Source organism: Meleagris gallopavo, chromosome 1 (assembly GCF_905368555.1).
Source record: "Meleagris gallopavo chromosome 1, MGAL_WU_HG_1.1, whole genome shotgun sequence".
NCBI lineage: Eukaryota > Metazoa > Chordata > Aves > Galliformes > Phasianidae > Meleagris > Meleagris gallopavo.
Genome location: NC_139404.1, coordinates 58038760 through 58282552, shown reverse-complemented (window position 1 = coordinate 58282552; position 243793 = coordinate 58038760). Strand labels below are relative to the sequence as shown.

The window sequence follows — 243793 nt, the reverse complement described above, 5'->3', positions numbered from 1 at the left end:
AAATTTCAGATGAAGAGATGAGCTGACTCACAGCACAAACAAAAATACTCACACACACACACACACACACACAAAAGAGCAAATAGAAGAAATGTAACATCTTTAAAACTGCCCATTGCAGTTCTTGGTATGTGAAGAGGATTAGGAAAATATTCCTTCTGCATATTTTAGAGGAGCTGACCTTCTGTTGTCTTTTTCCTCCCCTTCAGTTGATGCTTTTTCTCTTTTCCCATCAGCATTGTTTTTCCTGCTCGCTTGGCTCTATGAGGTGGGCTGCTGACTGACTCGGTCGTTTGCCATTGGGCACCTTGTTGAATTCGGGCACGTGTTGGGCACGTGTTCCTGCTTTTTGAGGGTTTTCACGGATCTTCTAGAGAGAATCCAGTGGAAGTCCACAAAGATGATGTGGGCCTGGAGGATCTCAGCTGTATGAGGGAAGGTGGAGAGCCATGGAACAGTTCAGCTTGGGGAAGAGATGGTTGAAGGAAGTTCTCATCACTGTTCATGACTATCTAAAGGACAGGTGTCCAGGGGTTGGGGCCAAGCTCTTTTTGGTGGTGCCCACTGACATATCAAGAGGGAATGGATGCAAATGGGAACACAGGAAGTTCCATGTGAACACATGGAAAAGCTTCTTTTCTGTGAGGCTGATGGAGCACTGGAACAGGCTACCCAGAGAATCTGTGGTCTGGTCTCCTTCTCTGGAGACATTCAAAACCTGCCTGGACGCTTTCCTGTGTAACAAACTGTAGGGAACCTGCTTTAGTACGGGGTTGGACTAGGTGATCCCCAGAAGTCCCTTCTGATCACTACGACTCTGCGGTTCAAAGCCGAGTGCCCTGAATGAACATGGTGGGTGTGCTGCTTGCTGAGAACTGCCTCCAGTGGGCTGCGGCAGGGCCTCGGCCCGCGGGCCACATGGCTGCTGGTGACGAGAATCAGCGTTATTGCACGAAAAGATTAAAATCCTAGCCTGAGCTGCGACGCGAGACCACAGCGAACCCGCTGGGCAACCCGCAAAGGCCTTCGACCCCGGTCAGGCGATCCGAGCGCTCTCCCTCTCGCACTACAACTCCCGTGATGCCCTGCGGCGCTCAGCCCGCACTGCCCGCTGGGGGCCGCGCCGTGCGCGGGGGCCGGCGCCAATGGCGGCAGGCGGAGGAGGCGGCTGACGGGAGCCGCTGCCCGTCGCGCCCATTCATCGCCGACGCCTTCTCCGGCTTTCTCTCTTCCCCCGGCCCCGCCGGGCTGCCCGCCGCCGCCGCCATGGAAGCGCTGATCCCGGTGATCAACAAGCTGCAAGACGTCTTCAACACGGTGGGGGCCGACATCATCCAGCTGCCGCAGATCGTGGTGGTGGGCACGCAGGTGAGGCGGGGGAGGGACGGGACGGCGGGCGCGGCCGGGTCTCACCGCCCCGGGCTGCGGTCGGGGCGTCCCCCGTTCCTCCGGGGCCGCCGACCCGCGGTCTCCGTTTCCAAGGGCACGGGGGGACGAGGGCGGCCGGGACGCCCTCAGCTGTGCCCGCGGCCCCCCCCCGTTCCGCTGGGAGTGCCTCTGCCGCCGCCCTCCTTCCCCGCCGCTCCCCGGGAGCGGTTCTAACGGCCGCGGCTCTCTCCGGGTCTTCCCCCCTGCCCTAAGGGCCGCCGAGCGCAGGGATGGAGAGCGGAGGGACGGCACCTGCGGGCGTCAGCCCTGCTGCGAGGTCGCTGAGCTGTTCTTCCGCCTTTGGGACCTCTTTGTCTCGGCTAACGGTTGGCAGCGAAAGCGGCTTGCCTTGGCGTTACAGCCCGTGTGTCCCAGCCTGCTAACGCTGCGAGGCTGAACGAGCAGCTCCGGATCCTTCAGATGTGTCCGAACGGGACGCTGTTCCTCAACAGAACTTCTGGCAACACAGCGTGCTGGATGGGAGCGGTGGCAGCCATGGGAGAAGTGAAAATGAAACATTAAACATGCCCAAAACTTGGCGTTAATACATCATTTTTTAATTTATTGAATGTATGCCATTACTCGACAATAATAGGCTGATGTCAGGTGAATTGTGCTAGCTGCTCTGCAGCCAGATATCGTTACATTTGAAAGGCACTGACTGCAAGCTTAAAGCTGAAGCATGGCACACTTTCCTTAAAGCCAGTCATGGTGCAGGACTGGTTGTAAGGCAGTGAGCTCTTCCTTTGCTTAACCAACCTCAGTTGGGTGGTTCAGAGACTCTGTGTCAGCTGCCTTAAAAAAGAGGTCCAGAACACTGGTACTGAGAAGGAGACTTTGCGCTAGTCGGTTATATCAGGTCCTTTGCTTTTGGAGAGCCCAGGAGCCCGCCACGTTATAGAAACTTCCAATCTAATTTACATTAACAGTGATGTCAGTAAGTTGCTTTTGTTGTTGTCAGTGCTGTTTTTGTTTATTTCTCTATCAGAAAGGTGTGAGACAGAGGTGTGACAATTTTATATGTGGAATTCATAGAAGTATTCTTTTCTGTTCTATTCTGATGTGCTGAAGTCTCTTGTAACGACCTTATTCTAGTTAACTTTTCAAAAGTACATGGAGTACATAAGACTGTGTTCACATACGAAGGCTACTTTGAAAGTAATGCCTCCTGTTTTATTATGTTGGCCCACAGTGTCAGAGGTGGATGTAAGTAAGATGGCAGTAGAGGTTGAACCTTCTCACCAATATTCCATTCATTACATTTTGTTGCGGTGTGACAGATGGCAGCAGAGGGGCAGTCCGACTAAATGGTGTTTCATATGAAACAAACATGGAGAACTGAATTCCTTTGCAGAAAAATGGCACCCATTGTCATTTATTGATACTTGTTGAATGTTTATGGAGCCCAAACAGTGGATGTGAGCACAGTAAGGCAGTGGATGGTACGTTTCAGCAGGGGTGACAGCAATGTGAAAGGCAAGCCATGTTCCATACATCCATGTACAGCTGTCACATCATGAAATGAAGACCGTCTCAATCAGCTCATCCACACAAATCAGCAGATTACAAGCAGGGAACTGTATGCAGAGCTGAATATCGATTTCATTGCATTGGAAATGTTGATGGCAACATTGGAATATCACAAATTTTCTACCAGGTGGGTCCTATGAGTTCACAGCAACAGAAAGAACAGCATATGCAAGTTTGTCAGGACCTTTTGAACCAGTATGAGGTGACTGTTTCCTGTATCGAATCATTATCACTGATGGGACATGGTGTCAACACTAGGAACCAAAATTAAAATGGCAGACCATGGAGTGGTGACATGAACTTTTTCAATGGGAATTTAACAGGACACAGCCCTTAGTGGGTAAAGTGATGCGCATTGTCTTTTTGGATGGGAAGAGGTTAATCCTTCTGGATCTCCTGAAACCCAGACAAACCATCAACTCTGACCACTTCATCACAACACTAAGCTGAAGCTTCAAACTTGCAGTCAGGCCAGGAAAGAAGACAACCTTTCTCTTGCAACACCATAACATCCAGCCTCATACCAGTTGGAAGATCGTGGAGCTCATTGCCATTCTGTCTCAAACTGTCCTACAGTACCCACAGTCTAGTCTGGATATGGCTTCTTCTGGCTTCTATCTGTTCAGGCCAATGAAAGATGGACTGTATGGGCAACATTTTCCTAGCAACTACACTGTCATAGCAGCTGTGAAACAGAGGGTCACTTCCACTGGTACAGATTTTCATGAGTGTGGCATGCAGGCTCTATTTATTGCCAGCAAAAATGTGTCGCTCATGGTAGTGCCTGTGTTGAAAAGTAGTATTTTGTACTGAGAATTTGCTCTATCATATAGTGTTCTTGTCTCTTTGTTTTTGTTGTAGTTTCCATGGAAACAAATGGGAGGTATTATTTTCATGGAGACCTATGTATGTTTGACTTGAGTAATCTACCCTTCAGTATTAATACCCCTTTGGTGTTGAGACTGGTAAGGTATACTGGTACTGTATATTTTTAGGAGACCAGCTTGAATGCTTTTATATATCTCAGGAAAATATGTAGCAAAATGTATGGGAAATCGTATCCTAATTTTGTTCTTCTGTTTTAGTCAGGGTTCCTGGAAAATGTAATTGTCTTCATGGACGTAGGGATTCTGTAGTTATTTTATGCAGTTATTTTATACTTAAGATTGTATTGTTTTAGTCATTTCAATCTAGTTTATGGTAGACCAGATTTCTGGAGATGTCTCACATATGTCCTTAGAGCTGACAGTTTTGCTGCAGGGAGTTGGCTTCCATGTGTTTTTGAAACCTGCCTTTTAACAATGTTGTTCCTTATGATATTTTTGGTTAAGTGCTGTGTGACTCAAAGCTTTTCCCATAGTTGATTTCTTTGTAGCTTCAGGCATATGCAGTCTTTACTTTTTCTCCTTTTTATAACACTCACAGTTTTGGATTTCACTCCTCCGTTTTCCTTTGTGGAAACAAGTGCAGTTGGTTAAGATTTCTATTGCTCTCTGATTTCTCCTACTGTTTTTCCTTGTTTGCCTGTTGCTTTTCTTGAATGACCTCTCTACATATTCAGCAAAGAAAAGTAAAATGTAGATTTTTGTTGTTCCTTATTCTTAGCTATGTTCTGTACCTCTATACTGTACTTCTGTTGTGTTTTGTGCTTACTCTGCCTTCAGTTCTCATCGAAGTATCCCAGTTTAATTCTTCCTTTTCTAGCCATTGTAGAGTTAGTAACCATGTATAATCCTTCCTTTCCTTGAGAGGTTTCTTTCCTATGTCAGCTTCCCGCTATGACTTATTTTGTACAGTCCCTCTGTTTTGAATGAATGACGTATCCTAGTTTTTCCTTTTTCTGGATAGGTTTGGATGCTGATTACAAAGCATTCCCCCACAAATGTTAGACGTTTAATGACCTCTCGTCCTTTTTTGAGTGGTGTTCCTATGGCTCGGTCACCTGAGAATTCCATCTTGTTTTCCACACAAAAATTGTAAAAGTCATCTTTGTACCCTGATATGGAACCTGTTAAGAAAACTGTGGACTGCTGCTGATAGGACTTGCAGGGTATCCTTACACTTCCAACTTTTTATTGCTATTGTAGAGTTTTGCTGTCCTTCCCAGATGTGTGCTATTTTTCCTGATTCAGTGTTTCACTTGCCACCTTACAGCTGTGTTGTTGAAATGCAAAACCGTGTACAGCTGGGAGTAGTACACAAATGGTATTGTGACCTTCTGATGTGCTTTATACCAATACTTTGCTTTGTGATCCATGTAAGGGTTAAGGAGGTTGTGTTGAGGTGCCTCAACCAAACACATGAATACTAAAGTTAAAATGAGATGCAGGGAAGCACAACTGAGTATGGCCTTTTATGTGTTAAGGTTGTGTAGGTATTATAATAGAAATAGCTACATTACAGAAGAGAGTATGACTTTTAGAATAAACATCAACAGAATGTGTGCCTTGAGATGTGTAGAAGTGAATTCCCTTTTTTTTTTTTTTTTTCTTCCAGATCTTTAATTCTTGGCATCTCTTTTGGGTTTCTAGAAGTCATTGACCTAGATATGTACTAACATTAGTGCTAGTTCTGTGACAAAGGATTCTCCTAATAACTGTGTTATTTTAGAAAGGAAAAAGTGCTTTGCAGTGTTGATTATAATAGAGACCTCATGATGAAATTGCTTGAATAACCAGCTGCAATTCAGAAAGGGATTTTGAAAAGACCTTTCAAGTGGACATTTATGTGTAACTGAAGACTGAGTGACAGTAAATGCTATTTTGGGACTTCCAATGTTGAAGTGTATCTTACGGCACTCAATGTAGTTTGGTCTGTTGGATGCTGACGTCCAAAGGAGCTGTTTCTTAAGGCTCTATGATTGTCTCATAGATGAGCGTTACATTTTTATTTTGCACAGTTTTAATTTTTTACATTTTTATTTTTGCATTTTACTTTATGCTGCACAGAGCTTAAGTGCCCTTCCCTGTAGAGGGAACTTGGGCACTTGGTTCATCCAACAGCACATCCTAATCCGTGTTAGCAAAAAGACAGTTCTAAGTGAAGGAAACTCGAGGTTGTGCCAAGCAACTGGGAAAGCTCTGTGCAAACCCATGTCAGGAATGGGCATCCTCCCTCCATTTCTTTGGACGTGCAATATTTCTTGGGTTTTCAGCGTAGTTGTCTTTAGATCCCTTTTACCTTTGTGATGGGGTGGATGGATCTAGAACATAACTTTAGTGCTGGCTCTACTGCCTGGGGAGAACTTGTTTTTGCTCCTGGGTTTTGCAAGCTTTCTGTGTTACTTAATTTAATTTTTGAGTGTTTTTGTTTTTCGATATAATTCCCTGTATCTAGTTACAGGCATAACTGTTTTCCCCTTTGCCATCCCTTCCTTCTGTCAGATCATGCCCTGACTGTTCTGGTGAGTGTTTCAAACGAGCAGCAAAATGAAGCTGACATTAATTGGGTGTTTTCTTATGCCAGGAATAAACAACTTTGCTGCTAAAGTGAAATAGTGCAATAGTTTTGTGTGCTTGATGCCAGGGTTCTCTTCTTAGGATTGGTAATAGTTTTTCTTTGAAAAACTGTATTGTAATTAAAATGGACGGATCCTATATGTTGCCCTCAGGGGATAGCACAAGGAAAACATGTTTTCAGGAAAACTAAGAGAATCTGTAATGAAAGGAACAAGCCTTGGCAAGTGTGTTTTGGGATCTGGAGAGAAAACAGCTGTGTAGGTCTTGGAGAAGATTTCCTTGTATGGTAGCCAGGAGGTTCACCGGCTTCCTCTCAAAAAGTCAAAAAGTATCTCAGTTGTTTAGGGCTTCTTACATTTGAAAATACAACTTGGCTTTGTTTTGCTTTTCTTGATTGAAAAGTAATAAGAATGATATAAGTGATAATATGTAAGGGCAATCTTTCATGCTTTGAAATGTGGATCATTAAACATCACATTTCCGTGAAATAACCAGTACTGGTTGATTCTAATTAAATGAGGTATTTTTGTCTCAAGTGAAGTATCAGAGGACCTTGGGAATTGATGTATTAAGAAAGGATACAACTGCAAATCTTCTGTGTATTTGTTAGAGTTTGGCGTGCATTTCTCTTTAAGTGTGGTATGAATATAGGATTTCTGAGCAACTTGGAGGGAGCTCTGTAAGGTCTGGCTTTCCTCGCTGCTCATACATAAGCTGTCTTTTGTGAAGAGACTCCCCATGGATAGCAGTTTCTTCCTGACTGAGGTACCCACATAAGTGCTAAGAAGGTAATGTTCCTGTGGACGATGCCTCAGTGAAAATGCATCAGCTTATATTTCCCAGTAATAAAATCGGAGTTGAGTAAGCCGTACACATATTCATTGCTAGGAGCATGATTTAGCTAGCAGGGCCTTCCTCATCATTTCCTGTGTGACAGAAGTTGCAGGATTTCCGCCATTTTGTCTCAGATGTCAAAGTAGACACACTGCTTACCTGAAGAAAATCGTTTAGGAGCTGTGTCATGGAGAAGCAAAACCTCTCCTACTTTGCCATTCCGATCACTCTCAAATGTTTCTGATCATTATTATTATTGCATTCTTATTTTCTTACTTTCTTCTGCTGTCCTGTAGTAAGTCTATGTTCCGTTGTAGAAGTTCTTTACAATTATGGTGGTTTTTTTTTTTGTTTTGTTTTTTTTGCTATTTGATTAGATAATTAAACATTTATTTGGCCCACTTGAAAGGAATGGGGATAGAACAAGGGGAAATGCCTTCAAGCTCAGAGTGGGTAGATTTAGGTTTGATATAAGGAAAAAATCTTCTACAGTGAGGGTAGTGAGGCACTGGAACAGCTTACCTAGTGATGTGGATGATGCTCCGTCCCTGGTGGCTTTCAAGGTGAGGCTGGATCAGGCTCTGAGTAACCTGATCTAGCTGTGGTGTCCCTGTTCATTGCAGGGGAGTTGGACTAGATGCCCCTCAAAGGTCCCTTCCAATTTTAAGGATTCTGTGATTCTATAATGAAGAGAGCTTACCCCCATTTGAACCAGTTTTTGTTGGAAATTCCCCAGGACATCTTTCCCAAACATTAGGAAGGCAACGGATTCTTATAAGATGACTTAAAACGTGCACAGCTAAGCCCATTATTGTTTTAATCACACTTGAAACATGCAACAGCCTACGACTGTAAATTCTAATGGTGCTTGCACATCAGTGAGTCTCATGGTGGGTCTGCGTGTTGCCTTCTTGCAGCATGAGCTCCCTAGGAGCAGGCTGGTTTATCCCCTGAGCTGCTTGTTGAGGTCCTGTGAGACACAGGGCAGTGAAGCTCAAAAGAGTTGGCATGACCTTAAGGACAGCCTCCTCTTAGCATGTTGCGAATGGCGACTAGTGATTTAGTGACACAGGCGCAGGCAAGACTGAGGTATGCGTTGTCTTCTTTGGCTTTATCTTCACCAGCAGAGTGTTGTAGGCCTTTCTACCTGTAACTGGGACTGAAAGAGGAGAGGAAATATCAATAGCAGGAGAGAGTTGAGTCAGTGTTCTTTTGGACATGGAGAATGCACTCTGTAAATGGGGAGCAAGTCTTCTAAAACTGGGACTGCTAATTAGGTCACTGTGGACTTGGAAATAGAATAAGAAAGCTGCAGAGGTGAATGTTGGGATAAGTTGTATTTATACACTTGTTTGGTTGTTTGTAGCACTTCTTCAAAATTTTCAGTGAAGAATCTTTTCCATTTGCCATGTCAGCAACCCTGAAGTGTTTCTGAAAATAAAGTCTTGTTGTGAAGGAAGCTGGGCAAAGTCATGTCCTATCCACCACTTCAGAATTCCTGAGAAGTGTGGCTGGTAATACAGCTGGTTGCAAAGGAAATTTTTCTCATAAGAATTAGTGTAATGGATGGGAGCGTATGTGTACTGATACTTAGAAGTGCACACAGGTGAAATAAGCAGGGGCATGTAAATATGGAAGGTAGAATGAGGAGGTAGAAGCAGGGTCATGAAGATGTTTAATGAGTAGAAATGCTGGGTTTTTTTTTTTGTTTGTTTTTTTGTCACAGTCTTGACAGATCTCAGCTTTGTAATTTGTGAGAGAAGTGCCCCACTGTTTCCCTGTTACTGTCCTTCATCCTTGATTCTTTTAGATTAATCTGAAAAAGATGTTGACAGTGACGAAAATGTAACTGTTTATGCAGCAATAAGAAACTAGTAAGATTTACATCATACGTGCTGTGTATTGAAATAAAACATTTAAGTTCAGTCCCTGTGCGTATCTTCCCTTTTTTTTTTTAGTACTTCTATTTGTACTCCTAAAATTGTTTTGCAGTCCACTGAACTTGGTGAGACAGATGGGTAACAGAGAAGAGCATTAAACACTTATTTCTGAACAGTTTATAAGAAGTTCCTGTGGTCATTACGGCTTGCAGATATGTCAAATTAGGATCAGGGTCCAGAGGAAAATCTGACTGATTTGCCACAGAAGATTAGAATGTGTTGATGCTTTTCTGGAATTGGTATTTCAGTCCTTGCTTCAAATCATGACAGTAGTTCCAAGGAGATGATAAAATAAGCATGATGCTGCTGCAAATTTAACCCCTCAAATTCTCTGGTACTCTTACTCCAAAGTATTAGTTAGTCCCTGCCTACAATGGTATGAAAAGTTGTCTGAACTGAATTTGTATTCTGAACAGACTCCATGTCTTTCACTTTTCCCCCTTGGCAGAGAAAGATCAGCTTTGTTTTTACTGCTCTTCTTGCTGTGCTTCCAGATAATTGTTGGTAATGGATGTATATGGGACTCAGATTAAGGAGTGCATTATTAGATACTGTATCATGTTCCAAAAGCAGATTGCTTCAGTAAGGAAACCTAATGCAATTAGAAACAAATTTCCTGATGTGTGGAGTATTGTAATGTCTCATCAAATGTATGACTTCACATTTGCCATTTATTAAACCACTGCAAAGGATTCAGATAATTCCTTTTACGTCTGAAAATAACTGGGCTGTGGGAGTGATGTAGGATATAGTGTTCTAGTTCCAGTGTAATTTAGTATAGAATCATAGAATGATTTGTGTTGGAAGAGTCATTTGCAAATCATCTAGTTCAAGTCTGCCTGTCATGCATAGTGACATCTCTAGATCATGTTCCCCAGAGCCCCAGTCATCCTGGCCTTGGACACCTCCAGGGCTGGGGCTACAGTCTGCTGTAGTACCTCACAGCCTTCATTGTGAACAATTTCTACCTTACATGTAATCTAAACCTACCCTCTTTAATCTTAAAACTATAATCCTTTATCCTGTGGCTACATAATCTTATAAAAAATTGTTCTCCATCTTGTGTATAGGCTCCCCTCCAGTTCTGGAAGGGTGTAATGAGGTAATGGGCAACCTGGTCTAGTATTGTATGGGGAGCTTGGTGGCCCTGCATGTGTCAGGGGAGTTGGAGATTCATGATGGTTGAGGTCCCTTCCAACCCTGGCCATTCTGTGATTCTCTGGAGCCCTCTCTTGTCCAGTGTAAACAAGCCCAGCTCCCTCAGCCTTTCTTCATAGGAAAGGTGCTCCAGCCTTCTGAGCATCTTCATCCATTCCAACAGCTCCACATCTTTCTTGCCCTAGGGGACCCAGGCCTGCATGCAGTACTGCAGATGGGGCCTCATGAGGGCAGAACAGAGGTGGACAATCTCCTCCTTCATCCTGCTGGCCACCCCTCTGTAGATACAGCCGAGGATGCAGTTGGCCTTCTCACTCACACGCTGCTGGCTCGTATTCAGATTTTCATCTGCTGATATACCTAAGGCCTTCCCTTCAGGGCTGTTCTCAATTCCCTCAGACTGTATTTGTGTCAGGGATTGCCCTGACCCAGGTGTAACACCTTGCACTTGGCCTTGTTGAACCTCATTATGTTCACCTGGGCCTACTTTTCAAGCCTGTCTATGTGCCTGGGGTTGCATATCTTCCTTTCAATTCACTACCATGGAATTTGATGTAGATTTATTTGGAAAAATACAATCTGTGTTGTTTTGCTATTCATCCATTAAAACAAATGATGTTGATAAATAATTGGTAAGAGGATTCATATAGTAGCAACACCTAACTGACTACTGTGATTGTCAGGGCAAGTTTTCTTATGACGTGCCCATGTTGACTTATTAACTACAGAAAACAGGAAGAATTGAATTCAGTCCTATTAAAAACAAAACACCACCCTCAGAATCTTAATGGTCAAATTTTCGAACTACTGTGTTGATGTAAATGTGTCAATTGTTAATTGTTTGTTTTAATGTGATAGTAATCTTGAACCACTCCTACAATCCACGTGTTCACATTTCGTTATTGGACCATGTAGCCTAATTTGATGTTTTATGAGGAATTTTACAGAATGCTTTGAATGTAGATGCTTAAAGAGAACTTAGAATTTCCCAACCTGTTAGCATTTCACAGCTTCTTACAGATTGTTATTATGCGGATAGATGTTTGCAGCCGTTCAGTAGTAAATACGCGTGTGTATACAGACGCACACGTGCAGAGGAGGAAAAACAATATAAAACAATTTCTGTTCATATATTTAGATTATAAAACATCATTTGTACTAATGAAGCCAATGTAATATAGTATCTATGAATAATAATAAAAAACTAGTACAAGTACAGGATTGACATGGCTTGATAGACTCAATTGTACATAGTTACTGTTTTCTATTTGATGCTTCTGCTTTTATTAGTGTTGGACTACAGAGTTAAGTGTTACTGCAAGATGTTAGAAAATGACATAGATCTTATTTTTACTTGATTAATTTAGCTTTAAAAAATAGAAGATGCATCTATCACCATGGCTTTTAAATGTCAAGGTCAAGTTTAGAAATTTACTGTTTTATAGCAGATTTGTCCTTTATTGCCTATGTGGTGTGATGTCCATGTTCGATACAGCAAGTCTGTCGAATGCTCCATATAACTCTGTATAGCAGAGGATAGCTGAACACTGTTTAAAGGAGTGGTGAAAGCAAACTAAAACTGATATATTGGTAGCATTTTGTTGTTCAAGAAGGTCATGTAACTGTATTCCAATTTTCAGAGCAGTGGAAAGAGTTCTGTGTTGGAAAGCCTTGTGGGGAGGGATCTGCTTCCACGAGGTACCGGAGTTGTGACCCGAAGACCCCTCATTCTGCAGCTGGTGCATGTTTCCCCAGAGGATGGTCGGAAAACAGCTGGAGATGAAAATGGTAAGTGTGATCCAAGAGCGTGTTTGTTCTAGCAGGAAATGGACTTTTAATTTTCTGGTGTATTTTACTGAAAAATCAGTTGTTTAAGCTTAAAACACTTTTTTTTTTTAATAATAAGTTTCCTTGGAAGAAAAGATTGCCAATGTCACAGCTGTGATGTCCGTAAAGCAAATGTCACGACATCAAAAGCTTTTGGGTATTCAGAATATCTTTAATGTTTTAAGCATTCCTGTTTGTTCTTAGCAAATGCCTTTGAGAAAATCAGGCTAAAGGAAGCATTTCTCTTTCGATAACGATTGTCAATTTCAGTAATGAAGCATCAAGAACGTGATTTCCTTGTGTGTGCTTTTCTCCCCCTTGTCTTTTGCTGCTTAAATAAGACCTTTCCTTGAAGTTATGTGATTCTTTAGAAGGAGGTGAAGAGATGAATAAACTGGACTAAGCAGTAGGAGAAACAAAACCAAAGAAAGCTGTAGCAGATGTGAGGAGAATTGCATGTGTTCTTGTAGCTTACAGATACTAACTGATTGAGCTACTCTGAGAGATTTTAAGCACATCAAGAACACTGCTTTAAGTTGTCTGAAGGTGTACTTTGAAGCTTTTGTCTTCTGTAGTACTTCATTATTATCTTGCTACCAATGAAAAAAATAATCTCAGCGGTCCCTTGGAAGTTTGAACACTCCTGTTGCTCTTGCTCTTTCACGAGAACACCAGTGGCATATCCACTTATTGATGGTCAGACACACACACGCACATTTAACTTAGATAGTAAAGGTACGTGGAGTTTTGATGGTGTGATAATCTTGGGCTTATAATTATTATTTCTCATTGTGTCTAAATTATTCAGAACTGATTTCTAAAAATAGTAAGTTAAGGTATCAACTTCTTTGCAGTGTAACATTTGTTAATTGTTGGTCTGTTCAGCCTGAGGAAAAGGAGACTGAGAGGGGAACTGATTAATGTTTGTAAGTATCTCAAGTAGGGTGGGAGGCAAATGCATGAGGCCTGGCTCTTCTCGGTGGTGCGTAGCAATAGGACAAGGAGCAGTTGCCTAAAGCCTGAACACGAGAAGTTCCATACAAACGTGCAGAAGGACTTCTTTACATAAGGGTGATGGAGCACTGGAACAGGTTGCCCAGAGAGGTCGTGGACTCTCCTTCTATGGAGATATTCAAGACTTGTCTGGATGCCTACCTGTGCTACCTGTTATAGGGAACCTGCTTTGGCAGTGCAGTTGGACTCGATCTGTTGAGGACCCTTCCAACCCCTGTGATTCTGAAAAACACTTACTGAAGTTTGGCAGTTGAAAGGTTAAAGCTTCCATTTTCAATATTGCTGCAAGCAGAAAACACAATTCTGATTCGTAACAATTAAGTGTTTTTAGCATGCAGGACTCTGTGTACAGTCCAGGCAATGCTTGATTGTGAAGAGATCATAGGATAATTCAGAATGGAAATGATCTCAGGGAGGTCTCAAGTCCAGCATTCTGCTCAAAATAGGGCCAGATTGCTCAGGTCTTTATCCATTTGGGCCTTGAAATCCTTCAAAAATAGGGAATGCATAGACTCCCTTGCCTGCTATTTAAGAATGGCACATTGGATTTCTTTCTGAATGGCTTCATGCTAATTGATTTGCACAGTACATGAGTTTTGGTACTTAAAACAAAAAAAAAAACAAAAACATTTGATTCTGGGTTGCTGTATAAAACAGGATTTTATTCTTCTCTGTGACTTTACAGGAATACAAGATAATTTTGTAATGAAGGGAATTATGAGTCAAGGCAGAGGTTTTCTGCTGTAGGTTGCATTTGATCCAGGGATTTGAATTTTAAATTGGAAATGGGATCATTATATTATTGCACTAGGATGTTGGGCTGAATTAATATTTATAAGGCCCATTTAGACTTTCAGAGGAAAAGATCAATATCTAAGATGTAATTTCTTCTGGATGTTCCTTTGAGAGAAATGTGGGCTTGTTTGTTAAGAACAGACAAACTTCTATAACTTTCACCAGTTGCATTTGATTTGCCTCTCTTCTCCCTCAAAAATTCAGGCAAATCAGTGATTTTGTCATTGATGTGGTTTAGCTTATGCATTGATTATCTTGTTTCATCTGAAAACGTGGAATCAAGCTTGGAAAAAAAACAGATGGCAGACTCTTCTGTCTGAAATTGTAATAAGTCATAATACTATTACAGATGTTACCTTTATTATGACTTGCATGTTGAGGTACAGCTTGAATACAGTTATATACAGTTATGAATTTCGTAGAGAGAAAACTTGTGGGAAAGACCTTGTTGGCGTGAATGGTTTATCCACGAAATCTTGGACAAGAGAACATCAACCTTAGCGTGTTGCTTTCTGAGTGTGCTTGTGAACTCTTTGCATGACCAGATACTTCAGTGCAACTGCTTATTGCTTTGTGATTCCTCGTGATTTGTAATTTCTGTTTTGTCACATTTATCAATCCTTTCCTCCTTGCCTTGAGAATCCTTACTTTCAGAGTCCTGATGCAAATCCTTCCTCCTTTCCTAAAAACTCCAATGCATTAAATTAAAGCCATTGGGATTTTTTTTTTTAAATGTCAAAGGTGTGTGTATCATTGTAGACTTCAGGTGAGTGAGGTGAAAGATTCCCACTATATAAAATGAAACTTCTAGGATGAATTAAACTTACATTTGCGCCAATGAGACTTGCTGTACATCTTGGGACGTTGCATTTATTCTTTTTTTTTTTTTCTCCTCCATGTGCTCTGAGGCTGAGGTTAAGCCATTTATCACGGGTTCAATCTTCTCTTGTGTTATATATAGCAAGGAAAACTTGTATCTTGTTAAAGCTTAAAAAATACCCCTCTCATTAGATCCATGGATGTTAACAGGTTAAAATGTAATACCTCGTAATAAACTGTGTTGGTTTTTTTTTTTTGTATCTATTTTTAAAATCTGTTGGTTGATACAAAAAAAAAAAAAAAAAATAAGCATAGGACTAAATCTAGCAGCAAATTTCTGTGCTGCCAGAAAACCAGTAATTTAAGACTGAAACAGTATGTCCTACATCATCTCCCTGAGAAGAAGATAACAAAGGAGTGCTTGCTCTGTTTCTTTCAAATTGTGGTGGTGGCAATATCTTGCTGTATCTTTTGGTTCTGTGCCCATCATCCTTTTCTCAATTCTTAAGAGGGAATGAGTAATACAACTTCGAAAGAAATATAGTTTTTTTTCCTTAATCTGCTTTTTGCGGTAGTTCCTCTGTACAGTAGATAAGTTAAACCTGTTTAATGATGTGAAATTAATAAGCCCTTTCATTTTATACTTTTTTTGAGGTAGAGGCTGGTATGTGATTTTGTTGATTTATTTTTTTGTTGATAAAAAAAATAGCTGCCTCCTAACAATGATTTTCCTGTATGCCTGTGGTTGTTCATTAACTCTAATAAAGCATTGAGGACAGAAGTATATTTAATAATTTTGTTTTTTTTAATAGAGCCAGTTCATCTAAATCCATGTATTTCAATTGACAAAGTTCTGACTTATCCACAAGTGCAAGACATCAGAATTAACTCCCCAGATCTAGCAAGCTTTCCAAAATGATGAGCCAGTTGTTGCTGTGCTCCTTGCATTTTGTGCCAAACAGGCACAGCATGCAACAAAAAAAGGTCTTCCCTGGTTTGTTTTGTTCTTGCACTTCCATGAGGCTCTACTGGTGTCACAGAAAAATATAGTCGTAAACTCATTAACCCTTCAATGAACTTTCCATTTGTTTTTGTAATGGGGTTTATATAAGTGAGAAACTCACAAAGTGGAGAATGGTGATAGCTAATGTTGTCTCTTCTTAAATCTGTCTCAGAATTGCTGTGATTAGTTCTCTTAATCTGCATGAATTCATTTTCATCAAAAAGGTGGATACAAAACTCAGGTTTCTTTCCTTTGCAGTAATATTATCTCCAGTGATACTAAATACATGCCTGACTTTTTCTCATTCTTGCCACGAGTAAATGATGACAAACATATTTCGCCAAAGAAGTTCAGCTTTGCAGAACCAACTGTTGCTTTTCTCTGTGCTCAGACAAAAATATTGTAAAGCGTTGGAATTCGATGAGCAGCAATAGTAAAGAGATCATCAAGTAAACTTTGTGATATGGAATATCTGATTAATACTCATCATTTATCGGTGTTAAGATCTTACTGCTGTGCATATTGTTAATGTTACACATTCTCATCAGTAGTGGACTAGCATGCACATCTGTCTGCATGCACTTGTGATCTTTGTAATATAATCTCATGATGAAGGTTAATAAAATGCTAAATATGTTAAATATGATGAAAAATTTTAAACATCATTCACTGCTGTTTCTCTTTAACTGCAGACCCTGCTACATGGAAAAATCCAAGACACCTTTCTAAAGGTTGCCTTTCTCCGTTTGCTTTTTCTCCCTACACATGAAGTGCATGCCTGTATACACTAACCACATACATTTCATGCCACGTTATTGGTGATCACTCTTTTACACACTGGCTACTATGTTGATTATTTTGCTAAGTCTTGTGATTTAGTTTTTTTTTTTTTTTTTAGCTTTCTGACCTTGTTGCTTTAGAATGAGATGACTTTTGCTTTTCTATGTGGGTGCTGCCTCATAGAACTTTCTGCACTTTTAATTCCCAAATCCTTTAAAACATCTCTGTTGATTAAAGTACCTTGAAATTCACTTTGAGTGAAAAAATGTTTTGAATGCTGACTTAATGCTAGGTAAGCATTGTGTTTGTTTGTTAAGCTGTTTCTTGTAGGCTCTTTTTCTAGAGCAGATTGCTTGTTGAATAGCAGAAGGGAAAGGATCACAAACTGAAAAATTCGATGTGGAACTCTTGGTATTTGGAAACCCAGTTGTGGAACTGTGAGCTTCTTGCAGCATGACTCTGCCTGCTGCCTACACCACAGAGCAGGAGTTGACCAAATGTTTTGCTGTTTCTGGGACTGCTCTTGAAGAGCCCCCAACTAATTTCAGGCATCTGTGGTGACAGACGGTGATTAAGATGTTTGGTCCATGACAGATTTGGGAAGAGACATGCTTTCCTAAGACTTCATTGTTGTGTAGAATACTTATGTATTTTCTGTTTGTTTGTTTTGGTTCTACAGGTTTTTCTAACTTTTTCTTTCAGCTGCAATTTGATCTCATTTGCATGGTAAAAGAAAAGTTGCTATAAGCTGGTGAATATTTTTTTCAGGTTTTTTTTTTAAGCTGTTGCTAATAATTATTTTGTTTTCTGTTGCAAGCTGATTTTTTTTTTTAATGGACTCAGACCTTTTCCGAAGAATGGTAGGACAGCTGATTGGCTCAGTTCACAATTATGAAGGCAGAGGTTGTGTAAGAGAGACAAAGAGTAATGAGATGCTGTGCTTAAATAAGCAGAATCATAAATGTATTTGTACTGAGCCATTTAATGTCTAATAGCAGAAAGTGAACTAATTCTTGCTGCTTGAAAAAAAAATCACATTCTAGTCTTCAACAAACAGACTCAGAAAAACGTGATTGGAATATCCTTCTTCTTCCTCATGTACCAATTCTTTGTTTTCAGAGATAGATGCTGAAGAATGGGGTAAATTTCTTCACACCAAAAATAAGGTATGTTTGCTCTGGTTACGGAGCAGCCTTTCCCAAAAAAGAGAACCATTCTGCTATATTGCATGCCAGAGTATTCAGGTTTTTCTGTTTCTAAGAGTAGAAGATTAACCAAAGCCTTAGTTACTTACCAATAACTCTGTTTGTGGATCATTGATTCTGCCGAGTTACTTATCTTGACCCTAAAAATGTTGTTTTGCTGCTTTTTTTTTTTCTTTTTGTGCATGAATTAAATGGCAAAGACAATTGTATACTATCACAAGTCATTTCAGTTCACTGAAGAATTGACTACTTTAGAGGTATATTACAAAGCTGTGAAAAGGAAGAGTCAAATACTTAGCAAGGAGAGAGAAACAGAGATGGCTGAGGATTTCAAGTTAAGATTTAGACTTTGATTGTCTTTGCCAGCAGCAAAACTCCTTGTTGGCAGATGTTTTACTAGTTTAAACTGATTTCCTCACTTTGTAGGCAGTACTGAAAGTTGAAGGAATCTTAAAGAGGAACACAGAGGAAACATGTGGATGGGGTAGCTTGGTGGTGGCTTCCTTTCATTGATGGAAAGAGGATACAGTAAACAAGAATGTGAAAAGGAAATGATATGCTGTGTTCTTTGTCTCTTCCCAGGATGTGAAGGAGTAGAAGCTTGATGTTGTTCATCAACTTCAAAAGCTTGTAACTAGATTAGCAGTAGAATTAAATGTGTGAAATTCTCTTTAGGTGAATGCAGTTTGTTTTCTACCTTGTCTGATACTGTTGTAAGCTCTAGTAACTGCCATAAGATTCTGATTCCTTTAATTTTGAGCCATGATGGTTGCTGTTACAGCAGTAGCTTAATAGCTATTAGTCAGTCTTCCTTTTTTCCCCCTCACCTTCTGTATACATAGATAATTTTTCACTGTCTCTTGGAGAAGGAGGCACTATTTCACAATTAGATGTTTGTGGATAAATGGCTATTTACGTAATCTTTCTTTTTTGTACTTCAGATCTACACAGATTTTGATGAAATTCGTCAGGAAATAGAAAATGAAACAGAAAGGATTTCAGGAAATAACAAGGTAAATACTGAACTGTCCATCTTTGTCTAGGTGTAGATTCTCTTGCTACTGAAAGCTTTCTTAGCCTGTTCTGACATCTAGAAGTGAAAAGCACTGAACTGTTCTAAAGAAGAGATAGCAAGCAGCATTACTGTGTTTAATGATTTCTCACTGTATTCATGAGTCAAGTCACTCAAGCTAAAAGAAAACACAGAGAATTGTTGTTGCTTTACTTCAAAACTTCCACAGTAATCCTGCAAAAAAAACAGTTAAACTTGCTTCCACTGTTTCCATATGCATACCTTCATGTGTGATTATAAAATCAAGTATTGTGTTACTGAATATCTATGTAATTACTTAGGGCAATCCCAGGTATTTATACAAACTGGGAGAAGAACCCCTTGAGAGCAGCCCTGTGGAGAAGGACTGAGTGGATACAACTGTTTATGAGGGTGGATAGTGAAAGGCAAAGGGGGAAATGGTTTTAAACTGAGACAGGGGAGATTTAGGTAGATATTAGGAGGAAGTTTTTCACGCAGAGGGTGGTGACGCACTGGAACAGGTTGCCCAAGGAGGCTGTGGATGCCCCATCCCTGGAGGCATTCAAGGCCAGGCTGGACGTGGCTCTGGGCAGCCTGGTCTGGTGGTTGGTGACCCTGCACATGGCAGGGGGTTGAAAGTAGGTGATCATTGTGGTCCTTCTCAACCCAGACCATTTGATGATTCTATGAAATAAAGTCTTTTATGGATTATGTTGAGGGGATAACAAGGCAACTGCTGAATACAAAAAAATTGGTTGGCAGATGTTGCTTTTTTTTTTTCTTCCACCAAACAGATAAGATGCATGATGGAAGAAATGTGTTCTTTTATTTATGTATTATTACAAAACTTCAGATTTGACTTTCCAAAGTGTCATTTAAATAATTTGGTACAGTGATTAACTTTATTGTACTATGAATACATTTCTAGGGTATCAGTCCTGAACCAATTCATCTTAAGATTTTTTCATCTAATGTTGTGAATCTGACTCTTGTGGATTTACCAGGAATGACAAAGGTAAGATATGGAATGCTCTCCTTCTGAAAGCACTGTGTTTTGAACAGGGAGCTTATGTTCGATCTTAAGTGTTATTTTGTATTGTTAGATTGGTGTTTCAGTTCTTAAAAGTTGTTTACATTTTCCTTCAGATAAAGTACTTGGCTATATACGTTTGAGATGTCACATCTTCTGATGTAGGATTAAGGTTTCTGGTGCTATTCACTGTTACAGTGACCTTTTGTCATTCTTTTCATTCTGTTTTTTCTTTTTTCCTTTCTTTTCCTCTCTCTTTTCTTTTCCTCTTTCTCTCACTTTTTCTTTTCTCCCCAGAGGGAAAGGGAAGGGCTGAAAACTTTACAGTATTCAGTTAGTGGCCTAACATGGGAATAAATGTACAGTTTTGAGTAGTTTTGCACTGTATTTTTTTCCCCTAGGTGCCTGTTGGTGATCAGCCCAAGGATATTGAACTTCAAATAAGAGAACTAATCCTTCAATTCATCAGCAACCCAAATTCAATTATTCTGGCAGTCACAGCAGCTAACACAGACATGGCCACTTCAGAAGCACTTAAAATTGCACGGGAAGTGGATCCAGATGGTAAGCAGCAAGAAAAACTAGATCGTGTAATTCAGCTTCAACTTTATTTTAGGATTTAATTAAAAAACAAACAAACAGACTAAAAACAAAACAGAAATTGTTTGAGCAAAAAGAAGTAAGGAAAATGTTACTTAATTTCCTGGAAAATACAATTATTACATTTGCTTAAAGATTTCCAGTTTCAGTCTCTGCAATTCAGAAAATATTGTGATCAATTAATATCTTAAGAGCTTTCTGACTTACAAACAGATCAGAAAACTATTTTAATAGTCCTACAAGCCACATCTGTTTTCAGAGCAACAAAATGGCATTACAGAATATTAGTGGTTTTGAGATTGTTAGTAGTTTAATCTGTTAGGATGACTTCATGCTTTGTTGTCAAATATTTTCTCTTTTTAAAAAACACGTCATCCTGCAGCAGTAATTATCTGTTTAGATGTTACTTTAGTGACTTCTGGTAAGAATACAATTAATATGTCTTCTTAGTATCCATTTTAGTGTTCCACATTTGTATGACAGAACCGACTGCTTTGTTTTAATCTAAAAAGGATAACTTTTATATTTGCCTAATGACTTTGAAACAAAGCTGAAGCTGCTATTTACTAATAAATGGTACTATGTAATTTGAAAGACTATGAAAGTGTATACTCTGAACATAGGTATATTGAAATCAGGGAAAAATTTTGTGTTGGTATGCTTTCCCATCAAATCCTTCTCATAGAAGTAGTATTTCTTACGTGCTTTCAAACTACAAGTCTGCTTTGTGTCCACAGCTTCGAGGGAGAATCTCTTCCTTTGGTTTTCTTTTAGTCAGATTGTCCTGGTTCCAGCCAGCAGAGCTTTTCCTTTTCATTTACTCCTGTAAAAGTGATCAGCTGTGGTTTTTGGATCACTTCCCAAAATTCTAAACTTTAAAGGTCTGGAGTTTCAGGACGTGTTGCAGGCTTTTTATAGGCACAGTGGTATGCAAAGAGAATTTGAGTGACTGTTTCTTCCACAGTATCTAATGCAAAGTTGTTTTCACTCTGAAAACATTAAGTTACATATTTGACAAAAATCTGTTTCGTTAATCCCATGCTGCTTCTTCAGACTCTTGGTACTTTTGGCAATGTATTTGATGCACAATGCCTGAAGTGGTCCTGTTACTTCCCCTGGCAGCTTCTCCAGTAGTAGAGGTGCTTCAAAAATAGTTTCATTATTTGAATTGGCATGATGTGTAGTGTTACATATATCCTAGAAATGTGTTCAGTTTGCTCACACTTGCAGGTCCCCTGCCCATTTGCCTTAGTCTTCTCCATAAATACTTAATAGCAACCTCATGTACTATGCAAAAATATTTATTACATTTAGCAATTGTATAATTTCAAACTGCATGTTTCCTAAATCTTTCCCCACTTACGCATGGGGAGCAATACATGCTAAATAGTTATTTTTCTACGCTTTTGTTGATAAAAGGCTCCAGGTAGACAAGCACCACACATTCTTGTGCCAGTCTCTGCTGGTTTGATCTATTATATTTTATGCAATTGTATGAGGAACTTTGTGAATGCTGTCTTTTGATGAAGACAAAACATCCCTGTGAGTGAGTTGTCCTTTTGATAGGTCGAAGAACCCTGGCTGTTATCACAAAGCTGGATCTCATGGATGCAGGCACTGATGCTATGGATGTGCTCATGGGAAGAGTGATTCCAGTAAAACTTGGCATCATTGGAGTAGTGAACAGGTCTGTCTGGGCACATTTGCACACTTTTTGACTTGCTTAGCCATGGGTATGAATTTAAGAGTAAGGTGACTTGACATTGAAATAAACTATCAACAAACCTGTTGCTTACTTTTCCAAAATCCCTGTTCTTCTTGTCAATCAACTGCTAATTTAGAAGAAATGTCTTTATTCTTTCTAGAAGAACTGTAGCGTTATTTCTTCCCTGTATTGATTTTTTTTTTTTTTTTTAGCTTGAGTGATGTTTCTGATCAGCTGTTCACATTATTGCTAATTCAGCACTAATAGATACTATATATTAGGTCTAAGCACTGCTAACAGCATAGTACTGGCTGTAGTACTTGTTCACTCTTATCTTTTGCATCAGCTAGATCTAATCTCATGTAGTAGAAAGTTGTTTGCTTAGTCCGTGCATGACTGCTACCTGTACTGATTTACTACCTGTGCTCCATGGAACAACAGATGAACCCCTTCTTTATTGTCCAAGCAATAGGAACAATTGTCTTTTTTGTTGTCTAAAGCAAAACTCTGCTGTTCAGTTGTCCTGTCAGGTAAAAAAAGAAGTGTGAATTGTTTTTTGCATGTTAACTAGCGTGAAATTGTGTCTTTTAACTTCAGGAGTCAGCTGGATATTAACAATAAGAAGAGTGTAGCCGATTCTATTCGTGATGAATATGGTTTTCTTCAAAAGAAGTATCCCTCCCTAGCCAATCGAAATGGAACTAAGTATCTTGCTAGAACACTGAACAGGTATTATATTAAAAAAAAACACAATTGTGTGTGCTTTTCAAGGTATGTTGAAATGTAAATTGATGTATGATATATGTAATTATTTGTATTTACCTTTCCTTTTTACTTTGGTGTTGTACAGTGAAACAATAAGGAAAGCTCTGTTCGGCTCCAAATTCAATTTCTGAATTTACTGTAATTTCCCTGAGCAAATGTTTTCCTTTGTTGGTTATTTTCTGTCTCATCTCTCTTTTGATGGAGATGTTAACTCTGAAATTCCTTCCCTCTCATGAAGGTCTGTTTTTTATTTTTAGACTACTCATGCATCATATCAGGGACTGCTTGCCAGAACTGAAAACCAGAATCAATGTTTTAGCTGCTCAGTACCAGTCTCTGCTTAACAGTTATGGGGAACCTGTTGAGGACAAAAGTGCCACTTTATTGCAGCTTATTACCAAATTTGCTACAGAATATTGCAATACTATTGAAGGAACAGCAAAATACATAGAGACTTCTGAGCTGTGAGTACTGAACGATTTTCTGGAATTTTGACTATGTGTTTAGATTGAGCCTTGTAGCTCTTGCTGACTTACACTGGCAATACTAGTACACTAGAGCATAATATAGTAAAAAAAAAAAAAAAAATAAAGTTTGAATGTAAGTAATTATAAAAAAGGTTCATAATGAGAGCTTTTTTCCTTCTTTATTAATTTCAGTTACTTTGTTGTTTCAGATGTGGTGGAGCCAGAATCTGCTACATCTTTCATGAGACCTTTGGACGGACCTTAGAATCTGTTGACCCTCTAGGTGGCCTTAACACAATTGATATCCTGACTGCCATTAGAAATGCTACCGTGAGTGTTACTCTGTATTTCTAAGTGCTGTTCCTGTATATATTGGATTCGAAATAAGATCTCAACTAATTTGTGCTACTTCAGGACTGTGAATTAACAACAGCTGAATGAGTTTGCGTGGATACGCTGAATCCTCCTTTTTGTTATTTCAAGAGAAAAATACAACATTTAGATTTGCAGCCTTTTTCAGATATGGAATGAGTTTAAGGGAAGTGCTTGCTTGTTTCTGTTGTGAATAGGCTGAAATTAAGCTTAGACCCAACTTTGGCAACCCAGTGCTGTTATTTGTGTGAGAAAGTGTGATGAAGGACTGCTTGTGCACTTGTTTTGCATGAAGCACTTCTGTGTTAGCATGAAGACTGTGTGATCTGCAGGTTAGGACATGTTCATATATTTTTATTTTCTGTAACGGATGCGACTCTTCAGTAGTATAGTATTTACATGATTGGTTTTGTTGTGAATGTGGGAATTGATGTTGCTAAGAATTCACTGTAAGTTCACTTTTAAATGTTGCAGTACAGGGAATATTCACTCCTTAGAACACTCCTTGACATTACAAACAAGTCAGCTTTTGCATTGAGTTCTGATTGGTGCAGTCGGACGGATGTGTTTCTGTGGTCAGTAATTATTGAGACTTGGGATACATCAGATACTTGCAGCAATGAAATGTGTGTGTGCTGTTGTCCTTCTGTAAATCTAACACAGGATTTAGTGGCTGATAAATTGCATTGATCTGCAAGGTCAGTTTTTGGGATAATTTAATTTATGCCACAGTGACACTGCACCCAAGTATATTTAACAGCAAACCCAGCTGTTGTCCAGTGAGAATTGTGTGGCTCCTAAATAGTGGTACCTCTTCTGTCTGCTGAAAACTAGGAAAAAAATGTTTTAGTCTTTCTTATAAATTTTATTTAAACTTGTATCCATAAACCTGAAAATAATTATTCATGGTTATCAGATCAGGTAGAAATGCTCAAGATTTGATAAGGGTGCTGGTTAATCGTTATTTAACACTGAATCAGTCTTTTAGGCATTTTCTGTATTTCTTTAGTCTGTAAACCTTTTTTTTATTTCAGTATTCTTATAACAGGTATTACTCTTACATTGGCAAGGCCTGTTCTGAGCGTTCTTCTGGGTGTGAACACCATGACCTGATTAGTTATAGGCTTCACCAGAAACTCCTGAATACAAATACCTTGTTTTAATATAAAATTTCACAACTTTTACCTTTAAACAAGGGTCCCCGTCCTGCCTTGTTTGTTCCTGAAGTTTCATTTGAATTGCTGGTTAAAAGGCAAATCAAACGTTTAGAAGAGCCCAGCCTTCGCTGTGTGGAGCTGGTTCATGAAGAAATGCAAAGAATTATACAACATTGTAGTAATTACAGTACACAGGTAAAAATAATGGGTTTGAATTATGTTCTCAATTATTGGGCATTTCCCACCCTTCTTTCCCTCCCCTCCCCACCCCCAACCCAAAAAAAACAATGTCTTATCAGTAAATGTTTGTTTTTAGGAGTTGCTGAGGTTTCCCAAGTTACACGATGCCATAGTTGAAGTAGTAACCTGTCTTCTGCGTAGGAGGCTTCCTGTCACAAATGAAATGGTAATTTTTCATGTTTTATAATGTTGCTGGAAAAAGTATGTGTTTTCTGGACTTTTCTTTGATGCTTCTGTCTGCTTTGTAATGTCTGGAACCCAAATTTTTAAAAGAATCACAACTCATAATGGTGAACTATTTAATAGCTACGTTGTTTGAAGCTTGTACTATAGAAGAAGATAGATGAAAAAAGGATCATGGTAGGGTTATGTTTCAGTTTTTCAAGAAGGTCAAGGTGAAGTGTTGTTTTCACTTTTAATAGCTTTTAGCTAATGAGAACTGATAATTAAATTTCTGTCTTTGGGTAAACGTTCTGATATACTAGTATCTTTTGTGCGTGCTTATTGGAGATAAAGATACTTTGTACGTATGTGTGTATGCTTGATGTGAAAAGCAGATGAAAGTTTTATGTGCAAATAGTGCAGTGTTTCTCACTGTGGCTTGTGACTATATTGTTTACACTCCTTAAATTGCTGAGTTTGTTTATTTCTTGCTGGAGGGTGGTTAGCTTAATAAAGCTAACAAGTTAAACTGATACATGTTTCAAAAAAAGCTGAATATCTGAGTGTATTGCAGTGATAGACCAAATTCCTTTCTTGCTTTGCTCAAGGTCAGAACTTCATGTCTTTGGGGCAGTAAGAACAGTCTTTGGCTAAGGACAGTTACAATGTATTGTAGTCTAGGCAATTAGACTAGCAGTGTACCTCATTTCTGTTTGCTACTATTAGACTCACTGAATTTCTGTGAATGTCATTTCATTGCAGGTTCACAATTTAGTGGCTATTGAGTTAGCCTATATCAATACCAAGCATCCAGATTTTGCTGATGCCTGTGGGTTAATGAATAACAACATAGAGGTAAGAAAATACATCTTCATCAAAAATAAGTTCAGTATGCTTAGTAAGAGTGGATAAGTTGAAGGATCGTCTATGATCATGGGTTATATCTTGCTTCAATCTGTCTTATCTTTTGACTTTTCAAATGAGAATCTAAATAACAAGTGACAGAACAGACTTGTCAGTTTTTTTATGAAGCATAGTTGAATATTTTGAAGTATGGAGGTTTGATTATATTAGAATAATGGTGTACACTTACTTTGTGATCAGTTGATGTATTTGATTTATACTGCATATTACGTTCAGAACCAGTGGTTGATATTTTACTGAAAACAGTTCTGCTTCTGTGTCTTTCTGAAAAATAAGATAGGCATCAGAGAAGTAGCTATTAAATGAAATGTTTGGAGGAGAGACTTCAAAGAAATATAGTTTTACTCTTACGATTTCTGTAGCCTTTCTGTTTTGCACACTCAATATTGATTGATAATCTCTGTTGCTATCATAATCTTACAGAAGCAGTTGCGGTACAAGTGTGGTATATGGAATTCTTTCTCAAAGTCCTATTTTTATTGCAGTATTTCATCCATCTGCCTGAGAGCATGCTAATATTCTTGTGTTCGCTTGTTAATCCAACACATTTTTTCATAGTTACGTTCTTTTTTTAAATTGTCATTTCTGTTGGTTAGTTCTAACCTCTTGCTTTCTATTATATATTTTGTATTGACTGGTTATGCAATTGATTGAAGAGCAGTCTACCAAGGTAAATTCTAGTTCAGGTACAATGTCTGCACAAATTGCTGTGAGTATGAGAATTAGGACTCTGTCAAGTTGAACATAAGAAATAATTGTTTTATTGTGTGTTACCTAAATTAGTTCTTTTTCCAACATCTTCCTGAACAGGACATTGAACGTTTTGAAGAAACAGAGCATGTAAAACATCTTATCTTTATTCAGTGGAGAATCAATTACTGATTTCAAGAAAAACCAAATTTTAGTTTGATCTGATCGCTTCAAATCCTGTTTTGTTGTGAAGTAATTTTTCCTTTTGGGCTAATCAGAGTAAACTATGCTGGATGTGAAATCAAATCCTCCGGATTATTTTGAAGATTTAATGCTTACTGAGGGTCGTAGGGAATCTATGCTGAGCCAAACTGCTTAGCTTTGATCCTGTTTTTTAAAGGCTCTGGTCTTGATTATGAAGAGTGTTGCAAAAAGTTTTGCAGAAGCTTTTTATGTTGAAAATTTACTTCTGACCTGACAATCGGAGTAGTTTCATGCAAAGAATTGAGGCTTTTATAGGATCGTAGTATAGTTACAAAGCACTAGCTGAAATTCAAGTAGTAGCGTTTGTTTGTCTTTAAAATTTGAAGTCATCTGTAACATATGAATATTGGATGTGTATTGAGACAGAGTGATGCATAATTGAAGTCTTGCTGGATTATTTTTAAAGGAACAACGGCGTAACAGGTTAGCCCGGGAATTGCCTTCTTCTGTGCCACGAGACAAGGTGAGTAAATGTTGATTTTTTGTTTATTTTCAGTGTAATGCATTCTCCTTTGATCTAATCTAAATGCTGGAAGCTTTGATGTGCAGCCCTAGTAACACTCTGGGAAGCTTCCAAGTATTGACTTTTTTTCTTTTGATTTCCTGAGGTTGAAGTAGAATGCTTTTTCGTCTTCCAACGATGCAGATTTTTGGGTTTTAAATCAAGGGTTTCTGAGGACTTACCTATAAATCTATATTAATATTACACACATTACTTGAATGCCATTTCAGATGAGGCTTAAAATGTTTGCAGATAGTAAAGAAGTCAGAACATGAATGCTTACATTTAGGGCTGTGACACTGATATAAAAAGATAAACAAATATTTATATAAACAGATATTTATTGTGCCAGCACAGTGACTTGTTTTCTAAAGTCACTCTTAAGACTGCAATTTTAGTGCAGCCTTATTTTCTTTGGGAACAGATAGAGGAAATAAAGTTGTTAGTTGATTGTCGTAATCCAGTTGTGTGCTATCTTTGGAGCTTGGATACCAAGCATCATGAAAATGTTGCCTTGTAGAAATGAAGAGTCTGACAATCACATAGGATTTCAGACAGTTGTGTATTTAGTATTATGTGAAGTATTTCAAATTTGAATGCACAGAATATGGTTTAAGCTTATCATTATAATAAGTATTAGTACAGCAGATAGAAATCAATTCTTTCAGTTCTTTAGCTTAATAAGTATGACGAAGTCAGAGCGGACTTCAATATTACTGTCTCAAGTCTGTAGAAGGCAGCTGATGGATTAACCAAGAAGCTTAAGGCAGCTGTCTAGAAATTGCTTTCAGTACTGTTCTTCTTTTAGTTGACTTCATATTTAAATTATCAGTGTAGGAGCTGAAATGAAATTGAAGAACAAGATAAACCAGAAGTCCCTTACCTGTCTTGAACATGCTTTTTTCTCCATTTATATTACTGTGTTGCTTGCAAATCCAAATTATTTTCTTTTCTGGATTAAAAAAAAACAAAAAAACAAAAAACTACATAAAAATATATTAGAAGCTAAAAGTGCATGAATTTGCTAGGTAGATTTGGTGGTCTTCAGTTGAATTTTTTTTTTTCCCTGCATTTTTTTTTACCTTCTTTAGTCTACTAAAGCTCCAGGTGCATTGCCACCTGCTTCCCAGGAGACTGTTACTGCTGCTTCTGCTGAGGCTGATGGCAAGGTCTGTCTTGATTTTTTCCTATAAGCACTGCATGCCAATTGATGTTGTGGTGCACTTCAGGTACTACAGGAAGCAGTCTGTGTTTAGTGCTCTGTCCCTAGTAACCAAGTGGGTGTAGACTACATTACAATTCACGACTTCAGTATGCACAACGGTGGGTAAAGATGTGCAACTAGTTGGCAAAGCCACTGCTTTCTGTTTAAACCCTTGGTTGTAATATGTTGTCGTCAATTGCTTGTTTGGTGCAATGGTACTGTAATCCAAGTTTTTCAGCATGGTTGTTAAACTGCATGTTTTTGATGTGTTGACAGTTAAAGAAGAACAGAAGATAAACTAAAAATGTGAGTTTCCTGCTTTCTGCAGGGAATCCTTACAGGCTTTGTTACAACTTGAGCCCCCTTGTTGTCTGACCTTAACTGTTCACTACTGTGTGTGAAATGTACTCTGCAGTGGCTTTTTGCACTTCAGACCTGTAAAATAACAGCTAAGTGCTGTAAAGACTTCCTTGCTAATTGTTTTCATTGGAGTCACAGAAGATGGAGTGTCACAAATTTGTGTAGTAGGAGTAACTAAGGAGACTCAGGCTTTCTGCTTTACTGTGTATCTATGTTCTGCTTCTAGTGCAAAGCTGTCATTTCTGTCCTCAGCAAAGTGGTTAAAAGTCAAAATCTGATCATCAGTAGAACTTTGATTTTGGTCAGTTTTATTGGTTCTGATAGGCTGCAAACAACTAAAAAGAAATCAGGATCTATAATGAAGATAGTGTTATGACTGCAGAAGTTGCAGGAAACTGCCAAATTTGGTTTGTGTTTCCCACAAAGCTTGTTCTTTATTAAGTGGTGTATACTCTGGTGCTTTGTTTCTTATGAAAGAGTGTAGCTTTCTGAAACTGCTTTGGAGATAAAGCATGCTCCACAGTAATACTGGATGGGAGAGGTATAGGGATTTTTGCCACTTTAAATAACTATTTTAAAATCAGAAAAAAAGGAATGGAGCTTTCCTTATCAATGGCTATCTGTTATTAATAAAGGTTCACTTGAATTCTTATAATCTATTTTGTATTTCTCTGAAGAGCAGTGCAATTTTATTAAGACTACTTACGTGCACATTTCAGTTGGTTTTTTTCCTTATGTGTATTCATTTGCCATTTCCTCACTCTTTAGACCCACGATCAGCCTGTAGGGTGGTTTAGTTGTAAACACGATAGATGGTTCTACCTCAATTCCTCCTATTTCTGAAGGAAGAAATAAGTAGTAGGTTCAGAGCCTTTAACGACCAGCACTGAGATTACCTTGTTTGTTTTTTTTTACTGTATGTAGTAAATAGAAAAGCTGCTAGGCTTATGGGAAGGTACAAAACAAAAATTAACACTGTTCCACATGAAAATAATTTTTTTTTAATACTGATCTAATGTGTACAATCTACTAATATTTTGTCCCATGTTTCTAATATGTAAGAGCTGGGTATTACGTGCTCTTCTCAGAAGAACAAAGTCATTGTTTCTCTGGAATGGAAACTTTACTTCCCAGACAGTGCTATCTTTGCTTCCAGAAGATGGAGATTTTTCTTTTTTTCATTTGGTACTAAAAAGCTTTCTGTAACACAAGGTCTGGCCACACAAATACATTCATAGCTTTGGTATCTGGAAACATAAACATGCATATATTTCATTTATTTCACGAGCTGTTATTGTAAAGAACTTTTGTTTCTATACAAAGACTTTAAATACACTGAGATCTTTCAAGACCTTGTGGTGAATCTTGAATCTTAATATGTGTTGTCTGAATGATCCTGATAGTGTAGGCTATATTACTTTAAGGATATGTGGTAAAAGCCAATAGATTTAGGAAAAATGTGTTTCAGCAGTGATCTGTAAATGGTGAAGCTTGTTTGTACAACAGATTTCATACCATTTTTAGGAAGAATGCAAGTTTAAAAAGCTTTCATTTTAGTGATATTTTACTCTCATTAACGGCTAGAAAGTATCCTTCTAATTGGTCTCCTACAGGGAAAACAAAAGTGAGGGCTGAGAAGAGCAGAATAGAAATAAAAATACACACATGAAAATCTTTTGAGTCTTTCTTACCAGTAGCTTACTAATAACAAATTTCATCTTGTTTGTGCTCTGACGTTCTTCTCTGATGTGTTGTTTGTGCAGGCTGCTGCTGGAGCAGGAGATGTATCTCAGGAGTCTGGAACGGGCAACTGGAGAGGAATGCTGAAAACCTCAAAAGCAGAGGAGGGATCAGCAGAGGAAAAACCAAAACCTGCTGCAGCTCTTCCTGCTAGTCCTCAAAAAGGACATGCTGTAAACCTATTAGATGTGGTGAGTGTGATGGAAAGACGCATACTTCCTCTTCGCAGTTAAGACTCAGGAAATAAAATATATGAATGCTCTATGTTGTGACTGTGCTACTAATATGAATCTTCATGAATAATGACCACTATAGATACAGGGAGCTCTGGCCTCTCTCTTCTCCCTTTGGTTAACCTTTCTAGTATCAGCCTACAACTTGGGATAATTGGCTTTCTTTCACGGAAATTTCAATTTCTATGAAGTGAAATCCTTATCTAGATCACTTCTAAAACAGAAGAAAATCTCAGCTCATCTCAATTCAACTGCCTGTTCATTTTTGCTGAAGTTGGAATTTTTCATACCATAGGAAAATTTAATAATTTAAATTAAAAATAGATGAAGATTCTTAAAGTCTTGGCAGAACTTACTTCCTTTAGTGAGCTTTAAAAACTAAATTGGTTGGTGCCATCTGACCTTTCAGTTTCAGAGATCTGGATTTTGACATCTCTGGGTCGATAGTAGAGTAGCGTTGCAAGACAGATGACGTGTATCAAATTATCAGACTAAAAGAGCAATAGTTGTTTTGGTCTCCCCCAGTGTGAGTTTTATTTATCTAAACAAATAAGCAGAATTTAACGTGAGGTTTCTTTTTTTTTTTTTTTCTTTTTTTTTTTTTACATAGCCTGTACCTGTTGCACGCAAACTTTCTGCCCGTGAGCAGCGAGATTGTGAAGTGATTGAACGACTCATTAAATCTTATTCCTTATTGTCAGAAAGAATATTCAGGACAGGTAAAACAAAACCTAGATGTGTTTAAACCATACAAATGTTGTGATATCTCAAGCGTCATATATATATAATTTTGCTTTTTTTAATAAAACTCACTCCTCACAGAATTAAGAAGGCTGAAGTAGTACTTGTTTTTTCTGACAGTTTTAATTCTCTATTACATTGATGTATGAGGTTCAATGAGTTCAATTTAGGAGGTGGCAGTTTTTCTAAAGAATGATGAAGAATTCAGGTGGATGATTTTGAGCAAATAACTGGAATAAACTCTGTGTGTGTTATGTAGCCATGGCAGAACGTAGCTTTGCTGTCCTTTTTGTTTCAAATAGGACTGCTGTGGTTAACCCTTTACATTCTTTGCAGTAAATATGCAGCAAAAATGCTATCCCAAGTATTGCAATTTTGATTCATTAAAACATCCTGACCTATTTCAGAAATATTTTTAAGAAATATATTTTAAAGACTGCACTCATGTCCATCCCACATTGTACTTGCAAAGCTGATTCATTCTCTTATTTGGAAGATTCAAAGCTGTGCTGGGATAGATACCAGAGTCTTGTTCTCACTCTTAGCCAGGTGACTCCCAAAATATTTTAGACTTCTTAAGTTCTTCTTTTGGTAAAATTTGAAATGCATCAGCTTGAAAAGTAATGTAAAGAAATGTAAAATTAATTATTTTACTATTAATAGACTTATGTAGTCTCATCATGATTTCCCAGAAGTCACTCCACAGCCAGCAGTAAAAAACCTTAAAGCAGTAGAGCATAGTGAGGAAAATTCCCAACCAAATGTGGGAGTATGATTCCAAAAGTTGACATGTGTTGGATGGATCTAGGTTCGTCTTGGATCTAACTGTTCAGACTTGCATGATACTTTGAATTAAGTGCATTCTTTTGAGCAAAACCTTTTGATCTGCCCAGGATAATGGTTTTGATTTGGATTTAGCACTGTGGGCACATGAGATCACATGGAATTACTGCTCAGTGAGTCAGTACTGACTGTATGTCAGATCCCAGTCTACTCTCGTTGTAAAATATTACTTACAGTGTTACATCAACAAAGTGGTTGTTTAAACTGATATTTTTTTATTTATAGTTGGGAAGGACGATTGATATTTTCATTGTCAGCTGCTGCTATTCTGATGAAATAACCCAAGGGGCAGTAATTTGACTTTTGATACTCCATTTATATCGTTAGATTCTGGTACTGTTCTAGTATAGTGATTTTATTTTCACCTTTTCAGAAAAGTATTCCTACACATACCTTAAGTCCCCAAGAAGATCAGGTTCCAGTAGTTTCAGTACTTGTATTTATTTTTTTCCCAGGAATTTTAGCAGTATGGAAATCTGAGCTAAAACATGGTTTCATTGGGGGGTATTGTAGCCTAATATAGAACTGAAAAATGTTGCTTTACAGATTCTGTAGTCTTTTTCTGAAGGATTGTTCTTGAATTGGCATTGATTGTACCTTGCTTCCATTTTAAACAAGACATTTTGCACATTTCAAATCCATTTGCTGTTGTAAATTGCCTTTATGCCTGTGTTGCCTTATTTTAGAGATTATTCAGGCTGGTATTTGAACAGGAATCCTGCTTTCAGTATTGGATTAAGATTAGATATATCAATCCTTTCCTTGACTCTTCCTTTTGCATTTGCACATACGGTTGATTCTAGGGTGACATAGCCTTTTTGTCATGCCTAGCATAGTGGAGATTTGGTCTCTGGTCCTTAGTGGTAAAAAAAATAATTTATTTTTCATGTACTTTTCACAGTATATATTCACATCCTTTACAATACAACCATCTCATGTGGAAGACATTCATCTTTTAAATTGCACAGGATACTTTATTTACTTGAGATAGAAAGCTTTTTATATATGTCAGTGGTAGATTCCTGGTAGTTTGAGCCAAGGTTCTGTTGCTGTTTGTTTGTTGTGAATTCTTTGATGTAGGCCTGGTTTTATTATGTCCTGAAGAAACAATCTTTATGTGCTTGCAGTGTGCCAAAGGCAGTGATGCATTTTCTGGTGAACCACGTGAAAGACACTCTTCAGAGTGAGCTGGTGGGCCAGCTGTATAAATCCTTGCTGTTGGATGACCTTCTGACAGAATCTGAAGACATGGCACAGCGCAGAAAAGAGGCAGCTGACATGCTAAAGGTATTCAAAAAAGAAAAAAAGACAGAAAAAGATCGGAGCCTTATGGGAATAGTTGATGAAGCTGAAACCATGTAAATGGTAGATTTTGTTTCTGATCACTTGCTCTTACTTATTTGCTCTATTGTGTTCCGTAGTTCTTTTCTGGGAAATAGATTACAGTCTTTTAACTATTGTTCCCATCTTCACACAGTCTACAGGCCAGTGGCTAGTGGATCTAGAGTTCCTTATAGTATAAGCAGAGGAAATGTTGAGACTCAGTTATCGTGACTGCCGTGTACGTCTGTATCAATGAATGTGGGACATACTGATGTTTAAAAAAAAAAACCTCATTTCTTCATTATTTAGTTATGTGACGTATCAGTCTGCTACAGCTGAAATGCTCCTTAGGATTGACCTATTTAGAAAAGAATGCCTCTGAAATAACAGTGCAGCTTCACTAAAGAAGTATAAACAGGTGCTTCTCTCTTGTGAACAGCACAATCTGTTCCAACAGTGCACGTTTGAGAGATTAGATGCCCTGAGATACTGCTTACCCAAGATGCCTGTAGCAAGTTCAGTCTTTGCAACTGTATGATAAAAGTACATGAGGAGGGAAAGTGTATTAACTCTAAGCTTCATTGGAATAAAATTATTATCAGTATTAGTTGGTATTCTGAGCGTAAACCAAAACAGTTTAAACTTCTGAAGTTTAGCAGGCTAGACTGTAGAGACTGCACCTAAATACAGAAATAATAGAAGTGCAGTTTCCCCTTCCGTTTTATGGGGGATATTCAAAGCATTAAAATTGTGTATGGTGAAAAGATCTGCTCTTCTTGAGAATTTATGTATATACACATATGAAACATTAAGATAAGCATGTTGCTCAGAATGGCAGCGAGTTCTTTTCGCTTATAACCAGAAATGCAGTTTTAAAGTAACTCAATTCTCTTATCTCTAGAGAGACAATTTAATTGTACCTTTGCTAAAGTCTTAGCACTATCTTCTGTTTCGTAGTAGTTCTCACTTGCATGATCTTTTGCAGATGCAAGCTTCTATAGTTGTTTATCAATGTCCTTCCTGGTTATTACCACTAATGAAAACGACTGGCTTCGATTTAAATACTAACATCACGCTTTCTGACTGCCATCCTTGCTTCCTTCAGAAATCTTTTCAGAAATACCAGTTAACACTGGTGGTTTTGTTTCTCTTTGCACAGGCCTTGCAGCGAGCCAGTCAAATCATTGCAGAGATTCGGGAGACACATCTTTGGTGAAGACTGTACCAGCCACGCTATTTATATGCGTTGGAGGTTACATTGACTTCAAAATTGCTAGGCATGGTATACGGAGTAGAATTTTTATTTATGAACTCTTATCTGTGTACTGCAACTGTGTAAATCTGCTCATGTAAAGACAGTTGGTTTGATTTGCAAACAGAAAAATATGCTGTATTTTGCAAAATAAGTCGTATTTAATCCACATAATAAATGGCTCTAAATGTTTCCTTACCAGCTTTCTGGTGCAAATTAAAGCAGACCAAGTCTACTGTCTCAGTGACAGGCTCATTTGAACTTGGGGAAAAACACTGAAGTTCCAGTGCCTGATTTGCTAAACAGGTTGCCTGTGGTTAAGATGGACAGTGTAGTCTTGTGGCATAGTTTTAAGCTGCTTTTACAATAGAAGTTTAAATACTGTGAAGAGAAGAGAGCACCAAGTATTTTCTTTCATGACTATATTGCATGCACTATGACAGATGGAGGTGTCAATTTTATAGCACAGTAGAGATGTCTACCGTATTGCTACATGTGTGTCCCCATTTCTTTCCAAATGTTAAAAACTGCAGACAAAATTCTGAACTTCATCTAATGGAGGAGTATCATGTAGGATGAATCAGCCTGGAGCTTGTGAACAAGTAATGGCCTACTGACAAGTGGGTGCCAAGTTGTTGATGTGCACTGGAGCTTGCGTAAACATGTTGGGGGTTATAATCAGGTACAAGAACACCTTCCCCTTTCTTCCCCTTGGGACCAAGCCCCTGGACCATCCAATAGTAAATTTGTTCTGGCACAACTGAAAAAAAAAAATAAAAATGGATTTCAAAACTGTTACGGGATAACAAGTGTTTTTTTCAAAAACAGATCAAGTTGGCCAGGGAGAAGGGGATCCCCACAACTTACTACCAAACTTTGGAAGATAGGACAGTATGAAAGAAAGCCTGCGAGATTGGAATATTTATACTAGAGATCACAGTTACTTTTAAGGAAAATTGTACTGTAAGTAGTTCTTTTTTTCTTTTTTTTTCTTTTTTTTTTTTTTTTAAGGACAATCACATTAGGAAATCTTAAGTTGGAAGTTGAGTTATTTTCTTCTGATTGTAATTCATGCAGTCAAACACTGTTCACACTAACCTTTAAAGGATAAGCATTTTAATTTTTATGAATAAAAAAATTATTTAAATTCCAACAAGCACACTTGCATGTACTTTTCAAACAGATCTACTTTTTTGTATAAAGTAAAAAATGTGTACTGTGGTGTTGCTGATATTTTATCTTTAACACGACTTGCATGTGAAAAATGAGACACAGCTGTTAACAGCCACAGTCTTCTTTTAGTATGTTGGGCCAGTACTGTGAGGTTTTTATTCCCCTATTCAGTTCCTCTCTCATTTCATCAGTTAACAGAAACTGAATTCCTGTTGTAAGCTGCTAAAGATTAAAAATTAAAAAACTGTTAAGGTCTCAGTTTCCGACAAGGTCTGTTTTAAAAATTTGTTCTTTCACATAATAATTTTGAGTTTGGCACCACTGCAAACACAAGGAGTTAAGTCTCACGTGCAATTCTCGTTATTTTATGTGTTATCTGAAGTAATTCACACAGGACACAGAAATGTAATCTGTATTTTTTAAACAGCCTAAAAAGTCACGACGTTTATGTTACGTATAACGAATATAAAGGAAGTAATTGTATCTTATAACTTCTTATTCAGGGATGGTAGTTCTCAGATGTAAGAAATGCAAATGTAATGAAGTGCAAGCCACTTCTCAAGTGAATTTTAGTCAACAGTGAAAGCTTTTAAGAATTTGGTCAAAAGCATTACATTTGTAGTTGGAATTCCCCTGGCATCTCCTTCCCTTGTACTTTTGGCATCTAAGAAATGTTTTCGACAAAACAGAACTGTCCCTAAGTGAACAGCTACCCATGCTTTTACTCCCAAATGTCAATCAGCAGTCTGTTGTCAAGGGATATTCTGAATTACAAAGTTTTCAAGTGCTACGTAAAGCAGATGAATTCTATTTATTTAAGAATGTCTTGCAAGTGATAACTGGCTCTGTAATGTCATGTGAAGTCTCCAAAGTGTTTATCTGTGGCTTTTTTTTTTTTTTTAATGTTCCAATTTTTTATTTTTTTGCTTTATAAACATTTTTAATTTGGGAATGTTTGAGTGCCAAGAAATGAACTTGTCAACCTCAATGCAAATCTTGAAAACTCCATGCTGTAACAGCCCTGTTATTAAATAAACAGATACTATACAAAATGAATGATCCCAGAAATAAAGTTTTGAACTCACTTTTAGTTCAGGTGGCAAGACTGTATACCCTTACAAGTTTGGAGGATAGCTAAGAATACTTGTACAGCCTTAAGTTTGCAGTTGCCCTCCTGCAATTCATCATTTTTATTTCTTGTAACAGTTGCTGCAGTTATTTAAGTAATAGGGTTGATAGGCAACTGGTGGCCATTAATTGTTTTCAAACAATGGATTGCCTGAAACAGAACTAAGTGCTATTGTTGCTGCCACCATTAGAAGAAATACTGGGCAGACTGGTGAGAAGTCTCACTAGATTAGGTTATACATCTCTTACAGTCAACCTCACTTAATTTAAACCTGAAATATTTCTGTCATCAATGATCAACTTTCAGTTTAGTTAAAAAACAAAAAACAAAAGCAAACAACTTCCCTCCTGTGAAATAGTCACAGAGAGAACAATGTCTGTAGCCAGTTTAGACTAGTAAATGTTTGACATTAATACCTGACCTGTGTGTGGTAGTACTGTAAATAAAACACAGTATCTGTGTGAAAAGTTTGTCAATAAATTTTGTGAGTCTTTTAGTAGTCAGTTTCGAACTTCACTTGGTGGGTAACGGGAGTGTCTGTCTGCTTCAAACTGTGTTCTGAAGTAAAATGTAACAAACTGAAGTGAAACTCATTTTTAACCTCTGTGGTATGGAGGACTAAATACGAGAGATGCTAAATGGAACATGCTGCAAACTCAGGTCCCTGCTTTATGGAACTGCAGCAGGGGGAAAAAACTTACCAGTCTGCTGTTTCTGTTTCAAAATTGCATAATTTTGAGTCTTTTTTTTCCCCTTCAGTTAAATCCTTCAGTTATGCAAGCAGTGTTTTCTGCAGATACTGAAGTTCTCAAATGCATCTGTTTTTTTTTAACTTGTTGCCAGTCAAACTCTACATTTGGAGGTGAGAGAATTAGATGATTAATTCCTTGAAGTTAAAAAAGAGTAGACCAACTGTGTACTGTTTTATGTCCATACAGCTACATCTTTTAAACTGCTGAAGGTGTTTTTATGTTCAAATAGCTCCTTTTTTATCTGCTGCAAGCCCTCTCACCTCCTACTTTGTTAACACCTTTAGAAATGTAAGTGCTTCTTGAAAGCAGCCACCACTTACTGCTGGCTGCCACAGCATTCGAGTCCTTTGGTTTGTGTTGTCTCCTGCTGCTGAGCAAATGTGGTCTTTTTTTTTTTCCCCCACGTTGTTGTTCTTTTTAAATCTCTGACCCAAAAATACTGCTTTTCTTCCTATACTTGCAAACTGCACATTTGCACATGCAGTAAATACTTCAGTACTCTATTTCCACTTGTTCACCTCTGGATGAGTACCGTCTCTGAATGATCACCTGAACATGCCTGATTTTGGTATCTGAGGAATAAGAACAGCCCAAGAAAGAATACTGGGTTTTTAAGTTGTCTTTGATTCTTGGCCTAACTGTTGTAACACGCAGGTGCAACACCCTGTACGGGCTGTGTGTGATATGTAGTGGTTGCATCCAGCCGCCTCTTAAAAAGAATCAGGGAAGGGTTTGGATTGTTAGGAGCTGGTTAGAAAGAAGCACACAATAAAGCTCTTGGAGTTGATGGATCTCATTATAAATCTTGTATACAGAGAATTTAACTTTTTCAATTTTGTATTTGTAAAAACAAATAAAATCCTTTTAATACTTCATGAAAGTGGGTGCTAATGCTTTAAAAAAAAAAATTGAAATTTGAGACTATATAAGGATCTGTGGATACAGAGGGAAAAAAAGCAGGAGGAGATTAGGTATGAAAAATGACTTAATCTACTCCTAGGAGTTCTATCTGTAAGCAGAAAGTAGCTGTTAACTCCTATTTGTGTTTATTTGGAGGTTAATATGGATGTGCACTGGTGTATTTTGTTCTCAGGTGCATGTTTTTAGATTGCTGCAATGCTTCTGCCACGTAAGAAACAAGGTAAATGCAAAAGCACACAAAGTAGATGATCTTCTAGGAAAGCAAATTTTTAAAAACTGCTTAGCTTCTCTCCCCGCTCCTCTATCATTTTCCCATCAGAACTGTGTTTGGATTTTTTTCTTTGTATGTTAGGATAGCTCTGACCATTATTGCAGCATAAGGCATATTGCAAGAAACACAAACTGGTCTTGAGAACTGACAGGATGTATATATTTTTTTTCTTTGCAAGGTAGGAATAACTTAAGTACTTTTTTGTCTTCATATAGCTATAGAATATACACAATATTGTTATATACTATTGTATATTACAGATAGTAAAATAATATATAGGATGTGGATATATCATTAAGCGAATAAGTGGGATCTTACACTGAAAATAACACTATTAACTCTATGTAGTGAAGCACCATCATGTTACAGCTTAATCTGAAAGATAAACCCTGGTGTACAAGCAATAAGTCACCATAACTTGTTATTACTGAAATCTTGGTTGACTGCAGATAAAACCATCACTGAGCTGATTAAGTAAAAAACACCACTCCCCTCCTCCCCTTTCCTGAAAGATAGACAATGTAGGGGTCCTTGAGAAGTGTTAGAATTTCTTGTAGTTATTTCCCAATTCTTACATATTAGATGGTTTTGAAGCAGCTGAAAATGACTTATTCCAACAATGAGAGATGATGATAAATACCACTGTCTATACAGCTGAGTTTAGGGTCTCTCTCCTTGCAGCTGCTATGACTGTGAGACTGTAAGATGATACAGTTTGACAGACTAGAAAGCATTTCCCTCCAACAAGGATTAACCTAATCCTTGCAAACTATACTGCAGTCAGTGCCCAAAACAATCACTTTATAAATCCAAGAGGATTTCACACTTGTTTACACTGGGGAAGGAAGGAAGGGTCCCTTCAGAAACAAACAAAAACAACAAAAAACACAAGAGTTTGAGCTTGTCTGCTAAGTTACTGTAGTTCGCAGTCAGTTATCCAGTTCTATGTCATTTATATCAACTTTTACTACTAATATTTTTGGTAACCATGTGTAGCTTTGCGTTGTTTAGGTGACAGGACTGTAAATAATGTGGGGCTGATGTTCCATAAGCAACATCAATGCAGGAAGGGAAAAGTTTGAAGATAGCAAGGCACTGTACAAATTTCAGGTGTGTAAGCAGTATCAGTGGCTAGCAGTGAAGGTGTTTTTTTTTCCAGAACAGTGAATAAAACACCACTGCCTTTAAATGTAATGTGTTTCTATCTACTCCCTGAAGTATGTCCTCACCTTCGTGCTGGCCTTACAAGGGAATGGGAAGCTGTGATCCCAAATGTTAGCAAGGCCATAAGCACTAGGATGATTTTGTGTTCTGTAATGAAAAGGTGCTGCTTTTGCATGTTGCCCTATCTGAAGGGTTGGATTTTAGTTGCAAAAACACTTATCTATCTCCCCTCCCTTTTCAAGAAGTGAATCTGTTCCGTATTACCACAATAAAGCTGCAAAGCTCATATGCATTATGCTCCCATATGTAACCAATAATAAGCTTACTTATCAGGACTTAACTGTTTCACTTATTTATTGTGAATCTTCTACAGCTTTAAACCAAACCTGCTAAGAAAAAAAAAAATACAAAAAACTGTTGGTAGTAGGTTGTTTGTCCTTACCCACTTATCCTGATTTTCTATGTTAGGATGAAGTCAAAAGTCAACAGCAGCATCCATCCTGTTAGGACAGGTTTCAAGTATCCCACTGCACATCTTGTTGTGAATTATTCTGTAGCTTATCTGGTGACAGTTGCCCCTCCCACCTACAATTCAGTAGTTGGAAGAGAGTTTCCATCTTGGTTCCTTGAAATGCATCTTTACATCTTCTCATGCATATTTTGTGAATGGTGCTTGAAATCTCTCTTCATCGGTGTAACTTCTAAGAGCTGTGGCAGTGTTCCAGTTCTGTACTTCAGTGGTACCTGTTTCCAAAGCAATTCCAAACACTCCTTTTTGGTGTTTTAGATCTGTATCTTGTTTCTTAATGGAGAGAGCACATCACACGAATCCGTACTCTTCATGGGCAACAGCTGATACTGACAGCCACTGCATTAACTTAAAAAGGAGTAAGTTAAGAAAAAGCCCAGCTGTAACAAATTATAATACATAACTTTAGTGGAGTTAATCCAGTGTAGGTGTGCAACTGCCATAATATAGCGTGCAGCTTTTTCTGCTATATGCAATCTGTGGCCTACGTGAAGTGTGATCACCATGAAGGAATGAGACTGACAGCAGATGAGGAAAAAATCTGGTATGGATTTCTATTACTTTCTGGTTCAGTGATTCACTTCCAGAGCTAAAACATGAAATCATACATGTTTAGAATCTCAGCTGCCTTTATTTGAACCCTGTTGATGTATTCTGAAAACTGAAACTATGCTATTAGGCAGTTTGTGAGCTGCATAATAATGCACAGTATAGAAATGTCTTCAATTACATTCTTCAAGAAACAGAGTTGAAGTGGTATCTAATTTTAGGAAGATATTCTTCTTGTCACAATTGGAGCCATTTTATAATGTAGTAGTTTTTCTTTCCAATCCTAAGCAATGATACTCCATTCTTGAGAATATGCTGTCCAAGAATAAGAACAGCCTCAGGATTGGTTACACGAATCCCATTTACTGAAACTCCACCATCTGTAATTTTCTGGTACCTTTAAAAAAAAAAAAAAACAACAACAAAAAAACAATGAGTAATTGCAAGAGGATGATATCTGTTGCTGGTAAGTACTGAAAGATCAGTTAAGAGCTATTTCAGATGTTTCTTTGGTTTAATTTGAAACTGAATAAATTTTAAGTCTTGTGCACATCCACTCCTCCTGAGAGGGAAAAGGAACATAATCTGTTGCTGTCTCTTTCTCACCTGTGTGTTTTAGAGCTATGGTACATGACACTGCATTATCCTACACTTTCTCTTCAGAATACAATGAGGCCTCCCATCTCAGCCTGGTCTAGTGGTTGGTGACCCTGCGCATAGCAGGAGGGTTGAAACTAGATGATCATTATAGTCCTTTTCAACCCAAGACATTCTATGATTCTATGGTATGCAGGTAACTTACACATTACCATCTGTTTTGGTTATTCTGACCTCTTGTTGAAGTGAGCACACCACTTCCACCCATTTAATTGAGGAAATGCTGAAGAGTGGGGCTGATAACATACCCACTAGGTCCATGTGGAATGGCATTTGCTTTGCGACACAGGTCAAGCAGAGTCATTCCAGGTTCAAGTATCAATTCAGCAGAAGGAGCCTGTCTAAAAAGTTCCTGTAACTCCTGGTCAGACATAGCTTCCAGTGCCTCCACGCTGCTGTGATAAAGGGCTTTGGTGCACCTGTGACAACAAAAATCATTCAGAATCAGTTCTAGTCTCATCTTTGGATAAAGCACAGTTCAACTGAACAGATTCCCCTCCCCAACTTCTTCTGATGCTCCTCACAGTAACAAAAGAATTTAGGAGCTACTCTTCCAACTTTGAATTCATGGTTTTTTTTGGACTCCACTCTCTTGCAATTTTAATACAGTTTATGTATCTCTTAAGTCTAGTGCATTGCTATATATTTCTCTTAATAGCAAAGCCTCAGCTAACTCCATTAAACCAGACCCTGAAAAGCTATACATAACTAAACTACCATCGGATATATCTGAAAGAGAATTGCTCAACAAAATGAACTTCACCTCTTAGCAGACTCCAGCCCCTCTCTCCCATGGACAAGTTTCGTTACTTCTGCAGCAAGTCGCTTCTGAGGGCCCCATTTTTCAGGCTCTCTGGCATGCATTTCCATGATGTGGTCAATCTCCTCAAGAGGAAGAAAGGTGAAGAGTTTCAGGTATCTATGAGCAGGGAAAAAAATTTTTTTTTGTCTATAAAACCATCATTGCAGATTTCCTGTCCTTGTCATTCAAACTTCATTAACTGCACTAAGATGATTTTTATTTCTTTAGGAAATCCATGTTATAGCTATTCTTTCAAACAACTCTTTGTTTTTGCCCACATACTTAAATTTAAAATGGTAACTAGTTTTTTTTTGTTTTTTTTTTTAACCATTTTATTAAGGACAATGTGTACAGAAATAAAACAGCGCCAAAAGCTTTTATGAAGCTTGTACTGCAATCAGGAATTTACTTTTCTAATGAAATGTACTTTAGAGAACGTACTGCAATTGTGTGTCTACTTGGGAGGTTCTAACTTATATCCTTAGTAGTTACACAATATATTAATGCAAAGCAATGCAGCTATGCTGATCACCAGAGAGAATTATGCTGTGCGTTGATGACTGAGTACCTTGCAGAAGATTATTTAGGATAATCAAGAATTTAAAGGTGCATATCAGAAGTATACTCTTTACAACAAGGATTATTTAAATGGGCATGCAGCTGTGTGGAATTCAATGTATTAATGAAGGTACTTCCATGATTACTAAGTCTGAAAGCATGAAACATTTTAATGTTAAATATCCACACAGCCTTTTTTCAGTCTGAAAAGTGCTGTGGATGCAGAACCTCCATATAAGAATCAAGCCAAGTTATGAGAGATATTTGTACTGCAGTTACACTATTAAACCTTAGTGTGGGGTGCTGATTACTACTTGCTTTGAGAAGGCTCAAGCAATTAGCAATTTGACCAGCTACGTGAACTTTGTTGGTTCTGTTTCACTCCTCTGCCTTTGTTTTTTTACTTTCAATAATGACTTAAAATTGAATTCTGAAAACCTCTGCCTTGTAGATAAACTTATATTGTCTGCCATGGACTTAAAACAGCATTGTTTTCTCTCCTTTTTAACTGTGCTACTGCTGCAGTGTAACTATCTACTACGTGTGTCTTTATGTAGGCCAGTGGTGTCCCAGGTGGAGTGCAGTCAGCCCAAAGACTATGTAAGATGATCCACTATATAAATACATGTGCATGTACTGGGAGTACACCCGCATGCAACAGTTACAGAGACCATCAGGATGTAGTGTCATAAACAAAGCTAGGAAGACAGATGAAGAAAAACTACTTACTTCTCAACTATGTCATCTTGTTGTCTAACAAAAAACTGATACAGCTCAAACGGAGAAGTCTTATCTCTGTTTAGCCAAACTGCATTGCCAGCAGTCTTTCCCAGTTTATCTCCAGTAGTACTGGTAATAAGAGGCACAGTAATTCCAAACACATCTGTTCCTGTCATCCTGTCAGGATTAGAGAAGACGAAAAATCAGTTTGGTCATCGTTAAGAAAACTCAGGCATCCTGTAAGATACTATCCCTTATGTAAAGCAGTTATACAGCTGTCAAAACTTAAAAAATTAAATTCTTTGTGCAATGAAGTATGTAAAACAGCTTTGTGAGCAGCAGCACTAGCAAGTTAACGTGACCTGTACCTTCTGTGTTCTGCTCTGAATAGTAACTGAGGCTGCCTGTGAGTTAGAATACCTACAGTATTTTTTTCTGTTCTGAGTGTCTTGTCAAGCACATACACAAGGCCAAACTTTGCCACCTACACTCAGCAGTGCCTCTGAATTATGCGAGACTGGCACCTAAATTGGGGATAAGCAAACATTCAGCAGCAGCTTTCACTGTGTTTCTGGGGGAAGCACTGCAGCCATCTCTAGGCACATATTACACCTTCACTTTGGTGCGATTGCACCTTGAAAGTATTTGGCAGCAGCAGATCTGTCTGCATGCTGTCTTTCAGGATGTTTGAATCATGGAGTCATTAAGGTTGGAAAAGATATCTAAGATTACCTAGGTCAACACAAACTCATTCTCACCATGCCCTCTGACCACATCCCTCAGTGCCACATCCATACAGTTCTTGAATACCTTCTTCAGGGACAATGATTCCACCACCTCCCTGGGCAGCCTGTGCCACTGCAGCACCACTCTTTCTGAGAGGAAATGTTTCCTTATATCCAACCTGAACCTCTTCTGGCACAACTTGAGGCCATTCCCATCCTATCACTGTTACCTGGGAGAAGAGGCCGAGCCCCATCACACCACAACTCCTTTCAGGCAGTCCTAGAAAGTGATGGGGTCTCCCCTAAGCTCGTCTTCACCAGACTGAACAATCTCAGTTCCCTCAGCCGCTCCCCACAAGCCCTGAGCTCCAGACCCCTTACAGATTCACCGCCCTTCTGTGCACACGCTCCAGGACATCAGTGTCTTTCTTGCATTGAAGGACCCAGAAATGAACAAAGCTCTCGAGATGGGGTCCCACCAATGCCGAATACAGAGGGACGACCCCTGCCCCGCTCCCGCTGGCTGCGCTATTTCTGATCCAAGCTGGGATGCCGCCGGCCCCCACCGCCCACCCGGACGACCAGCAGGTCCCCGAGCACGGCCACCGTCCACCGCAGCCTCGCGCCCTGTCCCCACGTACTTGGTGACGAGCTCGTATCCGGACATGATGTTGCCCATCTGGTCGGCGCCGCCCAGCTGCACGCGGCAGCCGTGGTGCCGGTGGAGATGCAAGAAGTCGTACGCCTGCAGGGCTGGGTACAGGAACTCGGCCAGGCTCATGCCCTCGGCGCTGCGCAGCCGTGCTTGGCAGGCCTGCCGGCTCAGCAACGTGCCCATGCGGAGGCGGCCGCCGGCGCCGCACAGGAAGTCGAGCAGCGGCTCGCGGCCCAGCCACCACGCGTTGTCCAGAAGCTCTGCCCGGCCCAGGGGCCGCCCTCCGCCCGCCGCCCAGAACAGCGCGCGGTGGTTTTCCAGCAGCCGCCCCAGCCCCTCGCGCAGTCCCCGCGCGTGGGCCCGCACCTTCTCGGCCTCCAGCGGCTCCCGCGCGCGTTCGCGGCCGCTGGGGTCGCCCAGCCGCGCCGTCGCGCCGCCCACCACGGCCAGGACGGTGTGTCCGGCGCGCTGGAAATGCAGCAGCGCCATGACGGCCGGCAGGTGCCCGACGTGCAGCGAGTCCGCCGTCGGGTCGAAACCGCAGTAAACGGCGACGGGCGGGCGGCCCGGCTCCAGCAGCGCTTCCAGCTGCTCGTCCGCGCCCTGCGCCGGGAACACCTCCTGGAAGAGGCCGCGCTCGCACTGCGCCGCCAGCAGCCCCTTGGCGCCGCGCGCCCGCTGCGGCCGCTCGTGGACGTGCCGCGTTCCGGGCGGCCGGGCCCGCCGCAGAGCGCCAAACAACCCCGCCGCGCGGCAACACCGCCGCGACACCGTGGGGGCCGCCATCTTGTGCGGGGCACGCTGCGATGCGGCGGGGCGGAGCCGGCGTGGGGAGGCGCCGCGTTACTGCCCGCCCCAGCCGTGCGGAGAGACCGTGGTGAATCACAGAATGGCCAGGGTTGGAAGGGTCCTCAAGGATCGTGAATCTCCAACCCACCTTCCACATGTAGGGCCACCAACCTCCACATTTAATACGAGACCAGGCTATCCAGCAGCCCGCATTGTGGGAGCGTTGTGTCTCCCACAATAGCAAAGAAAATGAGCACAGAAATAACAGTGCCTTGATTCATCCTTCATTTTTCCCCCAACCTGTCATCCCTAAGTGTCAGGATTTCAAATGTTTTCAGTCTAAAGAACTTGCCTTGTAAATCGGGTCTTCAGTTTTGAGTAATTCATTTGGCGGGACTTACAGCAGGTGGCTGAATTAGTAAGATTGCAGCGTTAGAACTTTAAAATTCACACTAGAATTTGTAAGGCTTCTAAATCAGAGCCTGCTGCAAACACCATTTTGGTTTAAACTTAGGAAGTGTGAGATAGATGAGCGGACCGTGAGGTGCGTTGAGGATTGGCTGACTGGCAGAGCTCAGAGAGTTGGCATCAGTTGTGCAGTCTGGTTGGAAGCCCGTAGCTAGTGATGTGCCCCAGGCATCGGTACTGGGTCCAGTCGTATTCAGGATCCCTTCATCAGTGACCTCAATGAAGGTATGGAGTCCACCCTCAGCAAGATTGCTAATGATACAAACCTGGGAGGAGTGGCTGACATAGCAGAATGCTCTGCTGTTGTTCAGCAAGTCCCAGACAGAATTGAGGCTTGAGAAGAAAGGAACCTTATGAGGTTCAGCAAGAGCAGCTGTAGAGTCCTGTGCCTGAGGAGCAATAACTGAATGCATCAATGCAGATTAGGGGCTGACCTGCTGGAAAGAGCTCTGTACAGAAGGACCTGCGTGTCTTGGTGGACAACAGGTTGGCCATGAGCCCGCAATGTGGCCTTGTGGCCCAGAAGGCCAACTTGGTATGCATTAAAAAGAGCATGGCCAGCATGTCAAGGGAGGCGATCCCTCTGCTCTGCCCTGGTGAGGTCGCATCTGCTGTACTGTGCCCAGTTCTGGACTCCTCCGTTAAAAAAAGACAGTGATAATCTAGAGAGAGACCTGTGGAGAGCCACAGAGATGATTCAGGGCCCAGAGCATCTCCCTTATGGGGATAGGCTGACAGCCCTGGGACTGTTCAGCCTGGAGAAGAGATGGCTGAGAAAGGGATCTTATCAATGTTTATAAGTATCTAATGGATGGGGGTCAAATGGATGGGGCCAGGCTCTTTTCAGTGGTATGTGGTGACAAGATCAAGAGGCAATAGGCAAAAACAGAAACACGGGAAGTTCCATGTGAACAGGAGGAAATACTTCCTTACTGTGAGGGTGACAACACTGGAACAGGCTGCCCAGAGAGACTGTAGTGTCTCCTTCTCTGGAGATATTCAAGACCCACCTGGACACTTTGCTGCATAACCTAATGTAGGGAACCTGCTTCAGTGGGTAAGACTTGATGATCTCCAGAGGTCCCTTCCAACCACAATGATTCTGTAGTGATTTAATAGCAAATTGGATTCGGCATCTTTGCCTGTTAACTTCCTTGTTCTTTCCCACTGCATTCTTGAAATAAATCAGTGCTGTTGGTATAGCAGCACAAAGGGAGTGGCTTACACAAGTCACATGGCACTTAAAGGAACTTCGACACCAACAAAAACAACAGTGTCTGTCAGTATGTTTGCCTTAATTTTACTAATGCTAATTTTATGATATTAGCTACTTTTTTCCCCAAGACTATTTGATTAACTTCTATTTATATTGTTTCTTTCCTCAGATCCTTTGGTTCTTCTCCTGAAGAAAGAAGAGGTGTGCACCTTGGCTCTACACATGGAAAATTCACAAAGTGAAAACAAAAAGCTGTGAGTTACCAAAGTTAATAAGCAAAACACTTGTCCTCCACCCTTTGAGCCTCTGTTTCCCTTCCTTCCATGAAAGGTTGTGCTGTGTTGTTCCCAACTCCTTCAAGGAGGTGACAAGTGGTGCGGGAGGTTGGTGCCATGTACCTAATAGTTTGTCTGTTGCTCCTCCATGATGCTTCTAGTTTCCCTCTACTCTTCCATGCTTCCTACTGGCTCTGTCCTGGCATGGTTGTCTGTGGGCTGCATTCCCTCAGGGTTGATCCTTTCCCAGCATGGGTCCATTGTGGCCACAGTCACACAGTTGGGATTTTAAACAATTGTATACATAGATTCTAATATCCCCTGTTATAAATAAAAGCTTTTTGAGGTTTGGAAGCTTCATAAATATCTGCTTCCTGCTGTGAGTATCCTTTGAATAGTGTTGGCAGTTGTTTGAAGCTGCACCTTGTTACTTCTTTCTCCTGTTTTGCTAGTCTGTAGTAGACCAATTGTCAGGGAATTAATATCCCTATTTTTTCAGCACTTAACAAAATTAGGGGCTTTCCAGAGATCTACCTCTTAGCCCTTTCTGGACTCCAGTCAAAATATTTGAATTGTTGATGTAGAATACAGCAACTGAACTATGTGCTGCAGGCACATCGGAACTATAACTGAAAATCCACAGGATTCTATGCTTTTCCTAGATTGATCCTACTTATTCCAACAAATGCCATCCTTTTTCTATGGGATCCTTCGGCTGATGATACCTGCTCCCCAGAAGTGATGTTACTTTAGGTATATATAATCTTGATGGACTCACCTTCATTTGTATGTCTGTTGCTTATTTGGGTATGCGTATGCAATATCTCAAAACTGAAACTGTCATCTGTGAAATGCGCAAGCCAAAAAGGATTATTGCAGTGGACTGCTCAACAGAGGAACTTCATGTTGTGCCAAAAGTGCTATTAAGGTTTCTTACTTTCAAAGGCTGTGAAGTATACATGTCCCAAATGCTTTTCAGTGTTGGTGCAGCATTGTTGTTTCAAGGTCAGTATTAGAGCTGAAATATCACTAAGATCATTCATGCGAAGTACTCACAGTCTGGTAAACTATTCATGCTTAGTGTCATTTTACAAGTTAAAAATATTAGTGAAACATTAGAGAGTGAGATTAGTGAGGGGAAAAGTGCAGCTTGGTTAAGTTTATTTCGTGCCATTTTACATTTATTAGTGGAAAAAAAAAAAGGCCATTCATGGATTTCACACTTAATATTAAACCCACATACATTTTTTTTCTTTATTCAGCACAACTGTCTCAAGTAAATGACTGGCTAAATTTTGAAATTAATACGGAAGAAAAGCCCACTAATAACTATTGGATGAAACCTGTTAAAGTTGTATTTACAGAAAGCTGTGTTGTTGCAGTGATATTTCTTCCAACAATATGCAGTCAAAGAAAGATGCAGATACTTAATTCAAATAAAAGATTGTCTTCTGATGGTGATTAAATCCAAATTTCATCTATATTTGTTGGAGAAGTTACTGAGGATATTTTAAATTATTTTAACTTGAGACATAAGAAAGATATCTCAAAATACAAAGAAAATCTTACTACAGCAATGAATTGTTTTAAATCTCTGGCAAGTTGCAAAGATGAAAAAAGAGTAATGTTAGAAAAAAAGAAGGAATACTCTGGAAATAATAATCCTAAATACACCCATGTGTTACAGCTCTGCAATTTGTTAACATCCAGAAGTGGTAAGTAATTAATACTAGTAATTTTAGCTCAATAATTTACACAATGTAGAAAAACCCTACAAATGTTATTGTATTCCTGGAGATGTGATATACTGAAGAAAACTAGTTGCATTGCATTCTGTCAACCGATTTATGAAAGTTTGCATAAGTAGCCAATTTTACTGTCACAGTGGTATTTCCTATTTTATAAAATTAATTCATGTTGCCTTATTGTAGCAGGTGAAACCTCTGCCTGCAGAGCACATGGAAAGAACTTCATCTCTTTCCACCTACAAAGTTAATATCTGAAAAAATACCTTTGCTTTTACTTAGGCCAACAGGTTCTAAGGAAATGGTTACTAAAAAAAGTAAGTACTTCTTTAATTTCTAGTTTTCCATTCCCCCAAGAGACCATTTTTTGGAGTATTGTTACTTTTTGTGGGACTGAAGATGGAAGGAAATATCCTGGGGTATACATGCTGTTCACTATGCCTGTACCTTGAAGAAGATCCTGTTCAGGTGCAGAAAATGATTTTTACACTCTATTTGAGCTGCAACAGTGGAAAGCTTGGTAGACTCAGCAGTGGGGAAAGTCAGTGATTTTGGTACTTCCACGGAAGACCATTAGATAGTTCAATCAGAATGGACTACAGGAGGCAGAATGCTCAAAGACTGGAGTAAATATATTGATTAGCCTAACGCCTGCTGAGCCTTTTTGTTAGCAGCTACTTGTTTTGATATTTTCTGGGGGACAGTTAAAAACAGCTCAGTCCCAGCAGGTGATTTTTGCATTTACTTGGTCCATGGCTAAAAACATCAGCCCTTTTGACCAGCGGGTTTGTTGTACTATCACTGTGTTGTATGAATTTGTAACTGTGATTTTTTGACTGTTTCTTCTAGACAACAGTAATGGAGTGGAGACTGTGATTTACAAGAAAGACAACTTTGTGTGTAAACATTCATATAGCCTAAGAACTACTCATGGTTTTTAAATATGAAGAGATACTGCTCAGGATCATAACTTGTACTTTTGGATTACTCCCTATAAAACAGTGTAGTCATGATCTAGTGTCACACTTGAAAGATTGTTATGGAGTAAGTTATCAGGTACAAAAAAGTTTTCAAAAGACCATTTATAGCTGTGAGAAATGCACTTTAAATTTACTAGGCTTGTGTTTATACGTATAAATGAGAGAGCTAGTTTTCATTATATTGATAGTTCTTCATGTTTACTATCTTCAGAAACAAGCTAGTAAAGTTACAGTAATATAAAACAATTTTCTGGAAAAAGAAAAGAAGTTTGTATTCCTGACCTCTGTTCCAGAACATTGTGATGATGGATTATTTAATATTTTCTTAGCAGTTAGAAGAGGTGAAGTCCCACATTTGCTAAAACTGTAAGTAACAAACCAGTGTTCTTACATGACATTATTACTATGACTGTATTAAAATTCCAAGCTTATGTTTATTTTGCATCTTTCCAGAATGAACTGACAATAGTGACTCAAGTAAGAAAACATAGTGATGTAGCAAACATTTTTTATACCTTTTCAATGACTCTGTGTTTATCAGCCTCCTTGTGTGTGATTCATTTTTAATAATCAAGTTTTCCTATGATCATTGTTTATAAGCATTATTTTTCATAATCAAAGGAACTTATATTTCTGGAAACAAGGACAAATGATACTTGTGGGCAAAAAAGACTTCATCACTTTCTGAAACTTCACATATCATACTGATGAATGATTAGGATCCACAATCAGTCATTTTGAACTGGAGATCTGCATAAGTCAAAATTTGGAATCACACAGGAACTCTCACTGAAGATTTAACAGCTTATAGCAGTTAGATTAGGCTGTAAATAACTGAAACTGCCAGAAGAAAATTTCCTTTTTGCTTCTGTCCATAAGTTGCCCTGGGCTATGGTGGATATCCAAAAGGGGAAGCAAATAGTTTGTTTTCCAAGATGGCAGAGGTTGGTTTAGACCAGCGTGCAGTTGTGTGTGCAGAAGCTAATGCAGTTGTTATGAGGTAGGAACTTATTCAGTATTTAAAGAAATATTTAAAGAAAGTCTTGGTGCTGCGTTTATCTCTCTGACTCATCTAACATGGGAATTTCCAATGCCCAGAAAGAAGTGATGTTATGTAGCATGGAAACATATTTAGTCTCCTAAGGCACTGGGGGCAGTTGTTTGTCAGAGATCTGGGTCTGTGTGTTCTTGTGTTCTAATACACCCAGCAAACTTATGTGGTGGAGTCTCAGAGCTTCCTGCTAGTCCCGTTTCTGACCTTACGTAAGCCCAGTTTCCACATGCAGTCATGGGCAGAGGTCTTCAGGTGTGCTGGAGGCAGGAGTAGCCAGCACAGAGCTGAGACTGCTGTGTGGGCTCTGATGTTATTGGAGCCATTAGAAATGCAAGGCATCAAAGCTGAGTGGCTAGCTTAGACTACTTTCTTTGATACGCACACAGTGAGTTTCATGTGGTTTCCTACCTGTGGGAAATTTCTCTGCATAATGACTGCTATTGCAAATGTCTGTGTTTATGTTCTTAATTGATTGCTCCTCTTGACTGAACATGGGAGCTGTCACCTACTCCCATATTCAGGTGATCATGGTTTGATGGTGAAATGATCCCTGAATACATATTACATTAACAAAAGTATTTGTCTTTATGGTGCTGTGAGTACACAAACAGTAAGTAGATCCATCTCCTGAGCTGGCAAGTTCATCATACATACTCTATTCACTTGTCATAGGCTTTCAGTCACTTACTCTCCTGTCTCAGCTTGTGATAAAAGACAAAAGAGAAAGGAATCCGCTCTAGATTCCAAGAGAAATAATTCTCTCCCAGCACACACACCTCATTTCATTTGTAACTATGATAATTCTGCATTTTCTCAGTCCTGAGAGAGACCTCAGTAATGCTGAACTTCATCACCACGCGTAGCCCTTGGAGTGACTGTGTGAAACTGATTGACTCAAAGGAGATGGCAAAAGTCATTTTGCTAAAGTGAGATGGAAATAAGTGTACGTGATATTAGATATGGTTAAAAGCTATGTGCTGCATTTCAAAGCTTGCTGTTCCTTTGTCCTTCTCTGAGGGTGTCTTCCTAAAGCCATGTGCTTTCCCTTGGGAGAGGTTTGCACACTCTTCACTTTTTCAGGCTGGGCCTTGTGTGCCACGTTTGAGCTTGATTGACTGCCAAGGAAACAATACTTCTCACAGGAGTATGCATGGGAAAGTTTGCTGCTCCCACAGTAGAAGGGAAGAAGATTTGATGACAGGTAGTGCTTACAAGCCATTCTTCAGCAGCAGCAGGAAGGAAGGTCCTGGGTGAAAAAAACAAGGCACATAGACTTTAAATGGAGTTTCATTTCCTTGCCAGTATGATGTGCAGTTTCAGACAAATGGAGGAGGACCAGCCTATCTTCCTGCCTCCCAGATCAGGCTCTGCTCTCTTGTCCACTGCCACAAGGTCAACATTATCTATAGCAGTTCTTCCCTCTTTGTGAAGAAATGCACTACTAAAGGTGTGTACAGCTCCCTAGAAATCCAGGGTCTACATGCTTGTCTGTCTTACCATCTAAATATCCTGGCAGTGACAGCTCAGATTTATGAGATTGTGGTAAGGACTTTATTTATAATCAAAATCTTTGTCATCTAAGGACATTATTTTCCAACAGAAAAGTAATATACTATTTCAAGTAGTCAAACAAACTTGTTGCAGGAAATATAAGTTGGGGTTTATACTGGCCTCAAAGCGTTTCATGTCTTTGAGTCTACATGCACACAACTGTATTTAAGGAATGGAGTGCCCTGGGACTAGTAATGGCTTTCAGGGACTCTTGCAATTCTTGCAAAGAGTTGTCTCCATGGATAATATGTGCACAGAAACCTCTGTGGAACTAAGACTTTATTGATGTCAGATACTGCTAATGGAGTCATACTGGATAAAAGTGTAGATCATTAATACAAGTTATTTTTAATAACCTTGATTTTGCAGAGCTTTTTAGCACAAAATTATTGTATATCCTGGTAACTCTTTTATTTATTTTAAAAGAAGGCCATCAAATGATACTAAAATAGAAATATGAAATCAGAAAACTATTTTAGAAAGTCTTTCATGTTAACTGTGTGTACTATACATTTCTCTCTCATTGTGGTGGTAGTTTTTTTTTTTAATTATGTTCAGGTTCAATCATTTAAATCATTTAGTTTTGAGCCAGGGTTTTGCAGACTATGGTGCTGACAACTGCTTTTTTAGATTCCCCCCATCTGTAACACCAATACTGGGATTCTCTAGGGTGACCCTAGACCCAGAATAATCTATGTAAACCTTCTTTATCTTTAAAATGTCATTATGAGAATGCTGTTATTTGTGGCTTGGTGGCTTTCAGCAATCATTTCTTTTGCACAGCCTCTGTAGAGGACGCTGAAGTGTTTTTCACGAGATTAAATTGAAGGTTTTGCACCTTCAAAAAACGAAATTGTTTGCACTTTTCCATGTATCATATGTTTGTGTTCCCTTTGGAGATGGCAAGCCTCTTTTTTCATTTCACCCTTGACTTCTGTTATTTGATCTGGAAATATATGTGGGCTTTCTGCTTGGTCTGGAGGCTGAGAAAGCAACAGCATAAAAAGTACTTTGGCATGGGTTAGCATAGAAATAGTCTGTTGTTTATGTGTGTGCAAGCGCATATGCGGCATGGGGGCTGGGAGAATTCCTAAGGATGTCATACAGTATGACAAAGCCATGCTATAGGCATCCTGTAAGAGGAACTTTGCAAAACTAAATGCTATATGTAAAAGAGAGTGACAGTATTGTAAATCCATAATCTCTTCAGACTCCATAAGCAATTGTGCATAGACTTCCTTGTGAAAAGAAGACAGCAGAGTCTTAGGACAAATTGCAAGATCCTGCACCTAGGTTGAGGCAATCCCAAGCACAGATACAGATTGGGTGGAGAATGGCTTGAGAGCAGCCCTGAGAAGAAGGATTTGGGAGTGTCAGCTGATGAAAGATTCAGCATGAGTTGGCAATGTGCTTGCATCCTAGCAGGCCAACCGTATCCAGGGTTGCAACAAGAGAAGTGTGAGACCAGTTCAAGGGAGGTGATTCTGCCCCTCTACTCTGCTCTTGTGAGACCTCACCTGGAGTACTGCATCCAGATCTGGAGCCCCCAACACAAGGACATGGAGCTGTTGGAGCAGGTCCAGAGGAGGGCCACAAAGATGATCAAAGGGTTGGAGCACCTTTCCTACAAGGACAGTCTGAGAGAGCTAGAGTTCTTCAGCCTAGAGAAGGGAAGGATCTGGGGGGACCTTATAGCAGCCTTCCAGTAACTGAAGGGGCCTACAGGAAAGCTGAGGAGGGACTTTTTATAAGGACATGTAGTGACAGGACAAGGGGAAATGGCTTTAAACTGGAAGAGGGTAGATTTAGACTAGATATTAGGAAGAAATTGTTTACTGTGAGACTGGTGAGACACTGGAACAGGTTGCCCAAAGAGGTTGTGGATGCCCCCTCCCTGAAAGCATTCAAGGCCAGGCTGGTTGAGGCTTTGAGCAACCTGGTCTAGTGGGAGGTGTCCCTGCCTATAGCAGGGGTTGGAACTAGATGATCTTAAGTGTCCCTTTCAACACAAACCATACTATTATTCTATGAAAAGTTGTATATTTCTCCTTTTAACTACTGCATTTCCTCTTGGGTCATGCTCAAACCCACAAAACAATCACAAACATAATCACACTGTAGTTATGACCCTGTCTGCCAAGTGCATACCTCTCATTCTGGTAGAGATGGAACAGAAAGTTATGTAGGAGAAATCTGTAAAGAGTGCTGCACTTCTGAAGAAGCTTCTTCCAGCCAACATTGTCAGACTTTCCTGTCAGTCAATGCTTGTAAACGTCAGGTGCCAGCCTTTTTTAATCACTGAATTGTGTATATGTGTATATATATAATTTAAAAAGTTAGTGACATTGAAATCTAAGTAATTGCACAGTGACTATATGCAGATAGTATATTTTTTTCCTCCTCGACACTTACAAGTTGGTATTGATTGCTAACAAAATATTTGCTTGCAGGATTAGAGAGAGATCTTTGGTGACTCACAACACGGTACCTGTCAAACTATTTGTTCTAAGACTTACTTGCTTAAAAGAATAAAGCAAAGTCCAGGCGGAAATCTCTTGACTGTATTGTGGCATCCCAGTAATGTAACAAGAAGGAAATGTTCAAGACTGAGTCCTGTTAAAAGAGAAGCTGAACCTAAGTAGAAACATGGGTGCAGTTAGAGTTGATCAAAGTGCTGAGCCTTTCTAGTGTAAATCATCAGTCTTTGTGTGATCTTCCCATAAATTATAAAGCCATTTATCTTAGCCTTGTAAGAAAATGATTTTTTGCAGGCATTTTATGAGCACTTGCACAAAAAAGTATGGAGTTGATTGTAAAAGCTTAGCCTTTCTTGTGATAAATAGGATGAAAACATAATTGTTTTCATAGCAACACACTTGGGCAGATAATGCAGATTAGTGTAAGAACTAACAAGAGCTAAAAGTGAGAATTAGGATTTTATTTTTCCAATTTATTTGTTCCAGCATGAATCCTTTATCCCATCTGTCTGATGCTGACACTGATGGAAAGGAGTACCAGCAGTACTATGAAATTGTGTATGGAAGCTGAGGCATCCAGTGCTTGCCAGCTCATGTATACAAGCACCTTGGTGGTTTGATGGAAATTTCTTGGAGAGTCCAGGGAACTGCTATATGAAATTGAAGTAACTGAACTGATGTCACTGACTCTCAAGTGCACCCTTCCTCCTGTGTTTTCCTCCTCATTCTGTATGGGGCCTGCAGAACCTTTGCCTTTCCTTCCTCTCAAATAGAGATGGGCATTGTCAAACTTGGCCACCACAGTGATGTGGGATCTAGTTCTCAAAAGAAGGTCTTATTTGCCATAAAACGCAGTCATCTGTCCCTACTGAGTCTCACATTGCCCAGAAGCTTTGGAAACTATTTCAGGAGTTAACCAGAAGGAAAGCCAACACGTCACACCAGTTGTGGCAACTTCTTTTCTCACTTCACACTTAAATTTTTACTTAGAACATCTTTCTTGAGGAGAAGAGTCTCTCATTCAATTGAGAAATATCATGGTTAAGTATAACTGCAATTTAAAATGCTATTTTGACTTATGTTGGCATTTATCAGATCGCTGTGCAGTATGAGGGGTTCCTTATCGCCTCTCCTCATCACACCAAAGTGAAGTTATACGTTCTTTAGCCACGAGGTGGCAATACAAGAGCTCAATATATTAAATTGTGTTCGTATCTGTAGCACTCTCACAGATCAGGCTTTGCAGTATTAGTAAAGTAAACATATGTGCAGCGTTACTATGGGATGACTGTTTGTTTGCTTGTATGGGATATCTGCCTCACAGCTGCGTGACTGACTTCATGTCAGAGCTAATGAAGACAAAGCTGACATTCTGGCTCAAGAGTTCATGACTTTTATGGTGCTATTAATTGTTATTAGCAGCATTGTCTGTATTTCAGAGGCTCAGTAGTACACAAGAGATGTTTTCTAGGAACTCAGCTGCTGTTAAAAGCAAAATATCTTAAGAAAGGAGATGTGCCGAGGAGATGCTGCTGTCTCACCATGCTCCTCTCCTAACTTCACCTGGCTTTCCTTGAGGCCCAAAGGACATGGAGGCCCTGTGCTTGTGGATTGCCTCCCAGATCTGATTTCTTCACCGCCTTCAGTTCTGCTTCTACCATCCAGGTGTTTGGGTCACTTCTCAGCATGGCTGGTGCTTTTTTTCCTACATTATCAGTGAGTTGAAAGTGGTGCCAGATGGAAATACTTCATGGTCAGACACTGGAATGTGCTGCCCAATGAGATGGTTGAGTCACTGTCCCTGGATGCGTTCAAGAAATGTGCAGATATTGTAATAAGGGACATGGTTTAATGGGCAATATTGGTGGTTGGTTGGTAGACAGTTGGACTGCTTGATCTCAGAGGTCTTTTCCAACCTTAATGATTCTATGATTTCCAAACTTTCTTGTAATCAGAGGTGTCATTTGCAGGCATACATAAAATGATAATGTCTCTACTGTTCTCCGCATGGAATTCCAAGGACTCACGCTGCATTGGAGAAAGTATTTTAAGACATTTTCTAGTTCAGCATTACTTCTTTCAACTTGGACTTTCAGAAGTCCAACCTTCAGCTTTACGGAAGTTGTTCTGTTTTTTATTTTTCTCTTCCCTCATTCAAGTAAAGTAGACTTAAACAACCCATAGCGTAAGAAACAGAGTGTGGGTTTGGAAGTGTTTTACATTATTACATTCACCGAAGTATTTATTTGGACATGAGAAGTTGTTGTGGATGTGCAATTAGTTATTTTACACCAAAGGGATAACAGCCTGCTGCTATCTTCTGTTGGCATGATATCAGTTTTTCTCTAAGCACGTTATGGGAAATCTTATTTTCAATCAAGTAATGCAGTGTGAAGTCGGTGTGCTAAATCATAAATCTTTCAAACATGCAGATCTGTGGCTTAGTAAGCAGGCAGTAAAGGAGAGGAACACCATGAGCCGCCTTGAAAAATTCAATAGCTTTTGAGAAGTGAGTGTCTCTTGGGTGGATTGGAGGTGAAACTGTGTGAGCCGGGGCTGAGGCTCTCTAATCTACTGGGGACATGTCTGCTGTGGCTGCCACGTTCTTCAGAGCTTGAAGAATCATCTGGCTTTGCTTAGCACTGACTGCAGTGTTTAAGAATGAACATGATCAGGGACTAGTGTCTGGGAGGTACATGCTTCTGAGGGGGGCTATGCTGCATCTCTGACCCTATCTGTAAATGCCAAAGGCACCTGCTCAGCCAGCTGATAAACAAGCTTCGTCTTCAAAGCTGACAGCAGATGCTTTCTTCTGGGAGAACATGTGATCCCTCAAGCCACTTCTGTTTCTGGAGATTGTTTGCATGCATATATCATCTCTCTTCTTGGCACACTGTACAGCCTGCAGACAGAAGCTCTAAAAGCGAGGCTTTGGGATGTAGTCTTTAAGGAGCTGTTACAGCTTTCCCCTACAACTTTCCCCCACTGTACTTGCCAGCCCGTGGGTGAGGTATTAGACATAAACTCCAGTGCCAGACATTTCTTAGAGACCACATACTTGACTTTATGAGCAGAAGGCTAACGAGGCTCACTGTCACAGCAAAAACTATTCAGGTAGTATTTCTGTAACCCTCATTTTTTTCTGTAGTGTCAAACCAAGAAGATGATAATTTCAATCTTTTAGCCTGTTGTTTTGGGGCATGACCCTCATGAGAGTGATCGTGTAGAATAACAGGTATGCTTGCAAAAGGAAAATTTAAAAGAGGAAGAGAGCAACAGAATGTGACTGATAGCCTTAAAGTACAGTGCTGCAGAGAGAGACTACACACCATGTACTTCCAGGAGAAAAGTCATTCTTTTCTGTCCTGTAACTTCTTCTCTGTAAATGAGCACTTCTGTTGTACTGCTTCCTTATCAATTACTTTTTTCTTTCCTGTATTTTGGTGCTCATTAGTGTGAGCAGGATATGATGAAGGCAGAGAGGAGGAAGCTTTAGAGGCAATCACAGGGAGCTCCTTCCTTGCTTTTACTGAAATGCTTTTGCTCTTTTGCCAGGCACAACTTGGAAAATCTTCCTGGAATCTCTAAAATCTTGAAGGACGATTCCAGGGATTTTAGCTTGGTATTTTTTTATGAATGTAATTCTACCGGCATTCCTTCAGACTCTGTGTTCTGCATTTGCTGAGCTGGGAATCAGCTTTTGGTGAGGTCAGAGGATAGGCTTTAACCAACTTTAAAAAAATAAATCCCACTAAAGCACAGTTTGCATTTATCTAATAACAGGAGATGTCATTCTGCTTTTACTTCTACCTCAAGTACCATGTTAACTTTTAGGCCCTTCACTACAAGAAAGACATTCAAGGCCCTGGAGCACGCCCAGAGAAGAGCAACAAAGCTATGAAGGGTCTGGAGCACAAGTCTTGCGAGGAGTAGCTGAGGGAGCTGGGATTTTTCAGTCTGAAGAAAAGGAGGCTCAGAGAAGACCTCATTCTCCCTACAAAGACTGAAAAGGAGGTTGTGGTGAGGTGAGAGTCAGCCTCTTCTTCCAGGTAACAGGGATAGGATGAGAGGAAATGGCCTCAAGTTTCCCCAGGGGAGGTTCAGGTTGGATATTAAGAAGCATTTCTTCTCAGAAAGAGTGGTGCTGCAGTGGCACAGGCTGCCTAGGGAAGTGTGGAGTCACCATTCTTGGAGGTGTTCAGTAACTGTGTGGATGTGGCACTGAGGAATGTGATCAGTGGGCATGGTGAGGATGGGCTGATGTTTGGACTAGATCTTAGTGATCTTTTCCAACCTAAATGATACTGTGATTCTGTGACTTGTCACATGAAAACCTTCAGCGAGATGGATGAGAATATCTCCTTTAAGTTACTGTATAGATGATAAAATGTTACTTTCTTTCCCAACCCCCTTTCCCCTTCCTTTCTTTTCATCTCAAAATGTTCTTTCCAAACTCTTAAGAAAACTGGTTTTCAGACTTAGTAAACTTTAGAAATAGCATCTCTCTATATTTCTATGAGATGCTTAGGACGTTTTGTTGCACTTGGTGTTGATATGTAAGACAGTGATGCTATGTCTTCTCTTAGCATGCAGTTCATTTTTCTTGTGTGCATGTTGATGTGGATTCTGAACATCTGTTGTATTGCAGTTTTCTGTTTCTCATTTAAGGTGTTCAGTAGACATTTACATCAAGAACAGGAATCTGGTGACCACATAAGCAAGTGATGAGATAGAATGTTCAACGGACCACTGTGCCAGCTTTCATTACAGATCGGCAGCAGTAATTGTTGTTATTTTACTGACACTGCATCACATATATAAATAGTTGTCTTTGATGCTTACATATGATTAATGTGATGGCTTTGTGGCCTGACAGCTAATAATTTACATTCTTGCTCTACTCCTGGGATATGCTCTTCTCTCTTCCCAGGAATTGTTAGTCAGTGCGCTCCTTTCAATCTGTTCATTCCCTATGGCTTTGTATTGCTGTGTGATAAGGGCAGTTTCTACCTGAAATCTTCCAGCCCTGCCAGTGTTCCCCTAGCATGTCACAGACTTCTCCAGATACAGCATAAGGCAAGCTGCAAATAGAGATAAAAGGCAGGAAAAAAAAAATCATTTTTTTAGAGCAGAGATGAAAGCTCTACACTGGGCTCTGCTGTTTAATATGCTCGTAAACAATTTGAAAATGTAGGTGGCTAGTGAGTGGCTGATGGAGAGGAGAAGATATCATTTTCCAAAGACATTTCACGCTGTAGTCTAATTATGTTTGGGGATTTGCTCTGTATCAAGGTGCTATTGTATCTAATCTGGCTTGTCAGACATCATGGAGACATCACAATGCGGACAAATGTGGTTCAGGAGAAACCTTAAAACTCATGATTCTGACAGGCTTGTATGAAAAATTCCTTGCTCCAAGAGCAGGATCCACACAAAGGAAATTTTTTTTTTTTTTTTTTAAATAGAAATGACAGTTTTTTGCAATAACAGTCCCAGAAGTGGTGAGGGTTTTGCACAGTACCAGACTTCTTTGTGCACAGATGCAATGTTTAACTTACTCTTATCAGCTGAGGCTTAAGAAATGCTTTAAATTCCTATTGTAAATCTATGTGTTTAAGCCAAAAAGCTCAAGCTTGGGAAAACTGATACCAGTGCAACTACTGTATCTATCTTTCCTGTAGAATGAAGTCTACTACTATACAGCACTTGTATGTGGTGCTGCTAACAATCTATAGCCCACACCCACCATGCTTCTGAGAGGCAGCAGGCTTTGCTGACTGCGGGTTGCTGTGAGTGTCAGGGTGAAGCATCTGTCAGCCCAGAAGCCTTGTTGGAGCTTTGAAGTCATGATGTTGGCCAAGCCAGGCCACTAGAGACTGCAGAGCAGCCAGACATGCCAGCTCCCAGCAGTGACTCAGGCCAGGTGATAACGCCTGCCCTCAGTGTGAGCAGCCAGCCACTGCCAGTGCTCTCATTATCAGCTGGATGGATGGCTGTGTTCCTGTGTGTACCCAGAGCTGCAGTGCAGTGGGGTCTGGCTGATTGTCACCTTTCCTTTGCCTCCAGTACTATGCAGCAACTCCAAGCTGGAAATCAAAGCTGCTCCATTGTGGTTTGTGTAATAGAGATTTTCTTGGGCTGCTGGAACAGGTTATGGCAGTAGGCAATCCTCCTCATTTCTCTGGGACATTAAAAACCAGGCAGACAGTGTCCCTGCATTTCCCAATCTGCAGTGAGTCAGTTATTCTTGCAGGCGAGGATAGAGGCTGCTCCTCAGCACAATGTGCATCTTACCATTATGGCTTGCTATAGGTTGCTGATAGTGGTTTACAGTGCTTAACTTTAATGTCAAACAAGACAAACTGTTTCAGAGCCCAGGATAACTCTCACTGCCAAATAGGAGGGAAGCAGTCCAGATGCAGCTGTGTAAGCACTTTGATTTTTGTGTGAACCTCGAATAACCCTGAGGAATACATTATTCCATCTTTACCATCAGCACACAAACAAACATGCTTGCTATAAATAGCAATTTCATTATTGGAGTAGGCAGAGGAGCTTCCTACCTGTGTGGCTTTGACACTGAGGTTACACACAACCAGCCTATCATTTTTAACACCTATTATATATAATAAAGTCAGCCCAAATGTTTACTGGAGTGTGAAAAATGTTTAAGACCACCTTCTCTTTTCTTGTAGTTGCTGCTTTTGGTTCCTCGTAGCTCTTCATTTCAGGCCTCTGCTCACAGCTGCCTCAGAAAAACTCTCTGCCCCCCTCTCTTTCTCCAGCTGAGAAGTGGAGATATTTGGAGCCGTGTGCTCTCAGTGAAGGATTGCTTCAGCTCAAACCAAGGGCAAGCACTGGGAATAAAAAGGTCAGTGCTGGGGAACGGGAAGAACGTTGAAGAACCAAGTGGGATGGAGGGAAGATGACAACTGGAGAAAAGACACTTCAAAGAAACTTTCTTCACCTGAGAGATTGAAGAAAAGAGGTCTTTGTCCCACTCAGTGCTCTTCACCCTTTTGTCTCAATCATTTTTTCCTTTGTGTGCCAATGGTCCCATGGTAAAAACACTGAAAAAGAAAGGGGAGCTTTTCTGTTCTCTGAAGTCTCTTGCCTGGATGCCTAGGTATGGTAATGTTTGTCTCTCACACTAAGCAGAGAAGTGTCCCTGCTATATTCCTACAGCCAAACTTCGGTGTTGATCTGAATGACAGATAGCCAAGCAGAATTGAACAACATACTGATAAATGATCAGGATAAAAAGGATTTTAATCCAACCATTCAAAGATAAATGGCAAATCCACTGGATATAATCAGAAGTATTAGACTGTAAATCAGTTGCAAAAGCTGCAGTGAAGCACTTGCTCAAGACACTGTACAGAGCCACTGGGGCGATGCACATGCTTAGAAATGTCAGCAGTCATTATCTCAGAATAACTCCTGTTTGCCATGTACTGCACGATACTGGCATTTTATCATAGTGAAATTTCTTTTATTTCTTTTATTTTATTTGAAGGAGTTAAGCCACCATATTTCCCAGGCAGCATTTTTTTTTTTAACACTATACTTTAACCGTTGGAAACCTTTTTGCTTTTTGATCATTTATATTCCACTCACTTTTTCCATATTACAAAGAGATTTCCATGTCAGAACCTGCACCCAGCCACATCTCCTGATGCCCAAAAACACAACCACCACTGTAGCAGCCTTCCTTCCTGCACGGCCTCTTCTCTCTGGTGGCCTTGTGGCCTTTGGGTGGTACCCCATGCTGCAGAAGCAGAGGCCCAAATGCACTTTTGATGGTTGTTTTCTTCTATTTTCTTTTCCCTTTGCAGCAGTTACATACCAGGAATTAATTTAGCTTTGGCACATATAAATTCCACTGTGTTCCTTTGTGCTGAGCAGCATGACTTTTGTTTGGTTGTTTAGTATTGCCTGATCTGTTGCACTGCAATAGATGATTAATCTTTACCAGTTGTGTTATCGAGCAGTTCCTACCAACTATGAATTCAAATGTCTGCAATTCTCATTCTCCCTATAGAAAGGCTGGGCACATAGTGCATTTCACTTCTAATTACGTATGTTAGGATGAATTATGTGCTATTACTCAAAATAAATTACCCTTTGATGTAAGTTCAACACATGAACGGACGGTTATAATTACACCAAGTTGAAACAGAAATCAGACTCATTGTGCCTAGTCCAAAATAATTGTATGTGTTTTGAAATAGAATAAAATCAGCAATTTTCTATTATTTCTCAGTTCAACTGAGTGGTCATTGTGAAAGCATTTTTCCTTTGTGTGTTTGAACTGCAAATGCAGGAGGTAAGTGAAAGGCACCGACAGAGGCAAAGGAAAAGTGAACCTTTCTCTTTGTCTCTGGTTTCCATATCACTTCAAAGTGAGTGGCTGCTGCACCCTTGCTACAATTTATCCTTCTTTTGGGAACATGCCAAAGTCCCAGTGTATGTCTCTGTATATTTCATAGAATCATTTGAGTTGGAAGGGGGTCTTAAAATCCACCCAGTCCAACTCCCCTGCAATGAACAGGGATGCTCACAGGTAGATCAGGTTGTTCACAGTCCCTGACCATGGGTTCACAGTTCAGCCTGACCATGGGTGTCTTCAGGGACGGGGCATCCACCAAATATTTGGGCAACCTGTTCCAGTGCCTCATCAACATTATTGTAAAATACTTCTTCCTTATATCCAACCTAAATCTCCCCTCTTATAGTTTGAAACCATTTTCTCTTGTCCTATCACCACAGATCCTGCTAAAGAATCTGTGCCCTCCTTTCTTACAGCCCCACTTCAGATACTGAAAAGCTGCTCTCAGATCTCCCTGGAGCCTTCTCTTCTCCGGCTGAACAGCCCCAGCTCTCTCAGCCTGTCCTTATAGAAGATGTGTTTCATCCCTAAGATTGTTTTTGCAGCCCTCCTCTGGATGTTCCAGCAGATCCACATCTCTCCTGTACTGAGGACTCCACATCAGCACACAGATGTTTTCTTAGGTACACACCAATTCCTTGCCCTGGCTGCTCTGTGGAGTACATGAAACGGAGTGTGTGCAGTTTAAGGTAGAGGAAGAAAGAGGAGAGAACACACACTATTTTCAGGCTTTTAAAGATCTCATGGATGTTGCTGACGTCATTTTAGTGGATAGCACTGATCCCATGCCACACTGGACAGTGTCCTCCGGAGCACATCAAGCAATTGCTTTTAACACAAACTCAGGAGATATATATATATATATAAATGAGAAGACATTCCATGTGTCAGGACTTAACTACAAGGGGTTTGGTTGATTTGATTACTCTGTAGCTAATACCCATATTGTGCTGGGTGGGATTTGTTATCAGCACAGCCAGGTGCAGCACCAGGGCAGTGTGGAGCTGTGAGGTTCTCTAGCAATCATAATCATGCAGTTGGCTGCCTGTTTCACAGGACTGTGTGTGCATGTGCGTGCTCCATTTTGGCTTTAATTATTGGTGGTAAATATGCTTAAAGAGTGAAATGTGTTTAATCAGGAGAACTCTGGAAGTGCTTTCTCAGGAGAAAAATAATTAGAAAGGTTAATGTAATCCACTCTGCAAAAGGCTTTAATCTCATTTGCTTGGAGATGCGAAGCAGATGCTTTGTTCACATAACTATATTAAATTAGCCCTGGGGGGGTCCCTTTACTATTTCTGAAGTGTAGGAAAAATGGCAAATAAAATATAAATCAATTTTAAACATTGAAGATAAACTCTGCTTGCAAATGTGTACAGCACCTCATCCAAACCACCATCATTTTACTGTGTGCTTTGTTTCACACAGCCCTTAGAAGAGTGAAATTTGGAATTGCCACTGGTCTGTATTAAACCTGTAGGTCTCCTTGGGCAGGCTGCATAGGAATGTGATCTCAAAAGGACAGCAGAATGGATGCCCCAAGCTGCGAGCCAGGTTCTGGCAACAAACACTGACTGGAGCTGAGAACAATTTCCTTTTGAGGCTCACAGACTGAGTAGGTGTGTTGACTTCCCTTAGGACTGTCACCCCAATGTTCCAACCAGAGTAGACAGAGCCTGGTCTTTAGCAGAAGAAATAACCAAGATAATACTTTTCAAGCAAGTATTCTAAAGCTACACAGATCTGTGGTTATGCTGCTTATGAAACAGCTGTAGTCTCCTATCAGTGAGAAGCATTGGTTGTACAGATTTTGCTTCTTTCTGTAATCCAGAAAGGAAAGAAATGCTAAAGCACAAAAAAACCTCATTCAGAGAGAGGCATGAGCCTCATTTTTTTTTTTGTGTCCCCACTGTCAGAGCTAATATGGGATGGATTGCTGAGGTGAGGATTCAAATGGGAAATTTTAAGCTCTGTGAATTTCTTTCCTTTGAGGCTAGTAGTCTGTCATTTAAATTACAGTGGGTTTGTTATCTCTGCAAATAATTTTTCACAGCCATTCATCTAAAGGGATTAAGACAGAAATTTGCATTGAACAGACATAACTTTGGGGCTAAAATAAGAGAAGCTGTTTCTCAGGAAAGCACTTGAGAGGAATTAATGCTGCTCAATCTGTCTCTCAATTGTAACTTGAGCAAAGATCTTTTACATTTTCACAGGCTGATGGGACAAAAATATAAATCTTTTGCATTTTAATCTCCTGTTCTATACTCTCAAATTTATTACTTCCCCTTTGTCTGGCTAAACTCAAATATATGCGATATAGGAAAAGCTACTTGGCGTAAATACAGAAACACAGTTCAGTCTGAGGCACAGTGAGAACAACTGCAGAGGCTGATTTCTTAATAGAAGGTGAATTTTTCATGTTATCACTTCAATTCTACCCAGATCATTTGTCCTAGTGACCTCTGTGAGCAATGTTCTTTAAGCACAACAAAGCATTCCCCACAGGTGTGCTGCTGAAGGTCTTAGCCTTAAGCACTCCCTCATGGAACAGTGAATTACTGCCCAGTAGCTTCCCACTGTTTTGTCTCTCTCCAGCTGATGAAATTATGAATGTGCTGAGTAGAGATGCCCTTTCCAGTATCTTTGTTTGGCCATCCTTCCAAGGTTTGAGACCAGGCAAATTTACTGCAGCTTGAGAAAGAGGAAACCTTGCCCTCCCAGTCCTAATCTCTCAAGCTGTCCCAATGGGGAAATGGGAATCCTCCTCCATGAACTTGATGTGGGTTACCCAGCCATGACCTGCCTGCTGTAGCCCCAAGTCCTGCTGGCAGTAGTTAGTTCTTTCCTTCAATTGGCACTTTCTTCTAGATCAAAGGTTACATAAAATTTTACCAAAAAATAGCTCCAAATTCTGCGTAACTGAAATGAAAGTTGCCCTGGGCCATTAATTTAGTATTCCCTCCCTTACCAATAAGTTCTGGGGAAGGGAGTATTACCATTCAGTTGTAATCTGACCTGGAGATCATCAAAAAGTTTCAGAAGCTGGTTTCTTGACTTTGGGACACTGGGCACCTGGCTTGCTACCAACAGCCTGTCTGCATTGCCAAGTGTGCTGATATCAGCTTGGCCTGTTCATGTGCAGTCATCTGAAAGATATAGTCATACATGACAGATCAGTCATACATGAAAGAGCCAACAACTGCTTTGAGCTGGGCTACATATTTGAAGCCACCTTTTAAAGGTATTTTCCAGGTGCTTGTCAAAAGAGTATCTTGTTTGTGTTTTAAAGTCAAATAAAGAGAAAATAAAATTATATGATTCACACCACTGTTGAGCTTTGGCTGTGGCACCTCCATAGGCTGTGTCTAGCCATGAGCTACACTTCAGTTGGAGACCCTGACTTCTCCTGGGTCTTTGGACTCCTACACCACTGTCAGGTGTTTTCACTTAAGCTAAAAGATGTTCTCCAGTGAAGAGGCCCTTTGGCTTCAATTAACTCACTTGTGGTGTGTGAACCTAGAATTGCTATTTGGTCCCAGAATATTCCTCACCATCTTGCTCTTGTTTCTTGATCTGTCCTATTCCCTCTCTTTTTTTTTTAACTCAACATTGTTTTATCTGCCCAATGTGGCTCTACCAGAACTGCTACAAGGCACTAAAACCATGCCTGGTTGCTGGTATGAGGGAGGAAGTTTTTAGTTAAACTGTTTTACTTTGTGAACAGTAACGTTGCAAATTTCAGGGTCAAAAATTATTTTATTTCCCCTTAATTCTCTCCTCATTTGTGGGGTTTGTTTTGTTTTGTTTTGTAGGAAACAGGAAAATGTTCCAGCAGCAGCAGCACCAACTTCGTCTCATTTCTCACAGTGTCTCAAACGCTCAATGCCATCTGAAAGGACTGCCAAGCTGTCACAGAAAAGTTCTACTACCAAATCTACTACCAAAGGAATAAGAGTATTCAGGTAAAAGTGTGCTCGCCCCATTAGACTGAATACTTTTTTTGTTTTTTTTTTTTTGTTGTTTTTTTTTAACTGGCGGTTTTCCTAGTTGGTGTAAGGGTTGTTACACACAAAACTGCAGATAATTCTTCTTAATTTCCGATCGTTAAACAGTGAATTTATTGTCATAAGTACTCTTGCTTTACTGGGATGTCTTTTTATCAAGATCTGAGGCCCTGGCAAGACCCTAACATGATACTCTTTGTTATGTGATAGGTTGACAGTTTTTATTTCCTAAATATGTTTCACATTAGATCCGCACCCTAAATGCCTTCAGAAGTTTGATTATATTGTGAGGAGTCTACTAATAGATTTTATGTCAAGATTAATTCACAAGATTATATTCACTGAAAGTTCCTTATTTGGCTTTATGATTTCTTGCTAAATTCCTGGGAAAGTGATGAATACATTGACAATTAGGAAAGCATGCACTGAAAAAACTAAGACCAGTTCAAGGAAAGGTGGGGTTAGTGAAGCTCAGTTAGCCTGAAGGCGACATTAAAAATAAGTGACATTAAAAATAAGATAAAAACTATCTCTGGAAATTTGTTACTGATAATTGCCCCAGGGAAATTACTTCCTTCAGCGTTATCTGACTTATAACATAGGTGTTCCATTTTTTTGCTTGCCTGGGCTCCATTGATTGAAGTGGAAACGTCTTGAGCCACGTATCAAGTATGTAATGCAGCAGATATATCTACATAACAAAACTATTTAATTTCATATTTTTTTAAAATTGAAACAGGAAAAAGAGGGCAACAAAAACATAAATCTAATGGGACATTTAATCCTGTTTTTGTGAAACTAATGCATCATTGCCTGGTTTGATGGAAATGGCTGCAATTCTTAGTGAGCTCTCAAAGTGCTCATCAGTTATTTTTGATCTTATTTTTCTCTTTCAGTACCTCATCCCTGAAAACAGTTGATCAAATATGTATGCACTGTCAAAAAAAGCTGAAAAGAATAAGGCATGATTGTGAAGTGAGGGATATTTTTCCCTGGTAAGAGGCATTGGCCTTCTCCATTATACTCCATTGTCACCCATATAGACCGTATTCAAGCTGCGTGCAATCAACTCTTGAAAAATATTGCTAAAAATCATGTTAAAAGTTTATGCTATGCATGTGGCCCGTGGACATCACAGGTTGGACATGCCTAACTTACAACTGCATTGCAACAAGACCCAGGCTGTCTGTGTCCTTCCTGAGAGTGCTTTGGAGACATTCAGTCTTGTGCTGTTTTGTTACCTTGGGCCTAAGTATTTGTAGCACCAACAGTGAAAGGAGATTGACTTGTCCTATCATACTGAGCAGTGGAAGGGCATGCTGGAGTGAATTACATGATTTTGTAGGTTAAACAGGAAGAAAGAGTTTAACTGGTGTTCTCCCATACCAGAGGTGTGTTAAACCTAAAAATGCTGGGGACTTTTGCATACCTGTGGTCTATTTTATTTTATTGTAATGCTCCACTTCCTTTTCTTTTGGTAATGCAGAAAAGAAAAAGCTAGAAGTAGAAACGTATTTACTGATAAATATATTTTTCTTGGAAATCTCAACTGAAACCTTTTCTAAAATGGTGCTTTCTTACCTGGTGCTATTGACACTTAGATTTTAAGAGAAATCACTGTGCTTTCCCTTCCCTGATATTATTAGGGATACATTTGTTAGCAGCAAAGTGGGAGCACACACCCAGCAAGCAAGGAAAATTTCACAGGGTAATGGGTGCGGCTTTTCTGCTTAGAGTTCAGTTGGACAGTTGTAAATGAAATAGCTGCAACAGCTTTGTATTCCTATGAGTAATCAAATATTGCTCATCAAGGGTGGGTACACTGTGGTTCACAGTATTAAACACTATCTGCAGAAAAGGGCTCTGTGATACTCTGCTAGGCAGTTTCCCACTTGATACAGATGTGCAAATAATGACTGCTCTCCTGTGCTCAGGCAACCATGGAGCAAAGAGAGCCATGGCACCTGAAGTCCTGCTCCAAACGTGGGCCCTTGTTTCTCTGCAGAAATTACCTCGTGAGTCCTGAAGGCAGCTAATGAGTTCCCTTCTCGACAAGGTCAGCTTTTGGCGTGGAGATCTCCGCTTTGCACATCTCGTTTCAGGCACAAAGATTCTCAGTCCGCTCCTTCTCTAGATCCTGTTAGCTTGTGTGGGATGACTGTGGACCATCAGCTCGTGGCCTGCTAGTGGCTGAGATGCTGTATCTTCTTGGCGTCTAATGTGTCTACTTTCCACCATACAAGTCCTCAGCTAATGAGCAGCTTGCTTTGGACAGTTGTCCAGAACACGTTGAGTTACTAGGTGATACTCACACAGCTTACGTCTGTAGGTTGCACACAATGAATTTTGTTGCAGCTCTTTCAAGGTTAATGAAATAATGGACTATGATATGTATCTTTATGACTTGTTTAGTGGTTCTGCTTCTGACTGAGTGGGCAACCTAAGAGGATGCTTCCTGAAATTAATTACTTTTGTGGCATTTAATGTCATTCATGATCCTGAAACACTGCAAGCCACAAGACTTCTGTTTTTTCTCATCTCCCTAAGGAAGAACAGATCCGGGACTTGAACCAATTAACTTTAAGCAAGCGGAGACTTGAAACAAGTAAGATGACTCCTCTTGTCCTTTGAAGGAGAGAATCTTTTCTCACTCTAAGGTACAAGGTTATGACTCACTTTCCTGCTTCACCAGTATAAATGGGGCATGCTTGCAACCACTAAAGTAATACCTTCCTAGAGTGCTTGTCTTCTGAATAGCTTCCACTATGCTTCATGGGACCTGGCTCACTATCATTCCTTGTAAGTCCTGACCTGAAGCAATGTGACTGGCTGGAAACCTGTGACAGATCTCGGGGACCTCGCAGAAATGCACATATAATTCAACTGCATAAAACAGCAGTAAATCAATAGATAAGAGATCCAGTTACTTTCATTATGGTCTTGATTTCTCTTGAGGTCTCAGCAAATCTTCTGAAGAGCAAGGTGCCCATCAGGTGGTGCATATCCAAGCCATGATAGCCAAGGTTTGATCATGGCCACCCTGCCCCAGTGCCACACTGCATGGCACTCAGGCACACCTGGGAGGAAGCAGCAACCACTTTGGGTGGTTTGAACTATTGTAAAACTGATTTCATAGTCAGCAGTGGCATCCAGGTCAAAACACACAATTTCCTTGTCCTATTTGATGCTATTGTGGCTCTTTGCCTTTACTTTGCTGTCCACAGTAAATTTCTTTGAAGCAAGCATCAGGCTTTTAAGTGCTCCATGAAAGTGCTGAATTGTGAGTCAAATAACCTCAGAAAGGAAGCTTTGCAAATACATGCTCTTTGCAACTAGCTGAAAACTAGTCAGCAACTAGATCAGACTGAAGACGTATTCTTTTACATGCAGTCAGGTACAATTAACTTAATAACTTCAGGCAATCCCTCTTTGATTTCATGGTGTTTTTTTTTTTTTTTACTTTCTTTCTTTCTTTCAGTTCAGTTCAAAGTCAACTATATCTCACCTTAAATCACAAAACACCTTTGTCAGTCTTTTTTCTTTGAGCTTGTGTGAAGAAACACTGGTAATAGCAAATTAGGGAGTCTGTTTCCCTACAATTGCTTCAGCTTAATTTCAATAGGAGAAGCATTTTTCAAATTTGAGTGACAGAAACTGTTGTGAGGCCATCCAGGAAATCTGTAGCAGGCAGCACCTTGGGCGCAACAACTCTCTGTCCATATTTGTTGTCAGAACATAACTTTGTTTATCTTACCGGAGATCAGGCTGGTTGGGTTGCTCTGTAAATTCCCAGCTCGCCTCTTTTATGGATAATTGTTATATTACCATTCTGCGGTCCTCTTGAACCTCATCACTTGTGCTGGAGATAACTGCTTATCTTCAGAGATGATTTCAGTCTAATGATTTCAAGAATATGTTATACTAGACCCTGAGAACAATAACATGTATTTTATTAGGATAGCAGTTAACTTGGTTTTGGCCTATAACCGTCCATGCTTCTATTTCCTTGTTAATCTTAGCAAGATACTGCATGTAGCTCTGTGGGCCTCTTAAAGCACTGCATAATCTACTTGAAAAACTGAAAATGAGCTTAGGCATCTGACTTGGCCGATTCTAATACTCCATTGAGAATAACATGAAAGAAGTTAGACTACAGATAACTTAATAAAGGTAAAACTTTTTAGACAGGCACAGAACTGGGCATCCTACAGGTCTTGCTGTAAGTTCAATTTTCTTCATTTGATTCTTGTTTATTTGAAAGAGAAAAAGAAAAATATAAAAAGATGATACACAAGCATCAGGACTGATTTTATTAGTGTAAACACCAAGATGAACACTCTTATTGAAAAGAAAGTTACTTTCCTAATAAGAAATCTGGATAGATCTAAGCTTCTGCAAAATATTTGCTGCAGAGCTGAAATACAAAATGTTATGCAGTATCTGAAAATCTGGTAACTTTAATTGAGCCATCTACTTTCATTCTGGCCATAAGATAAGTAATTTTCTCAAATGCTTAGAGCATGTTTTTAGTATCGCCGTCAGATGAACAAAACTTGCACAAAGCCTTTTATGCTCTGAGCATAAACTGGGAGAAGTGTTTGGTTAGAATCTCTATATAGTTCTTAAAAACAGTCAAATCCTGTCTTCTCTGGCTTTGTGCTACCACAAATCAGAATGTGGCAGCAGCATGGATGGGCTCTCGCTTTGCAGATAGTGCAGTTTGACATGGGTACTGCAGGGATGGCCCCCAGCCCGTCTTCCTAAATGTGCACTAACTTCAACATTTCACAATGCTAAATAAGCCAATTCTCCCACATTTCTGATTCAGGCAAAATCACAGAATCGCTACGGTTGGAAAGACCACTAAGAACATCTAGTCCAACCATCAGCCCATGCCTGTGACTTCTCTAGACCGTGTCACTAAGTGTCACGTTTACCCTTTTCTTGAACATCTCCAGTAACTCCAACACCTCCCTGAGCAGCCTGTTCCAATGCATCATCACTCGTTTCTGAGAAGAAATGTTTCCTAATATCCAACCTGAACCTCCTCCGGTGCAACTTGAGGCCATCACCTCTCATTCTATCACTGTTACCTGGGAGAAGAGGCTGACCACCCCCATATGTTGCAGAAGGCTATACTTTGAGATCTGATTATCTTTCTCAGAACGCTATTCTGAAACACAAAGGATTTGCTTTTCACAAGGACTTCCTTGCCCCAAACCACCCTATGAAATCCAGCTGTTCTTGTTCACCTGTGTTGTCCTTCCAGCTCTCACCTAGATTTTTCTTTGCACTGCCAGACAAGAACAAGAAACAAGGTCTTCTTGTTTTGCTGTATTTGTATTTTTTTTTAGGTGCCAGGTGAATTTGCAGAACTGCTAGTTAGGTAAGTTACTGCAGCTCTTGTCTCTGCAGAAAGGATTCAGAAGATAATATAAAAATGCCTCTTTTCTTACTTTTCTATAGTGTACTTTGGTAGTTTGGCATAGGAACTCAGTTTATGGTTGTACATGCATTGCAGACTTGGTCTAATGGCAAAATTCAAACTGTAGCAAAAGCTTTTATCTAGATTTGGCACTGAATCATCTCTTTCCAGGACTGTGAGGATGGGTTGCCAAAGAACATCCTCTTAAACATTTATCTATGCATCTGGCCCTCTCTTGGCATGGGCTGGGCCTGTACAGTGGGAAACGAAGCTACAACTTCAGCATATGTTGAAATGTAATAATTACCTGGAGTGGTTTTGAATGTTGCTGAGGAAAATGAAGCACACTAGTTGACCTGCTGCCAATACACAGCTGGCATCCATGCATTTCAATCCTGTGAAGTTTCAGCGAGCACTGAGGCAAGGTCAAAAACTGCCAATGCAAGGCTGGTGTACTTGCAAAGTACCATGAACTGTTGTGGATATAGACATAAGACTATCATTTCAATTGTAATTTAATTACAAGATTAAACTCTTCCTCTCTGTTCCCATGCCTTCAATGTTTGACCTTTCTCCCTCAGTCCCGAGGACAGTGTTTTTATAACCAATGTGCAAAAATTTGTACAGACACAGACAAATGTATGTATGTATGAAAGACACTGGAATTAATTGCACCCGAAGAGATTTCATGTGCTTGTAGACACAACCCAGGTGATATGAAAGCTCTCTTGACAAAAGTGTGCCCTTAAGCTAGTGTGTTGCATGAGGTAGCAACTACAATGCGTGTGGGAGTTGTTAAATACATATAATCTACAGTTGCCTGTCAGAAATAATGCATTTCAGCAACAATGAAATAGTGGAGAGCTGTTTGGCCTTGAAGCAACGCCTGAACTGGCTGTGTTTGCAGCAGTCAGCATGTTCACGAATGCAGGTAGTGTTGCTCACAACTTGGGGCTCTGTTTAACAGCAATTGGAACTGATTGGCCTGAATGAGGAGAGGAAAGCTCTTCATCTGAAGCACGTGCTTTAAATTCAGTATACAAAATTTCCAAAAAATGAACTGGACAAAAAAATAAACTGTGTTTCTGTTCACTGCCACCTTTGAGAAATGGTACAGTGCAGCTAAGCTTCACAATCCTGCAAATACCATCAAGTGTTTGGTGTCCTAAGAACAGATTGATGATCAAAATCAGCAAGTCCACCTAAACTGACAGAAAGCGATAGGTAAATGATAGGTGCTCCTGTATCCTTCCTGGTCTCTGGAAAAGATTTCTCAGGTCTTTGGTCCCATGGCTGAAATGCAATGGTGTGATTTTTTCCTAATCTTACTGCAGGCTAGAATCTGGGCTGCGGGACTGTTTGTACCACGCTGGTTTATTCAGCTGAGTGCAGGCTTGGTAAGCTGTAGCATGGACTGATGATCTGCACATTCTGAAACACGTTTTGATTTTTTTTTTACAGTAGGCATGAAACTTTTTATTTGAAAAAATACTAGAACAATACATTTCTGTCTGCATTTCTGTCAGCCTAATGCCTGCCTGCCCTATAGCTGTAAGATACACAGATCGTCTGTTTCTTGTCTGTTCCAGCAAGGATGATGCATGGACTCAAAACCACGTTAGGCACCTCAGTGGCCACTGTTGCTAGAAGTTCTCAACAAAGAACAGCCCCTTTCCAAGGTGATAGATATACAGAAATCAGGCAAGACTATTTGAAGTAAATAACTAAACGAAGCAACAGCAGATTTTCAGGTTAGTATAGGATCCTACAGCTGTAAACTTTTTAATGAAATGATTTGATCAATAGTGTTACTGCCTCTGGCTCCACAGGGGTAACTACTGCCAGGAGTAGGGATTGTTTTGTTTCTAATTTTCAGACTGCTCTATTGACTTGCTACAAATATTCCCACTGCCCTAAACAGTAGTTTTGGTAGTATCTTAGGCCTTTTTATTTTTTATTGAATACAGCTCTGTACATTCATTACTTACGCGTGTGGAGTCCCAGCAGACATTCCACCTGGTGGCAAAATTGTGTTTTCAATAAGACTCTTCAGACTATTAAAATGTAACTGCATCAACAACAAACTGCAATTTCAGTACTTTGCTGAGGAATTGGCATGGAGAGCAACCTGAGGTGGATATTTTAGGGCAGAATGGAATGTTTGAGATGCAAAAGGTGAGGTTAATTCAGCCGCTGCTCTTCCAGACTATGCCAGTGCAGCCTGGTTGTTTTGAATGGGGTCATAATAGGTTTTACTGATGCCAAGAGCATTCCATTGATCTGACAGATGAACAGTAATGAATAGATTACCTTTCAATGTGGGAACCCAGTAACGTCTTCAGGAACAGGTAAAACCTGTTGTTCTTTTCCTGACGCGCGTTCTGAACTGTAATGTTTATACAAATAATAACTTTTGAGCAGTGTTCTGGTTGCTTCCTCTACTTGTTTGTGTCTGCTCAGGTTTAGCTATGCAATGCTGCAGCACAATTCCATAACCCCATATGGCATGGCAGCATTTTTTTAATTTAAGTGACTACGTGCTTAAGGAATAAAAATCCCAGTTTTATATGTGATTCTGATGACAAAGAGGCTTTGTAATTCCTCAAATTTTTTGGAAGGAAGACTCCAGGGTACACTTTTCCTAAGTAGAGAGGTCTTGGCTGGTTCTTAAGACATTACATCCACTCACACAACTGCCTTGTATTTGGAATCTGTGTTTGGGCTCTTCAGGGGCTCTTGCATGCCCCTGTTTGGTATGGTCAGGACTAGCTCCTCTATTAGCAGACAGTGCCAACTAGTTCATATATTTATACAGAACTGTAACTGAGTTTAGTCAATACCAATGTTGCAGTCTGGATTTTAGCATGTTTTTTTTCCTTAAGAACAATCAGCAGAATGATGACCCAGAAACAAAAAATAATCCATACTTGCAAGTCCTAGTGCTATAACTAATGATAAACTTTAATATCCTTGCATATTACATGTGGTAATTTGTATCTACAGTTACTACTGAGAAAAAGTAATGGCACATTATAGAAATACTTACACTGAGGGCCAAAATTTGAATCTGGAAGCATCTATTGACTATAGGAGGTGAAGGCAGCTAACAAAGAAGATCAGGTTTCCTCCTTGTCTGAGACCTTTTTCACAATTGACTGCATTGCTCTTTCAGCACCTAGGCAAGCCTCCAAGTCCTTTAAGAGATCGAACTTCTTCCTGATGCATGGCTCATGTATAAGCTCTTGATTAGTGAGTTGATTAAAGGAATTTACCAAGCTGGCCTGGTCTGACTAATGATAGCTTTTATAGCTGTAATGTGAGAGTTTTACTGAAAGGAAATGATAAAAGTATGGCAAAAGAAGCTGCTAGTGTTGTAAAAAATCAAAGCTTGAGCACAAGTACAATAGTTTCTGACAACAAATATGGAGAAGCTCTTTTGTTGTGATGATTTTGAGATTTACTTCAGGAAAATCTGTGAATTATTGTTTTTTTTTTTTTTTTTTTTCCCCTCAGCATTTGCTTTTCCTCTAAGGTGAGGATTATATGAAATATCATGGAAGCAGAGCTGTTGATTTGATTACAAAAGAATTTGATTCCAACAAGCAGTTAATGCTAACATTAGCTGGAACAAATGTTTCTCTGGTTTAGTTTTTCCACCTAGGCAGGGCTACAGGGAGCTTGAGTCCTGCACGAGTGGATGGGACTGCCTTCAACTGGAAAACATTTCTTAGCATTAAGCTGCGGTTAACTGAAAGAAACTACGGAATATTTGCTGTCACTCGTGTGAAGATGGAAGGTTGGAGTGGGGCATTGCTTGCAAGCAGGTCTGGGGACTGCCTGCAGGTGAAGGAAAGGAATAATCTTGCCAGTGACAGCATTAGCCAACAGGAAAATGTCTTTTAGCCCACGCTGTGAATCATGAGTGTTTTAACAAGAATTCTGTTAGAAGATTTCTCTAACAGCTTGCGCTGTTACACTGATTTGTAATGTATTGTACCTGTATGCCTGTGGAGAAAAGTTCTAGCCACAGCCTTACAACCAGACTGCATGGAAGGCAACAGTGACAGTGCAACACTTGCATCTTCTGTAGGTGGCTGGTGTCAGCACGCTAAAGTTGACAACCATTGTCCATGACTTCACTCTGTTTACCTTTGCTTTGTCTCCTGGCTGGGCATCAACCAGCTGCTATTTGCTAACTTTAACAGAGAACCTGAGAGTGGACAAGCCTTTTCCAAGCATTTTGCCAGACATCAGTCACACAAGTGTTTTACTGATGCTGCTAAGTGCATTTTTCCCAACGAGTAAGCACCCAAAATACCAGCAGAAAGCAGCCTCTGTGCTGCCCAAAGCTTTTCCATGTTGTAATGCTGTGCCTGTCTCAAATATTGTTCAAATAACAAAGCCATTTGTTACTTTTGCTTGCCAAAGCATCCATCCATCCCATAGGCTACATATCAGCTCCACGAAGTGCCCCATGGGTCTCCTTGCCACCTGGCACTCTGCCCCACACCATTAGAGTGGATGCTGGTGGGGAACCCGCCACACACTCAGCTGAAGGCATTGCTTCTGCTGTGGCAGTGGGGAAATACCAGATACCTGCTTGTGACCACATGCAGGCAGTTAATGCTTTGCATGGATGGGCTGGGATGGCTGCCATGAGCTGGGTTTCTCTGTGGAGAATCTTGGGGACTGATGGGCTGCTTCTTTGCTCTCTGAGTAAGAACAGGAGGACATGAAGATACCTTTCCATGGAAAAATGCACAAAATGGCAACAGTGGGGCCTAGCTTTTAAATCTGCTTATAAACACCTCAGATCAGATCACCTCTGGTTCTTACGCTTTCTTTTCCCCCTTTTCTTATGTCACTTCAACAAATCACACCTGTAGCCACTGCAATGAACAGAAAGCTGCAGCAAAGCACACATCCTTATCTTTTGTGAGTGTACTAAATACTTTTATAGAGTTATCTGTAGGTTACCAAATTAACTATGTCCTATTTACTATCCACAATTACCTCCACAGAACCCATAAGCGCAGGTAATGCTGAATGTGCCTGTGTTCTTCCTCAATGCAGTAAATGCCTGATATAATGAGAGAAAACCTCAGTGGAGGGACAGCATCTTTTGGTTACTCCAGTGAGGTCTCACCACTGCAGAATAGAGGGGCCGGAACACCTCCTTTACCCATTGGCCATGTTTCTTTTGATGCAGCCCAGGATATGGTTGGCTTTCTGGGCTGAGAGGGCACACTGCTGGCTCATGCCCTGTTTGCCATCCACCAGTATCTCCAAGTCTTTTCCAGCAGGATCGTGCTTCATCCTTACATCCCCCACCTGTACTGACACTGGGGGTTGCCACAACCCAGCTGCAGACCTTGGTTGGTTTTGTTGAAGCTCATGAGGTTCTCCTGGGCTGGCTGATCAAGCCTATCTAGGTCTCCATTCCTCAAGTGTGTCAACCACACCACACAGCTTGGTTATTTCAAGGATGTAAGTCATAGGTTTAGAACAGATTTTTTCCTAACACTATGAAAGGAGAACCATCTTCAGGATCCTAGTTTTAATTTCCAAAAGGACAGACTAAAATTCCTAAAATCCCAGCTCAGATTTTAGGCTGAGGGCAGGATCCAGATAACACACCTGGTGCTATATGCTAATGCAGAGTAAGCTGACAGCCCGCATGGCCGCCCCATTGCTGCCCAAGGGTAAAGGTCAACTCTGAAAGCCTGCATTGTTCTCCCTGCAGCACGCTGTGTGTTCCCTAATCATAACTGCTACACAAATACAAAGATAACCGCAGTACAAATGCATCATAAAACCCCTCCCCTCCCCATGCTGCCAAGCAAAGCTTCAAATGCAAAGGAAAAGTTTTATGATGAAAAAGTGTATTTCCTCTTTATTTCCTTTTTACTATCGTCAGCTTTTATCTAACAGGATCTGTTTTAATCTCAGCTGCAGCTCATTCACCCTACGTGCCATATTCAGGATCCTCTAGCCTTCAAAAGCCATATGGAGTTTGAGCTGTTGCTGCATTTTTAATTGGACCAAGCCTAGTGTCCAGTGTTTTGAGTTAAACTAAAATCTGCTCACATATATTGAAGCACTCTTCCAGGAAGAGTTTAGTACTTCTTTTACAACAGCATGGACTTATTTTGTTATTACTCCAAGCCAAACACAGATATTTTGCCCGAGGCCATTATATTATGACCTTCATGGGCTTCAGAAAGCTTTTGAGCTTTCTGAAAGATATTGCTGTCATAACCAGCTGCTACGCTTACCCTAAAAAAAGCCTTTTTTTTTTTTTTTTTTTTTTAGTGATCAGCCAGGGGCTCAAGCTCTGCTATTTGTTTTTGTAGTGAACATGTGGGCTGAAGGTACCACCTTGGCAGTCTTTTGGCTTCTTCTGTCGATGACTGTGATCTTGTTTCTGAGCAAAGCAAGAGGAGCACCACGTTTTCATTCAAAGCTCTCTCCATTATTTGGAGTATCTATAAATGACCCTTTCACTTGCAGAATGTCACACAGAAATGCTAGTTACAGCGTTAATGTAAAGGTAGCCAGCTCTCAGCTCACTGCAGTGCTGCCACTATTCCTCTCTTCCATCAAATACTCCAGTTGTTTACTTGGTTCTTGTTTGAGGGTTCACCAGCAATTCTAGGACACTCTCCAGCCTTGATTCATGCCTACTGAGTACAGCATCAGACTCTTGGGTGTCTTGACTCATGCTGGGAACCTGTTCATTGGTCTCACTGGCTGGTTCCTGGTCATCTGCATCCCAAAAGGAAGCTGAACCAGATGGCTGCTCAGGGTGTTGCCAGGCTCACTTTCTCTCACCTCATGCCTCTTGCTGAGGTGATCTTTTCTTTGCAGCACCCTGACAACCTCTAGGACTAAGGCACTCCCTTTGGGGCTGCCAGTGGTAGAGTAGGAACTCTTGGTTCCTCCTCTCAGAGCTACGTGCTTCACAGGCAAAACAAACAATAATGGATTTCTGAGGGTCACACACGATGCACTTAAATCTCACAAAAGATGGAGGGAGGCCTGAAATCATATTTAAGTTGCAGACACTCCCAAATGTCTGGCTACATTTGAGGTCATAGTGGTTTCCTTCTGAGCCCCAGAAAGCAAGGGCAGCCTGGAGACTACGAAAGACAACACCTTTCAAGGTTTTGTTGTGGGCAGTTCCACCCACAGTCCTTCATCTAAGTACAGCTTACAGATCAAAAAGTGGAGGCGTAAGAGAGATCCTCATGCAATTTCAGAAGAATTTATGGTCAGCACAACCTAATGAACAGCACTATATTTGCAGCTGGTACTGATGTCCCCATTCCTTTGCACAGTTACAGTGCTGCCTGCCCTGTGAGCAAAAGCACATGCTTGTTCAGAAGGCCCTGATACCTTGTGGGGATTTGCAGTGTCAGCTGTTTACTACGGATGATAAGGATGTTTAAAGCATTTCTTTTTCATGTATGTGGATATTTAAACTGGTCTGGAAGAGAGGGAAATCACTAAAAATATTAGAATGCAAATAGAAGAATGTGAGTTTAGGGTGAATAGTTATTTTTTTTAACAAATGCTAAGTTCCTAAACGTGAATTGTTTACAGTTACCATCGCTCAAACATGCAATTGAAGAAAGGATATAACCAAACTCTGACTTCTGATCCTGAGCTGACGATACCTCTGCTTGTGAATGATAAAATATATTTGGCTCAGAATTTGTGAATTAAGATAAAATGGATTTATTTCCTTATCATAAGAAATCTGCTAAAATAACTGAAGTATGATTGCAGAGAATGGCATACCCCTGGTCTACATATAGTATCTGCTGTAAAACCCTTTTTGTCTTTGGTATTTTTGAGCAAATCTCCCTTTTATGTTTTTAGTGGTCAGATGCTGCACAGCATCTAAACTGTATGCTCAGTGCAGACTCTCATGATTATACATCAATGTCTGATTCTTGCAGTACTTGTCCTTGATGCACTGTGATGTTGAATACAAACTTGCCTTTTCTCCCATCTGATTCTTCTGGATGACTTCCAGATGTTTTGCTTATAGTAGGCCTTAAGTTGATATCTTGCCCATGAGCTGCATTTGGGGTTGAGTCAAGGATGACAACAGAGATCTTAATTAGCAGCAGTAACAGTAAAAAAGAATGGAAGGACAGCTGCAGGAGTTGAAATAACTTCCATGGCTTTTGTGTGATTCACATGGTGTCTGCTCGTTTACTTATCTCAAGAACCCTTGCAAAGAGAGCTACAGACTGATAATGTCGGGTGTTTTGGTCCTGAATGTTAAAGACAGGAAAATTTAAGGCCAGCTGAAGCCCAAACAAGCAAACTGGAGGCCTGAATTACAATTCCTCAGCTTTAATAAGAGCCTGGGATTCTTTTATCATGGCTCATAATGGTGCCAGTTCATCTCATCTGCATGGGCCCAGAAGGGAGAGTCAACTTTCCTGCACAAAAGAAAAAACTCACAAAAAACAGCAAGTAACATAATGCTATGTTCATGCACAGTGTACTGCAGTATTTTACATTGACCAGTTCTATTTGACAAGTGAGGGAGAAGAGAAAGAACTAATATTTAGGAACTATGACATCAGAAAAAAGGTAAGAGGATGCTGCAAGCCAGCTATTTGTTTCACTAGTAACAATGAAAACCAACAACAGATATTTCTGTTAGAGTATACTTTATTATTTCTCTAACATTCATTGCCTTCTCTGGCATCCTGTTGAAATGGTTTTGATTGTCTACAAGCAGGAGATCAGTTGCCATAAGGTGTGTCACTGTTCTTCATCCCTGTTTATAGCTTTCAGCTGCTGCCAGGCCTGATATTCCTCTTTGTGACTTCTGAATTCTGCTATGATTTTAAAGAGACACTATCAACAGAAACAGTCCTGGAAGTTTGTAATTACCCTCGTTCTTAATTACCTCATACTGAAAGTTAGTCTAAGCAGAACTTCTACAAATGCACAGCATTGGTGTTTTATTATTAAGTGTGTGACTTTCACAGAATAAAACCAGTTCTTGATTATTTCTAAAAGTCTCCTCCCTGATTTTTAGACTGCAGTTCTTCATTCCAGTGCCACTCTGTCTTCATGTTTGCTCTTTGTGTATCAGTTTTCACTACCACTACTTTTGGGGCAGTGAAAGTAGACTTGTCCAGTCTTCCAGGTGTTTATTCATTCACGGTACATGCAGCATTACTTGGGTTAACAAGTTGGAAGAAAAAGTTAGACTTTAATTGCCCATTTTCTGTCATATTTAAAAAACTTATAAAAACATTGCCCCAACATGAGGTGCTGTAAGTTCCCTTCCCCTGTGTTGTTTTTGGACTTTTGGAATATTTTGGAAATGATCTCTTAAAAGACAATAGTATTTTTAAAACCTCCTACAGGAACACATTTGAGTTGAGTTATTCAAAGCAAACGTGAAGGACCAACAGACCTCTGAAAATGACCTCTGCTGGAAAAACAGGGTTGGTTGTTTAACTTCCAGATTGTTTTGTTCTGCATGCGTGTGTGTGACTTCCTGGCAACTCTGCAAGAACTGTGTGCATCTCCAAGCATAGTTAAGCTCCAATATCCAGAAATATATTTGGACACAATGCAACGTCACAGTCTGCTGGTTCTAAATCTCTGGTAGGGATTAAAGCTTTGAGCAGAAGCGTTGAAATGAGTGGACCTCTCCTCTGTGAGGTCTTAAAGGATTGCACATCCCTTTCTGGGTTGGAAAGCTGCAAAAGCTCCTGCGTCAGCAGTTCGTGGTGGGGGGCACAGCACAGGTTCCATTCTTGCAGGAGGGCTTGCGAATGCATATGCCAGTTGTGGGTGCCATCAACATAGCTTAGCTCCTCTGATTTGTAGGGTAATGGCAGATCATGTCAACTCAGAATCCAAACCACAGAGCTTTATGTTTTTATATATTTATTTCCAATTGGTTTACTGGACAATCTAATTGCTGGTTTGTTGAGATGAATATTGTATAGAAAAGGCCTCCCACCTCACGTGGGAGGTTTTAATGCTTCTTTTTCCTCTCCTAGGATCATATCATAGGAACAGCCTTCATGTGCTTAGGAATTTGTCTCCTGTTACCTATTCCCACATGTGCAGACATAATCCTCCTGTTATCACACTGCAGGTATTTGCTGTAGGGAGGATGATGATTTCAACTAGGAGAGTATGAAGCAGGATCAGATGCATTCCTTAGGCAGCAGTGTTCCTCATCTCATGTATTCTCTTCAAAAATAAAGACAAGACTCCACTCCTTTTACAACATTTAATCAACAAGATTGTTTTGAAAATGTGATTTTCTTGAAATAATCTCAATCACCAGCAATTAGCAAAGAATGATGGATAGCCCAGAGTGCCTGACATATTTTATCTAGATAAAACCCCTTCTGGACACAGTTATCAATTCCAACTGCCAGGTGAAGGAGCATGATGAGAGCCAGGAGTAACCAGATCTATGTAAAATCAATTTTATTGCTGTTGCTAACGAGATCTCGAAAGAAAGAGGCTTAAGAACCAGTGAGCACATGAATACAAGTAATATAAAAATACTCATCTTAACTCCCTTAGTGCTTTTATAATGCAGGTAGTGAAACAGCTTCTTGTGCATACTCACAGGGTCTGGAGATTCTTGTTTAGCATACGTGAAGAAACAAAAGGGTGAAAAATTACTGTGTCCTGAGCAGTGCAACTGATGCTTACCTTCTGTAGAAAACGATCTGTATAAAATATTCTGAAAAGTATTTGCTGCCAATCAGCATTTTAAACCTCCGTGTATAAATGTCTGCTAGACTAAAGGCAGTCATCTGAAACTCTGAGTAGTGGTAAATCTAGATGAAATGTCACCTCAAATGTCCTGAGGAATCCATTTCTGGTTATTCATATACTGATCTATGGTGACAACAACGTGGTGAAAATTAAAAACACAGCCCAGCTATCACAGGTCATTCAAGTCTATAAATCAGCCTCTTTTTTCCGAGATACTTCTCGATTCACAGGAATACCAGCCGCATGAAGACAGTTACACTAATCAATATATGTCTTCTGTGATGTTATGATCTGATTCAATCTCTTAGTGAGTTATAGGCTTTTGTGGTCCGGGTATTGACAAAATCTGTCTTCTTAAAATCAGCCTTTGGAATAAAAGAAAGAATAATTCATTATCTTCTGTGTCGACACTGCAAGGGTTCATCTGCCTAAAAGATAGGTATGGAGCCATAGCAAGGGTCTAGGTTGAGTCCTCTGCAGTCAACAGAGACCGAAGAGATATCTCCCAAGAGTAACTCAGTTCAGTCTAAGATGAGTGAGGGGTATTCTACAGATTCCTTGTGAGAGGAGTGGAGGGGCAGACATCGATCTCTTCTTTCTGGTGACAGTGGCAGGAGCCAAGGGAATGGCATGGAGCTGTGTCAGGGGAGGGTGAGGTTGGGGATTAGGAAAAGGTTCTGCACCAGAGGTCAGCAGGCATGGAACAGGCTGCCCAGGGCAGTGATCAAGCCTCAAGCTGCCAGAATTCAGGAAGCATTTGGACAACACTGTCAGACATAGGGTTTGGATTTTGAGTGGTCCTCTGTGGAGGCAGGAGTTGGACTCAGTGGTCTTTTTAAGTCTCCTCCAATCTGGAACAGCCCTATGATACTACGAATCACTGTCAGAAGTTTCTTAACTCTTTCTACTGAATGTATGCGGAGCCTATTCCTCTAGCTCCAGCTCTACAGACTCATAACTATTAGATGGCTAATGTCAGTTGAGATTAACCCTATACAAACAAGGAGTGTAGGACAATGCCATAATGCCTCATAATTGTATCAATCTCATTTGATCAAGCAATTTCTGTTGCTTATTAGATTGATTTTTCAAAAACATCTAGACATTAGGTGGCTTGCAGCTTTCAGTGCTATACTTGGTATCTCCTTGGGTCCTGATTTACAGGGAAACAGCAAGTAATCAGCATTTTTTAAAAATAAGATTGGACAAATATGTCTTTTATTTACATCCAGAATAACAAGGGCTTCAGAAAATTCCTGCCATCATGAATTACTGCATGGTTCAAGCACCCTTATTCGTGAATACAGATTTCTTGTTTGTAAGGCAACATACTGCTGAGTTTGATAAAAGACTGTAAAGAGATAATAAGCTAAGTAATTTTCTTGAGCAAATTTTAAACAACAAATCTACAGTTCTTACTGTTGTGCTTTTTTTTTTCTTTTTTTTGAATCCAGAAGACTTCAGTTTCATTGTTCCTCTGTTAAGAAGCAAACTAGCTAACATACATATGCTAAAAGCAAGAACTTGAAAATAGCAGAGTTATAGGTTATTGGGAATTCTAGGTGACAGATACACTGTCCTGCAGGTAAATAAGGAATGAAAACAGTTTGAAATACAGGCTGGAGACAAGTTGAAGTCAACCCAGCTGTGCATGGAAAAAGGAGGTACAGAGCCTCAAAAGGAAAGAAACAAGCTGTTTTGTTGGTTGGCTGACTCACGCTGGTCATTTTTTGTTTGATTTTGACTATGACAGTATATGTTTGCCAAACCTTTCCCTGGCTGTACTTTTCTGTTTGAATGTAACTGACACGTGAGCTTAGAAACGGCACAGAGAACAAGGAGAACAAGACTGGGTTTAAAACAAGAAGCTGTTTTGTCCTTCCTTTGCTTTTTCTGGCAACTTATGCCCTCTGTGTCAGACTGATTTGGTCAGCGGTGAGCATCATTTCTCATTATCTGACTGCTCTAGCAAGAAGCAGCACTATTCTTCATAAAGTTTGCTAGTGCATACAAGACCAGAAAGGGAGAGAATACAAACACTGGTAAGCAAACTGAAGAGCATACATTGCTTGTGCAGCATTATCACAGAATCACAGAATGGTTTGGGTTGGAAGAGATCTTAAAGATCATCCAACTCCCAACCCCTGCCATAGGCAAGGGGTACCTACCATTAGATCAGGTTGCCCGGGACCCCATCCAACCTGGTCTTGAACACCTCCAGGGATGGGCGTGTTCTATGGCAACACATTCCGGTGCCTCACCACCCTCTGAGTGAAGAACTTCTCCCTAATATCTACTCTAAATATATCCTCTTTTAATTTAAAACTGTTATCCCTTGTACCATTACTATTACCATTACTCTTCCCAACAGCATCTCTTCCAGATTCCCTGTAGGCTCCCTTTAGGTACTAGAAGGCTGCAATGCGATCTCTTCTCAAGCTGAACATCCCCAACTCTCTCAGCACATGTTCATAGGAGAGATGCTCCAGGCCTCTCATCATCCTTGTGGCTCATCTCTGGGCCTGATTCAATGGGTCCACGTCCCTTGTATGCTGAGGGCCCCAGAACTGAATGCAGTATTGCAGGTGGGGTCCCTTCAAAGCAGAGCAGAAAGGGAGAATCATCTCCCCTGACCTGCTGGCTCTGCTACACACAAGTAAGAGGAGCACCAAATTCAGTAATCCCTTGAAATCCTACCAAGAAACACTGCAGAAGTGCTAAGGGCCCCAGGGAACAAATGAGAGGGATCTACAACTGAAATGACAAATTAAATGTCTTTGCTATAAGACAGGTCTTACCTTTTTGTAAGCATTGTGGAGATCAGTATGTGCCCACAAGAAGTAGAGGAGGACTGAAGCAGCCTTACTAGCTTTGCTGAACATGTTACTGAAATTTTGTAAAAAGAATGATAAAATGTTTAAATTCCCACTTTTTAAACACAGTGTATATAGAGACTTAAGATATTATAACCTCATATATTTTTCTGTCTCTGTCCTTCTAAATAATGCTTTCTTGCTCTTTAGGTATTCTAGCAATCTCATGCTGTCCTGACTACTAAAGAAAATGAAACATACACTTCCACTTCATTTATTCATCAAAATTAGGGAGTACTCTATAGACTTAATCTTGCAGCACATGACACAGTATTCAAATTCAGTTGAGAAATTGCACCTTAGAATAATTCTGAATGGTCTTCCCAGCAGTTAAAATGTCTCATTAGTTAGACAAAATTAGGCCTCTTTTACTGAAATGAATTTCTTCTTTCTTTTTGTAAAAAAAGAAGGCAAACAGAATAATTACTCCTATTCACAAATCATTATTCTATTTTGATTAAATGTTCATAACATGTGATTAAATATTAAGGAATTATTAAAGAAAATTCAGGACTTACACCTATAATGAAACTCTATACATGATTTTTACATACAGCTCTATCTTTTCTGTAAAATGTACTCCTGTGCTAAAGTTTAAAGGTTATCAGAGCTGTGTTACAAAGGACAGGAAATAAATAAACTGCTCTGGGGACATACAGAATCTGATAGCCTGCCACTATATATGTTAGAATATAGATAATGTGCCTTCATCTTTGGCGGTGATATTGAAAGAACTGGAACACAGCACATTCCTTTGTGGATGGAACAGATGTTACAGGAGATTTTTCTTTGTTTTCTAATACATGTAATTCTGTTCATATTCCCATCACTTTCAATCTGTCCTGTACCTTAAGATGCAGTATTTTCCTCTCAAGTGGAAAAGGTTGCATTTTCTTTTTGTTGTTTTTTTTTTTTCCTGAAGGAAAGGAAGGAGGAGAGGGGAAGGCTTCTCAACCATCTTACCTGTCGTTCATGCTGATGGCAATGATCTTTGGCAGGCCACCAGTATTTAAGAGAAGCCGTGCATTGTGAGAACTGCTCTGTGTCAAATTGTATAAGGTGTAGCAGACAGAAGCTGTGGTTTCACAGGCAATATCAGACCCTGGGACGTAGTCAGGAAGTATCGAGACCAAATCTGGCAAAACTTCTCTAGCTAGAAGTTGGAAGGCAGAAAACTCCATTACTAACTGGTTAGTAACATTACAACATTACTACTTACCTAGGACTCCTGTGAGACATTAGTCCTCCCATTACTGTCTATCACAGTGCTGTGTGCTCCCCGAAAAAAGTAATGATTTCATAGCTGCATTACACCCCACAGTTAGGTAGCTGCATCCACATGAAATTGTACAGTACATATTTTGCTTCTTATGCACAATACATTAATACTGAGTGTACTGCAATGAAGTCCTTAGGCATGTGAAGGCAGGAGGCTACCACCTCCTGAGGAAATGTGTGTGTCTATAGGTAAACATGGATTTAGTAGTACACCACAAACTGAGAAAGGGGTTGATTTTACTGTTGCATTTGACAATTGTAGGCTATAGGGGGATGCACACACTGAACCTAAGTTACTTATATTTAAGAAAAATGTCATACTTGGAAGTCTCCTCCTACTCAAAGAACACTTCATTATTTTGACCACACTATATATGAACTATACCAGCTATATATATTGTGTATGTTGTATGTATATTGTGAGGACTGGGACAATGTGGAGGAATATGCCACATGGACTGGTCCATGTTCAGAGTTGATGGAAGAGTACAGCAGTCAGCAACAGGCTGCAGCCAGCTGCTCCTGATGTAAGAAGCAGCACTGGGAAGTAGCTGCAAGCATTTGGGAAAGGAATTATCCAGTGTAAGGCCATAATGGCCATCTACACTCAGCATTCCTCTTGTACTGAGAATGTTTTGCTCACTCTGACTTCTGTTCTTTCCTCTAGGTTGTGACAAAGTTTGTTTACAGTGAGATTAAATTGCATACAATTCAGATAAGGACTTCTTTAAAACTGAATAAGCCACGTGCTATGATACATATCAGACAAAGCAATTATGTCCGACATGATAGTCCATTTTTTTTCTGTTGGTACATCAAGTAAGGAGGTTTTCAGGAAGTCTGAAAATCATTTTATTTCCATGTATGTTTTACATGAAACTTATCTCAATTTGAATTCTGCTGTTCTGCAGAATTCTGGATGCTAATTCATTTCATAAATCAGTTTTATGCCTGTAGTTTCCTCTTCCCCCTTCAGTAGGAATACAGAAAAGGACAATGAATGATGTGAATTTACTTTATCCTATCAGTAGGAAATATATTCAAATATAAATTAAATAGAAATGAAAATGCTTGGAACAGAAATGGCTTCTGATGTGAAAATAATTATAACATTTTATAAATAACACCCTCCAGAAATAATTAGTTGTTTTCTCTGTAGAATCTTCTAACTTCTCAAAAAAGTTATGCAGAGAAACCGTGGAAGCAGTGAGCTTGCAAAGTTTTATGTCTACAAGAAGAAGGAAGAATGTCTACAAGAAGATCTTTACTAGAATAACTAGAGATGTCCTACTAAATAGTTGTGGCAGCACAGAACTCTTCATTTTCTTACCTTTACCCTATTTTAAGTGGAAGAAAACCTTTGTTCAAATCTATGTATATTTTACTACTTTGAATGTAACATCACTGGAAGTATCTGATGAGGAATACACAATGTTGAAAAACCTTGAGGATAGAGTCATTCTTAGACAAAACGTTTATTTTCAATCCCATATAATGAATCAAGCAATAAACCTAAGTTACTGTTGAAATTCACATACCAGTATTTTTGTAAATTTCTTTTTTAAAGAAGGAAAGGTTAAAGTAAGGAAAGCCGAGAAAGAAAGCCCAAGAGACCACATTAGTCTTTGCTCACCTATATCATTTTGCAGAGAGGTGTTGCGAGACAAGTTCCTGAGCAGTGAGACTGCTGTCTTCTTTACTGCTGGGTGGCTTACATGCAGCATAGTTCGAATACTTGGAAGGCCATTTGCCTTCCGAACAACAGTCTGGGCCACTGAAAACGGCATCTGTTATAAAGGCATTTGGCAAGAATGTGTCATTACCATGAATGTATAGCCTCAGAAACAACAGCAGTAGGCTCTTTGTATTTAAGGCAATTTAGATCTGGAGCTAGGTATGAGCTGAAACAGAAGAGGAAGGTGATATAAAAGAAGCTTCAAGCCTACTATTTCCCACATGCTGTTTGGGCAGTTCCTCATCCAAAACATAATATAGGTCATCAATTTCTAAACCATGCAAGGGATGTGTAGTTGTGCCAGAGAATTCCTCTCTTCATGGGACTGATTTTGTTTCACAAATCCACTTTTTTTCACTCTTTTAGCATCAACTTATCCCTCACTGTGCAACGAATTAGCAAATTCCAGATGTGGACACAAAGTAAAAGGAAGTGATCCTCCTATTTGCCAAGCAGGAAATATCTGCAGTGCTGGTTATGACTTTCTCTTCAAAGTTCTTTGATTTCATTGATTGTGTCTGGAAGCCAGTGATTTGCCTGTAGTTATCTGAGCTCCATGCTGTGAGCACGTTGCAACTGCAGCCTTAAAGTCTATGCATTTACATCAAGAGCTAAGTGACAAGAAAAAGAAAAAATCTGACTTACTGGTCCAGTACCAGCTGTGAGGTTCTGAAGAGCTCCCAGGGATGCTTCCTGGGTATAGTTTCTGGTACTCTTTGCTATCAAGGAGAGATATATTCTAATCAGTGTGGAATGCCAGAGTGATTCCACACCTCTGGGATTGCTCTTTTCCTCAGGTAGCGGGGTGTCCTGCTGCTTCTAAACATGTAAACAGATCAGCGGTTAGAATCAGTAACTTTATATGACATAATGCATCACAATCTAAACAAGCAATTTTGTAACTCTATGACCAGATGATTCTGCAGAGCTCACTACGGAGAATTTTCATGAGAATGAAAGTGAACATTATTTTAAGACAGACTTTTATTGTTTTATTATCACTGATATTTTAATAATCAAAGGGTCTAAAAATAAATTAAAAACTGATTCAAGTTCTTTTTCTAAGATAAATATTTATTTCCTTGTTTTCATTACCATTTTTGTTAGCTAGATCAAGGACTGCATTTGAAAATAAAGAATACTTTCATTTTTACTATCATATGTTAGGATCTTGGTTAAAAAGTACTCATATCCCAAGTATCCCAAGATCTGTTATCAATCACATGAGTTGAAACATGGCAATTTGAAAGTCACAATGGAACAAGAATTTTTACCAATTGGCTCATGTGTGAGAACATTTCTTATCTTTGATGATTCGGGGAATGAACCTGAAGTAATCTGATGTGGAGAAATAGAGATGTATTCTCCAGGAGAGATTATCCTGGTATTTGATAACACATAGCCAAGAACACTCACTGCTACAGTCTTCTTGGACTGTAGGAATATGGATCTGTTTGATGACTGATTAAAGTATGTTTAATTTGCAATAATTACATTTTCCCTAGCATTTATAGTCTAAGAATAGGTCTGATTTTGTTGCATGAATTGAAATTATGCTACTGATGACCAGAAGATCCATGTTCACACTCCTTTAGATTTTAAGCTCCTCAGCAAGTATCAAGTTGAGAACAGTAATGGCAACCTGTAAAATGCCAGTATTTAACTGATTCCATCTGAAAATGGGAGATAGGTGAAGGGGAAGATGCTTTGCATCTCTAGCTATTGACGTTGGGGGCTGAGCTAAAGGAGTGAGAGAAATAGTATGCTAGAGTTGTACTCTGGATGGAACAGGAGAAGAAGGAATAGACTCCAGCAAAAATAATGGATAGGGGAGGAGCACAAATCCTTTTATTTCCCTTTCCCTCTGCCTGGTACCTGTTTTTCTCTCCAGCAATTCCAGTTGCCAGAATATTTGGATCTGTACCACACAGCATCAAAATAGGAAGTCTGAAAGCCAGCAAGCCACAGAAGAGGCAAATCACCATGTGCTAATTCCATTTGTGAAACTGCCACAGTATCCAGTCATTGGTAGGACACTTGCATAATTGCTGAACATCGTGAAGATGCCAGTTAGGTCCATCAGGTATAGAAGCTGAGAGGCAGTATTTCTCAGCTAATTAAACTGTGGATTGTTTTGTCATTTGTTCCATCAGACATCTAATAAGATAATGGATGTTAGAAGGCTATTGATAAATTTACATTTTGAGGGTGAGTGTCACATTTCCAGATGCATCATCAAAAGAGAAGCAACCTAATTAGATCACAGCTTATATTCTCCAGAAGTTGCTAACTGATGAAGAAAATGAGATGTAATAAAACATGTGCTTTACCTCTTTCACTTTTCTGCTTCTTGTTCCAAAACAACCTGGTGTTCTATCATTGGTAGAAATATTTCTTCTTTGTATATAGATGCTCTGGGCATAGCTTTCAGGAAGTTCTACCTCTAGTTGGTAGGAAAGATTGTGAAGAATGCACACACAATTTTCTGTGGCCTAAAATAACAAAAGAATAGAAAATTTGGAAGCAATGTGTTGAAGGGACATGTATAGACAAGGAACTTCATTTTTGGATCTTAAGCAATTAACTGCATAGTTTATAATGGTTTAAAGAAGAGCCAGTTTTCATGCCAGTGATCCACAAGACTGCTTTTACACTGAGAAATTAAACATGTCCTGAGATGTTCCTAAGCACTTAAGCCAACTGGCGCACAAGACTTGTATTCAGAGCATGGTGCATATCTGTTGGAAATGATCTTGGGACATTATAATTCCTGAATGTACCTGGGATTTGTCTGGGCACGTGCTGTTTGGTACAGGCCAGAAGTGTGCCAAGGAATGCACTGAAGCTTAAGAGCAGCGATGAACACATATATCTAGTCACTGCCAGCAAAAGGAAAGCTTTGTATCTTTCCAAAGGATACAGCACATTTTTTTTGTGTGTGTGGTAGAATGCCATTAAAAAAAAGTAAAAAAAATTAGATGTGCCTTTCTGGATGTGGCTCTGGGCAGTCTGGTCTAGCAGTTCGTGACCCTGTGCATTACTTGGTGGTTGAAACTAGACGATCTTTGAGGTCCTTTTCAACGCAGGCCATTCTATGATTCTATGATTCTATGATTCTATGATTCTAAGCACGACTGAAGTCAGGTTGAGAATTTCTGAATGATGAGTTCAGTGGCAAATAGTTTCATTACCAGTTCTTCACTTTTTGAAAGTAAAAAAGGGGATGAGTGGTTTTAGGACAAAATGCAGCAGGGAGCTCTTGACACAAGTGTTATGTGCTGGATTCTCCCTGGAGCTACTGGCTCTGAATGCAAGGAGATGGAGAAGATCAAGTAACTAATCCCAGGAAAGAGCTACAAATACACAGTAATTACCACTACACAGCACAAGTTATAGCAGGCACATCAGAAATGCCTCACAGGCTATGGTTAACCTCGTAAGTGGCTGCTGGTCTTCTCACCTAACTTCACCCAGCTAAAAGACAAACATCTAAACTAAGCAATGTTCAGGGTTCATCTGCAGTCAGAGCTGGAAGGAAGAGAAAGACAAAACCTGTCTTTTGGAATTGTCCACATCTTTGCAGTTACTGGCTTAGGCTGAATGTTTAACTTACAAAAAAATGTAGGAAAATGAACTCTATTCTAAATGACATAAACTTCTAATTACTTTGCTATGCAGATTTAGGTTCTGCATTTCTTAAGGGACATATAGTATTTCTGATTCAGGAAAGTGCTCAGATATTAATTTTTTAAAACTTCTAGCTAGCTAGCTCCCTTAAACAAGCAAAAAAAAGTAGTATCTGAATCTTTAAAAGTTTCTAGTTCTCTGTGGTGATCCTTAAGACTGTTTTCCTAAAGCCAAGGTATGTTATTATTTTAGACAGCAGGATAAAAAACACTTTTAAAAGCTTCTTTTTGAACTTTCATATTTGGTAGCAGTTCTAAAAGCATTGGAAATAAGTACAAATTTGGCAGCTACATCACAACACTTTCTGAATACTGGTTTTGAAACAAAAACTTGCTCTCAGTGATTTCCCATAGGAAAAAAACTTCCATCTTGAAGAATACCTTGTCATTAGGCTCGTGGTCTGCAATAGCTCCTTGAATATAATACACAAGAGAATCAATCAAACCGTCACACTCTCTCATCTTTTTCCTTCCTTCTGGGCCAGCAGAGCTCATGTTTCTGTGAAGGAAGAAATACACTGGTAAGAAGATATTTTCTTGTGCCTCTCTGACAAACTTTTCCAGATAAACCTTAAAATAGCAAAGTTGACTGCTTCTTTTCTGTAGGGTTGTACAACAATATGAGACTCTGTTAAATAAAACTTCAGTTTTAGTGCATTCCCAGACAATAATAAATAACAAATTAAAACAAGCTGTTGTGTTTAGATGGATAAGGCATGCCCCGATTCCAGTCTTCATCTTGATGTAATCTTCTCTAAACAAACAAATTGAACTTTTTCTTCCCACAAATATTCCACTTAAAGCTGTGTTTTTAATATCTGTGACATTGGCTATGTCAAACTACCAGAGGAAAAGTACTTGTGAAAACTTCCTTTCAAAAAAAGTCTTATTTTAACATTTACCTAAACCAAGTCATTCTTGATCACCCACCAACAGACATAACTTCTGAGAGTTTTAGCAACATCTACACACAAGCTATAAAAATTCTGGAAAACAGGAAACAGCTGTTTCTTTATTGCCTAAGTTCATTTCTGTGCTTGTAAATGAACCGCAGAGTAAACCCAACTTTCTCGACTTGAAGATGATTGATTCAAGCTATGGGACCAAATTCACCAGACACCCCATGTGCTGTTAGAAGGAAGGGAAAGAAAGCTGAGCCTGCAGACTGAGCTCAAGGCGAGCAGACAAGTAATCATCGCAAGGTATCCAGTAACTGTCCAGTCACTGCCAGCTGAGCAGTGTGCGAATACGGAATCTTCTACTGCCAATGGGGAGCTCATAGAGTCACAGAATGGTTTGGTCTGTAAGGGACCTGAAAGCCCATGCAGCTCCAACCCTCTGCCTTGAGCAGGCTACGTAGCCACTCGTCCGACTGGCCTTGAACACCCTCGTGGATGGGGCATCTACAATCTGTCCGGGCAGCCTGTGGCAGGGCCTCATCGCCCTCTGAGTAAGGAATTTCTTCCTAACGTCTAAATTTCACCTCTTTTAGTTTAAAACCGTTCCCCTTTGTCCTATCACTGTCAGTCCACGTATAAAGTCATTCTCCCATCTTGCTTATAAGCTCCCTTTAATGTACTGGAAGATCGCAATGAGATCTCCCCAGAGGTTTCCCCAGGCTGAACGAATTCCCCTCTCCATAGGAAAGGTGCTTCTCTTCTCTGCTTTCCTTCATTTCTCTGAAGGTCCACAGAGTGGCTGAGCACCCTTCCTCAGTTTGCTCTTTTGCCATTCCGTCTCACATTCTCATGAGGACAGTAGACCTGTTACTACTGATATTTGTTTTCTGCGTTTCCGCAGAAAAAGACATGTAGAAAGGATGGGAAAGAGCATGTCTTCTGAAGAGTTCTATCAAATCTTTCTAATTCTCTGTCATATGTTTTCTCACGCACCTCTGTGGAGATACTTGGGTTCTCCTAGCAGTGAATAGTTTCCCCACCCGGCTAAAAACACAGTCTCAGTGCAATGCCTCTGCTACCAATGTGCCTCCTGTTGCTCCTGCAGTGTTCAGCGGAGGACATGTGAAGGGACAGAGAAGAGTTAAAAACACACTGCACTCTGCTGCTTCCAAGACCATTCTTCTGGCTGCTGGCACCTAGGTAGATAAAGCTGAAGCCACTAGAAACTGCTCAATCCAAGCGAAGGAAATGCCAGATGCTCTCTGCTGATGCCTTCTGCTATTCTACAGCAGTGGCTCAGGCACTGCTGCACATGCTGTCTGCCTCCTCCAGACTCAAAAGAAGACACTATATGTCCTACTTTCTGCTCGTATTTCTGTGCTTTGTGGTAACCTGAGTGCAACTTGAAAATGAATTATGAAAGCCATTTAAAAACCCTTGAAAAGCTAAGGACACGCTTCCTGCTTGAAGTTTGGCTCAAAATTAGCTACTGATTATCAGGGAAGTAACAACACTTCATTTTGAGGTATAATTATTTTTACAACTGAATGGCCTCTGAATTATGGAATGCTGGAGTTATAAATCTCGACCTCATTATTCTGGTCTCCTGCTGCTCCATTGGCTGAAAAGCTGAATACAGTATCACATTCCTGCTTTGTTTGAAATAACATTAAATCCAGCTCAGTGTTATTATCTATCACAAAGAGGGTCATGTTCTTTAAATAATTTCAGGGAGTTTACTTTACCCTCTTATTTACCCACTGGAAAACACAACAGTTTAAAATGTTATTAATGACAAAGCCAGAAAGGCACAGCTTTAAACTTTCCCGTGGCTTATGATAATAAAATACACGTGATATTTTCTACATACTGCCAATGCAGTTTTATCCCCTCCTCCTGGGAAGCATATATTTAGTTTAAATATTAATGCATTGTAATTACAGCTTTACTTTAAGTCATACTGTTAATAAAGTTCATATTTATGAGTTCATTCATGCTCTTGTGGAATTATGTATCACAGAATTAATATTCAGATTCCTCAATATGGCAACACTTTGGAATTCAATTTTACCTACGTAAGTCACATTTGAGTCATGTCGTCCTTTCAACAGTTTATGGCTATGCTGACAGACATGTACATGCTACAGCTCTTCTAGTGCATAGCACAAATAGTTTCTGAGGTGCACAGACTAAAAATACCATTAAAAGATAAGTGTGGAATTTCCCCCACTGAAGACCTTCAGCTGATACGGCACTTCATCTTGTCACAGCACAAAAATCACTGAACTTTAGACAACTATCATCATTCTGAATGGTTGTGCAAGGAAAAACCATCACTGGTACTTGCCATCTAGCATGACTATGGGGTGGCAAACAGCTTTATAGCTCAGGAAGCAGAGAAGAACGTGAAGCTGAGGCACTGCCCTGTTCTGCAAAGGAAATGAATCACTGAACTGCTTTCCTTGAGTTGCTGGCACTCAATTGTTTATCCAGAGAGAGATATCACTGTGCGTGTCTGCGTACGTATATGGCCATGCTGTGCTCCACTTCCCTCTCTCTCCTTATTACCACAATGTGAACTGGGAAGAGCTCCTACTCTCCAGGTTGTCCAATTACAGTTGGAACCACTTTGAATGGGTCACATTTGATTTTCAGGATTGGGTAGCATCACATAGGAGTGAATTCATATTAAAAAAAAATATCATTTTTAAACAATGGCAACATTTTTCTTAGAAAACTTCAAAATTGACTTAATCTTGCCTTCCCAAGATTTGAGGCTCCTGACAAATATAGCACCTCCCTCTGAGCTCAGGAGTTTAACTTTCTTGCCGTGGAGCTCCTGGAGGCCTTGAAATATCCATCACTTGAGCAAATGGGCAATTACCATTCTGTGCTGGACTGGCTCAGAACTGCAGATCCTGGCAACCTCATGTTGAGATCCCAGGGCTACCTAGAAATCTTAAAGTTTGCTATGCAAGTTTGTTTTCCTTGCACTTCATCAGAGTATACTGAGACAAATACCTCTGTGGAAAAAAAAAATTGGAGTCAAGATCAGACATATTGTTGTAGAAAACCTCTTGTGCTACATAATTCCTAACACCTCTGCTCGCATCAGTACTGAATAGTTGGGAATGTGCAACATGAGAGAGAGAGCTGGTGCTTGTAGGAATGCTCTCCTTTGAGTGACTTAGAACTTAAGTTTTAATATAATTTAGCCATTAAGCATCTCTGACTTCTGGCATGCTTAAATACGCTAATCCTGGTGACGTGCCCAAACTATACTGCATGCTAAAGTGGATGCATGTAACTATCTGCAGGCCTCATTCATCTCACACCATGCATGGTGTAACTGTATCTGTGACTGACACAGCCATCTCCCCATATTTCAGTGTCATTTACGGAGGATCATCTAGTACCCTACTGGGAAATATTTTACGATCCAGGTGAGGTAAGTATAAAGAATTTTAACATAGTAAAATCAAACATGATTTTCACAGAAAGAGAATGACAACACATTCAATTACGTTGCAAACTGAACCAAATGAAAGGGATGTGCACTGACTCACACACTGGCAGACATCAAATGAGGCTTTTGCATTGCTGTGAGTGATCCACACTACTGATAAGAAGATGGCTTTTGCTCCTGGGACTCATTCTGCGAAAACTGGTAATTTGAATTTAACTCAATTATGTGACAACAGTCTCCTGAATTGCTTCATGATGTTCCTGAATTACTTCAGGAAATTGTATTCCCTTCATGCCTTACACAATTTAAAATTGCAACAAGGAAGGAAAGGAATCTATAGATTTACACAGTAACGCTAGCCACCAGCCTGCAAGCTGCTTTCTGGAAATAACAAAATTCCTTTCAGGACCTGGGGGAGCAGACAGACTAATGAATAGACACAAGAAGATAAGAATGGATGGAAATAAACCTAAGGGAGTGGCAATTCTGTGCAAAAGGCCTTGTTTCAAAGGCTTGTTATCATCAGTCCTTTGTTTTACAACTTCAGTTAGAACCTTCCATTACAAGCTTGAGCTGCCATTACACTTTCAACCAATAGTAAGAGCTTTGGCCTTACTTATCTCTGATTAAATGAAACAAGATGGTTATGCAGCCTCCTGGTCTAAAGTATAATGATAGCACTTTCTCGGTCTACAGCTTTCCAGTCTCTATGGGTCACTGTCAAAGGTAAAATAGAGGTGGGACAGACAACAGAACAACAACAGTGATGAAAAATGAAGTATTGTATCTATTTTACTTCCTGGGGAACCATGAGCAATGGTTAGCTGACTTTTCTGAAAATGGTCGCCTGAGAAGTTTTGAAGAATTAGGGTACATAGGGCCACAGGAAAGTCCAGTTACAGAGCAGTTTTAAAGGAGGACTCCAATGAAACTCAGCAATTGTAATCATTAGCTCCACCACCTAAAATAAAATGCTTTGCAGGAAGAGGTGCAACCTGTAAATATCAATTCTAGAAAGTTCAGTCCTTCAAGACAACACCCAGGATAACGTTCCCATCAGCAGCTTCAGCAGATCACGTTCTGTCCCTGAATAATGGAAATATCTTGCACTGCAAAACTTTTGGAACAGGCATTTCAAGGAAAAAACACAACAAGATCACTATTGGCATTCAAAGTAGAAAGCCTTCTACTAAGCCCTCCTTTTCATTCACAGGAAAAGTCATCCCAAACATTTGTATAATAATATTCAAAACCATATGCCCTGCACGCTCTTGGCATCTTGCATTTTCAGACTTGTAGGAAGAATATGGAGGAGGAGGCTAAACACTCTCCACTTAGCCAATTCATTCCTATTGGAACAGGAGACAGTACTATTATGCAAAAAAACAGCAAGAGTTGTCTTGTCTGTGAAAAGCCTGCAGTTTAATACACCAGTTTTATGTAATTGGCTTTTGTCAGACAACCAGAGAAGTCTTTTGATTTGCTTTACTCCACCTGCTCAGGGCACAATGATTTTTATCATATTTCAGGACTGAACAATACCATCATTTATTCTAACTGTCAATGTTAAATTTTGCATTGTATGCAGCTTCATTTTGATTTTTAAAGTTTTGTGACTTACAGTTTCTGTGAAACTGTCAGAAGCAAAACTTTAGGACAAAAAGCAGATCTGGACATTCTCTGTCCAACCAATTCTCTGGATTAACCAAATCCGTCCAGCTCCTTATCAGTAAGTGAATGTACAGACCCAGGCAGCTGAAGTTTGGGATTTCACAATATGGCTTGCAGTTACTGGTTAGCAGAATGAGGAGTGTTCTGGTTGTTCACTCATTCCAATTCTAGCATCTGCAATATTATCTGCTAGATGTGGATTCTGTCCTGAAATGCTGTTAACGAGAGCTTTAATTTACAAGTTGGTAAGTATGTGGCACGCATGTCAGATGATAGTAGATTTGGACTGAGGCTGACCTTGTCAGGCAGTGGTTGCACACAACTTTTTGAAAAGAAATTCTGGCATTCTTCTCTACCTAAGCACTGTACTATGCGTGATGTACGCACTTCAAAGTTCTATTTTTATTCTGTAATAGAAGCTGCAGGCTATAAACTTTATTAACATGCACAACAAAGGCTAGTATTACAAAAGGGAAGACTAATTACAGATTTATACTCTGGCACATTAACTTACTCTTTAAACATCTTTATTAGTATCATCATTCCCTCCATGCACAGTTATTTTTTCATTTTTTTGTTTGTTTTTGTAATATGCTGTTCTTATAGATTTTGTGCAAATATATTATTTTGAAATAGTAAATAAGTAAAGAATACTTCTGGTGGTACTCCGGGAATAAAGAGAAGCAAATTATTTCATATAAAAATCTTGGATTTCTGGTCTGTGCAAATATAAGCCTCATTAAAATCTATTCACTGCAAGAAAGTATGTCAACAATCCTACAGATCAACTTTACCTGTGAATTTTCAAGATCTTATCCTCCTCTCAGTTACAATTCACAGTGTTTGACCATTTAAAAATGATAAGGACTAGAACATGCACATCATACTTTTTTAAACAGACAATGAATCTTTGGGCAAAGGTCAGTTTGAGAGACTTTCATTAAGGCTGTAAAACTATCTGCAGCTCTAGAGCAGCCCTACTCGCTTTCTTTACAGAGTTAGGTACATTCAGAATCTACTTTTCTTTTTCTTAAAACAACTCAGCTACTGTAAGTCATTATTTGTCATATACCAAGTGGTGTCAAGTTGCTACAACAACCTCAGAACGAGTAATACCACATTAAAACTAAGAATAATTCTGCTCCAAAGCAGGAGCAGGTATAAAGTGGAGTATCCAACTAGACTGGTTTATGTACAAAACAGCTCAATCAAATTCATATGAAAAAAAGATGTTCTACTTCATTTCACAGACAACACCACTAGCCAGAGTGATTTTATTATGGGAAGTTAATGTTTCTCTGTATTTGTTTTTGAGCTATCAAAGAAAGATAAAAGTTAATTATTACTTAAACCTGAAGTTATTTGGTAGTTGGTGAGCTGACAGAACCTTACTGATGTGTATTTTGTATCACTAACAATCCTTTGTCCTCTGAAATCAATCATGAGTCAGACACAGGACTATTTACCCAATACAAATTCATACCTTACCAATACAATTAATCCGTTGCTGGACATTAGCAAAACAATTATGCACAAGGCAAAACCAGGCAGTTTCTCAAGCCTCTAAATTTTGAACTTAATTCCTCGTACTTTACTAAAACGAGTTTAAAACTTAGGCCATGCCTTGTCACTTATACCATTACTCGTTAATTTTTTCAAACTATGTTCTTTCATGTAAACAAAAGACACATATTTCTGATACAATAATTGCATTTTCTTAAAGTGCAATGACTTTGAATTCACAAGAGACACAAAGGGTCACACTTTAATAGGTTGTTATTTTTTTAAGGTGTATCCCGTTTTAAATATGTGACTTTTATACTTCTGTCATTTAAGGCTGGGTTTACCATAGTAGTCTTTTGTACTATTGTTCTCTGTTCTAATCACTACTGTGTTCATGAGGCTGACTGCAGTAGTAGATGCGCAAATGTAATTCTATTCATCAACCCCATGGCTGCAGCCTGGCCTTGATAGATATGAACTTGTGCAAAAAGTTGGATGTATCTAATTTTGATTCAAAAATGACTTTTTTCCTAATTTAGTTACTTATCAATCTGTATGCAAACTCTTCTCTTGGTGCCATCACAGTTCAAAGTAAGCAAGAAAATGTGTGCAGGCCTGTTTTAACATCACTTTATTTTAGGTACTTGTGAACTGAGTGCTCACCTCAGGCATCCTGTGGCATTGTAGAAGATATCAGGGTCGGGTAAAACACTTGACTTGGGGTAATCTCGATCTGGCCAGCCAGAGCAAGGGATGAGAACAGCTTCTGTCAGGGTATGTAGGGCTTCTTTAACCAACAGGTGCTTCAGCTGGTCATTGGAAGACAAATTCCACAACAAACCTGCAATATCCAAAATAAAATCAGAGTGGCAAAAGATTCTTCCACAGGTTTGAAAGACCGAATCCCAAACTTCTTGAAGTTAATTCGTAAAAGAGCTTGTCTGGCTCTTGACATCTTCAAGAGGAGCAGAAGGACGTGATTAGAGTTCACCAGCCACCATGACACAGCACTGCACAACACCTTCCCACATGTGATTGCACACTGCTCAGTCTTCAGAGTCTCCAGTGAGAATGTGGAGGTTTTTTTACTTCCTCTTATGAGATAAGTATATTGGCATTCAGTCATATGTGGACTCTTGTCTCTAATGTGCTCTTCCTTTACCCTGAGCTGCTGCAATTAGCCACAGTAAGTACATGTAAGAGGCTCTACAGTGTCAAAAAAAGAATATCAACTACACTGTAGAGTCTCTTTGTTCAAGAAGTACTTCTTGAATTTAACATTTCTGAAGTGTGAAATGGGTGCCTATAGATTCATATGTCTTCCCGCTAGGGATATGGAAAAAAACAGGAAAAAATTAGTGAATGCACAAGGAATTTGATTTCCTATGTCCTTCCATTGAGCAGGTAAATGACAGAGCTTTTGGACATACTGTCACATACTTTCATGGCTGAAAAGTGCAGCATAAGTTTTACCTTGACATTGAAAAGTTAAATAAATAGCTCTGAAGGTTCACTATTGCATCACTTATTAATTTTGACCATGTCCCGCAGCTGTATGAGGTTCACAAAGAGAGCAGTTCCTAACATAAAGCTCCCCTCACGGAGAATGCAGATAGCTGTCTGACACAGGAAAACATGTATTATATTCATGGCAATGCACTGCAACTCTGGGAGTGAACTTTGCCTGAGTGAAGGACTCTGATCCAAGAGAAAGTGGCACTGAAAAAGCATGTACTCATATATGTATTAGAGGCAGAACTCTATATAGTCTAATGTCTGACTGAAAAGAACAGTCTTCCACTGCTCTGCACACCACTGCCAATTTGCAGCTATCTCAATCATCAAAGTAACACAAATGAAACTTGTAAGAACCTCCAATGCCTATGATCATTTACACGTTTCCAGGGAGGAATTCATCCCTAGTAGATGCCTGGCAGACTGGCTGCACTTTCAAGTACCATCAAAATGCTGGATAATAAACTTAAAAGGGGAGTAAATGTGAAGTACAAACAGAGAGTTTATAGGTCTTTGGGAATCTGCTGGAAGATGGGAGATGCCCATTACCACGTTTCTTGAACACTTAATAGCAAAATTCCATAGAAGGGAAAAATTAGGCTTAATCACTGGTTGGCTGTTACTGTCCATATATTTGTCATTAAAGAAACAATTAAATAACACTGCACACTTTGTTTACTTACAGTGTACAACTGAAACAAATATCCAATATAATATTGTAAAATTGATTAGCTTTGCTTCTGTTCTATTCCAACAGATGAAAAATCTTTTTAAAGTAGTTTTCCCCTAGATATATATTTCTGCTTTTTGCTTACAAAGGCATTCATTGTTTCCCCCACTTGCTGCTCTAAGTTTCACATACCTCCTCCTCCAAACACTGGCAGGGTATTAGTGAACGTTCCTTTCATCAGCTCACAACAAAAAATGTTTCTTTTGTCTCTCCTTACACTTTGAATTTAATTACAGCTATTGTGAGCAATAGTAAAATCAAAACAAAGCCCAGCCAAAAGCAGCCATTCCTTCTTCTGGGATCAGCTCTCCAACCTCTGAATTAGGGGATAAAAAGAAGAATGTACTTTCCTGAGGGATAAGTAAGGCTTACAGGAAATCAGACATGCAGTCCAAAGGGCATTGGTGAGGGAAGCATGTTAAGACAGAACAGCACAAATGTGTAGGTACAAGGACAGAATATCATATTAGAAGAAACAAGTGCATTCTGAATTATAGATGGATACCTAGAATAGAGGTCAGAATTGTCAGAACAGAATCTGAATATTGCTTACATTGTAAATTTTCTGACAAATCCTGCCTTTGCCCGCAGGCACTGTCTCACTGAGGTCAGAAGGATTCCCTCAGTGGCATTCTGGTTTTGAACAAATTTGTTCACTTTTAAAAATATCTTTAAAAGTGGGCTCTTTTCTTGCAGCCATATGCTGTAATGTATTTATAGTGGCATATTTTTCCTTTAGATGGTTATTTGGGAAAATGGGTGGGGTGCACTTTGAAATTTATTTTTCTTTTTATGACAGATCTGTTTGTGCAGTAATCTTCCCTGCAGAAAGAATTTTCTTTCAATTCTTAGATTTACACTGCATGATAACAAGATCAAGAGGTTAGGTACTCCCTAGAGGCTCATCTGGCTTACCTTCAAAAGTTCATCTTTTTTTGTTCATGCCTCAACCATTTTCCTTTCTGATCCTCAATGTGCTCACTAAATGCTAAAAAATGGCATTCCTCTCTTGGCTCCTGCACTGTCTCAAAGTGACATCTCTCATTGCTCACAAGTAACCTCATTCCTTTTGTAAAACATATGCAAGAAGTTTGTATGTCAAACAAAGGACAAAGCCTATGGCTTCTTTACTTTAGTTGTATCAATGACTTTAAGAAACTAGCAAACCCAATCAACTCAACCTTGTGGAAGCCTTGTTCTCCCTAAGAATAAAGTACAGAATTTGCATGGAGAAAAATGCAAATTTCTTTTCTGCACATAGGCATTAGGTAAATTAGTCCATGGCAGTGTTCAGACTCTCATAAGCACACAGCCACTTCGGTGGGTATACTAGTTTGGTGCTTTTTGTGCATTCTCCTGGGATGCACAGACTATGGCAAAACACAGCACTTGCTATCATCAGCATTTATCTCCATATATTTTCATTGCTTTCAGTCTTTTCACAGCACAAAACAAGGCATGCTATATGATTATGCTCAGGCTGTTTACCTCAGCCTAAGAGTTTGCTTGCAACAGCATTTCTGATGTTCACACGGGAGCATACACAAAGGAACGAGAAGCTGCAGGTTCATACGTATGGTGGAGTCAACATGAAGGAGTCAGATTTTTGATCTTGAGAGATCACACTTTCCTGATATTCCTGGGGCTTCTTAGTTATTCTCTTTATAGTGAAAAAGAGAGAAGGAGGAAAAGCCAGGCCAGAAGAAAACACAGGCCTTTAAAATATTCTTTGAGGTATACTATATATGATATAGCTTACTACTGGGCAGAGGTACGCTGGTATCAACTCTGCTGCTACTGATTAGCCACTGACCTTAAAGATAAGCTTCTAAGGCTGAGATGTATTTTTCTTATGTGCACAAGTATAAGATCATATTGCTTATTTTTTAAAGGCCTGGTACCAGGCTTCCTACACAGTAGTGGAAACAAAAAGCTGTCATCTGCTGAGCTTGGACATCTTTATTAATACTTTTTATTAATGAGTATCGCATGCTTTCTATCCTTGGATAGGAATCTCTCACAAGAGTTTAGTGTGTTATTATCACGTACCAAGATCATTTTACTGATCTCTTATTGGGGAAGACATTCAGCTAGTTATCACATCATATTTTTTGAAGTCTCTAATTTATAGGCAACTAATAAGTATGACGTGGAAAGACAGGCAGGCTTCTCCCATTGAAGGAGTGAATCCCTAAGAATCTACATCAACATTTTCCTGGAAGCATATTGTTATAACACTTCTGGGCAATTGCATGCACACTGATATTCCTCTAGTCCCAAGAGAAGACAAAAGCAATGAAAAAGGCAGAACAAAATTTGTAGGTGAGTTACCAACTAACCAAGGAAACTGCTGTTCAGTGGGGTTTACCCACTCACAGGTTTGCACTAGGTTTAGAAAAGCCTTATGACATAGCCCTTAGATTATAGTAATTCCAGTGTTTCTTAAATATCACTGTACATGCCAAGAGCATCTGGAAGTATATCCACTTTAGTAAGCACATGATTAACAGAGATTGTCTACTTGCTATCTGCAGCCTGCTCCTTGCTTATCTTCAAAAGGGGGAAGGAAATGTGGCCGGAAGCAACACTGATATTCTCGGAGAAAATCATTCAACAAGGCTGCCCTCCAATCTGTGGTCTCCTTGCAGCTTCCTAGAGAGCCTGAAGAATTTCTCAAGTAATGACAGAAAATCTTCTGTAGTGCGATTTTCTCCAAGAGACCCAGTGCACTTCTTTCTGACTGCACATTTGGTCTTGAACGTAGTATAATGTTTCTCCTGTCTTTTATTTTTAAAGCCATGCTTTGCACCTCATAGGCATGAAATTACATCAGAATATTTTGCCTTATGACAGCCAAAACAGCCTGCTCAATACTGTTTAAATATTTTGTTGATGTCTTGAATGCTTCATATGTAAAGGTCATGCTCAATGACAGCAGTAGTAGCAGAAAACATCTCCATCCATTTTCACACGGATGAAGGGAAAGACAGTAATGTTCACAGTGCCTATATCCATACAAGTCCTCTTGCAAGAACAGTCAGAGATCCTATAAGAAATGATGAAATGGCAAGCAAGAAATGAGCAAAGCTTCCTGATCACTGTTGCCTTTTTCACTGCTCCCCTCTCTGCTGTGTAAATGCACAAAGAAACAATGCACTAAACTACTTGACCCAATTCTGTATATGATGAACATGAAAAAACCGTAAGACATTTGAAAGATGCATAGCAATAGAACAGTGCCAAAAGAGCCAACAATACAAAACTTTGTTCTACAGCTTAGGGAGCACAGTTCAAATACTTAAAAGAATGCAGAATTACAGAAGGTCTCAACATGCCTTTGCTTCAAGGCAGGGCTGCTTGACACCTTCTGTCTCTTTTTAAGCTCTGTTATTTTAATAGCTTCTGTTCCTGTTGCCGTTAAAGAACACTTAAAGTATATCCCCATTCATTTATTCATAATATTTTCTTACAGTTATATAATATAAGCCAGCTCTTCCCTTGCATACTAACTAAAATGAATGTGGATCACAAGTAGCTGATTTCCTCCAGGAGGGCAGGGATGAAGGAGAGGGCATTTCTTAACTAGTTGTTACAAAGCCAAAAGGCCAGTAATCACAGTTTTCTTGTGAGAAGTGGTAACCATTTTCTCCCAGCATTCCTAATGCTACAGTGACGTACAAGAGATATAATATGGGGTTTCTCTTCCAAAGGGCTCTTCCTCCAAAATCTCAATGGGCCATACTCATTTTTAACAGTTCCTCATGGAAGCTGAAACCAAAAGGATGAGGATATAACCCTCACAGAAACTGATTTATAAATGTAGGTCACTCCACTGATGGTGTCCTATTATCTCTACAATCAAATGGTTGTAAAGCAATTCTCTCTCTTGCACACAAAGGAAGCATGATATTCCTGTGGTAGTGTTTTCTTGTCACTCGTCTGAGAAGATAGATTCTGGGTTACAAACAGCCAGAAGAGAGTGAATTTAAATAAGGAAGCAGTGCAACTGCATTCTTTACCCAATGCTTGACAGTTCTGGGGGACAGATCCAACACAGACTCCAGAAGGGAACTCCCAGAACCACAGAGAGGGCTAAGCTGCTGTTGAGGGCAAAAAGTATGGTTCCAGGCACCTATGGGACTGCTCAGAGCAATGTCCATCGATATGATTTGACAGAATTTGCTATTCTTTTCTAGAATATTAAGAAAGTTAATTCCACAAACACAGACACATCTTTTCTGAATAAGCTTTGAGAGGGAAGTTGCAGTTCCTAGTCTTGCTGTATGAATAGTCTTGAATAATGAATAATGAATAGTCTTACCTTAAGAGAAGAATTTAGAATAGGTGACAGTGCTCTTGCACTTAGTCACCAAACATTGGCCTAAGTAAGCAATCGGGCACCTGTGTACTACTTAAAGCACTTCATGCTTTAATGAACAGAAAACACTACCTGTTATTTGCTTTTTAGTTTCTACATCCTTGGTATATCGGAGTAAACGGAGCAAGATAGGGATCCCTTTCTGCTCTGACACTTCCAGTTTGTTGTCATTGTCTTCAAATACCAAGTTTCTCAAAGCACCACACACTGCTCGCTGAATATCCTCGTTCTGAACATCAAGAAGCTGTATAAGTTTGGGGATACTACCAAGTGAGAAAACCTGTGAAGAAAAGAAAACAGCAGAGAATGGTTAGATAATGATAATGACAAATCCCACTCCATCTCTCCCTTGCCAAAAGTTTAAGCATTGTTGTAGGGTCTTTTTTTCTTCATTTTCTCATTTGAAACACTTAATGCACAGAGCATTAATCACTTGGGCATGATGCTAACCTCTGGGCTTTTGTATGACTCATAGTTAAATCCACAACTAAGGGAGGCATCATATTTTAGTAATTAATGCAAGAGAATGAAACTAAATCACTTCCAGCTCTGCCACAGATTTGACTTTCTGACAAGACATTCAATTGCTCCGTATTTTAGCTTCTATGTTGGTGAGATGGATATTTGAGATTTAACTCTGGAACATTCATAAACTGCTTTGAGATTTCTGGATGTAATCCATTCCTGATGTGCCAAATTGTTTTTTTCTTTCTCGGAAGCCAGACTGGTGGGAAAATAATATTTTTCCCTGTCAACTTCTCTGCATGTGGTGAATATATATTAAGTAAGAATGCATTTTACTTAGTACTTATCTGTGGCATACTGAGAAAAGAATAGTTAACTTCAAAATGTAGACAATTAAACATTGTAAGCTAGTCAACTACTGAAGCCCACATGTAACAAAGATTGCTCTTCAGTGTCTAATTTTTAGAAAATGGGGTTTTGGCCCCAAATGAATGAAGAATTAAGATGTTATTTTACAGCAGCTATAAGAAGGAAACAAACAGTTTCCAAGTTCTACCTGTGGTAGCAAATGATAAATTCAGCACGAGCTGTGATGTGGTATAAGCAAGCCTTGGCTCATTTAGGAATGAGTTTACTATAGAAAATACCTTACTTTCATGTAAAATTAAGGACAGCTTCCTCCAGCATCTAAAAATGCCATGTGGTTTTGTGGACAAACACATAGTTGTGTAGAACCGACAGCATGTGAAAGACTCAGAAACCTAATACAACTGTTTTGAGCAGTCCAGAGCTTAATGATAAGGGGAATTCAGTATGACTGACAAGTTTGGGGAACTGGAAGAAATGAACTACAACAAAGCCTTTTGCTCTTCATGCCCTGACAAACTACACCGAATGTCCACCTTTCCCCTGATCCTGTTGTACAAAAGGCACAGTTTCTTGCTATGGCATTGTTGACATAATCTATTTTGCTTTCACCCAACAATCATCTACGTTCTAATGGAAATAAACACAGAAATCTAAAGGTAAATGGAGCATAAAACACTCTGAAGGCACATCGAACCATTTTATTTCAGTAGATAAGTCAGTTTGACACAGATACCTTAGGGTTTTGTTTGCTTGTTTGTTTTTTGCTGTAAGGATTTATGCAGACTTTCTGTTGGAAGTTTGAAGTTTAGTTGTAGCTGTTACAAGGTCAGTGGAGTTATTTGGACCTCATGTGCAGACAAGAATTTACAAAAGTTATTGATTGATACCTGTCTTATTCTCTGGTAAACAAAGTCCACCAAAATACTGTAAGACCACATGTTTAAAAGCAAAAAAAAAAAAAAAAAAAACAAACAAAAAAGCCACTAGACCCAATAGAGTTACAAACTATCACGTAACAGGAAACAAAGCATTAGGAGAAAAAGAATCCATGCTGAATGCGCAAACAAGATAAAGTGAACAAGAAAAGGTCTGATGGCCATCAAATACAAAGCTCAGCTAGAGTATGTGAGACAGACAGCAAACCCAAAGAGGGCTTCAGGCTGACTGATACAGTTTGAACTTTTTTAACTCATCTAGTTGATTTTCAGGGAAGCTGCTTTGGAGAGTTCTGAATGATAAATCACCTTCAAACATTCAGTTCTGAAGCTCTGTCCTAAAACTGAAGTTAAAGCTAATTACACAGGTGTTTTTTTTCCTGAAACAGTCTGACCTACTGTGAAGCAAGTTATATTTACTAAAGGTCTGAGGGATGTTTGGCTGTCACTGAACTGGACTGCATATACATGAATACTGAGCTACGACAGAGATTACATATAAGTAATACTGGGCAAATTATGAAACAAACCAATTTAAAATTTTTTTTAAAAAGTGTTAAAATAAAATAAACAGCCATCACATAGTGCAGAACAAAGGCTGAAAGAATTATTTTCATTTTACTCTGAAAAAAGCAGACAGTTTAGCAGCCTTAAATGATACAAAAAATCATTATAAAAAGGACAGAAGAATAGAAAATTTTCTCCATATCCATCAAGATAAGATAGAAACTAATGAACTTAGTTTGCAAAGAGAGATTTAATTACACTTTGTGAATAACAGGTATGGATACAATAAATCTTCTTGATTGTCTTTGGGAGCTTGTGGTATCCTTTTTTAAGAAGTTTATCATAAACACCTGCAATTGCAAATGGTTTGGATGAATCATTGATGTCTCTTCTTACTCTACATTTCCACGTTTCCTATCACAAAACGCTGAAGACCAAACTTTTGCTAGCACAGACCAGTGCTATCTACTGATTACTCTACTGATTTAAAGGACCTGCAGCAAAAAGCATCAGCATATTTTAGGGAAAATATTCAACATCAGTATCCTGCAGTGCTTCTTGGAATGTTCTTTCTCGAGTTGGTACAGTACAGTTATTTGTTCTACCTGACTAAAACTTGCATAAAAACAATCACTTACTTTTCTTCTGGCTTCTGCTTTCTGGAAGCATTCATGCTGTATGAAAGTCACTGCAGCAAGTATCCTAGGTGCTGACTGTGTATTTTCACTCTTCAAGATGTTCACTGCACGCTCTAGAGTCATCTCCACTTCTGGGCTCCTTAAAAGTACAATTAGAGAAAATACAGTGAAGAAAGACTAGAAAAATCATTTAGACTGAACTACCTTATAACAGCAGGCTATTCATTCTTTTTAATTAGCTTTTCTTAGAAATCTGTTTCCTTACCAATATTATAAATGTTTTAGGAGATACTGATACTCTGGGGAACAAGCAAATCATAAACTGAATTGTTGCAGCAATTAGACATTCTGGACAAAACAAGTCATGCTTGAAATTATAAAGACAATATGGAAACTCAGCAGGTGGAAGGATTAATCAAGGAGGGCCAAAGCCAAGTTACAGTGTGACTTTTATGAAGATATCTTGATGTTCTTGTCAGCAATGTGATTATAATTTTTTGTTTTCATGCCTTTCTTCAGACTTTCACATCTCAGTCTATATAAATGCAGAGCTCAGTCCCTCACTTTCTTCAAATGTGCAGAAGTTGCTTCAGTTTAAAACAGACAGCCAAAGACTTTTCCAAGCAAAAGGAAATAAAACCACTCATTAAATTAAGTAAGTACATCACATCTGGTAGGATTAAAAATATGTGTTGCCAATATGTTAGCTTCAGTAACTATTATGTTAGAGAACCATATAAAAAATTGGAAAGAGGTCACCACTCCCATTTCCTTCCTAGTAAAGGAAACAAACCAATTCATGGCACTATCGGGTGCATTAGTCCTAGGATAGGCAAGATGTACTTTTGGTTTCAAACACTCCCCACTCAGAAGGAAATAAAAGTAAATATATACATACATACATATATATATACACACATACACATTATACCTACCTACCTACATACATACATACATACATATATATATATATATATTTTTTTTAAACAAAAATGTTTATAGAACCAGATCAGGGACTGTCCAGACAGGGCCAACTAGGCATTTTGTGAACCATGGTGAAGGGAGTAAATTTCATGATAATTATTTAAGTAAGTACATTTAAAATTAGAAACTGTGATATAGATAATTTCTTTGGTAAAACAAGTGTTTGGAAAACAAAATCAACTTGACTAAGAGGAGATGTTAAATAATAAATCATGCTCAGATTAGAAATGTTTTAACGTGAAGAAAAGAAACACTACTATAGCTACTACTATATATATGTCTGTGGACTGCACCAGGAGTTACTGGGTTCTTCATCTCTGTTCATCTCTATCTCAGTGACAGACTAGCAGGATTGAAAACCTGGAAGCATAGGCTTGTCCTGAACAAGTGGTGGAGGGGTTAGGTAGGGAAGCAGAAATCAGGTAGGCAGAAATCAGGAAGAACTCTCACAGACATTCTTTCCACAAATGCATTCAATCAGACCAAGATATTTATGACAAAATTATGAGCTCTGAGACAAAAAAAAGAAAAAAAAAGAAAAAGAATTGTGTTTGATTTTTGTTTCCTCCATCTACCTTACAAATCACAGGGCAGAACACAATTAGTATGGCTGCAAGAACAATAAAGAGATGAAGAACAATTTTGATGCACCTGTTCCAGATGAAATTGTATTCCAGTACCATTGAGGTTTCCACTTGCCTTTACATTTTCATTTAGTATAAATCATGTTATTTTCATCCTCCTCTCTGTTGGCGTTTTGAGCAAATATGCTGCCTATACAGATGCTGACACATGCTTGTGCAAGACAAATATGAAATGAAGGGGACAGCGTGTTGACAATGTCAATGGAGAGGTTAAATCAGAATGCAATTAGTGTTCTGGGCTCTACTCTGGCAATGCTTACATCTTCCAGATTTTCACTTACTTCAGCTCTGATTTAAAATAAAATAGCTATTAAATTACTTCTCATTACAAATTGGATGCACTGTTCAGAAACCTGCTTAAAAATCATCACCAATGAGTAGTGGAAAAAAGGTAGATCATGTTTCTTGTTCTTACTCTCTTTAAGAGGAACAGAAAAAACAGGCTTTTCAAGCACGGGTTTTATGCAGTCTTCTTAAACTAACAAGGTTTTCATGACCATATTATATGTTGTGCACAGGTGAGAAAGCTTACCTGCATGTTAGTCACTGTAATAACTTTAGAGCCCTTTGACTCCTACAGAGGGTAATGCTCCTCCAAAAGCAGTAGCCAGAATCTCTTTCATGTTGCACGCTGCCAGAGTAAGACTGCTTTCCATTGGATGAAAATAACCTCTGCATTCACTGAAGTTTTATCTGACAATAATATAATCTTTCACTCTTAAAGGTATTCTACAAATTGCAGCACCCCAACTTTTGTCAAAACAGAATTCGACGAAATTATTCTATCCTCAAAACAGTTGCAGGCAAAGCTAAAAGCCATACGGCTAATTAGCTGATGTCAAATGGAAGCACATTCAAGCAATGGTTATTAAACAGAACAATGATTTGACAAGTTGTGGCCTCATCTTAATTATAAGGATATTAGGAAGTTTTTAACTGTTCCTCTCTACCAGAAGATGCAGAGATAGCATCTCTATATTCTCTTTCTTCTACTTTGACTTCACAGCACGAGCTATTCTTCTAAGGGAAGTCTGCAAATGCATTTCTATATTATATATGTAATTTTAAATTCTGTACAGAGGTACAGAAGGCTTCTTTTCAATCTTACAAAACTATTTTACAGCCTTACTTTCCAAAGTCCTACATTGTGATTTGCATTAAAAAGTATGAATTTATGGAAAAATCAAATTGCTTTGAAAATGAGCTTATCTTTTCTTGTCCCTTCCATTATTAAAGGAGCAACAGATAAGAGAGCAATACATCACATAATGCCACCTTAAAATCAAAAAGAATGGGAAATGACAGGAAATGTGAAAGTCATTAACAACGTTTTAGACTGAGAAGTCTTGATGGAAGTCATGGTGGAATGATGAACTCAGGTGAAATATCTCTAATTTGACAGAAGCATGTGCTCCAAAGCAACGTTTGGTCTATGATGTTTTAAATACCTCTGCATTAAATTGTGCAGTGACTGGAAGTGGGTGAACTAAAATGTACTATAACCAATGCAAGACTTCAGTGTTAAGCCCGTACAGCAATGAGAATTACAATGCATCCTGCTAAACACATATTTTAGACATCTGGAAAGTGTATGATATCCACATACATTATTACATGTCACTGCATAAGCAAACATAACAAATATTGACCTCAGTCAGCTAAAATAACTATAGTTTTCTCCCTTGTAAGAGTCTAATGATCAAGTTCTCCTGGGGAATTATCTTGCACACTGATATTCACCAGCCTCTCACTAAGATAAGCTGCTGTTATATTTTACAGAAGCCTTATTAAACTCTGAGTAGACTAAAAAGCCCCCCCATTCTCTGCAAAAACTATCTCTGAATCCAAAGTAAAACTAGTTTATTTGAAAATTAAACAAATTACACATGAGTAAATGAAATAAAAGTACCGAGATAAATGAAATCTGTAAAGAATTGCAAAAGGAACTTCAGAAACTTTCAACAGCACTTCAAATCATTTTCATCTGTAGCTTCCAGCAGAAGTAAATCTGAAAAATTGGCACTTGCAAGCAACTACACTGTCAAATAGATTTCTATTAGGTCACGAATCTACCACATGGAGTTCAGCATGGTCCCAAGCATATCACAATGACTGGAGATAAATGTTTACATCTGAAGGCACAAAAAACATTTTGGCTGACATTTCTGCAGGCAGACAACTAGATTCCAACGTCTGTACCTACAAAAGGACAACCAAGACTGCTTGTACAAAAGATTGAATATCAAAATAGCTGTCTGTGATGAAGTTACCTGTTCTTAGGAGCCCAATATTTGCCAATACATTACATTGTACTGTTATTTATGTTGTAAATTTCTCAGCATCTACTCCATGTCTCCTTAGATGTAGGATTAACTCTTAGCAAAACGTGGTCCCAAGCCTGAGCAAGCAGTGTGGACCCTGTAGTATATATAAACACACACTTTTTTCCTCCCTTTCCTCTGTTGCACTAGAAGTGGATTTTTACACCGTGTTAGCTGTCAGTTTACTTTCCTTTCTCAAACAAATCTGTTCTTTTTAGTTGTGACATTGAGGCAAGAATTCTTTGTTGGGCTTACCCTAGCTGAGATCCATTGATGGTGGCTTGTTCACTCTGCAGGAAACCATTTCTCCCCGCTGCTGCCATGGCAGCTGTCAGTGTCATCCTCTTACCATCTGGCTCTGCAGCAACAGTGGTTACTGAAGCTGGCTGGGAAGCTTCCCTCCTGGTCTGTGTGCTTCTGAGAGTAGTTTGGTGCCAGCTGGACCTTAAAGATTGTCTGTTCTGAGATGCAAAATGGGAAGCAGTTGGTGATCTCACTTGTCCCATCGCGCTGCCTGAAGTCAGGTAGTTTTCTTTTTCTAAAAGGTTGGTCATACTGCGACTGTTGCCTGCTTGATGGTACCTCTGTACAGGGGGGCTAAGAGGAGCACTATCAGGGATGGTGTCATTAATAGCCCCCAACTGGGAGTGTCTTTTAAGAGAGTTTCCCCTGCTCACTGTATCACGAATCGTGTAACCAACAATCTCAGACCGAGCATATCTTGGTGGGACAGTCCCATTGGATCTCCTGTAATCATGGTGCCTTGGGGAGAATCCAGTTGAAAACACTCTGTCATAGTGAAAATCATTGGACACATATGCCAATCTTTTGGGACCTCGCTGGGGTGAAACCTCTAATCTCTTCAGAGGTTGTCTTTGAGCTCTTCCTTCCATTGCCTTGTAAGCGATTCTTGTCCCCCAGCCATTTGTATAAGAGGATGGTGATGCAACCTGTCCAAGAGTCCAAGAGAAAAGGAATCATGGTAAGAGCATCACATTTAGGACTAATAGCAAAGAAACCAAACCAGAAAAGATAAAAATTTTAAGGTCTACTATAAGAGAAAGAAAACAAAATTTGAACATTATTAAAACTGGATATTAAATAAGATTCTCTAACACTTCCTCTTATCTGCTTTATAAACATAGGAACAAGTATGATGTAAATATTAGACAAGTCTAGTCTGCCATCATTAACTCAAAAGAGGAATCAGTTACATTTGGTAGAGAAAAGTCTGTTAATGGAGATTTTAGTTTCAGTTTCAAACTCCTTGAGGATTAACATTCACATCAGCTACTGAAATGAAATTCAAGGCTGTCTGATAGAAAATAATTTATCAGTCAGATACTAAAACAATATACTAAAATGCCTGTATATCGTTACAATGTACAGCTAGAAAGGAAACTGAGAGGTTATTTAGCTCTCCTGTTCACTTTGTGGTAGCACCTACTAAAAAAAAAGATATTTCCTTCCCTGTTTGTCTAGCCTCTTCCTAAAAATGAAGGAGATCCCATAACATTGCAAGGAAGCAAAAAATGATGATTTTAATTTTGGTGAGTGAGGATGATAATTTATCATCCTCTTGTTTTGCAGTTTTCTCTTAACTCAATAAACTCAATTCCTTCAACCGCTCTTTGTAGGATGTGTCTTCAAACTCTTTACTGTTCAGATGATGTATGGTACTCTCCATTTTTTTCTACCTTTTTGTTAAACTGTTATGGTCTAAATTGGACTATTCAAGACTTTCCAGAACTAGATCAACTTGGTAGACTATCTGATTGACACAGAGGAGTGATGGCCAATATTTTAATTTTTTATTTTGTTTTAATCAGCGAGTTTAGTGGCATCCAGCTGTAAACCAAAGCCCCATACATTTTATTTTCATGTTGTATTTAAATATTATATTATCACAGGTATTTTTAAGGTAGAAGTGAAGTTACACATTAGTTATTAATTGAAGGGATAGAGCCTAACAGATACTGACTGAAACCCCTTTCCTTCACTGTTGAGTTGTTACTGAAGGTGATAATTGAAGGACAGAAGGACAAATGATTGCTGAATCTAATAGGCCGGGGCTAGGATCATTGGATACATCTGTTTATTCTGCAGGAATTATGCAAGTATGTATTTATGTCTTCACTGAGGTAAGGAAATGAATGCTTTATGAAATACTAGACCTTGTGGATTTTTCTGGCTTGCATGGCTGCATGGCAGAACAAATTGTCCTATTTCCTTTTTTTTCTCCCTTTCTGCCATGAAAACTCTTGTGGGAACAACCACATAATAAGTGCTCCCTCAGCCATATAATAACTGGTTATGAGCAGAGTCAAAAACCCTGAAGAAAATCAATTACTTCCCTTAGCATTTAGGCCAGAAACCCAAGCAAAGAAAGTCTAAATAAGAAGTGAAGCTGTAATTAGACAGCTTAGAAACATTACTGTATTACGAGGACTGCTGAAATTCTTGTAATACTAAAACAGGTTACAGCAGGACTGCTTAAAATGATAAGGAACACTCTATGTGTCATTGTGAAACTTACGTAATTTGTTTTGCTGTGGCTGTGGATGCTTAATTCTCTAACATCTTTCACCACATTCCCAGTTCCTATCCATGTCACTCTTTATGCTGTAGGACCATGGAACTCCCTCCAGCAACTTCTAACTGTTTTGCTGGTGCATGGCATTGTGGCTTCTGGCCACTTTGGGCTATGCATGTGCTGACTGACTGGCAGCCTGGTGGGAGAGATAGAGGTCTGACTTGTAATAACCTCTGTCTTAATGGTGTGTTAATATGAATTTATTTCCTAATCTTATGCCGTTTCTCATAAAATCAAGATGGTTGCAGAAAGCCTGTTTATCATACTGAGCTGAGTTTAGTCACTGAGCTCAGAAGTCACAAGAAGAGGAAAAAACCCACTAACTCAGTTACAAAAAGCTACTTTTCTAGAAATCAGGCTTTAAAAATGTGAAGAAGCAAGCATGCAAACCTTGAAATACCATTTACATGCTATTATTTGTGCTAAAAACATAAATAAACTATGCATGGTAACACATTTGTTCCTGTTTGTTGTGTTTTCCTCACCTGATTTGACTGATAATATGAGAAACCATACTGAGATCTTGGTGAAAAATCATTTTCAACAATCCCCATGTTATAGACACGTTCTGGGACACTGGAAGCACGGTGTAAACTGCCTGTAAACAAAGACTAGTATTAGTAAGATTTTAACAACATCCAGAATTACTATAAAGGACTGTTTCTGGTACGAGGGAAGTGACTAACTCTATGCTGTCAATAATATTTGTTAGCTGAAAATGAGACAGGGGTAAGATGGAAAGATGTTTGCATTCAGCGTAGCGCATTCAAAACATAGCTACGAGGTCATGGTTCATATTTTCAGTTTCTCTTTTATTTTACTTAAGACATATTTTTAACTTCTAGAAGTCTTACTGTTATTCATCTACTCCATGAAAGACATTTTAACGCAGCAAGCTGATATTTTTAATATCCCAGATAATGACAAATGATTAAGCACTGAGAAAGTGTATCACCTTACAGCTACTGAGAATGTTTCTTTCATTGTAACCACTTTAAATATTTATGTCTTACCTGATAGTCCCACTCTAACAAGCACAGCACGCATGACTGCAGCTAAAATATTGCAGCTGTAGATAACAACTGAGAAAACTGGGTTTATGTGTAACCTTTGTTCCTGAATGCCCTAGAGACACAATTTTCATGATTGCTAAAGAAGTACAATAACTGAATATGGACTATTTACATCATAGCTGTCTGCTGATGTCTGTTCTCCCTCAGGCACTAGTTTAATGATAATATACTGAAACAGGCAGTGCTTCACTAATCTTAGTGTTTCACCCAAAGAACATGAAGAGTCCACAAACACACTCTGTGGCTTATGGAGGTACGTGGTGTATGATGCTGAAAAAGAAGGGGAGTTTAATGATGCTTTAAAACTGTACCTGTAAGGTTCACTAATCCAACAAATAATGTAGAAGACTCACAGTATATCTGTGGATTTTTTCCACAGCTCAGCTTTGAATATGGAACAGTGCACTGTGATTATCTCCTTCACTACCTTAAGCTTTGTAATAGATACAGGTGAAGTAATTGTTTATGACATTGCAGTGTTACTATGAGAATCTGCGTACAGGAATATAAAAAACACAGGTTTAAAGAGGTGACACAGAAGCTGAAAGCTAAAGGCAAGATATAACTCAAATCTGTCATAAATGGAGTCAGTGTGGGTTGCAGAAGTTAAGCTGAAAAGATGACAATGACTAATAAAGAAACTGGCCATGAATTTTCAATTTAGTAGATATCGTCTGAGATGCTACAGGAAATAAATCTGCAGAAGAAAATCATTAACTTAGCCAAACTGATGGAAGCCTCTGCTTCGAAAGATATTAGGAGCCATACGCACAAAGAAATTCAGATACCAAAAACAAGCAGGCAAGTGACTGCCTGGATTTTTGAAAGGGCTTGTGTACTGTGTCTGCTAAGGCTTTTGGCTAGTGCCATTAGTCCCATGGATGAATTAGTGCAATCCCTAGGAACCTCAGTATGCCTGTATCTTTCATCATTATTGCGTGTAGTCAGTAAAAACTTGGCAATGGTGAAAAGAAACAAGACACTCATGTAACAGGAACAACTTGTGAATGATTCTCTTTAGCATGTAACTACCTGGATAAATCCAAATTTGTGTATAATATGTAAGTTGAATGCAATCATTTGAGGTCCAATTTATTCATATTTTCCAGCTATTTAATCATACTTTCCAATTCTTGTGCTTTGGCTATACAAAACAGATTTGAACATGTACTAGGTGATTTGTTAAGACACATTCATGCTAACTTTGCATCAATGAGAGTGGAGTGATGCAGCCCAGTCAAACTCATCATTTGGACTGTACTAATTCCTTCATGACATAAATTGCATAAATTTCCTGCCAGTTTACACTGACATACAAAATCTGACGATTCACAAAAATCTCTCATTTTTATGATATAATTCACACACAATTTCAGGTGCCCGGTAAGAACACGTCTTAGCATACTGCCCAAATTTGCCTTTTAAAGATTAGCTTTACTCGTTGCTACCTATTAAAGCACTGTCATATAATCAGTCTTTAAATAGATACTCATAGGACTGTTTCTTTATAGTTAGTATTTTTTGTCTAGTCTTCTTAATGAGCAATTATTGTTATTTATCTTCTTCAAACATAAAGATCCCTTGAATAAGTCATTTTGGCATGTTTTAGTTAACTCTGAATTCTCTGTCTTTATTAAACAAACAAAATAATCTTGATAAAATAAAACAATAACTCTGTCCATGAACCAGCATAGGGTAAGCAGTTACCCTCTTTGTAAAAGCAAAAACACATCCAACCACGAATTGCAACACTCAGTTATCTCTGGCTTTAAGTGGCTTCAAGCAGCCCTCTGTTTTTAACCTTCAGTTTCCCTGTGAAACCATCCATCAGTAAACAAAACATTTTTCTCAGTCAGAGATAAACACAGTAAATGTTAACTTGAGGAATTTCACTTTGCATTTTTGTACCTCCTGTTTGTTTGCTCTTACCATACCAATAAACTATTCTGTCAGCCTTTTACCCGAAGATTTATTAGGGAGACATAAAACATAGATTGCGAGATGAGCTGTCTACTTGTGTCAAAAGCTAAGTGTGCTAAAGGAAAAAGTGGAAACTAAAATGCTGTGCCTTTCCAGTAGTTATGAGACGCAGGATAGGTCATCTAGTCAAAACTTGCTTCTGTCAGAGAGGGTTTCTCCAGCTAAGGTTTCACCACTCCACAAAACCTTATGTTTTTTGCACTTCTCAGATTTGCTTGGTATTGCATATATTCAAAAGTCATTTGGGAGTCCTTCTATACTCAGTGAACTGATTTAAAAAAAGACACAAAGGACGTTTCTTTTTTTTTTTTTAATATTATGGGTTCATAGAATTTACATTTTCTAACTATGGAAATCAGTGCTTTAAACCTCATAGAAACTCTCTTCAGAAAATATGAAATCAGGATGCTTGACAGTCCTGCAGTCAAGGAACGGATGGCTTTCCTACAGGCCCTATGTCCTATCTGTCAGCCAATGTGAATGTATTAGAAAACTCAGGCATCTCAAAGATCAGTCACGTGTAGGTAATTGAATGGAACCTTTTATGATAGTCTCCCCTTTCTTCAGTCAGTCTGAACTAAAGAAGCTCAAGAACACTGGCCTTATGGATGTGGTCAGTGGAGGAGAAACACTAAAGCTCTTTACTCTCCTCCACACACAACATGAAAACTGTACAGAAATCACCTCATTTCACAACAGCTATGATAAAACTTTGAGTTCTGGCAAAATAATTACACTATCAGGAAGAAGACTGAATAGTTAACTGAGAAAATAGTCCTATTCATCTTCATGGCGGCCCTTTTGAAGCCCCCTTAGGTGGGTTGGTTCAACATTTCTAAAGGCCTACAAATTTCCTCCCCATTAATTGCTGGCTACAGCTGCAGACAAATCAATCTCCTATGTGCCTGGCCTTAGAAAAGAACAAGATACATCTCTAAGACACATGATGTTCAAAAAAGATGATTACCTGTTAAGGAATTAGGTGTAGGATTCCTTTCAAATCATATGCATTGCTACCTCTCAGTTGCGAGTCTTTTTCAGCATTTTTGTATTTGAATGATTACTGCGAAAGCCATATTTTGGCTTTAAACCCTCTACTGCAGGAAATAACGAAGCCATATCCTGTACACACAAGTCTATTGAGGACTGTAGTATTTTCACACATCCTAAGCGCCCACCTGCTGAATATCTCTTGTCCACCAATTCTCAGGGTGGGAGGGAGATTATATGCTTGACAGACACTTGTAGTGTTCCTGGTTTATCATCTTTTGATCTTTTTTTATACTTCACCACTCACAATGGACTGAGCTAGTGACATTTAGGAAAAGCACATCAAAAACTTCTCTGAATCAACTCACATAGAGAAGAAAGAACCTTCTTTTTGATTATTCCCTTTAATTAATGCCAGGGCATGCCTGGTCCCAAGTGACATTCCAACATTTTTTACTCTGCACTGGTCATTACATTCACACAAATGCTCAAATATAAGACTTACTTTTTTCCTTCTGGCTCAGAAATTAGCAATGAGGAATTTAAGAAAGGCAATAAGAAGTGTAAGTCACCAACAGAGAAATTTTTCTCTGTTTCCCTTTTCCACGAAGATACAAAAAGAAAATCACTATGAAGCACGGTCAGAAAACTACAAATCCCTAAAGCAAGATAAAGAAAATTACTATTAAGAATTTTAGAAGTGAAGAAATGTAAGGAAAAAATAGGGTTCTGATTGTAATTATCTAACACTGTTGGTTTAGAAATCATATAAGTTTAAATTCTCTTTTCAAATAAACATTTCATAGTGATAAAATCGTGTTAGAGAATGCATCTTTACATAGATCATCAAGCTATTTGGTCTTGTGTGGCATACTACTAAATTCTGTGGTCATCTGTTATAGCAAAACTGGCAAGGATGTAAAGGATGGAAGACTTTGGTCTGGAGACTACACTAGAGAAACAGAAATACCATTGATGAATTTAAAAAGCCAATCAAAGTGCAAATTGAACAAGATTACAGGAAAGTAGAATCATAAATAGAAATACACAAGGTATAGTCAATTCAACAAAAAACACCAGTCATTAACATAAAGGGCCTTTTTTTTTTTTTAAGGCTGAACTCTCTACCGTAACATCTCCATTTTTAAACACTAGGAAATTTCACATGGCTGCTTTTCAGTGCAACATAATCTTTAATTTGTAAAGGTACAGCAAACTGGAAAATTACAGCTGTTGTTAAACTACTGCTTGAAAAGCCACTAGCAATGTTTGACAATGTTTTAAAAATAGTTGAGACAGTTCATAATTTCAACCATTTTGGAGCAGGAGGAATTCTCAGATCTGGTGATGATCTGAATTTCTTTAATAAAATAAAAAAAAAGTAAAGATGTCCTTAATAGGGATTCAGGTAAGGGCTTAAAGCAGCAAGCAATATGGAGATAGAAGGCAAAAATATGTTTTTCCACTTATAGATAATGTTGAAGGCCAAATCTTTAGTCTGAAATTTCAAGGAGAAATTATGTTGCCTGACAATGTACTTCTTGAGGCTTCAAAGCTTCTAGTACAGTAAGTGGAAAATGAGCGCGCACGGATGACACTTGGTAAGACCTTCACTGCCACTGATTTTTCATACCCCGTTGTTCTATCCCTGGCTAAGTTTAGACATGTATGTGAATGCTCTGGTTAGGTATGTGGTAAGTACCTTGCTGAACAGAGTCTGAAGTACAGATAGGACAGTTATATCACAGGGAACTTCTTCTGATGCTTTTAAATCTATTATCTTCCTTGAAACTCCAACCAATATGAGACACTTAATACATCTTGAAAACTGTACTGTTCAGTGAAGCGGATACTTTTTTGCATGTTAAATAGCATATTTTCAGAAGTAGCTTCCATATAAAAATGTTTTTCAAAGCATAGTAAAATGTTGTGCAAGTCTTCTACGAAAAAAGCACAATGGGACATACACACATATATTTTTCAGGAAAGACATTTTAAATGTATTATAGACATTTGATACACATTCTAGATATTTCTTATATAGTACATAAAATGTATTTTGATTTTTTTTTTTTTTTTTTGAGCTTTGCACAGGAACAAAGTTTGCATGGTGAGCTGGGCACCAGAATATGTTTGAAAGAAGATAAATTCATTTCATGCACAAACAATCCATCTAACAAAATGATATTTGCCACTTCTGATCTTGAAGCTTAAAGTTTTGGAGCCTCAGAAATGCAAAGTATTCAAACACTTCATCTTTATAAAAACAAAGCAGACAAAGACAATTATCCTAAATCATTCAGGTCTGTTAACATATTCCAGAGAAGTTAAGATGAGCTGGAAAGATGAGAATTCTGTCTTCATAGTTTTATCACAGTTTAGATATATGATGATATATTCACAAACAGTCTGTTACTCATTGCTTTAAAACGCTCTCTCCACGTTGTTCCTCTCTATTGAGAGAAAAAGAAATGAAATTACTCTAAAAACTGTTTAGAAACCTTACTGAAAGGAGTGCTGCAAGGCTAGAGACTTACAGGTGTAAATAGCTGCATACTGCACAGCTGTGGGTGCCTGTTTACGTGACTTTGTGTGCCTCATTTGTCAGACTATATCTGCATCTGCATTGGATTCTTTTAGCGATGAGGCCTTTTTCAGATGGGAGTCAGAAGTATGAGGAAACGCTCGTCTGCCTGACAAGACAGGCGAGCAAGGTATGGTCATAAATTTAAAGACACCGCTCACAGATTTTTGCACGTGAAAGGTGAGGACTTCTATCATGACAAACATGGGAACAGTGTATATAACCTGTAAATCCATCATATCACAGAATTATAGAATCATTATAAAATGATTATATGATTATGGTTGGAAATTATCTCTAAGATTCTCTATTCCAACCACCAACCCATCTGCACCGTGCCCACTAACCAGGTCCCTCAGTGCCACATCCACACAGTTACTGAACACCTCCAGGGACAGTGACTCCACTGCCTCCCTGGGCAGCCTGTTCCACTGCAGCACCTCTCTTTCTGAGAAGAAATGTTTCCATTATCCAACCTGAACCTCTCTTGGTGCTACTTGAGGCACTCTTGTCCGTCCCATTGCTGTTACTTGGGAGAAGAGGCTCCCCTCCATTCAGACAGCTGTAGAGAGCAATAAGGTCTCTCCTGAGCCTCCTGTTTTCCAGACTAAACTCAGGAACATCTGAGTGAAAACAGGATTAAAGGGATTAAAAGTTTTTGTCACTTATTTTGGGCCCGGTTCTGCAGAGTGCCGTGGGGCTCAATGTTTGCCATCCACGCCTTTCTTAAAGGTACTTTGCCAAACCTCCTTTTTGCGCGTTTGCTTTTACTTAGAGGTGAAACCAGAAAAGCCATTTCCGACTCTACTCCCCAGCTCATTCTGCAAACAAGGCCAGTGAGTGTGAGCGGGGCTGCTGGAACAAGCACAACCAGAGGAGCACTCTGGCACCATCCATCTCTCTGGCAGCAGTAAATCCCGAGCAACTCCCACGTCTCACAAGTTGCAGTAGCTGAGAGGGAGAAACTTCCCACTACGGAGACGGGCACTGTGAGAGAGCAGCTCTGCTACAACCCTGCAGCAGGGGCTCGCACCGGGGCTGCCCCAGCGACCCGGGACGCCCACAGCCACGCACGGCGCAGGCGGGCACTCACCATTGTGCAGCGAGCCTCGGCTCTTCCTGGCCAGCGTCTGCTGGACCTGCCGGTGGATCCGAAGCGCCTTCTCCTCCCCGCCCGACAGCTTGAGGCCGGCCTCGGAGGGCAGCGCCAGGCTGGAGCTGTCCAGCTCGCCCAGTATCTGCTGGCCCAGCACGGTGCGGATGTAGCCCTGGTCGCCGCCGGGGCCGCGGCCGGCCATGGGTGCGCGCGGTGGCGGCACGGGGCCGGGGCCGCGCCTCTCGGAGACCTGTTGTGCCGCCGCTCCACCGCCGGAGCTCGGACTGCTGCTGAGGGACGGGAGGAGCCGGAGCGGGACGCGCCCCGAGCTCAGTGCGGCCCCAGGCCCTGCCCCGCCCGCCGCGCAGGTGCCAGCCACGGCCACGTCCCTCCGCCTCCCGCCTGCCTCCTGCCGCCTGCACAGTCCCCGCTCCTCACGTCCCCTCCCCTCGCCGGGGTGAGGGACACGGCGTGGCGGCGAGGCCCAGCTTTAGGCAGCGCGGAGCGGTGTCAGCCAGCCGCCCACGGCTCCGGCCGTGAATTTGGCAGCCGACAGCGGCCCCGAGGCCGTACAGCCAAGGAGAAGCTGACAGACGGGAACATGTTCTAAACGCGTTTACGTTCACACGTCTTACACTAGCATTTAAGTACTTCTGTGGTTTACACATAGCTTATAGACAACACGTGTTTTGGGTACGTGTCTGTTCCAATTTGGACACGTAAGATGCGAAACTGCTTCACAGTCTCTGGATGTGAGGCAAAATCTTTTGGGTGGGATTGTGTTAGTGTGTGTGTAGGGAGGTTTCCCTGCTGCCTGCGGTCTCCAGGCTGTCTTGAGACTTCACAGGGAACTGAATAGAAGCACTCTGCTCTCTGTTTCTTTGTAAAGGGGTGCTGAGGGAATTCCGCAATTAAAGACTGGAGAAAACCCAACAGGCAAACCTGCCTGTGTTTACCATCCTGACTGGCTTCGTACAGCAGAAACAGAGCTTGAGGAATAAGAGCAGCACAGAGGCCTCAGTTGTTCCTCTACCTTGGGACATGACGTGGAGCTGCTGGCTTAACAAGCTCTGTGACTGCATATATCTCAAAGGAGGAGGCAAAGCCTTGTGAATAGGAAAGCACAAGCTGTCACACTGCAGTAAGAAAAGGAGATTGAAGGGCCAGAGTTGTTTGACTGAAAAAGAAATAAACCGAAACCAAACCAAACCAAACCAACAACAAGTTAAATGTAAAAGCTTAAGTTTTTCCTAAAAGAAGATGAAAGATGAATATGCCTTTTAACATCACTTGTTGCTGTTTCAGAGAGCCACTGAGACTCCAAATGAATCAGCATGGTTTTACAATGGTGAGGGCACAGGGAGGCTGGGGGGAAACTGGCACTGGGATGATCCCTGCTTAAGGATAATGCAAAGAACTGCTCCTTTTCACTTCCTGAAAAATCAGACTGGGGGAAGGACTGACCCCATGCATAGGAGTCCCACTTGCAGCAGCAAAATCCTTTTGCATTTGATTTACTTTTTGTCTCCCATTTTTCTTTAAGAAGAGGAGGGGGCTCTGTCCTGGCCTGTCACTGGTCTGGCTTTGTTCTCATTTGTTCTCATTATCCTGCATTTTTGCAGGATATACAAAAATAGTTTCGCTAGTTAAGAGAGGTGTAGCGACACATTCCTTGTTAAGGTAACGTACGAGAGCAGAGAGGCTGGAGATAAGCTGTGGGGTACCTGCTGGGAAAGGAAAACAGGAATTCGTGAAGAGGAAGAAGCTGAAGGTATGTGGCTGAACTGGGACGGGCAAGTCTAAAAATGTAACAGAGAATTGGAAGGATAAAAAAATGGAAGAATGGGAAGGACAAGGCAGGCAAAACAATGGGGAGGACACATCACAGTGCAGAAGGAATGTAAACTATGCTAGAAACTGTTAGACCCTATTACTACAACACAGTCACAAAGGCATCTCCAGTAAACAATAGATACTGTGTTCTAGTTGGTTGTCTAGAACAGGCAGGCACAGATGAGAAAGAACTGCAGAGGAGATTAAAAAACAGGTTTAAAAATGTGAAACATTTCCTTTCCTCCTCCTTTTTCTTGCCCTCTTCTCCTTTCCTGAGTTTCAGGACAAACACAGTTTTTATAGTTGACACTAATTTGGTTTCACACATAAAATATACTTCAAATAGATTTAGGATTAGAAAACAATCCCCTAGAATGTGTCTTCAGATGCTGCTGAATATTCAGTGAGATTTCTGAGACAGGTTTCTTCTGAAATGCAAAATGGAAAGGTTTTTGTGGTGTGTTTTTTGCTTGTTTGTTTTTGAAGGGAGAGTACATTTTCTTTCCTAGCCATTCGAAAAAATGCTTAGGCAAGAACTGAAATAAAGATGAATTAAGGCACTTTCTATTCAAGGAAAATAATGAGATTCCATGTAACCAGCTACTCCAATACCAATTCTTTGAAGTTGACTTATGTTTTTTGGAAGCAGAAGAATTTATCAGTGCCATTTGTAGAATCAGAGCACTGTAGCTGGACTTGTCGTGAATGGATGGCAACATGTGAGGGATGCTTAATCTTAAGTTTTTTGAAAAAGAGATTTAATTATGATGCATACATTGACTATAGGGGAAAGTATCACATACAAAAGTACCCCAGAAAGAACATTTACATTAGAGCTGTGGCAGTCAGTCCTTTCACACTTCTTTCTCTTCCTTCCTCTCTCTCCCTGCAATATGACTGACAGAGCAAACTGGTTTTGAGGGCACACCGAAAACAGATTAATTCAGAAAGCTTGGAGGAAACTGGTTTAAGTATGAATATTGAATATTGATGCATTCTGCTTAGCTTTGAAAGCGCTGAACGACACAGTCTTAATTTTAAAGACAAACAAAATTCCTATGTAAATCTCTAGGATCACCTGGAGAATGAAATGTCATTCGCCCAGCATCTTTTTGTCTTTGTTATTTATGCAGAGGTTTGGATACCATGATTGGAGGTGTCGTATGCAAGTGCAGGTTAGTCAGGAATAGCTGGGTTGTTTCTACAGCTGGCCTATTCGTTTGAATAACCCTGCCGAGAGAAAGCGAACCCATTGCTGCCTGCCAGCAAAACCCCTGCGAGGATGGAGCGGTCGCACTGCCACCGCGCGTTTCCTGCTTGGAACAGCACGACCCTGCGCCCTGCTGCTTTTCCTCTGCGGGTTACAGCCTATCAAGAGGGTCTGTAGCGGGCCGGGGGTTAAGCCCGTGCTTAGAGACCTGCGATCGGTGTTTTATTGCATTTATATTTGTCAGAAGGATTAAAGCTGAAGTTAAATCCATCTGTCTTTTGCAGTAGACACAGGTAACCTACGCTTTTATTGAAACATATCCCTTTCTTTAATCTTCACAAATCTTTTGGAAGTAGAGGAATGGAATATCACATATTTTTGGAAGATATTGGAATTTTTTTTTGGAATATCACATATGTCCTGGAAGATAATTTAAACTTTTTTTTTGTTTGTTTATTTGTTTGTTTGTTTGTTTTCTTGAGACACAAAGGGGAGAAGTGTTATTTGTGCATTACTAAAATGAGTGTGATAGCAGTTCTTCTCTGCCTGACAGACGACAATAAAAGCGCTGAGAGCTGTCACAGAATCATAGAATCATAGAATCACTCGGGTTGGAAAAGAACTTAAATATCATTGAATCCAACCATGATCTAACCATACTACCCTAACTAATAACCCTCCTCTAAATCATGTCCCTGAGCATCACATCCAAATGGATTTTAAACACATCCAGGAATGGTGACTCAACCACCTCCCTGGGAAGCCTATTCCAGTGCTTAACCACCCTTTCTGTAAAGAAGTGTTTCCTAATATCCAACCTAAACTTACCATGGAGCAACTTGAAAACAATAAATCGCAATTACTGAACATCCCAAGTTGAAAGGGCTGCATACAGCTTTGATGGGCACTCTTTCTGAGCTGACAGCGTTCAGGGGAGTGGAAGTCTTCCTGAAGAAGGAAAGTGTCCACACGTGCACATACTAGATGATGGGGATCTGCAGTTCCTGGCACATCAGTAACTTTCCCTTGCTCTGCACTTTGGTGAGATGCATGTGCAAGTGCTGGTGCTGGAAATACAGCCCGCAGCCTAGAACTGATTGGTCTTCCTGACTTTTGAAAGGTTAGAACTGCTAGATGGCCATGAACTTTGTTTTATGTCTTAAGAGAACCAAAGGGGCAAGAATTTGAGGTGATCCTGGAACTGTAGATAACAATGGCCTCTCAGGTGTATGGCTTTTTGGTAATTTTTTTTTTTTTTTTTAATAATTGCTAAGGCCTAACTTGTGTTATGACCTGGGGGGCAAAGCCATGTTCATTTCAGCATTCCTGCCTTTTTTCTTTGTTCGTTTTTTCCTGTGACTGTCTAGGCCTCTTTTTCCCCATTGGGAAGAGATAGACATTCAGTGAGCAGGAGAAGAGGTAGAATTATTCCAGGATTAGAGGCAACATCATCTGCACACTGTGGCATGGAGTGAGAAGGAAGCAAGTTTTAAAGGAATGTGGTAAAGCCCATTTTTTCCTGTCCTGTGAATGTCTAGTGTGTAACATTCCATTGATTGTTCTCTTCTGTGATTCATCAGAGCTAGCTTGAAGCTTGCCAGCAAAGCAGACAGTGCTGATAATATTGAATTGAAGAACTGACAAAGTAAGGACACGACCTGTCCCTGCATGGGACTGTTTTCTGCCTGTGCCCAGCATTTGCTCTCCTCATTTCTTTTTGTTATATGTCACTCTGTTCTCTCAGTTTCATCCTTTCATTCCTAGTCTCCTCCTCCTTCTCCTTCTCTTCTTCTTTTCTTCTTCTTCTTCTTCTTTTCCTTCTTCTTCTTCTTCTCCTTTTTTTTTTTCTTCTTCTTCTCCTTCTTCTTTCTTAAAGTAATCAAATGTAATAATTAAAAAGTGTGATTTTTTTCACTTTCATTCTAGGCACAGAGCCACACATAACCATTTACCAGAACAAAAGCTGTGCTCTGCATCTGTCAGTTCTTGAGTGATCTGGGCAATGGGAAAGCAGTCAAAAAAGATGCAGGAAGGCATAATCAAATGATCTTATCAGATGCTGCCCTAAAAGGAGCAGCAGTTTGCTTGTTTGCAAGGTTTGGAATGAAAGGAATGAAGCAGAGCTAATTTCAGTAAGCTGCAGTCAATACTGTGAGTAAGAGTTGTCTCAAGTGGTAGTTGTTCTTCCACACATTAGCAATATATCCAAATATGATGACTGATGTGTCATCTTATACATGTCAGAAATTGAGGAGTTAAATGCTATTCCTGATAAATGCTGAAAACCAGACATTTAAAAACACTTTTTATTATTCTGCAGCTGATTTAGAATTGTTTGAAATTTGGGTATTCAGTACATGATAAAGCAACATTTAAAAATAATATTTTTTCCTTATGTCATTGTAAAGGTTTTTACTGATCATATTTCCCCCATCAAAGCATCTATTGAGCTAAAACTAAAATTTTGTGGAATTTCTTTGGATCACATTATTAATTTCATTAAACTATCCAAATATCTTTTTCTAGTATAGTGAAATTGTAATCAATAGGGATGAAGAGACTTGGGAGGACATCTATTTATCTCCTGCTGTAAAGTAGGATTAACTGTATATATGAAATAACAAATACCTAATCTGCTTTTAATATATTTTTAAAGCACAAGGGGATACTATTTCTGTGTGATACTGCTTTTCGACAGCCTGAGGATGCACACATGAAAGATCTATTATTCTAGACACTCATCTGCATAATACCACAGTGCTGCATCCAAATCAGTTACCGTAAGAACATAACAGAAAGTACTGAAACATACTGGAGATTAAGTTGGAAGAAAACCAACATGCACATGCATATTCATTTTGGGCTGGACTCTTAGCTCTTCTTCAGCAGCTTCGTGCAGAAAGCAGTCACAGACCTTCCTACACTGTTTCTTTGGGAAAAGGAAGTCTCAGATAGGCTCCAGCTGCCAGAATAGTTTATAATTGATTTGTGTGTAAATGAGCAGGTCCAGCTGGCCAGCGAGAAATGCGGTTGAGAGCTGCTCTATGAAAACAGCGATTTTCTGATGGATCCTTCCCTCCTTTCCTCCTTTCCTTCTTCCTTCCTTCCCTCCCTCCCTCCCTCCCTCCCTTCCTTTCTTCTTTCCTTTCTTCCTTCCTTCCTTCCTTCCTTCCTTCCTTACTCCCTTACTCTCTTCCTTCTCTTCCTCCTTCCCTTTCTTCCTCTCTTTCTTCCTCTTTCTATCCTTTCTTCCTTTCTTTCATCCTTCATTTCCTTTTTTTTTTCTTTTTTTTCCTTTCTTTCTTTTGCTGTCTCTTTCTCATTCTTCTTTCCTTCCTTCCTCTCTTTCTTTTCCTTTCTCTCTTCCTCTCTTATTATTTTTATCTGTAAGCAGTCAGACATTTTATGGATGCAGGTTTGTAGCAATTTATCATGTTTGAAAGAGGTCAGGAGAAGTACAGTCCAGACTGGTCCCTGCTTCCAATAAATGTAATCAGTTCTGCAGTATGAGACTGTCTTATTTCCTCTTTTTCTTAATTTCCATTAATTACTCTCTCTCTCTTTCTCTGTGTTTTACTGCTAACAAGGACAGAATTTTACAATGAAACTTTTGTATTCTAGGAATTTCCAGTGCAGATTAGGGAATGACAAGAGAATAGGAAAGTGTCTGCTCTTGGTAGCCTGCTGTATTGCATAATGGTCAACAGTGGATGCTGAGTACATAACAAACAAAAAGGTAGAATATTACAGAATCATAGTATCGTTTGAGTTGGAAGGCACCTTTTAAGATCATCTAGTCCAATACTGCCTGCAATGAACAGGGACACCCACAGGTAGATCAGGATGCTTTGAGTCCTCCAGCCTGACCTTGAGCAGTTCCAGGATGAGGCATCCACCACCTCTCTGGGCAGTCTGTTCCAGTGCTTCACTTTCCTTTATACAGTTCTGCAGCTTCTAGCAATGTGCAGATCAGGAATGTATTTAGTCAGAAGCAGTACCTTTGTGTTTAATTGTTTTAATGATTTTCCCCCATGAATTTGGGTAATGTCTTTTTGCATCTCTGTCAACTTTGGCATCACTATTGCCCTTTTGTAATGAATTTTATGGCTTAATTATAAGGTCTGAGAAGGCATATTTCCTTTTGAGTTTTTTGAGTATCCTTGATTATAATTTCACTTGAAGTCATCTATTTTTGGTATTATGAAAAAAAAAAAAAAAAAGAAAGGAGTAAGTTATTCACTCTCTTCATGTTCTGGAAGTTAACAGTTCTCTATACTGTTTCTCTGCAATTAGTTTTCCAGTACTAGCCGTTTAATCATTCTTTGCATGAAAATAACTTCAGACTTTAGATCATCTTTATCAGCCTCTTCTACTTCAGCTTTATCATTTCTAAGGCGGGACAACAAAACTGCACACAGTATTTAAGATGCAAAGGCACCTTGAGTTTCTATAGTGCTACATTGATTAAATCCTGCTTTCTTGTTTCTGCTTTTTTTTTTTTCTTCTTTTTTTTTTTCTTTTTTTTTTCTTGCCTTACCAGCTGTGTCCCTAAGCTCTTGTTTCTAAGTTAAACACTACTGCAGAGAATTCTTTGCCTGGCCTTTATACTTCCTGCAAGGTTGTTGGGTGCAGCACAGTTCAGTTACTCTTACAGAGTAAATCCTTCATGGTAACATTGCAAGAGAGGACAAAGAAAAAAACACAACGCTCTGATGGTTGAAACTTGGTTTCTGCCTTTGTGTTCCCTGACTAGCTTCTCTGTGAAACAGCCATGCACAGTGTATAAAAATACTCTACTGTGACATTTTAAACTACTTAAAAGTGATTACATTTTGCTGTTTTTGTGTTTCTAGTCCTGGCAGGCTGATGAGCTCACAAGGTATCCGTGATGCTGTAGAATATGTATCAGCTTTAATTAGGAAGATCAAGTATGCAAATGCACACAAACATGGAGTTTTTACTAGTAAAAAAGAACTATAGATCAAAAGGAGCAAGAGAAAAATATTAAAGAAAAACAGTCCTTACCTGCAGAGACCAAATTTTGGAAGAAATCCAAGTCATACCAGTCTGTCTCAAGTGTTTTCAAACTTCTATCAGTTTCTATCTTAGTATATATTGATAATGTAAAATTTCCTTAGCATAAACCTAGTCTATATATTTTATTAGTTTATATATGAATCTGGGATGAAAACATCTACTAGAAAATCAGAACTCATTTCATTCCCTTCTAATAACAATAGTCAAATCGTTTGCTTACACTGCCATTGTTCCAAATGTTTTACAAACATTCACGAACTAAACTTGACAGCATCACCACAACCAGATTATTTGGCAACTAATTCCCTCCCTAAGGTCATCCGTAAAACCAAATGAAATGTGGGGGTATTTTTCTAGAAGCATGTTCTAGCTATGGCTTAATCAATACACTAATGCACTTTAATGTCCTCCCTCCTCTTTGTTCCTTTACTGGATAATAAATGCACATGTATTTATCAGTACCACAGTATTTGCCATCTGTTAGGTGCTAGGTCTAAACAGTGGACATTCTTTACATCAGTGGACTCTTCCTTGCTATGTTTCCGAAGTTCAGTATCATTTTAATATAACCAGGAGACTGGGAAGCTGTTGCCTCCTTTGCCAGTTTGTGGAATATTTTTGATAAATTATAGAAGTGTATCTACTCCCTTTTTGCTTTCTGTAGTATCCTGTTTCATTTTCAGTTTAATGAACTGTAACTACAGGAATAAATTTCTCTCATATGATTTGGATAACTCTGAACATGCTGTGCCAGCAACCACTGAATTTCATATCTCTTTGTCAGTACTAGACACTATCTACAGATGGGATCTGGGAGCTTTGTAAAGTGCTTCCTGGAAGGCTGAAGAAATCCATCCAAATATATCCCTGATGTGAGCCACTGGTAATAATGGAGATACAACAAGAATAAATATTGTTTTGGTGCCCACTGAATCTGTTGCATTTTGTTTAGGTGGAAAGTTTATGAAAATGTTTAAAATGAGAGTCTTCATAATATGAATCGAGACTGGGAATTCTTAGTCAAACTGTGCTTTTTTTTTAATATCAACTAATCTTAATTGATCCCCAGAAATACTGCTGATAATTATTTACTGCTGCTGCAAGAAGCTCTATCTCAACAGGCAATTTAAACTGGACTATTTACTCAGCTGAACAGCAGGCTAAGCAGACAAGGACATTCACTGTCTGGATCAGAGCTCAAAGAAGGGACTGTATGAAGTTAAACAGTGTCTGCCAGTTCTGTGATATATAGTTACCAGTAATTATACTGGAGAGATTACTGAGGGTGTTTTCTCTTACTGATGGGCTTCCTGACATCCCCTCTAATATTCCTGCTGAAAGTTTTCTTTGCTAGACCTGGAATCAACTGCAATCAGGAATTAAAATTTCTTCTGCTCTGCTTTTTAACAGAAAAGACACCAAAATCTCCTGGTTGCAAATCCAAGGCTTTCCTAGAATATAAAATAATAAATGAGGACATGACAGTCATTTAAGATGTTCTTGTAGTTTAAACAGATGAAGTATAATAGTTTTCTTTTCCTGGGTTGATTTTCTGTGACATCAGCAGCTGATGGAGCAACTTGAAACAGTTCCCTGAAGTTTAACTGTGAGTTTATTCCTTCTTGCAGGTTGCTCTTTACTTATCTTAGGAGTTCGTCAGTCCGTCACTACTTCATGCCTCTGTGACCCAGATGGTTCCCTTGAGATTTTCACTCACTTTTGAGGAAAAAGGAAATTTATCTTCTCCTTCTCTTATAAGAGTTCAGTATTACCCAATTGCAGTAGCCTAGAAGGGGCAGATTTTTCTTTTTTGTGAGCTGCTGTACATAGCAGAATGAACACTTTTGGAAGCAAATTAAGTAGTTTTGTGAAATAATTATACAGGCCTACATTTATGTAGAATATGTACATGAAGTTGCCTAAAAAATGAAAATTCTCATGGAAACTGCAGACAACTGGGAAACATGCATGAGTTACTTTCCATTAGCTTTCCTCTCATCACTGGCATCTGTCCCCAACAACTTGCTTATTTCCTCCTGCTCCGAGTCATTTAGCCCCTTGTCTCTCCATCAGAGGGAGACGTTGGAGAAAAAGTCTTCACAGTATCTACACTTTGTTCTTTGGCCCTGAAACAAGATCTTGGCAGTATTTCATAGGAAGAATTTTATGTAAAGTTTATGTAGATCTGTGCTGTAGCAGCTTTCTAGAATTTTTTTTTCTTCATCCTAACCCATTGTGCAAACTGTTCTGAGCTTTTTGAACTAGTATTCAGTGCTATGCTATGTTCTGCTTCGAGTTGTTGCTCTATGTTAGCAACAGGTGGTGTGACTCTTCTTTTTGATGTGTGAGCACACACATAGGTATGCACAGACATGCACAGACTATGGATCTCATTCTTCCACCAAGGTGAGTTCACTGAGGAGGAAGAAACCCTCAATTATGGAAAAGGCCGCAAACACTTTTTTTCCAGAGACATGAAACTTTTATTCTGTTGTTATTTTGCACGAAAAAAGGACTAAAGAATTAATAATTTATCATTAATACTTCATTATTAACATATTCCCAGAACTGCAGATGTATTGTGCTATTGTTCTACCTCCTAGTAGACTGCTATTTACACTGAGGGCAGGGGATAAAAATGTCTTGGTTTGCTGCCTGGTGCCCTGATCATTTGACCACAGAATACAATGCTGCACGCTTATATTTGTGTGGCCGTATTTCCTTTCTCTGAAAGGCAAGGTGTGAGGAGGGGGAGGGAAAAAAGTGGGGTTAAAGCTTGTATCAGCTGAATTTGTCTACAGCACACTCTGGATGGACTCCGTGTCCACCCTAGAAATGTTCCAGATTCTGTCAGTTCAGAAATAGCCACAGTAAGTCTGCCCAGCAGACAGGTCAGAAAACTGTTGTATGACAGCTCCTAGCTTGCCAGGTAGAATACAGAGAAGCAGAGAAGATAACCCTCCATCCCATGCTCCACCAAGAGATCTCCTATCTCACTTTGCCTGAAATCACACAGAACTTGAATCCTGAGCTCTAGTCCAGGAGTTCTGCAGACAATTTTTTCATTGCAAATCTGAATTTCTTCTTTTAGCCATTCCTCTTTAGTCATCGAAAGACTTCTTATCTTGTAGCAATAATGTTGTTCAGCTGGGAAAGAGTATCTTCTGTTCTCATTTTGGGCTCTTATAGAGGAGAAATACTTAAGATATCTTCAAATAAGTGTCTTCTAATTTATAAGGATGAGTGTATATGTTATTACAGGTTTCAATGTGAGATAAATGTGATTAACAAAAAGAAATAGACTATGCATCAAAGACAGAATATTTTGCTTAAATTCAATTACAGTTTTCAAACAGTCTTGTATATGTTCTTTCTCCAAAACTGATTTGTATTTACTGACTTTATTTCTTAATTATTACTGGATGCATCAGAAGAGTGTGATTGCTTTTGTCAACTACTTTTAATACACAGTTATATTCCTTTTCAGAAATGATACAACCCTGTAGCCCACTGAGAATTAAATTAACAACACTGAGATGTATTCTCTGAATTGAATTTCTGATTGAAACTGCAGTTGCTTTAAACATTGCTTATTTTCCTCTAAAAAAAAAAAAAAAGAAAAAAGAAAAAGGATTACAAATATGGCTAGTGATAATTTTGATGGAGTAATGTATATATTTGTATAATAGCCGAATTCAAAATCACCCAAAAGTACTACAACTGAGTTCTGTGAGACTGACTACACTCTTTAAAACTCATCGTATTTTCTTATTTGCAGATTAGAGATCATACTTCTCTTGAATCTTATATAACTCTGCTCAGGTAGTATGAGCTCAGTGCTATAGTACTGTTGTCAGAAGAAACAGTGGCAAAATGTGAGTAGAAACACCTAGTGAAATTTACATTGAATATAAAGTACTGTCCTTCTGTAAAGATGCTAGCAGAAACAATCATCAGATATGGCAGAAAGAGAGGAACTAACTTGTCTTTGGCATTGCCTGTTCTTTTTATCGACTACAGCTGTCATGCTCTTCATGAGATAGAGAACCATGAGACTGAGAAGAGCACAGCTGAGGATTAAAAGTCATCAACAAAAGATAGGTCAATAGAATATTATTAATTTTGAGGAGTACATTTTGTGACAACAGGAGTCCAACTGAACTAAATGCAGGACCTGCTACAGGAGTACCAGAGTAAAAGGAAGAGGCACAGTGCATGGGTTAGTTTTCAAATTGCTAGAGAAAATTAACATAGAAGTAGGTGATAGGAATAAAGGGTCTATGTTTATTTAGGGATATTTTAGGGGTTGCCTACTGAAAGCTAAAACAAGACCTGTTGAGGTAGTCTTGGGAGAAGAAAAGGAATAAAGTAGCACCAATGCTGTCAGTGATGTTTGATGTTCAAGACATTTTGCAATTGTGTTCTGTAAGGGAACAGTTTAAGTGTTATGTCTTTTTTTTTTTTTTTTTTTTTCCCCCAAGTTGATAAGCGTGTCAGCTCCTTGACTTCAAACAGTCAGTGTTTGTTAGCCAGGAGTAAAGACTGAGTAGTAAGAAGAGGAACCATGGCTTATTCTGAGGAAGGTGGAATCCGTTTCTAGCTTATAGATGAGAAAGAGTGACATATTCTGTTCTTTTCAAGAGGAAAGAATGTAGGAAAGAAGCTGGAAGAAAGAACAGTGTAAAGAGACGGGAAGAGGGTGTGAACTTTCAATCACATTGAAAATGGCACTTTACCTTCCATATAAAAATAGCAAGAACAGTTCATGAAATATTTGAACTTGTGGTTGAATCAATCTGCTCCAAACTTTCATGTACTTTGAATTGTGTTTCCATATTTTTAGTGTCTCTTCACTGAAAAAAAAATTGCAAATATAGACAAATTATATGTTATGATAAGCATATTAGTAAGACTACAAATATACTAAACTGTTGTAATAATCATAAACCTGAAAATTTAAAATAAGTTTCTGAAAGCATAGATGTGTTGATGTATCATAAAATGTCCAATTAAAATTCAGGATACTTTATTCTCTATATTTCAATCTCTATGTTTTTTTTTGAGTGAGACAGAGAATAAAGAAAAATGATATGTTCCACTTGGTCACACAAGCCTGTAAGACTTTTAAAAAGTTATTTTATACAAGAAAGAATAAAGGGCAGGTTGAAGCTATCAACTATATACTGGAGAGGCAATTGGAGTACTAATGCAGTTTCCTCTTTCATATCCACTATATGATATCTTCCCAGAAGCAGAAGGCTACACTGTGGAGTCTTCTGTCATGATGAGACTCAACTCAAATGGACACAGTTTTCATAAGGAATTGAAGATTCACCTCTTGATACACTTACAAGTTGAGGCCTGAAGAGAAAAGAAGATTGCAGTGTCCTATCAGTATGACATGGAAGTGAAAAAAACCCACACACTTATACTGAGTTATGATTCTAGAGCTTACAGATCTAGAAGGGGATTTTTACTCAAGCACAGTTGTTCAGGAGAAGCAAGGATAAAAAATGATGGCTTTTAGTAATAACTGGGTAGTGTGACCTAGGTGTCACTGAAGGTGAGAAGATTTTTGCATTTTTGATTTTCAGCAGCAATGCCATCTCTTTTGTTGTTGTTGTTATTACTTTAAATTGATGTAGCAGGGATAAGAAATAGCTTAAATGAAGATATTTCTTGCATGTTAAACAAAGTGATGCACTGGAAGATGTGAACTTTAACTTTGACCAAGAGGAAAGGTTTTTTGATTCAAAATATGGCAAAACTCAATTCAAATAATTGTACAAAAAGTATTCTATTGGTTGCAACTACTAGACACTAAGGAAGATCAAGGGTATGCATCAACATTATTAGTATCAAGTAATTGTACAAGATGTTGAAGGGAAGCTAAAGTAAGCTTAAGAGTGCTTGCGAGGGTCAGCCTTCATTCATTCTTTAAATCACTTTAGATTAGGAGTCACTGAAGTAAAAATTAAATCATAGCCCATAAAATCAGAGGAACTGCTTCATTACTGTCAAGTACATTTAAGGAGAATCAGGCTAAGCCACTGCACAGAGGATTCAGATCTATATTAACTGTGTTGTGCACTCAGTTCTTTCTACTGTGATTTGGCCTTTTGGTCTGTTGCTCTCTGTTCTTCCTGTATCACCTCACTGTGCCTGCATAAGGTGATTTTCCTCACTCTTTTGAGTTTTGATGAAGCATGGAATTTTTCTGGGAGTGGTTGGCTTGGTAGACTATACCAGATTGTATTCCTCTCCAGTTTGTACAGACTCTGCCACAGGATGGTATTCCCCTGAATTTCCCCAAAAAGCAATGAATAAAAGCAAGTTCTTGCAGGCTGTTCAGCATCTAATTATCTGCTTTGTGTGTACAGTATGGATCACAAGAATCTTTATAGCATGCACATGACTCTTCTAGCTCTGCAGGTCTATATTGAATCACAAGGCTGGGATGCAGGGATTTTGGAGATTTTATCTTTTTTCGAGGAAGCCTGGCAGAAATTGCAACTCAAATGGGAGCAGGAAAATGACTGAGACTGTGAGGAATGGCTTGTTGGGCACATATGTTAGTGTTAATTAACTGTGCATTTGTCATCTGCTGAAGGAAAAGAAGTAACAGCAAATTGGTCATGCTGAATGGAAAAGCCACAAGAAAAGTGCTGTGGCTGGAATAGATGGCTCTGCTGAAAAGGAAAGAGGCGATCTGGATGGAATTGCAGAGGGACAGAAGGAAGAGATGTCTTGGTTGTGTGAATACACATGCTTATCAGCTTCTGTTTTTTTTTTTTTTTCTAACTCTTATGGAGACTAATTGCTGAAACACGGCAAGAGTGCACAGTGCCAGAACAGGTGGCACTGCTCACTGTATTTCAGCCCTCCTCTTTTCCTTAAGACTTCTCTGTCAGAGAAAAGAGAACCTGAGATTGTTAAGATCACTGAAAGATTCTTTACTTTAGGGATTAGTATTCAGCATAAAAGTCATTGACATGGAAGGTAAATCAGAGCTCATAGATTAAATTGAAAAGACTATGTAAAAAGAACAACAAAGTTACAAATTCAAAGATTCTGAGTCAAGGAAGTCTCAGAGCTAAGATATACATAGTGTTTGTACAGTCTTAGCCTGACCAAAAAAAAAATCTGAATATAAATAGCATAAATCAAATAGCAAGGCATTGTACAAATATTATGTGGGATGTACAAGCTATATAAATTCATATATTGACTAGTTATAATTCTGAATTGCATTCAGAATTATTTCATTAATAATCAAGGACAAAAAGTGAAACAGGCAATCAAAAATCATGGTAGTGGAAAATCTCAATTGCCTGTAACTTTGTCTTGTACTTCTATGATTATTAACAAAATCATAGCTAAAAAGTAAATAATGGAAATTAAATGGATTTCAAGGAAGGATCCTGGGGGAACCTGTTGTGAGAGGGATATGATGGATTACTAAGATTGCCAGGTGGAACACTGATGCCACTAAACTTGCAAATGTCTATGTCAAAACCATAATTCAACATGTGTCATATAGAAGGAAAAAAGAAAACATTTCAAAGTAAAGCCAAGCTTCTCAGGTGAGAAACTGGTGTGTATAATGAAAACAGCACAAAAATGTTCTGGAAGAAGTGACATATGGTCATGAGTAGTGATGCCTCTTTACAACCATTTTTCATTCTTCTCTTTTTTGATGAAAGGTCTGGGGGCCTCTGTTAAATATTTCCATGCAGTTTTCAAAGTATGGTGGGAAAAGATAGTTCTGTAAGAGGATAGAGGTACTAATGTTCAAAAGTCAGTCACAGCTCCTCTATCATAGGCTCCCAGAAAAGGATACTGCAGAAAATATGTCTTATGTCAGGCAAATCAAAGTGATGGCCAAGGCTGAGGAAGAGCATTTCATGTTCTTTACAGATGCCGAGAAATGGAGAACTGTTCATTAACGTGTCCTCTAAGCTGTGGTGATTTTCAAGGAGCAAGACAAAAGAGAAATCAAAACTGTCTAGAGCTGCCAATTTAAGGAATTTATAATACATGTTCAAATCCCAGTTCTGGCCTCACAGAAACAAGAATTTATTGTTCTGTTGTATTAGGGTGTCTGTGTGAGATAAGATGAGACCATCAGTCCAGTTTTTAACAGATCAGAGTAATTTTCACAAATCATTGTAAATGACCTTTATTTTCAGCCTCAACAGAAAAAAAAAAAAAAAAAAAAAAGGCAGTGGACCATTGTAGTTTTATTTATATTCTTTTCTTTGGAACCAAAATTCTCCAAATGTTGGTCAAAGCAGATGATGAAGCTGTAGTGCTGGACTATCTCATACTTCAGTTCTGTCTGACACACAATTTCTGTGATAAAAACAGGGGTACTGATCTTAAAAGCAACTAATTGTATCATTGTGATGAGTAGTTAGAAAACTGCAAAATAGAAAACTTCAATGGTAAAATAGTCCAACTTTGTGATTCCTCAAAATATTAGGTAAGACCAGAAGTGATACATTTTACCGAAGGTAGGCATCCTCATCCAACACTGAGTAAGAAAAGAGACAAACATACTTTCCTAGAGATGAAAAGTACTTCTTGCAAAGAGGCCTAGCACAACTTTGTAAGCAAATGAGGAACAGATCAAATGTTTTTACCTTCATTTCATCAGATCTTACTTTGTTTAATGTCAAGTAATAATTAATATACTCTTTTGACGTATTTCTGAACTATTTATTACTTCTCATTTCACTTCAGATTTTATTATCCAAGAGTGACCAGCTGCTAGAGAACTGATAATAGTCCACTCCCTCAAACAGATGCAGACCAATATAAAGCAGTGAGTAAGGAAGAAAGGATTCCAGGGTTGATCACCATTGCACCACACTCCTCCAGCTCGGAATTTTGAAAGTAGGTTGTCCTTACCATACACATATTTGTTGGTTTGTGATGTGCATAAAATAACTTTTTCTATCCTCAACAGAAAGAAAACCCACAGATGAGTTCATCCTATTATGGAAGATGCTCACAGAGCAATAAGGCTAGAAGACTTCCACTTTCACGGGTGTTTTTAAGTACAGGCATTGGAGGGGACATGCCACATGCATGTGTGACCATCCAGATATGCCCAGAACTGAGGAGGTTTTACACCCTTCATGAAGGACAAGAAGGAGGACTGAGAGCACTACAAGATGGTCAGCCTCACCTCAGTCCCTGGGAATTTGATGGAGCAAATCCTCCTAGAAATAGTTTCCAAACATATAAAGAACAAGAAGCTGTACAGAGTGTAGTCAGCATGGTTTATGAAGGGAAATTGACGCCTGATCAAGCTAGTATCCTTGTATGATAAAGCCTGGGGGAGAAGGAGAGAGCATTTGGTATTATTTATTTTGGCTTTAACAAGTATTTCTACACTTTGTTCCATAACATGCTCGTAGACAAACTGATGAAACACAGACCAGACAAGTGGACATGGAAGCAAAATCAAAACTGGTTGAGCTGTTGAACTAAAAGAGCTGATCATCAGAACAGAGACCATCTTGAAGACAGTCCAAAGTTATGTATTCCATCTGCCAATAGTGGGATCAAAGCTGCTTGATACAGTCTTTAGAGATCTGAGCAATGAGGCACAGTGCACTCTCAAGAAATTTGCAGATGATCCAAAATTGGTAAGCTTGTGGATATACTACGTGATTGTATTGTCATTCAGATGAACATTGACATGCTGGAGAAATGGGCAGACAGACATCTGACAAGGTTCAACAAAGGGAAGTACAAAGTCCTATTCCTAGGGAGGAAAATCTCCATGCCCCAGTCCAGTCTGGGGCTGAGCTACTGGAAAGCAAATTTGCAGAAAAACCCCTTGAGGCTCTGGTGAGCAAGTTGATCATGATGCAGCAATGTCTCCTTTGTGCAAAAGCCAATGGCCTTCTGGGATGCTGTAGGAATAGCATTGCCAACAGATTGAGGGAGGTGATCCTTCACCTCAGTTCAGCAGTGGTGAGACAGTGACTGTATGCAGTTTTGGATCCTCTGGTACAAGAGGGACATGGGAAAGTGGAGCTAAGGACTACAAAGGTGGTTGTGGATCTGAAGCATGTGAGAAGCCTAAGAAGGCTGGAACTGTTAATTTTAGAAAAAAGAAGGCTTGGGGAAGTCATATTGAGTATGAGTGTAAATGCTTGATGGAGTGAGTGAAGAAGACAGCTAGGCTGTTAGTCAGATCTAGTGAAGGAATGCTTTGAGATTGACCTTGAACTGGAATAAGTAGCTTAGTATGGCTGCTGATCTCTGCTCCTTGGAGACAGGCAAAACACAACAGGATACGGGCCTGAGTAGCCTGCTGTAGGTGATCTTGCTCTGAGCTGGGTGTTGGACGAGTGTTAACGATTCTCTGAGTCTGTTATTCTGATAGTCCAGGTACCTAAATGATTAAATCAAAAACTGAAGAATGCAACTGAAGTAATATTGTCTAATCTTGAGATTTAATTTGCCTGAAATTTATTTTCTGACCCACCTGTTCAAGACATGGACAAGTGCATATAGTAATTAAAATACACAAAAATTATGTCTGCAGCACAAATTATATGTCACAAACACTCTTATTCTTGCAAGACTTAATTAAATATATGCATTTTAAGATAAAATAGATGAAAGTAAGTACCTAATAACAGAAAATAGTGTTAACATAATTAGGGAACAATGCCATTCTTTATTACCTTTATTAACATTTGTTTACTAAACTGATCTACCTATTTGCTTCCTACCTAATTAAAATTAATTACAAGAGGAGTAATTATACTTGCAATAAGATTTGCTCTTAACAGATATTTACTTGAGCTCTAATTTTATAGCTGCATCTGATTTTGTCATATTGCATTTTAATATGTGGATGCTCATATTCCTTCTTAGATAGTTTCAAAAATGAAATTACTAGTGTTGTGTATAATTACTAAGACTTCTGAGAGCCACTTTGATCGGGAGAGAGATTATTTGTCACTTTATCATGACAAGATGAAATTTAAGCTGAGGAGCTAGCTGTCTTGTAAATGTACACACAGACAATGTTAATGTCCTTCCTTGAATAGTATTAAATGGTATAGACTTATATGTGCACCATTGGCTTATGCTGGATACACATAGAAATATCTGTTTATTTGAGAAATAGGGCATTTGTCAGGGTGTCACAGCACAGAAACACTCAGGAGAAGAGCAGAATTCAGGCTGCCAGTCTCTCTTTGTATATTTTCCATTGACTCCAGTTAATAGGCAGAATGTAGAGTATGAATACTTAGTTAAGAGATAATATAATAATTTAAAGAACAAATTGTCCTTTGACTACTGTACACCAGCAATTAAATTAGTGGGACATAAGCCACAGATACCAGAAATGGATCTTTGTTATCTGCAATAGTGTTGGCTGTATAAACCAATGATATCTGAATAAAACCAACATATCCAGTAACTGTAATTGGCCAGAGAATGAAAGCAAATATTCAAGTTTCAAAAGCAAGATCCAGTATAATATATTAATTTCAAATTGCTAAACTAATACTTTATGAGAGCTCTGCAACTGAAATACCCATTGTCTATAATTATTTATGAAATATATTCCTTCAAGTCTAATAAATATGCATGCAAAAATAAAGGACTGTTTTGCTTTTCATCCTTGCAGTAGCTCCTACATCTCTAGGATATAGAAACAAATTGCACAGCAATTTGCTCATGTAAGATGAAATAGGTCATTAAAAAATGAAACAATATAATGGATGCAACATGTTGTTTATTTGTTTGGATCTGTATATTTTAATCTCTAGGTAATGTTGCAATGCAAGTTAAAATAATCTAACAAGAGACTAATCAAAAACTCAGACAAATATTTCTCCTTGATTGGATTTTCTGATTATCTTATACAACCAGAACACACCAGGCTCTTAAAAATGTGATGCACAGCAAGAAATGGAGCATTGGAAATGGAGCAGTGATATTACATATATACCATTCATTAAAAAGGACCTAGAAGCAGAAAGTAATTAAAAACACAGAATTGTTTAACATTTTTAAAATGCTATTAAATAAACATCATTTTCTTTTCTTTGATGAATAGCTTACTTAAGTAAGAGTGCTTCAAGCATTTCTAAAGCATGTGGACATAAATGGAGAAAATCCCAATGGTACGTTGAATTTGCTTTTTGATCTATGGAATTTTGATAATAAGTTAAACAATATTTAATATAATGCTTTAGCTATATACCTATGAACTACTACTTTTAACTAAATGGTTCATATCCTTTTCCCTGAGAAAAACAGGAAAAAATTGAACTAATTTCTTTTTAATGATATAAAACTTTTTTTTGCTCATCTATGGAGATGTGCAAAACTTATTTATTTATTTGTTTTTAACAAGAAGGAGGAACAAAGACAAGATGTTATCAGAGGAGCTTCTGACATTTTCTTCCTGAGTTATTTGGTTTCACAGTTGTTGAATGGCACCATATTCAAAGGGAAATATTGTGAATTGGAAATGCCTGCTTCAGACTACTGTTTTGTGAGTGCCTTCAAATCTATTTCACTTTCTCTTAGAAAATTTGAAAACCACAAATGTTCAGTAAGATTTCTGAACCAGTTTTTCTTCAAATAAAAGGACAAATTCTGTCGTATAGAAATAAATTTAATAATCTATTCTGCTGAGATTTAACTGGAGTTTAGTGTCGACATTCTTTAATCTCAAAGACAAATAACAGCCTTTTACCTAATTATCCTACTTTCTTGATTACCTCAAAAAAAAAAAAGAAAAGAAAAAGCTACTAATTTGTGACTAATTAAAAGATGTTTTCCTTCTGCAGCTTTTGCTTTTTAATGCATCTGTGAAAAGTTACAGACACCTCACATTCCACATGAGGGAGCCTCTCTTCCACTGAGCTCAGAGGTGAAAGACTGCAGTACTGGATCTTCTCTTATGAAATTGTTACAAAAGACCTGCCCTGTAGAGAAAGCTAAAGGCCATTGAAGTAACTTACATAAAACAAACAAATAATAAAGAAACAAAAACAGCCCCTTCCTTCTTTTTAATGACAAAGAAATCTTTGGAATTTAAAATTCTTCGGCCAGTGAAGTCTCTATAACAGAATACAGAAGTAATTTTCAAAGTGAACGTCAAAACTTTTTCCCTGTCAGTTTTGTACTAAGAACTTTTCTTTGATAAACTGATAGTTTGATAATGAAGAAATAGGTTTTAAATGCACTTGTTCCGAAGCAAGAAGCTCTTCTATAACTGCAAAATGGAAGGGACTTTGAAATTCTTCATGTGTGGCAGTTACAGAATAGTTTTTTCCTACATTAACCAGCCTTGCCAGAAAGAGCAGATTTGTAGCTGTAAAGGTTAAAATAGTACTATCCAAGCTAAGTGATAAGCAAGAGCACAGTATACGTTTATTATATATTGGCACACTGTAGTAGTCCTGGAAACCTCCTTGTGTGTGTGTGTGTGTGTGTGTGTGTTTGTGTATGTGTGTGTGTTTGTGTGTAAACAAGGAGAAGGTGAAATTAAGTCTTAATTAGGGTGGGTAGCAGTGGCTCCCCTAACAGACTCAGGACATGACACTGGAATTCAAATATCTCATTCCAGAAACTCCAACTCTGGCATTTCATTTCTGGTACAGGGATATTTATTCAAATATACTTCTGTGTGTTGCATGTCCATCACCAACACACCTCTAGAGAGGTTTAAATGCAGCACACAGGTATTCTGGATTATCTGGATTATCCCTTGTGGGTGCTTCAGGAATCTGAAACGTTTGTTATAGGTGTTTAAGAGTAGATTGTGAAAACTGTTGTCCCCATCTGTTTCTTCCCTTTCTGTTTTTGATATTGCAAATCCCTGGACCTGCTGTTTGCATGCAGGTGATCTCAGCACAACCACCCATGCAGCAGATAAATAGGTTTTGTATCCTCTCCTGGTTCCCACCTGAACGGGTCTAAGAAGTTATGTACGAAAGAACAAGCAATCTCTGACTGTGAATGGTTCACAAACAGTAGTTGATGAGCCCATATCTTCTGCAACAGTATGAACAAGGTCCACAAACAGCATTTTCTCTCCACCTGACAGGAACATCAGAGGCATTAGGATGATCCAAAATTTGGGTGATACCTCATGTTCCCTGACTCACCTTTTACAGAATAATCCTGGATTACTGTGTGACCTAGCTGCACACTGTTTCTAGCATGTCATGGTACTATAGTGTGATGCTGAGCTAACTGCAAAATGGCATACGTTCAGGGATTGACTTGATATTAGTACTTCAAAGATATTTGGGATCATCATATCTTGCTGAGACATTCTGAAACTCTGAGGGCCATCAGGGAATGGATCCATTCAGAGCAATGTAACATGCTTTTTAACCTGAAACAGGCACGAATTATAGGCTCAGGCAGACACAGAAAATAGGCTCAGCTCCAGTGAAGAAAGTATACTAACATTTATTATTGTGGTAACAACAATAACAAAAGCAAAAATAAGACTGGAAAATACTTATTTAATGCTTACTTTGAAAGAATATTTGCTATTAAAAACTAAATTGAAAAGGAAGTGTCTCTCAGAAGTCTATGAACAGGTTGAAAGATTTTGCAATGATATTTCCATTTTCAGATTAAAATTGTCTAAGTTATGCACACAGATGCATTTATAGAAGTATGATACTCTGGAAACTTTATAAATCTTACAGATGTCTGTAGACTTTAATGGGATAACAGCTCCTTCCAGCCTGAAATGCACTAACACAGGGTATCTTCAAAGGGATTACTTAAAGTACTTGACTGAAGAAAAAATCCCTAAGGGAGAAGACCTAATAACTGATAAATGATAAAAGAAATGTCACATTATTTGTGTGGGCAATTTTATCTTTTTTTTTTTTTTCTCCTGCTTTATTTTTTTGAGCACCAGTAAGTTTTGGTATACATAAACCATTTAAGATAAACCAGTAAACGTAGATCAGATCCAAAATAATCTTAATTGTTCCAAATGTTTTGACTAGATGTATTTTGGAGAGCCTTATCTGGTGTCAGTACACAACACCCCAAAATGGAAGCTGTGACAAAAGAATGAAACCATCACAGGGAAAAAATTGGAGTGATACTTAGAATCACCAGTACTGAGCAACACTCTTTAGCTAAGGACCATCGACTCATCAGTGCTATATTAATAGACTCAAGGAGATAGCATCCAGTTTGGATAGGTTGGATGTCATGGGAACAAATGAAAAAGAGCACCTTAGCAGCCTGTGTCTCCCTCTGATGTGGTTAGCTCCTTTTATGAAAATCTGTGCTGTGGATTAGAGCCAAAGAAGTGTAGTATAAGAACCTTTGAGCTGCTGTAGAACCCAGAGCTGCTTTTCTGCATTCTCTGCAGAATAACAAATAGCTTTTGTGTCCAGAGCTCTGAGATTTCCCCAGTAGTGAAGAGAATCTTCACCTTAACAAAGAACAGCGTGGAAAAAAACTTTTATATCCTTTCCCCTCTGGAATTTAACGTATGCTTTTTTTCTTTGCCTCAGAGATGAGGGGAAAACGTTCAAAGAGGTTAAGTGCTATGGCAGAGATGATGAAACAGCTAACTGCTGGAATGTGGACGAGAGTGCACATTCCTTTAAGCGATTTCAGCCTAAACCACTATCTCACAAGTCTTCTGAAGATTTAATATGATCTTTCAGAAGCCATCTAAATATTGGAAGTGAAACAGATGCTACTATATGCGTATTTTATGAGATATTTTTCAGCTTCAACAATAAAATTTTAAATGCTATTTCATCATCTTTTTTTCCTAGAACCACTGACATAATAATTGTTTTATGGCAATCTTAGACTCATGATCCATTTAATAATGCGGAGAAGAGAATATAACATAGGAGGCAGACAGCAATCGAATGCTATTATTTCTCATGGGAAATTTCCCAGGAGGGCTATGTGTAGAAGAAAGATTTAATTCCTTACATTTTTATATGTTAAACCCACTCAGAAATTGAACAGCATATGCTTTAGAACATATACATTAAGCAACAATATCTGAGAACACAGTAAGGCATGTTACTTTTCCTTTCTGTTATTTCCTTTTCATTCTTACAACAACAAAAATATGTATTTTGTGTTAAATATTAGTTTATGCAAGCTACATAAAGAAATAGTTAAGTGGCCCATTTCGTTAAGGTAGGCTGTAGCCTAAGTTAAAAAAAATAAATAGGAAATGCTCTGGTTCAGTGAAGAATACTTAGAATCCTTAAGAATCTTTCCGTTTTTTTGAAATAGGAGAAAATTATGATATTTATTCTTGGTATCACGGTATCACAGCCACAGTAGTGATTTGAGGTTGGCTGTACTTGGTCTTTTCCACTTCAGAATTATTCTGACTTCACTCAATATTGTCTCTCTTATTGCAGTGGAATCTCAATTTTATTTAATTTACTCAGAATTAAACATGATTTTTCTATACTTTATCCTATTAACATCAGATCATGAGAGTCTAAAGGGAACTAAATGATATGTATGTCCCCTTTTTAGCTCTGGTTAGCCTTCTGACCCAAATGTCAATCTGTAAAAATTATTATAAAGAAATGCTGGAATATTAGCCATAAAATACTGAGATGTAAAGAAGTCAGGAAATAATTGGATGCTTTATAAAGAAAATGAATGCTATGGATAAAAGTATTTTCCAAAATAAATGTTGTAAAGCAATATTTAGAATACTTTTAAGAGAAAGTAATGATAAGGAGAAATAGTGATTAGAATTAAAGGGAATATTTTGCAAAATAGGCACAGATCTTTATTTGAACAATGGAAGCACAGACAGACTTTTGGTTGTCAGTGTAAGATGGATCAACTTTTATTATTCTTAGTAGCTCAGATAGACTACACTTGTTTGGAGGATAAGAGCTGTGAACTACTCTCCTGGGTTTCTGGCCTTTGTAGAATACTGTTCCTTTCCAGAAAAGACAGAAATGTTGCTTATGTCTTAAAAGCTTTAATTCAGATTCAGATTTACATCCTCTCTCTCTTTTTTTTTTTTTTTTTTTTTCAGTGCTTTAGGCAAGCGTTTAACCTATGCTGTAATAACAGAGGTGTAATTACACATTGTTATTTGCCAGCTCTGCTGTGAAATATCACCTGGATGAAAGACGAGGAAGGCAGCTTAAAAAACTACTGCAAATAGATTTGCTTTATTTTAGTTTCAGATGCTACACTTACTTTATGATCTGGGATGCATTAGGAAGAGTGTGGACAGTAGGTTGAGGGCGGTGGTTCTACCCCTCTGCTCTGCCCTGCTGAGGTCACATCTGAAGTGCTGTGTCCAGCTGTGGGCTCCCTAGTTCAAGAAAGATAGGGAACTTGTAGAGAGAACCCAGTGGAGGGCCACTGAGATGACGAGGAGCCTGGAGCATCTCCCTTATGAAGAAAGGCCAAGAGCACTGGGATGGTTCAGCCTGGAGAAGGGAGAAGTGAGGGGGCATCTCATAACTATTTATAAGTACCTAAGTGTGGGGGTCCATGGGGCCAGGCTCTTTTCATTGGTGTGCAGTAACAGAAGAAGGGGCAAGGTGCAGAAACAGACAAAGAAAGTTTCATAGTAACATGAGGAAGAATTTCTTCACTCTCAGAATGGCAGAGCACTGGAACAAGCTGTCAGGGGGATTTTGAAATCTCCTTCTCTGGAGATATTCAAGATCCCTCTGGACACCCATCAGTGCAACCTACTGTGGGGAAACTCCCTTGGCAGGGAGTTGCGCTTGATAATCCCCTGGGGTCCTCTCCAACTCCTACAATTCTGTGATTTTGTAATTATTCTTCTTTTATCATTTTATTTTTAATTTTCTATCAATGAAATCATTATTATGGTTGAAGGTGTCTTCATATTCCAAGTGGGGAAGAAATTTCTCCATGTGTGAGATTAGCAGAGACTTTAGGACTCAAGTTATAGCATGAGTTCTGACTCACATTTTCACCCAATGAAGTCCTTGTTGGTGTAGAAAGCAAGGACAGTTATGGATCCCATAAGTTATCTTGCTCTTTTCTAATAGAACACCATATTTTTTGTGTCCTTTCGTCTTGTACTAAAAGTCCTAAATTTGCTACACATTTCTAATAGTGGTGAACACACTGCTCTTCTAAAGGGAGACATTTTACCATCTGATGTGATTTCAAGTACTGAAGTTTATGACTCCAATGGTCTATTCCAACACCTAAAATCCCTAAATCGATTTCTGTAGGAGATTTCTAGCTCTAAAATCTTATTGGAAAAATTAGATCTTTGTGTGGAAGACCACTGTTATAGGAATAGTTAGACCTTTATGTGGAAGTCCATTTTGAAACCTCTGATCAAACCGGTTCTCATATTGATCATGAAGCTGTTCTTTCAGAAAGTTGAAGTGAAGTTTGGAAAGCTACTACATTTTTATTCTAAATCTATGATGAATTTAATAATAGAATCATGTAAAAGTTAAAGCAAAATTTGTTTTTGACACACATGCAAAGGGGAGGAGGAAGTAAATGTTAGAAAGCAGAACTTTAAGTAAACCTTCAAACCTCCAGATCAAGCTATTTGCTCCTCATTTACTCTTTATTTTCACATGCAACCTCTCTGATGAATTTCCAAGATACAAAATTGAGAGTCTGTCTCCCTAAAAGGTAGGATTTGGAAATTGTTGATATTTAGATATAAAGAAATACTTGAAAAATGAGATGAAACTTGGTTTAGCCAAGTTCTCCTAATTTCCTGGGCTGAAAGTAATAGTGAGATATATGACAAAACAGCAGTTTGTCTTTCAGGGGAAGAACTAATTCAGAGTTTTGCAGGATAAAAGTATTTTGATTAAGTGACATCTTATTGTACCCTGATTTAATATTATCAACTACTCCCATTCTCCTACCTTTACTTCTTTAGTGTCACTGTGAAATAACCTTCCACACTTCCTAACTAATAGACTAAGCAGTCTTTTTCCATATACATCTGTTGTTGTCTAAGCTCTTTGTTGTTGTTGTTGTTGTTGTTGTTGTTGTTGCAAACTGAAAATTTGAATGGGACAGTGTTTCATAGTATTATATCTGCTATTATCAGTCTTTTGCCATATATAATCCTCTAGTTTGTTTTATAACATTAATGATGTTATGATAATTTTAGGAGAGACCTTTAAATGAGTTTATAAGAATAAAGCAAAGAACTAGTCATGCTCCTGAAAGGCATTTACTGCAAACAGAAAGAAAGTCTGCTTGAAAGAAAAACGCTGAAGGATCCAATTTACACCTCAAAAACAAACAAATTTACTATAGTTTTTAACACCTTTTTAGGAAAACTGAGGCATTATGCTTTTAAAAATGAAGGAAGATGAGTTACTGAAGCAGTCTCATTATGTTCTGGTTCCAACTGAAATTATGTTATTAGGAGATCCATGTGCTAGCTGTATCCATCAGTCAGATGAATTTGCAACATGAGGTTCTTCTATAATATATAGGTGTTTCTGAAAATATGAGTAGCCAACATGAGAAAAGAGAACATGGTTATTCAGAGATCTGAAACAAAATTTATTAGCAACTGTATAAAGAACAATGCCATGAATCCAGCTAGTATTGGTAAGCCTTCCATTTCCATGTTGTTTCTTTTTTTCTTTTCACATAAATGTGTTAATAACTGTATATCTCATCTAAATTAGTTTAATTGCAGCACAGTAGGCTCGAAAATGATAACAAAACAGAAGCAGAAGTGCTTCCCCAAATTTCTTTTAATTTAATGGAATCATATTTTATCAGACTGATTAATATGTAAAATTACTAGTCTTACTTTTGAACAAAATATGTTCTCTTACATAGCTGCTTGTAAAGCAGAGGCTCAAGCACATAAAGGTTATGATTTTATACTCTGTAATAGTAACTAACTGAAATTTCATCTTTCCTGCATGTACTAGAGAGCTAGACAGTAAAATTTAGTTTCTTCAAAAGAAAAACGAAATACACTTGGAATGACTAAAAATAGAAAGAAAATAAATCAAGAGTTATCAAAGGAGTATAAACTTGCTGCTCTGCAGTACAAACCTTTTGCTAATTAACATGTAGTAAAAGGAACATTGTTGAACATCTGGAATTACCCAATATTCTTTCTAAATATCTGGAGTTACCCAATATTCTTTCGTACACAGGAGATTTCTTAGAATAAGTGAAATACTGGAAAAATCTCATAACTTGCAGCGAAAAGGTTTGTGTTTTTTTTTTTTTTTAATTAAAAATAAAAAATAAAAAATAAAAAGAAAACTACCACAACTAAGTTTGCTATTTTAAATTAGTAGAAATATATGGCTTAAAATTGTTAAGAGGGCTGAATGAGAGCACTGTTTTGATGACACTGAAATACAAAGAAGTAAAGATAGGAGAACAGGAGTAGCTGATAATATTAAATCAGGGTATAATAAGTTGTTACTTAATCAAGATATTTTTATCCTGCAAAACTCTGAAATACAAACTAAGGATTTGCAAATTGAACCAAAATCTAAGAGTAGCAAAGGAGATAACTGGTTCATTATAATCAATTTGATATTGTGTCAGTGAAAAGTAGTGGAATGATCTCATGACAAATTTATGTAAAATTAGTATGATTAAGGTTGATCAGTATGAATTTATGAATAACCAATCCCATGTAACTCAATTAACTTTGTATCTTTCAAGATGATTATTTTAAAGAAATAATTGAGTCTATGTCTTATAACAGGGCTTCTGCAGGGTTGTTTGACATTGTTAGAAAAACAACATAAATACAAAAACAAAACAAAATACAGCACGTATTTTGACAGTCCAAATCAGAGATATAAAAATGTAGTTGTAAACGGGATACTTTCTCTGATGGACAGTCCCAGTGAGTCCTTGGAATTAATTCATTTGAAGGAAAACTAATAAAGTTACTGCTTTATTCTTTGGCTACTAGAAATTCCATGGAGTCTTTTAAAAGTAGAGCGGATAACTCTCCAGTACAAAGCAATATCAACCACTTCATAAACTGTGTCCATTCAAACAATGTAGTCACACCAAGTCCCATTTTCTTATACTAAGAGAACATAAAAGTGGTAAAGGCTAAAATGGCATCCAAAAGCCCAATTCCCTTGGCCAGCACCCTTTAATAGAATGTAACTGATGTTCTGTTCAGTTCAAAGCATTTTGGTTTTCTTTTCAGTTTGGCTACGGTAAGTACCAACAGCAAAGAGATATTTTGCAGTGCTGACAGTGGACCTGGGAATTTTTAGTAAGTGGTATCTGAACAGGGTGGAGATTTGAGGTCTAAAACTGATTTCTAAAATCATACTTGGCTCTGTCTTCTGTGGGGGAAAGCATTGTTGGATTTCAGATTGTCGTTTCATTTATAACACTGCTTAAATAGAAATAAAATACATGTGGATATGTATCATACATCTGTATGCTAGAAATGTGCTGATTTATGAGGAAGGAAGCTTTAATAGCTGTGTTTTATTTCCTATTTTGGGTATTTATGTCTGCTGTAGAAGTCAACTGGATGTATTCATTAAACACCTTTAGTTCAAAAAAATGGTAGCGACGTGGGGCCTGTGCACCTACAGTTTGTGGATCCAGTGACTGCACACATGAATCACATCTCTCTGCTGAAACCAGATTTAATCTGTTTAACATTTTTGTAACTTGCTTTCTCATTTAGGTTCAATCCATGCAAGGACCCATACGCAGAGTATACTGAAATCTTTTGGATTTGTGGCTATAGGGAATTGTTTACCTGGAGCAAAATGGAGGGATGGGGGTGTATGAGGCAACATCCACGCTGAAGAAGCTGCAGTTTGTGGACATTTCAGGAAATTCCCAAAATGGTTAGATGTCTGCTCATCTTTGACATTCCAGAGTGCCTGCATTTCTGTTTTTGTTCCTCCTGATATGACAGCTACCTCTATGACCAGAGCAGTCATGACAGGAACTTTTCTGTTTGCAATCTGAATCTGTCCCCAGAACTCATTTCATGATCACTGGAAAGAAATGGAGACTTCACCTCATTCTCAGGCACATGTCTAAAACAAGGTAGCTGAGTCATTGTTTAGACATTCCTGTTTCTCTCTGCTATCAAGGATATTGTTAAAAATGAAGGCATACGCCTTTTAGATGGCTGAAGTTAACAAGATGAATCCTATACTGGGTGACTATTTCCCAAAAAAGCATGGCAAGCATCCAGGTATGTGATGAGTCACACTCAAAGCCCCTGAAGGCCCAACCTGCCCCTATTTAAGGAATTGGGCTTGTTACAGAATAGGATAATGACTGCTTAGAAAGCTGTAACAGAAAGAGAGAAATAAAATATCTGTGAATGAAGGTTAAGAGAAGGACCTGCTACACTGAAAGAACTCATGGTCTTTTCAGTTTTAAGCAGATGAATAATTAGATTCTTCTTCAGCAATGATCCGCAGGACACATTTAGCAGTAATGACATCAGCATTGGCCAACGCGCTTTAAGATGATTTGCATGAAGTTAGATAAGTGGTTCAAGTACTTTGCTAAATCATGGCTGCAGGGCAAGAGGCAATTCCCACTTTACATGCTGCACCGCTAATAGCATTTCTGCTCTTTGTAATGGAGTCCTAAGGGTACAAAAGACAATTAAATTAAAAAACAAAAAATAATAACAAAGCACTTAGTGCTGCACTGTTAAGTCTTTCCATGATGGAATTCCTGTAAAAAGACAGCTAATTAGTTTATCTCCTTCCAGTAAAAAAAAATCTTAGCAGAAAATAAAATAAAATAAAATAAAACAAAAACAAATCCCAATATTCTCTAAAAGTCAAGTGACAATTTTGTGTCACAATGTAGAAGAACATGGGTGGCTCACAGTCACAGTAAGGTACTGTCGTACCCACTTTTAAGTGGTTGCATATTTATAGAAGAGATATTCTGAGAAGGTAAGTGAAATATAAGGAGGTAGTTAAATAGATGAGATTCTTTTGACTCCTGTCCTGTAACCATTATGCTAACCATCCATCAAAAAGAGAAGTGTATCCACCTCACTGAAGTCAGTGGGCAGGATGCCATTGATTGCAACAGTACCAGAGCATAAAGAGTATTTCATAAATATTTACAAGAGAAAGATGACAGAAAGATGAATGACAGATTCTATGGCAGTCTGAGTAGATTTCTTTCTATTTTATTGCATTCGAATATTATTTTCAGTAATATTACATTTGTTAGAAGAGGGATAATTTTCCACTAAATGAAAAGGTATATTATGATGTTGATTTTGTTGACACTCCTAGTATTACCATCAATATTAACATTGAAGCAGTGCCATAAAAATATATCTGCAATGAAGGTGTACAGCATACCTGATCTGAACTGAGCTTTCTTTAGGAAAATAATGAGAACACCATTAAAACCAGGGAAGGACAATATAAATAAAACAAAAGCATTGCTCTATTCATGGTACATGTCAACAGGTACATGTGAAATTGATTTTAAAAAACCATGAAAATACTTACTAAAGTGTAAAGGTGGTGTACTCCTTCTGGTTCTGCCTTTAATATCCACTTGTAAACTACTTTCAGTGCTGGATCAATGTTTTCCCATTGACACTGTAAGGCTGAGCAACAGCATCACTGCCTGCAGCAGCTCACCTGCCTGCTCAGACAGGTTGGCTGGTGGGCAGTGAAGCTTTCCTTATTTTCCCTATCCCTGCAGTCCCTTCTGCATTTACTAAGCAAAATTTAGTCTCATGTCACTACCAGGCAAATGAAAATACAGACAGTACGATAGTGCAAGCTTAAATAGCTGCCAAACAAAATCCTGCTTCAAACATTCATTTCTAAGGTTTTTTTCACTAGAGCTTATTTTTGTATTCACCATCCGGAGAAAAAATCCACAGAATAACCAATGAACCTTTTCCCTGCTGCAACCAACTCATGCAGGAGCTGATGTGTTCTTCATTTCTCTTTGTTCCAACTCACTCTTCTCTTTAAAAGCCCACCTTAAGCAGTCAGGTAACAAGAATAAGAATGGTCTATTAGCCCTTTCAAGATTATGCTTCTCGTCTGTCACTGCTGTTGATATTGTATGGCAGCATCCTGTTAGAATTTAACTGATCTTTGTACGGATAGTCTCATTATCAGTGAGAAATACAAGACTGGGGATCCCAAAATGTGATTTTATTATTGCCTCTTGTGTTTGCATGTCTTACAACAGAACTATCAGTCAACTTCAAGGTAAAGATATCTTTGTTTTTGGCTCTAGCTGCACAGATGCGACAAAGAGTGGGTTATATTTTGGAGGTATTTGGGATCTCCCCAGAGCAGCTATTCTTTGTTTAGTCACATCAGATAATGTCTTAAAACAGTTCTGACTTGAAGAGCTCAGTGTCCCAGTGTATAACTGTCTCATTCTCCCTTACAGCAGTCTAAAGATCTTTCCAGCCTTAAGAAATCTTCCTTGGGTACAAAAACATGAAACCAACATTTGTTATGGAATATATATTTGGAGATTTAGGCTGTTTTGAGGCAGTTTCCAAAAGCTTCTTGCAGGCTGCAGTGCTGGAAACAGTTTGAATGAAGCTGGATTAATGGGTTTTGTGCAGGTAAGGCATTCAAAGTCACAATGTTCCATGAATCATTATCAGAGCTTTGGATGTACGTTGAGGCAATATGTCAGTACAGGTAATTTGGCTTTCAAGGCTTGTAGATTTGATTTTGAATTCTAGTTTATATTTAAAATGTCATTTATTTCGCTGTCATCAGCTGAATTGCTCTGGTGTACTAGAAACATTTAATTTTACTCTCTGATCACTGGGAACACATTACTGGTGATTTAGGGCTTAGTTACCTTTCAAGAATTGCTTTATGCTGCCGAAGATTATTGGCTGTATTCAGTCACCCTAAATTTCACTTCATCCTCTAAATCTAGTGTTTTTTACAGGCTGGATATTGAAAGCTCCTATTCAATGTCTTTCTCTCTGCTTCGTCCATCCAAATAGGTTCATTTCTGGCCTTCAAATTAATTCCCACCTTTTTTTTTTCTTTAAAACCAGAGAGATTATTAAAAACACGATCTCTATAAATGGCTCTTTTTTTGTAATCTGTGCATCCGCTATGAACAATGATAAACAATACCAAAAAGAAGGTCTTCAAAAGAAATTTCTCACTGAAGACTAATAATGCTAAGAGGAAAAAATGCATCATTTCTGTTCCAGACCTACAGAGCTTGTCGGGCAAAGGTGATACCAGTTAGTTTGCCAGAGGCTGGTATGGGGTGAAATGTGTTTCTGATAAATGCAACTCTCCTAAAGCAAGGTTTGTAGGGAACTGTAATTCACAAAGGTTGATTATGAATGTAGAGTTCATTTGGAGGTCTCTGTTTAGATGAGTTTGTCTGAATGAAGAGGACAGAAGCAGTATCAGCTGTACTGGGTGACTTTTACTGTGGTTTGGCTTACAGAGACATTGGCCATTCCTGGAAGTGTAAGAAGAATTTCTCAGTGGTACAATGATATCTGGAAATGAAAAGACGTTAATTATATCAGGAAACATCATGTAGATTGCATTTCAATTTCCTAGATTCTTTGGATAGTATTATATAAAACAAATTCAATTATATTTCCTATCAATGTTGAAAAGCATGGCAGCCAAAATCTGGCCTTCTGATTTTCTAAGATTTTTCAGATGAACTTGTGTTAGTAGCAGTGGGAAACTGCTTTTCCTCTGTTGAAAGAAAGAAAAATTTGTCTTGGATAGATAAACCTGGAAAGAATACAAGGAGGCAGGCTGCTAAATGTCAGATGAGGAGAACGTGTTTGAGTCATCTACCAGAGTCTGTCCTTAGATAACCTCCAGAATACATTTAGTTTTCTTAGGAATGTACTACAAAGATGTGATTGCTCAGTAATAGGGAGATATGTGGAATCTCAAACAAAATATGTTGTGAATTCAATGTAAAATTTCTGAAAAACAAAACAGGATATTTTGATTAACAAATTGTTTTATTCAATTGTGGTTCAATTGTAGAATCAAAAATACACTAGTGAAACTTTACTAGAAGGACAAAAAGTCACCATCTTCATTACCAGTGCTCTTCCACTCTTATTCTTGTTTCCTTAATTTCTTAGCAGGAAATAAGCCCTCTGATAATAAAGGAATTATATAAACCGAACAATGAATTGCAGTATAGGGTAGAGCTTGTGAGTTCTGCTACTGTGTGTATTCAGAAATGGCACAGAAAGCTCTAGAGTCTTGCATGAAGGACATGACATAGACTCTGAAATATAGACTTAGACCTTCTCTGAGTGTGCCCTTGGCCATCCTTCTACCATCTTCCTATGAGATGGTTTAGTTGCCAAGGAAAATCAGGCATAACTGGAGCTATATAACTTTATTGGACTTCCTTCTTTTCAAGCCAACTAGGGTATGCTGTTGGAAAGAAAGCAGCAGATTATGTATCTCTTGTTTCTTGTAAAGCAGTCTGTGTGAGACTGCTAGAAGGAAGACTACCAACTACCATATTGTGGACTGCAGAGGATAGGAAAGATAGGATTTTGACTCAAGAACATAGCAGATCACTGAGAAAACCATACTGTAGGAAAGAAGTAAGAACTTTATTATGTATATTTCTTGCTCCTGCATCTTTTTAGTGGCCAGACTACTGAAACTCAGTTTTCTGTTAACTACATTCTGTATATGTGCCTAATTGAAGACCTGGGCTTGTAACAAATCTAAGAAACTGAGAATCCATATTTCTTCGTTCTATACATAGTGAAGGAAAAAATAGGGAAAGACAAAAATAAATATTGAAAATGTGGAGGAACATAAAGCAAGCTTTAAAGAATAGTGTATTCTGATATATTTCTTTATTTCCAAATTTATTCAGGGAGAAGAATTTGATTCACTGGCCACCCCAGTGTACACAGCTTTACTAGGCTGGTTTGGTTTGAACCAAAACAAACTGATCTGGAACAGAAGGTTTCCAAAGTCAAAAGTCATTTATGCAGGAATACTCTTTTGTTCAGCTGTAATGACTACCTGAGACTCTGGGAAACAAATCCATTGCTGTACTGTGGATAGATCTTGCCTGATCTTTTAAAATGGAGTGATGACAAAGTAAGGCCAACTGATGCAATCTACATGGATTTGTGTAAGGCCTTTTATCTAGTTCTGCACCACATCCTTAACTCTAAGTTGGAGAGATATGGATTTGATAGCAGGACTATTTGGTGGATAAGGAATTGGTTGGATGGTTGCAGCCAGAGGACTGTGGTCAGGAGCTCTATGTCCAGGTGGAGGCCAGTGATGAATGGTGTCCTCCAGGGATTTGTCTTGAGAATGGCACTCTTCAAATTCTTAATCAGTGATGTAGACAGTGGGATCAAGTGTACCCTCAGCAAGTTTTCTGATGACACCAAACTATTGTCTTACAGAGGGACATGGACAGGCTTGAAAAATGGGCCAGGTTCAAAAAGGCCAAATGCAAAGTGTTGCATGTGGATCAAAATAATCCCAGATATGTGAAAAGACTGGAAGATGAACTCCTTGACAGTAGTCCTGCAGAGAAGGACTTGAAAATCATAGTGAATGAAAAGCTGGACATGAGCCAGCAGTGTTTGCTTGAAACCCAGAAGACCAACAGTATCCTGGGCTGCATCAAAAGAGGGGTGGTCAGCAGGGAGACAGAGGTGACTGTCCCCCTCTACTCTACCTTTGTGAGGCCCCATCTGCAGTACTGGGGCCCCCATCCAAGCCTGGAGCCCCCCAGCACAGGAAGGATGAAGAGGAGGGACAAAAAGATGCTCAGAGGGTTGGAGCACCTCTTCTATGGAAAAAAAAAAAAGGTTGAGGGAGCTGTGCTTGTTCAGCCTGGAGAAGAGAAGGCTCTGGAGTGACCTCATTGTGGCTTTCCAGTACTTGAGTGGAAGTTACAACCAGGAAGGAACTGACTTTTTGCACGGTCTGATAGTGATAGGACAAGGAGAAAGACTTTAAACTGAAAGAAGGGAGATTTACATTAGATATTAGGCAGAAGTTCTTTACTCAGAAGATGGCAAAGCACTGGGCTCTGTTGCCCAGAGAAGTTGTGGATGCCCCATCTGTGGAGGCGGTCAAGGCCAAGTTGAATGGGGTGGGGTGGGCTTAAAGACCTCTTCCAACTTAAGCCATTCTATGACTCTAAGATGTTTTTTCAGATTGACCCTTTCTACCAATATTGTACTCCTTCCACTTGGAATTCCCCTGTCTGATGCTGGTCAAACAAAGTGTAATTCAGAATTCAACACATACAGTTAAAAGGAATCTAATTAGTGTGGAAATGTCAAAAGGAACTGACATAGCTGTATGCGCTTAAGTAAGTAACTTCTAGTGTACATTTATTGCTGATATTTGTACCCAAGCATTTTTAATTCCTGCTTCTGGCCAAGTATGTGTAATTTCAGCCACGATATATCAGGGGCCTAGTCTCTTCACTGTGAATTACAGAGTGCAATATAGCATACTATTCCCTCTTGCTGACTCCTTGCAATTACCATTAATTTTTTGCGATCACTGAAGTAATACATTTATGTGAATCATGGCTATTCATTTGTTATATTGCAGTGGGACAAGATAAGTATGAAGTTAGAAACTTGGTAATTTTTCCTCTGTCTTCCTTTCACTCTCCAGTGGTAGCCGCCTCATAAGTTTCGCCATTTAGAAAGTCGAGGCAAAGCAGGCCAGGGGAGGCTTATTTTTTCTTCTTTTTTCTTCTTTTTTCTTCTTTTTTCTTCTTTTTTCTTTTTTTTTTTTTCTGTACAGTCTAGAAAAGAACAATCTTGTAAAGCACTGAGATCAGCAGGATGCTGTCCATTGATTTCAAGGTGTGCTGGGTTCAAAAGCCCATTGGATACCATGCAGTTGATTTGAGAACTTCTCCAAGTCTCACTAGGAATCATTCTGCATCTTCAAATGTCAGACACTGTTATAAATGTGGTCCTCAGTGAATTGTGCAAGAACATGTGGGAAAGCCAGAGTATCACCTCTCAGTTCCCTTGCATTACAGTCTGGTGCTTTAACAACTTCACCTTCTTTAAAATGTGAGTATTTGCAGTGCATATGTGCAGATATAACCAGGTATTTTGGACATGTTTTTAAAAATCTTGATGCAAGCAGTCCTTGCTGTTGTTGGAGGTGAAGTATGTTAGAGCTATTTGGTGATCAAAGCATCACAATATTATGTAATTTTCCAGACAAAGAAGACTTGCATTACCTTGGTAACAGAAAGCCTTCAATAGTCTTGTTAATGTTCAGTTTGTTTCCATTACTGGTTTGCTGCAGATAGTATGACTTAAAATTTGCCTTATGATAACAGAGCTAAATGTGATAATTAGCATTACTTAAAATAAGAGGATGCTCTCTATATGTGCTTCTTATTAAAGAATTTGAGGCAATTTTTCCTTTGAATGTAATCAGTACAGTATAAATTTGTTGTTGGGTGGTAAGAAGAAGATGCAGTTGAATATTCTATAGAAATGCTTTATGTTCCATGTCTGGAATGCAGGTATGTTTGAGAATATATTAGGAAAGATCTTGCTTGTGTTTTCTGTTTGAGTTCCAAGAGTAAATCAAAATGCTGTACCTTCTAGGTTTGCATAACTCTGCAAACAAGAAGAAATAGCCACTAGGTGCCATGCAACAGAATAGTGACATGAGATTGACTAGTTTGTCCCAGCAGACTTTGGACTGTCCAACTGGTCCTGAGCACCCAGACACTGAGTGCACCTAGAATTCTTAGGTAACCAGTTTTGGCACTGCCAGAAGTCACCCCAGCAGCATCACGATCTCTGTCTAGACTTGACAGAGCATTCTCCCTGTGGAGGAAACTTTCACTCAGCCACAGCATGGGGTGTGGCAGGTAATGACACCACATAAGCTGTGTATATGGCACTTTGAGGGGTGCTTTCATCCTGGAGTGAAGATGAATGTGAGCATGTTTAACACTGAAGCACCCATTCACAGCAGTGAGAATTGCTCACTGCCAGTTATTCTTGTGTTGCCGATAAACAAATACTACTTCAATAAGCCGCATGTGTTGAACGGTATTTTCTGAAAAATTTTCAAAAATTAGAATACAAATAAAGATAGAAAATAGAAATTGACTTAAGATGCATGCAGGCTGAATTCCAGGGAAAACACTGCTGATATCATTAGGGTAGTGAAATTCTACAAGAATAAGGGAAAAAAAGAAAGAGGAAAATAAGGTATTCTGTAAAACAGTGATGGAAAACCACAATCTTATTTCATACTTACTCTGTATAAGCCTAATATGTTAAAATTAAGTTCTAAAATATCAGAATGTTTAGTTGGTGGGAGGAAATTAAAAAAAAAAATAGCAAAAAAATGAATGCCAGCTTTAACTGAGTAACTTCTATTTGGACAATAATACAGATCCCAAACTATAAATACTGTACAATACGGTTTGCACAAATTTACCTTTTACATGCCTCTTTGAATGCATCTTGACATTCAAAGAACTTTCTCAGATTTGTTTTAAAACTAATTCCTGTTCCTCTCTGATAAAGTAATTAGGGAAAACTTAAATTGAGTTAGTTCTACCTCAGATTAAATTATCATAGCTGCTTGCTAAGATAATAATTTGTCTACTGCTCCTTGTAAATTAATTAAATTAGAAATAAATATACTAGAGAATTTCTTACTTTTTCCTCCAACATGTATTTTTGGTTGCATTGCAACTATTCCTTTGTGCTAAGAACAATAAAAAAAAAATGTTTTCTTTAAAAAAAGATTTTATGTGCTGAATTATCTGACATGGTCATAAAACAGAAAGGATTAATATCAATAAGGTTTCTACTCTATTCACATGAGATATCATTTCCTTTCACAGAGACACGACTTATACCATCAACATGCCTTAAATATTGGCCTTAGGAAGTTTTACTGCTTTTTATTATTTAGAATTAACAGTTTTTGATCAAGGGGTCCTAATTTGAGAGATATTTAGGTTCTAGGATTGGATTTATAACCAGTGTGTTTCACAAAAGTACTCAATTATTTTACTTTCCTAACTTTTCTGTATACTCTTTAGAAATCCTAATACCAACTTTACAACATTCGTGACACAAACATTAATAAGTGAATTGGAAATTCTAAGTACTTTTGCAATGTATATCCAGGGCTTAAATTAAATAGACACTATTTGGTTTAGTATGCTATAGGTATTTCAAACAATAAATAAAGAATATTTTGAATAACGAGTGCCTTGGATAAGAAGAAATCATTTATTTTGTGAACTATCTTAAAATGGACAAATCCATAAAATGTAATTCACATCTTTACTTGTTAATCCATATATTTTTGCTTGCATCTCAGAAGTACATACACACTGCTGTCTCTGCTTGGCAAATGTTTAACCTTCAGGGTACACTTTGAGATCTAAGTACAAGCATCATTGGCTTAGAAGGTTATGCTTTCCGAAGTAAATTTATAGCATATTCTGCTGAATTAAGAATCAAAGCCAGACCAACTTTTAATTATTAGACCACATGTCTGCTCTCCTAAATCTTCCCCCAGGGCTGTCCCTGTAAAGGTGCTCACGACAAATAGACCTTATCAGTGGATCACTGAAATGTGCTAGGGGGATTTAAGTATATTTACATCAAACACTGGATGACACATTCCCAACCTTGTCGTTTAGCCCTTGTGACATGCAGAGTGCCTCTAGCATGTCTTTCCTCCAATCTGTGTGCAGTACTCAAATTACCCAGCCTGGAACATTGCCTGAGGTACAGCACTATGTATTAGACAGATAACAAAGACTTGAGGAGAAGAGAATGTATATCTAGGTGATCTTGTTCCCTAGAGATTGTCTTATCCCCAAATGTGGCAAGCCATAGGCATTGTCCACTTCTCTGGAGTATTCATGGCAGGGAGTCGGAACTAGGTGATCTTTGATGTCCCTTCCAATCCAAGCCATTCTGTGGTTCTAGGATGGTCTCTACTCCAAGGATATTGTCAGACTTTGGACTGTTGGTAGCACCTATCATCATCTTTGTCCTTTCTTAGAGGACAAATATCTAGGTCAGGTCTTGAATAAATACTGGCCAAAAGCACTGAGTACTGGTTGGCAAGGGGTTAATTCCTTTCTAGGGTTTTGTGTCTGTATTTGAAGATGGGGAAAATCGCTCTGAGGTCTTTCCTCAGAGGTCCGAATGTGAAGAAAAGTCAAGTAACACACAGAGCACCTATAGCATCTGGCCAGCTGCATAGAAACAAGGGTCAGGTCTGAGAGCAAGAGCAAAGCCTAAGGATCCCAAGTAAACTTGTGAGTGAAGCACAGGGGATTGAGGCTGGATGATGTCAGTGACAGTGCTTGATACCAGTAGAGTGGGGTCTGGCCTTGACTCCAACTGTGGCACTGCATACTGACTTTTCTAATCAGAGTTCTGGGTGGCAGTCCTCTGTGAAGTGGGTGAGACAATGCATGAAGTCTGGTGAAGGGCAATATTCTGACTGCCTTGTGTGGGAAGTGTTGGGAGACTGAGGCAGTTTTGAAGGCAGTTTTGAAGGCAATGGTGCAAGTCTTCTGAAGCATCTCAGATGCTCCCAAAGGATACCCCAAAAGTCTTCTCTTCATGTGCTTCTCTACCAGTTGTGCAGCTCAGATGCTTTTCTAGTGTACGGGACCTACTTCTGAAGCAGGACAGAAAGGAGAGATGACTTGAAGACAGCTCTTGAGATCTCAGGCTACTTACAACTACTCTGCATTTCATCTCGTGTAATGCCCCCTTGTGTGTTTATGACAAAAAGTAAGCATACATTCTACATGAACAAGGTCTGTTGGAAAGAACTAAACTTCTGGGACTGATGTTCTGTCATCAGCAATAGCATGAAACCTAGAGACTGTAGCACTTCAAAACTCATCCTTTGCTTTTCATAGATAAATAAGAAAAAATTCCAGGCTTTCAGTCCTTCCACACGAATCCATTTGACACTAATTAATACTGTCACTTTAGATCTGCTGCCAGCCAGAAGTTGTGGTCTAGAGGGATTAATTTTGTGTGGAAGAGAGAACATTTATTGGAGTCAGGTATTGCATGCAGTTATATATATATTTTTTTCTTTTTCTTTTTTTTTCTTTTGACAAAGAACAGACCTGGAGTTCTGCTTCCCAGTGTATTAAAAAAAGACCGTACATTCCGTTCTTCCACTTTCAATGGTTTGCCAGCAATTTGGTCTGGAAACTTCCCCTCCATAATTTTGCTTGTTGCAAGTGCAGCCTCGTTTTTCTATTGCTCCTTTGCTAATTCCAGTAGCTCTTGCAGTGGTTGACAAATACTTGGAAATTATCCTCAAATATCGCCTTCATAAGTCTCTATTTTGGATTTTGGCTGCTATTGGACTAAGATTAATTAGGGCTAAGAAATAGGAAGGGGTGTGGGTGAGAATCCTGTGATCATCCTAGGTTGCTCGTTTGTCCTATATTTTGAACTACCTCTAAAGATACTTGAATCTGGAAGAGAAACACTCTTTCCTCCCTTCTTTCTTTCTTTCCTCCTCTCTTTTTCCTTTCCCTCCTTCCTTCTTTCTTTCTAAAAATCTTCAGAACTAAAACTTCAACAAAACTTCAGAAGTAAGATCAACTGTTACATTTATGACTTCTCATTCTCCGTGTTGTTTTTTTGAAGCTGTAAAGCCGTAAAATATTATATAAACATATTTCTTCATCTTTGTTTTATTTTTTCTTTTGCTCTTATCTCTTTTAATGAAATGCTCCTTATGTAACATATACCATAATGAAAATATGTGAACAACAGGTCATAAAACCTTTGGACCACTTGTCATACATTTGCCAGTGAAGATGCTTTTGCTCAAATAGTGTGTATTGTGTTCATTCTCCCTTCAATTAGAGTAACCAGGTAAGGTAATTGGGCACCTAACAAAAGTGGCAGCTGCAGGCAGTAATCATCGCTCCAGCATCTGTTCCCATGGCAACTGATGTGTTTACATTCACAATATTACACAAAATTTTCTTCCTTCTATACGGCAGAGAAAAGAAAGATTACAGAGCAAAAAACAAATAGGTTTTACAATGATAAATGTTTAAGGAAGTGACCAGGACAAATAGTGTTCTTTGGAGCGAAAACTTAGTGGATAATGTTTTATCCTCAGACAGTAGTTAGGCAGTTTCACCCTCTTGAAGTCAGTGTGCTGTGGGCACATCATGTTTCTTTTAAGCTAAACTCAGAGAAAGAGGAGGCAGAAAGTATTCACGAATTTGGTGGTCCAGGACTGTTTCAGAGTACGTGATATCAGTGTGGCTTCAGACACACCATATTTACCAATAACAACTGTTTAGACATCCTCCATTTTAAAATTAAAATGATTTTTTTTTTTTAAGAAGTTACAAAATATTCAGTGTAAAAAGATACACAACTAGCTTTGCCTGAAAGGTTGTATTGAGGTTGATGTCCATCAGCAGCATCTACTCTTTTGTTGTCATTTGCTGAATAGATAGGTGGGTGGAAGTTTTGGGCCTGAACTCTGTGTGTACAGGGAAGTTAAGGATCTTTTACTTTTCCAGGCCTTCCTAAGAGCTTAGTTTCTTCTGCTTCTCCTGTAGTAGATGCAAAGATAGATGATAAATAAGAACTTTATTTTTCCTGGCCACACATACTCTAAATTTAAACAGAAGAGTAACCTGACCTAGTCTTAACTTAAGGCAAATGTGTATCTTATCACGTGAGCAGATCAGGAAAAACATGCACAAAAGAAGCACAGCTGAAATTGCAGGAAAATTGCTCAAAGGTGGCAGAGTTTACCTTGCTTAAATCCTCTGGTGGAATGTGGGCAGAAGAAATCCACAAGCTCAAGGAATATTTCTGTCAGGTTCTTTCAAGAAAAGAAAAAGATATTCTGAATGAGCATACGATAACTAGAGCATTAAGGAATATAAGTCCTGTATTTGTCAGACTCCTCATTTCATTCAGTGCAATGTTCACCCTAATGAACCTTTCTTCCTCTTCACTGTGGCTTTTGGTTGATTCAGAACAGATTCCTCTCATTAGAGCAACATACCTCGAGCAAATAATTTATAAACTATTCCTCGCCCACAAATGTTTGCACTGATGAAATAAGCTGTTAAGATGCTTCCGATGTTCTGTAATGAGCTGTGAATCCTCAAAGGAAATATTGGAACAGTGAAGATTAAGCTGAATATGTCTTCTCCTTATTACTACGCATTGCTCAAGCTTGGAGAACTGTGCATCTGAGAGTTGGACTAAATTTAGCAGTACTGAACTGGGACAGGCAACTGAACTGAAGATTGCACTCTGTTGATGGTGGTAGTTACAAAAGATAAAAAAAAAAGTTACAAAAGAGGCAAATCTCAAGAATTTTGAAGTTTGCTATCCTGTCCTGGTGGATGAGGAAATTACATGTCCTCTTCCTATATCCGTTAGCAAGATTATGAAGAAAGTTGCTAAGATGTCTTGGTGTAGGACTATGACTTCTGATTTGAGCCCTAATATTGCAGGGCTTATTGCACACTGGAGCTCTTTTAGTCAGACCTCCTCTATGCACAAGCAAGTTCACTAATTGGCATAAGGGGATCTCTATTGAGGCACTGGGTTCTACCTGCAGGGATTGTACTAGCAGATCGTGTTTTAAATTTTCTTTTTTATTTCTGAGGATAAAAAAATTCTCTTGTGGCAAAACAGAAGGAGTACCTAAGTAGGATTCAGCCTATCAGGATTTTATTCTGTTCAGAAATAATCCGCCTCTGCTGTTGCTCAGCTAGGTGAACTTATGTGTGTTGTTTTGCTTCTCTGCCTTTTTCTTGGTTCCCCTCTGTGTAAAATGCTACTAGTCTAATTTGTATCTTAGGAAAATTACACAGTCTATAAAAGCATTTGACTTTGCCCAAATCACCTGCAATTTTGAGATTACTATCCTATAGATTAAACTTTTTTTTTTTAATTTAATATCTGCTATCAAAGTTGCTTTGCTGCAGCCCTTGAGCTGTGATAACCTTATGTTATAGACTGTTCACAAAGCACTGATTGAATAGAAGTAACACTACATGAAGGTTTTGAATAAGTTACCACATGTTAAGGTAATGAAAGATGTTAATATATCTATAAAAAGTCTTTCTTTGTGTTTTAATCACTTCATTATTCTGGTTCAGTTTTGAAAAGAAACATTCCCTTTGAGCAGATTCCATTATATCTGCTCACTTGGGATATACTATTTCAGTGCAGTCTCAGTGGGAATAATGTCATTGCATAAAGATGTACAAAAGTGTTTCGTGTTACTAAGGATGTCTGAATTTCTTACCTTATTTAAGTAAAGAATTAGGATTGGTCTCTCTCAAAAAAAAAAAAAACTCTTATAATTCCTTGAGATGTGATGAACATTAGAATTATCTGAAAAAGAATATCCTTAGAAACCACATTCTTAGTAGACAAAGTACATAGAAAAGTTTGCTCTGTCTAAATTTAAACATTTCATGAAATTCTATAGCTTTACCTGATTCATTTTGCCGCTAAATAAAGTCATGATAACTTCAAGAAATCTTCCAGATTTTCCAGATAAAATATCATGGAAATAAATTACAGTTACTTGAGTAATTATTTTAACATGTTGCAATTAAGAAAGTATAAGAAAAGCCAAAAATGGAAAATGTTAATTTTTAATTTTCCTCTTTTGAACTTCAGTTACTTTTCAACTCTTTGGCCATTCAGGTCAGTGTAATATTGGCTGCAGATAGAAAGGGATAGCAGAGACATTTGGTTTTTGTTATCCACTTAGAGAAAACTATTCAAAATCTGAGAAAAGTTTCTTGCAAGCAATTCACCTGTAGGTGGAATGAGAAGATGGTCCCTCTGTGCTTGTGTGAGAATTACCAGCTCTTCCAGACTGGAGCTACTGCTGAAGTATGCTGGGTAATATATACTGGAGTTTCTATGACACCACCAAATGAAGCACAAAGCAGATCAAAAGACAAAGTCAGTGATGTCTAGTACATATCTTCTACAGCTTGTACCACATTTAATGAAACCTACGCTAGGTTTCTGTGACATTTCAAGATTTCATTATTTGTGTTATGTATCAACTGTAAACCTGTTTCCATGGAGGTTACCAGCATAGGAGGAAAAGAACAATTAAAAGTGCAAAACCTGCAACAGTTGTGTATGTGTCTTGCCAATTCTAAGCTTGCAGCCCTTTTAGTTCCAGCCAGAGCTGATTGCAAAGCACATTGAACCAAACAGGACATTTGTTTTACTTGTAACAGAAATAGTGCAGCCAGCAGGAGCGGGGGGGTGATGGGCCCTCTGTACTGGGCACTGGTGGGGCTGCACCTTGAGTACTGCATTCAGTTTTGGGTCCCTCACTACATGAAAGACATTGAGGCCCTGGAGCGTGTCCAGAGAAGGGCAACAAAGCCATAAAAGGTCTGGAGCACAGGTCTTAAGGGGGACTGGCATTGTTCAGTCTCAAAAAGAGGAGCTCAGGGGAGATCTTACTGCTCTCTACAATAACCTGAAAGGAGATTGTGGTGAGGTATTGTCAGCCTCTTCTCCCAGGTAACAGCAATAGAACGAGAAGGAATGGCTCTGTGTTATTCCAGGAGAGGTTCTGGTTGGATATTAGTGACAATTTCTTTTGTGAAGGAGTGGTGATGCATTAGAACAGGCTGCCCAGGGAGGTTGTGGAGTCACTATCACTGGAAGTGTCCAAGAAAAATATGAGGATGTTGCACTGAGGGACATAGTTTATTGGACAATATTCGTGGTAGGTGGATGGTTGGACTATCTTAAAGGCCTTTCTAATAATTTAGATATGGGATGAAATTTAGCTACCAAGAAAGCAAAAATTTCCCTATTATGATTTGTATCAGTATCTTTCTGGACTTGAAGCCCGTGCTTGAAATGTAGCAGGTAACAGGGATAAGCCCTGAGCCTGTTCTGCAGCTCGGGATGAGTCCTAGCTTGGAACCGAGCTCTGTCCGATGCTTGCAGGATCAGGAGCTGCGAAGTGCCTGGACTTTTCACACAGCAGAGGGCACCATTGAACGCAGGAATCGCTTCTTCGCTCTCTACAGCTGAGGAAAGTGAAGGGATGGGTTTATTTAAGGTAAAGAGAAAAATAATTCTTTCTCTTTCTTCCAGAAGCTGCAGCTCGAGCCTTTATTTATGCCTGTGTGAGATTCAAAGGTCTTATCAATAATTTAGCATTATTACTGTAGGTAGGCTAATGGGATCCAAGTTTAATTAAGGACTGAATTTAATTTGGTTTGTTTATTATTACTTCAAAAAAACTAACAAAAAACCCTAAACCAGTCATCCATCAAACATGCTCCTATTAGAAGTGGCATTTGCCGTACTTCTGGAAAAGACCAAGTACTCTGCAATCCGAACTGCACCTTCCTGAGTCGCTGCTGGAAATGATCTTCACAAACTCCTTTATCTCTCTACTGCATTGCTGAATTTTTCATCCTTTATTACCTCTGAAAGGCTGCTCTACCTTAGGTATATATCTCTGCTACAGTCATAAACCTGTGGGTCTATTTCATAGTTCCCTTTCTGACCTTTTCCTGTAAGGTTTCTCTGTGTACTGTAGGAAGAGAAGCAGGTGGAAAATAATGTTTAGACAGAAACAGCCAGGGCATAGTGGCATGGCCAGAGCAGATGAGGCTCCATCTCTGGTGAAGCACCTTGGCAGACCTTAGAATGCAGTTGGACATGCCGTAACCGCAGCCCAAACACATACTTGGGGACCTCCAGCTGTGACCATCCTTCAGGGCTCTGCCAGCAAAGCATTATTGCCACTTGTCCAGACACTGGCAATTTGTTAACTGGGAATCTGCTCTTTGCCATGGCTCTGAATCAAGATATAAGGTGATAGTGTCACTGTAAGTTTTTCTGGTGACTGCCCCATGCAGGTTGTTGGAGAACAGGAAGGGGCCAACTGCATAGTCACCATGGCAGTCAAGGCACATAGTGCACTGTGAGCATCCTGCTTCAAGGACACCAGTTGCTCAGAAGTCCTGGTGTTTGGTTGATGGTTCCTGATGGGTAGGACACCATGCTGAGGACCTTCCCACCTGGGGAGGTCCTTTGGTTGCAGAGGATGCTCAGGCAATTTCTTGCTTATCATCATATACATAGGTCACTCCAAAAGCAATGCTTCCTGCTAATTTTCATAGAAACTAGAAAAAGCACAATAATATTGTTTGATATAGGTAGTTACTGGCAGCTTGACAAGAACCCAGAATGCTAGAATCGTAGAATGAATCATAGAATGGCCTGGATTAAAAAGGATCTCAGAGATCATGTAGTTTCAACTCCTGTGTTGTAGGCACAGTTGCCAACCACTAGACAAGTCTGCCCAGAGCCACATCCAGCCTTGCCTTGAATGCCTCCAGGGATGAGGCATCTACAGTCTCTCTGGACAACCTGTTCCAGTGTGTCACCAACTTCTGATTTCCTCCCAGTATCCAACCCAAATCTCCCTATCTTAGTTTAAAACCACTGCCCCCGTCCCATCACTATCAACCCCTGCAAACAATTGTTCCCGTTCTTGTTTATATGCTCCCTTCAAGTACTCAAAGGCTGGATGCACTCTGCTGACAAGATACCAAAGGGGCTTACCATATACAGCGCTGCAAGAAGGTGATAAAAGTTGCTGAGGTGCACCTTCCATGATATTGTCTTACAGAGTGTGTCTGGTGGAGCTGGGTCACTGGTGTTCACCCCAAGGAGGACTTGGTCTCCTTTGGAGCCATTTGGACCATACTGGATAGGCATAGCAATGGTTCCAGGGGAACTCCTCTGGTGGTGGTGCAGTAGCAGAATGCTCTACATGAACCTGGTAGTATTAGCTAACTTGCATCTGTTTTAGGAAAGTATTAGGAATATATATAATCTCTCTTGGCAGAAGGGTATATATGTCTAGGAAAGGCAAGAGTACAGAATTAAATTGCTATCTCCATACAAAATCAACAAATGATTTCTGTAGAGGAATCTTTGTTACAGTATTCCTAAGTTCATGGGAATTCTATGTGGCTCAGTTAATTTCCTGAACCTGTTTTCTAAGGGAAAGTCACTTCAGGTTGGAACTGATGTCACTGTTATTTGCTGGTGCAAAGAGGGACCAATAAGCACCACTGAGGTTAATTAGGTACTCATGCATTGAGATCTCAGCTTATACATCTCATGGTAGAAAGATTAAAAAGAAACTGAGGCAGGATCCTGAGAACACAGCAGGAACAACTTCACTTTCGAGAGGAAGTAAAAATCTCCAGAAATGTGACAAACAATCTACAGGCTTTAGGTACCAGAAAGAAATTTTATTTCTGATAGCACGTTAGTGAATGACTTTCAGCCAACTTGGTCAGTAAACAGTTTTTAATACAAGTGTTCAAGGAATTGTGGATGTATACTACAAAGTAATATACAGAGAGTAAAAAAAAGAAAGTGGAGTCAAAAAAGAATTGCTAATTGATCTGAGGCAGAAAATATTTAAATGAGCTGACTGAACTGACAGTAAACCCAAAGCCACTTAGGCTATAAGAAAGTCCCAACAAAGGCAAACCAGAGTCCTGCAAAAACAGTATGTAGAACAATAGGATTCTCTGTTGTTTGCAATGATATAGACAAAGATGAAAATCCAAAAAAACATTGGTATGTGGAAAAGCAGCAAAAATTACACCACTTCTCAAGAGTATACAAATGTCAATGGTTGGTGTGAGTGTGATCTTTTGATAGAAGAAGTAACAAAAAAAAAAAATTTAAGAGATTTTTCGGGGAACGTTATTTCCTTTAATGTTTCATATATTTTAATCTTCAATACATATTGTTCCTATCCCACAGATAAATTACAAATAGCCCATTTACTTCCGTACATATTTCTTTTAAAAATGCTGTTGAAAAAAAAATCCTTGAAGTGTGCAATTGAAGTAAATTTTAATTTTAAATCTTTGTAGTTAGAATCAATATTTACCAAGTTTCTGCAGCTCACCCAAATCTATCGCGTTGCAGTATTCTTCCAGCTGCTTTTGTTGGGATGGAACGTAACAAAAATAATGATTCTGCAACGTTGAAAGAATCAAGATTTTAAATTAGCATGACACTGCTTCCTAACATAGGGTCCATATGACACATTTTATGTTACCTCTCATTCAAATGCTCCACACCCACTTTTTAATCAAATTCCAAACATTAATCAGTGCTCGCATTCCAGATGCACTTCCAAAGGCACATCTTTTGAGACACTGGAATTTTGGTGGCATTTCAAGTTAAAGGGGCTTCATACATTAAAATAAAAGTTTTAGGGAATTTCAGACACTTAGGAGGCAAAGTATACTAGATAATTAAGGTGTTTCTTTCCCCTTTTTTTCTTTGTTTTAAGTGGCTGTATGTTTTCTGTAAAAATCTACAGACACACTACAAATCAGACACCAGCACTTCAGTGAATGCACTGTCATGAGTTTGAGGACACATCAATTTTTTGAAATGTATTAAATTTTCTAGTTTCTTAAATACATCTTTGTAGAATCAGACATTCAGAATTCAGAATCAGAATTCAGTTACTAAAATAGTCTTTCTTTTCTTCTTCATAACCATCTTTTGAAGAATCTAAAAATTGCAGTTAGGCATTCCTCATCCTAAGTCTAGAAGTAACTGCTAGCAACTAGACCACTTTAAAATATTTACAGTTTCAGAGAGGAGAGAGAAGGAGGCACTCTGGTCAGGATGTGCCTCCATATGACAGGGAACAATAGTTTTGCTCTTTCTGAACTTCTAATATCAAATGATGAAAAATGATTGCAAACTTATAAACACAGTCTTCAAGAGAGAGTGTAAATTCAGCTACAGTTCACTTTGCCTTATGTGGCATGTCAGATTTGCAACAGGAAGAAAATACTAATTTTCCTTTTGCTTTAAATCAAATGGGTGCTTTTAAAAGTTAGCAGTTACCTTATGAACTGCAAATGATGCCATCTTGTTGGTTTTACAACTGTCTGTTCTTTCATTTTTAGATAGCCTTGATGCAGATTAACTCCCATGTTACAAGTAATCAAGCAGAAAATGGATTTTTTACTTTCAACTGTATAGTTAAAAAAATTTATCTTGAACATTTTGAATAACATTTGGAAATTGTTGTGCTTTGAAGCATCAGAAGACAAAAGAAAGGCTCTTCTTATACAAGATTTTTTATTATTGTTTTTGATTGTGACAGGTGCTAGTCTATTATCAGAAAAGCACAAAGGTTTTGTCTTACTGAAATGTATCATCTCAACTGAAGGTGAATTTCAGAAAATAGAACTATTTAATTCACTATCAAAGTGTCCTATATGAAGGATAATATACTATTTTTACTTCTGTAGAGCTAATGTATTCTTCCTGTTTTGACAGTTGCTAGCAAATAGAAGTCTTAAAGTTTACTTTTTTTCCTAGCAGAAATTTTAACAATTTTATGAGATGCTCCATTTGTGATCTAATGTTTGAAAATTCACAAGATCTAAAAACATTTTTCTGTATACAATATTGTCTTATTGCTAGCATTTGTGCTCTGGGCAAAATCACTTATCCTCTTGCTCCAGAACGTACTGATGCTTTCTTTTTTTTTATGAAAACTATCTTGACTTGGCTGAATATTTTATCATTGCTGTTACTTAATCATAGAATCACTCACCGAACCATAGAATCATAGAATCTTGGGTTGAAAGTGACCTTAAAGCCATTCCAGCCCCAACTCCCTGCCATGGGCAGGACTGCAGTCCACCAGCTCAGGCTGCCCAGGCTCCATTCAACCTGGCCTTGAATGCGTCCAGAGATGAGGCATCCACAGCTTCTCTGAACAGCATGTTCCATGACTTACCATCTTTTGAGTAAAGAACTTCTTCCTAATATCTAATGTGAATCTCCTTTCTTTTAATTTAAAGTAATTCCCCCTTGCTCTATCACAATCATACTGCATAAAAGTCAATCTTCACCTTGTTTATAAACTCCCTCTCAGTTTCATTATTTGTGGAAGCATAACATTGTACTTGTACAGCAGGACCTGCCTGGAGGAATAACTGAAACTGCCAAAAATTCCACCCAGAGGGCTCTGGCAAGAAGCACACCAACCAAACAACCTAACAAATATGAAAATGGTTAAGAGTTCAGTCAGTCATCCACATTTAAGGTAGTCCATTGCCTCAAACCAATCAGGCATCCTGTAGAGGTGTTCTACTATGTGAGATTTGCTAGACAACTGGGGGAATTAAGTGACTTAGCACAGCTACACCACAATTACAACTACAATAAGGCAGGCTGGAGTGCTATAACTGTACTTCAATTAGATGTTATGTCCCTCAGCTCTTGCCACAAAGTCCCTGATGGATTCCTAGTGGCCTGTTGTTTTCCCAAAGTGTATAGTGATTCTTGGTGGCATTAATGGGTGGCAGATATCTTTACTTGAGTCACAGATGTAACTCATACTGTCAAGAAAGGACTGCACCTTGCCTGAGGTCAGGTTGGCTGGGGAGGAGAAAATCTCTAGCTGGTTAGTTTCTCTTGGTGTCAAATTCTGCCCACTTGCATAAAGTCAGCATTTCAAGAAAGTTACAGGCAAGTGTAAACAACCAAGGTAAATTTCTGCATGTGGAGATTTATTTGCACTTTCATCTCTAAATTGATGTACCATGCTTTAAATCTCATTGGAGGCTGTAAGAAGACATGGGGATATAATTTAAAATAGTGACAGTGCTTTTTTTCTTTGTACAGGAGGCAGGGACTGGTTGGCTTTTGAAACTGATCACTTTCCTTATAGTTAAAAAAAATGCTTAAAAGGAAGGACTGAGTTACGTGGCTTTGGAAAATGTGGGAGACTATATTGGTTTTGTCACAACTGTGTCTTTGAAAAGGATGTGGAAAATCATTGACCAGAAATCCCAACTTTTACTTCGTGATGGAGAAGTAAAAATGAGAAGGAACTTCACTGTTTCTCCAGTAGTAGTAGAATATTTTTACTCAATGGTGACAGGTGACAGGATGAGGGGAAATGGCTTTAAGTTGTGCCAGGGTAAGTTTAGGTTGGATATCAGGAAAAACTTCTTTACAGAAAGGGTTGTTAAGCTCTGGAATAGGCTCCCCAGAGAGGTAGTTGAGTCACCATCAATGAACATGTTTAAAAACCGTTTGGATGTGGTGCTCAGGGACACAATTTAGAGGAGGGTTGTTAGAGGTAGGGTACTTTGGTTAGGCTGTGGTTGGACTCGATGATCTTTAAGGTCTTTTCCAACCTGAGCAATTCTATGATTCTATGATTCCATGAACAAAATAAGAGTGGACAAGAGACCTTCACAGTGGTTTGAACTGATCACTGTTAATTTTGTGCTTCCTTAGCAGTTTGCTGTCCCCTTTTCTCCAGCTCTTCTTCTTAGACTTTGGGCTTTAAAGGACAAGAATCAGCTTTGACGTATTACGTTAATAGCCTTAGGAGGCCTAAAAAGGGCTGTAGGCACTTACCATAAACACAGACAATAAAAACAACATTCCATTAATTTCTTTGAAAGTATAATGAAAAGTGCCTTATCTCTAAACTGTCATAGTAGTTCAGCAGTTCTCCAGTTGAATACAAAGCAAACACAAAGATAATTCTTTCAAAATGTGATTCAGCAACTCCCTTGTATCAACGAGGTATTACAACACAGAGCCAGCTTTTTTATCAGGGTGGGGTGGGAAAATAAAGACAAGAATCCTAAAACAAAGCAAAGGACATTCCATCTAGGTGTAAGGTACATTTTTTTTTCACTATGAGGGTATTTAGCCACAGTAAAATGTTGCTGAAGGAGTGTGGTGTCAAGGACCTCTGTCCTTGGTGTTTTTCAGGACACCATGGCACAAAAGTCTGAGCAATCTAACTTCTGGTTAGATTTCAGTGTTGGACGTGTTCTGATCAATAGTCTGGGCTGAAAACCTCCTGAGATGTTTTCCAAATGGAATGACTCTATCATTTCACAGGTTGTAACTATGAGGGCTGTTCTGAATGTAATGCCTCGTGTTTTATTTTACTGACCCATGATGTCAGAGGTGAATGTTGGTGATGTGGCAGAAGAGGTTGAACCTTCCCAACAGCATTTCATGTATTTTGTTGCTGTGTGGCAGGTTGTAGCTGAGGGGCTGTCCGACAAACAGGTGTCTGACATGGAAGAGCATATGAAGCACAGGTGTATCAGTGAATTCCTCCATGAGGAAAAAAAAAACACTCATTGACATTCATCGATGCTTGTTGAACAATTATGGAGATCAAATTGTGGATGTTGGCACACTGAGGTAGTGAATGATATATTTCAGCAATGGTGACAGTGACGTGAAAGACAAGCCTTGTTCCAAATGGCCATGCACAGCTATCACACCACAGAATGAAGTGTCTCAATCACCTCATCTGTGTGAATAATTACACACTGCAACCAGGGAACTGTGTGTGGAGCAGAATGCTTTGTGTACTTAGCGTCTCTGCACAAGTTGCCAGAAAATGCTAAAACACCTGTAATTGTCAGAGGTGTAATGTTGGGGCTACTCAGACCTTCCCCAATTGATAGTGCTCTACTTTACACACTTGATAAAGTTGCTCTACTTTACCTCAGAAAAAAACCAACAAACCAACAACCAACAACAAAACACTCTGTACCTGGTGCCTGGAATAAGATTGGGCATCAGATTGGCCATTTGACTTTGCCTGAATATGAAGGCTATCTCAAACTTGCTTTTCCTAGCTCAGAACTACACTTCTAAATTGCTCATATTAAGCACTGCTACTTTCCAGTTGATCCCTTGGCTTTTATTATCTGTTATTCCAGCCCTAATAGTTCTTGCCTTCCTTTTATTTTTGAGAGACTGCATTGCTTAGATACTAATACTGTATTTCTTTGGAATTTAATCTGCCAAAATGGAACAAAACTGGTTTCTTGAGTTCAATTTCTTTCTCAGGCCAAGGACATTAAGCATTTACAACAAGCTCTATAGGTTACAAACATTTTAGAGATTGTAACTTTGTTATGGGAAAGAGACATAAAACAGTCAGGTTTGAAATATTTACAGCTGAAGGGAGTGCAGAATGGGTAATCAGCTTTCTGCCTGCATTGGGTATAAGATCAAATTACCAAAATGTTAATGGGACCCTTTATGGTGCTAGAAAATTTTCTGCCACTTTTTGAAGCAAGACTTTGCCTTCTCTCACAGCAGACTTGTTCCATCTTTGTGTTCTTTCACATTTCCAAAGTGTAAATGACTTATGGAAGGCCAAATAAATTCTGAGTTAAATTACATCCAGTGCTACTCTGAGGCATACTACCCAGTGCTTTCTGTCACCTTTGAATTTATAGCAGTTTTTTTTCTAACTACTTGGGGTTGAAACATTCTGTTCTTGGCATGTTTCTCTGAGATTTTCTGGAGTGTTCGATCAAAAAATACTTGTTTGCTTTTAAGAATGAATAGAAAAAAATAGGTTGCTTTTCCCCAATTAGTTTGAACAGCAGTGGTGCTTCAAGTATTAAGGTCAGAAATGTAAAATTTAACAGGGTCATGCTAAGCAGCATCTTTCATTCTCACTAAGCAGATCCACCCAAAGTTGTTGACAATAACAATTTGCAGAGATATAACATTGCTGCATTGTATGTATTGCTTGACCTTGCTTAGCCTTTTGTATAATTTTTTAATTTTTTCATCTGAACACTGACAGATTTTCCTTTTATGGTGCCTGTTTTTTCTTATGAGAATAATTTTTACCCTTAAGAAAGAGGATTGTATGGAAGACACAGAAAAAATATATTATTCTCACATCCCAAATATAACATTTGAATCCGTGATTTAAATTAAGTAAGAATTTTGCAGAATATATGTACCTATTCTTACATTTGTGTTCATGCTGAAACATTATTTGCTCAAATACTTCCAGATACTAAGAATGCAAGTGAGTTAGGGAACTATTAGTTTCTGAAAATAATGTAGACATCAATTCTTAGGATAAATATTATCTGTTACTGCAATTATCTATCACTATTATTGTTGTTAATGAAACACTCAGATCTCACCAAGTCTTCAAAATAGATATCTAATATTTTATTCTATAGCATTTCATTATTACTAAAGTGTTCATAACTTCTGAGATTACTGGGAGACAACCAGTAAGTATTAGAGAAAAAGGAAGATGGGAAATGTTTTTTTCTTTTTTTTTTTTCTGAATTAATTAACAAATCAAGTTGGATTTTGCATGGACAAAAATTGGACTTGACCAATAAAACCTATTTAATATCTATGTGCTCCATCTATCTGGCACTGATTTATAAGTGGAGTTTGCAGAGAGCTGTTGCTAGGGGATAGAGCTTTTGTAGGTCCCCATTAAAGCAATACTCCTGAAGAAGAAAAGCAATTTACATATTTCAAGTGCTGCCTGGGAAAAAAGTATTTAATCAATTCCCCATAAGTTATAAAAGGGAATAAATGTAATCATGTGTAAAAGTGAGAGCTCTTAATGTCAAAAATGATAAAAGGAAGAAAAGGAGCACAGGCCAAACTCATGGGACCAGATGCCCTTTTACCCTAGCAGAGAACATAAATGATTTATATCATTAAGTTTATCCCAGTTTATATCCCATAAAATGAGATCAGAATACTTGGAATGAGTTTGAACCAAGATACAAATTCATCCACTTTCATTTAATAGAATAACTTTGATCTTAATTAGTCTGCCTAATCTCCAAGGTAAAAGCCACAAGAACGAAGAAAACTACCAGGACTACTCCTCTTAATTCCCTCAGTAGACAAATGCTTTCTGAATAGTTGTCCAAGAGAGGAGTCTGCCCTACTAGGAAGAACCCATGAGATAGGACTGTGCTTTTATAGTGCCTTAGACTCTCTAACTCTTCATTTTCCCTGTTTTCCTTCACTCTTTCTCTCTTTTTAAAGACTATTGCATATATATATGTGCATCTGAAACCTTTCCTTTGAATGTATTTCTCTTATATTAATTAAAAAAAAGAAGTAATATACAACCATGATAACTATGAAAACAAATATTTCCCCTTTCTTAGCTTTTAAAACTTATTTTTGCAGGACTTAAAGGTTTCTTTCTTTCTTTCTTAGAGCATACATTTTATTGATGAGACTGTTTTTCCACAAATGCTTCTTAAAATTTATTGCTTTTGCCAGAATTAGCACTGCATTGAGAACAACCTGTTCTCCTTGGCTAGATGGCCATCAAATTGATGTGAAAATTCTCCTCCTAGATGGGATGAATGTATATGACCATATAAATCATTCTCTGTTTTCTTAAGTGGTTTGAATGAGTATGTGACCACCATTTGTTATGATTTTCCTTCTCTTGTTTTGGAACATAATCAAGGCAGATTAGATTAAGCCAGCTCCAGGAAACTGTATTTTCAGCTAACAGCTGTACAAAGCAATGCTAGTGAATCTAGGCAGCTCAATATAACATTCAAAGCCCAGAAGAATAAAAAAAAGACTACTGATAGAGGCAATGATGAAGTCTGCAATGCATTTATAATACATAACAAAATCTGTCTCAGCAAAGGTTTTGGAGAGAGCAAGTTAAATTTATCACGGATTATTTCTTGTGTGATACTGCAGAAATGCATGCAGGCTCCAGGTGGTTTCAGGATCCTATTATCATAGATGGTCTTGCTATGCATGCTCACAGATACCATCTTCCCCACACATCCTTCTTTAACTATAAGGAAAAACCAAGTCAAAATGGGAAAGTGATTTCTAATAAACCTTGCAAAACAGACCTTTAGCAGAGATAAAAGTTGGACCTCAACTTCCTTCATCATAGTGCAATACTTTAACTATAATCTCCGTAATACTGACTGTGCATAGGTAATTATTGCTAATTTACTTTTGATGTGTTGTCAGTAGAAATCTATCCTGAAGCAAAAGGTAAATAAAATGTAATACTGAAAAAAAAAATGATTCTTGATTTTATCTTTAGCACCTGAGGAGCATTTTTGACAGAGAAATTTTATTTTTTCCCAACTCTAAAAGTTAAAATACATTTTTTAAAAATATCCATCTTTACAGCTGCTTTATGAGTTGGAGTAAATTAGAGAAGTTGAAGGAAAAGTAAAAAACAAGATATGTCTTTAGCAAAAGGTTATACAAACATCAGTTAAAAAGCCAATATTAGTTCTGAAAAATGCAGAGTAAAATGGTAAATTTATCTTCTCTGTTATGACAGAGCATACATGATACATTCTGAATGATTGCTGCCATCTTCCACCAGAAACTTCAAGTGTCTGAAGTGAATCTTTTCATAACTTTTAGAAGTGGTTTGGAGGAAAAGTGTTCCAGTATAAATCCATTCTGTGTATTTATATCTGAGTGAATTTAGTTAGCTACAGCTATAGTAAATGGAGAAAGCGGGCTCATCTTAAGAATTATACTCTAGAAAAGAGGAGGAGAGTGAATTTCTCCCACCAAAAAGCAAAACTTAAGCTATTTATCTGAATTAACTTCAGCATTTCTACATTTTATAGATCCTGGTATTGCTATTCTGGAATAAAACTAGATGGCAAGAATAATAGTGTCTGACATGTATGCGGTACATGCCTTGCTTTCCCTACTGTCCCAAGGACCTTTGCCCTTTTCAATAGAGGAATAAGGCAGTGCTCATGAGGTCATCACAAACATGCTCACATTGATTTTTGTGGTCATTGAACTAGATCATTCCAGCAATAGCCAAAATGCCACTGCCATGGGAAAACATTTGTGGAGACCAAGTAAATAGCTCAAAATGTGAAAACAAATAAAACCTATGCACTGAGACCTCAGTTTCCACTTCCATCATACTGTCAGCATCCCCTGCATCTTGCTCTGCTCCATGAGGCTCTCTGGACATGAACAAGTACAGATTTCTGCAAATAGCTGCTTAAGGTAAGAGGTTACACACTGACTTTTTACCAGCTGCTTTCTGTTGCCTCTTCCTTAGAAATCACAGCCTTGTCCTGGGAGCCATTCAAATAAGCATTACAAGCCTGCTTCTCTGTAAATAGGCTGGGCAAGGAAATGCCTGCTAGTTAAGCTGATAAAACCAGTCTGATACATAAATAAGGGCAAACACAAAGAAATTACAAGCGTATCAAGATAAAATAAGAAAAAGAGTAAATGAGTTGCAAGTAGCAACGGACATGAAAAGCACAAAACTTCCAGTGAATACATTAGAAGCAAAAGGGAAAATGAGAAAAAAGATTGAACAAGAGGCTCTATAGAGAAAGTGGAGTTGTTAGCTTTTATCTTCATGGAAAAGGTAAATTGTGTTAGATACTTTAAAAAACGAATTTTAACAAGGTGTTTGGTATGCAGACTGGATTGGAGAGGAGAAGAGATCAGTTCAGGGAATATTTATGTAAAATCGGTACATTCAAGTTCTCATAGTCTGATTAAATTCACCCTAAGAAAAGAAGCAAAGTAATCTCTGAATAAGTAGTATCTTTGGGATGTTGCAACAGGAGAAATCTTAGAAGGCTAGCGAGAGAGACACATTTTATTTGATTTTATTTATTTTTTTAGAGGAACAGTGGAGTTATATGTCAAACAATCTCATTCCAGTTCCTGGAAATAAACCAGAACAGATTATTGAACTGATTGGATGTACCTACAAAAAGGTTGTAAAAACAGGCAGTAAGCAATTGTCAAGAACAGATCGAATGAAACTTATTTGATTATCTTATTTGAGAATGGTGGAAGTTTAGAAAGGAAAATCAGTAGATTTGGAAGTACAGCGACTTTCATAAGTTGTAGATATTTTTCCAAGATCACAACCTCATAAATTGAAGAAACATAGCATGCATATAATTGAAAATACTTGATAGTTGACCATGAAGAATAAAGTAAAACAGACAAAACCCTGTATGGTCTACCAAAACCAAGTCAACGAACAAATTACTCTTGTTTTGGATTCATCAAAACCAGAACATTTTACATGAAAAAGTGTAGTTACATTCTTCACTTAACTCCAGAAGCCTATTCCTTCCTTGGAAGGAGTCAAATGAGGCATTTTTTTGATACTGTATTTTTAGATGAATTCGAAGGAGAGAGAATCCAGCAGTATAAATGATGAAGAACTTGGAAAACATAACCCTTGAGGGAACTGGGCTTGCTGAGAGCGGGTTGAGGTTGACATGATTAAAGGTAGTTAGAATATTGGTGACTGTCTAATGTTTCTCCCCTATGAAGAAAGGCTAAGTGAACTGGGTCTGTTTAGCCTTGAGAAAAGACGACTGAGAGGGGACCTGATCCAGGTTTATAAATATCTGAGGTGTGGCGGCCATAGCGGTGAGGCCAGTCTCTTTTCAGTGGTACGTGGAGACAGGACGAGGGGAAACGGACATCAGCTGCAGCATAGGAAGTTTCACACGAATGTGCGTAAGAACTTCTTCACGGTGAGGGTGACGGAGCACTGGAACAGGCTGCCCAGGGAGGTTGTGGGGTCTCCTTCTCTGGAGATATTCAAGTCTCGCCTGGACGCCTACCTGTGCGACCTGGTGTAGGGAACCTGCTTTGGCAGGGGGGTTGATCTCGATGATCTCTAGAGGTCCCTTCCAACCCCTTATAAGAGATCAGTTCAGGGAATATTTATGTAAAATCGGTACATTCAAGTTCTCATAGTCTGATTAAATTCACCCTAAGAAAAGAAGCAAAGTAATCTCTGAATAAGTAGTATCTTTGGGATGTTGCAACAGGAGAAATCTTAGAAGGCTAGCGAGAGAGACACATTTTATTTGATTTTATTTATTTATCTATGTGATTCTGTGATTCTGTGATGATGGGACTAGATGATCACAGTGGACTTTTCCAACCATAATGATTCACTGATTCTATTCTGTTTTCCCCATTGTGATCCTTCTCTTTCTTGAACTGAGGAGCCCAGAACTGGGCGCAGGAGTCCAGAGGAGGCCTCAGCAGGTCAGAGTAGAGATAGAGGATAACCTCCCTCAACATGCTGACAATGCTTTTTTCAAAGAAAACCCAGGATACCATTGACCTTCTTGGGACACAAAGGCATTCTGCTGGCTCATGGCAAATCTGTTGTCCATCAGGACACTCAGGACCTTCTCTGCAGAGCTCCTTTCCAGCATATCAGCCCCTCACTTGTACCAATGCATGTTCTTCCAACTTCCAGAAAATTCAGACATCAGAATCTAGAGTTTGATACAGTTACAGAAGGTTAAAATGGAAGGACATATGAGCTTTTGATGGAGTGTTTCAAATATTTTTGCCTAAAAAAGAACAGTTGTGTAACAGTTTTTACAGATTACAAGATTTAGGTGGCAGGAAGTGGCAAGAACCAGTAAGAATTTCTGAATGCTGCCATGTTCACATTAAAAATATTGCTCTCCTACAAAAAATGATGCTAGCACACTTCCATATCTTATAATTTTACCCCCAGAGTGAATTTTTTTGCCTCTCCTCCACCATCAATTCCATCAAATAAATAAAAATGAATCCTCACTGACTTCTTTATTTCTGACATTATGTTGTTGTTAGAAATAGGTATACTAAAGACTCCTCCAGAAATCATCTTATCTAACTTTCCCTACTAAAATAATATCATGCAGACCTTGGCCATCCCTGTTAGATCATCAACTACTGTGTTTACTAAGCCATGTCTCCCAGTGCCACATCTACACTTTTGTTGAAGAACTCTAGGGATAGTGATTCCACCACTTTCCTGGGCAGCTTCACTAGTCTTTCTGAGAATAATTTTTCCTAATATACAACGTGATTAGGAGCTTAGAGTGTCTCCCTTATCAAGAAAGTCTGAGAGATCTGAAACTGTTCAACTGGACAAGAGAGAAGAAGAATGAGAGGGGGATCTTATCAATGCTTATAAATATCAAAGGACTGGGAGTCAGTTAGACAGGGCCAGGCTTTTTTTCACCCCATTCAAGGGGCAATGGAACAAATGGAACAACAGATGTTCCACATGAAGATAAGGAAAAATTTCATTACTTTGAGAGTGACAGAACACTCGAACAAACTGTCAGAGAGGTTCTGCTGTTTCCTTCTCTGAAAGTATTCAAAACCTGCCTGAGCATTTTCCTGTGTAACCTACTCTAGCAGGGGTGATGGACTAGATGATCTACAGAGTATGATTCAGTAAGATTTCAGGTTCAGGAGGGCCAGGTGTTGGAGAACAAGGAAGAAGGAAATTTATGCTGTATTAGAACCCTAAAACATCAGCTACCATTTTGTCTGGTTACAAACAAAAGGTAGTAATGAACTTAAAGTAATTCAATTTATGTGATTGAATAATATTTTGTTGTCAAGTTATATATTTTGTGATAGTCTGAATGTGGACTGTCTGTCAGATTGTCTGTCTAGGAGGAAAAGAGGCTTTTACAATGGGCTAATGATTAGTTGGCAATTACACACTAGGGAAATTCTAGGCAGGAAATAGGGTACATAAGCAAGTCTGCTTTTCATACTGAAGTTTACAGCCTTGAATTAAATTTGAAGATGCAGTATATGCACACAGATTGGGTTGCTCAATCCACATGCTCTAAATAGCTTGCCAGGTGCTTAAAGATCTTATCATTTGACTATATAAATATTTGGACCTATGTTATTCATTTTAATTCTTTAAAAATATATCAATAACACATTGTTATTTGATTTTATCTTCTTTTTTCTTCTGCTTTGACTATGTTAAAAAAACAAATCTGGTCCTGATTTTCAGTGTCCATAAGCATAGCATGTTTCTCTAAAAAATATCTAAAAACTCAGAGGTATCTTCCAATGATCCTCAGCACAGCTCAGGAAATGAGAACACAAGTGTTTGGAGAGATTGGCCTTAAAAACCAGGGTAGAGGAAAGACAACCCATCTGCTGGGATTCTGAAGAGATCATGGAACAGTGACAATATGGCTTGGGGAAAAGCAGCAAATCACTTTAAATAGGCCATTTAAAATTGTTATCAACTTTTATCTCAGTGAATGGGAATAAATCACCTGTTCTGTCCTAATATGATTATGAATCACAAATTGAATAAATGCTGGCTAAAATATATGGAGTTTTCTTTCTGAATATGAAGGCATCTGAAGAAAGGAACAAGGAGTTTGAGGCAAATTCATTTTACTTCTCATTAAAGCCATCTGTTGTGTTTGCCAGTCTCAGGGAAAATATTTGTTCATAGCTCTTTCCCCAGATTTCTCACTTCCAGGACCGTATTTCTCATTTCCAAACCACTCAGATATTTCCTCAAACAGGCGACAATTCAAACAGTAATGCAAACAGTAATGCACTTAAAACATATCCAGTGTGTAAAGAAATTCTGATTGAGTTACCAAGTAATTGTTTTGTGAAATGCATTTCGAAATTCAAACATGAGTTGTAACTTGGATGTGACCAACACACTGTGTTAAAATTCTCCACGCACATGCAGTTCAACTTGTGCTTATTCCCTAAAATACCTCAGTATGCCAATAGCCCTCTCCCTAGAACTCATGGCTGTGCCATCCAGGCACATAACAGAGCTATTCTTCCTGCAGCAGGTGCTTGATCCAGGAAGCGTGTTTATCAATGCCTTGTTAGCTAAGTTGTGCCCAAACCAAAACCAGAATAAGCTGAGGCCTGTGCTTTATACAGTTGAAACATTGATGGTCCCCAGGACAAAGAAAAGGAAGTTTATTCATCGAAGTGAAAATTATCCATCAAATTAATTTCTTCAAAGTTTGTCTTAATTTCTGTTTCACTCATGAGACTTATGAAGAGGCAGTTTTAAAGTAAGGTGAATATCACATTCATTGTGGTACTGAGCTCAGCTCAACTCATTTCATTCAGGTTGTTAAATAATTATCAAACATGAAATTTTGCTTTACTATAACTGGATTTATGATATAAAGAGGCAAGGGGTTTATAAGTTGCTGTTAATTTTTCCTTTACTTTTTTTTTTCTTCACAAACAGTGAGGAGCTGAAAATGTTTCAAAATAAATATTTACCTCATGTATCTTTAGATGCAAATGCATTCTATTTCTTCCAAAATCTTCATGTGAATGTCCTTTGAGTGAAGATCTTCCTTTGCTTTAGTATGGATGAGGAGCACAGAAATACACAGAAGATTACAATTTAGCATCCAAACACTTTCCGTTTTGTTCTTTGTGATGGACCGAATAGAGATTCAAATCCATTTCTGTTAAAATCAGACCTATTTCTGGATGCTTTGTTGGCACTGATTATTTCTAGATAACACTACTGACATGAGAATCAAGGGCAGATGATGAAGAAAATGTCTATGCACCTGTGGTACCTGAGATATTGGGAATGTCAGGAAAGTGAATCAGTTCTGCATTGTAATCATTTGTCTGATATTTGTATTTTTGGCAAAAAAACAGATTGCATGCAAGCACCCTGATGTGTTTTCAAATAATGAAAGACTTATTTAAATCAATTTGACTAGTATGGATAATAATATTGTAATAAAATTTTAAAAAATGCTCAGTGCTATCATGTTATCTGAAAAGCCACGATCTTTGGATTTTTAGGCTGCTTCTTCAAATAAAATGGCTATGGAGAAGATATCTATCATAGAATGAAATGTAAAATTTTCTGGAGAATGTCAGGGTATTTCCTGCTCTCTATTCTCCTTGAGATCCTTCATTAGATGTATTAAAACAATATTAGTATTGTCTTTGTTGTCATACTGTTCCTGCTGATGGCACAGACATGATTGGCATTATTAATACTAGAAAAATGGTTGCATTCTTTCTTTAGCTACAGAAAGAGAAATTTCATTTGTAGAACTTGTGAAAGTTGTTGATACAATTTGTTTCCACATGACTTGTTCCAAGAAGCTGATATGAAACAATTTCACTTGAAACCCAAATAAAAATTCCATGTTTTACTGTTTGTTTTAATGAGCTGGAACATCTGCCTTGCTCTTCCTGTTTCTAGTTTTGAATATTTTATACTTTAATGTCCTAGGCTTTATTATTAGTTTCAGCCTGAAGAACAATGTACCACATACATGGGAAAGAAATCAGGCCAGCTGAATGGAAGGGACATAAAACATTTGATGTTACTGTTAGCAAAGGGAGAAATAATGCTAGAGGAAAGGTTACAGAGATGGTCGACAATAATTACTAGGTATGGCTTTAGAAAATGCATCCATGTTTTATGTAGTTCGGTTTGGACACTGAAGAGATCAGCAGAGCAGCTCAATTTTAAGAGCATTAGAAGAGTTGCTGCCTTTAGGGTAGTCATGTTAATGAACGAAATAAGGGCAGACTTAAAAGGGGAAAGGTAGTTTGGATATTTCTTTGCGTTTAGGATACTCTTTAGGATCCAAGGAACTGGTTACCTACTATGATTCATGCTTACCTCACTGATATGACAGACACCTCTGCAATACCAACTCAGTGAGAAAGAGGATGTGTCAGGTGGCCTCACTCCTTTATCACTGAATAGGAGAAGAGTTGACACTGGCCAAGACTCAGCCTTGGCTTCAAGAGCTCTTAGCACTAATGAACAAGCCCTAGAACTACCTGAGATGTAGAGCTGCACAGGACATAGAGCCTATGCAGTGGAAGAAATGCCAAAAGCAATCAGCCCTTCTTACACGAACTTAGTACCTGAAGACTCTAATGTTATTGTTGTTTCCACGTATGAACTTTGACTGCACCCTGATTTAGAACAGGGAAGTCCAAATTCCAGCAAATATCAGAGGAAATCACTTGACAGATGTCAAAATTCAAAATAATGCTTGAGAGACAAAATTATTTTTTACAATATTAATTATGGTCCAAAGAATTCTGCAGCTAGGCCTAAATACACCTCTTATTTGATGAAAATGGACTGCTTCTGACTGACACTAAATATTCTTAGTCTCTCCATCATTTGGTTGTTTTTGAGAGAATACTTAGTATTGTGACTCGATCATCATAGTTTTCTCACTTGGTTAGTCCATCAGAGAATGTTGTCCTCTCATTGAGTTTGGCCTAACATATGGTTTATAGAGCATTTACTGGTTACATCTATGGCTGTAAACTTGTAAATGACATGGTTGTCATTTAAGTTGGATACTGGTATAAAGAATACATTCATTAGAGCAAAGACATCTGTAAATTCTGAGACTCAAGTTCCAAACATAATAGAGAAGAAGACAGGAAGCATTTATAACACTGAAAAAAAAAATAAAATTCCCTTTAATTTTACACCTTTTAGATTCCCTGAATGAAATTGAATTTACTTCAGCTGGAGTAGTTGACCAGCATCAGCCTTCAGCAAAGGTTATTTCTGTTGGGTTTACTACTGAAAAAAGCCAAGAAACTCAGACTCAAGAATCTAACAGTGAGAAGAACAATTACATTTCTGTGTTTGTGATATATAATGACTGAGCCTAATCTCTCTTCAAGCTATTTTAAGCCTTGCTCAGAATCACACAGATTTGTTTTGGTTAATCCAGCTGTACACAGCTGAAACTTGGGTTAAATTGGGAATACAAGATCTTCTAAAATGAAACTAGTTATATCATTTTTTCACTAGTTTCAGGGCTAGACTACAGGCATTGTGTCCTGAGATAGATCTTGCTCATAGGTTTCATGGATAATTCATGGGTAGTTTTAGCTGGACATGGAATGATGAAAACTCTGATCCATTATAAAGATTTTTTTTTTCCCATGAAAATTCCTATCTCTAGTTTTGGCATAAGCAGGAAAAAATGGGCTCAGAATAATTATTGGTAGTTAAACAACTCTTCCTCACATCCCCGTAGGTGAATATAAATTACAGTCTAGACCTTTGTCCAGGGTTTATCCATACTGGACATACAGCTTCTAAATGCCATTGCAAGTATAGTCAAATGCCATGGCAAATATAAATTTTCAAATGTCTGACATGATAATAAAATTAATTTAAATATTTCATACATTTTTTGATTCAAAAATTTATTTAGGATATTCATTTCAGTAATTTTAAGATACAACTCTACTAACAGAAAGTGCAAACTTCAACAGTAGTATATTGAAACAAAAAGGTACAAAGTTTAAAGAATGCATCTTTGTTTGCTTGATTTTCTTGCAATAGGAAAAAAAAGATAGCACGTCTAAATACACAGTTGTCTTTGGATATAAATATGTTCATATCTCTTTCCAGAGGTTAGAAACAATTTCATTGAGAAGTTCATGCCATGTTTAAGTTTTTGTTTTTTTTTTTAAGAAGAAAAGCAGACTAACTAAAATGCAGAAAATAAGAAAATCTACTGCAAAGCAGAGACACTATTTTCATAATTTTGTGAGTTTATTTTCACAGAGCCAAACTTTCACCATTATATTTCTGGATTATTTTCTGAAGTCTTTACAGGGACACTTTTTGACAGTTCCTAGTAAAGAACCAGCTACCAATTTTTCACAGCATCTTGTAAACCTCTTGTTTCTATTTTTGAAGAACATATATGAATTTTATTTTTCCCGTAGGAGTTTATTTATTTATTTATTTTTGTTGAATTTTTGTTTTGTTCTATTTTCTAATAAAGGAAAAGGGAAATCAGTAAAAAGAATGAAACAAATCTATATTCTTAGTCTGTTATGATTCTCTTTAAATTGTTCTGATTTCTTGCTGTTTGTTGATCACACAAGTACATGTAAACCAGTACATGATTTCTGTGACAATCTAAGTCAACAATGATTAAGTGGAGAAGTATATTCTAATGATCTGATTATTTCAATATAATTGCTGAGCTTGTAATTTCAGTTTTAGCAATAGTACAGAAGATGAAGTTCACAATGAGATTTTGCACAAACAAATTTGTGAAATTAACATTTTATAGCCTTGACTAAAAAGAAGATTAATTTAAATGTCAGGTTCTTTTTCCAGTATTATCCTGACTTGAATAATGAGAATATTTCTCTGGAGACTCAACTGTAAACAATCCAAGTTCATAGTACAATGGAAAACCTTGTTCCTAATTTAGAGATTTAGAAGTTAATCTTATTTAAGTTAATTAGGGAAAATTTTTGAAGTGAACTTGAACAATTCATCATCTGCCTTATGAGATCATTTAGCATGAGTCTGTAGCTTAAGGTGGCAGATTTGTCAGCAAGAAATTTTATATCAACTATCGAAGAGGAAAGAGCAGAAGAGAAATGGACAAGATTCTCAGCAAAATAGACTGAAACAGTAAAACTGATGGACTTAAATACAAAAGTACTGTCAAGGTTGAATATAATCTTGTGGACAATTGGTGACTGTGAACACAAGTGACTTCCTAACCCTATGCATAGTAAGAAAATAAGAAAGAGAATCTCAGCCATGCATAAAAATTTGGAGACAATTGAAAGTGGAAGCGAGGACATGGGATAAGGACTAGAAATGCATAACTATTCAGGAAATGTAGGTTGATAGTTGATTCTCTTCTGAAAACAAATGTAGATTAAGAATATAAATTCAATTTAGAAATGAAACTTAGGAATTTTATGCCGAATTCTCTGAGTGATATATCAAGCTCAGGTAAAGGGGTTTTTGGTATCACTGGCTCTTCACTGTGGGACACATGTAAAACAAAAAATACGATATTCTTGACACGCATCTTCCATGACCAGTCCCTGCAACATTCTTCTTTTTTCAAACATATTCTTATAATCTCATTTCTCTTGCTCTTCCTTTGCATTGTCTTTCAGCACTGGCAGTTCCACCAGTGAAAACATTTTGGTGTAGCTGTGTTCTCTGAGTAATGAGAAAACTCAGGTGAGTCAAAATCAGTGTGCTTCAAAGTTTGATCAATGTCATATAATTTGCAATTAGAGATTTCATGACCCTGTAAAGTATTTTGCAACATTTTATTATAGTATTATGTAAAATACATTCCATGACATTTTGCTGAGGCATACTTAGCTGATAAAATTTTAGTGTTTCACTGAAAATTATACTTTTCTGAACATAATATTGTACAGCATGAACTTGCAGATGTACTTTAGAAGACTTGGTTAAGGAAGGGAAGAAAATAAATCCAAAATTTGCAGAACTGCAGGAATATATATGACACTAAAGCCTGCTTAAGTCTGCCGTAATGGCTGAGGAAGAGAGCTATCTCTTTGCATTAATTAGTTGTCATGAAACGCACTAGTTCTGCTCCTTGAATCCTCCAAGATAAACAGCCCAGTCAGACTACACACCACCAACATACGTACTTGGAGCCTTGGAAGAAATAGCAATGAAAAAGGGTTTTAAATTCATAAGTTCCCTTAGTAACGCAAGTAAATGATGTGTACAAATCTACATGTACAAACTTTCCTCTCCACATCAATGATAACTTTCTATCTATTCTTTACATCATCCCCAGACTGTTCACACTGAAGCTTGCTAGCTATTTACCAGTAACAACTGTATATGATAAATTCATTCTTGTAATCTTGCTTTTGATTAATGAAAAATAAACTTTAAATTAAATTATATTATTAATTTAAATAATCTTTAAGTAGCATGCTGTCACTGCACCTCATTTGAGCTAGATGGTGGTGTCTGTACAGAGTGTCCAAAGTACATTTTTTGCATTGAAAACTCTTACAGTTGTAGAAAGTCATTTCAGGTCTTGGGTGTGATATATCAGCTTGTACACTTTTTGTGAGACAAAAAGTGCTGCAAAACAGTGTAGCAGATATGGAGCAGATTGCAGACCAATTGATCAGGGGTCATCATACTGTTGCCTTGTTCAGTTTTTCTTTCCACTGTGTTCAGCACTGTAGATGACCAACAAAGCAGAAGCCCTCAGGACCAGGGCATCACAAGCTGTGTTTACAGCTCACATACAACATCTATGGAGCAGTGTAATGGCTGGGAGTGATATAGAAAATGTCAGTTGGAGAAGCATAATAGACAGGAAGAGAGAAGTGAGGGGAATTTGTGAATTCATATTATTTCCAAGAATCTGAGGTTTATATGATAGGCTGACAATGCCTATCCTGTCATGCACCATGGAAAAGCTCACAGACCATCAGGCTCAAAGTTAGGTAATAGGACCTGTGGGATAATCCTCAAAAATGGTGGACACTTCACCTAAGAAGAAAGATATCATGATGCAAAACAATAACTTGGATTTTGGTGGGATATAGCTGGTTTATATAGACAATAAAATAATGAATCGATAATAATTATCCAATATCCAAATATCCAAATATCCAAACTGAATAGTGTATCTTCTATGTAGATAATACCTATCAACCTCTATTTTGCTGAAAAAATAATATTTGAGTATGTTGAAAGTCTTCTAGAATTTACTGGATTAATATGTCTGCTAAATACGATTTGGAGAACACTTAGTACGTTATGTGAAGCATGTTGCTGACCTGACAGTGACTAAGACTCCTTGCTAGTAGGTTAGTAAAATTCTGCTTGTATATTAAAATCATAGAATCACAGGATCATTTGAGTTGGAAGGGACCCTTGAGGGCCATCTGGCCCAACCACCCTGCAGTGAACAGGAATGCCGCGGGTAGATCAGGTTGCTCAGAGCCCCATTCAGCCTGACCTTGTATGTCTGCAGGCACAGAGCATTCACCACCTCTCTGGGCAGGCTCCTCCAATGCCTCACCACTCTCACTGTAAAGAACTTCTTTCTTATATCCAGTCTAAATCTCCCCTCAATATCTATTTGGTTCTCAAATGTTTAGGGCTTCATTTATACTGCTGAAATGGGCATTTAACATCTGACAATTTTGTTGGTTAATAATACAACACATAGCTGCTGGCATTTAAGTAGCCATAATATTTACTTATTACCAAGTAGAGAGCCAGAAATGTTTGTGTTTAGTTAATTATATGGAACTTCTCTCGCAATTTAAAAACACTGATCTCCCTCTAGAAAGGTTCTAGAATATTTCCTAGTTTATAGCCCATTTGTGAGTTGTTTTGCCAGGTTGTTGTGATATTGTTGTGATATTCACTGTCTTATAATTTCAAGAGCAATATTACGTATGTGAAAAAAATTATTAAAATTTTTAAATTTACCATAATGTCTTAAACTAGATTCCAGTAATGATCACCTCCTTCAGTCCAAGACCGAATATTTTCTGTGTTCTCTGGAAAAACCTGATAAGCCCAATGAAGACAAAAATAACTGTTAAAATGGTAGATTAACCTTTGTGTTGTCTGTTGCCTTTTAACTACAATGCTACGAAAGATCCTTCAACAAGGTATTACAGCAGCCAAACCATAAGACAAGTAAAACTCCATGAGCTGCTGTAAACTGGTTGTATTTTTTTTCTCTCAGGCTGCATTTCTCTCAGTTATACTTTACCATATTCTGGTTTCAGAGTGTTATGAGAATGTGCCTCCATTCTTGTGGTAATTCTTCAGTGAAACAGGAACATCTGCTGCTTCTGCCTCTGTTAGTTACTCTGGTGGGCCATGGATCTCAATAGATGTTTAATTGGCACTAAGAGAGGCAGATCTGCCCTCCATGGTAAAATACATGCAGTATTCCTATCTTGTGTCAAAATTTCTGCCTGGACAGGGACGTCTGGTCCTTCTATATCACACCCTTTGGACTGATATTGACTGTTGAATAATAATATCAGGTAACAAAGTGGGAGGTTCTGATCTGACATATAAATATATTTAGGGTCGCCTTCACAATGAAAACTGGGGTATGTATATAATTTGTCATGGCCACGTGTCAATTACTCATAGTGTTACCATCCCACCCCCTTCTAATGATCTACCTCAGGGTGCGAAAGGTCCACACCATTTTGGGCCCAATTGCACTTCCAAAGGCCATCTTCCCTTGTGGGTTCCATGTTCTAAATTCTCAGGGGTGGAGAGCAGAAGATTATTTATTGTTCCAACTTGGAATTTCAATCTTATATCACTTCCCTTAATTTAGATTCTAAGCAGGGAGGCCCAATATATTTGTAACATATGCTGGACACTGAGTCTACCATCTCTGGGTCTTTCACTCAGGTCTTTCAGAATTTTGTGTAGTCTTTTAATCCATCCCTGCAAGGACTGGGAGTCAGTCTTCAGAGTGGCCTTTAGAAAGCCATTATACTGCCCTATCAGGCTCTCTCCTGTCAGATTATATGGCAGATGGAACTGCCAATTGATGTTGTTTTCCTCAGCACACTCTTCTACCACTGTTCCTGTGAAATGTGCACCCTGGTCAGTTTTGATGACTTGAAGAGTCCATGTGCTGCCATTAATTTAGTTAATGTCTAAACGGTGGAGATTTGATTTGCTTTTGGTACCAGATAAGCCTCCATTAATTCACTTCCTGTGTTGATACATGTCAAGGCACACCTGAACCCTTCAGATCAAGAGAGGGGGCTTATGTAATCGATCTGCCACCTCAGCAAGAGATGGCTAGATGTGCTGTTATTTTTGGCAAAGGTCTTGGTCACATCCTAGTGTGCATTTGAAATCTTGATATGCCTGGTTGATATCTGACATTAAAATCATACTCTTACTGCTGCTTACATTCTTTTCAGTCTAGCATATTGCAACTTCTTATGTAGCCGTTGGGCAATGTTATCTGTTGGAAAATCTTCCAGCCACCTTATACGAACTAGTGACTGCATGGGCTGATGGCCAGATACATGGCAGGCATATGCTGTTCTATGCATGAATTTGTTCCAGATATCCGACCACATATCTCTGTTCCATATTGGTCAGGCATGGATAGTCCAATGCAAAAAGGCCCACTATGCAATCCAAAGCATAAGTAAATGGTAGACCACACAGATATCCATGCAGATATACAATACACCATCACTTGATTTCTGGGTTATAAGGATCCACACTGCTCTTTGTTCATCCCACTAGCTGCTCTGTCCATCTCCTTTGAATTAGATTGTCTCAGCTGAGGGATGATACACCATTGCTCACCATTTAGTAGGATTTCCTTTGCTAGACATATGCTGTACTAGGTATATTCTGGGATAGGGTATTTCTATCCTGTACAGAACTCCTCTCCAGTGGAGTGACAGCGGTCTCTTTAGAGACATCACTATTGTACATCATTGTGCCTAGTATCTTTGGTAGCTCTTCTTTTAATGGCAACGAAGACAAATGACTTCACTGTCCCAGATAGGTGACCCAACATACCATTTATCCACCTATCTACCTATCTATCATCTATCTATCTATCTATCTATCTATCTATCTATCTATCTATCATCTATCTATTCATCTACCTATCCATCTTTCCATTTATCTATTTATAAAGTAGCAACTTTCTTCTAAAATATTTGCTGCTCAGTTGCCTAGAAATTCAGAGACTGTAAAAATGTGAGCCTTTGATTATTATGAAGATATAGATGAGATTCAGAAGTCAAGCTGCGCTTGAGGAGAATGATGTTAATTTTTTTATGTGAGGTCTGCCTGCACCTTAGCATGTAAGCTAAACATTTGTGTGATCCACTATTAATTTTATAGATACATTCTTTCTAAAAGTGATAAAATAATCAGTGATGAGGCATAAGTTAAGATAAGCATGCACTTACATGGACAACTTGTCATTACCAAATGTTGAAACTATAACCTGCAGTCTCATTGATATTACCATAAGCACAGAATGTAGAACTATTTTAATTTCTTTTCCTCATACCATTGACTACTGATGCTGGACTTATGAAGTTATTTGGAATGTCTGTAATTTCAAACTGCATGAACAGTAGTTTTGTTTTATTCTAGAAGTTTGTGATACTCTATATTGGTCAAAAAATAGAAAGGAGAGTAAAACTAGTTGCTTTTGCCCTGTGTTGCATTCCAATTTATCTCTTTAATGTTTGCAACTGTCACAAAAATATCACGAAAATATGCTTGCTGATGTCTTGAAATCACTTTGAAATTTCAGGATGGTTCAACTGCAGCATTCAACATTTATCATGGCACGAAGAGATGCCAGACAGTTGAATGAAAAACACTATCCTCATCAGCCAAAAGAATGGACTTTGCTGTGCCCTCTGATACTCTTCCATTAAAGTGATTCATCTTTGGCTAGTCTTACTCTAGGGGAATATTAAAAACATACTTTATGTCTGCAAGGACTGACAGCTTTGTATGCAGAAGATATATATATTTGTAAAAATCTGAAGTCACCTTCACTGTAACATTTATGATTCTGATAAATGAATGCAAGTTAATTTCAAAATATATGACGATTGACAGCAAAATGCAAATGATTTGTTGATAAGGGGCATGCCTCATTTGACAAATATTTACTGAAAAAAAATTCAAATGAACATTCTAAACTGGCTTTATCTATTTACTAAATAAATTAGATGATCTAATTGAATATCTATTTATTGAATAAAATATGTCATGAATGACTCCTCTAGAGTTTGCATCTTTATGGATATTGTGTACATAGAGAAAGGCTATTTTATTATTATTTTTTTATTTGGAAATCTACAAAATACAAAGAGAAACAAAAAAATTTCAGATTTACTGTTTTCACAAAAATATGTAACACAGACTCTTTAAGCATCAATTTTATTTATATAGTTTCTCTGTAAATGAGATGTTACTCTGTATAAAAAATGTAGTCAAGAGAAGCTAATAAAAACAATCTCATTGCAGAAACTGTGGAAAAAAAAAAAACAACAAACCTCACAAGCTGAAAATATGTTCCTTTGCTAAAGGAAATAGCAAATTTTGATTGCTAGATTTGAAAAATTGTCTTCAGATTGCTAAGAAAAAATGACCATGCAGCAGATTAGCTGAACTCTTTAAGAGTGCTTCTTCAATATTTTCCTCCTTTTCATTTTTGTCTTGAACTTAAGCTTTTCCTTTTTTTCCCTCTTTCTCAACTTTGCGTTGTACATCCACAATAAAAACATGTAATAGGAAAAATTTCTGCACATACAGTTTTTTCTAGAGTTTTAACATGCTAGGGTGGAAGTGAGGAAAATAGAAAGTAACTCACAGCAAAGGGACAAGAGGGCTGCAGTATCCTCAGTGCTGTAGAAGTGACTTCAGGTTTCCTGTGTTTGCAGAGAGCTTGCCAGGACTATATTCTCTCTCTGTCAGAATCAAGTAAGAATAAGTCAGTGAGCTTAGCTGTATCAATTGGTCTGTGATCTGTGTGTGGCCACACTCATGATAACAATCTTGAATCCCACTTATTAAAGACTGTCCTCAAGAAGAAACAGCAGTTTGTTAGAAGTCCATTTGCATTTCTGTGAGAAAATTTTCAGGAGCATCCTATGTAAAAACCTGGTGTCATTTTGACACAGTGTATGTTCATTTAAGGATTGAGTTGAAGAGTATGTCAAATAAGCAGCTTAAATACACTTGTACAAATATTTAAGAAGACTAAATTCATTATATACAACTTTATATAACTCAAGTTTTTTTTTTTTTTTTTTCTGATTATAATATGGCAGATTCATATGGGATACATTCATATGGGACACATTGGTCTGAATGTAAATATTCACCCTGTTTGATGAAGGAGTCTTAGATGAACTGGAATGTAAGTTTACATTATGGGCCTCCAATGCTGTGCTTGCGTAGTCTGTAATCGAAAGGTTTCAGGTGAGCCATGCAGTTGCATTAAGCCAGCTTTGAGGCACTGTCTGTTAGAAGTGAATAGTTACCTGAGATTGCTGAGTATCATTCAAAATTTAAAACCTATCTAATGTGTAAGATTTCTCTCAAGCAATTTTATAACCTCATCTACTAAAGAAACAGCAAAAGACACACTAAAATCAATACAACGCTACAGCCGGGTAATATCACCCATATATTTGATTTGTTTAACTTCAAAATAAGGAACTTTTTAAACAGCTGAACATGTCTTGGCATGCTGCCTTATTACATATCACTAGCAGTTTAGAATTTACTAGCAAGATGTTAAGCCTTCCTATTGCTTTTGCCTCATTTCAGAATTTAAGATCAGGCTGATTATGCCAAGGGCTGAGAGAGCTGTTTACCTGCTTTAATTCTGGTGCGCTCACTAAGTCTAGCCATTAAAATGCAGCCTGAGTATCACTATTTTGCAGAACTAAGCATCACCTAAGTAGCTTTTTCTAGCAAGTATCTGCTGTTGGCCATGCACAAAACAAGTTTTAGGAAGGAGTTACATATCTGAATTCCTTTTGCTAAAGGCCATTAAATCATTACAAACAATATCTTCAAGAATTTGGACTAGTGCAGAGTCCATTTATATTCGGATTTTGGAGCCCATGTGCAGCTTTTTCTGTACCCTCAAACCTCCAAATGGATCCAGTCTTCCCTGGAGATGTATCCAGTTTTTCTAGAAAGGATTCCAAAGGAAAGATGAGACCCTCTCACGTGGGCTAAGACAAAGCCATACTATCAGGGAAAAATGCTTTGTTACATACAAGGTATTTCTTCATCTTAAGGTAATTTCTAACAGATTATTTATATGCATCAGGACATCTCAAAGACCATTTAGAGATTGTTTTATATTTGCCTTACATTAGTGAAAGTCCATCTTCCTATCAGAAATGGCACACTGAGCAGCTCTGAAACCCCTGGTATAATTTTTGTTCAGACTATTTCCTTTCCTATTTTAAAGTGACATAAAGAATCCCTTTACAGTCAATACTTGAGCAAAAACTTTAAAACCAATCTTCAGACTGATCGCCAGACGTCATCGAAGTAATAATACCGGATTTTTTTACAGGAGAATTTGGCATGATGGATGTACCCGAAATAAGAAATTAGATATCATATAATGGGTACTAATGCTGAAGGGAAAATCAGATAGAATATGACTAGTGCTATTTAAAAAACAGATGGAACACCTCCATCTTTGACAAGAGTAAAGGAAAAAAAAAAAAAAAATTTGAAAAAAATATTAGCCATCTTAGGCAGAGAATACCTCACCTTCCAAAATTTTATGCTTTCAGTTTATTTCAGTCTGTTGCGACCCAAAGGAATAAAACAGTAAGGAAAACTCATCAATTTGACATTCAGTACTTACAATAAAAAGCAGAAGTCCAATTCTCCTTCTGTTTAAAAATGCAGAAACAATTCTGGTGAAAATGCTTGCACTTATCTTCAGTGTGAAAACATAAAAGAATCTGGCATGAGTTAAATAATTGCAGCGTATCTAAATACATCTAGACTTAAAATTTTCAAAGTTCCACTTTAATTTTTGTTACAGTTGGAGCCATTTACATCCAAAAAGTTTTTCTCCCTTCTTTTGCTAGATAAATGACATTTTAGAAAATGTGGACATATACATGAAACTGTACAGATATGATTTTAAAATACTTTCTCCTAGAAACAGTTTGATGCATCCATTAGATTTTGCTGAGAGTATAACCCACTGCCTAATACTTTCCAAATTCTTTTCTATGTATGTAACTTTATTTACATACAGAGTAACTTTCTATTTTTCTTCTGCCTCTTTCATCTGTCTCTTTCATCTGCCTACAAGCATCACATATGTTTCAACTCTCTCTTAGCCTTTATAATACTTTCACTTTGTTTAACTCGGTTTTCTTTCTATTTTTTATTTGATTTTATTATTGGATTATTTCTACCTTTCTCCATTAGTTGCTCTGTTGCAGTCCCACATGTTAAAATGATTTTTTCAGGCAAAGTAGAATAAAGTTAATGATGGACATTATATGGGCAATGTTTTCACTCAAAAAAGTTTTGCTTTTAGAGAACTGAAAAAAGGATGGGAAAGAGTGGTTAAAGAGTTGTGCATTAGAAACTTACAACACAGCAAGTCAAAGTTAATGCTGGGAGCATTTCATAATTACAGGCTTAATACAGTGATGTTCCTGTGGGACTAATGTGTTTCCAACATTTTCATATGAAGGGAGTCATGTTTCTTTCCATTATTGGAACATCTCTTAATTACTCTATTTTTGCTTTATCACCTGCAGGAAAAAGTCACAACAGAGAGTTGGAAACACTAAGAAGAACTCAAGATTAAAAAAAAAAAAAAAACAACCAATAAACAATGCTAAAATCACCCCTGAATTGAACTGCCAAAGGACAAAACAGGTCCCTTTAGCTCAGTGCATAGGAAGTGATAGTGCTGGAAAGATGTAGCAAAGCTTGCAGGTAGCTGCTGGACATGCATTAGGTTGTAACAGCCAGAGAGAAAGGTACTACTCCAAAGAAAATCTGTTATAGTAAAACAGTGACAGAACAAAGTCAAGATCGCATTTTTGTTAGACTTTTTTCCTCCTATTTATTTGAAGCTGTTTATCTGGAGATAAGATAAAGAAGCAGTGTCAAAGAAAAGGAGTCCAGTATTTTAACAGAGTGAAAAGGAATGTCTCTTAAAAAGCTGAAATTAGATACTAAGGAAAAAGTACACTAGATAATCAGTGCAACCGGTAAGGACTAGAGATTGATATATAAATTGGGGCATCAAGCTAGCAGAGGGGAGTCTTTCTCTGATCACATAAATTAAAGGTGTGCCTGTACCAGTGTAATAATTACATAAAGCATCTCTTCAGATACAGCACTGAAAGCTCTTTTGGATACTCCAGGCTTAAAAGCAGAACACTAATGCATGATTTTTATTGCCAGCTGCCATGGACCAGAACAACAACAACAATGCCAGTCCTAAGCTCAGACATTAAATACAAGGAGTCTGTATCCCTTCTAAAGAGGTAGTTAGGAATTAGTGAATTCTGATAATTAGACTTGCATTAATATATTATAACAACATTCCTTTATCAAAAAAAGAAATAACATTTTGTCTATTGGGATTAAGCCAGAAACTCATAACAGCATATTTAATTCTGCAGTAATTCCTGGATATGTGGATCATGAATGTCTCCTTTGGCTAAGTATTAAGATGGAAAGAGAGTCCTACTTACTGGTTCTATAACTTAAATAGATGTGTGTGTGAGACTACTATCCTTCTTCAGCAAATGAGACAAACTGATCATCTGGCCAGCCCACAGTTAACAGGTATTCTGTGTCAGAGCTTCACCACATGATTGCTTTTCTTCTCTGAGTCTCAAGAGAATTAATTTGTAAAGATTTGTTGAGATTTTGAACTGGAATATCATTATTATATCTTAGTACTTATACATCATGAGCCTTCAGTGATGGATGAGGTCTGAGAAAAAGACCAAAATCTATTAAGACAATAGAATTGTGGATAACAATATAGTTGCAACATTGTTTGTCCAAGTGAATATTGTGACATTATAATATTATAATTATTATTATAATCATTGTTATAACTATATTTAATGTATTTATTATTATTAAATATTATAATATTATAGTTGTCCAAGGACATTGTGAAGACTGAAATCCTAAAAAAATTCACAGAGGATTGTATTAATGATGGAAAGCACAGTAATGGAAATTATATTCTCTATCTTTTCCTGGCACAAACTACTGACTGATCTATGTTTCCATATGTCCAGCTAAGTTTTTGCTATTTTATAGCTTTTCCAGGATTTTACACATCAACTAATGTTTCATGACTTGTTTTTCTGTTTTTTTTTTCCTTTTCATAAATCAGAATACATCTGTACTTCATGCATAAGAGCGCAGTTCTGCATATTATCTTTTATCCTTGCAGATATTCAAAGCCAATACAAATGTTTCCAGCTTGTTCAACTGACTCCTGCATCTACAACTAGACATTTGGCAGTAGCTGTTTTGTGACAAGAAGGCTTTCCGCAGTATGTTAGCCAATTGTATACTGATAGTGTACATCTTCAGTCACTGATCAGTTTTCTGTTTTATTTGTGATTACTGCTCTAATTCTACATTGTTCAATCTCAGCGAACTTTTTCCAGTTATCTAAGGCATTTGATGATGTACGGACCACCATAATGCATGAAAATTTCAGTAGCCTCACTGTTCTCATTCAGAATTTACCAAATATCTGCCTGCAGTGTGTTTGCACATGATTCTATGATAAAGTGTTATTGAGATAGCAAAAATGAGCTGCACGTTACAGCCCTTGAGATGCAGTGGGGGAAAAATGAGATTTGGATTCAAAGTGGTGTAAATATATAATTGTGCAAAAATAAAGCCTAACCAAAGTGATACTATATAGTCTAAGTTAAAAAATATTATGAATGTAGCTTTGGCTCAACTGAGGATCATAACTCAGTGGATATACTTTATGGCCTTGGACAATTCAGCCACTCCATGATCTATTTTTCAACTTTTACGTAAAGGAAAATACAACTGCATTTCATTTTTGTGCATATATTTGAAGGAAGAATGCTGCATAGATTAAAGATTAATTAAAATAAATGGACTAAGACTCTACATAGTCTTTATGAAATGCACGTTGTGTAATGAACTATTGAACAGTAATTGAGAAAGAGGAGTAAAAGGAAAAAACATAGAAAATCCAGCCTTCAATTAGAATTCAAATAATGTCATTGAAGTTCCTCTTCAGACCTACTCTTAGGTACTTTACATTTCTGCTCGGTAACAAAAGTTTAATTCAGACTTGGCTCAGTCCAGAAAAATTTTCATAATATATTAATCATTACATGGAGCAAGGTAAATAAACTACCCCTTAAAATATATATATATATATATATATATATAAATTATATATATATATATAAATATATAAATAATTATATTTATGCTGTATGAACAATTTTTATACAAACAGTAGGGTTATCTCTTGTGAAACTCAGTAGCAAAAAGGTTTTGAACTGGAAACATTTCTTGCTATCATTTTAACACTAATAAGGAAGTAGGAAGACTCCATTAATATACATTGTTACAGAGCTATTACAAATAAGTTGTGTGCAGGTGAATTTCCATCAACTGTTTTATCAACATGATGGATATTCTATTAACACCCTCATTTTCATCTCACTAGTTTTCCATCAGAAAGGCTTTACTGACCCTGCATACACTTGGTTGTAATGAGCCTTCATTTATATTTTCAGCACCAAAATATCAGCATGATTAAATTTTAAAGTGTCAGAGGAATCAGACAGTTTATGTCAGTAAAGAAAATGTCTAAAACCAAACCATTTGATTCAACAGAATGGACTGGAAAACTTCCTTCCTTCCTTCTTTATCTTTGTTCTTTTGTTTTTGTCTTCATCTTTCTCTTTTCTCTTCTTTCTCTTTTCTCTTTTCTTCTTTCTCTTTTCTTTTTTTCTCCTTTTTTTTTTTAGATTAAGCATGACTTCTTGAAGTGAGATTCTCATTAGGTTTATAACATACTTACATTATTTTTGCAATTCCCAGAATTCTTTCTGGACAGAAAACACACAATGAAGTAGAAAAGACCATAGATTTTGGGAGAAGAAGACTGAAGGTGAAGACTGACTGAAAGTTACTTTCTAGAGGTTTTGAAAAATAGAATGCATCTTTTTGTGCTTTGCTCAAAAAGACCTTCTACCTACCTGGAAAAAAAAATCTGTAATAAGGTGGCATGTTCAGCACAATTTTGATTTTTTTTTCTGCTACATGGAGCATTTCTGTACTCCAACATCTGGGGTTGATTCTAAGTACAGAAATGAGCAATTATGTTTTCAAAGTGTTGCCTCTGTAGGATACCCATGCAATCACACACCTGGGGTAAAGCTATGTTGAATAATAATGTTGAAGACATGAGAAATTATGCTGAGACTCCTCAGGAGATGTTTTAAAGTTAACTTAGCCAACTCTAATTTCGCTCTATTTATATGTATGGTCTTGTTTTGTTAATGCTTATTTATGATTGTATATATACAGATTTATTTACAGAAGTGAAAATACTGTAAACATAAGAAAACAGTTAAATAATATTTACATATGGGAACATAACAGTAATATAAATTCTACCTATTAGATGAAAAATGTTATGCTTAATATAATCCACTTAAGAGACATTCCTTCCCAACCTGGTCACATTAGCTTGTATATATACTTAACCAGGTTTTGGTACAATACATCTACATCAACCAAGAAACCTAAACCAAATCTTTACTGAGTAATTATGGGAAATGCATGTATTCCTGAGCTTTTATCAGTTCAATAATTTCTGTTGAAACACTTTTGAGAGTTAGAAGCTGTAGTGGATTTTGGTACAGATATTACCATAATTCAAATAGGTTATAGAAAAATATTAGTAGATTTCTACTAATTTTTTTAATATTCTAGGTCTTTTTCCTTGCTTTTCATAGTTTTAATGGATTGAACCTGTTATCAATTTGCACAATATGTTGAATTTTGACAATCATAGAGCAGTAGAAAGGTATGTTGCTTCCAAGCCTAGTGTACTAAAATAAATACAGTCATAGACAGCTTGTCTTTTTGCAATTGATACATGCTTATTAAATTCTAGCAAAGGTATGCAAACATAATCTTAAATTGTCCAGGTAAGATTTACAATTATGATATCTGTCAGTTTTATGTAATGTTTACAATTATTTTTTATTTCTGAGGAACAAATGCCCTACAATAATAAGGTGCTATTATTTTCACTCCCTAATTGACTGAAAATTAAATCAAGAAGGGGAAAACAAGAGATTGCTCACAGATGACTGTGTATTTTTAATACAAGTCTTTAGAGAAGTAAGTATTTTTGAAACATTAATTTAAAACAAATCCTCTTCAATTATTTTGTATCAGATAAAATAATGAATATAGCAGCAGCATCCTCAGGACATTTCCTTTCGTACTTGCAAACATACTTACGTCAAAACCTTAAGTCAGTAGAAAAAGGTTCAGAATGCTTGCATTTCTTACATTTCCCTTAATGGAGAGTAGTTTTTTTTCCATTTGTGCCATTAGGAATATAAGACGTGCTGTATGATTTTCAGTCTCTGGGATATAACATTATAGTTCTGTAAATATCCATTAGCTCCATCTCTAGCCACCATGGTGGACTTCGTCAACTCATGCTGGCTAATAGAATTATTAGGCTTTTGTGACTCAAACTTTAATCCTGCGTATAGTACTAGGTCTAAGAGAGGCCCTTAAAACTGAAAAGCAAGGACCAAATTATGAGTGGTCAGGATTCAGACTCGATCACTACAGAAGACAGGAATCTCAAATCACCTCAAGGAGCTACTTTAATTTCCTAGGTGTTTTGAAACTAGGAATAATCTTACTCTCAAGTCCTTCTCTAGAAAGATGTGACTGCAGCCCACTGATTTAAGTTTGACTTTCATAACTTACGTCATCACTGATAAGAAAAAAAATAAAAGAAAATTAAAAGAAAATACCAAGAGTATTACCTTGTCTGCAAGATTTGCCTGTGGAAGAGAGTTTGTGCTTTGAGTTCATAGTGAATTCTGCTCAATTTCCTTAGCCTGCAGGAAACATGGACTCTTGTGGATCCAGACAGAAGTTTCTATCTGCAAATGGAAACTTCAGGTACAATATCAGAATCTGAATGCAAAGTCCCATTTATGAAACTAACAAGCATCCAGTACATCTGCTACCTGGAGTCTTCTGTGTCATAACAGAATTTGATTATAAAATGTGATCTTTGCAAACAATATGTCTATTTGTAATGAGGGTAACATCTTACGCCATTCCTTTGGATGAATGTAAAGAAAAATATGTTCATTTTAATTGTGGCAAAATTGCTGGTACATAACTACTGTCAGAACAAAGCATGGTGTGAAGTCATTCATGTAATTTTAATAAATCATCGTCTGCATATCTCTAGTATTTGGCTGGACTGAAGTCAAAGCATGTGGCTAAGTAAGGAGGAAGAAAGGACATGATGAGCAGTAAAAATAACTGTAAGATATGCCAATGCTCTCTGCTTCAGGGGAGGTTTGACATGCACACTAACATTTTTATATGTTCTCAGGACTTCACAGGATGCTATTATATTTTGGGCTTGTAAGAATGCTACAGGCTCCAGTCTTTCTTCCTCTTGCTACTTCTCTATTTCTCTGCTTTCAGATGGAGATAGTTTCCACCAGAGTCAGAACAGCAATTTTACATAACATAGTCCTTTGTCCCCTTCAGATGCATATACTAGGCTGCTGTCTCCTGCAATGATACAAAGTTAATGATTGACATAGTGTTGTCTCATACGTATCCTATCCTATCTCATATATAACCTACACTCTAGGATATATCCTAAAAATGAAAAGCACTGGTGGTCCTTTTCAAAGCAGGACATATTGAACAAAAATATTTACCTTTTTTTCTATTGTATGCTTTGTACAGACCAAATTCATTTTTTAATGAGTTGGCTTCTGCCGAATGAAACTACTAAGACTGGCAACACCAGATGTTCTGTTGGAAATTAATAAACATTAACAGATCTAAATTTCATAGGCTATACACATACTTATTAAAAATATAGCTCTAAAATAGAGTAATAACTTCTCTGAAATAAACATTTTCTTTTAATTTTTTTTTTCTTATCAGTGATGATGTAAGTTATAAAAGTCAAACTTAAATCAACAGGCTGCAGTCACATCTTTCTAGAGAAGTCTCCAGGCAATCTTCTCTACAGAGTTCTCAGCCACTCTAGGCATAAACTGCCTCATCCATGACTTTAAACAAGGGGATGTAATGAGACTATCACCGTTTTTCAAAAAGCAGACTTCAATTTCTGTGTGTTTCATAGCATTACACATCTAAGACAGAAAGATACTACTTCATATAATAATGACATGGGGAAGAATAACCATACTTTATTTATCAGTTTGTTGCCTTTTCTAGAAGAACAAGTTATAATGAACTTTTGATTTCCTTCACATAAAATTGGGCTTGCCATTGCTCCTGTTTTAGTTTGTCTTCTGCAGTTAAAGGAGACTAGGAAGGAGAAAGAAAAGAAACCTTAAGATTTGAAAACAAACAAACAAACAAACAAAAACTATCACTGAGAAATAGTAATAAATGACTTGAGAAATTAAAAAAAAATAAAACTCACAAAAACTTGGATAAGAATGATGCGGTTATCTCATTAGAGAAGAGATACGTTCACTGAATGTGAAATAACACAGAGAATCCATTTCATAAATATCTTCTGGCTTATTCCTATTGAATAAAGAATAAAAAACTGAGATTTGTGGCCTGGGAAGAACATATAGAGAGAGTGGATTAGGAAAGCCAAGGCACAAATGGAACTGAACTCGGGAAGAGACGTGAAAAATAACAAGAGTTTCTATAGTTGTATTGGTGGCCAAGGAGAATTGTCTTCAATAGACATGGAGATGGCTGAGGTACTCAACAAGTACCTTGCTTCAGTCTTCACTGGCAATCAGGCTTCCTGCATTTGTCATGTCCCCAGACATTTAGACAATGATCAGAGGAATAAACCCCCCCCCTCCGTTACCACTACTAACTATGCATTTTCACGGCAATGAATATGAGCCTGTAAGCTGTGCTTGTAAAATATGTATCAGTAGAGATGACCGTCTGTTTCACAGCTGCTACAACGGCGTTGTTGCTGAAATGCACCACCCACTGCCTCACTGCTCACACCCTCTGTTTGGTCTACATAACCGTTCATCAAGCATCAATGAATGTCAGTGACTGCTATCTTTTTTTTCCTCGCAGAGTAATTCAATTCCACATCTTTGCTTCATACGCACTTCCATGTCTAAGCCATCTTGTCAGTGTCCCTTTGTGCTGTCTATCACATGGCAACAAAATGTAATTGAATATTGTTGGGAAGGTTCAGTCTTTACTACCATACTATCAGTATCCTCCTCTTAATTGTAGACCAACATAATAAATTAAGAGATAATACTTTCAGATCTGCCCTCACATACAAAAGAAATGAATTACCATGCAACCAGAATAACAAACCAATTGAACAGTTTTGATGGGAACAGAATAGAAAAAAAGTAATTTCGGTTGTAAAGGACCAGCAATGGAAATCAAATTCAATTGTCAGATTACTTTGGGGATGACCCAAAGTTAAAACATATAATTAAGAGAAGTATCCAAATGCCTCTTAAACTTGAACAAGCATGGGGGGTCAACCCTTCTCTAGGAAGCCTGTCCTTGTGTCTGATCACTCTCATGTTAAATAGATGATTCCTAATTTCCATTCTGAACATCCTGTGTCTCAGCTTTTTGTCATTTCTGCATGTCCTATCAACGGTTATCAACAGTTCCCAAGGAGAAGAGCCCAGCATTTCCCTCTGCTCTTCCCCTCCTCAGGGAGCTACAGAGAGCAGTGAGGTGGCTTTCAGCTTTCTCTTCAGGCTGGACAACCCCAGTGTGCTCAGCCTCTTCTCATAGGACATGCCTTCCAGCCCTTCAACCAGCTAAGCTGACCTCTTGATGCAATCACATATTTTAAATTTTTTTACCAATTGGCTGTGTCTAATGCACCCCAAAACATGGTTTGCTGTAATAAGGAATTAGATTGTTCGTTAATATCTTAGAATTAAATTTTTGCTTTCTGGATTGGTCCAGCAGACCAGGCAAGGTGAGAAGAAATCATTTCAGATATTGCTTTTACAGCGAAACAAATAATTAAATAGGAAAAAGCATAAATACTGTAATTTTACAAAGATATTCAGTGGACTCAGATTATTCATGTTATGACTAATATTTGATCTCTCAAAAATCTAAACTTGTTGACTCATTGAGAAAATGTATATAATTTTTTCATAGTAAGTTCTGATAGCAATCCTAAGAAGTGAAAATTGAAGCAACATACTTCTGAATACAGTCAAAAACACAGTAGAGCCAACTGGTCACAAGAAGCAATTCTCCCTCTGCAGCTAGTGTTGATTCACTTTCACCTTGAATATTGTGTGCGGTTCTTGTCTCGGCAACATAAAAAGCATGCTAAGATCCTTGAAAGCATACAGTGAAGGGCAACAAAGCTGTAAGAGGGCTAGAAGGCATGTTCAGTGAGGGCACTATCGTTGTCCAGTCTGGAAGGAAAGATGTTGAGAGACAACTTTATTTCTATCTTCAGCTACCTGAGAAAGGGAAGAGCAGGGGGAGGTGCTGGGCTCTGCTTCTGGAAACTCATGTCAGTATGCACAGGAACAACACAAAGTCATACAACAGAAGGTTCAGAATGGACATTAGGAAAAAATTATTTATCACATGGATGGTCAAACACTGGGACAGGATTCCTAGAGAGGTGACTGATGCCCTGTGTTTGTCAGTGCTTAAGAGACATTTGTATAAAATCCTCAATAATGTGTTTTAACATTTTGTTAGCCCTGAAGTAGACAGGCAGTTGGACTAGAGGATTTTTGAAGACCCCTTACAAATGAACTGCTGTAGTGTAGTGTAGTGTAGTGTAGTGTAGTATAGTGTATTCTAGTCTAGTCTACCTTAAACTATTTTCCCTGAGTACTTTATTCTATCAATATCATCATGAACAAAAACAAATAAAAAATAAGATGTTTATTCATAATTTGAATTATACATACCATAAATAAAAAGCTAGCAATTATGCTCTTCTGCAGTATTTAGGTCATAATGTGTTTTTGTAAAACAATCACAATGGTGAGGAAAACATTATCATAAAAACAAAGCTGAAAAAAAATCCAGAAATACACTTAACTTTTGGCTGAATAAAAAAATGACAAGATGTTCATCTGACTTGTATTACCAGCATTAAATAATCTGATTTACCATATGATTCAGACAATAAATGATTTTTCTCTACTACTAGAATGCAGTCCACTGAGAAAGTGAAAAAAAAAATTATTTGTAAATGCTCAGTGTAATTAATGTTAAGTACTCTATTCCTTAAGTGTAATTAGTACAGAATGAAGCTTTATAAAATTGTAAATGGTAACATAATTACCAGATGCAAGCTGTCTACTAACACAGAATTAAGTCAAATTTCCTATGCAAAAGAATGAGCACTATGGTTGATACATAATAAGAAGCAGACACACTTTTTGTCATTTCTCTGCTAAAAACTGAAAACCTAACTGTGCCAGAAACTCGAACAGTATGTTTGTAGCATTTTTTTTCCTTGACTAATATAACTGTGTCCTCCTTAACTGTGTGATTTAAAATTAACTTCTCTGCATTTTGAGTGGCTTATGGTCCTTATACATAAATTATAAAAGACTCTTAATTTTTTTTTTTTATAATGAGGAAAATAACAAGAGGATATCCATTAAAGGAGAGAATAGGTAAATACTTGGAAGATTAATTGCAGGGTAGACGACACAAAGAAACTGCACTGGGGTAAAGACATCACTGGATATGTTACTCAGTGCTTGGGAGGGTGCTAGGGTCAGTAACAAATATCTTTGCTCTGCTCCATAGATATAGGCTAATGGCTTTTGTTCCTAGTGATTTTGTCCCTGCTCTTCATTAGTAACAAAATAAGTATGGTTACTCTGTTTCACCTTCTCAAAAAAAAAAAAAAAAAAAAAAAAAAAAAGGGATAAAGAAAAAATCAAGTCAGTGAAGGGTAAAACTGATGATAAAACAGGTGAAGTATGAGAAGCTAAAAATATAAAAAAAAAAATATCCAAAAACATAAATATGGTCTCAGAACTGGAGAGAAAGAAGGAGAAGTATTCACTGCTCCCTGAAGGTGTCCAAACAGCCTGTAGATGCTGCCTGTTGTAATCTGTCTGATAGCGTGACAGAATGAAGGAGCAGCCTCAGCAGTCCCACAGCTTATGGGACTATCCTTAATATGCACCAGTCAAGCGTTCCCCTTCTGGTTGTATTAAAGACCACCTGGTACAACCCAAGAGAAGTTTGATAAGAGAAGTCCCATTACCATCTAAGATCTTGAACAAGACTGCTATGAGTGACAGTAAAAAGATGAAGAGAAGCAAGAAGACAGAACCTCAGTAAGGGAATCTAGAAGGACTTAAAGAAAACAGCCTGGTATCCTCAGTGCCTGAATACACATAGGTCTTCTTAATGCAGAAATATCACAATGCTTGTGAAGCATAATGAGGAGATGCATGTGCCGTTGTGCTGTGTGTGCCTTTTTTAGCAGCAGGTTATTAGTTTCAGTGGACCGTTGGTTTGAAACAGCATGCCTACTGCTGTAGGTAGAGGATCCTTGGCCCTTGGGATGGGTAGGAAATAAAAGTCCTGTAACCACTGTTGTTAGAGGTCTAGTAGCTTTTAGAATGTTACACAAACATATTATGTGAATTGATTCAAGGGGTGGTGATGAAAAGGATCATAGCAAATTCCCTATTGTGTAATTGGGAAAGCATGGTACAACCGGGCGCTACCTAGCGGGTAAATTTTTGAACTGTGTGCACAATCAACGTGTATGTCTGATGTATGATAGGTACAATGCATTGCAATAAGAACAGATGGGGACCTTGGTTGTACAGATGACTGAAAAAAGAATTATTGTTCTCAGTTGGACAGATCCAATATATTGACTCGTTTTGCATTTTGGGAAATCTACCCCTGAAAACAGCAGCTTGGAGGCAGCCAATTTTGCAAATTTTAATTCATGCAATACTTAAAATGTAATAGTAATGACATTAGATTTATAGTAATCCTTTCTTCATTCTCCCAACACTTTGGACTCACTAATTTTTTTTCTGTGAACCTTTTGAGAGGGAGAATTTCAGTAGGCAAGTATTTGAAGACTACTAATTTCAAAGCAGAACAAGTGAAGCAATAACAGGTTTACACTTGCCTAACTGGATATCCAGACCATAAGTTCTTCTACAATCATTCAGTTAAATGGTAAAAAAAGCATTAGCAAAAGATGTATCTGCCAAGAAACTTCACTCAACATTGAGTCAGATCTGTCAAACTCTGGATAAGATCTAGAAACTTTTTTCTTTGAATAGCTTTACTTTTGCTTTTGTGTTTGTGTATAATCTCTTTATACCACACATTTTTATTTTATGTAATGCACACTGTGGATAGGGATAGGTGAATAATGCATTAAGGTCAATAATGCAAAAATTTGTAAAGTGTCTACCCATGAGTAGTTTCTCAGTCTAAAACACAGTCAGACATCCTTCAAAAACATGTGAAATGTATTTATCCTAAGTGAAATCATAGTAGGTAAAATTTGGAAGCAAAATGAAGCTTCAGAGATTAAGGTAACTGAGGAAAATAGAGGTATAAAAAGAATCACCACAGATCTCACAGACAATATTTTCAAAGCTCTTGTGATCTTGTATTCTTTCCACTACACTGAATGTACCTGTTTTAACATATACTCATTTTCCTATGTCTGCTCCATTAGCTCTGCTCTGGGACAGATAACATATGGTTACACTGGAGAGTTCAGCACTGTATGCCTTCATGTGAGCCCTAATCATGGCCGCACAAGGAAGAAGTCTCTTAGTGGGTACCTGGGACACATGTAACACGTAAAGATTATAAGAGCCCCAAGAGCCCCAGTGTCTTCTCATCATCAGTGTGACCATAAGCTCGTACGACAGCTTTAATTAAAACAGAAAAGTGTTGCCTCAAATTATCTAAAATATAGGTCCAAATTAATTGTGCTTCCTACTTATAGATCTAGTGATCTAAAGTAAAACTGTTTCAGACCAACACTCAGCCAAAACTACAGAAGTGGACTATGCTTGTCTGCTGCTGTCAATGCACTCCTGTCTGCTTTGCACTTGGAAAGCTGCAAATGACTAAAGACCTTGCTACCATTTACTGTTTGAATCACAATCTTGGTGACTGTGGCTAAAAGATAGCTTGTTCTACAAAAAGAAAAGGAAGACAAACTAGTATATTGTAGTTGATATAGTAGTAAACATAAAAATAAAGGTAATGTTTTCTTAATGAGCTTGTATGACATATGTGAAGGAAGGCACAGATTTGTTGCAGTTCCTTGAAGAAAACTAAAAGCTCATACTGTAAAGGTGGTCCAGATGAAAAAAATAGCCAAAATTCTGGAAAAATTTGGAGGGCACTCATGAAAAAAATTAAAAAATGTTATAAAATAGCAAGGTAGGAGAGAGTGTTTTTTCATAGCTAGTATGAGTCATCAGCGATTAAAGGTGGTAAGCTAATACTGGGAATAATTGGTAAGTATTCACAATAGAAATTACTATAAGGAAAATCGCTCTGATGTTGCTGTATTTCAGCATCTTCATGAAAATTGTGGAAAGTGGGAAGATGCATGAGATAATGAGGTTTGCTAATACTGCAAATACTATAGCTGATGAAATTTCAATTCAATAAATGCAAAGTCATTCACATTGGGAAAATATGGTTCTAAATTTAAAAATAAACAGATGATTATAAACTTGAAATTAGGTTGCCAGATAGGAAAGTGATCTTGGAGTTGTTGTATATAATTCTCTGAAAACAGAGTAAACAGATACAGAAAAACTAGTAGAGACCTGCTGAATCAGAAGGGTAAGGGTCACCCCTCAAGAATTACTAAAGTCACCTGGTAATGGTATCTGCTAACCAGGAATTTCAAAATCTACTTATAGCTTTACCTTAATTGATGCTACATCTAATAAAGAATCATCTGAAGTCCCAGTTTGTGTTCTGGAAGCAGTTTTCAGTAGTTCTAATCACTGTCAGTTCTTTTGGGAAACAGTATGATAAGCAAAAAGTTATTTCAGACTAGCCTGATGAAGTGAGGCAATGTGAACCTTGAGGATTCAAAGAAGCTTTGGTTCCAAAAAAAACAGTTGGATTTGAGAGGGCTCCATACTGGGATATATGGTAGAGCAAAAGCTGATGGCACCTTGTTTGTCTCAATGCTTGGATGAGGAATGTCAGCCAAGCATATATCTTAATGCCTGTCTTAAGCACTTCATCACACAGTGGAGCAGGAAAAATGTATAACCACTAATAACTGACTTTAGAAAGAGAAGGGCTGTTTTATGCCTCCTTCACCAGTCCTTTGCTTTAGAGGTTGGTGCTCCTTCTGTGTTACAGGCAGAACACACACAACTGCTTGCATTTGGATTGCCCCGCTTCTCTGATTCCTTCTTCCATGTTTATCAGACTCAGAGCAGGGATATCCTTGCTTTCAACCAACCCCTCAGCGGAAGGTTGGGCTGACTGATATGTTGCCTAGATTATTCTTTAACATTAAATTAAAACATACGGAAAACTCATACTGAGACTTCTTGAATTTCATCTCAGCTTTTTATAATGGTTGCAACTATGTTCTCTGGTCAGATGAATGATTTTACTTTCCGGCTAGGATGTAGGAGTTTAATTATAATAGCAATAAAGAATAATTATTTACTTAATTTAAATATAAGCCTGTTCTTTCAAAAAACTCTTCTTAAACCTGAGAGTAATTTTAGCTTTTTTTTTTAAAGCTACATTCTGATGCAAGGTATTCAATTTTCTTCCAGAATAAAGTAGTAGTCTTTGTCCCCTTTGAAAAAGTTAATATACTCAAAATGTGAACTATAAAAGATACTCTGAAATCAGAATCAACTGTAAGAGTGAAACAGATTAAAAAGGGAATAATGAAGCAAACCTTGATGTTTCATGATACAAAATCAACAGTACTTTGCAGAAAGGCCACAGACATTCAGTGGCACAATGTTGCATAGCCATGTATTTTATGTTGAAAGAAATTATTCTGCAAATAGGGCTGCATGCAGATTTCTATCATCCTACTATTTAGAACACTGCAGAAGAGGAAACAAGTGCACACAGTTTTCATTTGACAGATCCTTAACCCAACCCTAAACCTGCATACTTTGACACTACCAAAGGCTATCAGACCTGTATGTTTTTGTACCCTTACAAATGTCATTCTGGCTGAAGGGAGATTAACTAAATAGATAGTTGGAAATTATTTCAAAACCTGGTCCTCATGGTACAGGATAACACAGAAGAGGAACTATTTCAGCATAAGCCTATTCAGCCATATCTTGTTGAGTTAATGTATACACAACTTGGCAGAGATAAGAACGTCACCTGAGGAGTGACTGCAGATGCATTTCTTATAACCGAACTGAATCATGTATCCCAGTCACAAGTGGACATGGAGACTAAATTTGAAGCTTTCTGGTTGTCACTTGCTGTTTGAAAGTGGGCTGTTAATTGGGCAAAAGAGGAGTTACTGCTGAGAATACGGGCAGATGGTAGTAGTCATAAATTAACAAACAGTATGTAATCTAACTGAAACATGATGAATGTTGGACTCAAGGACCTATAGGCATGGACAGCTACAAGCATAGATAGGCACCTACATAAAAAAATGAATTGTCATTTATTTAGTTGTGGTTACCATAAATTTTAACAGGTCAAGCCAAAAAGCGTTAATCCAAATGCCACTTGGAGTACAAGTGACAAGTAGTTTCCCTCAGGGTTCAATACTGGGATCAATTCTTTTTAATATCTTAATAAATTACATAACAGTGGGATTGAGTGCACCCTCAGCAAGATTGTGGGTTACATCAAGCTATGGGGTGCAGTTGGCATGCTTGAGGGACAGGATACTATCCAGAGGGACCCAGATAAATTTGAGAAGTTTGCCCTGGTGAACATGATGAGATTCAACAAAGCCAAGTGCAAGGTCTTGCATCTGGGTCGTTGCAACCTCCACTATCAGTACAGGCTAGAGGATGTAAGGATGGAGCACAGTCCTGCTGAAAAGCAGTTGGGGGTACTGGTGGATGGCAAGCGTGACCAGCAGGGTGAGGGAGGTGATCCTGCTCCTCTACTGAGTGCTGGTGAGACCTGCATCCAGATGTGGATTCTGCAGTATAGGAGAAACATGGACCTGTTGGAGTGCGTCCAGAGGAGGGACACAAAAACGTTGCCAGGGATGGAACACCTTCCTTACAAGGACAGGCTGAAAAAGCTGAGGCTGTTCAACCTGGAGAAGAAAAGACTCTGGGGAGACCTGAGAGTGGCCTTTCAGAGTGAAGTGGACTATATAGGAAGGAAGGGGACAAACTCTTTAGCAGAGTCTGTTATGATTGGACAAGGGGAAGAGGTTTCAAACTAAAAGAGGGGAGATTTAAACTGGATATAGGGAAGAAGCTTTTTATTATAAGAGTAGTGAGGCACTGGAACAGGTTGCTCAGAGACGTGGTGGAATCCCTCTCTCTGGAGACAGGATGGAGGGGGCTTTGAACATTCTGGTCTAACTGTAGGTACCCCTGTTCATTGCTGGGAAGTTGGACTAGATGACTTTTAAGGGTCTCTTCCAACTCAAAAGATTCTATGATTCTACGAATAAGCTTGAAGAGGCTATCCATCCAAATATTAATTAGTAGAAACCTTATACCTTTCCCCTTGGGTAGAAGAGAAAGCATGCATAAAAACTGTTGATAGCCTGTGACATCTTGACCCTATCAAAACCAATTATTGCATACAGCAATTATACTGCAGTTGAAACAGTAAGGTGTATTGAAGCACGTGTGCAAACTGCAGGGCATTAAATGCTGAAGGTTTCTTCTCACTGTGGCTCGCAAAGTTCTAATGTCACACTCACCCTAACAGCAGTATTTTTTAATCCTAGAAGCAGTATTTCACCCTAACAACCAAATTTTACAATAGTTTCTGCCACAACGGTTTTAAATTTTATTGCCAGAATCCATAGAGAAAACAGAAGAGAAAAAATTGTACTTTTAGTGTTGTAACATCCTCTATTGTTTAAGTGTCAGATGTTCAGAAACTACTATTTGAGTAGCACATTCTGCTGAAGGTTGTGAATTATGACTAAAGCAAGCATTCCCTTGAAGGAAAAAAGATATATAATTTTGGGAGAGATCCAGCAGATGGTAGCTAATATAGCAAGCTTTTCTGTGCTTTACTTTTGGGTAAAGAAAATATATATGCCTTCCAGATACCAGCTGAGTCTTGTAAATCTATGTGCAATATTTTCCAAGCACTTGTATTAATATAGTTATAATACTTTTGTGACATGTTTAAACTCAGTCCTCGCCTTTCTGTTTTTTTACTGCTGCTTCACTCCATGAGTGCAGATCTTCTATTCGCAGTAAATTGCCGTATGATCAAAATTTTCCAAAGAAAACTTCTCCTGTGAAGAGAAAACGTGATTACTGGGAGATGCACTGACTCTACTCAGTACCTGGTCTTTCAGCAAATTCTCATTGCCCTGCTATTCTAGACTGCTTCCCATGAATCAGTTCTGGCAAATCAAACATCACTGCCATCACTATGAGTTGCTCATCAAAACTAACAAATATGGAAATTTTGCATTCCAGATTAGACAGTGTTCCTCTCTCCAAGAACCTCATGTCAAGGTCTAGATAGATATTATATTGATGTTGTCTATCTAGACTTCAGCAAAACCTTTGATTCTGTCTCCCACAGTATTCTCCCAGAGAAAGCAGCAGCCTGTGGCTTGGACAAGTACAATTATGGCTGGGCAAAGAACTGTCTGGAGAACCAGGCCCAGAGAGTAATGAAAAGAGTTAAATGCAGCTGGTGGCTATTCACAAGTAGTGTTCTTCCCCAGGGGTTGGTATAGAGGCTGTTCTTCTTTAATATCTACCTGGGAGTAGGAATGCCCTTCAGAGGGATGTGGAAAGGTCAGATTGCTGGGCTGAGGCCAGTTGGATGAAGTTCAACAAGACCAATTGCTGAGTCCTGCACTTCAGCTGCAACAAACCCAGGCAACGTTACAGGCTTGGGGTGAAGTGGCTGGAAGATTGTGTGGAAGAAATGGACATGAGGCTGCTGGTCAACACTCGGCTGAACATGAGCCAGCAGAGTGCCCAGGTAGACAAAAAGGTCAATGACATCCTGGCTTGTATCAAAATAGTGTTGCCAGCAGGAGCACGGAGGCAATTCCCCCCCTGTAATGAGCTCTGATGAGGCAGACCCTTGAGTATTGTGTCCAGTTTTGGACCCCTCACAACAAAAAAGAAGAGACCCTTGAGTGTGTCCACAGAAGGGCAAATAAAATGGTGAGGGTTCTGGAGCACAAGTCTTATGAGGAGCAGCTGAGAGAACTAGGATTGTTGTTTGGAGAGCAGGAGGCTCAAGAGAGACCTTACCACTCTCTAGAACTACCTGAAGGGAGGTTGTGGCAGATTCGGGATTGGCCTCTTCATCCAGGTAACAGCTTTAGGACAAGAGGAAATAGTCTCAAGTTGCACCAGTGGACGTTCAGGTTGGACATTGGAAAAATTTCTTCTCCAAAAGAGTGGTTAGGTGCTGGAATGGGTTGCTCTGGGAGGTGGTGGAGTCACTGTCCTTGGAGATGCTCAAGAAATACTTAGATATTGTACTAAGAGCTCTGACTTGTCTCTAAACTTCAGTGCCTTGCTCAAATAACTTTTGTTCTAGCAGGTATTACTATATCACTTCTGTAGCAAAGGCAGTGCAAAATTGTATTTGCTTGAAGGAAGTGATCATTTATTTCTTCAGTTATCTCCAAAGACTGTGGATCAGATTGTCAATTACATCACACCTGGTCAGTGATCACTGAAGAATCCTGCGTTGCCCATATCTGATATGCTATTTTAGGTTGTCTGCATAACCACTTTTGTGGGAATTTTGCCTAAATCATAGAATCGTAGAATGGTCTGGATTGAAAAGGACCACAAAGATCATCCAGTTTCAACTCCCCTACTATGTGCAGGGTCACCAACCACTAGACCAGGCTGCCCAGAGCCACATCCAGCCTGGCTTTGTATACCTCCAGGGACGGGGCATCCACAACCTCCTTGAGCAACCTGTTCAATTGTGTCACCACCCTCTGGGTAATGTAAACATGTGTGCTGGGAGCTGAACAGTAACATAGAATGCATAACCTTCTACATCATTCATCTTATACTGATGGATAAATACACTCTACTTGAGTGCTGGAGATTGTAACTTGACTTGAATTTTTTTTTTTTTTTGCCAGAAACATTAGTAAAAAAATAAGATTTTTAAAGAATTTCTTTTTTTCTGAAAATACTTTTTCTTTAGTTAAATCTTTGATGATTTAGTAGGAAAATATTGGTGACAGGTGGCTGGTTGGACTGGATGACCTTGGACTTCTTTTCCAACCATGGTGATTTTGCGATTCTTCTACAATTCTCATCAGGATAGGCACACTGACAACATTGACTGAGTATGGCTTTTAGGAATTGAACTGGTTTACAACTCAGTTTTTCTTTATGTTACTCTAATAGCAACATGGCTATATCCATCTCCAACACCTATATCTGTTTATCTCAGGTTTTAAAAACATGAAGATCAAAGAGGAAAGATGAAAGTGCATTCACACCATATTATTTGATGACTTTCAGTACACAAATATTACAGTTATTAGAGATCTCCAACTGCAGTCACTTTTTAAGGAAAAAAAAAAAAACAACCCACACAACTATTTCCTCTCATTTGATATCTCTAGAACTTTTTAAATCACTACTCAGTTTAAATTGTGTAATTTCACATTTTCCATGCATAAAAATTATCTTCTTGTGGATTTTGTTGTGCAAAAACACTTTGCTATTTCTCTGAAGAAATAACACATGAACTTTATATTCTAAATAAAAAACACACTTGAAATACTCTTTAAGTGCAGAAATAAACTTCTTTCTTTATGGACCTGACTACAAATACACTGTCAAATTGATGTGGGAATAAATAAGACTTTAAGAACACTAAATTGAAGAAATAGGGTACAGCTACTTTAAATGAAGCATGAATATTTTATATGTGTTTTGCTCTTGCTGTCAGACAAGAATAAAACTCACTGAGGCCAATTTTGTATAGGAGCTCTGTTTTATTTGATTACAATATTTGCTCGAGAACAATAAAATAATTGATAGTAAAAAAAATCTTGATGTTCCTCATACAGGGTTTTGATGCACAATAACAACAATAAAACCATTGCCAGCAGATGGAGAGAGGTGATCTTTCCCCTATGCTCAGCATCCACACCAGCAGAGCAGGATCCGGTTCTGGGCTCCCCAGCACACGAGGGACATGAGGTTACCGGAGTGAGTCCTGCCGTGAAGATGGCTTAGGGATTGCAGTATTTGTCATACAAGAGAAAGTTGAGAGAACTGGGACTTCTGAGTCTGAAGAAGGCTCAAGGGAATCTCATCCATGTGTGTACACACCTGACAGAAGGTATAAAGGAAATGAAGCCAGCCTTTTTTTATTTATGCCCAGGAGAAGGATAAGAGGCAATGTGTAAAAACTGAAAATCCATTTAACTTCATTTAAGCATTAGGAAAAAAGGTTTTTTACTCTGAGGTCAGTCAAACACCGTAACAGGTTTACAAAGATGTTGTAGAATCTCCATCCTTGGAGATATTCAAAGCCTGACTGCACAATGTCTTGATCAATCTTTTGTAGTTGATCTTGCTTTGAGCAGGAGTGTTGGATGAGATGGTCTCCAGAAGTCTCTGCCAGACCCAGCAATTTTGCAGAAATACATGCAACTCAGAAAGGACTTGTATCTAACTTAATATAAGTAAGATATTACTCCTTGAATGAGTAAACATTCACTGTTATATTCCATTCAGGACAATGAACAAGATATCAAAACTGTACAGAAGAAAATGTTCAGATTCTGGATTACAGTAGTACAGGCTACTTCATAGGCTCCATATTCTCAGGAACTAGCTGCAGATAGAACCATTGCTGACAGGGAATTAAAATATATTTAAAATAATTTCAAGATTTGTGTGTTTGTATAAAATATAGACATTTCTTTTGTGAATCACAGTAAGATAGGAGGAGGTGGGAAGAATAGAAAGCTGTGAAAAAAAGCCAACTCTTCAAACAAAACCCAAGACACCTAAAATTATGAAGTTACTCCAGGTGTTCCCTTCTTTCCCTCCAACCCCATAAAATGAGTGTTTCAGTAAAATTTTCAATTTATTTATGAATCTTCTAGATGTAACAAAAAATATTTCTGAAACTAAGAGCTTTGCCTGGCGGGTAAAAAGAAAGCAATGTATTTTCCAGGGACATGCTTGCTCCAACTCCTTGGTCACAAATCTACCATACAGTGCTGTAATGCTGAAAATAACTTTCAGTTACAAAAGCTTGCTAATGTTTCCTGGGAGAATATCTTTCAACATTTTGTTTTTACAGCTATAAAGAGCTCTCTACTGTGAGCATTCACAGAGGATACTCTTAAGTTTCCCCACCATATTCAAAGCCACCAATGTCAAATAAAATCCTGTCATCTTATGGTTCACCAAGGTGGCAGGAGGGTGTTGAAGGCATTGTCTCCCACTGAAACACCGTAATTGCAGGTGTTCATGGGATGCTGCTGAACTGTGAACTCATTTGAACTAGTTGAATTCATCCAGTAAAATCTGATTTGTAATTGTTAGCATGCTAAAAAAAGCTACACCTGGCTCTAGTTGCACTAAGCACCAGCAGTGCTTTCCTCCCACTTGCAAGCAACACACTTGGGCCCTGTAACTCCCTATGTCTCTGTGTTCACCCAGATCAAAGCCAGTTCCCCCACACTACTTCAGATTGGAACAGTTTTTGCTCTGAATCACAAGGCAGAGTTGGGGTCCTATAACTTTATAATAGTGCAATCAGCAAACTGACGCCAACCTATGAAAAATTTCCCATTTTATTTCCTGTGATTAATTAAAGAAGAGTCAGTTTGAGACCTGGTATATTTAGCAAATGTGATTTAGCCTGAGCTGAGTCCTGATTGTCTTTTTAGTGCCACATATCCACTTTCATTCCCAAGCTCCATGCACACAATGTTCAGCATTGTGATTGCTGATGTTTCCAAGACTTGCTCTGAGCCTAAGCTCTGGCACTGTGCAAGTGCCATTAGTGGCATGAACCGTAGCCATCTGCTGGCATATGTGTGGTTCCTAGTGCTGCTCAGAATCTCATTGGATCAGATGAATATCCCAGTGGAGCTGGATGACACAAAAATAGTGAAAAGTTAATAGTTACACAGACATGCAGATATTTTTGTAGTTCAGTTCCCTTTTTCAGGATGGGTCTGTCTCTGAGGTGCTCAGAGATTTGAGAGTGACCATTACCATGCCACAGGAGCAGCGAATAAAGAGGTAAAGCCATAATAATATATATGCACTGCTCCATGGAAACTGACAGCAGGTTTCCAAGGCAGCCAAATCAAAAAAAGAAGAGTGAAGTACAGAGAGCATCAACTAACAGCTTGATGTGCTAAGGGGTAAATTTTCGAAAGTGCTTAAGCCCCACAGGAAGTCAATGGCAGCTGTGCTCTTAAATCACTGAGGTCTTTTTGAAAAGCCCAGTCAGTAGCGCCATTGCTTGATGCGTGTGACTGATTATTCATTGTTGTAGACAGCAGACCTGCAGCTGCGCTTTCATTCTGCACTGTGCTCCACCCCAGGGCTTCTCCCTTCTATTCACTCTCCTGCAGGCACTGTCTTTCAGGGCACTGTTATTCCTCCTCTTTTTCCTCTCTGCAGATTTCATGCAGCTGTATATCCATATGACAGCCAAACATTTCTATGGTCTTTCTAATAACCAGGGATGTGACGCCAAGGGAACAACTATCTGCTCCTTTGGACTGGCAGGGAACAAAAAGGATCGTTCATTCTTCTACCTCAAGGAAATGCAGACAATTCGGCACAGCGACCTGAGTTGGCAAGAGGAGAAAGAGACATGGTCCCTAATAAGGGCTTTGAGGAAATGAAGGATTTGTTTTTAAAAGAGATTACTGGTTTATCTTGAGCTTTCCCCATTTCCCTTTCCATTACAAGAAATCAAGACATTTCAGTAATTTTTTCCTCAGTGCAACAGGCACCATGTCATCTCAGAAGCTGTGAGCATCTTGAAGGCTCTAGTATTTCTTAGCAAAATAAATTGAAAGTGTTAAAACAATTTGTTCTCTTTCTTGGAGAACAAAACAATACAAAACAAGCAAAAATGTAAGTATAATATGCATTTAAATTTGGGAAAATAGTGTTGTTTTTCTAATTAAAAAAATATACACTAGGTGAGATCAGCAAGCATATTAATCTCTATAACCAGCAAACAATCCCCTAATTATGTTAGATTTTTTTCATTTGTCTGGAAGCTTATAATCTGTTCTGTAGCAGAAGCCACTAGCTGCTCTTCAAGACTTTGGCAACAAAACGAAAGCAATAAAGCTATGCCAATGTATAACTCATTTATGATGTCTTTTTTACCTTTTTTCTATGTTTGAAAACTTCTGGACAATGAAAGATCCACAGAGATCAAAATGTAATAACTATTTTATGGCAGCTGCCAAAAAAAGTGCAAAACCAATATATTAACTTGAAGAATTTCTGGCCTGGATAGAGAAGTTTCCTTTCCCACAATGAACAGAACTGGAGCCTGGTTTCCCATGGATTTGCTACTCTAAATGTAGCCTCAAGAAACCTGAATATAATCATTTTAAACCTCTCAGCATCTATTAAAGAAACAAACATGTCAAGTACTCCTTTGATATAGATGTAACTGAGGTTTAAAAACAGTGATTTATGTAGCTAATTTATAGTCAACTCTTCTACCTCTGAAAAGGGGAGATATTTTTCTTTATTGAGAAACATAAATCTGTATTGGCCTTCTGTGATTCAGCTGAAAATTGATCTGTCTCTTCACAAAGTTCAAACGAACCCTTCTTCAGGACACCGACCCCATGTGATTCCCAAAAGATAAGCATTAGCCACAGAGACATCATGTAAATAGTCTTTCTTTTCTTAGATACAAAGGCTTAAGCATTTAATCAGGAGAAATGCAGAAAGGTTTGACTGGAGCACCTAAAACAGCTATCAGTGAGTGATGGTGACTTCTCTTGTTGCTTTTAACAGTGTGATATTTCATCTCAGTCTCATTTCTCAATGAGAGAATTCAATTCATTTTCAGAATGATACTTTCTGAAATGTTTTTGGAACTGTGCTGCACACATTTATTCAACAGCTTTTGAGAGGTATTAGAGGCAATTTTTTAAGATAAAAAAGAAAAATTAACAGAAAATACTTGGATTTATTGTTACTATTGCTATTGTTACTACTATTGCTTTTATTGAGACAACAGTCAGCTAAGAACCTGCAGCTAAACCCCAGATCTCAAAACAGGAATATTTATGGTATATGTATACCACACTTCTAGGTGAAAATTACAGCTGCAGTATGTGGCCTCGATCTGATTTGACCAGCAGATTCATGGCACTATTGTGCCAAGCCGAGCCTGCTTAAAATCCCCAGGACTAGACAAGAGCAATGAAGAGAATATTGCTTGTGTCATAAACTTAGATTGAGCTTTCAGGCTTCATATGGCCACAGATCTTCTGGGGAGAGGCATGAGGGAAAGCACATTCTCTGAGACAAAATGACAGATCTCCACAGGATATGCCAACAGCTACTGAACCCAGATAATGGGCAGTATAATCCATGGGACTGCAGACAACCAGAGTTATCTTGTCCTGGGTTATGGATCTGCAACTTTGCACTCTAATACCTGGCTGAACGCAATGAGACACTAGGTATTCCAGCTCCTAAGATGCTAAATGTTACCAGAGTTGGGAAAAGCATCCAGCCAACGCTGAATGAGAAAAATGACCCTGAGGTCACAAGGATGATTTTCTCTAGAGACTCTGAGTGAGAGCAGTTTGATTGACCGGCACCACAGCAGCAGAACTCACACCACCTAGAAAGGCCAGGCTATGGGTCAATATCATGGGAGGCTGGTCAAGAGAAGCACAGGCGATTAAACGCCATGAGATAGACAGACAAAGGAGCCCAATAAAATATAGCCTCATTTATCATGACTGAGCTTCTCTGAAAAAGGCTGCATTTTTTCTACAAATGTGTTACTTTTGTCATTTGACTAATCACATTCTGAATGTTTTATCATCTGGATAATCCCAAGTTTGGCTTTTTCTGAAGGTCATACGCCCTGTTTTGACACTTTATCCTTGAAGTCTGATAAACTCCAATGATTAAGTAGAACTCATTTAAAAACCTACTTGTTCTTTACATTTATAACCCTCAGTGAGCTTTTATTTCCTTTTTTACATTTTCTGTTCCTTGCCCATCTTCAGATATTATCTTTGAGTTGTGATGAATTTGCCTGGCAAAGAAAACGGTTTTGTCTAAATTTTTAATACTTTTATTTTAACCTTTTTCTTCAGGCACAGATAAAGCACTTAAAGTAATCTCTACTGTCATACATTATCATATTTTCAGAGAAGTAGCTTTGAGAAGTCAAGTCAGTCGTGGTATTTGAAGTCACTCCAGCACTTCTATCATGGATTTCTCTCTTTGTAGTGCCTATAGCAGAATGTTGTGAGTTGTGACAAATGTTTTAGTTTGCATTTGCTTTTGAATTTTTCAGTATGAGACGAGGAAATTAAGAACACTGTGAAAGCGGAGTGAACTGGGTTTGTAGAAGCATCATATAAAAAAACAAATCTCTGGAAATAAAAGTCTACTAGCCATTATAAAACTTGCAATTATAAAAGTCAGGAAATTTTGTTGATGTACTTATTCCTTATTCCTTTCAGCTCCCTGACACTGTAGGATCCTATTCTACATAATTCATGTTTTTTCTTTTTTTTTTCTTTTTTCTTTTTTTTTTTCTACCTAGTTTTAAAATACATGAGCACAGAGCTTTTTATATTTTCCTCAGAACTTTATTGCATTTCTTTTTCTTCTAAAACTATTTAACTGTTTTGCATCTGACTTTTTTCGTAGATATTTATTATGACACTATTTTTTTAGTGCTTCTAGGACAACTGAGAATCATGCTTGCTGTTCTTCAGTAAATTCCATCAGCTGTTATATGGTCATCACTCTTTTCACCCTATTTTGTGATCAACTAAATCTCTCCTTGTAGAAACAAACAATCCAAAATCAAAAAACTACATTAAAAAGTCTGTGATTCGTTTAACATCCACTTCCATGCACCTCTCTACCTCTTTGAAAGCATTTAAAACAGAATGAATACATCCAAAGAGATGTACGCACCCACACGAAGCAAAAAGATTCAGATAATCAGTAAAATTTACATTGGTCACGGTGGCAAAGAACAAACCACATCTGGGGCATACATTGAGTAAAGGAGGCAAAACTTGTTCGCCTGGTGTAATTCAGCAACACTGAATGCACGGTATTAGGAGTACATGGAAGCAAAATACTGTTCCTGTGACAATCACGGGTCTCATAGAAAGTCCCTGCTCCTGCATGCCCATGCCCACCTGATCCAATCCCACTTATTCTGTGGAACCAGCTGGACGTTCTCCACCACTAGCATACCTGTAAGCAGGGTCTTTTGAATAATTTATTAACAGCTGAGTGGATCTCAGCTCTGTAAATATATAATTCATTTGGAGAACAGTCAGACTGCTAACTTAGAGTTCAAGCTTCTGTTCACACAGGATAGGATATGAGTTTCATTACTTAACTGATGCATTCCAAACTTGATGAGGCTTGCTGGCAAAATAAGCTATAAAAAATAAAAAATAGGAAGATTTTTTTTTCCATTTTTTTCCTTCTGAAGAAGCAGCATACATTTAATGTCTTGAAAATTTTGATGGACAACAGATTTTGTAATTTCAGAAGCATTTGATATTTCAGTAGACAAAGCAGCAAAGCATACACACAAAAATGAGTGCTTGAGCACTATTGTGCCTATATACTCGTGGAATTAGCCTAATGATTGTATACATTGTAAAAAAATCTTTCAATTGTTTAATTTCAAATGGGATTATTTAGGTCATCAGGGGAATGATTCGTTTGGGAAATACTTAAATACTGCACCAGTGAATGAAGAATAGTATTTTTCCACACCTGTTGCAAGGACAAATGGCTTGAAGTGTTCTATTTATTTCCCTATAAATAACTGAGCTATGGAAGAAATGCACTGTGTGTTACACAATTGAACTTATAAAATAATTACATAGTATTGACCAGACTGTGCTGAAAAGCAGTGCTATACTCGCTCACTTAATATTTTGCTGCAATTCCAGTCTTGACTTCATGCATTGTTTCTCTGCAATCAAATAGAGTTACAAAATCCTTCTGTTTGCTGTGTTAGTTCTCTCTTCTTTTAATATCTTCTCAGTCTGTTTATTTAACTTTTTTCTCTTCTCACCTGTAGTCATCTAGTACTTCTCCTTGTCTTGTGCAGATCAATCCTTACCTTCCCATCATCTCTCTTTCACTTACTTTTTTTTTCTCTCTCTCCCTGTATTTAAGAAGGAAGAAAATATTGTTCATAAGTATTAAGAATTTCTGGAAAATGTAACTAACCTTTGAAACTACAAACCATATACTATTATTTTGCTCAGTAAAATTCTCCATGTCCCTTCCCATTTCCATTCCTGCTCTGTATTGCTCTGGACTCAGATCAAATTCAGGATATTTTTCTTTTGAGTCTCATGGGGGAATTTGTTCTTAATCTTTATGGACTGACTCAGCATACAGCTCAGCAAAATAAGGATGAAAACCTGTGGTGCTGAGTTCATGCAGTGAGATAATTAAGTTAAAAAGAGAGTGCAAACTGTTGTTCTAGCATCTTAGAGAGAGCTTTTTTAAAATAATTTTTTGCTAAAAACAACCTGTGGTGGCTTATTGTGCCACCCGTTTGCCAGCAGAAGTTTAATCAAATCAAGGGATATTCTAGCACAGTTTAGTTCACTCACCTATTTCAAAACTGCACTAGTACCACTTACCAAACATTGAATTACTCACTGTCTCTCCCATCACAGTCAGAGGATATAAATACAGATTTGTGGTATATAAATACCACAAATTAAACAGGAAAGAATATAAATTTCATAGTTCCAAGAATAACTATGCAGAGCAACAACCATGCAAATGGAGAAAGTGATCTGCTGTTCATGTGCATGTCTAAAAAGAACGTGCTTTCACAAAGAGACATTTTCATATAGAGTGTTGTCAAAATAAAATAAAAAAAAATCTAAATTTATTTTTATCTTTTGGTTCCTTCCTACTGGGTTTTAGCTGCATCATCGTTATAAGTGCAATCTACTGCATCGATGAGAATTTTTATTAGTCTTGAAAAGCCAAACCTGGGGTCACTGCCTGTCACCTGCATTGCTTCTGTCAATACCCACTCTGCCTAAAACTTGCACTTCTCCAATCTCGTCAGTTCCACACAGTAGTGGTCTGCTTTGGAGTTACACCTTTTAATGCAATAAGCTTAAACTTTGCATCTCCATCACATGGCTTGCCTCATTATAAGTTAATTGAATCCCATTTCCTCAAATACATGATTTAAGAGTTATAGCAAATCTTAAACCCCAGCAGACACAGGGTTGATTAGGAAACACAGAATAAACAAGGTGCTTTTTTGTGTGTTAAATGACCACAAGGAATGATCTGATCTTAAAGGAACCTTCCCTGTTGTTGTTAGTTCTCAATTGCCTGTGAAATATCTCATCTTTTATTTAAACTCTTATGCACCTCTTTCCTCACCTGCAGAGCATCTAGAAATTACTTTAACATGATGCTATATAAAGAATGGCACAGAGCAGACATGTTTCTCCTAGATGGTATCTCTGTTCTTTCCCTAGACACCACGTGCTAGCATCACACCCAGAGGAAAGGCTTAGATGAAAACTCATCTGTATAGTGCCAAATGGCTTTTCATGATGTCAAAGACTTTGCTGCTGATTAGCAATTTTTAGAAAATTGCCTTTCACTCTACCCCAAGTTATAACTGTAAAAAGGGGGGTTGAGTTTAATTATATTCCTGTGGCTTTGTTAGCAAATTGCAGATTGCCATTCGCTTTTGCTTTGACAGTTTTGAAAACAGAAAATTCTTTTGCATAATTTACTCAAACAAAAGCATGAGCTGTATTTTTCTACTGTGGTTTCAAACATTCAGAATGACAGTCCTCACCACTGGCAACAATTATCTGTATCTTCCACAAAATGAAAAGATGACAGGCAATGCGCTTTCTTGATAGAGAAATATGTACAAGTCCTTTTTGGATTAAAACCATACTGCCCAGAACTAAATGTGTTAAGTGCATTTGTGTTTGCACACCTCCTTCTCCTCTTCCTCCTCATCCTCCGTCTTCCTCTTCTGAACACCTGGATATGGAAGAATTCTCTGAATTAACCTTGTATAGGCAAATCCTGGCTCTGGGTTTTAGGAGAGATTTGAAAACAAGACAAACTTTTAAAGTCTTTATTATATCCTCAGCTTTAGACCATACACCATGGGGACCCATTTCATTTTGTGCTCCTGTATTTTCCACAGAATCTCAGTAGCATGGTACGAAAATTAAATCAATAAAATATACAGTGAGCTAGTGAAAGCCATTTCAAACTGATAAATATTTACAGGCATCTACTTGAAAATGAAATAAGAGAAGTTACATTGTTTTCAACTTTAATTTCTAGTCTGGTTAAGAAGTTCTCCTGTAAGTGTTCTTCCTGTCAAAATAAGTGATGTGCTATATTGAAAAAAACACAGAATGAATGATGGCCTGAAATCACTGGAAAAAATGAGTATCTGGGGAAGAATAACACTAACAACAACTAAAAAATTGGCTGGATAATTCTAACATCTTTCTGTGGTGATAATGAAAACGAAAGGGGTTTCTTCTCACTCCAGGAACTTCACACAAATCGCTGTTCCATGTCAGTGAAACTCCTCACAGGGAGTGTTGCAGGGCACCATGATTAAGTAGCTACTCCTTCTGAGGCAGCACATCTACTCAAGTTAGCAGAAATGAAGAGTAAGGAGTGCAATTTAGTATTCCTGGCATTTAAATACGAAGTTGAAAGGAAAAGACACCCAGACACTTTCCATCTTGTCCAGAGAAAAGGATAGATGCTGGTAACTTGAAGTATTCCATTTCTTCTTTGGGAAATGAAGCCCAGTTTGGAATGGAAACAGAAACAAAATGGCCTACTGTTTTTTATTTATTATAAATTCTCTGTAAGTGTCATCGTGTTGGGACACAAAAAATTAAAAAACCCATTTCCCTGGTATGACCACACACGATCGTACACAGGAATTCAAGTGTCATCTGTTAGCTTCTGCTGCCATAGAACAGGATAAATTCAGGTACAAGAGGAATAGAAAGAAAACAGAAACTGGAGTATCTCCTATTTCTGTGAATACACAGTCTAAGCTGTTAGCAATGGCTACTTACTGTAATTTCAAATGGAAGAAATAGCATGATAGATGCTGAAGGTTGAAATGGTTGGCTTTTAAAAGAGAATCAGTTTTTTTTCTCTTTTTATTTGAAAGAGAGTGAGCTTCAAATGCTGCAGCCCGTGTACAGAAATTCTGGTACCTTAAATAAAAGAAAGGAAAATTCAGCAAGTATGCTTGTCCTTGGCTATTTTCCAAGACATCTTAGTTGTTCCAATGAATTTAACATGTAAAACAAATAAACTATATGCAGATGGATCTTTAATAATATTTTTTTATTTAAATTTATGAAAAAAACCCAACAAGTTTATCATGGAATAATATTCCTTTTTTTTCCCTTAGAAGTTTTAGAAGCTGTTTTACATTCACACATTCACACTTCTTTGAAGCTACAATTAAAAATATACATGGAAGTGATTTTTTTCCATGTTGTTACTGTGATTTATTTTAAAAGGGAAGCAACATGAGATGTTTATATCTTAAGGCAGCTCAATTCTGGCCTTACATGGTTTTAGAATAATCATTTATGTGTGCCATACACTGTCTTTAGTATTACTGCTTTCTGGATTATGGATAAAAAGGACAGTGTACTTACACCTTTTTTTCAAGGTTCTGGAAGGACTGGTAACTGGTGGCCAGATAAATTCTGTGTTGGAACAAGTAGGCTACACAAATTAGGATCTTTTATCAATGAAATTTTAATAAAGTGAACAAAACGGAGCCAGTTAGTTATTGTGGACATGTTAACATTAATTCTGCAGCACCGCTATTAGAAAAACATGCATCCATCAAATCATATTTCCTGGTTCAAATTTTGAGCAATTCTCAAGCATGTTTTGTCAATTGTAGGCTGCAAAACAAACACTCCTTCTCTTACTAGCATTGCAGTCAAAGTTATTGCTAATATAACTCTGTAACCATGTGAACATAATGGCTTCCTTCTCATCCCAGGGTTATCAAAGGATAAAGTGCCCACTTCAATCATCAAAAAACATTTTCTATCATTGTAAACTCAGGCAGAACAAACAGCACAAGAGGGCCGTATTCTTAGTTCATAGAATCTCTAGGATTCAGAATATGCAGATTCTCTGTCATGCGTGTTAGAAATGTATGTTTTTAAGTCAAGGAAAACCTCTGAAAAATCCGTGTGAAGGAATGATAAAAGTTGTGCGTATCTGATTGCTCAGGGGCAGTTCCAGATTTCATCCCAAGCTTAGTTGTAGAAAATGTCCTTTCTCTTCTAGTAAATTAATCTGAACAAACCCCAAAGTATTTAGATATAGGGTCACAAAGTGTTGATCATTGGTGACGTCTGGCAACTAGTTTCTAAATTCCATACAACTCTTCTGAATTACAGTTTGCTGTATGCTTGGTCAAACTTGATCGTTCTGAGTATTCACTGAAAAGGCACCCAGATCTGTATTTGTTTTCTTTTGTACATGAGTAGAAGCTGAAGTGAAGCAAAAGCTATGCCTGTTTGGCTTCTTGGTGATTATTCTTAAAACAGTCATTATAGACAGGAGAAGTGAAAATATCTTTTTCATGGAAAATTTTAATACTATTGTTGGAAATTCAGAGACTGGTGTGAAGAAAGACTGAATTTAAAGATACCTCCTGTCTGCACAATGAAGGAAAAAAATCTCCAACATTCAATGTCACGGACTGAAAACTAAAGAAGGGCTGAAATGTGTACTGAGACAGGAGATAAGTTAGCCTGCCATTAGAATTTGACCCATTTTTTTAAATGTTTTACCTTGTTAAGTATAAATTCTGTTCTCCAAATTCTAATTTTGGAGCAAACTATTCCTGAGTACAGGAGATGACAAAAACATCCTGAATTTGCCATCTCTGAAAGTCTCTAATGAAAGAAAATCAGATGGATTTTCCATTTGACACTCAGTGATTTTCCACATTTCGTGTAATAGTGCTTATCCATTTCAGCTAAAAATTCCAGTTTTCTTAGCTCAAGAGTTTGTTTTTTGTTATCCTTTACTATTCATTCAAGAAGACTTGTGTCCCGTCTACCACTGGAGGATTAGTCTGTATTACTAGCTGCTGTATTGGATAGGATTAATTCAGCTTTCTCCCTCCTAAAAACTGCATGCTCAATCACTTCACACAGCATCTTTCCTCACAGGTTATGATTTGGTGTATGGTAAGTAGATCAGAATGTATGTTTTCCTATGCTGTTCATGAGCCAGCAATGGGGCTATTCCGTTTGCTCATCTCAGTCATCAGCTACACAAATTCCAGCTACCAGGCAGAAGCATAAAATGTAAGGACAAAAGTAGAAGCAGAAAATGATAAACAATGGGATTAAATTTGAGATTTATAAAAATACTATATTCCTTACAATTACTTCAGAAATTAAATTTTACAGTGTCAAAAATATGTGTTGGTTTTTTGTGTGTGTGCGTGTGTGTGTGTAACCAAGAATAGCTTAATTCCAAGATAAATAGTCTTCTACATTTCACTTAATATATACTTTTATTTCTTTGAACAGAGGGCATCCCCTTTTATAAATATATACACACACAAAATACTGAACACTATTAGGAATTTAACTGATTACAGTAATATTCCTACCGTCCTGTACTTTGGCCAAACTATTTCTGTCTTTCACTGCTTCTGAATCTCTATGTAGTTGCTGCAGTAATAAAATAATTTTCTGATAAATTCATCAGGAAAAGTGCACTATAGAGGACAGGTATAACTATAGAACATCACAATTTTAAGGCAATTATTCTCATAGGGAAAAAAAATATATAGAAAATTACATAATATAATTTCACAGAAGGGAAGATAAGTCATTATAATTTTATGTTACCAAACCCATCCTTCTTAAATGTAGTCAAGCACAGGAAGGTGTTCCCATATGGATGATATATGGCTTAAACTGTATCAACCACCATGTCAACAAAGCTGGAATATAATGGAAATCAAGATTGTTTTCATGCTTGAATCACTAAAAAGGATGTCTGAAGAAAAGGTTTTACAATAATATTACTCTTCCAAGCTGTGGTGAATATTTTGCTAAGCAAAATGAAATACCTCAGCCTCCTTGAACCAATTATTTTAAGTGTACTCAAAATCTATATCACAATTGAAAGTGTAATCACTGTAGTTAAGCTTAAGATTTATTCTGTAAAACATAAAACCTACAACACCTGAAGGAAACAGCAAATCCTGAATAGCAGAACTAAGAAACTACATTTTGACCAGATTAAAAGAACACTGTCACTGCTAAAGGAAACTTAGAACATTACCAAGAGTGCTAAATCAATCTCTGTTGCCTCTTGTTCTTCCTCTGATCCCTTAATAGATTCCTAAAACATCTTTTAGAGTAAATATAGAATAAGTATGTTTGGATAATTTGCTAAACTAAGTGATCTCTGCAGAATCCCAGCTTTTCTACCCACCGTCTGCCGACTCATTCCAGAATGAAAGCGCTATTATCTCTTCCAGAATTTATACAGAAATTGGCATCAAATATGGTGTCAGTTCTCCATAAATCTTATGACATCCAAATACTTTCTGTATAATTTTAAACAATGTCAACCTCAAAAATTTAAAACAAATTATTTATTATCTCATACTGCTGAGAAGAAAATCTTGATGCTGATATAGAGGGATAGGGTCTACTCAAAATGCAAAATGTCACTGCTTTGTAAAAATGGATCACTGACTGAATGACATTAATATCAGAATATATCATGTTCTCACATTCACAGTCTACCACTTTTTCCTCCTTACATAAGGATCAAAGACTTTTGTAAAATGAATTCCAAAATTCCGATACACTCAACTCATAAATGACAGTTTATTGTATTAAGATATATATAAAGTAGGGTACAATCAGAAGAGTCCAGAATTAACCAAGCTTTTTAAAACAAACAAACATACAAACAAAGAGAACAATATAAAATAAGCAAAGAAAATGCCAAATCCTTTTAATAAATTTCATGAAAATTAACTTACATGTTTATTAGCAGTGAAAGAAAGCAAGTCAGTTATAATCATAGATGGAAGAGACTTTAAGGTAGTCCATTTCCAACCCTTCTCCTCTGGATAGACATCTTCCACCAGAAAAGGCTGCCCTGGGCTTCATCCAACCTGGCCTTGAACGCTTCCAAGGATGGGATATCCACAGCTTCTCTGGGTAGCCTGTGCCAGGGCCTCACCAATCATGTAATGAAGAATTTCTTCCTAATTTTTGGTTTCAATCTACTCTTTTTTTTCTTTAAAACTTTCTTTATTTATAGGAAGGTGGAAACTGATTTTTTACATTATCTGATAGTGATTGGACATGGATAAAGGTTTTAAACTAAAAGAAGAGAGATTTTCATTAGATGCAAAAAGGAAATTCTTCACTCAGAGGGTGGTGAGTCATTGGAGCAGGCTACTCAGAGAAGCTGTGGATGCCTGATCCCTGGATGTGTTCAAGGCCAGGATGGATGGGACTTAGAGCAAGCTGATCTAGTGTGAGGCTGGAAATAGATTATCTTTAAGGTCCCTTCCAAACCAAGCCATTCTACAATTCTATCACTACGATCTCTGATAAGTAATTTCTCCCTATACTTCTTCTAGGACCCCTTTAGGTACTGGAATGTTTGCTGTGAAGTTCTCCCTGGAACCTTCTCTTTTCCAGGATGAACAACCTTAGTCTGTCTTCATAGAAGAGGTACTCTGGCTTGCTTATCATCTTCATGGACATCCTCTGGATATGTCCTACAGGTCCTTGTATTTCTTGTACTGGGGGATTCCAGAGCTCAGCACATAACTTCAAGTGATATCTTATGAGAGCAGAGAAAAGGAAGGCAATCACTTCCCTAAATCTACTAGACACACTTCCTTTGATGCAGCCCAAGATATGGTCAGCTTTTTGGACTGTGTTTCACAGAATCACAGAATCACAGAATTGTAGGGGTTGGAAGGGACCTCTAGAGATCATCGAGACCAACCCCCCTGCCAAAGCAGGTTCCCTACACCAGGTCTCACAGGTAGGCGTCCAGGCGAGACTTGAATATCTCCAGAGAAGGAGACTCCACAACCTCCCTGGGCAGCCTGTTCCAGTGCTCTGTCACCCTCACCGTGAAGAAGTTCTTACGCACATTCGTGCGAAACTTCCTGTGCTGCAGCTTATGTCCGTTTCCCCTCGTCCTGTCTCCACGTACCACTGAAAAGAGACTGGCCTCACCACTATGGCCGCCACACCTCAGATATTTATAAACCTGGATAGGTCCCCTCTCAGTCGTCTTTTCTCAAGGCTAAACAGACCCAGTTCACTTAGCCTTTCTTCATAGGGGAGATGCTCCAGGCCCTTCACCATCTCTGTGGCCCTCCGTTGGACTCTTTCCAAGAGATCCCTGTCTTTTTTGTACTGGGGAGCCCAGAACTGGACACAGTACTCCAGATGAGGCCTTACCAGGGCAGAGTAGAGGGGGAGGATCACCTCCCTCGACCTGCTGGACACGCTCTTCTTAATGCACCCCAGAATGCCATTGGCCTTTTTGGCCACAAGGGCACACTGCTGGCTCATGGCCAACCTGTCGTCCACCAGGACGCCCAGGTCTCTCTCTGCAGAGCTCCTCTCCAGCAGCTCATCCCCCTGCCTGTATTGGTGCATGCAATTATTCCTCTCTAGGTGTAAGACCCTACACTTGCTTTTGTTGAACCTCATCCGATTTCTTACTGCCCAGCTCTCCAGCCTGTCCAGGTCTCGCTGAATGGCAGCACAGCCTTCAGGCATGTCAGCCAATCCTCCCAACTTCGTATCATCAGCAAACTTGCTGAGGGTGGCCACTATCCCCTCATCAAGGTCATTGATGAAGATGTTGAACAAGACCGGACCCAGCACTTTCCAGCTCTTATTCAGTTTCTTATCCATCAACATCCCCAAGTCCTTCTCCTGAAGAACTGTTGACAATCCAGTCATCAGTCTGCCTGTGTTCATGTTTGGGATTGCCCCAACCCAAGTGCAGGACCTTGCAATTGGCCTTGTTGAGCTTCATTATATTCATACAGGCCCACCTCTCAAGTCTGCCAATGTCCTGTTGGATGGCATCCTTTCCCCATAGTGTGTCAACTGTACCGCTTAGCTAGTTGTTGCCCTGAAATCACAAAATATGCTTTTTTCTCTTATCTTCCTCTGACCAAGAATATATACAGCAAAAGTTAGGGACATGATATCGCTTGATAATAATAAAATTCTGGAATCTTATCAGTATTCTGGTGTTATTTCTAATTACCTGAGTTATTTTAGGAACTGATGATCTCTAGTTTTGGGAACACCCTAGAAAACATGACCTAAACATTCCCTGCTTTAATAAAATACAAAAATGGCAAAAGTTTTTAAAAGTTTCAAAAATTGCCTATAACTCTATGAGATACAAACAATAAAATGTAAATCTATTATTCTATCGTAGATTTTACACATATGGAAAATCTTTATATATATATGTATTGACTCACATTATCTCCGGACTGAAGAAAGGCTTTCTGTCAGATGAACTTTTTTTTCTGTCAGATGAAACAAAGCTTATTTTGATGAGCGAATGACTACAATAAAGTTGTCTCCAGTTTACTGCCAATATTACAATACTTGTGTTATTCTTCAGACCTATCTTCAGCCTTACTGTAGAATGGAGAATTGTCAAATTATTTATCTGCCTATGTACAATAAACAATTTTTTTTTTCATGGTAATGCTGTACTGTATTCTTAGCTTGAATAATATATTTTTCAGAGTCTGCAGCAAATTATTCTTCTAAGACAAGTTACATGTTCAAATGAGCCAAAAGCACACTGCAATGAATGACAAAATTAATATTCAGGATTATCACCTAGATCTCTGTAAAAAGATAACTAAAGAATCAGAACTAAGCAGGAGTATAGAGTGAACTGAAAAATCATTCCAGCAACAGAGAAACCCTACTTTGTAGCTGTATTATCGATTAAATGGAATATGCAGAATGCTACACAAAACACACTTGCTATAAACCTTTTATAGAAGGCCTACATAACTTCAGAGCTTTATTAAAAAAAAAAAAAAAAAGAAAAAAAAAGAGAGAGAGACAAAAAAACTCACTTTCTATGTACTTCAAAAAAGCAACTCATTTCTCTCTCAATAGAGATGATGGATGCAAAGACAGACTACCAACAATGTACTGGAAGTAGATGTTTGAACAGTATATTTTGTTGTCTACCAGAAGGAGAAGGTAGCACAAAACATGAGGACATCAAAATACTAAAGAGATGTAGATTTCTTAATGTGAAAAAAAACAAAAACAAAAAACAAAAAACAAACATACACTCCAAGAGACAGGATGAGGAGACTAGTTAGTACAGAATTCCTCTCTTAACTGTGGAAGGACCATTCTAGCAGCTGCTCTTAAGAGACTGAAAGTTTGTAATGAGTCCATACATACAGAAGATTGGCACTATATCTGAGCTGAAGAACCAGCTGTAATAGTTTTTAACATATATACAGTGTCTCAAATGAGAAAAGGTCATTTAGTGTCTTCTTGAATACTTATTCAACCAATATGGAATTTTCCAGTCAGAAGAAAAAAAAAAAAGATTGTCCCAAATTCTTAGACTTATTTGGTCATACAAGGGTATGGATGGTCTAGTCTAGTGTGATGAGATTTAGCTGACAGTTGGGAACCTAATAGGGTGGCATTCTGGCATTTGTCTGTGTTCTATTCATATTTTGTACTGTTTTTGTGTTTATCCTCAAAGGCATATTTTTCCATTAAAACTTAGATAGAAAGGTTGTCAACACTGCATGTCTAAGTTGAAAAGAAAACATTAAAATTTCTGACAAGAGTTTCTTTATTCTGGTTTCACAATGTTGACTGGAAAACCATTTCTAGACTTCTGCTCTCTGTGAATGTTTAACATAGTTTGGACTAATTATTATTTGGAGGAAACAGTTGTATCAAATTGTGAGACTAATTCTTGCCTGAGGATGTCTGCTGCAGGTTTACTACTTCACTAAACGTAAGTGTCAAATGGTCTCAATTGGGATAAAGATATATTTGTGCATATTTCTGCATTTCCAAATATATACTTAATTTATATAATTTATTTTATCTGTTTTTTAAAAAATATTATGCTACTGTGTTAGTCAGCAGATGGAGGCTGAATCAAGATCCCAGCCAATAGCTAATGTCAACCTAGAATTTCCAGTGGGCTAAAAACCTGTGGAACTTCTGTCTTGGATTAATTACAATTCCAGGAGCTGTATTTTGATAAGCACTTTGCTTTACCTTTGGGAGATATTCTGTGCAGCTCCGTATTGAAATGTAGGTTTCTCATATCCATGTATATATAGGTAGGCTTTCACAGTCATAGAAAGTGAAACATCAATGCAATAAATTGGTCTTCATTCTAAGAATACATTATCACTAAACTCAATATGGGCAGTTAACTCAATGATACTAACGTTTGCCATAATTACCCTCCAATATTTAGTTGCAGGTATTAATACTAGGAGTGTGTTTGTTACCCTGTAAAGGTTACTTTGCAGATGATGTGTTAGCTTTAATATCACCCGATCACTTCACATTAGATGATCTCCATTAGAAGTAACATTCCTGAAAGATAATAAATGTGAATGAGTCATGGAGTAATCCTGTCAGTATTTGAGAAAGACTTTAGATGCAAGCATGAATATCTGACTTGCAATTCAGATTTTTCAAGACTGATGCACTCGCAGTTCCTGCATATTCTGATGTGTTATTTTGACAATTGTACTCAGCTCCTCAAAAAACACTCACCCCTTCCTTCAGTGTCTATGAAACACAATATTCCAAATGTATCTCATAAATAAAGAATCTTGTAAGCGCTGCTCGCATTTGCAAGTCATTATATGTTTATGGATTGCTTTAACTTAGAGGTAATAACTTCTCACCTGTAGGAGAATTCAGTTGAAGATGAGGTTCTCTTTATCCTTCTCCACTTTGAGGAAGGGAAGAGGAAGGAATGCTGTCAGGAGCTTCAGCTCTCACAGCTCCTGCCTAAGCACCAAACAGAGAATGGATGGCCTTGAACTTAAGGACTAGAAACTGTTCGGATGCCCTTCAGCAAGTAAACAGGTGAAGTTAGTACTAGTTTTTTCCTCCTTCCATACTATCTATAACAACTCAGAGAGGTCCTGGGAGCGGAAGCCATCTAAAAGACAGTACTGACATGGTAGTTAACAGCAACAGCTGTAAGATAAAAATGAAAACCAGCCATAACCAATGCAGAGCAAGAGGAGAACAAGCATGAGCGCAGAGATTTTGAATATGCATAGATAGAATTTTATCATTAGCCAGCTGGTGGTGAATAATAGTCAAATATAGAGGAGGTTAGCTAGGAAACTTCTAATCATTGAAACATAAATAAGTGATTTAAGGTGGCAATCCAGTCATGAAATAGACTGGATTTAATTCAGCCTTGGAGCATACTAGCTCTTCTGCTAGTCACATCCTAGAAACCTCCAAAATTAGGAAATTGGGTGGGAATTTTGTTTCTTGGGGGAAAATTTCTAGGCACTTTCTTTCTGGAGTAAAACTCAAAATGCAATGAGTAGTTTTTAATACCCACAAGTTTTGATAATACTTGTGATAGTTGATTTCATAAATACAATTTCAAATAACATCTACAGCTATACTGTCTATTATTAACTCACTAGGAATAACCATGAATGGCCCTGAAAATAACTTTAAAATGTATAATTTTCTGTCATAAACTACACTTGGTTTAGCTAACCTGAAAACACTGGTTCAACATCTGAATTTAGAAGAATAAATGTTAAGGTTATGGAAGTTAATGAAGTCAATGAAGTGTAGCACATTACAATATGATAACTAACACCTGCAAATAAATTGGAGTTAAAGAGCCTTAGTAAATGGAAGGGATAACCGAAAGCATTTAATTTCTTGCTTCAATTTCTGTTTGTATTTATTGAAATGTTAACAATCACAGTAGCAGGTTTTGCACTGACTTTAGTCCAAGTTCATTTTCTCTTCAACAAAACTCATGCTATTTCATTTTTATTTAATAAAGCCTATCCATGAAATGGGGAACTTCTGCAGAATTACAAAGTATCTTCTATCAGATTTCTTCATTTGAACCATTAGGTTGATTGACACTGGTTACAGTGCTTGTTTTGTTTTGTTTTGTTTTGTTTTTTTGAAACATTCTCTTCTACCTTCTATTCTACGTGATTTCATCTTTGAGAGGTTGCATGGAACATGCAAGAACATATTCCATTTAACTTTCCCTGTAACAAGATAAAAGAAAAAACATAATCATAATCATTGAAACAGGTATTTCCATAAGATTAAATTATTGCAGTTCTTAGCAACTAGACATACTAATTCCAGCCACAGGACTTTCACATTTTGAAGACCATAACTGAAAGAAAGGACAGTAAGAATGTTTGATTTCTGCTTAGATGCACTAAAAAGCTACCTATCAAATTCTTTTATCTCTAGGAGTTCAAAGAAAGCAGAGCTGAAGACTAGTAGCATGTCAAGTTTGTTTCCTAGGTAACTAATTATCATTCACTATGAGAAGTACCCTGTATTTGGAAGAGTGTTATTCTTCAGGAATTAAGACAATGAAGTACTGAGAAGAAATTCAAGAAAAAGTTAAGAATTGTCTCCCACTGCCATGCATTAAAATCTGATGTGCTCCACTTTAGAGTTGCAAGCAATATTTCAAAGGATATAATTTTCTTCTTAAATAATGACCTCATTCAGGTTTCCAGAAATTGATGATTTATTCTACCTCCATCGCATCCTCAGCAGAAAAGATTTAGTGTTGCAC

At 38.2% G+C, this 243793-nt stretch overlaps 4 protein-coding genes, 3 long non-coding RNA genes and 1 pseudogene across 20 annotated transcripts; 5 read left to right on the top strand and 3 right to left on the bottom strand.

Annotated features, from left to right (window-relative positions):
- Positions 1–1094: 1094 nt before the first annotated feature.
- DNM1L (dynamin 1 like) lies at positions 1095–36196 on the top strand. Its single transcript, XM_085229244.1, is given in 21 exon segments — positions 1095–1368; positions 11989–12136; positions 16499–16537; positions 17706–17752; positions 18733–18804; positions 19753–19839; positions 20256–20418; positions 22021–22141; positions 22757–22888; positions 23182–23388; positions 23601–23721; positions 24960–25115; positions 25237–25326; positions 26085–26177; positions 27607–27663; positions 28794–28871; positions 31030–31197; positions 31850–31925; positions 31928–31958; positions 33951–34110; positions 35306–36196. Coding segments are annotated over 21 exon segments (2205 nt in total). The 5' UTR covers positions 1095–1266; the 3' UTR covers positions 35363–36196.
- Positions 20444–31098, bottom strand: LOC146545346 (uncharacterized). Of its 6 annotated transcripts, none has more exons than XR_014884644.1 (6): positions 30958–31098; positions 29973–30105; positions 28586–28654; positions 26416–26510; positions 24949–25058; positions 20444–22682 (listed from the first exon to the last, which is right to left on the bottom strand). It is a non-coding gene; the product is annotated as an uncharacterized LOC146545346 (long non-coding RNA). The 6 variants fall into 6 exon arrangements; XR_014884645.1 differs by having other exon boundaries at positions 20444–21596; XR_014884646.1 differs by having other exon boundaries at positions 20444–21277.
- Positions 36197–41144: 4948 nt separating the features above from the next.
- YARS2 (tyrosyl-tRNA synthetase 2) lies at positions 41145–46836 on the bottom strand. Its single transcript, XM_003202444.5, has 5 exons — positions 45990–46836; positions 44633–44800; positions 43307–43462; positions 42792–42962; positions 41145–42283 (listed from the first exon to the last, which is right to left on the bottom strand). Exons 1-5 carry the CDS (start codon positions 46787–46789, stop codon positions 42124–42126), a joined length of 1455 nt encoding a protein of 484 aa, XP_003202492.4. The 5' UTR covers positions 46790–46836; the 3' UTR covers positions 41145–42123.
- Positions 46837–48426: 1590 nt separating this feature from the next.
- Positions 48427–90945, top strand: LOC116217052 (uncharacterized). Of its 9 annotated transcripts, none has more exons than XR_014884630.1 (6): positions 48427–48539; positions 48646–48730; positions 65364–65570; positions 68763–68912; positions 69851–69949; positions 70889–82907. XR_014884630.1 is itself a non-coding variant. In XM_085229195.1 (5 exons), exons 1-5 carry the CDS (start codon positions 48495–48497, stop codon positions 70920–70922), a joined length of 417 nt encoding a protein of 138 aa, XP_085085321.1. In that variant the 5' UTR covers positions 48471–48494; the 3' UTR covers positions 70923–82907. The 9 variants fall into 9 exon arrangements, 3 of the variants coding, with proteins under 3 accessions (XP_085085321.1, XP_085085334.1, XP_085085326.1); XR_014884631.1 differs by having other exon boundaries at positions 48465–48543; XM_085229195.1 differs by lacking the exon at positions 65364–65570 and having other exon boundaries at positions 48471–48543.
- LOC146545345 (uncharacterized) lies at positions 48741–64813 on the top strand (annotated as a pseudogene).
- PKP2 (plakophilin 2) lies at positions 84642–126481 on the bottom strand. Its single transcript, XM_085229189.1, has 13 exons — positions 126066–126481; positions 118831–118943; positions 116008–116702; positions 111804–111942; positions 108962–109169; positions 102930–103107; positions 95109–95226; positions 93372–93533; positions 91687–91860; positions 90940–91093; positions 88992–89181; positions 87954–88041; positions 84642–85520 (listed from the first exon to the last, which is right to left on the bottom strand). Exons 1-13 carry the CDS (start codon positions 126268–126270, stop codon positions 85452–85454), a joined length of 2493 nt encoding a protein of 830 aa, XP_085085315.1. The 5' UTR covers positions 126271–126481; the 3' UTR covers positions 84642–85451.
- A 1006-nt stretch (positions 126482–127487) lies between these two features.
- Positions 127488–154545, top strand: LOC146545344 (uncharacterized). The gene is made up of 3 exons (XR_014884639.1): positions 127488–127839; positions 142891–143043; positions 143117–154545. It is a non-coding gene; the product is annotated as an uncharacterized LOC146545344 (long non-coding RNA).
- A 29435-nt stretch (positions 154546–183980) lies between these two features.
- On the top strand, positions 183981–223496 carry LOC104911968 (uncharacterized). The gene is made up of 3 exons (XR_014881240.1): positions 183981–184069; positions 193811–193877; positions 222703–223496. It is a non-coding gene; the product is annotated as an uncharacterized LOC104911968 (long non-coding RNA).
- Positions 223497–243793: the final 20297 nt, after the last annotated feature.

What these genes read in the sequence shown, in the direction of transcription:
- LOC116217052 (XM_085229195.1), top strand. Translation starts at nt 48,495, where the DNA reads ATGGCACTTAAAGGAACTTCGACACCAACAAAAACAACAGTGTCTGTC. An exon ending in AAAAACAACAGTGTCTGTCA is followed by an intron (nt 48,544 to 48,645) that starts GTATGTTTGCCT and finishes TTCTTTCCTCAG; the next exon opens with ATCCTTTGGTTCTTCTCCTG. An exon ending in AAAGGAATAAGAGTATTCAG is followed by an intron (nt 68,913 to 69,850) that starts GTAAAAGTGTGC and finishes TTTCTCTTTCAG; the next exon opens with TACCTCATCCCTGAAAACAG.
- YARS2 (XM_003202444.5), bottom strand. Translation starts at nt 46,789, where the DNA reads ATGGCGGCCCCCACGGTGTCGCGGCGGTGTTGCCGCGCGGCGGGGTTG. An exon ending in GGATACGAGCTCGTCACCAA is followed by an intron (nt 44,801 to 45,989) that starts GTACGTGGGGAC and finishes TAATCCTGACAG; the next exon opens with GATGACAGGAACAGATGTGT. An exon ending in GGGCTGGAGTCTGCTAAGAG is followed by an intron (nt 42,963 to 43,306) that starts GTGAAGTTCATT and finishes TTGTTGTCACAG; the next exon opens with GTGCACCAAAGCCCTTTATC.
- PKP2 (XM_085229189.1), bottom strand. Translation starts at nt 126,270, where the DNA reads ATGGCCGGCCGCGGCCCCGGCGGCGACCAGGGCTACATCCGCACCGTG. An exon ending in CCGAGGCTCGCTGCACAATG is followed by an intron (nt 118,944 to 126,065) that starts GTGAGTGCCCGC and finishes CTTTGTTTACAG; the next exon opens with GCAGTTTACACCGTGCTTCC. An exon ending in TCACAGCTGGTACTGGACCA is followed by an intron (nt 91,094 to 91,686) that starts GTAAGTCAGATT and finishes CCTTTATAACAG; the next exon opens with ATGCCGTTTTCAGTGGCCCA.